At 42.1% G+C, this 252,252-nt stretch overlaps 1 protein-coding gene across 2 annotated transcripts; it reads left to right on the top strand.

The window, feature by feature from the left end:
• Window positions 1-15,106: 15,106 nt before the first annotated feature.
• On the top strand, window positions 15,107-234,667 carry UNC13B (unc-13 homolog B). 2 transcript variants are annotated; one of them, XM_074812732.1, is made up of 42 exons: window positions 15,107-15,233; window positions 43,728-43,757; window positions 45,844-45,943; window positions 50,357-50,474; window positions 51,481-51,604; window positions 59,907-59,977; window positions 63,679-63,736; window positions 81,204-81,426; window positions 96,102-96,428; window positions 98,600-98,690; window positions 141,719-141,765; window positions 147,287-147,365; window positions 149,101-149,175; window positions 149,675-149,894; window positions 161,046-161,273; window positions 161,584-161,725; window positions 171,373-171,542; window positions 172,458-172,573; window positions 174,425-174,588; window positions 176,796-176,946; window positions 177,917-177,985; window positions 180,799-180,888; window positions 182,321-182,455; window positions 183,277-183,410; window positions 184,353-184,438; window positions 186,545-186,580; window positions 188,919-188,960; window positions 191,615-191,741; window positions 197,194-197,290; window positions 198,097-198,240; window positions 198,378-198,455; window positions 199,444-199,521; window positions 200,087-200,122; window positions 206,676-206,764; window positions 209,889-210,041; window positions 211,967-212,090; window positions 219,750-219,806; window positions 224,286-224,366; window positions 224,765-224,912; window positions 230,147-230,239; window positions 231,339-231,498; window positions 232,700-234,667. In XM_074812732.1, exons 1-42 carry the CDS (start codon window positions 15,212-15,214, stop codon window positions 232,983-232,985), a joined length of 4,899 nt encoding a protein of 1,632 aa, XP_074668833.1. In that variant the 5' UTR covers window positions 15,107-15,211; the 3' UTR covers window positions 232,986-234,667. The 2 variants fall into 2 exon arrangements, with proteins under 2 accessions (XP_074668833.1, XP_074668834.1); XM_074812733.1 differs by lacking the exons at window positions 186,545-186,580; window positions 188,919-188,960; window positions 200,087-200,122.
• The last annotated feature ends 17,585 nt before the right edge of the window (window positions 234,668-252,252 follow it).

Here is a 252,252-nt window from a genome sequence, read left to right as displayed (position 1 = left end):
TCCCCAGAGGAGGTTTGCAAGGGCAGCTAGGTTGCACCTGTATCACCCATCCTCTGGAGGGAAGAGGGCCCCTGGGCACTGAGCTCTTTCTGCTGAGATGTGTGGCAGTGAGGCACCCCCTAAGGCATGGGGCAGCCCTGCCTGTGGGCACCCATAAATTACACCTTGGTTGTCCTGGTTCTGCTGCACCTTCCCTCTGCGAGGGGATCTGGGAAAAAGGGGCATGCTGGTGGAGTCCAGTCCAGCAGCTCCTGCGCTAGAGAGGTCTCAGGGTGAGGTACATGGTTGCTATCATCACCTTCCTTCAGGGCCTTTCTGAGCAAGAAGGAGCAACATAGGAATGAGGGAAATGAGCCAGCATAGCAATGATGGGGTCTTCTCTTCCCTTACGGAGAGCAGGGACACCCTGGGGTCTGCAATAACCAGTTCAAGGTGGGGTTGTTAGGATGCATTAGAAGTGTTTACAGGCTTCTCACCCTGATGTGGCCATGCACCTCCAGCAAAGGGATGGAGAGCGCTGTTTTTACAAAGTTGTGATGCAGTGGGGACTCTGGTTCTTTGGCAACAGGTCTCAATTCTTGAGGTTCACTGTATTCCTGTGTCCTGTTGTTTCCTCTGGGTGTTGCAGGTTGGAGTCTGGTTTGTGCCTGGGATTCTCTGCAGATATGTTCAATGAGACAGCCATGACGAGGTGTGGCAGGCTCCCATTTCTTCCCTCCATCCATCCATCCATGCTCTGAAGTGCATTGCTCTAACAAGAAGAGCTGCAAAGCTCCTGCCATGGGATAAATTCAGTGAATCTTCCTGATGGTGCCTGGCTGAGGCTTGGGGTTTACCTGTGTCTCCTGAGCAGCCAAAGCTGCTGTGTGTGCCTGTGTTGCTGGACCAGCTCCGTCTTGATCTGCTTCCTTTCCCGTCTTCTGTTTGCTTATCTGTAACAGGGACACATGAGAACGCTGCTGATGCAATAGACCTTGTTAGAGGTCTGCACCAGCCAGCATTTCATTTGGTGTTCTAGCTGAATCTCATGTCAGAACTGTTTATCCCCTTGTTGTCATCATAACCCGAACCTTGACCACCTAAGTCTGGGAGTCGGGCACCTCCAACCTTTCCTGTGATTGCAGGACCCCACTTTCCAGGCACTGCACCTTTGACTTAAAACCATTTTTTTTTTGGCTGGGACTGCTACAAGCTTCTGCAGAAAGATAAGCACATCTGCATCTGTAGAAGAAACCAGGTCAGAAGGAGCCCATGGAGCAGGTGGGCACGTCTGAAGTGGGGACAGTGATAGCTTCCAGCATTATCAGGCAGGGCTGGGCAGCACGAGCAAGCTGCTGCACTGCCACCATGTCTGCCAACATCCAGAAAGACCCTGTCTGAGCATCCACCTGCATACAACTGCTCTCCATGCTCAGATGTGCAAACACACCCAGGACCACAGCATGAGCATCTCTGCACTCGGGGGGGCAGCAGGTAGCAGAGAGGACAAACTGAATCACAGCTGCTCACAGCCTGCCACCTCTGCTTGCACTGCACTGGGACCCTCCCTAATGTGTCAGCATGCTGCTTGCAGGCTGGGTGGGCGCTGCCAGCTCTGGCTGCACCACTGGTTTGCTGGCCAGAGAAATGCCCACTCTGGCTGTTATTTCTGTCTTAGCTTCTCCCTTTCAAAGCGATGTTTGGGAACAAACTGCTCTTGCTGGACCCCTTCAGCTCCCGGTGTCCGGCTCTGCATCCCATGCCTGCCCTTCATTTCAGTGAATGCACTCAATCCCTCACCAGGCTCTTGGGAGGATTGAGAATTAAATGATGCAAAAATCCCTGCCAGCTGCCCGCGTGGGGCTCCCTGGATGAGTCTCGCCAGCTCAGCGCAGACGGGTGTGCAAGCAAACGAGGTCACAGCCATGGGGGATGCAGAAGCCTCGGCCCCCAGCTCCGAGCACCGCAGCTGCCCTTATCCCAGGGAAGCATCTGCCAGGCTGCAGATCCCTGGAACCATGCTGGAGAGGCATGGGGGTGGCTGGGGGCTGAGCAAAGCCCTCTCGCCTGTGGGCTTTGCACTACACTGGTGGAGGATGCTGCAGCAACGCTGGCAGTGAAAGCAATGGATGGGAAGTGTTTTCGGGCTCTCTGCAGCAATTTCCAGCCCAGAGGACCTGCCTCTGTGTCTTTCACACTTAGATCTGAAAAAAAAAAAAAAAAAGCCCCACTTGCAAAAAAGCCCCACTCGCAAAGCTGGTTTTATTTTAGTTCAGAGAGGAAAAAAATACAACCCAAATGTGACCTAGTGCTGATAAATGTCACCTGCTGATGCACCTTATGCCATTAAGTGAGTCTGATGGCCACCATATTCATGCTGTGGAGGTGAAAGGGCACAAGCAGGAGAGCTTTCATCAGCGAAGCGCTCCCATGTGAAAGCCCAAGGGCCAGGGTCAGGCAGAGATCGCAGCTATTTCATTCCAGGTTCAGGTGGCCACACTGTGGTGGGACACACTTGGCTACTTTTGGGGTACCTGTCCCCAGGCTGTGCTGTATGAACATGGTCCACAGGGACAAGCTATTTCCAGAAGCTGGCTTCTGGCTCTGGCAGGGTTGGCTCTGGAATTTCATCTCCACTGGCTGCAGCTGAAATAAATACACAGGGGAGCACAGGGCTGCATGTATGTCTCATAAAAGTGCTGCTCTGCAGGCACACACATACTTTGCTGCCAAATGGGTGAGGGAAGGAAAGAGGATAATATTCATGAATTAAAGTTGCAGCCCTTTCCTCCTCCATTACTAATCCCCATTTGGATTTAATCAGGTGAAGAGTGTATTTCAGTCCTTGAGGTCTGAGTTACTGCAGCAACAATCCACTCCAGAGGGGCTGTACTTCAGTGGCTGTGGTGCAAGCTCACAATAAACAGAAAAACCTGTCTCTGAGAGGTTGTGAACTGAAACACAGCAGCAGGTAGAGACAATACCAAGGGGCACCAGGGAAAACCAAAGTCAGACAACACCGCACAGATCTGAGCACACAAGTTGAGCTAACCATTCAGTTCACCTTTTGGGACCGTTGCAAGATGAGTGTGGAGAGATAAGGACAAGCAGACAGTGGTGAACTGGGAGAGCTGGATGACAAGTGCAGGAGGTTTGTGTGATTTCTCTTTAGGACTGTGGACTGGGAAAAGATCCTTTGCCAGGCAGTTCAGAATAGCTCTGAAGGGAGCTTTGATAGGACTCCTTCCTGCGAGGGAGTGGGGAAAGATCAGAGGTATACGGCTGAAAGGCTCTGCAAGACCTTGGTGTGGAGAGGGACCTGGTTTGAAGATGACATATTGGTTATGGCCTGAAAAACTGGCAGGATAATTATTTTGTACCCCATGAAGGAAGGACTTGATGAATGTGAAGAGCTTTATTCTGGCCAAGTTGAACTTGAGGGCATGGGATGCATCTGTGAGGAGAAAACAGTGGCAGATTGATGTTCATTTTGGACAGAGAAAGCTGGGTCTGGATCTGTGAGCCCCCAGCATGGAGCTGTATGAACTGGTGCCCACATTCAGAGCTAAAACATTAGATTAATCTCATCTGACGTTTTCCTTCCTCTGAGCTAAGGTCCCCAGGTTCCCTTTACAGTCAGTGGAGCAAAATAGGTACTTTCAAGGCATCTAACCTACTTTGGATATGTGTTTGAGGGTGAAGGGAACTGTTCCTAAGAAGTGTTTCCATGAATTATAAAGAGGGACACAGTGGGAAGAACTGAGACAGACACCCACACTGCAGACAGCTGCATTTGCCCATCTAAGTCCTGACCCAGAGGGAATCTCATACAGAGGGATGCCTGCTCCAAAGGACATTCCAAGGGAATGACCAGTGAGGATACAGGACAGCGAATCTGAAGGAAAGTGGGATGCCTGGGAGAAAAACATGGTCAATGACCCAGTGGTGACAAATCAGGGAGAACAAAGCACCTGCTCACCCTCTCACCTGCATCAGGACAGCAGCAGGACTAAGAAGGGGCTAGAAAATGTCCTCATGAGCTTTGCAGGGGAGCAGAACAGTTGTACAGGCTTGCACAAACTCACTGTCAGGAGAAAGTGACCCCTCCTGCTTGAGCTTCATGGTCAAAGCACTTGGCACATCCCACCTCCATGAAACAGCTAAAGCTGCCTGGGTGGCTGTATGAACACACGAAAATGTGGAAATGATGAGTCTGAGAACATTCAGTACCAATGGCCTTGGAGGAAGGTGCAAGGATGAATTTTGAGAAACCCCTGCATGCAAAGGGAAAGTTTCTTTGTCTCAGTCTGCTTCTGCAAGAGAGCTGCCAGCTCCCAGCTGTGCTGTCTGCTTGGCTTTTGGCCGGAGACTGGGGTGCACCGCAACCTCCCTTTCCCGGTTGTTGGAAATGGCTCGTGGTTTGGCAGATGGTCCAGCACACACCTAAATCAGTAGAAAAGCTCTGCTTTTCCTTCCTGAAAGCTGAGACAGAGTACAGATGCCAGGTCCTCCATCCCCACATGCAGATGTAATAAGTACTAAAACTTAGTACCTAAGGGACATTCATGTTGCCTTCAAAGCATCTTGCAGTTAGAGATTTGGGTCTGTAGAAACTCATTCTGTCAGCACTAAATTGGTGAGGCCACAGAGAGAAACTTTTCCTAAGTAACACCAAAACTGTGCAGTTTTCTGGTAAATCCTCAGGTTACAAGCAACCCAGAAGAAACAGATTAGGTTCAACCTACAAGGCTCCTCTGTACTTCCACCCTCTGCACTAAAACCTCTAGATCCTGCAGGGAAACATGCACGTTACTGATGATGGATGCTATCTTAGCAGATCTTTGCACACAAAAGCAGGACTTGGTCTGCTTGATAGTCTCATAGGAGACCTCTAGAGAAACTTGACTGTCTTATGGGAAGGTGGATTCAGATAGGGATGCTTTTCTCCTACATCTGTGTTGTCTCTGTAGGGGGTCCTGGTGCCAGAATATCTGGCTTTTTGCAGTCAAGGTTGCCATGGATGCTGCAGGCTGTAATCAGCCTGAGGAACTGGGCTTTTCCCTGTGGATGCGTTAGCCAAGGCTTGGCTTTAAGGAGCTTCTGAATTGCAGAAGACAGCACTGGTGTCACCAGATGGGAACAGGAGGTGACAGTTGGCTGGATGAGAGCTGCAGACTAGAGGGGAATTGCTAGGTAGGGGAAGAAGCAGATGATGGATAAAAGATCCTGTGATAGAAGCAAAAATCTCTTTACCCAGTATCTTTATGAGCCATCAGCATTTTTGTATGTACACAAATATCCCACGAAAGATGAATGGCTAGCAATTATGGATCAAAAACAAGGGCAAAATTATGATATCTGCCTAAAATTTCCTGCATTTTGAATGATGACTTTTTCTAGATTTATGCAGTTGCCAGTATTCAACATTTTTCCAAGCAGAATTTTCTATGTTAATGTGTGTAGCTCTGAACATGAAAGCAAACAGCATCTGGAAGCCAACTACTTGTAAGGAGTGCCATTAAGAATTTCAATCTGCAAACCACAAAATGATCCCTAGCACATGTAAATGACTCTGCCAATCTGTTTCTTTCCTACCCACTAAGCATAACAATGACACTGGGTTCATTTTCCCAGTTGGGGGTCTTACTGCTCACACCTCAGCTCTATGAGCAGCATCATCAGCATCTCCCCAAATGACAGGAGGCAATATCCAAGTCACCAGGCAATACCCATCCTACAAGGAGGCCATGTACAGTGGAGCCATTCCCTAAGCTCTGCCAGCATTTAGTCTCCCACTAGCAAGGGGAACAGCCTTGCTAATGACTAGAAATCCTGAAAGCATCAAATAATTTAGAGCCAGACTCCCTAGGGAAGAGGAATGGCATATGCAAGCAGTTACCTAATCATGGTCTAATTACCCAACTGGAATTTGGCCAGGATGCTGGGACTGAGAGCAGTAACCTAAGGAAAGTCTTTCAGGGTCTCTGGTGAGTGCATGCACTTGGGATCTTGGCTTTATCCACTTAGCGGAAAGTGTAAAGGGGCAGAAAGCATGCCTGGTATTGCCCCAGAACGCTCTGGGTTAAGCAAATGACATTGCAGGTAGGTTGCTTCTTCATGGCTTCTTATTTCCAGAAATTAGACAGCCACCTCTGCCTCCTGGTAGGGCAGATTCTGGTCCGGATTGTAGGCCCCAACTTAAGCTTCTGCTGGGCATTCCTGTCGTGATCCTATCGGCTCGTATTGATGGATGTCGTTACAAGCTGTGTGGTTTCAGTGCTCAGATGTGAAAAACTACACAAATGGGAACACGGAATAGCATCTAAGCAGAACAGGAAAGTTCATTTCCCATCGGTGATAGAAGGCTAGACCTGAGCTGCTCTCCAGACCCTCCTACACCACCCTGCTTTCCACTACCACACCTGACCTGATCTCAGTGGCATTACGCTGTTGCTGCCTTTTTCTCCAGGATTGTGTTGTTTTTGTGTCCTTTTTCTCAGTGAGAAATACTAGCTACTTGCTTAATACAAGACATGGCAAACTTGTGCCAGCATCAGTCACGAGTTAAAGGCATTGCCTGCAGCCATGCTCTGGATGTAGGCTCTGAGAGATGCTTCAGCTAAGCCCATCTCAGGCAGATGAGAAAGAAGAGAAGTAAGTGAGGAAAACAACAGCTTCGGGGTAATGCAGGCACTGCTCAGGGTGGAGATGGGGGCTGGAGGTGTTGGTGGCCGTTGCTCCTTGCCTTTGGGTGGGTTTGGACAAGTCTCCCAGGTGAGGTGAGGGATGGCTGTCATATCATGGTAAAGGTTATCATGCATTATGGCAAGGCTCAGAGCTGCTTGTCCCAGTGCCCCACAGAAGAAATCCCCATGGGGCTGGCAGCTATAATCTAGTAACCATGGACTTTTCACTCAGCTTTTGCAGCTTGCTGCCAAGGCAAACCTCGACCATGGCAGGATCCTTGCAGACCCCTTATCAGAGCCCCAGTGTTTAAACAACTTTATCTGTGCCAGGCTATTTCTCTCCAACCTTTGCTGATTTTCCTAAGCAATTTTATGTAACCAGCTGGGTTAGATTTACATTAGTATAGACCAAAGGCTTATCGTCTTTTTTGTTGTTTTATGATATAAAAGAAAGTTGGAAGAGCAGTATTTTCCTCCCCCCACCCCCTATTTTTTTTCATGGGGAAGATTTCAAGAGGATCCTCTATTTTTGTTATTCTTTCAAAACTCAGCGTCTCAGACCTACCACTGGGGATAGAAGGTGAAGTTCAGCAACACACACATATCGGTAATAAAGAGTTATGGTCCATAAAAACAACAGCTTTCAGGCTGTAATGCTACATCTTTTGTGACTTAACTTCACCTGCAGCTTGCTCTGTTCTTAAAGAAACCGTGCACCACAGCTGCCAGCCAGGCTGTATTGCAGACACAAGTAAGTAAAATATACAGAGTCCTTAATTTTTATTTTTGTTGTTTAAAAAAGGGGAATTTGAGGGAGGAATGAGAAAAATTACAGTCTGGACAGTGAGATGGTTCCTAATCATTAATTATTGCTTGTGTTAAACTGCAACAATTAGCAGGAGAGTGTTAGACATTGCATGGACATTTAATGACATGGATAAGCTTCTCTTATCTTTCCATTTTAAATTCTTTGGAAAAGGACTTTTCCAAAACCTTTGGAAAAATGGACAAAAAGGGGAGTCAAAATATAAACTAGAGAGACTCCTGGGTGAACCAGGGAGGACAGAGTTGCAAAATGGTTGCTTTCTGCACACCTCTCTGAGGAGGCTGGTGGCAGAAAGTGTTCACAACAGGGCTTTTATTCTGCTATCGCAGCTCTGAATGCTTGATGTGTGTGCCCGGGGGAGGGCGAGCCTGCCTGCCTGCCTCTTTCCCCCTGTTCTTCACGTAGCAGGAAGGCACGGTACACACGCACGCCGCTTGGACTCCGGCACCTATGGAACAACTTAGCTGGAAGGTTAAACAGCCTGTTTGCATAGGAAATGTCAGTCACATTCTAGAGGCTTGGTGGCTCTGCTGAACTGTGGGAGGTTGGCCTTTCCCTGCAATGTACTTTATTCCTCTAGAAAGTAATTTTGCAAGAGCACTATAAAAATCGTCTGACAAAAAACATGCTGCTCATAAATAGAGTTAAATACCATCCCATATTCTTAATGGGTCTTACCAAGGCATTTTTTGTTTTCATGTAGAAGCCCCCCTTCTCTCCCTGCTGCTCTCAGATAACAGATGCACTATGCTAGGAAATCACACCAGAGGGGAGGAACCCTGGCCAGCTGCTCCACAGCAAAGCAAGAGGGATCCAGTATTCCCAAGGGGTAACATGGTTTCCCTTACGCCTGTGATGGTCTTTGCTAGAAGGTGACTGACTCTGACTTTTTACTGTGGTCTTGGGATGGTGAAGCAAGTCAAGCAGACAGAAGAGTCCTTTACGGATTCACAGTGCTTCTTCCTCAGAGCCCATCACTTCAGCTATATTCACCAACAACTTTAACTTTGACAAATAGCTCCTCTTTTATCTCTGACAAATGTTCCTCTTCAATGAATAAAAACTACAAAAGCAAGAGAAAAGCTACCCCCCTAGGCTTCTCTATTGAAGAATAACCTTCTGCACTCCTCAGATGTCTCTTAATGTGAATACAACAAAAACTGAAGACACAGTTGTAAGGCAGGAAACAAGCCTGGATGGGGTGAGGGGTTTTACACCTTGTCAAGTTAAAAGTGACTTTTTTTGAAAGGCAGAATACCTGGTTTCTTTAAAATAAAATAGTTATTCTCTCCCTTTGTACTAGAGAAGCCATGGCTCAATTTAAATATGAATCTGAGCAAAGTGGTATATGGAATAGCAGAATGGGTGTCACCTGACCATCTCACGGGACTGCATAGATCCATGTAGTTAATCTGAGGCATCAATGTCAGGAAATAGTGGCCTGATCCTGATGTGACCTGCTGTGCACAATACGTGCCATCCATACTTGAGAAGTGTTAACTCAAACAGAAAGAGCTACAAAACATAAATCATACAGTCAGAGCTGGTGATCTCTGGACTACTTGGTAAAGATCCCTTTTTTAACCCTGGCAAAGCAAAATTAGAGAGGGGATGAGGTTACTGTCATATGGCTAAGTATTAGGAAGACAGAAACATTTTAGCTGACGGGTGAAGCTAGCAGAAGGATGAAGAATAATGAATATGTTGGAGATAGTGGCTGCTGGGGGGTTCCTGGAAAGTACCAGAGCAAATCCCCAAGCTGTTTGTGAAAGAGACAGGGCTGGGGAAAAGGGGCAGTGTGACTGTAGGGACAGGGCTTCTGACCCCAGAGGTCTCCTCAGTCCCGTGTCCCCATGTCCGTAGCTCCTGACTGTCAGACAGCAGGTATATGTTGAGTAGGGGATAGTTAAGGATAAAACATAGCCAAGAATAAATATTGCCCAAAGGATAGTATGTCTCCTGATCAGAAAGATCACTTCAGCATAAGGCAGAGGCTTTCAGAGCACCTGAACATCCTTCACCTCACGGATATGTTACAGCACCTGCTTTTGGGGGAGTAGCAACAGTGGGAGTGTCCATGCTGGCCAAGTGAGGGATCACTAGCAGACAGCATCAGTCTTAGCATGCATGATCATGATCCCAGGGGAATACCCCTGTGGGGGTCTATACTTCACACAGACCCTGTGTTACTGGCTTTGCTGCTCACTGCTTGGACAGAGAGAGACCCCACGCTGCATGTGTGTAGCCCTGGAAGTAGCCTGCAGTGCGATTCCACTGTGTTGCTCAAGGACAAAGCACTCCAATATGAACAAGAAATTCTGCATTTGGGATGCTTGGGATAACTGCATGAGAAATGGGTCCAGTTCTATGGACTCCAGCATGAGCAGTTGAAAGACTTTTCTGCAGAGCAGCTGTAATTGAAAGGTCAGTTCCCATGGAAGCTGCCCTCTTATGCAGAGGGTTTTTTCCCTGAGATGAAAGGGTGCTTCTCGCCTCTCCAGCCTTTTGAACATGGATTTGTAATCTAAAAGCTGGCAGATCTCTTTGTGCTATCTGTCTTAAATGGTTATGTGGTGACAGTGTCCAAGCATCTCATCATTGCTAATGTACTTATCTTTAATACCTCCTTCCTTAAAGAATTATCACAACCTCCATTTTGTGGGTGGAAAATTAAGGCACAAAGACTAAACCCTACCAAAATGCCCATGCTATGCAGGGAGGAAAGCTAAATGGCTGCAGAGAGTTCCTGAGCATGCTGAAAGGAAAGACTCAGTAAAGGGATTTCAGTGGCATGGTGGCAGGTTGAACAGGACAGTTGGAGAGTCTTTGATTCAAGAGGCAATTAAAATTAAGCCACTGGTTAATGCCTTAAATTGCCAGACCACTGTCATTTCCAGATGTCATAAATCTTTAGCAAAAGCCAAGATTGGGACACTGGAAAGAAGATGCAGCCCAAAGTCTGGCAGGTTGTTTGGTGGGGACTGCTGCCCCTTGGTGCCCTGTTTGCCTCACTGCCCTGCAGGTGCAGAACTCCTATCCGTTCTCAGACCTTTAAAATTTCAAGGGTATCATCCTGTTTGAGCATTTTTGAGTGTTAAAACCAACATTCTGGTTTACGTATAACTGAGAGGATTGCAGGCTGCTTCCCTGCAAGTTTCAGTGCATGTATATGGTGTTCTTCAGCTACTGCACTGATTATTGGCTGCAATCTGCTTCAGAGAAGGCTGCATTTCAGGATGCTATTGAAATGGTTCCTGCACACAGGTAAGACACACACAGTGTTGTGAAAAAGGTCCTGTGATCCCCTAGCTGTTCTGCAAATGTTACATTTTATTAGTAAACAAATAGAGCAGAAATACCAGTGAAAGCCATTTCAGTAGCATGTTACCTTTACAGTCAAATCTGAGGGCTGCTCCCCAATACCAGAATATCAATCAACTACTTAATCTATATTCAGCCCTCAGTTCCTGCCAAATGTCATAGGATAAATTAAAAGCTTTTTTTCCTTATCTTTAGAGCTTAGCCCCAAAAACCAGGTCTGAGATGATTTCTTTCTGTCAGTTGCATAACAGAAAAATGGTTTAACAGATCTAAACTCTTTGATTTAAAATAAAGCCCATGTGGGTTTGCTACATGCCAAGTTTCAGCTTGAGCCATTCTCCAGCGGCAGAAATACAAAACTCAAAAAAGGCAGAGGAGCAAGAAGAGAGAAGAAAACACAGTTTACTTAGGCTATAAATATAGCTACAGTACTGCTCTCTGAACAGGGAAACTATAGCAAGCAGGCAGGTATAAAACAGCTGGCACGCTGCAGTGAGTGGAGGATCACCCATTTATTACTTTCCTATTCAACAGCAGGTGAGCTGAGACCAGTATCTGGGGTCTGAGTAGCCAGAGAAAATTAACTCTTGCTCTGCAGGGAGTGAAAACTGGGTATCACTTTGGAGTTGGCAGTAACGCCTCCTTTCTGGGTTTGCAGAGTACCTCATTCTTTGTTCAGAAAGGCGTATAGTTTCAGTGTGTACGAAGGTTACTGTAGTGTGCTCCCTGCACTGTATTCTTCCCCTTTACTTCCATAGAATTCTCCATTAAAAAAAATACACTGCTGATGGAGTGTGCTGCCTGTGCTACCAGAGCACGCTGTCAGCTGGAGAATTTAGACCCAGTCTGCTACAACAGGATTTGGGGCTTTCCTTGTAGTTTGTGAACCTGGTATTCCCTTTGGTGGATTTATAGAAACAGACCTGAAAAGATCATTCATGTTTAAGAGGCTGAGGATGGCACAGGAAGTGGTGGGGCTTTTTTTCTCTTTCTATTGAAGTGTTTTTATCACTAAATTATTTTTGTGTTTATGACAACAATGTCCAGAGGGAGATGCATTTGCAGAGTGTCACTTCAGCTGGGAAAACATAAGGAAGTTGATTTCAAGGAGCAAGCATAATTTAGAAGAGGTAATTCTACCTCGCAGAAGTTTCGCAGTAGTGATGTGGTCCTTCTTCCAGCCTATCTGAGGTGGAAAGAAGTGGAGGGATGAACAGATGCACAAGTGACCACTATATTTGGGAATCGGGAGTTATATAAATGATATCTTCTGATTAGACAAAGGCTGGTAAAACACTTGCATCTAATTAGACCTCAGAACTGCAGGGAGTTCGTAATATCTATGATAATCCCAGCCTTCACAGTTACTGTTGGTAGTAAGATATCTCATCCTAGCTACAAGACACTTACTTGATTGCCATGCCTGCTAATAACACATTGTTATGATTTTAAAATGTGTATGACATCATCTGCCCTCAGTGAGATAATTTCTGTATTATGGTAGCATTTACAAGCTGTGGGCAACATAGGAACTTGCTGTACCAGGTGCTGCATGACACAGTAGGTGACAATCATGGCCTCAAAGGCTTTAATTTTGAAATTAGAATAGGCAGAGCATCATGGCCCAGAAAAGGGAGGAGAGCAGTCATGACAGGATTGTGTGGTTATAGCAGAGATCAGCTCATGCACAGTTTAAGAGTTTTCATTTGCAAGGGGTCTGCAAAGGGAGATGGGAAAGGAAAGGCATCAGAACAGCCCAGGGACCCCTGAGCAGATCTTTTGCTGATGAAAAGCTCTGAGGCTCTGAGGAATGCAGAAGAGCGGTGGAGATCTGCAAAGGCTGGGGATCTGGTGTCCTACCCTAAGACACACAGGAGAGAAATAATAAAGGACTTTTTAAAGCAAAACACTAACATCCCCTCAAGTTAACTGAAAAGCCAGTGTGCCCAGCTCACAGGTGGGGAAGGCTTTGATGACGTACAGCCAAAATGCAGAGGTTGCTGTGCTGGAGCCCTTACAGTCTACCACTGCTATACTTGAGCAACACATAAAGAAGTAAACCAGAGCTTTTGAAGAGTTTAGCAGCATTTCAGCAGCACTGAAGACAGTTCTGGCAGAAGAAGAGGAGATTCCTTCCCTGCCTGCCTCAGTGCTGGCACTTGCAGCTCCCCGCACTGACAGTTCCCATTCACACTGCTAAGTGGAAGTGTTCCCAGTCCCTTGAGACTGCCTCTGGTAACACCTTTAGCATACAGTCTGCTTGTTTGTTTGCAGGAACATCATGGTTTCTCCTTTCAAGTGGTTCCTCTTGGTTATCTCAGAGAAGCTTTAAGTATACTGTTGACACATTTCCTTGACTGATACACTTTTGCACGGCAAACATAAAGGCAGTAAAACACACTGTGCTGGTCGGGGCAGAAATCAAATCTCTCCTGTCTAGGTCTGAATTTTGGGAAGGCTGGTTGTGTCTTTGAAACACCCAGCTAGGAGTCTTGTCCTCTACCGCCTGTGTAGACTTTTGAGTTATTCTAAACATTTAATGCAACAGCAATCACATTATATGATGCTTTGCTGTTGAGTTTCAATATCAGAAAGTATTTGTTTCACCTTGGATTCTCTGTTTGGAATTAGCAGCACATTCTGCAGTGTGATAGTTATTTATAGGTTGGGATGAACCAGCACTAAAAGCATTAGAGGCCGTCAGAGAAAACTACTAGAAGAGGCTCAAGGGGGACCAAAGAGTGGTTCTTCCTGCAACAGGCAGCTGACCTGTGAATCGCCTTATCAGAAGATGGGGTTGCAAGGACTTTGCAGGGGTCTGAGAAAGACTAGACAAACAGAGAGATGGATTGGGGGTTACTAACCACGTAAACACATCAGGGTCTGGAAACCCTCAGAGCTGGTTGCGTTTTGGAGCTGGAAGGGTACTGAGGGAGAATTTAAGACACAGTAATCCCACCCGCTCGTTCTGCTCCTGCTCTTCCCAAAGTGTTTGCTTATGGCTTTTGCTACATGGGGGAAGCTTCAACAAGGCCAAGTGCCAGGTCCTGCACTTGGGCCACAACAACCCCCTGCATGGCTACAGGCTTGGGGAGGTGTGGCTGGAGCTGTCTGGAAGAGAAGGATTTGGGGGTTCTAATTGACAAGCAGCTGAACATGAGCCAGCAGTGTGCCCAGGTGGCCAAGAAAGCCAACGGCATCCTGGCTAGTATTAGAAATAGTGTGACCAGCAGAAGTAGGGAGGTGATAGTCCCCTTGTGCTCTGCACTGGTGAGGCCACACCTGGAGTATTGTGTCCAGTTTTGGGCACCTCAATATGAGGAGAGATCTCGAGGTGCTGGAGCGAGTGCAGAGGAGGGCAATGAAGCTGGTGAAGGGCCTGGAGAAAAAAATCCTGTGAGGAGAGATTGAAGGAGTTGGGACTGTTTAGTTTGAGGAGGAGAAGGCTGAGGGGAGACCTCATCACTCTCTACAGCTCCCTGAAAGGACATTGTAGAGAGGTTGGTGCTGGTCTCTTCTCACAGGTAATTGGTGATAGAACAAGAGGTAATGGCTTTAAACTGCAACAGGGGAGGTTCAGACTGGACACTAGGAAAAAATTTTTCACAGAAAGAGTGGTCAGACAGTGGAATAGGCTGCCCAGGGAGGTGGTGGAGTCACCATCCCTGGATGTGTTTAAGGGTCGTTTGGATGAGATGTTGGGGGATGTGGTGTAGGGGAGAACTTTGTAGAGTAGGGCTGATGGTTGGACTCGATGATCCCAAGGGTCTTTTCCAAACTGAATGATTCTGTGATTCTGTGAATATGAGTGTCAGTTGCTGTGCGTCAGTCAAGGTTCTTATGGTGATAAACCCAAGGCCATCCCAGCATGGGTGGTGTTTAAACGGTGGGAATAGCTCCTGCAAAGACACAGGCAGGACGTTACTTACCCAGTAAGTTCTCTTCCCTCGCAGGAGTGAAACGAAAGTGAGAAAAGCAGGAAAAAAAGAGCCAAAGTACCCCAAAAACCCCACCCAACCACGTGCAGCCCTCCCTTTCCTCAGGCGGGCTCAGGAAGCGGGAAGGCACCGGCGGCGGGAGGCTCCTTCCCGCCGCGTTAATGGCGGGGGGCACTCCGCACCCGCCGCTGCCCGAGGCCCGAGCGGTTGCCCTGGCGACGGGGGGGGGGCAGTGGCGCCCCCTATCGGCCGCCGCGGGGTAGCGGTGGCGGCGCGACGGGAGGGGTGCCCCGCCCCGCCCCGCCTCGGCCGGTGTCGCCCCGCCCCCTCCACCGGGACGGCTCCGCCCCCGCTCACGGCGCCGCCGCCTCGGCAGCCCGCCCGAGCCGTGGCAGCGGGGCGGCATGAGGAGCGCCGGGGGCGGCTGGCGGGGCCGCAGCTGAGGCGCGGCGGCCGCCGCCATGTCTCTGTTGTGTGTGCGAGGTGAGTGGCGGCGGCGGCGGCCGGGCGGGGTCCAGCGGGAGCGGCGGGGGGCGACGGCCCGGCTGGAAAGGGCAGAGGGTGGCCGGTGCCGGCAGCGCCCCCAGCCGGACCGGGCGCTGGGGGGGCCGCGGATGTCCCGCCCCGGGGGTCTGCTGCCTCTCGCGTGGGGCGAAGCCGCCGCACCCCCAGAGGGAAGGCCGAGCCCGCCCGCCCCGCGCACCTGCCGCCGAAGTTAGCTGTCACCCGGGCGCCCCGCTCCTGAGCGGGAGCACGGCTGGGAGGCTTCACGCGTGCGTGGGGCTTGGGCTTGCCGTGCTTTAAAGGAACGACCCGTGTCTCTCGGAAGCGGGGACGGGCATCCCGGTGGCCTCGCTCCCTCCCGGCGGAGCCCGGTGCTCCGTCGAGGGCGGGCAAGCCGTGCCGGCCTCGGGCGGGAGCGCCCACCTGCACCCCGAGTCCCGGGCGTGAGGCGTCCGTCCCGGGGCGAGGGCGGGCTTCGGAGCGGGGAGAGGCGAGGGAGCGGGTGCGATGTCGAGGGGCAGCAGTCCCGGCCGGTGCCAAAACCCCGGGAGCGAGGAGGAGCCCGTGTTTGACTTTCGTAGTTCGTTTGGAGTTGAAACGCTGCCGCTCAGGGAAACTGTCCTCGCAGGCAGCAGGTTGCCGTCGCTGGCTTTAACGTTGCGGTTGTTACTCTCCGCAGACCCGCCTGTGGCATGCATTATTATTTCAGATACGTTACTAATTATCTTCTCGTCCTGCTATCAAGCCTCGTTCCCTTGCTGAACAGGTTACTGAAAGGCGGCACTTTCTCATGCAGGCTGGGTTACAGTGCTGGCAGCTTGCTCTCTATCTCCAGTTTAAATTTCTTGCCCTCTTGTGCCAAAAAAACCCCCAAATCCCCGGAGAAAACCATCTGCCAGGACTCACACTACTGGGACGTGCCTCCCATCAGCGTTTTGCACCCGAACACTGTGGTCACAGGGGGTCCCGGGATGCCAGCCGTGCCCTGCAGCATGAAAGTGTAGTTTTAATGTTCTCAACTCCTTTGCCAGGTTTGATAGAAAAAATGGCACTGGTGTGCTGCTGACAGTTTAGCTCTTCTTCCACTCACATTGGTTGAATTGGTAACAGCTCTTCATCCAGCTGTCCATCACTTTTTTTGAATCAAAATCCTTGTTTTGATGATGGTGTTAATAAAAAGATGCCAACAGAGTATCTTGAGTGTGCGTTATTTTGGGGATAGTGCTGTTCTTGTAGGAGAGTGTTTTTAAAATAAGTTTCAGCCCTTTTATTAAACATCTGTTGTGTTTAAAAAGTTAGGAGAGGTGTACAAGTGTGAAGTTTATCTTAAAAATGTTTTTGATGTAGTTCTTTGTGAACTGTGCAGCACACATAGCATCTCTGGTAGACTTGTCTAGTCCGTTTTGAAGGCTCTGCCAAAACGTCTTCATTGAAGCTGATTCTTATAAGCTCAGGGGTGTTTACACATCACAGGTGTTTCTTCATTCTTTTGGGTGCTTCATCCTCAAAATGTTCTCAGGCTGTCCTTTAAAGAAATGTGGTTTTGATGCCACCTGGAGCTGACTGTGTTAAAGATGTATTTATACCCTATCTACAAAGAGTAGTGAAAGAATACGAATGGGATGATTGAGTTACTGACCATGTCTTGCCTTTTCAGGGTGTTAATTCTTGGTCTGTAGAGTCTTTGGAACAAAAGCATTTCAGCAGCCTGGACTCATGCGCTCTTGTGTTTGACTGCTGCTTTGGTTATGTGTAAAGAGCTAAAGAAGAAACTTGAGGTGGCTGGTGACTGTATGTGATGGAGAATTATTCTCAAAGTTGTATCTTTCCATCTGCTGTGCTAAGACAGTAGAAAATACCAGCAGTAATTTAGATAGATGATACTGAGCAACTTTATTATAAGAATGCAGAATGTAGTCAATTTACTTAACTTGAAGAAACGTGTTTTCTGAAATAGCTATGACTGAAAGAGTGAGCTGGTGAGATCTCACAAGTATGAACCATTAAACATAAAATGGAAGAAGTATGCTGAGGTAGAGCAGTCTGAAAAACAAAACAGATAGCCATGAGCTGATACAAAAGAGTAAGTTTTGGGGCAAGGAGAAGAAAACTCTATTAACTGTCACTTCTTGTTTTTTAAAAAAGGTGACAATTTTCTTGCATTTCCCTTTTCCACTGAAATGAACTAATCTTGCTGAGAAAACAGTGCAGCTGTTAATAAGAAAGTTGGAAAAGCTACTTTTTTTCCATTAAAAATGGTGCACATGTAAGACTGCATAGTAATGTGGGATTGGATGCTGTAGATCTGTGATTAAAAAAGAAAGACAATTAAAAAAAACGTGAAATAAATATAGGTGCGATTGGGACACTGTTAATAGCCCCTGAATTACAGTTTAACAGATAAAGGGAAATGTGGAAAAACCCCTAAGTGGCTGTGTAACAAGATGCCTGACAGCCAGGAAGGTAGTGTTGTAATTCATTGATTTATTTTTTTTCCCCCTTCAATTACGCACATTAATAGTATTTTAATGAATGGCTAATCTAAAACAGTGCACACCAAACATGTCTGAGTGTTGCCTTTGTTCCTGAAAGAGCAGCTAACATGTATGATCTCATGTTTAGTGGTACATTTCTTTTACGTTTTCTTCTTAGAGAACCAATCAGGTTGGGGTTTTTTTTGCCTTTTTTTTTGTTGTTGTTTGGTTGGTTGGTTTTGGGTTTTTTCAGAATTATTGAGCTGTTTCTGCCATAGGAGTACCTGACAGAAAATCTAAGCTCAGAGGAATTGTGAGTCTGGGCTCACCTGCAAGTGTTCGGAGGATGTGTGGAGTGAGCCAGTGGTAACAGGCTGTTGTAGGAGCAAATTAAGGGATTCCTTTGAAGCAAGAAAATAGGCAGAGGGTGTCAGTGAAGTGAAGGAGAAAACAGTTCCTGAATATTACATGATTGAGGCATTCAGAGGATACTTCTTCGTATTTTGATTCTACTGCTTAAGTGCAAAAGAGATTGCATACACTCCTGTTTGGAGCAGCTGTGTCTGGATTATGTCTGATAATCTTCTCTTGGCATAGTTTGCTTTATTAGTTTGCATTTAGTGTTGTATTTGTGAAAATAGCACATATTAAATAAAACTAATCCCAGTGAAGCAGTCTAGTTTTTCACATCTATCTTGCATCATTAACTTTCTTGGCCTTCTCTTGGAAGTCTGGATTTTACCTCAGATCTCAACTTAATTATACTTCTTGTTCTGATCTTTGCTGTCTTCTGATTTACCGATAGAAATAACTGCCATCTCAGCACAGCTTCCAAGCGTCATAGCAAAGGAGGACCCTGCTGAGGTTGGATCACCCGGTTACGGGTACTCTGTCATCAGTTCCTTTGCTCTGTTTGCATCGTTGTCCTGAAACACATTTCAGACCCTTTCACTTGCCCACTTTTATTATGTCTTACTTCGTCACCAGCTCTTGCTGTCTCAAGACAGTGATGGTTCTCTTCTAGTTTTCCTTCTCTCTGCTTTATAACAGCTTATGCTGTGTTTTCAGTGCCATTGTATTCCTAACCTCTTGACCTACCTTACCCATCTGATAATTACAGTAAAAACTGTGTCTCTTTGTCTCATACCTGTCTGTCCTGTTCACTGTATCAATGTCTGAAATGCTTTGCTGTTGCAAGGATATTGGCAATGGGGATCTTCCCTCAGCCCTGTGCGTGGTACCTGGCTTAGTTCCATGAGGCCATAGTGCTGTTGTCTAATGTGCTTTTGTCTTGGGGCCTGATCCGCAGTATCTGTGTGGGATTTGGTGCCTGAGATACGTAGGAGATTGAGTGAGGTGATCTCTTCTGGTCTTGCACTCTAAAATTTTGACAGGTGTGTGAAATGACTGTCTGGAGTTTAGGGATGTTAATTTTTTTGCCTACTGTTCATCTTGCTGCTGTTCTGAAGAGTCAGAAAAGCTTGCTTATCTGGTGACGTTTTTGTCGGTATAGCTGGAGTGTTGGAATACTACTCAGTGAATTTAACTGTGCATCCCTGTATTGCCAGCAAAATTTGAGTTCTAGTCCCTGTCCACTGAATTGAACTCTGTTGACATCCATGTGAAAGAAGCAAACAGGGAAAACGGGATGTTAACGATAACAAAGGTGTTTTCATTTCTGTCTTGTGGAGTACTCAGAAATATTGATAACTAGAAGCCTGGTAATCAAATGTGAGGGCTTTTTTTTTTTTTGTGTTTAAAGGTTTTTTTTCTCCCACTGATGCAATAGCCTCAACTTACCTCTGTGCTCTCTGTAGTGCTGAATGCAGTGCCTCCAGCTCTTTCTGTCTCAAGGGTGAAGATCTCTAGCTGGAGCTCCCTACGTTGCACACTTGTAAATGGTACTCTTAGTAATAGGGTAATTGGATTGCTGTGTTGTGACAGTATTCTGAAATGGTTGCAGAATTGAAAAAAAACCTGCCTGTCTGTGTAGATCAAAATGGAAAAGAACAGAATTGGACATTAAAAGTAGCAGCAGAAGTACAGGTTGTAAAGGTAGAGTATTAATAAAAATATAATGCTTCATGAAGAATTTGCTATGTAAGTATCATGAACTCCTTTTCTCTAGCTGTAATTAGTCAGGAAGCTACCAGTGTATGCAGTGTTGGAACAAAATTAAGTACATTAGAAATGTGGATAACACTAAGATAAAATAGTCTTTGCTACTAAAGGAGCTTCTTTGCATTGAGATTTAAGTTTGGGGTTTGTAAAGCTGTAATTGGTAGCTTAATTGGAAAGAAAACTTTTCAAGCTTCTGTTGTTAAATAATAGGAATGTTTAAAACCTAGAGACCACATTTGACTTGTGATGCACGGGCGGTCATTTATTTTCCTGTTTCAAACCCTCTCTCCTTCAGCTTTGGACACTTACTGCAGAAGTTTCAACAAACAGTATAGAGTCTTTGTTTTAAGTATTTAGGAACGAAGAGCTCCTTGAAAACCCTGTGTAATTTTCAGTGGGATGAAGGAAGTGTGTAGAGGTGCTTCCTGAATTTGAATAGTGTCTGTTTTCTTCTTGCTCACTTGGTGTCCTCTCAGCTGACTCCTTCAGTTTGGGATCTGCCAGGTCAAACTTATAAAGGTTGTTATTAACATCCAGTTTTAATATACAACAAAGTGCTGTTTTTAATCCAAACGCTGAAAGATCCTAATTTTCAACTGTAACAGAACTAGCTCTGAGAGCTAGTTGCAATTTACACAATGGCATATAAAGTCCAAGCAAATGAAACTGCTTTTTTAAATCCAGGACCTTATTTCAAATATTTGACTTGGAGGCATGTGAAATGCATATGTCTGATGGCAAATGATCCTTTTATAAATTTCCTTTTGAATTTCCTCCTGCATTTTTTTTTTATGCCTTGTGATCAAATTTTACTTGATGTTTTGGAAAATACTTTAATCACTCAGTGAAAGCTGTTCTCAGTGCTGTTCCAAGAGAGCTTAAACCAGAGTGATGTGCCTAATAACTCTTGCTCTCTGGCTTTTTCATTCAGATAATTCATTGTGTCATCTTGCAAACAGGTTGGGAGCTGCTGTGAGGGTGTGCAGGGTCTTCCCCTACTCTGCCTCTTTGGTAGGTTAAAGCTGGCATTTTCTTTGTGGGGAGTGTGTGAAAGCAACTTGTTATTCTCGTCTCTTGTTAGATGGAAAGACATCTGGGGCCTGTAGTTTGAAAGGTTTCTCTTGAGCATTTGAATTTGCTCGTCTTCGCAATCTTTATTTTCTGACCATACTTCTGAAGTTTCTATAGAATTGAAAATTGCATTTAATATTCCTGTGTTGATCTCATCATCATTAAATGGAGAACGGAAATCTGCTTTATTCTTATTGCCAGCTTGTGTTTATCTGTGCATCCATTAGCCATCTTTGCCAAGGAATTTGGTGAAATAATGTTTTGCTTGTCTACTGTGACCTGTAAAATTTGGCAGATGCTTTCTGTGATACGGATTCCTATTCTACAAGATATATCCTGGGTGTTTGGATCAGATCCCTCTTCATTTAGCAGGATTTTCTTTTCTCTTAGGCCTTCCCTATACCTGACTAGGCTGCTGTGCATAATGCTGTTTTCATTATTTGCCTGTTGTCTGGCTTCTGTGTCCTGCATGGTTTTGTATAAACTGCAAATGCCCAATCTAGGAATGAAAATGTTAAAACATGGCAGGCATTTGCTATGGGTAACCCCACTAATGACTGTTCTCTCCAGTTGCTAACTGTTACTCTGTTACACTGTCTTTCCACCATATTACGTCATTTTAAACTTCAATGAGACTATCCTGCAGTAGTAAGTCGTATGTCTCAAAAAGGTCTCTGTGTTAAATCTCTGTAGTTTAAATCAGTCTTTCCAAACTGGTGTTGAATAGTAGACGTAATCTTTTTGAAACTGTAACTCCTTAGACATTTCAGACATGTCTGGTGTGCTCAGTGATCTGTAGGTACCTGTCCTCCTACAAGTGTGCACTGAGTGTCGCCTCAAGCGTCATACTCTGCTCTCCTTGGAGCCTGTTATCTAATCTCTCAGGACGCATTTAAAGCAAATGTCACCGGACTACAGACTTTCTCACTGACATCTGAGTGGTGGTTATCTAGACCTTCTGATTTTTATTATTTGCATCTTGGATGGTTAACATCATCTTCACTGGGTCTCACAGGTACTTGCCTCACCCCCATCACGGGGAAAATGTTTATTGGGTGCCTGTTACTTCTTCACCATTAGCAGGTAAGTCAATTAATGGGCTGGGCTTTCCCCTGCATCTAACTTCCTACACCTAGAGCTACCCAACCTGTATTGATACTGTTTATTCCTTGTATATTTACCATGGCTTATAGCTCTCTGGGATGGAGTGGACTTCAGCCGTCCTTCTTGCTTGAGGAGTAGTGACTTTTTGGCCCCATAGAAAACTCTTAATAAATGATTCCTGCATCTGATATCACAATTTTTGTTCAATTTTATTATTCTCAGTCAATTTTCTAATAATTATCCTCAGCTTTATGAAATTAACGCACTCTGAAATGTCCCTTGTGTATTGCTACAAATCAGTTGTATTTGATTTGATCATAACTACTTCAGGTAGCTCTTAAATAATTGTTTTGTAAGAGTAAATCATAGGGGGGATCCAAAATAGTTATTTTCCTGTTTAACAGTTTTTGAGTTGGAGCACTATTTGCAAGTTTTAAAAGACCTGAAGTAGTACTGTAGGCATATGAACTCTTCAGCATTTCTCTGTTTAACTCCCTTTATATGACTAATACTGTCTTCTGTGATGAGTTCATAGATTTCAGTTAAATACATTATGAAATACACTATGACCATCTGTATTTCTAGTTCAGCTGGGAAGAAAGCTTCAAGTTTAATCCAGATTTAAAAAAAAAAAAAAAGTTAAACCAAGAAACCTCTGGTTGATAGTTTAATGGAAAGATGCAAGTGAGGTTTACTTGGCGTATCGCAAAAAGCTGAGATGCCCACATCCTTCACCAGGCTTTCAGAATAGATTCCTTAATGTCCTTTTAGGTTATTTTCCCCATTATTAACTTTGAATACTTGAATAATTACACTTCTAACTAACAAATAACACCCTGAGTACCTGCAGGTATTAGTGACTTTTTCCTTCTTGTCCAGCATGGAATGCAAGAGACCAGCTGTGGCTATGGGATCAAGTTAGGGGATGAGAAGTCCTCAGCTGAGGAATTCTTTTGCCTGATGTTGGTTGAACTTCATAAGCACTGAGTTATGACATGCATTCATGTCCTGCTGTCATGGAAAGTGGCAACGAATAGGAGCGTAGTACTGGCAGGTACGCTGTCTCTCTGACAGCTAGCTGAGGACATCTTAAAAATGAGAGGAAACACTGCCAGCTAATGGTTGTGACTCAGTTTATGTTCCCTCTAGCTCACTGCTCTGGAGTGTCGATATGTTCATCCTTTTGTCAGATGAGTTGGGGTGGGATTTGGAAAGAACTGTAAGGAAGTTGGGTACCTGCATTCAACATGGAAGCATATGTTCAGAGACCATCAGTTTATGGAAATACTATGCTGAGAGAAAATTAAATTGAGGTGTTTTCAGGTATATATAAACCTCACCTGCTTTGTTTGCACATTTTACTTTTGCTGGCCAGGCTTGAATTTGTAAAGGTCTTAACATTGCTGGGCAGGATGCATGGGTTAGAAACTGTTTTAAAGGGATTAAAAAACTGATTTTGTTCCCTTTTTGCTTGCCTGTATATGGGGAGTTTGGGCATCTAGGAACATAAAGAAGGTATGGTCTTTCAACAACTTCATGCTGAACTCAGACTCCTGATGCTCTTCCTTGCATTGAACATCCCGTATGAATGGAAAGTGAATTGGGCTGGAATGGCATATCTGAGGAGGTGACTTGTTTGAGATGATCTCGAGTTTTAAAAGAAGTTTGGCTTCCAGACTTGGCTGTGTCCCTTTAAGGAATACTGGTTTTAACCGTATTACTTAAAGCTCCTGTGACTTAACTCTCTTAATTCTTTACAGCTAAATGCTTGGCTAAACAGACTCCAGCACTTCCACCATGGAGACATAATTATTAAGTATAAAATAACTGCAGAATTATGCTTTTGAATATTGGCATACTCAATGCTTATTTTCTCAGCTCAGGCCAATGTAGTAACACTCAGTTTAAGAAACATCATTAAAAAAAAAAAAAATTGCATGCTAAAAGACTTCTGGCATCACCCCTCTGTCCAGATGAAGTCTGCAACATATAACCATCCTGCTGTCATCTTTGGCCTCTCCTGAGGAATGGTGTTTGGGTCTGGAGCTAAATGTAGTGGCCCATTAAACCCTTGATTCTTTTAAGCTTTTACGGCAGCACAGTACTGCAGGCCCTGTAGCAGGGGTGCAGGCATGCTTGAATAAGGCAAAATGAGCTGATGCAGGTACTGCATCACCTGAAACCTTTTCTGAAGGATGATATAGGGCAGTTGTCCAAGGCCTGGGAGATCGTTGGGTATTTTGGGACAAACAAGGATTGTAACAAATCTGTCGTGTGTTGTCCTGCTGTCTTGCATTTTTGTGTCTTTCTGCCACCAGTCATTCTTTCTGCTCAGCTGTACCAGGGCTGCATTTGAGCTGGCGAGAGGCCTGGGTAGTGGTGCTGTGCACAGAGAGCAAACCCCCAGGGTCGGGCACTGATTTGGAGCCTCATGTGTTGGTGAAGGTGCACCGTGCTTCTGAACCTTCACGGGACTTTTCTGTTGCCACCTCTCTTGGCTTGCCATGTTTTTTGGAGTTGTCATAGATTTATCTTATTTTTTGTGCCACTGGATACCTGAATGAGGCCAGACAGCTTTATAAACTTCAAGCATGGGGAGCTGTGTGATTTATTCTGCTCTGTACTGATTGTTAGCATCCTGAGTATCACAAGATATTTACTGTAAGACATTTTTTTTCAGCAAATCCTTGACCAGATTATTCAAAGACTGCTGTGTAAACTGAGTTCTTTCAGAGTTTTGTGTTCTGTTTTTTTTTTTTTTTTAATTTTTCTATGTCTTAAGGATATTTCAAACCAGTTTCATATAGTCAGGTAGTGATGGAAAGACTAAGCATGAAGAAACTCTGGGTGAAATTTCACTTAACCTACGTTGTAAACTGAACATTTCTGCTTAGCAAGTATAGCGGTTTTCAAGGAATAAATATATATATGTGAATACGTAGATATTTAGATTTCTAGAGAGAAACCCTTTAGAGAGATTTTGCTTTCCTGAGGGCTTGTGTAAACCTCAGAACATGTTTCCAGGAAATGTCAAGGGACTTCAGATTTTCAGTACCTGTGGTGATTCACATTTAGTTGTCACAGTCTTCTGTTGCAACAACCACAGTCCTTTGCAAATGAAGTCTCTGTGGAGTGTTATGTCTAAAATTATACTCTGAAGATGTAAAAACTGTTATTCTGGAAATCCTTAATAACTGTTTTTTCCTATAGGGCCAGGAGTACCAGACACTAATTGAAATGATGTCACGGTAGTTTTGGGTGAGGAAGGAATTTGACTGCCGCGTGATCTGCTACACGTTTTTAGAAAATTGTTATTCTTGTTTTGTTCACCCTCCCAATTTCATGAGTTATTCTTCATTCTGAGACTTCTTCAAAGGCAAGCAGGTGGTGTTCTTCAGAAGATCGTTTGGCCTCTGTGAAAAGCACATTTCATGTGGCTCCTCTTTGAGAGTCTGAGGTGCCATAAATTACTAGAAAGCTGGGATTGTCTTGATTCTTGGATTTGGGAGTTCTAACTCTACCAAAATCATAATGCCATTTCATAGATTAATAAAGTCTTGGTTTTTAACAAAATTAATTCTTGTTAAAATGTTCTTCTGGTTCAAACATCCCCCGACCTTGAACTCTCAGTCTGAATCTAAACTTGTAGTATGTGATTTGAATTTGGCATGCAACATGGATATGGATTGGTGGGAAGGGAAAAATAGATGTGAAACGGTAATTTTATTTCAGCCTTTCCTACCTGGTATAACTTGCTGCGTGTGCAAAATTTTATTAGATTTTGACATATCAAATTAAGTAAGTGGAGTCTGTGTATGCTCCATTTTAGTAGGAGATTTTTTGAGGAGATTAGCTGATTAGAAACTCTACAGTTACAAGGCCAGAATGAATTGTTGTAATCATCTAATATGACCCTCTGTAGGACATAGTATTTTTTAGTGTAACAATATAGAGTCTTCTAGAAAAAGATCAGATTCTGAATTAAAATTGATGAAGGAATTTCTGTAGTTCTCGGCAGCTTTATGTTGTTTATCATCTGTGTGACAAATTTATGCTTTTTAGAGTGAACTGTTTTTTTTAACTTGAACATCACAACAACAGAGGTTGGTGTGCCTTTCCTTAGATTGGAGAAGCTATTATGAAGTATGTACTCCTCACTCTTTCGGTACTGAAGGATTGGGAAGAATGGAGTTTGGTAATGTCTGTTACTTGAGTAGAGGTACGTGGCTGTTGTATTGACTAATCTGACTACAATGAGAAGTGTTTACATATTTTTCCATGGTTAAAAAGAGATCATGACATGCCACGACCTATTGGATTGCAGTGTTAAATCACTATTTTGTTACACTTTGACTAGGTGGGAGGAGTGTGGTTTAACAGAGCTCTACCAACAAACCTTTTACTTTTATTGTAAACTTGAGTTTGAAGTTGCTGTTCTGTATGTGTCTGACACTTTAGTCAATATAGAAATGTGTTCAGGCTTTACTGGAGCAGAGCAGCAGAGGACAGAAGTCTGAATACGTATGAGTTAACCCTGTGCACGTTTGCTGAGGGCCTGCGTTGTGTTTTTTTTCTTACAGAACATCAGGAAAGAGCAGGTGTTGGAGATGAAAGAGGGATTACATGATCCTGAAATGACAACTGATACAGTTATATAAAGTGAAAAACATTTTAATTAGTAGTTTTGAGTTTGTTTCCAAGGGGCTGCAAACACATTAGTGTTGTAAAGCAAAGTGGGGAGCTTGTGACTGAAGCGGTGGGAAGGAGGCTATTGGTGTAGGACTTGGAACTAGCCCTCATAAGATTAGCAGGAGCCACGAGGAGTGTGAGTTATGAGGGAAACAGAGATGTTGGAGGGGATGTGCTGCTCTGGAAAGAGAGGAATAAAGGTGACTGGGAAAATTCCACTGTGTGTTAGTGATGCAAAATTGTAAAGCGGCATTAGTGTGGATAAAGAGAAACCAGCTGGGCTGAAATTGCTTTGGGAAGAGCTGATAAGAGATTTTGTTGTGATAGCGCAAGAGAACTACTGCACGTAGTCCAGGATTTAAATGTGGGTAGAAATCTCGTAATATGGTTAGAGAGAAGTATTTCTGGGTATTGTCACTGTCAGAGACTAACTCCCCACACCAGAGAGTGAATGGCTGGGTACAGAGAGCTGTGTTATCTGGCCGTTTCATCATCAGATAGCAGCTGAAGCCATAAAATTGATGGAGTTAACTGTAGGTGTGGCTTTAAGAAGCACAGAAGATGCTTCAGGGAAGCTGAATGTAGAAGTGAACTTGGTTTGGATGATCACAACTTAAACTAGGTTAAGTTAAACAGATAAACATGTAGATCAGTAACTGTTAAACCTCTAGAGAAACTGAAGAAGCTTTTTGGTGAAGCGTGGAGCTTGGATACAGAGGAGGGCATGAAATTCAGTGAAGCTCCGGGGGTAAATATTAGCATCTCAAATAACAGAAAAGGCTCCACCTAGGAAATGACCCCAGAGCTGATGATTCACCTGATCATTATTGCGTCAGGACTTTGTGAGCAAACACAGAACCTCTGAGAGGTGTGGGCAACAAAGCAGTTTGTAAAAGGAAGGTGTATCTTGAGGATCAGGAAGTCCAGGGCTAAGGCAGGGTCTTCCACCTCAGCAGACAAGGTGCTGTCTTGCAAAAGGTATTAAAATAGATAACAGAAGGTGCTTTGGTCACGTGAAAAGGAGAAACAGCCAGTCTCACAAAGGAAGGAGTCGAGCTGCTGTGCCTAGGGACAGGGAGTTGAACAAAGATGATCCGGGTATGACCTGAATTGTAGGAATTGTTTCTTATGAGAATGACACTGAAAATAATGCGCAGATATACGGGGTGGGAGCAAAACTGTTAAAACCTTGAATTTCTGTCTGCTAATCTGTAGCCCAGAGTGCTAAAACATGCAGTGCTTGAAATCGGAGCTATGTTAGCAGAAGTTTAACTACTGCTGTAGGTAAGCAGTGACATCACCTAACTGGAGAATGAGAAAGGTGGTTTCTGTGGCTTGACAGGAAGATAAGGAGATGGGTGATAAACATGTGTAAGTATGAGTCTTGACTTCAAAAGCAGGCAAGACTGTGATAATATGCAATGTTTAAAATAAATTTTAAAGAGAGAATGATAAAAACTTTATAGACGGGTGGCAGCAGTTTGGAAGGTCATCACGTATAAAATGTGGTGTGGGTTTGCGAGAGGAATACTGTGCTGGGCTAACCTGTTGTTTCTAGATGAAAGCACGCATCTGTTTGGACTTTTATAATATCTCACAAATTAACATAGCAGACATTTCTTTTTTAAGAAAATTGGAATTGGCAGAAAACATGTAAAATATATAAGGAACTGGCTGTAGCAGAAGCTAGTAATGTTGCAAAGACTGGTGGGAGAAGCAGATAGATGTCTTGTGCTTGTGGTGTGGCAAGAAAAGTAGGAATGTGTGTGTCAAAGTTGTTTTTAAGACAAGTCCTAATGACATAATAAATTTGGAAGTAGATAAATATAATGTAATGACCCTGAGGACAGCAGTAATGAAAATGAGTTGATACTATGTAGAAGAGCTATGCACTTAAAGGCAAGTGACAACAATTTCTGAAAAATGCAAAGCTTGGTGAAAGGAAAAGCATTGGGGTGCCCTTGTGACTTAGCCCCATGGTGCTGATAAACAGAAACTGGTGGGATCTATGACTCCTGTCCATTAAAAACATCAGGAAATTAAACACAGGGTGAGGAAAAACATTAAGGTGGAGGATAGTGTTGATATAAGATGTAGAAGGTATGAGTGTGCCATTAATTAAAGTGTACACTGGATGTCAGGAATGATTTTTGAATGGCTTAAGTGGTACAGGTGATGGGAGAACCAACATTAGAGTTAGTGACCCCAAAGGGCTCTTGTCTTATGAACCTCACAGCACTAACTTCATTATGGTGTGAATTACTGCTCTGACAACTACTTGCTATAGACAAACTACATTAAGATAATACTTTGTTGTAGCATCTTGCTTATTTATAAATTTTAATAATGGAAAAACAAACTACATGTGAGGGAACTTGCTCATACTTAATTGTTACCTAAGAATGTTTATTTTAGTTAATGATTTTGATTTTATTGTCATTTAGACTGATGGAATGTCACTTGGATTTTTATGGAGGCCTAAATGCAAGCAAACAGCATGGGTTTCAGGAGAACAGTCTTGGGCATAATCCTTGTCATTGGTAAGACCTGGTTGTGGTTCAGTTCTTTGTGTACATGCTGTGTCAAAACAAAAGTATTGGCAGGAGAATGCTAATTGTGTTTGGGAGATGCAGCTCCTTCAGATACTGTAAAAATGCCATGGGGAGCAGCCATTTGGCTGCTTCTCTCAGATGGAGTTAAAATCATGTGCTTGCCTGGGTATCAGTCTCTAGGCTGAATTTATAAAACACATTCTGTCTATACAAAATTCACTTGAAAAAACCCAAACACCCTCAAACCATTCTTTTCAGCTTCCTTCTGGGGAATATTGTAAGTGACCAATGTCCCAAGACCTTAAACAAAAACAAAAAAAAAGGGCAAAAATGTTAGTGCCAATCTGACTGCCCTGTTTCTGCAATTTGTGTGTGTCTTCCATGGACCAGAATTGTCTGAGCGGTTTGTGAATTCTAAGAGTAAAGTCAGGCTGCCAAAGAATTAGTCTGCAGTGTTGTGCTACATCTCCCATTCCTGCCTGGGAGTCTCATTAATTTACACCATAACTCATATCCTAAACAGTTCCTTTACCCTTTCTTAATGCTCACAGTCAGCTTATTTTTATCTTCTAGATATTAATCTTTTCTCTGGTTTGTGAACTCAAGCAAGTAAATATTTAAGTAACACAATATTAATATTTTCATTAAAAGTATTTTTCAAATTCCTTCTTCATTATTTGGTGCAGGAAAACACAGGTGCTGTTTTTCCTGGGAGTCTATAATTTGCTGTAGTATGGTGGGATGTTTTTGCTTTAAAAGGAAAAAAAAAAAGTTACTGAATCCACCACAACTTTCCTGTTGCTTTATTTTTGAGTTTTGGTGAATATGCTAGACTTCTGAAGCTGAACAATGATATTTGTTACTATCAGTTTTTAGCTCAGTGCTTTTCAGGGCAAGCTTGTGCTCAGTCCTGCTTGACAAGTAGCTGTGTTCCAGTTGGTTGATTGCTTGCAATCCTGTAAGTTAAATCGAAACTACCAGAAAATATACCAAGGCTGTGATTAGGTGGCGATCACTTCTGGTGTGGTTAGTCAGCAACTCTTGTTCCAGGGTGCATCTCGTTTAAACTAAATCTGAACAGGGAGTGTGGAAATCTGAGTCATTCGGGAGACTGTACAGATGACTTCAGTGTTTTTGTTGACTGAGGAGAGAAGCACACGCCAGCCAAAGGAAAAGCACACAAGTTGTTTTATTCTATCTGTAATTACTGCTTTTTCTTTGTTTGGTATGAGAGTACTTGTGTCTTATAGCAGCTATTACCTTGCCATGACCAGGCTGTGTGATTTGAACTAATAACTCTGGCAAGAATGTAGCCATTTAAGTGGCTTTTACCTGTGGGTACAGAGTCTGAGCAGCAGCTGCATATGCTCTGTGTCTTGGAAGAAATTATTCTGTAGCGAGGTGTATACTATTCTCAAAACAAACCGATTTATCCATTCATTTGGTTTCTGAACTGGAATTTTTGTTTAAATTTTGGGGTTTTTTTTAATTTTTAAATGGTGCTGTTGTTTTAAAATTTTATTTTATTTTTGCTCTTTGCCTTGTCTTTTTTTTTTTTTTTTTCACTGAAGCTTTTCTTATAAACTAGTTGAACTATTGGTTTGTCAGCAAAGTCAGTTTACTGACTCAGACTGGCTCCTAGCAGACTTAATATGTTATCAGTCTGTCTTTCTTCCTGCCTTCTGGTGCAAGGATATGGCTTTCATTATGCACATTTCCTTAATCTTTGGCAGCTGGGGGCATATATGAGTTGAAGTCTGTTTTGTGTGAAATTAAATAGCATGGGTTTTGTTCCCTTATTCAATTAAGGCATTTTCACTAACTTAAAATAATATATTTCTGAACCTTGCAGAACTTGAGAGAAGGATAATTTATGCCACTGAAAATTTGAAGCCTCCTTTATTCTCTGCCCAATAGTCTTTATCTCCTGTATCTAAAAATTCTGGAAGACTTGATGGATTTTTTTTTTTTTTTTTTTTCCTAATCAGGCACAGATTCAGGAGTAGGGATGCTGTCTCTTCTGATCATAAAACAGTTAAAAGTTCAGGAGAAATCTCTTACATGCAGGGAACTCCTTAAAGCAAAGTGACTGGAAGCACAATCTAACAGAATACGCCTTCTGAGAGAGTCATGAACGCAGTAACTCACTCCAGTATGTTGCACCCAAGCTGCTTTTTATTAATGAAATAAAATAAAGGCTGCAATGGAATATTGAAGAGAAGAGGCAGCTTGGATTACTGCTTAGTTCACCTCTTGGCTGGGGAACCAGGTCGTCTGACAGAGTTGTCTGTGTTGCCAGCGTCAAGAGGATTAACCTCTCATAATCTCTATGATTTGAATAAGATCCTGTCCTCACTGCTCAGTTCAAAACAGCTGCTGAGCAGAAACTTCAGTGAATCTGTATCTATGTTGGTCAGCCCAAAAAGTAAGAAATATATGTTAGAGGATTTCTCCTAGCTGTGCTTTTTAGCAACTGGTTTTAGTGTTTGGGTAGTAGGTATGTATAGGTGGAGCTGTTTTGTGGAATCAGGGAAGTTGGCTACATCCTCAAGTTTCCTTTTTGCTTAAAACTTGTTCTGTTACGCAAATAGTATCAAATCCATTTCTCCATCACCACACTCTGCTTCCCCACCCCCCTTGGAAAGCAAACCTTGCGCAAAGGCATCATCTCTTGGTTTGTAAGCACAACATAACAAAACTTCAGTGTGTGTTTGTTTTCCCAGTTCTCAAGAAAAATGCAACTAATCCAGACCAATCAGTCAGGGGTGATGATTGCCTGTCTGTACTAGGTCAGGCCAAAGTTAGGAGGCATTACTCAGTCAGCTAACATATGTGTATCTACCCTCGAGGAATAGTGGTGATAATAAGGGACTTAGCTCTTCTTATAGGACCACAAAATTTGAAGAAGGATTTTCTTTTGTGTATTGTGGTTGTGAGGAGGCTATTTAGTTTAGTTTAAAAAAAACCCAACAGACTGTATTTGCCGTGTCAAACAGGTAGCAATGTATCTGTGAGACAACTTGTAACTCCCCAAAACAGGGCCTGAGAGAAACAAGCCTGTGAGAAACAAAGACTGAGAAAAACAGCCTGAGAAGAGAGAAGGAATGTGGGAGGAAGTGGAGGCCCTTCGAGCCGAGGAATGTCTCAAACACTCACAAGTAACAAAACTAAAGTCACAGGGTAATTCATGTGGAGTTTGGAGCTGATAAGGCGGCCTGGACAGCACAGGATGAGCTGGAGGAGGGAGCCCTGAGGAGACAGGATGGTTCTGCTCTGGTGCATCTGGTGCAAGGGTTGTCTGTCCAGTGAATGACCTTTGCTTCATTATCCATGAAATACATATTAAAGTTGACAGCCCTGCATATGCTAATGAAGTTAACGAGATCATGCTAATTACATCATCCCATGAAGCACCTTACCCCTCCCCATACAGGTGATACAGGTGGGTCGACCTGGGGGACAGACCCAATAAAAGTGTGTATAAATTGGGGGGGTGAGGAATGAAATATAGAAAGGAAAAAGAAGACATGAAGATGGATGCCTCCGTGATGAACTCAGACATGACCAACGCAGGAACCTGGACCAGTTTTCTCTATTCTCTCTCTCGGTCCTTTTTCACCTTTTCCCTTATTACTATTAAGTAACACAAGGCATACTGTATTGCTTGCCGTAACTCATTATATACTTAGTCAATTATCCTGTATCCAATGAGTACATTGTGGGAAATTAATAAATGTCTGTACATGGACTTTGAGACTTGTCTCACCGTTGTCCACTCTGTTGGGGTTTATGAATCTAAGTCACTTGTCTCCCTCATCTGAGTGGGATGTGGCATTAAAATTGCCTCTTGAGTGATAGTCCCTTTCTTCTCAGTGGAGAGTGATACGGGTTTGCTTGTGTTGTCTGCCTACTTTAAAACATCTGATACTGCTGTCAAGTGACAGCAAAGATGTATAGCAAAGAGGCTAAATTGTGAAGCAGGGTCTCTGAAGCGTGTGTTCCCCTTGCTATTGAAGAAATATCGAGATGAATTTCACCTGAAATTGCCTGTTGGCACCTTTAAGCCTTGGTTATATTGGGGATGGATTAGATTGGGTGGCAGAACCGACGGTATGAACCACTGGTTCCCAAAATGTCACCTCTGGGTCCTAAGCCTAGAAGTGGGGGGCATACTCATATATAGAATAGGTGCTGCTGTTTCATCATCTCTCCTAGGCATCATCTAGGTGTTTGAATGGACAAGATATGAAGCTAAAAGGGCTTGTTCTGCAGCCCTTCCTGTTGTGATATGACTTCTCTTAGCACAGACTCCTGCTGAAGGTGGCAAAGAGCCACTTGGTCTGCAGGGCAGAAGACAGCTGGTTTGGGACCCAAGTGCAAGGTGTCATTCATCTCAGAGTGGCTCTTGGGGAATTCCAGCGTGTAGTTTGAACAGTGGGACTGTTGGACTTACTCAAACAACTGATGTTTTGGGAACCATAAATTACAAATCTGATTGGTGCTTTCATGGTGCTGGTGGGCAGAGAGGCAGTAACCACATGGCAAACATCTGTGATATGGCAGAAAGGTCTCTGTGAAGTATCGTTTGTGAATACTCTTGTGTGACTTGGTTGCAGTTCTCAGTGGAGAAATAGGGCGGGAGAACTGACGCTTCAGAAACTTTCCTTGGTGAAGAAAACCATCTGAAGATAGCTTGAGTGCTCCACTAACTGTGTCTTAGAGCCTGGACCTTTGGTTTTCAGTAGGAAACAGATGCTGAGGTGACAGCTAGGAGTGAAGTTAAATTTCAGGTAGATGCTAACATGTCTGTGGGAAGGTTATGAAGAAGCAAAACACAATTCTAAATAAGCATCTGAGTATGCTGGCTCTTGCCTCGCTAGAATTAACTTGTCAGTTTGCATTGACGTCGTGATTATTGTCAGATAAGTTGAAAAGGTGAGTAATGAGGTAAAGGGCTCTCTGGAGAGCAGCATGCAAACTTGGCCTATCTTTGAGGCACCTTGTATTCCAGCACAGGCTGTGGGGCTCTTGAGAGTTGGAGCTAATACTTTCTGTGCAGTCTTTAAGGATGATAACAAGATGCATTGCTAGAAGGAATATTTGAGTCTCGGCACTGGGAGGCTTTCATTTCAGCAAGCCCCAAAGTGGGCAGAAGATGGCTTATGATTCTCAACTTTTTTTAGTTACCTGAAAGGTGACTTGAGCTCAATGAGTTGATCTGCTTTGTGTCGGCTGGGGAAGTCTCCTGAGACTGGCTGCCTGCCAACTGAACTGTGGGACCATGCAGGCAGGAGAAATGGGGGTAGATAGACCCATAGCCTGGAGGAGCGTCTGCAGTGATGGGAATTCCTGGAAGAGTGTCCCGGTGTTGGGAATTCCAGCATGACATGTTCCACTCCTCAAACTGCTGCCTCCTTTTCTCTCCTGTGCAGTGTTTAGCCACACAAGCTGCCTGGAAGTATAAGTTTCTGCACTTCTTCTGTTTCCAAGTATATTTCATGTAAAAACTAGAAAATATTTTATGGTCTGTTGGCACTCTGGATTCACTGGTAGTGCTAATCTGTTCCAGGAGGTTGTAAAGTTCAAGTCTTGCATGTTCCTACTTTCGATACTGCTTCCCAGCATCTGTTTCCAGCTTTTTTGGCTGTATCGTTCATGAATATGCTTGCTTTTTTTTTTTTTTTTTTTCCCCAGACAACAATATTGTCAAGCTTATTTCAGCTGCTGCTTATCTGAAATAAATTGAATGCTTCCTACTGCCTTTCAGGAAGCTTTTTCTGGGATCAGCTGTAAGTAAACCTCTTGCAGTTTCCTTACTGCAAAGCAGAAGTTTCACTAAATGCGAATGCTTAACGTAGTAATGATTTGAGCTGTGGTTTACAAAATAACTTGTCAATGTTATAAGCACTTTATTGGTAAGATCTCCTGAGGCTTTTTGGATAAAATGATCTGCATGTTCTAAAGTGCTGGAATCCCTTTGCAGTACCTAGAGGTCATGGTATATTGATTGTATCTTGCCAGTGTAGATCCTATTCTGTGCTGGCTTTTTAATAAAATCACGGTATCCACTTACAAGCTCAGAGGTGAGGGGAGTTCTGGGTTTTGTGACCTGCTGTTTTCTGAGTCTCCTCCCTCCCTTTCTCTTTGTGAAACTATCCTGTCCTAGTTACTCTATTTCCAATTTTGTTTTCAAACCAACAAATAACAGCATGACCTTGCTGCCTGATACTGTTTTTCAGAGAAGTGTGGGTGTAAGGATCTTGGAAAAGCAATCCGATGTCTGCTCTAACTTCAAGGAAGGAACCAGTTGCAGAGCTCTTTAGTTTTCCTCTTGCATTTTGTGCCCTGTCACTGCTGCTTTCTGCAAGTTGCATACATAGTATCAGTTCCATTTTTCCTGACCTATATTCTCCTGGTAAGATGTTTTGTTTTCAGTTTGTGTTTCTTTGAGATACAGGTTCAATGTTTCTGTCCAAAACTGTGCTCACAACTGCAATTCCCATGGCATATCTTCTGGAGCATTATTTAGAAATTTTTAAATTGCTGTAGCATTTTCTTCACCTATGAATTTCTGTTGCTGAAATAGTTCAGGGAATATTTCACATAGGTGTGTTCTTGAGCTAAGAAACAAACAAGAATGCATATGAAACTCTTCAGTCCAGGAGGCTAAAAAACTGTGTGATGTTAAGTCGGTGTCTCACATCAAATCTGGTAACAGATTAACCTGTAAACAAGACCCAGGTGTCTCTCTAACTATCTGAATCTATTTTGTCATTGGAAGTGTTTACAAGCCTACTTATATTAACTGCCTACCACATTAAACCATCATAGAAAGTAAATTGAATTGTCACCCCTTCTGTTGCATGGAGTACCTTTTAGAGAAGTAGAGTCTTTTAAGAGAAGGCTTCTTTTGCTGATGAGGACTGAGTTGTATTTAAAAAAGCAATTAAACAATCCTTGCCAAAGAGTCTGCAAAGTTGGGCCTCTGCTCAGGTATACTGTGAGAATGTGGTTTTGATTGGAGTGTTTGCAAAAGCCAGAAAGGGTTTCCTACCAAGTTTTTTTAAGTTGTTCTGTTTAAGTTATCTAGTAACTTTGGTAAGGATGGAAGAAGCAGAACACTATGAAGGCCTGTTGCAAGCTGTGCTGTGTACACTTACCGAGTTTTATGCAAAAGCTGAGATGAAAAGTGGCAGTATCTGCAGGAGGTCTGAAATGCTTAGTTCACTAAGGTGGTCAGACTGGATGATTGAACAAAATAGTCAGATATATCTTGCATTTGATAACTGGTTCGGCAGAGTGTATTAACTGTGGATTTGCTCAGTTTTGTGTAGGTTGGCCAGCGTGTTGTCCTGCTGGCTCTCCCAGGTTCATGTGAATGAAACAGTAGGGAATACTCCAGATATCCTGCCACTGTTGTGGGCTGTGGCGGTAATGGAGATTTAGACAAGACATAGAGCTTTAGACAAGGCTGTTGAGGTGCTGTTGAGTACTGGTGGGTCCCTGGGGCCTCCTGTGCAATTATCCTTCCTCTGAGCTAGTTCAGGAAAACCTTTTCCTTCTGAACATGATATAGCTCTGAATATATGAGAATGCAGTGGAGCCTTTCTTTTTAGACCTTTCTCAGGCTTTTTCTGTGTAGATTTCAGTACTTTGCTCACCGAAGTTCAGCCCATACAGGTGGTGGGACACTGAGCCTGGGGCTCTGAAAATTCTGGCAAGAAACAAATGTTGGGGTGAAGCTTAGTAAGTAGAACCAGGCAGCAGCTGCAGTGTTCCATCAGGACTGGAAACGTCTGTCAGATGCAAGGTATGGGGTGTCTGGGCTGTGGAGGGAAACTAGGCGGGTGCTGTCTACCTGCGGTTGTGACACTTGTGTGTGTGCAAGCCCTGGATCTTAACTGACCAGAGAATTTACAGATGAACAGGGGAGCATCTAGTGTGGTTTAGCAATGTGGAAGGTTACTGGGATGTGTACTTTATGTTGTGTTTTCCTGGATTTCCTATATGAAGTGGTGCTGAAGTTAAATGGGGTTAGTATTGAGTGTGTCTGCTCTTGGCACAGGAATTTGGAAAATCATTCCAAGCAGTCGCACTTGTCCCAGCTGCTGTCAGTCACTCTCTGGTGGGCAAAAAGGGTGGAATGACTGGTAGAAACCTGTTCACTGGAAATTGTGTTGTAAATCAAATAAACTTAGTAGCTTTGTGTGTCTCTGGACAGGATAATGAATTTGCAGATCATCTGAGCAGGAAGATGCTAATTCATGTGAATTAGGAGGGATTATAATTCATTCTCAAGACATCTGGCAGAATGGAAATCCCTTGGGTAGATCAATTTGCTACCACAGGCAACAGAATAGAACCTCTTTCTGCTCCCAACCCTCCTTCTTGAGAAGAATCCAAGAATGATAGCAGTTACTTTTTAAATGTGGTTGGTTGCTGAAGGGAGCATACCTTCCCCTTGTTGTCATTCGCAAGGCCTTGAGAAAGGTGAGTCAAGTTGTCCTGTGGGTGTTTAGAGTGGTCGAATTGAAGAGAGCTCTTTGCTACATGAACAGGAACTGCAATGTATAAGTGGGTTGTTTTTTTCATTTTGATGAACTATTAAAAATTAATGAACTCTTATTGTGTCCATTCCATTTATTCTGGACTACTTATTAAAGCAGATTGATCTCTTAGTTGAGTTGAGATAAGTTTAGTGGTACTGATGGCTTGCTGTTGAGGCTATCTGGATTCCTCAGTTGTCTCAGTCAAACAGGTGATGGATTTTTGAAGGACTATTTTGGGTACTAAGTCAGAAAATTTCTGCCCTTAGATGCAACCTTAGTTCCTTGGGTACTGATGGAAATCTGTGCTATGTTCCGGCTCTCTGCCAGTTACCAAGCAAAGTGATGTTTTGCAGTGGCTCGTCTTCCTTCTGGCAACAGAGCAGTTCTCTGGTCAGTGCAGCCCTCCATTCACATCAAGCAACAACAACATTATCCTCCGTTTACTGTGAATGCGGTCTCAGCTTTTATATCTGTTGGTACACAAAAGTACCCACTTTCTGTCATGTTATTCTCGAAGGGAATACACTGGGGCATAAAGTGCTCTCTTCCCTGCTTGAGTGGAACAGTGTTTATATGTAAACCAGCAGTTTGTTTTCCCTGGCAGAAAAACAAAGTATGAAGTAATAAATGTGACTTGTATCTCAATGGCCCCTGAGGCTGAAGGAATCTCTCAGCTGCAATAACCACGCCAGCTCAGCAGGGCTCTGCTGTGAGGAGATGGAGCCCACACGGACCCTGCCTTGGGCTCTCTGCAGTTACAGCAGAGGCTGTTGAGGTGCTGCTGAGTGCTGGCAAGTCCCTGGGGCCTCCTCCTCTGAGCTAGTTCAGGAAAACCTCTTCCTTCTGAACATAATTTAGCTCTGAATATATGAGGATGCTGTGGAGCCTTTCTTTTTCATCCCATCTCAGGCTGGGAATACTAAGGTGGCTGTGACATGTCAAATCTTTGTAACAGGCTTGGAAAACCATTAATCTGCTGCTTTATCCAGCTCTTTCTTTCTTAGAGTTATGAAGGGATGAGAAGAGTTTCATGGCACAGTTCAGCTTAGGCACGTGCAATTGCATTTAATAGCATACCTCTGATGCTGCTGGGCTTTTATAAGGATCATGTGAAACAAAACAGTGACTGAGTTAAAATCAGGGATGAGGTCACTGGGTTCCTCATCCTCAGGTGGGAGGTGAGGATGTACAGGAGCTGTGCATATAAAATGTTTTGATTTCCAGGGGAGGAAAAGGTCCCTTTGTGTCAGGGTGAGATCGCCAGGGAGAGAACAGTCCTTGTTAGATAAGCCAGTCTTGCACCACTTGCCAGCCTCTCATGGATTTTTATAAATCGCTTTCAAGGAGTGAGTGGGAGGTGTTGAGTTTCTGACTCTGCAACGAGGACATGTGCTATACCTGTTGGTGCAGGGTTCAGACAACAAGATTATTACCAAAGGCTCAGTTATAGCAAGTGTAACAGACCCGAAGGGCTAGAGCACTGCTTAGCCAGCGCTTCCCTCCCAGAAGGATTCCCTCCCTTCTTCGTCCATGCTGCATGGCGCACAGGCTGTGAATTTGGTGTGTTGACTTAGTCTTGGGTAGTACGCATGTTTTGCTGTGGTCTCGTTTCTGTTGCTTAAGCTACTTTTGCACCTAGCGCTGCATATCACTGTGCACTGAAGTCTGACCACCTGGAAAAGATGAGAAAAGCACAGAGTGAAATGGAAATACATATCAATTCTGCTGTTCAGCTGGAGACAGTTACTATAGCAGTTAGAGTGCTCTGGAAAACACTTTAACACTGCATTTGTGTTTCACAGGGAAGAGGAAGTTATTTGTCAAATTGCTGATCATGAAAATACATTTTTGAATGCTCAACTTTCAGTGTTGCATTTCTTTTTAAAAGCGTTAATTAAACTGCATCCATTCTTCTAATTTCTCCCACAGCCCCTGCATGGCACTTTGTTGGCCTCTGTGTAAGGCTGTAGATTTTATTGTATTGTGGTGAGTGACCAGCTCATAAGTCATGTGCTGGATTTAGTTAAGGTGTAATCTTTTGGCCATCTGCTCAGGCACTCCCTGTGTCTGCATCCTTCTGATCTGCAAGCAAATATTACAGGTGATTTTGAATCCGTAGATGTTCACAACACCTAGGTTCCCTTTAACTGAATACGAGCGTTTTCATGCTTAGGACATTTGAGCAATGTGTTGTCTGAACCTTGCAGTAATTTGGCATGCTCTGTGTTAATTCTCTGGCTGGTGTATGGGGCACCTAGTCCAGAAAAAAATTTATCCTTCAGACTGAATGAAAACTGAGTGGATAGCAAGAATTTCTATGTAGAACTGAGTTTAAGAATACTCTGATATACATTCTGCTGTTGTTTTCCCACCCTCCCACAATGATTCTGGACCTTTTTTGCAATCTCTGTCTTGTATTTTCCTTTCCTAGTCTTTAGAAGTCTGTCTGACTCTCCAGACTTTTGTAACTGACAGCTGTAGAGCATCTGGAATCCTGTTCTGGCTTTTTTTTTTTTTTTTTTTTAACTTGCAGGCAAGAGTTCAACATCATTTTTTTCTTGTTTCTTTATTTAGAGTAACACCAAAATGGTGAGAGATTCTTAGAGAAAAAAAAATCTCTGGATGAATTGAATGTTTGCATCAATTTTCTTTGCTTTTGTATTTGTCTAATTTGCATCTGGTTGTTTTAGTTCAACCCATCTGCTTCCTAATAGCTCCTTGAACTGTGGTGCAGTAGCTGTGTCTCTGATACGCATACGTCCTATTTAGTGATTAAATGAATCTTTGCCTGCACAGTGAGAGCAGGTGCATCTCTGCATCTGTACCATGCAGTGCTCTCACATGGCAGCGCAAAGCACTGGGTCTTGCTTTCCTTTCTAATTTTCTATTGTTTTCATTCCCTCCCCGGTGTCCTTCCCATACAGTGTTGCAGTGGCATAGGAGGATTGCGGTTCACCATAGTCCAATGCTTGCCTCTGAATGGCTGGACTTTCTGTGCTGACCAGTTTCCTGAGAGAAGCCATTTGAAACGGAATGGAATTTAACATTTCCAGATAGTTGAAAAACGTGACTTCCTCAGAGCCCAGAAGTGCCTGTGGGATAAACAGGAGTGAGTCAGAAAATCTCTGACCTAGACCTTTGGTTTACTTTGTCTTCAGGTTTTTACTTTGTGGCAATGCAGAAGCAACTGTATCTGTAAAACTTTATGTTGCTGAGTGCTCTAGAGAATGGGTTCCTTTTGTGATACAGATTTTATAAAACAAAATGTACTGTTTCACATGGCTTGATATCAGCCTGCTGTCATCCTGCCCCTGGAGTAGCAACGAATTTTCAGCCTTTGTTGCAACACTGTGAGTAATTAACTGTTAATGTGTCAGACTTCTTCACGACTTTGTTACTCCTTTGTGTCCTTTCTTGAGCACTTGGCACAGAGGAGCTCTAACCAGACAGAATGAGCAGGTGTGGGTATAAAAGTTTCCCTAGTGAAGCTAACTTTATTGTGCCTTTCCAAAGTGGTGGTCCTTCAGCAGTGGCTAGGCGCACACTGTTCTGCGCATTGGATCTGACCCTGACAAATAGGCTGGGCCTTGTCAGGGTCTAACAGCTCCTTTCAGCTCCTTCCTCCTCACCCTGTTGTATGGGTAACCCAGTGGTCTCATGGCCAGTCCTAATCCTGAGATGCTGCGGGAGCTGCACCTTTGCAATGATTTTTTACATGCCCCTAGGAAGTGCTTTCTAGTGGGCTAACAAAATAAAAACATGTTCAAGTCACTTTTCATTGGAACTTTTTGGACATAGTGTGTAAACTTGCAGATAGAGCAAGAGTTACTGGTGAGATGAGATTCCCAGGTTTGTGATCCAGCTCTTGTTTATAAGCCCTGCTGTAGCTACAGGTGTAATTTATTACATGCAGTTTGTCTAGAGGTAAGGGGTTCGTTCCTGGTAGTTACTAAAGGTACAAGACTCCATTTTTGTCATGTGTGTCTGTAGCAGGCTTATGACCTTTGTTTAGCCTTGCTGTTGTATGTCCCTGCTGCTGCGAGCCCTGAGACAGCTGTAGCTGAAGCCCCACACAGGCATCCTTTTCAGCATGCCAAGGCAGTGCAGGGTTTGCTGCCTTTCATCAAATGAACCTCTTAATATGTAGAGGTTGAGACCACAGTGTACAGACAGCATCTGTCTCTTAGTTTGCATATCTCTTGCTGCAGAGACAGTGTCTTGTCTCTGTTTAGGAGCCAGTGGCTCACTCTGGTTTTTGGACAAATAATACCAAATTTCCACACTGGGGTTGCCTCCACTTCCCTGCTAACAGCAGTGGAGCTTGTTACCAACAGGGAGAGAGACCAGCTGAAGCTTACTGTGTATCCCCTGCCCTCTTCCTCCTTTTTCCTTCCCTCAAGCAGTTGCACTTATTACTTTGTCTCCTCGGTCTTGCAAAGGAGGGGAGAGGGGAGGATCAGAGATAAAACTGCTGCCTGCCCACTCCAGGGCAGTATTTCATGAAATGCCTGCTTTTGTGTGGTATCCAAAGGCACCCAGAAAGTGGGTAGGTTGACCTGCCTGTTTCTCAGTGGTTAAACAGACTGACTGATTTGGAGATTAAAGAGGAATCTGCGTCTTCAGTCAGCAGGAACACTGGCCCCCACCATTGTATGTTTTGCTTGCACCATTAGGTTTGTCATCAGCAATGCTTCAGGCCCTGAACCTGGGAGAAAATGAACCTGTTTATTATTTCAGACCTAAAGGCTCGTGGGCCTTGGCAGTTTAAGTAAAAGCTATAGATGTTTTAACTTCTGTTTGAGATGCCTCTGGCTCATACTGTATTTCTTTCATGCAAACATCTACCTGAACTGTAAATGCTTGCAAAGGAGAATTTCTCAAACAGCAAGGGAGTTCTCCAGCATCATACTCCATTCCAGCTCTGAACATGTAACTGTGTAAGGGCCATCATTTTATTTTAGTTTAGTTTTTAATGTTTCTTTCTAGCACATTTATCTTGGAAGTTAGACTCTGTGAGCCATTGGTGAGTGGTGGGTGCTCTGTTTTCTGGAGGAAACTTCACTACACCAGTTTTTAAATCTTTCTGCTCTCTGGTGTGTCTTGCTTCCTAACTTGTTAAATATGTTTTCTTCTTAGTGTTGGTTTTCCACTGGGAAAACTAGCTGGAGCTTAGAGATGTCTTCTAGTACTTACACTTTGCAATACCAGTGAGGAATATGAGCTTGCAAAAGAGAAATGTAAACAAAATCTCCCCTAGGTGTAGACATGGATCTTCTTCATCTGGTGAGATAACAGCCAGTGCTGTTTTATGTTTTAGCCATTGTTTTTGATAAATACTGTCCTGGAATTAAATTAACAGAGCTTGGAGAAATGACATTTGAGTTTAGACTGCAGCTTGTTTGGCATAGGGCATTAATTTGATTTACAGATATCATACTATAGAGCTATTCAGGCTTGATTATTTTCAAGTTGTGGTTAAAAGTCTTCTCTGCACTGTTAGGAGAGATTCTTTATTTATAAAGAAATGTTTATTTCTTCTGGAGTGTAACTTTGCAAGTGTGGTAGTATGAAATGACATCATGCCTTAGCATGCAGCAGTGACTTCTGGTTGCAAAGGACTGGTTTTGAAATTGCTTTGCATTAGCCATACCACATTGCTTTCCAAACATTAATCCTGTGATTATTTTTTAAATGCATTGATTTAGAGGGGTGACATGGGGTACGGAAGAGGTTTTGTCTCCAGATCTGTTAAATTGTTAAAATGAGTGCAGATTTCCAGCTCCCAGGTCTCTACTGGGGATGTTGTCTAATAAGTGTGATGCCCTGTACACTCTGGCTCAAACCAAACTGTAGCAGGACAAAATCACTAACAGCCTCTTATTTTTTTTTTTCTTTTCCTTTTTCTCTTTACAGTAAAAAAAGCTAAACTCCAAGGACCACCAGGTAAGCCATGCTCTACTGCTTGTTTGCAGCAATGGTGACACCTGCGTTCTCACTCCGTCTCATGCTGCTCCTTCCAGTTTTAATTTATCTCTTCAGCTCCTCCATGTTCTCCTTAGGCGTGACAAAAGCTACCCTGAGAATCCAAGTAGCCTGAGTTAGAAGAAAGCTTGAGGTTGTGACCCGGTGTCACAGTGCTAGGAAACCTCTATGTGCTCACCTGACCTTAACAGGGGATAGATGAGGAAAGATGTTCCTTTACGGTCACCAGTTCCCACCCCACCCTGCCCTTTCCTCTCATCCTTCCTCTGTCCCTGTTAAAAACAGGATCTGAAAATATCCACCAAGCAGAACTGGTGTGAGCCTGTCTGGATTCAGTGTCTCCTTGATCCTGATTGGGATTGCTGGATGGTACCACAGAAGCGATTATTCTCTTATGTGGCAGTCCATAATGGCTGTGTTTGGGATTGAAATCCCATCCATCAGGTTTTGTGTCTGCATAATGAAATAAAAACAAACAGCTGGTGACACCCAGAATTTACAGTCTAGGCAACTATTTCACTGTGGTTCAGTAGCTAGCAAGGAATCCCTTAGCAAGCTACACTATAAATATGTTTATTGAATGAAATGTGATGTACAGTTTACAAAAGAATAGGCAGATTGCTTCTGGAATAACACCTATTCAGGTGTTTAGAGCTGAAGCAGTTGCACAGCTGTATTCATGATTTATTTGTTCAGCTTTATTCTCTTGATGTAGCCGTCCTCAGGTTATAGTGGAAAGCTTCCCAGGTCTCCTTGTCCATGCTCCATGTCAGGTCAAGATCTGTGTGTGCACCAACCTTGAATTTCCAGACAAGGAAAGCTGAATACCCAGACCGAAAGGGAGATAGTGTGTACCTTACCCTTTCTCTAATCAAGAAGCCTGCTCACAGCTGCAAAATATTTGTCCTGTAGTCTAGGTTTACCTCAACTGAAGTGTGTGGTTTCATGGACAAGCCCAGTGTCCCAGGAGGATGCAAGTGATGTAGCTACATGTGAGCGAATCTGCCTTTCAGTGATTCCCACTTCTTCCTGAGCTACCAGATCATGTAGTTTCCCTTTCCTCCCTTTCTGTTAGGATATTTAAATCTAGATGCTGGGACATGCTATAGCAGCCCACAGCAGTGGTGCATGAGAACTTTGACAGTATTAAAATGAACTGTGATCTAACTTATGCTGGGAATAGATGCAGCAGAACATTGAAGTATTAGAATATGTATACTGCTTTCTAGCTACTTAGCATACGTCTTGTTCCAGGCTTGATGAAACTGATAGATAGGTCTGAGGTGGTAACTCTCCTTAAAAGGGAGTTTGTTTGTTCTCAGATGCTGATATTCAAACTTTGCATGTGTCTGTGCTTGGCTGCTTTTGGTTATATTAGCACAGAGATAGCAGCAGCTAGGGAGAAAGTTGTTCCAGGCTTTTTCTTCAGGTTTTGCCTTTTATTTTAAATATCTAAAGCCTGTCTCAAAATGTGAGTGTAAGGTGCTTCTTCTAGGTCAGCTGGTTTAAGCAATACAGATCAGTTTTAGCACATTTAGCATAAATCACTGTATTTTCCTTCTGCCCCTGACTTGTCTGTAAAGTTCTTTGTGGATTCATGGGTGGAAAACCAGATTGGAACTCAGAGAGTAGTTGGGTCCGAAGGGAAGAGATGATATGATCAGCCCAGCAGCTTCTTGTTTGTATGTTTTGCAGGTTTGTTTTTTGCTCTGTCTTCTTTGTCTGCATTTCAGTAACAGCATCTTACACACAAAGTGTCTGTGTTCTTCAGGATTTTACACTCATTCTTTGCCCCTGACTTACTGCAAGTGATTAGTTGCCTGTTTTTGTTTGTTTGTGCATGAATTTCTAAAAAACTGTGATTGAAAGTTTGATGGCAGGTGAAAAACATCTTGAACATTTGGCTCCTTAACTCAGTGACGTCTTCCCATATTGGCTTTTTGTTTTGGCCTGGGATGCAATATATGGACTGAAAACCTTGAAATGTTGTGCTTACGTGATGAAAGGGTAAACTGAAGGAGATGACTTTTTGCCTCTCATTCCCCAGATAAATTCAATACGTATGTGACCCTGAAAGTGCAAAATGTGAAGAGCACAACGGTAGCTGTGCGAGGTGACCAACCCTGCTGGGAACAGGACTTCATGTTGTAAGTATGGTGTTGTGCAGCAATGAGGTGCTTGTGGTTGAGTCCTTCCACAGCACTGCTATTTGTATGGAACTGCTATTGTGCTGTAGAAATTACAGTACTTAAGTAGGAAAAATGCACAAGCCTGGTGAAAACCGAAGTCATTTGCTTTTCTGTTGTACACACTGACCTGTGTTGAAGATGTGTGTCTCTGCCGGTGCCACGGACAGGCTGAAGGAGCCTGTGTCCTTTAATAGTACCAGGTTACCTGGATTCCTGTTTTTAGACCTGTGTGTCAGCGTGCAGTGAGGGCTGGCAGCTCCTGCAGGGACAGGGAGCCAGAAGCAGAGTGTGACAGGATGGCTGGTAGGGCAGGGTCCTCACCAGCCAGGGCCCAGTCCCTCAGTACGTGAACAGCTCAGGCAGGGCAGACCTAAGGATCAGTCCAGTGTCTGCTGAGAGGTCAGGTCATCAGACAAGGTTGTAGTAATGAGGCAGGTCAAAGGTCAAGCTGAGAGTGCAAGTTAGCAAGTCCAGTTCAGGGTTGTGTCTGGTAACGATAATCAGGTCAGACATAGTCCAGCAATTGCCAGTCAGGTCCACAGAGAAAAAGGAAGTCTGAGGCTGAGCTGGGAAGTCAGTCTGTGGGTTGGGTCTGGATTGACGTGGTCCATGGCCAGACGTGGGCACAGCTGCAGCTAAGCTGGAGACAAGACAACTACAACATAGCTTAGGCAAAGACTGAAGGCCCATAGCTAAACTTAAATGGAGCTACTGGGCCATAGGAAGAGGGTGTGGGTGGAGGCCTCTGGTGAGGTTGGTCAGGGCAATTAAGGGCTGTTGTTAGTGCACTCAGGGCCTTGAGGTGGTGGTCCTGGTTACCTCGGTGTGGGAGCTGCTCTTGTGTGTTAATGTTTTCTGCCATTGGCCTGGTACCCATTAATATGTTTTCCAGCTTCCCTGCTGCACCTTGAGGGGCTGCCAATCCCTGCCATGAGCAGCAGAAACAGTTCCAGCTCTCCCGGCATTTCTGGTGCTGTTGGCACTTCTGGTTTGCTCTGTCCTCATAGTCCTGACACTAACCAGGGATTTCCCAGTGTCTTTTAGAACGGCGTGGGTTTTTTGATGGTGGATGAATAACTCATTGATATATTGCATCTGCTTCCATTTTACAGCTTTCTAAGACAAAGTGAACTAAATTTACTAAATCCTGGACTCCACATGCTTTTCTCTGAACTTGGCATGAACACTGCTGTTGCAGGGGAACTGATATTTTCATCTTCTAGAGTTAAAGCTAGTGCTGCTGGTTTTGGGTGGGTCTGAGGTACTTACATAGTATGCATAGCAAGAGACCCACATGGGATTCTGTGAGTATGGTTCCCAATCCCGCAAGCAGTTGGTTCTGTGCTGAAGGTGGGAAGCTTTTGCCTCTGGTTGAGGAGTTCACCTGGGTTAGTACAGTGTTGCCATAATAGGTGTGCTCTCATCTCCCTTGTTTGGTGGCACTCTGCGTTTGGAGCAGCCCATGAGGTGTGTGCTTCTGCACAGAGAGCCTGGAGCCTCTCCTTTGGCATCTGGTGAAACACGTGTGCTCCTGAACACCACCATCTTCTCGGCTCTGTAGTTTCCTGGTCAGACAGAGGCTGTGACTATCAGTGACGTAAACTGTGCAGGACCAGGGTAAGGTTGGGGCAGGGAATTGCTAAATCACATGCACATGCCCAAACTGCTAACTCATTTTTCCTGTGATTTGTGCTAGACAGGAACTACCTTTAAACATGGCTAGCTACAGAGAAGGCTGCTCATCTGTGATTTAAGAATAGCACTTGTTTGTGTTGGATGATGACTGTCACGGTTGCTGCTCTCCTTCCCCTCAAACAGATCCTGGAACTGCTCTCCGATATCAGCTGTGAGCTTAGTTAGCATGCTGTAAGGTCGCTGTGCTGCTCCATAATTAGTTGCTAGGGGATATAAAAGTAGAATATTAGCTGAACTACCTCACCATTATTGTCCCTGCTTTAGCCAGGCAACAGCACATTTGTTCCGATGTTTCTTTATAACAAAAATATTACGCATGGCGGGAAGTGTTTTGCATGATCCTGTGTACATTAAGTTGTCCCAGGAGAAATACTACTGATATTCCAATACTACTATTCATTGGTTTGCTCTTTTTCTTTCTGGAATTGGAACAGGCTTTTGAACACAGTGGTTTTTCCCTGGGGGAAAAATGCTTTTACTGTCTGTGTTTGTGTTTACCTTTTTTATGAGGCATAGTAGAAGAACAGAAACTAAGAAAATGCTTTCTATCTGTGTTTGTTGTTTTTACTTCCAAACTCCTTGTGGGATGTAACAGCTTAGAATTTGGGGCTCTGGAGTTGTTTGAGATTTGCTTATTTAGCAGACCAGTAAAGCACTTTAATGTATCTTTGGGGACATTTTCTAATTTTGAAGCAGCTTTAAAAGGACTACATATTTGCAGCAATGACCTCTTTAATGAAAATGTGAACTGATGTTTCGAACATGATGATTAAATCGGTGTTGAAGTTGTTAGAAATGTCTTTCATTTAAATTCTATTAAATGCGTGTGGAAAGGGAGGGACACCAAATTCCAGTCTCAGCTCTTTTGTTCTTTGAAGCTATTCTTCATCTAACCAGAAGGTGGAGAAAGGGAGACACAAAGGCAATCAAAGCCACTGTGCTGAAAATCTTTTTATTTTTTTATTCTTATCTGGTGACCTGTCCTGTGGAGTTCTGTACAGAAGCCCGTCAGGAGTCTTATGATCAATGTCTTTCTCTGTCAATGTATGTTGAAGCAAAGAATGTGGTTTTACAGTGTGCCTGAAAATACAGTATTTCTTCCTTCCCTTCCCTTTCTGGCCTCAGGCTAGTCCAGTCAGCAGAAAATCATTTGTTTCTGTTGTTATTGTAAGTTCGTACAATCAGATAAATATCATCTTCCAACAGGCAAGCAGTGGGAGAGCAGAGCAGTGATGGTGCAGGTGGCTAGTTGTTAGTTGGGCCATATTGAGTAGCCATATCCAAACAGAGGGAGCTGGAGACTCAATTTCAAGATGCTGACAGTAAACTCGTGATAAGCCTGTGTAATAGCTTGAGTTTGAACTGTGTAGACTGAGTCACCGAAGTACGGGACACTCCTGACCTCAATTCCTGTGTCTTAAACAAGAACAGAAGCACTTGTGTTTAAAATAGGTGTTGATGTGCTTTGCTGTAGCTTAGGGTTTGTCTTGAACCTTGCAGATACAGTATTGTCTTCTAAAGTTGTAAGAAGTCTCTGGGGCAAAGCTCAAATAGATGCAGGGATTTACAGCAGTTCTTTGCTTTGGCCATGATGGCAGTCTATAGAAATTAGCGATTAATGTGCTTTTAAATACCCTTGGTAAACTTAATATGGATACATTTGGACAGAAGTACAGCAGGCAGCAGCACTGTGTGTCCAAGTTGCCTACTTTTTGGGATTACCTGTTGCACTAAAGGAAGTCCAGAGCACAAAGGAATAGGAACAATAGCCTTTCTTCATGATAAGTATGAGACAGTTGCGTATCAGCAACTGTCCAAAGACAGCTCAGGATTCTTCTCTGTTGTTTTTACCAGCATTCAGGCTGTGTGGGTGTTAATGCTGTTCTTAAGTAAGTCATGTTATAAACCAGCATGGAAGAGAGAGGCATAAATGCTGTGAAGCATTGGGAAGAAGCAAATTTGAGATACAGCCTTCCTTACTGAGAGGTAAGCTGTTCAAGAAAACCTTCAGACAAGTATTTCCAAGAACTTGGCACTCAGTGTTCAAGTGACTGTGTTGCTGCTTGTTGCCAGAGATTCTCATGGCTCAAAGCCTTGCAGTGTCACGCAGAGGAAGAAGCTAGTGCTGGAGCAGAAATGGTGCAACGCAGCCCTGAGCAATAGGTAGTGCTGCTGATGCATCTGTGCAGGGTTTGGGACTGTTACTTTTGGCATGTAGCAGCTCCACTCACACATAACTATTGTTCTGTTTGGACCTGCCACAGTACACTTGTGTTGCTGTGCTGCCAAGGGAAAGAAGACACCCACTTTCTTAGAAACGGGGTGCCTGATGACAAAGAACAGCTCACCTCTAGGTTTTGGCCCAAGATACACAATTCCTCCTCCTGTGTACATAGCAAGTTCCCAACTGGCAGTCCATGCATGATATAGATCAGGGGTTTAGTTTGCAGTCTTTGTGTAGTTAGTGTTAAACTGTGAGAAATCAGTCATTAGAAACTAGTGTTCCCTGTGACTCTGAGCTGCCTCAGCCACACGCTTCCAGAAGCTCTCTGTAGCTGGACACGGCTGTGTGGAAGGAGTTCACTGGTATAATCATGGTGGTAATACAGAACCTAAAGCAGAATTAGATTGTGTTCTGCTTTTTTCTCACCTGTGCTGCCTTTTCTTTTCTTGCAGTGAGATCAGTCGACTGGACCTTGGCCTAATTGTTGAATTATGGAACAAAGGACTAATCTGGGACACCCTGGTTGGGACCGTATGGATTGCTCTGAAGGCCATTCACCAATCTGATGAGGTTAAGCTGACACAGAAGCTTTTTTCTGACAGCTCCAATGTTGTTAGTTAACGTGTTACAAATCTGGCCTGGTGCAACCCAGGACTGTGCTCCTCAGCCAAACTTCCACTTGTGAAGTTAGGAAGGCTGGGTCAGGGGAGAGGGCTGGTGGCATCACATTGTTGTTTTTGTTTTCGAAGGAGGCTGCCAATAATGGGACCAAAACTGAGCTTAAGTAGAAGTCTTTCACATTTCAGTCATGTGAACTCAATAAACAGGGCTTAATCTGTTAAGGAACACATATAATTGACAAGTATCTGAAGTCTTAAGGACTGATTGCTTAGTCTGATGCTCAAATTTCTATGAGTTCCTGATAAAGACAGAGGGTACCCTGAAAATAGACAAGCCAGCCTTTGAGGTAGGCCCAGAGCATGTCTATATCATCATCTTAAAGCTTTCGATTGAAGTGTTAGAGGGTGTCTAGTGGTGTTAATATGAATTGAAAGAAGTAGGAAATTGAATGTGCCAATGTCTGTAACTGCCCTAACTACTGAATTTGGTGGTTCTTCCAGCTAACCAAGACATGTTTGGGTTTTTACCTCAAATTTCAGGACATTTATTTGAAAGATTACTGAATTTCAGCAGGGAGAGAGAGCTTATTTTTTCCATAAAAGGAAAAGAGTGGAGATGCCCAGCAGTGTGGTCGTAAGGTCTAGTTGGTGCTCAGTTCCTCCGGCTGCCCAGGCACTCCTTGGTGCCTGCGTTCGAGGACTCACCTTTGCAGTTCCACTGAGAAGGCAGCAGTTCTGCTAGAAGGTGTTGGCTGCTTGACTTGGTAAAGGTCTTTGAGAGTTGGAGGAAAAGCTGCCAGCATGTGCTGAATGGATGTCATTTGATGTTAAAATTGCGTACCAGGCCTTGATAATACCGTAACGCTCTTTCTGGAGTCTTTTTTGTTAGCAAATGTGCGAGACTTGCTGCATAAGGACCTGCTGGACTTGAAACTTTTGTGGCTTGTGTTTCACAGGAAGGTCCTGGGGAGTGGTCTACGCTGGAGGCAGAAGTTGTAATGAAACATGATGAAATCTGTGGAACTAAAAACCCAACTCCTCATAAAATTCTGCTGGACACAAGATTTGAATTACCTTTTGGTGAGTGCATTTCAATAACTTAGCCAGAGTGCTGAAAGTGTTTGGGAGCAACTTGAGTTTTCAGTGCAGATCAAATTGCTGGTGTTCATTTCTTGTTTGGCTTCTTTCTGACAAGATCAGAATAAATAGGGAAGATTTGAAGGTCTCAATGCTGGAATGTTTAGACTAGCAGCATTTTAAGAAACTATTAATACTATTTCAGGATTGTGCAAACATTTTGTTCCTGAGCAGGGAACATTCAGTTCTTTTTTCTAGACAAATTTGGCTCAACAGGAGATCAAGTATGTTGTTAGAGATGTTCTGTGGTAGGTGCACTTAAACCCTGTTAGAAGTGTGCAGTTCTGTTAGTGAAACATTAATGCTCAGTGCTCCTGAACATTATCATTAGCAGAGTGTATAAATAACTTGGTGTTATAAGAACTGCTTTTCTGGCAATTACTTGTGGTTGAAAAGTACGGAATGGGGAAAAGTAGATAATTGGAGCAAACCCATCTCAAGTAAAATTGTGTGTGGTTTTTTTTTTTTTTTTAAATTTTATTTTACTTAAACCCCAAACAAAAAGCAACCCGAACCAAATAAAGAAACCCCAAAAGTAAGGCAGAATGCATCCAAGGCTTACACAGGTTCTCTTTCCAGCTCTTAGCTGACTCTTGGGACCAAGAACAGAGATGGTGTTTTTGGGACTTGTGGTAATTTTTTTCTACACTGGAGTGTCTGTCATTGTCAAGTTGTCTGTCATTGCAAGGCTCATCTCTCCCCCTCTGCCTGTTCTTGTTTTCTCCTGCCAAGCCCCTGGCAGTGCAAGCAATTTGTATCATGCTCTAAGCACTGGTGGAGCATTTGTGCACTCACTGGCATTTGGCCAGCAACTGTCAGGATTGGCCATCTGTTGTGGAAAAAAGTTAGGTCATCTATTAGTCTCATACCCCACTTCCGGGCACAAGGGAGGATGCAGGCTTTGGCCCTGCAGCACTACAATCAATACAAATTTTATCTTGTGCTCTGAGTGTGCTATTTTGAGTGCACAGTCCACTGGATGGTGCAATTCCGGGTGAGTGCAGTGTTTTATAGATGTAATAGGTACGGCTCTTTAACTACAGTCCAGTGTGTAAAGGGGAAGAGGTATCTGGCATCTCAGCTGTCTTGACAACTAAACTGTCTAAATGTTGGTATGGAGCCATCCCTCTTCCTCATGAAAATGTCCTGGTGATTCACTGCTGCTGTCACCCTGTCAGTGGGAAGTTTATTACTAAAATTGCTTGTTACGTAAGGAGAACAACTCACTTGATTTTCTTGTGAGGTGAAACAATGGTTCTTTGGGGCAAGTGTTTGGTCTTCTGGGAGGGAGAGCACATGTAGCTGAAGGTAAGGCTTGTAGCCGCTACCTTCTCTTCTAAATTCATTCTGACATAGTTGCTTGTAAACCATCTCTGCTTTAAGAGAAAATGAAGTTGTGATCTCCCCCAATGTATTCAGAGACTATCCAAAAGAGAATTTGCTTTCTTCGGTGATTCATGTTTTGGACTGCATTATGTCATTATGTGATTTTTTTTTTTTTAATTTTTTTTTTTTTTTAAGTATAGAAAAACACACCGCCTGTAAACCATTATGTGCTAGAGCATCTGGATTTAAAAAATAAAAAATATTTCAGGTAATAGTGTGTTTTCTCCTTGCTGCTATACTTAAAACACAGGACCGTTTGTTTGTTTGTTTTGGGTTTTTTTAACTACTGCTTTAAAATGTATGATGTTCTATAGAACATAGAATTCTGAGAAGTAGAATTTCATGCAGAGAACTGAAAACATTGCGTAAATAACAAGCTTTTCGTGACTTTTCTGTTTTTAACACAATTGATCATTTAAAGTATATCTGTTACTTATTCCTTTGTTTACTATGCCACATACTGAAATAACAGGAACTCCACAGTGCTATATTGAAGGGTTTCTATTTTAGAGTGTGAAAAGTTGTCTGCTTGTCCAGTGTTTCATAATGTCCAGGAAAAAATGGGTGCATCACTTAGCTCTTTCAAGGCTTCTGCTGCTCTTTACTTGAAGAGTGCAGCAGTTTTTCTTGGATCTTCTCCATTTTCAGTCTATCCTGCCATAGCAAGGTCAGAAGCAGATTGAAAAGCTGTAGGCACCAAGAGTGTGGGATATTCCTCTAGAAGATAGCATCTACTCATATTACCTTCTCCAGTGGTGCTTCCCTTTACACCATGACTTGAACATCTCCTGCCATCACCTCTAGGATAGAGAAGGACCCTGCAAGATGGATTAGGCTCTGCTGCCCTGCTCTTGCAGCACAGTGAGACTTGGATAGATGCATGGGTAGCTCAGCTCGCAGCACTGCCTCTGCATCATTCCCAATGAATTTGCAGGTCAGTTTCCCTTTAAGTGGAGGACAGCAGTATGGACTCTTAGTGTCCCACATGTTAAGACTGTGTTGTCATATAAGCTGGAAACTGCTGTGTTAAACCTACACAGAGAACTAAATGGATCACTGATCTGCTGTGGAAGTTCCTAAGTCAGCAGCTCCATTGCTGTAGAGGTAACATTTTAATAACAGCATGTTTGGAGTGACACTTAGGAACATTGTGTATCATGTTTTGTTTCCCAGGTGAAGATTTCCTGGCTATTGTAGATGCACGAGAACCGGAGCAGTATGTGTGCACATGTACAGCTTGTGCTGCTTTCCAAGCCTGGTAAAATACAGCTGTCTGGGATAGCAGCTTTAAAAAAAAGAGTGTGTTCTGTTTGGTTTTGCTTCTGTGCTTTTTCTATCACTTCTGGCTGCTCTATTTCATTTAGGTTAGATGGAGCACACGGATGCAGTACCCCAGGTTATTCAGTCTGTGTATTTATAATGTTTCACTGTATTTAGGTGGAGCTTGAGAAGTTTTCAAGGGATTGTAAAAGAGAATAAATGAATTTGAAAACCAGAAAAGCTGAAGTCCATGGTGCAAAACATGATTGTGTATGCAAGAGGTTTAGAAACTGGTTTGTTGTTTGCACTATATTTATCCCGGATTAGTTTGCTGCTTCTGCTTCCACCTGATGTGTTCATGGTGGTTCTTCCCTGGTATGTTCTTCTGGTACTCTGGAGACTGGCAACAGCTACAGCTGAAGTAAATGCAGAACATGCTGATGCTGCTAGTGGCAGTTACCTGATGAAGGCAATTTAGAGATTTTTTTTTTTTTTTTTTTTCATATGAAGTTGGTTTTAAGTGTTTACCAGGCTTGGAGTTGAGAAGCAAGCATTTCCTAACAGAGGCTGGTGAGAGTTGTAGTCTCTGCTCCTGGTGATATAAAATAACCTTTCATGAGGTCATCCAGGAGTTAAACTTTGTTTAATGGCCAGATTTCTAATGGGACAAAGAACATCTATGGTGGCCTTGATATATCCTCCATCTGTCCCATTTTGTGTTCCAGATGCAGCTCTTGCATTGTGTTTAGTAGTGTTGTTAGTGTGACATTAGCTTGTGGTATGTAGGAGAGAGAGCAGATCTGTGGGCCCTTCTGTGGTGAGCAGCTGTGTGTGATGGACTGCCGTGCTGGGGACCAGACTGTCCTCTAATGTTCTCTGCCAGCCCTATGTTCTTAAATGTTCAATCTCGCAGAAACGGAATGACTGAAAATCTTCTTCTATGAAAGTGCAGAAAAGCATGAGCATTTAAAATGTGAAGGTTAGTGAGAGTTGATATTAACCCCTAGGGTGCAAAGCATTTTTATGCTTGGTAGTCTTTTAAAAATGGCAATAAACTGCCTTCTTGATGGGAGGAAGTGGTTGTTACCGAAGACAGGCTGGAGCAGATTTCTGTGCTGATCATATCTGTTTCTTCTGAGGAACAAGACAGACATATCAAGGAAGGGAGACAGCTTTTCTTCTTGGTTGGTTTACAACATTTGGTGGTAGGGAGAAGACAGTCTTGCTATTATTGTCTTGATGTAGTCAATGTGTGCTGGCACAGACCTTCCAAGATGCTGCTTTTCAAGTGTAAAGTTGTACTGTTTAAAAGCAATTTTACTCTGTCCCCCTTTTTTAGAAGTGCAGTGGCTATGTGCAAGTCCCTCACAGGATAGAGTACTCAAAAATGCTTTTGGCTCACAAACTATAGTGGTTTGGGTCTATGCCAGACTGTTTCTAGTAGATAATTAGAGTGAAAATGCTTTTAGTGTTCTCATCACTCCCAGGCTGGGAGCATGCTGATCTACATCCAACCATCAGGTGGAGTGAATGTGCTTTGTTGTTTTATTGTCTTGGGAACTGTACAGAAAGAGAAATGCTCAGCTCTGCAAAGTTTTTTCAGTGAGAACTTGTGAAGATTCGTGTACCTCTGGAAAGGGAAGAAATTGGGGCTGGGAAAAGAGGAAGCCAGGTGAAGGCTTGTAGGAAAGTGGGGAGAGAGGGGATATCACTTTTTACTTCCAACACTACTTCTCACTCATGCTGACCTGGGGTATGCCCCAGCCCAGGACTTGCTACTTGGGGAAAACTCAGGTGGCACAAGGTGATTTACAAGGAGAAGAGAAGAGCAAGGACCATGAAGCCTGAGGTGAAGAAAAGCTTTAGGGTTGAAACTCCTGGTTATTGTCAAACTAGAGATCTCTAAGTGGAAATACTGTCATGTTTAGGTACCTGAGGGGGTCTAGCTGAGTGACGTAGTCTGTACAGGTGCAGCAAATCTCTAATTCCTTCCTCAGTCTGGTAAGTGTCTGTAGTTCTTGTCCCCATTTCTGTGGTGGTGCAGTGTATCCAGGTGTCAGGGCCCTGGGTGCACTGATAAGTCTTAATTGCTCTGAGCAGCCTTACCTGGCAGTCCCCTTACTCATAGGCCCAGGAGTCCCACTTCAGCTCAGCTCTGAACCTTCGCTCTTCAGTGATGCTGTGGAAGTTACTGATCCCCCACCTCAGCCATAGCCATGTCTGTGCCTGCTTATGGACCTTGTAGATCCAGGCCCAGATGTGAACTGACTTCCTGGCTTGACCTCAGACCTGCCTTGTCACTGTGGACCTGCCTGCCAATCTGGGCTCCTGGTTGAAGCTGGCCATGATCTCTGGGCTTGCCCTGTTCACCTTGCTCTGGTGCTGCAGGGTGAGGCACTGGCTGGCAAGTCGTCTGCCCTGCCAGGCATGAGATCTCCCTTGCTTCCCTTCCCTTAGGGAGCAACCGGATCCCACTGCTCCCTGACATCAGGAGCCCAGGGAAGATGGCATTAGGAGCAAGGACAGCAAAGCTTGCAACCTTTCTATGTTGGTATCGAATAAAAAAGCCCCAAAAGCTAGTGAACATATCTGCCCATCTCCTCTCTGTTCTTGTTCAGCAGCTTTGTTTCACTGTCACAGGGCCTTCCTCTTGTTTACCAGGCATGTGAGCAGAGTCCTGAGCTGGCATCAGATGGCCTCTGTTTGGAGTAGTTCAGCTTTTTTATCTTGTAAGCAAAAGTTAATATAGCAGAGGTGAGACACAAATGGATGGTGAAACTGAAAACCAGTTATAAACTGCTTCCTCAAAAACTTGAGAATTCTGTCTCATTGGACATGTATTCTTCTGAGCAGGTAACTTGACTGAAGTTCATAGCCCATTGCTGCATGTTTAAGGTTTGCTGTGCATTAAGTCTACTGCCATTAGTGTTGACGACAAGAGTTTCTCTAAGATCAAGAAGATGTCCTTAAAGCAGCCAATATCTAGACAATAGCAGATTTTTATCTCTGACTTGTGTAAGAAGCTGTTTCAATAGAATGGCAGCAGTGCTGCACTTAAAATCTGATATATCCATTTATGAAATGGGCACCTTGGATACAAGATAGGAACAAATCCAAGAGACACATGGTTCTCCTTGATGCCTGGGCATGCTGCTAAACCTTGGTCTATGGGAAAGCATTGAAGCCTACCTGAGACAACTGCAGTTTCTGCAGTGTGGATGGTAATTTATTGCTTCATCCTTCCTAGATCTCTTTGGTCTTGATTTTAGTCTCCAGAGTTGAGTTGTTTTGACTCTGACCTTTACTCCTCAGTTCATGAGGTTTTCTTCATCTTTTAGAGAAGTGACGGCTTTCAAAGACAAAATTCCATAGGCTTTGCTTTAATGTTTGGATTGCTTCAGGTCATTGTTGGCGTTTGTCATCCTAAATCTCATCAGGTCATATGCTGAGAGCCCTTCAGTTAATTGATGTCTTCTTTCTAGATAAATTCTGTTCAGATTTCCTTTGTGTGCCATCCCTAATTTGTGCACAGCTCATCTAATAAATCTGTGCAGCTGTGATCCACAGCCCTGATGATCAAAAGCACGTATGTTTTTTTTTTCTACAAATCCTCTAATTGTCAAGACTCTCTCATGTTTCTCTTGCCTTGTTTTCTAATAGCATGTCTCAACAAAGCAGTGTACATCAGGAGCAACTAGCCATGTGTGTTATGATTAAAATAAATTACTTCTGTCTCCCTTCAAGCAAGGAGAAAAAGGTTGTCTTTTTGCTACTTAATGCTCATTTTCTGGAGCCAGTTACTAAGTTTCCAGTTCTGTAAAACTTTCTTAAGGGGGCCTGTTTTATCCCCCCTTTTCTGGATGTGACTGGTTGCATAAAATACAGTGGTGTTTCTGTTACAAAGGTGTAGATGTTAATTCGTAGTCCAAGAAAATACCTACTTCTGAAACTTCAAATTCCACTAAATCTGTCACGTTCCTTGTTCTTGTTGAAAGCGGCTTGTGTTCGAGTACACTGGCTGCTATTATCTCCAGATGTTTTGGGGTCACTGGCTTCATAAGGTGATGGTTTGTGTGGCTGAGAGGACACATGTAGCACAGATACCCCTTTAAGTATAAGAAGCAAGCAATACTTGGTCCTTTCTAAAAGCATTGTAGGTCCCAATGGAATGCTCACCTGCCAATAAATATTGTTCCTGTTTCTCTCAGGAGTAAGAGTGGATGTAACTTTCAGAAATACCTTTACATCAGGAGACCATCCAAGCCTAATTCTCCCCTTCTTGCCAACGCATATCTTAGCATATCATTGCAGCGGTGATCACGGGGTACAGTTCATTGCAGGAAAACAAGCTTGTTAGATGTAAACTTCTTGGGTCCTATTGAGGCACCTGAGAGTGTAAAGAGTTAAAAGAGATGGGAAAGCTAGCAGAACTGGTATTATCCTCATTTGTTAGCTTGCAGGGTTGGTGGTGTCTAGCTGGAGCAGTCCCTCCACTTCCTTCCTGTGTGAGCTCTGAAGTTTGCGTTGATCCAGTTTTGGCCCATGAATAACCAAATTTCAGAAGTCATTGCAGTCAGGGGGATGTTGAGTGGTTAAAAAAAAAGCAAAACCCCAAACTTTTTTTCCGTCTTTCCAATGATTTTATACCTCCCCATCCCTAATTAATTTACCTAATTCTCCTGGATTGAGAGCCTGACTGATGCTTTTTCTTTCAGTGGGTTATTCCCCTGTGCACCTCTTGCTCTATTCCTTAAGTACAGTTTGTACCTAACTTGCCTTGTCTTAAGCTTTCCACAGCAGTTCATCCACACCTTCGAGAGTGCACTTTAGGAGAAGAAATTTTGAGTGGCAGAAGTCTGTGTTCCTTTCAAACCATTAGGACACTGTATTGCTTCAAAGTGTGAAATAGAAAATAGTTACCAAAATAAAGGTGATAATGCTTGCTACTTGCTGTCAGTCATCAACTTGATAAATCTTCTAGAAGGTAGAAGGATTGTTGTGATTCATTTCACAACGAAGTTGCAATGTGGTGTAAAAATAGGAATGTGCTTTCATGTGAATATGACTGCCTATAACACTGCTCATTACCTCAAAAGTTTTGGCTTATTGCCTGCAAAGGAAAACAAGAGACTATTTCTTTTTGGTATTTAATTTGTGTTATACCAGGTATGTAAGAGAGATGTGGGATTCGAAAGAAGCCCACGTTCTACAGAGGTTATAAATGCCTCCTGAAGAGGCTCTTGATCTTGCTATGTGTAACATGCATATAGCGAATGTATTAATATAATTGTGAAATGGCTGTTCATAAAACTAATACTTGAATTAAATCTGAACCAGTCTGGCTTACTCTTTCCTACCTGCAGTGTGCATTTGGTTAATCAGCTTTAAATAAGAAAGCAATGTAAGCCCTTGAACTGTGTTACTATTTACAATATTTATTTTCCATCTGAGTGCTAACATAAGACACTGCTATTACTTAAATACTACGTGTGGTTTTTTTGTGGTGTGATCTTGAAATACCCTCTCTGTTTTAATGCTATTGGTGATAAATGCAAATTTGCCTCGTTAATGAGATGATGTGACTTTTTTTTTGGTGTAGATATCCCTGAAGAAGAGGCAAGATACTGGACCAGAAAATTAGAACAAATAAATTCACTGGGAGATGATGAGGTAAGTATCTAAATTGAAAGATGAATGTAGCCCTGAAAGTCTTATAACTTGCTTTTATTCTTTGTATTGGATCCCTGTGATTAAGGTAACTACTAAATGTTCATCGTTACAAGTCTTCCACGAACTGTTTACAGAACTGTGTCTTAATTGTGCTGTTAGTATTTCCACACGCTGGAAGTGTTTGAATAGTAAGAACTGTTTTGTTGATGCGCATACACTCAAAGGAGAGGTAATACCATGCTTTACCTCAGAGAGTGAAACCACTTTTGACAAGCTGTGGTAGGTTCTCTTCATTTGTGAAATCAAGTCAAAAAGGACATTTTTGCAGCTGGCTGTTTGTGGGAAGAAGACAAAGCAAGATACTGAATCTTTCTTGGAACTGAGGACTGCTAGAGCTGTTAGCTGTGTCTTAATCCAGTTGTTAATGGCTCACTTTATTTGAATTTTGTATTATAATACCTGCTAGCTATGGCTTTGGTTTCCTGTTTTTTCTGGTGTATACTTGGCTAAACAGCTATAAACTAAAAGTAACATTTTTTTTTGAGAGAGAGACTGTTACAGGATTAAAACTTTTCTTTATAGTTCATACTGTTTGCAATATAAGATTTGACATATTAATGCCTGTACCAGAAGTTTGGCATTTAAAAAAAAAAAAACCCAAAACACATTGATATCTCTAGGAAGTTTTCTACTCTGCTCATTCTGAACTTGTAAATAGAACAATGACAGGGTCAGTTACTGATTTAAGATTGTTGCAGTCAGAAGAAGGAACCAGGAGATAAGGGAGTGAGTTACTCCAACTTTGCATAAACGATCCAGGCCTTGCTAATGACTATACCTTTGAAGAGAAGCTAAAAGATCAGTAAGAGGAGAACGCCCTGCCCCAGAAGGCACCAAAGGTTGGATGATTGCCCAAGAAGCATGAAGTCAGCAAAAATTGGTGGTAACTACGGGAAAGGTGAAGGTGGCAGGGGGAGGTCATGACCATCTACTCAAGTCAAGACCATAAAGACTTGCACCCCTATGCCTGTAAGGAGCATGTGTGCTAATTTACATAGCAAGTGAGGTTAATTTAAATATAACTGACCAATGAGGGACAAAGTGTTAAGAAACTAACCAATGGGCACTACAGTAAATGTGCATTTGTGTAGTTTGAAGTGTATAAATACCTTGAAGTTCTTCTGTGTGGCGTGCTAGCTTTGTGGAATTATCATCTAGCACCCATCTTTGCACAAATATGGAATAAACTGCTATCTCAGTTCTGTGTGTAAGCTTGGCTTTTGCACACCAAGTAATGGATCCGGTTTGAGGGACAACATGTTGATGCCAACATCATTGAGCTGGAACATGGCGGTTGCTTAAACTCTTGATAAGTCTCTTTCAGTAGCAAGATAACTTGCAAAATGTTCTGCCAGTGACTTCAGGAGGTTTTTGTTCTGGGATCCTTCATCTGTTCTTTTCTGCTTCTTATGTGAGTCATTCAGCTTACTGTGCAGATGAAGAAAAATAAGGTGGGTTTTCTTTTTGACTGAGGACAGACCAATGTTTGGGTGGATAAAAACATAACTACTTGAGAGCAACCTCTCCTGCCTTCCTACAAGCTTGAGAACCTCTTGGAGTTGATGGAAAGCTCAGTCTGTGATTTGGCCTGTCAGTGATGCTGCTGTGGTGCCTCCCTGCTCCTGTGGACTGTAGCAGAAGTCTGTGCCAGGTACTGCAGTGAGGCATAGGTGCCCTCTAGTGCTTGCTGAAAGATATCCTGAGCTTTGTGAGACTCCCCTTCCCCTGGAGTGCCACTCATCTGCATGCCGAGTGCATGCTTTCATCAAATACTAGTAACAAAATCATGCCTCTGTATTTGTGACCTAATGATCTCAAAGTTGTTATGATGTTCCCTGTCACCAGTGAGAAAATGAAAAAATGTAAGAACACCTGTGCAGGGCCTGACCTCAGGTTCATCGTGTCCCATGTCTGACAGTGACCAAGAGTGGGGATGATATCTTCCTTGCATACTCCCCTGATTTGCTTCAACTTGTAGCTCGGGAACTTCCAGAGCCAGTATTTTTGTGTTTAACAACAGTCGATGGATTTTTCTTCTGTGGATGTCTGTTGCCTTCTGAATGCACCCAGGTCAGTTATGTTGTGGCAAAGGAATTCAGCACCTTAATTGTGCATTGCCTGAAGAAATACCATATTTGCTCTGAGCAAACAAACCCTATGTTGTGAAACCATCTGGAGGCAGGTTTATTTGGAGAAATTGAATGACTGGTTCTCGTTCATCCACTCAATACGACTCAGCTTTACAGACCTCACCTTCATAGTTGTATTTAGCCAGGACAACTTTGTGCCTTTATCTTCTTTTCTGCATCAAGTTCAGCTATCTCCGTTTGACACAATGGATGAACAAACTAAAGTTGCACAGTGGTATTCAAGAAGCAGGTTCATTTGTAGTTTATATGGTGTCATAAGACACTAGTTTCTGTTCCTACAAACACTTCATATTCAGTTTTCTTTCTGGGACTGCTGATAGCTGTTGGGCTGATGCCTTAAAAAGAACAAACTATCACCATTTTTGGATCTCTGAGTGTAATTCAGAACCCATTGCTGTTCTGTGCTGCTGAAACTGCTCATCAACAGACTTTCTTTCACCACTTTGTCAACCAGTCAGTGCTGTGAGATCCAGCAGTTCTTGTTTGCACAATCCTGATTAACTCAGTGAGTTGGCAGTTTGCTGATGATAAGACTAACCACCTTTCAGGATCACTTGTGCATTTTAAATAGCACAGATTGGAAGATAGCCACAGGGGAAGTCTGCAGGTTGTCACCTTCCATGTAATGAACTGGTCATTAATCCTTACCAAATCCAAGGAGAGGCAGGCTGGTGGCCATGTTTTGCACAGATTGCAGCACCAGGTTGCTAAGGTTGCCATTTTCTTTGCCATTTGCTTTTTTTCCTAGCAAAGACTGTTCTCATTATTTCACTCAATTGTCCTAATTTTCTCATATCTCTGTGTAATACAAGACAGAGAATAACAAAATAAAACCACTGGCATTCCCCTAGGGAATGCTTTGATGCTGTAACAAACAGCTTTGTAAAAAGTCAGAGCTGGCTAATTGAAATATCTCTATGTTCTCTGCTTTGGTATTAAATTAGATGAAAAATTCTTCACTTTGAATGCACAGTGGATCACGGGAGAGTTTGTGAGTGTTGACTGGGCAAACATTGCGTTACTGCCCTGCCGGGCACGCTAATTATCTAACCGCTTCAATCTCTACTGCAGTGTTGCTGTGAGCCCACATAAGTTTTGAACTGTTGAAGCTGTGCTTGAGTGTCTAAATGTAAACGGGCTTATACTCAGTTCTGAGCTCCCTGTCACAATGACGTTCTGGTGTGGGGAGTGGGATCTTTTAGATGTCTAATTTGAGGTCTCACAATTGAGAATAGGGCCTGTGCTTGTAGTAAAGCAGACTTCACCTTAACCAGATGTGCACTTTTTAACACCTAGTTTTGGCATGAAAAGAGGAGACTTCTGGGACTGTGTTTGAATATGGATATTAAGGAGAATATTTAATGCTTTGATACTACCAGGAATGTTTTATCTTGTGTGGCATGTTGTACTCTGAAAGCTGTTTCATAAAGTTACCATTTGCTTTCTTATTGGTCTGTGTTGCTTTTTTTTTTTCCTTTTTTCCTCCTTTAGTATCCCTTTCAGGAGGAAGTCCAGAAGAAACCATTGCCCAGTGCTGCCTCCCAGTGTTGTAAGTTAGACTTTATTTCTTCTCAGTATTTTTTCTTCTTTCAGTGTACTTTATTTCCTTCTCTGGTTAGTTATCAAATGATGGTACATCTGAGCAATATTTTCTTGTTAGAAGTACTTAAATCTCTGTGAAGCCGATAACTTTTACCAGTTATGAAAAACTTCACCCCTCAAAAGGTTGGTCTAAAAGTTTCTGATGCTAGAGAGTGAAATCAGGCATTGAATCTTTAACCTGTTTGTGTCCTCATGTGCGATAGGAACACAAAATGTGTTCAAAGTCACTTAGATTGTAAGATCCTTATAATATTGATGCAATATGTTCTCTTTAAACATCATGTGTTGCATATTTTTTTATGACTTTAAAGAGGAGAATAGATGGAGACAAGTACTGCTGGTAGCCTTTTAAAATGCACCAGAGGTTTGTGTACTTGATGCCTAATTTCTTTGATACTATTTTTCAGTGCTGTATTGATGGATGAAAAATATTTTTACTAATTTCTGCTTATCTCGTCTTGCATTTTTGTATGCTTCTGAAAACATGGATGGAAAAATAACCTAGGACATACTGTATCTGATGGTCTGCAAAATTAGATTTCTGAAACACTGCTTTTAATGTACAATAGATGAAAGATCAATGATGTCACTTATGAATGTCTTATCTGCTTTTGGCAACAACATTAATAAAATTGAAGTCTCATAATTTAAACAAATCTTCTATCCTCTATTTCAAATCCTATAAGATGTGCATATTACACTTGGCAGGCTGCTTATCCATTAGGCTGACTATAGGATCTGTACAAAACTGTTAACATTAGGAAATGTTAATTAGTGTTTACCTTTTTTGAGTAGAATTAAATTATCTGTATACTGTTACTATGTTTTCTTAAAACTGTCTTCAACAAAACATGGACATTAACCAATTTCCTAGGAAATCTGAATGTGTTGTGTAGCTGGAACATGTACAAATCTATATGAAAGTATTCCAGCAGTGGTACACTAGGTAACACTGAGTGGGTCCTCCCTTTTGAAAAAAAAGAGTGTATGTAAAGAATAAAACCTCTTCTGTTTGTTTGTTTTTAAATAGTCAAAGGGGTACAATTGATTTGTAAAGCCTTCAAGTGAGAAATGTTGTTGGACAAACTAATATTCGACTAAATCATACTAGCATAGTATGCACAACCCTTAATGTCAGAAGATCAAAGAAAAACAGTTTGATACAAAGTGTCCAAGAAATGAATGTTCTGGCTTGGTGCCCTGGACTTCACCTTTGTTCAGTAGAGGCTGGTTTGATGGGACTCTTCTAAGTATTGGGACATATGGGTAAATTAGGAGGAATGCTTCTGTGTAGGGAAAGTAGCTGCACCTGTTCCCACAGCATGGTGCTTTTACATTCTCAAGCGCTTGTAGCCCATTTCTTCCCTGGAGGACCAACTCAGCTCTTACAAGTAGACATAGTAAAGAGTAGAACTGTAGCTGCCGTTTTTTGTGTTGCCTGTTAACAGCCTGCATCTTGCTGGAAAGTGACCTTTATGGTAATTAATTGAAAGCCCCTGGTTTGAACAATTAATATCACATAAGAATTAATTTACTCATTCATGGGATTAAAACACTCGTTAGAATTGATGTTAAATATTTCATAGCAGTACGTGGTTAATGTATTTAAGAATTTTCTAGTAATTCAATAAAGTTTGTGGCACTGCATGTACTTTTGCTTGTCTGCTGCCTTCAAGTGTCCAACATCTATGAATATCTATAATTATTTACATGGACAAATATGAAACAGACATTTAATGTAGAAGTACTTTTGAAAAATGAGCTCTGCCTGCATCAGTCTGTGCATAAGAATTGTAAGCTTGCCTGAATGCAGCACAGTCCTTTGTAACTCAAGAATTCAACCCAGAAGATGCATTGATTCTGTCTCTATTGAAAGCTGACCTGACCTTTGCATATGACGCAGGAGCTCAATCCCCTTTTACATAGGAGCAGGATGGGTGTCCTTACCTAGCCTAAACCACATTGAGTACAGAGTGTTCTTACTTACCTTGTGGGTAAATAATTGATATATTTTTAGATATAATAAAAATATCCTCAAGAACATTTGTAAGACTCATCCAATTTTCCATTACAATGTGCTAGATGAGATGTGATCACTGCTGGGAGCAGGACACAATCAGCTGGATAACAAACTAAGTATCTAGAAGGAGCAAAAAACCTCCTCAGTTTGAGTAGTTTTTGCCCCATGAGAATATCTTCCCAAATCCTCAAAAAGAGGTAGTTATCTTAACCATTGAGCAAAAGTGCAGCAAAAGACTTCATATAGCCTGCATTTCAAGAAATAACGGTATAACTGCACATGCCACTGGTGTCCTGCTTAGCCCTCTTGCAACTCTCAGAACACTCTTCTGGCTTCTTTGTTCTAGCTGGAGAAAATCCTGCTCCAGCAGGTAGGGTCAGGTTCATTAAATAGGGAAACACATGTCCTTATATGTTAAAATTCGATTACACTTCTGCCCTGTTCTGCTTCTGTATTTTCCGCATGTCTGTTCCCTTTCCCAGACCACATATTCTCATGCTCGTTTCCCCATCTCCTGCATGGATTCAACTTGTTCTGTTATCTCCCCTGAGCAGAGGGGGGGAGAAGGATGGAGCAGGATGCGAGAGAAGAGAGCTGGGCCGTGTTTGAAAGCCGACATCTGATCTGTGAGGGTGGGTTTTCATCTCTGGTCATGCGTGGGCTGCTACCTTGGCATGGTGACATGGGAAATCTCAGCCCAGACTAGGTGCTCTAAATTTTTCAGAGATTATGGAGCTTTCAGGCCCACTTTCACAGTCTCAAATGCTGCTTTGTTCTTGGAAGTGTCTGACCCATGATTTCTGAGGTAATGTGCAATTCGGGCTTCCTACCTATTCTTAAATGAAGCAGGTGGGTCTGTTCTTGTACATGCAGTCTCTTCTAAGCCCTGCTGATTTTGGCACTTCCTGCCTCTTCCTTCATCATACTTAGCCATTTCATTTTTACCTCCTAACTTCTGTGCTTCTCTATATATTTCTCCTGCCCCAGAAAGATCACATGCTTCCAGTTGATTTAACTTTCAGTGATCCCAGCAATAAGCAAAGCACTATAGTGCCCATGGATCCGGTTTTGTTTGCATTTCTATTAAATGTAATTGTAATTCTTAATTTTCTGATACTTCGTTGTTGGATAACTGCAGCATCCTCATATTGGCTTTTACCCTCAAGCTGAAATGGAATGTAAATTAAAAAAGAAAGCAAGCTTCTACTGTCTGGAAATTCACTCTAAATGAAACATTGAAAAAATGTTATTTGATTACTTTGGCATTCATTGAGTCAATAAGCTCTAAGCTATTTATTGTGGTAGGTATAGGTTTATTTTCCTTGTATGCTCAAAATCATTTCTGGCAACATAAAAGTTCATTATAATCTGTAAGTGAGTCACTCTGTCAGTATTTTAAATGCAACTCTGACTTGGAGCAGACACCATGCAAACTGGGATGAGAAAGGTATTCTGCATCTTTGCAGAAAAGATTTGGCAGTCTTAGTTAACATCAGCTACTGTAAATACTGTCCTATACCTTTTGCCGGAGAGTTTACAAATCTGGAAGAGAGCAGGTTTGTTCAGTATGATTCTCAGAAAAGATAACCTAAGTGCCACTGAATCAACCAGTTTTGTTTGTCCTCTTATCTTTGACTGATAATCTTTCTGAGAATGCTTTATCCTCCTTTCTCTGCATATATTTTTTTCCTTCCACTTCCTTGAGTCTGTGGTGTTGCTCTTTTCACAGTAAGGCCCTGATAGACAACAGCACACCATAGTTCTGTCTTGCATGTCTTTTGCTCTGTAAAATCCCTGTCTACCAGGATTGTGTTTTTGTTGTTGGTTTGGTTTTTTTTTCTTTCTATTTCAGATTTTGTTGGGTTTCTCTTCTTTCAAAACAAGGTAAATTTGTTGCTTGGCTAGGCATAGTGAATTTGTGCAACAAGGAAAGAAATTACTTTCCTGATACACTGTTATACCAGCAAAAAGAACCAAAGCTAGCCTCTGCTTGGTCTGCCAGCAGATCAGAGAGAGAGGAGCAAGACAACATCTCCTCCAGGAGAATAAGAAGGAACCCTAAATGCTACCTGGAATGTGTGTGTGTGCACATGCATGCAGGAAAAAAGTCCTACAGCTTTGTTGTACCTGTTTAAGCGGCCTTTTAACTACCTAAAAGATAGCAGAAAATTTTATACACATTATAGAAACAGGTGTCATTTGATGCCAGACTGGTTTGTTGTGTTCACCCTTCTTTCCCACTAATATTTGAAGAAATCTGTTTCTGCAAAATGTGTAAGGCAAAATTCTGTTAATGTCTACACATTCACTATTATTTCAAAAGTACCAGAGTCTGACTTTGAGAGGTTTCATTCCTGCTGCCCATTAGTTCTCTTTTTAGGAGCTCAAATACCACTGATGCATCAGAAAGACTTATACGTTCCTCTGCATAGACTGACTCTAATGCTGAGATTACATGCTTTCCATGGCACTGATGAGGGGCTTTGTCTGCTAAAAAGCCAGATGACTGCCTTCCCTGCCCCTGACTCTCCAGCAAGCCCTGGTAACATCTGCACTGATTTTCTGTTTAGAGTGCTGCACTGTGAATACTAGCGTCTTTATGCTGCCATTAATGTGCCGTTGGGTTGGGGCTATTAAACCCTGCTGCTAGGATTTCCACAGCACAGGTGGTACAGTTCCAGCAGAAGTGGTGGCACCAGCTGCACAGATCTGGTCAGGCTGTGGGTCCAAGGTGGCTGGGTAAAGCTCGTGCTTAAAGAACTTGGTTAGCAGGATATGGATTGCAGCCTATTTTCATGGAATGAAGTCATAGCCGTCCAAGGCTACATGTGCATTCATTTGAGCATGCCATCTCGTGTTGCTATTGAATCCTGTGGTTTATTCTAGTCAAGGAAAATGCTGGCTGCCATCCGCCAGTGTTCAACTGGGTGAACTGACCTTGTGGCTGCAAATGGGCTGAAATGACATCCTATTAAGAGATTTTTTCTCTTTTCCTCTTTCCTAACAATATATAAAAAAATGATCTGCTATACCAGGCTCCCAACACTAGGCAGCATCAAAATTCTTTTAAGCAGGCCACAACTTGACCATCTTAATTGTTCATAGAGATGTATGATCTGTAGTAGTGCAGTGGCAGGTAGCATTGTCAGCTGCGGTTGCAGGGAGGTGATGCTGCCCTCCTCATTGAGAACCTGTGCTATACCTCTAGGTTCTTGCTGTTTTTTTTCTGGGTAACAGCCTGCTTCTGCATTTAGAAACAACAGAGGTCAGCAGCTACCTACAGCATCTTTAGACCAGGCCAGTTTGGGAAGAGTAGGGAAGAGGGTCAGTGATTGTTTCCCTTCTCAAGGGTAGGTGGCACTAAAGATGCTGCTGCAGTCATTGAAAAGCTGTGCTCTAGTAAGAGTAAAACTCAAAAAATGTTCAGTGGAAGTGTAATTCAAAACAGGACACATGAATGACCTTTTTTTTTTTTTTTTTTTTTTAATTAAGCTAGGCAGAGGAAAAACTACTCTTGTCAGTACAAGTGAAACCATTGTATGAGCTGTTTTGTTGTAGTTTGCTGACGAGCTGGGAAACTGAGTTCCTTGGCCTCTCTGCTTCTGGGTGACTGGCAGCTCCTGTTCCTCTTTGTTTCAGATAAATCCCGTCTGGAAGACTTGTTTTTTTGTGGCTTTGCAGTACTCACTGCCTGGGCTGGCTGAAGGCATGATAGGTCTGCTCGAAGGAACACAGATTCAAGGTCTTGCTCCAAAATGTCTTCCTGCATTTTTAGAATAAAGCTGCTACTTCAAGACTGCATATGTCTAAGGGAAAGGACTCAGCAAATGGAAGTTAAAAATAAAAATACTGGCTATATTAGAAGATTATGCAATAACAGAGCTTGACTTACGGCTGAACTCCAGAGGAGAACAGATCTGTGGCTTTCCTGCTGATCCTCTAAATGTACTTTGTTAGTTGTTGTTTTCCTAGAGTAGGTGCTGTATTCTGAAATGTGTTGACAAGGAAATAAAGCTTTGACTTTTAAATAGGCCCCAAACCTAAAGCTCTTCCTGAAGTGCTGAACACTGCTAATACTGACATGTTTCTTTATAAGCAGTGATCAAAAGAAGTAAATGCTCGGTTAATCACTTTAGGTTTCATAATTTGTTTTTAGTGCTCTTTATGAATACTGCTTTTTTTTTTCTGCTGGGGATTTTTTTAAGGCCTCTGAAACTTAATTAGTCATCCTTTAATGTCATAGCAATAATAGAAAATTAATTTGAATTTGTTTCCACAGTGGAACATAACCTTTTAAAAAATTAGATTAAAGATTTTAAACTGATAGACAAATTCATGTTCAACTTTATACACAAGCCATAAATGTCTGTCCTTGAGCAGTGAGGCTTGTACTGAAAGTCCAAGATTGAAAATCAGAAGAAAAAAAGGCACCAAATCTTTAATCTCAGATGCTGTACAAGATTGTATTTCTCTATGCTATTATGCATATTGGCCATGTAGGAACTGTAGTTCAAAACTGTATCTCATGAGGAATATATAAAACTGCTTGATTCTTGTATTTACATCTCTTAGCCGAATAGTCTGACTCATTAGCCCAAAAATTTCTAAGATAGAGACAGCTGTGTTAGGTGTGAATACAGTGATAGAAATGTTACAGTTTTTCCATTGTACATAAATTAAGTGTCACTCTAACTGATTCATTTCACTATAGTTAATGAGTTGCACAAGCTTGTAATAACTTAGTGGAAACTCAGTGATTTGATGGTGATCCAATCCCTGCTTAAATTCTCTGTCTGGTTTTGTTTAGCCATAGTAAAGGTGGCAGAAGGGTCATCTCATTTAGTGAAATAAAATACTCCAAGATTTCAGCATAAGCTGAATGCCAAACTAGAGTAAAATGTGGTGAAAAAGAGGGAGTAGTGAGCAAGGAGAGTACTCTAGCATCGTACTTTAGTGCCTGTCTTTGTCTCTGTCAACTCCTTCCAGCTCGTTTTCCTCCTCCTCCCTTGCTTCCCTCCCTGGAAGAATGTACATTTTTATGGAATCTGAGATCTATGTGCACTGTGAGGGTCTCAGCCAGGCGAAAAGGGGATTTATTAAACCTAGAAGAAAGAACTGACCAAGACCTTCCCAGCTCTGTTTGTGTTCTATAAACCGTACTTTACCAGCACCAAATATAGTGTAATTTCCTGAGCTCAGTTTGCTTTTATAAACTGTTTTAGATGCTCTCTGTCTTTGCTCAGCGTGGGATGTAACAGGATTAAATAATTTATCAGCATGACTGTAAGCAGTGGACAGTAGTAAATGATAATGTTCTGATGGGGATAGTACAGCCCAGCCACTCTCAGAGACTTGTAAACAGAAATGAAACAAAATGGCATGCAGGCAATCAAATTAGACTGCATTAAAAACTTGGAATATTCTGCTTTTCTACAGTGTCCCTGCTGATCCAGGCTTGACAGTGTGAAGTGGGGAGGAGGAGTTCCTCTTTGAATAGTTGCATAATTGAGACACAGAGCGAGCATATGTTATGTTCAGCTAACTATGGGAACTTAAATGTGTTAACGACAAGAATGTTGTAGCTTCCAAGGCACCAGGCTCCTGGCATCACTTAGTCCTTAATTGGAGGTTTGTATGAAACCTCATTTTTTGAGTACTGAAACTTATGAATACAAAATAATGTGATAATCGAGACACACACTGTTGGTATTTAAGAGCACACAGGGTAACTAGTCTGACTTGTCTGTATCATCTATTCCAGTGTTACTGTATGTTTTTGTTGTATGTTTTTAGAATTACAACTTTCCATTTTCTATCTCTGTGGACTTCTTGGTGTTTTTAATTCAAGTTTATACAGGTTTAAATTTGTTCCTGAAGGTGATCTGGCAGGGATTTTTTCTTAACAAATTGAGGTTATGCATATTATTTTCATGAAGTGGAAAAACAACTTTAAAAGGCTAAAAAGAAATTCTGTTTTCATTAACCTTCAAAATATCAAGACTGTCAGCCTAGGTCTTCTGTGATTATGCTGAAGGACCGAGATATATACTGTTAGCTCCTGAATCTTAAATGAAGCAGCATATGTGTTGAATCTTTAATAAATTCATCTTTTATCTGAAATGTTAGATGCTGAAGTGAAGTGGGTGTTAGTAAAAACAAACAAAAGCAGAGTTTTGAGATTCTGGCTGAAAATTCCTTACTCTCTGTTATTGCATCTCTTTCTGTTTGCTCCTGCAGCATTGCCTTCCCAGTTAGTCTCTAGTTGTAGTGTGCTCTGGTTAGCCAAGAGCTAACTTCTCAATGTGAGAAAACTTGCAGGGTAAGGAGCTGGTGTCTAAAGGCAGCTGCTCTTCTCTCCACCCTGCCCTGCTTGGCATTGACTGCTATTTGTCTTAGGCATGGAGATAATAGTCTCTAATCTGCTTTTGAAAGTTTGTGGGGTTTTCATGCTCTTCATACTGAACTTGGTAGCAGTAAGGTAGACAGGTAAGTAGCTGGATCAGGGATATCACTGTCAGTTTGAGGACTGTTGTCTGTGGGAGGTGGTAATATTTGTCCTATAAGGACAGACCTTGTGTGTGCAAGGGTTGTTTTTAGCACTTGGTGTTTTTCTCCTTGTTGCAGTTTGAAACTGTGAGTAGTGTTGGGCCATCATACTGCACACTGGTTTTGGAAATTTGTAGTATCTTCTGATACTTCTTCCCCAGTTGCTTCTGGATGTTATATGTGCATTAGTTTGTGAATAATGACATGGATTTAACTAGTAGGTAGTCTGGGTGCAATAATATTGTGCTGGTGCCGAGTTTTCCTGGATCTTGCATAGTAATCCAGGCTGCAGATGCCTGAATGTTGGCTTCTTTTTGCCTCATATTGATTACCTGAGATAGGAACCTTTTGATGGAAGGAACTGCTGAGGTTGCTGTCCTGTGTGTTAGTGGCTTCAGATTTTCAGGAATGAGATACACATAAACTATTGTTTAACTTTTAAATTAATAGGAAATTGTCTTCTCTTTAACACGAACTATTTATTACAGCAAATGAAAGCTCTGTGCAGAGTTCTGTCAACTTCTTGTTCTTTTTCCTCAGCCTTCTCCCCATGCCCTTCTCTGATGCTCCGGCTCTCCCTGCCTCTTGTTTCTCTACCCTTTCTTCTGGTTATTTCCCCTTCTCATCTCTCTGCCACATGTTTTACTTCTGTTTACTTTGCCAGTTTGGTTGCGTGTTCCTCTTTCTCCTCTCCTTTTCCCCTGAAAAACACTCAAGCCTCTGTCAAAGCTGATCATTAGGTAATCTGTGGATTTTTGTTGTCATAAAAAACAATCCTGAAATGATAGTCCTGTGGTCAGGGTCATGTAAATACTGGCTCGTGGATCCTAGCAGACTTCTGATATATCTGGGTCCATACTTGTCAGCATGGCTGGCTCAGATGCATTGTCCAAGTTGTGGCTTGTCACACTTCTGCTGTGGACCAGAGAAGCAGCATTTGTCATGTCTCACACTGTAATCTGTTGGTGCTCAACTCTATGGACTTCAGTTTTTCTCACTTAAGTTCTCTAAACAATGAAAGTTTTTAATTGTTACTCCTGTAGAGAGCAGAGGAATAACTCTTTTATACTCCATGGAAACTGCATGTATTCAGCATTGTACCAGTTTAATATGTGGTTCTTTCTAAATCAACATGGTAAAAAATATCACTGAATTTGTTCCATGCACATACTCGTCAGAGCTGCTTTGTTTAATGGCCAAAGTGGACATATATATGTTACTTTTTTTTTTCTATAACTACTCCTGTAGGAGTCAGAAGGGAATGACCTACCTTTGAAGCTCTACTCGATAATGGAACCACCACTTAAACTTCAGCTATGGCTGTGCCTGTGCAAAGCATTACATGTGTGTGTGAGAGCCTAGAGTCCAGGGACCCTGAAGAGGTGTATCTGAGGAACAGCATTGCTTTGTCAGCCTTTTATGTCTGAGAAGAAAGGAGCAACCTGGTTGTAGCTCTGATGCATCATTATTTCCCAGAATGGGGAGAGAAGGTTAAACCCTGATTTACATTTTTTTCCTTGGGTAGTCCACATCTGTGCATATTTTTCTTTTTCCTGCCCATCTTTTCTTCCCCCTATTGAACTGAAATGGCAACAGAGACCCTCTGTAATACTTGTGCGTAGGAACTAAACCCTTGGGAAGCCAAGTTACTCACCAGGACCAGTTATTGCTCATTTAAGTACTAGTCTGGTGGTGATTTTTTAGGACAAAGATTGTTTTTGCAGAATTTTTTTTTCAATTTTAGCTAAAAGCAAGAACTAGCCTATTCTAACTGTGAGTCTTGTTAATGAGGGCAGGGGGAGTGATTTGTTGAATCCTCTGAACTATCTCCCTCCTGAAAATATGTGCCTGGCTGGTAGCTAGAGATGAGGCTGGTAGCCAGAATAGAAAGCTCTCACTTGTTCTCTGCCTGCATGTGAAGAATTTGTTTACTGCCTGCTGCACTTAAGCATCAACTCTCCTGTAAACTTCACTTTTTAAAGCATTTTTTACATGCCATCTTCTAGAAATGCTGGTTCTGAAGCTTTTCTTGGAGTTGCAAGTTGTGTGCATGCTTCCAAGGTGCTTTAAGGGTTGTATGCAGTTTGTTGCCGCCATCATACTGAGTATGACCTTGGGGTGACAACATGGATATTGATAAGTAATAACTTGCCTGTCTTACCAACTTGCAGTTTAACTTTGACATGAACTGGATTCTGATTTCTGGGACATTCTGTCTAGGATGTGTTAACAGTGTTTAACTGCTCTTGCTAAGTAGTGTGTTGACAAGTGTTTTGTCTACTTGTGCTAATAAATGCGTGATTGCTTAATAATTCCTAGAGTTTACAGTGATCTTAATCTTCAGAATGTCTTATAAACAAACTGGACAATGAAGAGTAAGCCCCAAAATAAATCCAACGTTGTCTTTATAAAGAAAATATTATCTTACATTTGTAAGCTTACAATCTATAAGGCGTTTTAAATACATGAAAAGTATTCTCATGGTTTGTTTTTCTAAGCTTTCTTTTTCAATTCCTGTTCTTTGCTGCCATTTGTGTTACATGCAGGCAACTGGAGTTATTTCGGATGGGGAGAGCAGCTGAGTATGTAACAGTTTGATTTCTTGCAAGTTTTCTGATCCTATAGTGATACAGCATGCTCCAGTATGAGGAAAGTGGAAATATTCATGCATATAGAAAATCTGTTTCATTGTATTTTCTTTTACTTACACTGAATCTTCATATTTGCATGGACGGATGGCCATTCATTTTTTTCACTGTTTAGCTTTGTTTTGACCATGTTTTAAATGAGTTGCTTGTGCCTTCTACTGGAATTCGAGGATGCGATGGCAGAATTGGACTATTATTCTTTTTCTGTGTAGGTGATTTCTGTTTTTTCACTTGTTAAATGTCTTTTGTATTGGTCTTCATACCCACGTAAGCCCAAATCAATGTAACTGAAAGCCACAAGGGAATCTATAGTGATTGTTTTTCTAAGATACAAAGATACACTGGAAGTGGTCACAGACATTCCAAATGCTACAAATAGGAGCAAATCTGAAGGCAGAAATGGCTGGTGCACACCAATGTGACAGAAGGGTTGTAGGTATTGTAGCATATTCAAGCTTGCTGAGACAGTATCATGGCAAAAGTGGTAGAGCTTTGCTTTAAGTAGTGCTTACCAGCCTTGGAAAGATAAAAGTCAGATACCGCAGCTGTCTCTGATCTGTAGAGCTAATACCTGCACCTGAAGACTGGTGTGATAACTTTTGCAAAGGCTGCAAGGTTTTTGTTTATTTTTCCAGAAAATATGCATAAAGCATCTTCACTTTATGGAAGTCCTACAGGTTTCGGCAGGCAAGGCTTCTGCTCAAGATACAGTGCATGGCTTCTACTGCCCATGGGACCTGCAAAGATTAATCCATCAGTCTTAACATGAAGGTGTCTGTTCCCTGTGTCAAAACCAGCAGCGAGGGTGTTGCTGAGGGGAGCATGCAAAGAAGGATCACTGTGACTGCTGCCAGCAGGGAGGAGATTCTGCCTGATGCTTTTCCATTTTTGAGATAATGGAATTTGGAGAGGACACTTACTGCAGCCAAGTAACTTAAGTCCAGTGTCCAGCTAATGTTACAGTTCATTTCACACATGGACCTGTTCTGCATTTTAGAAGTCTTTCACCAGTGACTTTCCTGTTTCTCTTCCCATGACATGTTTTGTCCTTGTTCTCCTGTCTTTGATCAAACCATAAGTTCTTTGGTCATTAACAGTGTCGATAACTTCCTCACGCTATCAGTGTTGAATGTCTCATTTGTTTGGGGTTATTCTGAGCTGTAATAGGATAACTGAGAATTAACTAAACTTTCTATACCACTAAAATAAAGAGTAGAGTCCTAAATAGCTTTCTTTTATTCCCTGATTTTGTGCTTTTGGGAAGGAAGTGGGGTGCTTAGGGGTTGGTCTGGGAGAGATTTACGAGGGTTGTGCAGAGGATATTTCTTCTGTTTATCTGGAGTGTTGGTGTGTGGTGTTTTAAAAGGTACTTGTATTCATGGAGCTCCCTCCCTCTACTTCATCCTTCCTGTGCTGTCCTCTTTGAAATCATGTTAGCATCCTTATAGGCAGGCTTGGGCCAGTGTTGATGATGTTTCCAAATGAACTCCATTAGCTTGACAAGGTAATGAAAAATATAGTTCTGATTGTAAATTTACAACAGCAGCTGAGAAAGAAGCAGCAGAACCAGCATGTTGGTAGCCAGAAGAGTTTTTCTTGGTGAGAGCTTCTTGCAAGAGGAATGCTGTAGCCCAGAGCCTTGCTAGTTGGGCAGAGGGCATTTTAGAAAAGAGACATATTGTTCCCTGGACTTGATTTCATTTTTAGGAAAGGGAGAGACTGAAAGAAGTAGGGTAGATGTTCAAGGCAGTCTTTGCACTTCAGACTGTCAGTCCAGTTCTTGACTGTTGAGTGTTTCAGCAGCAGCAAGTATTTTCAAGTGGGAAAAACAAGGTTATGAAAGCTCTTAAACTGAAGACTGAACATTGCTAACTTGCTATCTTAAAATTATGCAAATTGCTAATGTATTTTTAAGTGGTGAGGGCAATAGGATGAACTAATGACCTGCAAAGCTGCACTTTATTTAAACCTATGAGTTTTTAGCATGGAGAGCTATAGAAGAGCCTCAGAAAAATATCCTTGTGTCCTTTTTGAGATTTTTTTTTTTCCTCCTTGTTACGTCAGTAGTCCTCTTTAAACTAGTTTGCATTTTGATTATAAGATGATTTCAGAATTTTGATGATTTCAGAAAGAGTACTTGATTGTCAGAGGTGTCAATGGTTCAGTAGACAATGAAGTATTGGGGTCTGAGACTTAAGGAAAGAAGTTGTTGGCAGCTATTGTGAAAAGCCATTTATATGGATAAAGGGTGGGAAAGGTGAGTTGTAAAGGCCCTGATGTGGAGCTGGCAGAGATCTCTTCTGGACTTGGACTAGAAGTCATTCCTTCGGTTAGTACACTTTCTTCTCTTCTACCATTAAAAATAGACAAAAGCTGTGAAAAGCTCGGTGGCTTACTTTGGAGAAGTAGTGGGGTTTTGGGATGCAGAACCTTACATGAACCTCCTTCCTGAATGTGCTGCATTTACTGCTTTTGCCCAAGTTTTCACTCAAGTTTGTGGAGGATAACTAAATTTAGGGACTGGACCCCAGCTCCCAGTGGTTGTTGACACATCACTGCTAGAAAAGCAGGAGGCAATTTCAACCTTTTGAGAAGAAATCCTGATGTGCATGGGGACCTTAAAACAACAAAAACACTTCTGAAAGTGCATTCATCCAGCCACCTGTAATAATTTTCCCTGTTAGCTTTCCTTCCTGTCCCGAAGGTTAATGTAAAGGAAGTTGCCAGAGGTTAAATGTGACTAGTAGAGCTGGGGTGACAGGACTGTGCAAAGTGGTTTTGAGGTCAGCATATTAAAAGTTGTATGTGTTCTGCCCTGTAACAGTGGTGTAATAACTTCTGGAGGCAGGAGTGGGAAGGAATAACAAGGTTTCTAGAAGGCAGTTTGTTTCAGAGAAGCTATCTCCTTTCTTGATTTTCCCCACTCTTTGTAAAAATCCTACTGTGTGATTGTGATTGTCCAGTGGGTTTTCTTCTTATGCTGCCTATATGCATGAATATTCAATTATTAAACATGAATAGCATGCTTCTGCCTGGCCCCTTCGGCCTTACCCCCCACTCTACATAGTGGGTCCAGCGACAAAGAAACAGTTTTCAACCCTTGAGAGCTCTTTGGTATATGTGAAATTTCTCAAATTGGGATAAAACAATTACTTTTTGTATTTATTGTTATGTATCTTGTTATTAATTAACTGATCTTCAGAGACTGAGGCTAAGCTGTAACTTTCCTTATGGAAGACTTGTTGTATCACCTGTTTGAAGAAGACAGTGGTTGCATTCATCACACCATGTGTGTTGTGAAGGCTGTTTTGCTAAAACATGGGCTGTAATGCCTGACCTCACCTTTTGAAGGGATGCTGCATCCCCAAAGCTGCTTCTGCAAGTTCTTGTCAGTCTCTTGCTTAAATAAAATTTGTCAAGTCTGTTAATGAATGGGATCATCACCATGTGCAGGCATTTCACAGTATACTTTCTTGCAAAGGTAATATGTGCTATAAGCCACATACAGGCCAGGTTTTGGTGCTTTTAATCAGTCTGAGCAATGTCCTCATTTGTGAACACTTCTGTTAAATAAAGTGAGATCACTTACAGGGTAGATGCAATTCAGCATGTGTAAGAGTTTCTGGAGTTGGCCCTTATTTATGAGTCAATTGAGTATTTCTGCTTGGCATTAACCTCTAATGAGAAACAATGTGTTCCTACCTCATGGATGTTTGTGGTAGCTGGAGCCTGGCATCCTTTAAACTTGTCATCGAGGAGGCATTTTGTGTCATGACCTCTAAGAGAGTCCCTCATGTTGAACACTAGTAAGAACTGGGAGAAATTCTGGTGCCACCTTTTGTAAACATATATGCTGTAAATGTTTGACAAACATTTAAGCTAATCAGCTATTTTTAGATGTTGCTTAGACATACTGCTGTTCATATGGGAAATCTTCATTTGACAGTGCAGAGATGAGATGTGATGACTGGTTAACAAATCCAGCTTGTGCTTCTGCAACAGTCTGATCAGGGAATTTGGAAATCTCTGAGCCCGCCAGCTGGGTAGAATTGGTGACCTGGAGAAGCTGTGTCCTGATTCTGGATAACCATAATTGTGTTAAGTTTCTTCACACGCTGATATTAAGTTTAGCCCTGTATTAGTGAGTTACTGGATTCACTATTTTTTTGACCCAGATTATTGTACTACTGATTTGTATTTGTTGTTATACTGTTGTGGTGAATTAAATTGTTTATCCCTAAAGCTGTTGGTCTGTCTTTTGCCAGATCCCAAACCTGTAACTCAGTTGGGCTGCCTTAAGCCCCTACAAGTGTTCATGATTATGCAGCCACAGCTGGAAGAACTTTGCATCATACCAGTGTTACTTAGGCTTTATCTTAAATGAGAGTTACGTTTGATGGGAAGAAGAAATTACTTGAGCAGTGAAGTGAGGCATTAGAAAGCTCTTTGAAACAGTGTTTCTGTCCCAATAAAAGTAATTCTTGTGCATTAGTTGGTAATGGTTCTAGTGTTCAGCAATGACATTGCTCTGCTGAGAAAGAGCTCATTATCTTTCTGAGGATGGCATGTACCTTGTGATCTACAAATAGATCAGCCCTTGTTCCACAGACTGGAAGTTTGGCCCTCCTCAGAGGGGTTTGGCACTTTGGCATATAAAATAATTTTTGTGTAGCACATCTTGAGTGTTTCTCCTAAGCACTGAACTGCAATAAAGTTGATGGAAACGGTGCTTTTAATAAAGCTGAACAAAGCAGTATATGATTGCTATTAATTTCTATTCAATTGACTAGAGACTGACAAGAACTCTGCAGCATTTAAACTACTAAGAAGTAGGAGGCTTAACTCCACTTTCATTGTGGACAATCAAATTGAATTGATTGTACTTAAGAGAGTAGAGCCAGGCTTTTTGAAGTGGTTTGTATTTTGCAGACATGTTTTCTGCTGGGGTTGTTTTCCACTCTTCCATCCACTTTAGAGCACTGATATAATCTTACTCAGTTGGGAAGAAACTGAAAAGATCACTAAGAACAAACCCTACCTTGGATTAAAAAAATGGAAATTGAATTGGAGGTGTGGGAAGTGCCCGTGGAACTCAAAGGTGTTCCTTGATGCTGCATTCCATCTGCTTGGAATTTCAGCAGTTAAATTCAGGTTTTTTTAATGATCTGACATGAAAACAGCACTTTCACGTAATTGGTCAGCCTCATGGTGAATGGCTGTGTAGGACACATACCGTTGAATAACTTACCAGAGGGGGCTTTAATTTGATTGTCCTTTTTAGACAGGCTTTTGGTGTCAGAGAGTGTGAATAATGGCTGATCCTTATTTTCCTTTGTTTCAAGCATGTTAATGGTGCCTTATGGTGTGTGTATTTCAGTTTAAGCTTGCAAAGATAACCTTGCATCCTGCACAGCCAAACACAGCCATCCATCATTACTGTATTTTTGATACCTTTCCTCACTATAACTCTGTGTTCTCTTTTTCTGAAGGGTTAGCAAGCAGAAGTGTTTCTGCAGGGAGAGGGACTCACTGGAAAGGAGTTTCTACCCTTTTGAAGCTTATCATTACTGTTGACTACTAAAATTAAGCTAATGTGCAATTTTTCCCCTATAAGAAGTAGTATAATTGATTGTAAGCAGAGCTGCTCTCCTAGTTCTTCTGATTTTTCCTACTGAGTGCTTTTCATTAGTTTCTCTTAACTTAATACTTTTACCAAAATAAAAGGCATTTAAAAAAAAAAAATCTAGAATCCTACTTAAGGATACTGAGAAGAGAAGAGATAGTATTACAGCTTAGAGGCTGAAAAGTTTCCAGGACAGAGCTTTCCATAAAGGAATGTTTTGGGTTTTTTTTCCAACAGCTAAATGTTCACTTTGGCAACAGCAAAGAACCTGAAATTTTGGGTGTTGGGATGGGGTTTTTTGTTTGTTTCAAATAAAAACATTTTAATTTGCTTATTAGGAATGACTAAAGCAAAATAAACTCCTATGATAGGAAGTGGGAAACTAGGGTATGGAGGTGATCACTGGAATTCTTTGGTACATAATTGAGAGAACTGGAGGTTATAACTATCTACCAGATGAAGATCATCCATAGCAGAAATAGCATTTTATTGTCATTCTTTTAAAAACTAAATAGGCTTCACTGTCCCATCAGGGCAACTTGAGAGAGCTGTGCCCTTAACTGCTTTTATTTCTTAGCCTTTGAAGATGCTGACAGTGCTGTGGATGATCGAGATAGTGACTATCGCAGTGAGACAAGTAACAGCATTCCTCCTCCATACCACACGACTGCGCAGCCCAATGCCTCCGTGCACCAGTTCACCGTACCATCGCGCCTGCAGCAGCAAGGTGTCTTGCGGGAATCCTGTGCTGACTCCCTACAGAATTGCGATCTGGATTATCGGGAGCATGTGGCCATCAGGTGGGTGCTGTCTTCTGGGTAGCTCTTCTTTTCTCATTGACTTTTCATAGCAGACCCTGAAGGTGCCATACTAGCAGAGGAGGGCAGCTCAAGGACTCTGAAAGGCTTCTGATAGGAAGATGTTACATGTTTTGTTAATGCTGAGACTCTACTGTGAACCAGGAAAAACCCGTAAAGCTATGTGTTACACCAGATCCAGCAGCTTAGTGAATTACGTTTTAAAGATATGCTCAAGATCAAGGTAATTTATTCTTGGTTGTACCTTATCTTTTGAAGGCCAGAGCACTGAGTAATTACTTGTTTGGTACCATTGCATGGGTGTGCTTCCCAAGCCAGTGAAACATGGTCTAGCAGAGTTATCCTATTAGGAGTTTCTTTCTTGGAGCAGATTTATTTTCTGTTCTGGATTAGCTCCTGTTCTTCTGTTAGCTCTGCCAAAACAGCATATTCAAGAAGACAGGCTATAGCAGATTAGGTTTGGGTTTTTTTCTGTTACCATGTAGCACTGTTGAAGAGTGTGTTTTCCCTTTTGGTTTCCTTTGAGTTGTATGAAAGATAGTTTATTTGCTCTAAATTACCTTTTTGACCATAAATCAGTAGTTTCACAAGTGCTTTTATCTTCTTTAAGTATTAAGCATTACAACATTAACTTACCAGGATAATGCCTGTGAACTAGAGCTGATTGTGCTGGGAACTGTAGAAACTTTATAAAACCGCTGTTCCAAATAAAGGATGAGTTAAGCGTAAGGGGAAAGCAGAAGAACCTGGACAGTGCTGGTCAGCTTGGTAAGAGTGGGTGTGTGGAAGAGGCCATGCTGCTGCTTCTGCCGTTGGTGTGGGAGGAAGAAGCAGATGCTTAAATACTGTCACAGTTAGAGGTGCACGGTTTTATATGTGGTATAACTGATTTGTTCTACTTTATCCCTCTTGGTAAGAGTGTTCTTGTTTCCTGAAGTCTGAACCTGAATTCAGTTGTCCTCATGGGTGTATGACTGAGGCTAAATTTTACTCTTTTTACCTTATAGTCTTTAATGGTAAAAACTGAAGTTTAATGGCAACACTTAGTGTTGTTACTGTTACTGAGATTTCAAGCATCAGAGGCAAATGTTCCAACAAAAATGCATTTACTGCAGTGTGACATGTCATTCTTAGTGCTCTTTTCCTAGTCCATTAAGTATCTTATATAAGCACGTTATTCCCTTTACCATGCTATTCTGTACTACTGGTTTGCAGTGTTAAAATTGTTGAAGATCTTACTGAGAGCCTGGGAAGATGAGGTGAACCTTTTCCTTTATGGAAGAGCCAAGCTGAACAGTGGTATTGGGCCCCCAGACTGGGGAAGACAGTGGTGGCTGGGTGTTTTCACAGTTATGTGACTTCTTGGGGTGGTGTTGAGAATACAAGTAATCTTTCATGACTTGCCTTGCTTGGAGCCAGGAAGTGTGTGAACTTTTAACTGTATCTAATGGATGTGTTTGTAAGACCATCCAAAGAAGCACTTTTGGTTTGAATTGTTAAAGAATATGGAGATGGAACATATATTGTTTTCTGATTTCCTGAAGGTATTGATATGAAAGCATCTGGACTGATAACATTTATTTAAAAATTACGAGCTTTGTAGTGTGCTTTGGTCTAAAATTACTTTCCCTTCAGGAAGGCAAGTCCTAGATGATGATTGATTCCCTCTGAGCATTCCTGTTCCCATGTGCATTTTACGCATGGCATTTTGCTACATATTTAATCTTAAAACTTAGAAAATGCAAATAAGCTTTTCAAAGAAGCTATGTTGGATTCTCTTTCTTATCAGAACGGTATGTCTCACAAGAACTGGCTGAAGAGAAGCACATGGGTAGATCTTAAATATTTTGAAAATGCAGTTGTAGCTGAGTATTGCTGTTTGACTTTTGCTCCTAGCAGCTCTAAGTGCTGTGGACCAGGCAGCCATCTGATGAAATCAGTGTTCCTAGCAGACTACAGTTGGTGATTGCTGTCTTGAATTGGGCGAAAAGTTGTCTATGCCAAAATGCTTCAACTGAAACTGGCTGTATTAACACCTCAGCTTTTTTCTTACAGCATTTGAATTTGACTGGAAAAGTCATGGTCCTCTTTATCAGGTGTTACACATAATTATGTTCCTTTGATAGAAGTACATGTGTTTTTATTCCCCACTCTCCTAAGGATAACAAGCACTATTCTTATTTATCCTTGGAGTCTGTTTTGTTGCCAACAGCCGGGTTGGTTTCAGAATAGCAGACATCTTCCCCTCAGATTTATTTTTAAGCACTAACTTCTCTTTGCAATGTTAACTTTGTGTAACCATGTGTCCTCCATGTCTCCCTGCTCTTGCTCTATTTACTTCCAAGGCGATATGATAGCATAGATTCCACTGTGAGTGGCCGAACTGACCTAGAGTCCACATCTGAGTCTAGCCAAATGACAAGCCGCCAGTGCTCGCTAGAGAGCAGGCGCTCTCTAGAACTGTCTGATAGGTGGGTTAACCTCTTTGCAGCCTGTGTGCTTGTCTCCTTATTGTTGCTGCTGTGAAGTGGTCTTGTGATACATTTCAGCTGATACTCGCTGTTTGCCTTGGCTCTGTCTCAGATCTGTGGTAGTTTAATGCTGGGCTGATGTTGTAATCTTTTTTGCCTCTCAGGTGTTGGACTTGTTGTCATTGCTTTATTTCTAGTAAAAGGAATGCTTTGTAGAATAGCAGGGGAAACACTTATGGAGGGGAGGAATTCAGAAAGAAAAGTAATTCCCTTTATGCCTAAATTAGTCAATTGTTGGTTCAGCATTTACACCTAATGGCTCTTCAGGCATTCATGTAGCTTCCATTGCTTTCAGCTGAGATTTGGAAGGGCTTGATCCAGTAACTGTGGTGGCCCTGGGAGTCTTAAATTTCATTAACTTTAAGAAAATTATTTCAATTACCAGCTTAAAATTGCAAGTAAGAAGTGTAGCACGTGTTCTAAACTGTGTACAGGAGGGCTCATTTAAAGTAATTAGTATCTTTCCAATTAATGTAAGTTAGCTAATACTGGTGGAAATGAAGCACTAAGCCAGCAGCAGTGAAAATGCAGTGACCTATTTCTTTCTCAGGCCTATCCCATCAGTACCCTATACTGGGGTGCCCCAGACAGCTCTCAAGGTGAAGACTCTTGTATTAGCAGTATCCATACAATGCTCATGTGTTCTTTGCCCTTTCCCTTCTCTTGCCCTGCTTTCATGGGGTCAGGGCATGTGTGCCCTCATGATCCTTAGTTCTCAACAATGAATGATGTGAGACAAAGCTGCTGCGCATCTTTCCAATGAGCATTTTGATTTTTTTTTACATCCATTTTCTACCTGTTTATTTTTATGTAGGCTGGCAAGAACTCTTCTTGTGAGATTTAGATAAAGAGGAAGCTTTCTTGCTACTGGCATTCAGGCTGAACAGTTGAGATAGTCCTTCTGATCAAGGGCTAAGAATTAATCCCAAAATCCCAAGTGTCATTTACTTGGGTTTCTAGGAAGCTTCAGGTTGTTTGATCGAAAACACTATCTGCTTTAATCCACTCTCTGACAATGGACAAGCATAGATTTTTGGATCTGTTTAGATGCATTATAAATGGGAAGTACAGATCCTGAAAAGCATCTGTGGCTTACGATGGGCTAATATCCATTGTGAATATTTTATTTTGCCCTCTGATGCAGTAACAGCTCTGCGGATCTTCATTTTGTGTTGGTAGGAGCCCCCTGAGGGCACTAGCTGCAGAGAGAGAGCCTTTGCAGAAAAGAGGAGTGATGGAGTAGCTGGAGCTCGTTCTGTTGCTTATGTGCACAGTTTGCATTTTGTCCCCTGTACCCACTTCCCTGGACTCCAGTGACTCCAGAGTCTTTGCATGCACTCTCTCTGTAGCCACACTTGGGAGAAAAAAAGTGCCTGTGTGCTTTATGAGTACTGCTAAAACAAAGTCTGCAGCCTAGAGTGACCGAAATGCATGCATGGCATAGTGGAATGGTGTGCGTGGGCACTGTATCTCAAAGTAGTCCCGTTACTGTAATAAGTGACTTTTTTCAGCATGCCTAAAAAAGTAACAGCAGAGTACTGGTGCAGCCAAGGCTGTGTGCCCTCACTTGATCACAAAAAGCTGTTCTCCTTCAAACAAGCATTTCTAAATTTTGTGAAACAGTAACTGGTGGAATATCATAACCCATGCTGCTTTTTTTGACTACTTGATTGAAATGTAATGGTGGTAAATTGGCAGGTTTTCAGTTTTGTTATCTCTGAATGTTTCTCATTTTAATTTTCCTTTATTTAATGCATGTTTTTTCATTACTATTTTTTTATGTCCTTTCTAGAGCTTTTTTAAAAAACTGTTATTTTTCCTTTCCTATTTTTTTTTTGCTGCCTCTCTTCCTTTCCCTCCCACCCTCTTTATTTCTCATCTTAGACAAGGATCTCTAGATAGAAATGAAAGAGTCAGGATCATTCTATTTAACTGTGAAGATGGAGATGAAGAACGGGAGAGTAACTATGAAGAGCTAGGAAAACTACTAATAGAGGAGTTCCTAGAAAAGAGTCATAAAAATAGAAGTTGGCAGGAAACAAATGTAAAAAAGACACAAACTCGCTCAAAACCAGACAATTTCGATCACTGTGAAAGATCAAGGTGCTGCCAAAATGTGTGTGTGGAGTCAGGGTCTGTAGATGTCCCTAGGTATCCTCAGGAATATGACACAATAGATAGGAGAAGGAAAAAGAAGCTGCGATACAATTTTGAAGAGAGTGAACAAGTAAGCCTGCCAAGTAATGAAGGTCTGCAGTTTCCTGGAGAGAAAACAGTTCATTTCAATGGTGTGGCAACTAGTTCTGAACCTAATAATGATTTCCCAGTATGTGATAGAACTGGAAAATATACCAGCAGCTCTGAAAGTAAGGAACAGTTGCCTGATTATCCCATCCTGCGTCCGTACAAAAATGGCTTAATGGTTAAAAGTGGCAAGTTGCCCAACAAGCAGGGAGTCAACCATGAAGGCTCACTCCACCTCAGTAACAGTGAAGACATGAAACTCACAGGGATTCCAGATAACACTTTTGTGCCTGTGGATATCCTTGAGGAATTTGACAGCAGTGCTTCTGATGAGTTCCAGTACTCGCCTGTTTCGGATGATGAAATGGAGGAACTGGCTGCGCTTTCACAAACATGGTGTGATTCTGACATCAGCCGTTTGAGAAACTTCACTGTTATTTACCCCGCAAATCTGGGCTCCCAGTTAAAGGCTAGCTGTGATAAAAACCACAAGACTAAAGGGAGCAAGCATGGTCATCCTGTGCAAGACTTAACACTGTCTCCTGTTGAAGAACCCAGTGAGGAGTACATCGACACCATGGATGAACTTCAGTGTCTGGTAGAATCAGTTTCAGAATACTTGGCTGAAAAGGAGGAAGAAATCAGCAAATTTGGTACGTTGCCAGAGACCAGAAAAAATGTTGAGAGCATGTCACCGAAGCAGGATGATGTTGATAATTCAGTAGAAGGCCCGAAGTCTGAACAGACCAAACATCCTGCTGCAGAGGAGAGTACCAAGGGCAAATGTGAATCCCTCCCAGACTTGTCAGGTGTGAAGAATACAGTGAATTCTCTGTTCAGCTCTTTCACCGAAAAGGTGGGGTCAAGCACAAAGCAGCTCACAGCCTCTGTTGAAAAGCTTGTTTCTTCCACTCCAGAGAAGACAGAAACCAGAAACTCATCAGAAAGTGGAATCTCAAATGTATTTTCTAGTTCATCTTCTGGAATGACAGCAGATGGTAAAGCTGACACAAAGTCCTCCATTCAGTCTTTGCTACCATCCCAGGTGAGTGGTGATAAAAGAGCTCAGAATGTAAACTCCAACAAGCCAGAAACCACTGAGATTGACAGTCAGGCTTCTGCACTGCATCATCTCCAGCAATCACAAGAAACTACCGCCAGCAGCCAGCAGAGCCAACATTCGGTTATGAATTCTGTTCTAGGCATGTTGAATCCTTTAAAGATCTTCTCTGAGAAGGAAGTGCCAAAACAAGAAGTCATAAAAGAGAAGCACACTGAAGAGGACAGCCACGTGAAAGTTGATGAGGCAAACAGAAGCGAGAGACCATCTGGACAGACAGCAGCCAGGACCAGCAGTGTTATTCCAGAGATACGGCTGAGTGAGACTAGAAGTGAGACAGAGGTGAACACAAATAGCACTTCTGTGTCTTCAGTCTTTGGCAGGCTCACAAACTCAGTCAGTTCCTTCAGTCTGAAAGCCAGTTTTGATGGTCTCTTGGCTCCCAAGCAGCAGGATGTGCCACAGAAGCAGTCAGATTTGCATCATGTTACAAATCAGCCAGATACCACTGTGCAAGAGGGTACACCCACTGCCAGGGAGCAGCCTCCTTCAAATCGCTTAGAGGATCAGCATGCTACAGGTCATGGACTGGGAAACAAGCAAAACAGAGGTAATGTGGATTCACAGCCTCAAGATCAGGGTACAGCATCTGAAAGCTTTTTCAGTCCGCTCAAGAAGTCTTTCAGTCAATTGTTGCTTCCTTCGGCTGAACAAGGGCAGAAAGAAAGTACATCCGGGCTTTTTAAAAGCCATAAGTCTGAGGAGGATATAAGACAAAATAGTTCATCAAATGAAGAACACTCGTTTCCTTTCACTGGGAAACTTCCTTTTTTGAGTGGGTTGGTTTTTTCAGAAAAGCAGGAACATATGAATGAGAAGGGAGGCTTTATTCCTTCTTTATTTAAATTTTCTTCTGCAGAAAATCTAGCGCCTTCACAGGACCAAAGAAGTAATCTGAGTTCTAGTGACATTTCTTTGCTTGAAGACAAAAACAGTAATTCAAAAAATGCCTTTTCATTAAAATCTAGCTCTGTTCCAAATTTATCAGACCATAAAGAGGAACTTGAACAAACAAAAAACATGAATAAAGAAAACCTATCTAGTGCCCAAGTAAGTAGAAAAAAACACCAGGAGAGTGCCTCTGCTATGTTTAAGGCTACAGGAGAGCAGCAGAGAACTAAGACTACTCAGAAAGAACCTAGAAATGTAAAAGGAGGATTGACAAGAGAAGGACTAAATGTGCCAGACTTAAATGACAGCTCAGTTGAATCGATCTCTTCAGCCAGAGGGCCAGAAGCTGCAAGTGCAGATGATATGCGGAAGAAGCACGCACCAGGTTTTCTTTCTGGGTTTCTTCGCATTTCTTCCAATGAAAACACAGCCGCTAATCAAGACTTGACTCTTAAAAGCAAGACTGATGGCCAGGAAAGCACTTCTCCTGGATTATTTTCTGGTTTATTTAAATTAGCTTCAAGTGAAAACTTATCTGAATGTAAGCAAGAGAAGATGAAAACAAACTCTCTAGGCTTCGTGAAGCTTTTTGATAGAGGTGAGGATTCTAGCTCGGAGACAAAACCCAGCAACTCAGGAATGGCTTCTGACACTCAAGGCAGCACTGTAGAAAAGCAAGAAGCTTCCAGCTTTTTAAAAAATCTCCTTCCCAGACCAAAGGATAAACTAGATAATGTGAAAACGATGGAATCTCCCAAAACTACTGACCACCTGTCCAGTGCAAGAGTAAATAAAACAGCTGAGCCCCATGTTCCCCACTGTGGGCATCCTGTGTTCCCTGATGCTCTAAATCCTCAAGACAACATACAGGACTTATCTGGAAAGTCTGTAAATAGTAGGCATATCCCTTATCAGGATGCAGAATCTGGAGTTTTTCCAACTCTCTTAAACAAAGGATCAACTGAATTTCTCAATTTGACTAATAAAAGCTATAACTTTACAGAGCAGTACTCAGTTTATCAGGAAACAAGAAGCCATTCTAGCTTTGAATGGGAATACGAAGTTGGGGAACTTGCTGACACTCATGAGATAGCAGTACCAGTTTACTACGTGTTAAACCAGAACTGTGCTCTGCTCCCTCAGTTCTTGGACTGGCCTGAAAATGATATGATAGTGAATCTCTGTAAAAAGGATGGAAATGCAAATGTGATGGATTGGCAGACTAATGCCAATTTTGATGGACAGAGTTTAGATTTAAGTGTAATGTCATATGAGTCATTTGACCAGTTAATGTTTCAAGATGTTTGTACAGAAGAAAATGACGTATGGACTGCTAATTCTCTCAATGAAAGTTACAGCAACTTTCCACCATTTGAAAGAGATGGCAGTTACTCATTGGAAGAATTGCCCATGGATTTAAGCTACTCCTCTGGCTGTGATGGGACTATGTGGACTCTAATTGACCAAGAGACTTTAAGTATGGATGAGAGCTTTATGTACTCATCCTATAGCCAGGAGTATCAGAAGTGGCTAATGATGCTTGAACAGGGTGTATGGTGGCCATCAGAAGATGGTGATTGTGGATACTACATGTACAGTGATAGCCAGTATGTGTATTCGCTTCTCACTGATCCCACTGGACAGTATGTCTATGTGTGTGCTCCCGAAACGTATTCCTACCTGGACTGCTGGGATTATCATTTTCAGGTGGATTCCATTCCAAGAGCTGTGCTAGAAGACAGCACAATTGCTGTTTGTGGTTTTAAAGTCCCTCTTGGCAGTGAAGATGAGCTATTTTGGTTTGCTGAAGAAGAGTCTTTAGATGATTATGCAACAAATAAACCTCTGGATTTGTCAGTAGCTTTGCAGAGGAGCAATGAGCTAATGAACATGAATTTGGAGACTTTTTCACAAATGTTTGAAGAGTCTATTTACTATCAGAGAGAACAGCCATTAGACTTCTCAGGTTATAAACTTCAAAAACTCAAAGTAGATTTTAGACCTGAGAAGGAAGCCCTGAATTATTCAGAGGAGTCTCCGCTAACCCTTGATCTCAGAATACATTCCAGAGTGGCTTTTGATAAATTGCTGAGTAAGGAAGGCCACACCAAGGAAGTGGATAAGTCTGTCCCTGTGACAACTACTGGGAGTGGGTCATCAGGATTCTTTGGTTTCCATCTGTTTCAGTCTGCTCCTAAAGCTGAAGAAACTGTGTCATCTACTGAAATAGTACTAGAAGCAAAAAAGACTGAGGAAGATAAGAAAACACCACTGAACAAAGTTAGCTCTTTATTTTCTGCTTTGGGTGGACTAATTGGAAAGCCTTCAGGTCCTGACCCTGAGACATCAGAAGATTCTGCCTTGAAGAGAAAAGACACACAGTTAAAATCATCTGAAAATAAAGCTGATGTTTTATCCCTTTCACCAAATAATAAATTAGATGAGGCACAAGCAGGGCAAAAGTTTCCTGCTACATCAGAACAGAGGAGAAATACTTCATCAGAACTTAATTGGGAGGCTGCTAGAAATGAAAAACCAGAATTAAATTGGAATGAAAACATCCATGTTAAAAAACCAGGATTAACAAAATCTCCTCAACTGAGCCAAACTGCTCCAGATGGCAGGCCCATGCAAGAAGAGAGAACTGTTAAAGCAACACCAACTTCCAGGCATCTTGAAGGGCATGCAAGTATTAATGAACCTAGTCAGTCACAGCCAAATCAGAGCCACCCAGCTACTGAGCCTGAGGAGACATTATTTAAAAGTGCTCTGAAATTGTTTAGTCTTGGAGAAGATTCTCCTGCAAGGTCAACTGCCAACAAAACCCAAGCTTCTGGATTTTTTGATTTCTTTAAAACGCAAGTAAGTAAAGCACCACAGCCATCACCAGATTTGGAAAAAAGTCAAAGTGGTAAACCAGAAAAGGTGATACAGCCAGAACAGAAGGAAACTTCCAGCATCTCATCATTATTTGGATCTCTTGGAGATCTCTTCAAAGTGGAGGCTGTGTCTTCTCAACCAACCTCAAGTACTACGACTCTGCCAAAAACCAATAGCAGAACTGTGGCTGAGTCAAGACAACAAACTGAAAAGTTTGAGGGTCTTCAAAGTGGCAGTACACCATATCTATCCTCCACCCCCAAGGAAGGGGTGAGAACAGAAGGCATGGACAGGCAGGCCTCTCCTAGCCCTGGGGTGCAAATGGAACAACGAAGCAGAAAAGCTGAGGAGGAGTCTCCTGAGAATAAAAAAGTGCCTCTTGGAATCACTTCACAGATGCCAATGGGTGTAGGTCCCAAAATAAGCCAACTGAGTCAGTCAGCTCTGCAGCAAAGCAGCATATCTGCAGTTACACCAAAGCAACAAGGTGGAAATCACTCAGAAGGCACCGTTAATCAGGCAAAACCAAAGACAGATCAGACACCTAAAGAGTCAGGTTTCAGTTTCCCGTTCAGCTTTTCTGATATCACTGCTTCGAAATCACAGCCAGCACAGTCAGCCAGTAGGAGCATATTCTCCTTCTTCACTGGATCAGACGAGCCAAAGCCTTCAGCACCTACTACTGCTCCTGCTAGTGGGAAGCAGCAAGAAACAGAGGGGCTGTTTCATCTGCCCTCCTTCTTCTCCAGCAGTCCAACTGCTGAGAAGAGCATTCCTCAAAGAAGTACTAGCTTTAGCTTCTTCAATTTGACATCCTTTTTGGATGAAAAGCCACAAACTGCTCCAGAACAGGAGAATAATACAAAATCAACTAAACTAGTGAACTCTAAGCCAGATGTGAAGCAAAATATTTCCACTGGCCCTGGTGTCAAAATTAACAGTTCTGCCAGGCAACAAGATGCAGACAATAAAGAAGTTGATGATATTATTGCAGCAGTGACTGGCATACAAATGTCTAATAATCTCACGATCCCAGAAAGTAAAACAGAAATACTGATAGTGGAAAATATAGGAAGTGTTGCTCAGGTAGCTGAAGAGCGAGACCTAGAGAAGCTTCCACAGACCAATGACACTGCAGTAACCAATTCGGCTGCTTCTGGCCCTTGCCTTCAGACTATTTCTATAGGGGCAGAAGACTACGCTTTGGGTAGCACAGGGAAAATGGACAGTTTTGCACTATCTATTGATAAAGAGCAGCCTTATTCTTCAAAAGAACAAGCTTCTGAAAAGAAAGATTATAGCATGGCCTTAAGTGTTAAAATGGATGCCCAGAGTCTAAATGACATAAATATTATAAGTGACATAAAAAATGAAGTGGTCTCTGAAGAAGTATGTGTACAGCATGAGTTGCCAGAACATAAATTACCCGAACAAACTCTTGGTGACAGGTTAGAACAAGCACAAGAGCTACACTCTTCTCCTAAAATGCCAGAGGCATCTGATTTGCAAAACAAACCTAAGGAACCTGAGGGTGATAAATCTGTACTGGATTCTTCAGTTGAAATGTTTTCAAGTTTCATGACAAAAATGAAACCACCTAAAACATTTTCTAGTTTCTTTTCCCAGCCTCAAGCTACTCCACCTCCTACTGCACAGAAGAAAAGCTCCTCTTTCTTTGGTTTCTCATCCCTCCCAAGTGGCCCAGCACCAACTTTCACAAATGATCTCTTTGGCATCTTTAGAGGTCCAAAAGAATCTCCAAAAGAGATGCCTCAAAAATCTACCCCTAAACCTCAAAGCAATAGTGTGAAAGATGTCACTGGGTCTGTTCCAGCAAAAGCCTCTAGTGAGACAGAAAATACAGCTGCAGCCAAAGAGTCTAAAAGAGATGTTATGAGCTCTCTGAAGGAGGATGTATTATTACCTGTTTCAACAGAAGAGAACTCCACAAAAGAGTCTCCTGTGAAAGTAGAAGCCGAGGAAGAGAGGAACTTGGCAACCTGTAAAGAGGAAAATTTGAGGATCACTCCAGAAACAGCAGTGTCTAGTGAAAATCAAGCCCTCGAGATTCTGCAGTTGGATAATTATGCACAACCCTCTGACATGGTGGATACTAAGCCATGCCAGTCTGATTTCAGTAATGCAGTTGATACAGTGCAGACTGAGACTGCTGACCAGACTGATGTAAATACATGCCAACTAGATGTGGGGTCTTCACATGTAACAGAGGAACAAGCTGCTCCTACAGAGAAGGCAGCCTCTGACATCCTTCAGACTGGCTCTTCTGATGGGCTTGAACTGGAAATGGAAGCCCCAACTAATGGGGCAGAAACAGACCTTTCCCAGTTGGCTGAGAGTGATACAGTTGATTCAGAGCCTGCTATTACAGAGGATCAGGGCAATGCTGATATCAATCAGCAGGACATGATCAGTAGTAATGGGACAGAACCCACAGCTCCAGCTGATGAGCCTACTGTTCATCTGCTCCAGCTGAATGAAGAGAAGACAAGTGAGGTAGAACAGCAAACTGCTGAACAGGCAAAACATTTAGCATTTGATGAGGTGCCTGCAGAAGGGGTTGCTTCCAAATGTGACTTGAAGAAACAGGGTAAACCTGATAACGTTCCTTCAGATGCAAACAGTAGTAAAATGGTCTTTGAAATACCAAACATGCCCAGTTTGCCAAAATTCAGCTTTATGTCATCTGCTGATAGTGGAAAGCCATTTGGGTCATTCTTCTCTCAGCAGCAACCTTTGGTTAATAAAGCAGGGGCAGATCAGGGCCTCATGTCCAGCTTTAAGAAACTTTCTTCGACTCTGTTTGAAGGTGGTAGTGAAGAAAAGGTGAGTAAGCCAGAGAGTGCCCAAGGAGCAGTACTTGGGAAAAAGCTAGACTTCTCCTTTCCCTGGCAAAAAGACAACAGGGAGACCTCTGCCAAAACGGAACCACATGTACCACCACAGGCTTTGTCAAAACCAGATGACAAGGTGTTAGGAACAGTTAGTTCAGATGAAAACTCAAAATCTGCAGTCCCAGATCAACTGACTGATGCAAATATAGAAGTAAACTTGTCTTCAAAGCAGCCTGACACTGTAGACAATGAACTTTCTGAAGAACCATCTGGTGCAAGCGCTGTGGATGATATATCCAAGAAAGAGCTAGGAGAGAAGTTTGGTAAAGAGTCAGAAGATCAGCAGAACGTGATTTCAGGTGAACTGCAGAAAGAAGATCAGGCAGAAGAGCATGAACCAGACAAGCCTGAACTGAAAGAAACTGAGCTTGATTCTGCTCCTAATGGAGCGATGCTTCATCCTAGCACACAGGCTGCAGATCTGAATAGCGTGGAACAACTGAAAGAGAAAAGGCTAGTTACAAATGAGGCATAATAAATGGTTTCAAGTTTCTGACCATTTATAATGCAATACTGCAGCAGCAGATACTGGCTTTGGTGTCTGGTGTTTGTAGCTCAGACCCATCCCCCTATTTGTTGTCAAGTGTTTGTAGTATTATTACTGATAGCTGTCACAGAGGATGTGACAAACTGCAGTCACTAGTTATGTACGAGCCCTGAGACCATTTTCTCACCTTTTCCCACTGCTTTTTCTGTAAGTGTAATTGGATTTTCCATGTTCTTATACTGTGTCCCCCTGAATGAGATGCTTTTAGTGCTAATTTCATTAGCCTTGCAGAAGTTGTATTATTTGTGTGTTAATTCTGATGCATACAATTCACTTTGCTTTCTTGTTTTGTGATAATTATGTTGTATTTGCTAAGAAAAAAGTAACAGTAGGTAGAATGTATTGGAAGGAATGAGCATTTTGTTTTCAAAATGTGAGGTACAGGTTTTTAATTTTAGAGAGTAATTTAACTTACTGCTGGTGTCTTATAGAACTAGTTAGGTTCATTTCATGTTATTGAAGATTTTAAAACATTTTCAGATATATCAGTGAAGGCATTCTAATGCTTGCTGTTCCGAAAATCTGTGCAAAGGTTATTTTCTGCAGTTAGGAAAACCACCAAAGGAAGTTATCAGTATTTAATGAGTCTGTATTCAGTCTTGTGCATATGTTAAGTTACAGTTGCCCTCAAAAATCAAAACAGAGACTTGCTAAATGTATATCTCTGTGTGATGTAAGTGAAACTTGTGCTCCTGATCACGTAATTTCAACACTGCACTCCCAAGGCTTCCTATCTGGCTTCAAACTCTCCTACGTGTGCAAGTGAGAGAAACATTAGTGCTGCTTAATTCTTGGCCGTAGTTTTCCTGACTGCATGAGAAACTTCCATCCACTGTATTTTCTGTGAGGATTCTAGGAATTCAGTCCTGGGAGTGGTGTCCTGAATCACAGAGAACAAGCCCCTTTGGGGTTGGTCTTCTATATAAATTAAATTCTTGAAAAAGCTCTATTGGAGTGAGATGTGTAGCTCCCCTTTGAACAATTGCTCTACTTTTGCAAAAGGTTTTAAATTGATGGTCTTGACAGCCTTAATCTTGACTGCAGTGTATTTTATCATAAATATATAATATATATAAAAATAAAGTTAACTTTAAGCTAACTGTACTTTTGAACAATGGTCAGCTTAAATGGTCATGGTGAAGACCTTAGCAGCAGTGAAACTGCAGAAGACAGAAACGCTTCCACTCTGAATTGCTATGTTTCCATTCTTATTCCTGTCTGGTTATTAGAATATCTTCACTGGCAGTTTCTAGCTAATATAAAGTGAAGAAATAGGCAGTTGGTGCAAGAAAGACTATTGGCACAAATGGTCTATACACTGGTAGGCTGTGTATGAAGTATTTCTACTGCCTACCAAAGTTTTGAGGTTTGGAAATCTAGATCTAGTTCAGGGAGCGTAATAGTTAATTATGACTTTATAACATGTCTTTTCAGTAATATTTAATGTCACACTCAGTTTGTTAGATGTGCAGATTGCTTTGTGTTTCTTCAGGCCACTGTTTTTTCTGATGAACTTTCTTACTCTCTCATAGTCCTGCTGGCAGTAGTAGATATGACTCCTCTTGTAATGTCAGCCAGGGAAGCTCTCACCTAAGTGAGCTGGACCATTCCCATGAAAGTGCCCATGGCTCCGAGCAAGAAGATGATCACCAGGAAAGAGAGTCAAATAATTCCTACCACAGTTTGGGCAGCTACCAGAAGAATGGTCAGGCATGGCTCAGGGAACAAGAGGAGCCTCATGGCAAAGGAGAGGAGGAGAAGGTCTGCGAGACAGAGGAGAAACGTGCAGACCATTCTGCAGCTAAGTTACCTCTGGAACTTGAGAAGCCCAAGGATGTTGGTGCAGGAACCCAAGTGAGGTAGGTGAAACTATTACTGAGTTCTTTTCCACTAATTTAAAGAGGATTCCTCTGTTTGCTATTTCCTGGAGCAAATTATGTATGTTGTTCTTGCAACCTTCTCTAATAACTAACTTGATGTTGCTGATCTGTGAAACATCTTTATGTGCAGGACCAGTTATTTATGAGACATTGGCTAAGCTTAAACTATGGTTGGTATGTATGTAAAGAGGAATGCCTGCTAATTCCTTGAAGCTCATTTGCTGTATCTTCAGTTTCTGGTTTGATGAATGTAGTCTGACCCAAAGATAGCTGCTTCCATTGCTCCTGTGTGATCAAGCTTACATGTGAGCAACAAAGAACTAGAGGTAGTCATGGTTAGAGCTGCACTAGTTCCTTCCTTCTGTAGTAGGCTACCACAATTAGAGTTAGTGTTTATGTAGTTGTAGGTTGTAGAATTACAGTATGAATAGACGTGTTGCTCTGACTCACTGTGGCAGCTCTTCTTGTCCTTGCACTTGGGCTTTCCAAGCTGTCAACAGTATTGAAAACAGTCTTCAAAAGTATTTCAGCTCAGTTTGGGGGAGTAATAGGTTCTACAGGAATTTCAAATTTCACTTCTTAACTTTGGGAGTGACTTTTTTCCCTTGAGGTAATCAAGTCATTGCAGCCCCTAGCATGGATATGGTTATACTTTCATAAGTATGAGGAATTGTTTTCATTTGGTTCAGTTAAATCCATGGAAAGATGTCTGCCTGCCTGTACACTTTGGATGGTACAGCTGGTGTCACTGTGCTTATATGAAAGAATTAACCGCAGCAGTTCATGTGTAGGCAACCCTTACACTAAAGATGAAAAAAGGAAAACAAGACTAGAAAAAGTGTTAAACTGTTTTTAAACTCTGACTCACTTTCCTCTTCTCCTTACAGAGCCGCAGGAATCTTGTCCCAGAATGGCTGGCCTATATTTGTTCACAGGGAAGGTTATTCACATAGTCTGTTTCAGGCTAATTTAGGCATCTAACTTGGATACTCCCGCATCACTGGCTCCCTTTCTCTCCACTCTCTGGCAATGCTTTCCTGTCTCCATGGAGTATGCATGGAACTGAGCTCTGAACATTGATCCTTAGAGTTGCACCTGAGCTAGATGTGTAGCATGGATGCATGTTGCTCTCAGCTATGTTGTTGTTTTTTTTTTTTTTACTGTCAGCAGTGCAGGGTGCTTTGCAGACAGTGAAAGATGTTTGTTTTGGTGATTTACACCTCAGCAACATACAAAAGAAGGAATGCAACCAAGGCCCAATGTATCATGAGGTTAGGGAATGTAAAATATGCTGGGGACACTGAGATGAAGCATTGCTGCCAGATGCACATGCCCTCTTGAAAAGCTGTAGGAAAGGGTAGAGTGAGAAAGGTGCAAAAACACAGCTGAGCCCTGTTGCCAGTGTTTCCACTACAGAGGGACTGTAAATTTGTAGCAGTAGGGGTGACTAGGCAGGGCAGTGGTTAGAAGGGACCTGCAACAGGCAAGGGGATGGAAGATCTTCCATCTGCCTCTTTGAGTGTGCAGTTATCATAGAATCACAGAATGGTTTGGGTTGGAAGGGACCTTAAAGATCATCTAGTTCCAACCCCCCTGCTGCAGGCAGGGACACCTTCCACTAGCCCAGGTTGCTCAAAGCCCTGTCCAACCTGGCCTTGAACCACTGCCAGGGAGGGGGCAGCCACAGCTTCTCTGGGCAACCTGTGCCAGTGTCTCACCACCCTCACAGTGAAGAATTTCTTCCTTAGATCTAATCTAAATCTACCCTCTTTCAGTTTAAAGCCATTACCCCTTGTCCTATCACTACATGCCCTTGTAAAGTGTTATGATACCAATATGTTGAACTGGCTTGATTAGGTATCTTGGACTGCTTTCCTGATGTTCTGACCAACAACATCTTACTCCCGGGGCTGGATTGTATCCTAGCTTATATCTTTCAGCTCATGAGTTTCCAAGACTGTTCATGTTTATAAGGAAACCTCTGCTTTACCCTCTCACTTTCTAGAGCATGTGCAGAGCTATGTTGACTGGAGCCTGTTGGTTACTTCAGCTTCCAGAGCTGAAGCTGTGATTACACTGTGTAACGTTGAATCTTTAATGCTACAGATAAGTGTTTTTCATATAGTGATTTTCTGTTTCTTGCCTTTAAGCTACCATGGGGACAACGAGCCACCACCGTTTGCTCCAGCAAGAGCCCATTGGATTAAAGCCATTAGCAAAGTTCGACTGCAGCTTCAGGAGGTAGGATGGAGTACTGCTTTGCTCCTTCTCTGTGCTACCTGGCTTTTAGATCTGTGGTGGAAGGTTGCACTTTTTCTTCCTTGTAAGACACCTCTTATAGTTTTGATGTTTTTCAGACAAAAATTTAATCAAATGTATTGTATAGGACTGTAACATGTTATGATGGTCTTAAAGCTATCTAATTCTATCAAACGTTCTGAACATCATTGTGTGGAACTAGAGATGAATATCAGAAAAGACACAGAAGCAGAGAAATTAGCTCTGAATTTGTAAATAGTTATAATAATGTCTGGGACTAAAAGGTTTGTGTTAAACTGTTTGAAATGAAGACTTTTTCTCAAGGCAACTTGGGAATAGCTTTTTAGCTTAGTAGGAGTTATCTGTATTATTTGTCATGTGAAAATGTTCCTCGGGAAACTTTACATCAAATATTTTTATATATACTAATTGAAAGTGGGTGTATAATAAGTCTTGGTATTTCCATCTCATGAAAGTAAGATTTAAAAATAAATAATCTTGACTTGGAAAGTCAAAAGGAAAAGGTTGTGACATTTTCTTCAACAGTATAAACACTCTTGTTTTAGGAAACAGCGATTAAGACCCAAAAAGTTGTTGTGTGTTTTTTTTTTAAAAAGTCTTATGCTTTCATCCATCTGTGTGCCTACAGAAAGATAACATATGGTGTTCATATTCTATAGATGATAAACTATTGCTTACTACCCAAAGTGCAGAGTTAATATATTTTGTTTAGAAATACTACTTTCTTCTAGACCACTCTCGTTTTTATAAGAAATTATTTTACATTATCTGTCTATCTATCTACCAGTAGCAGGACCTTTCTTTCTCTTCTGGATTTGTTGTAAATTTTTAGGAAAACAATTTTTTTTTTTTTTTTTTTTTTTCGCATCTGGGGAGGCATCTGAAGTGCCATTGCAGGAATAGTTTTCCCCTTGGCTTATCTGGATTGTAAATTCTTTCCCATCTAACAATTACTGTGTTATTTCACTTCTGAGCAGAAGGAAATTGGGTCAAAACTGTCAGTATGACATGGAAAGTGTAATTTAAGAACACTGTTAGTATCTAAGAAGAAAAGGAACTTCTGTTGTGGTTTTGTAGAGCATGCAAGAAAACCGGTTTAGTTCTGTGCCTTATGGAAAACAAGTGCAGAAACATAATGGAAGGGAGAAGAGATTCAGTGATGCCTCTCCCTGGAGATATATCTCTTTTTTTTTGTTTTTTTCTGGGGTTTTTTTGGTTTTTCTGAGACAGTACAAAGCCCATGAGGTGGTTCAGCGTCAATCTTTGTGTTTCTGCTGAATTGGAAGGAAGACATGCTTTGAGATGACTGTTACAGAAACACTAGTTATGATAGCAAAATGTCATCATTTGCTTTTCCTTGACCACTCCTAACAACTATTGATACAAAATTCCCTTAAAACAAAAAACGTAGAAAATGGAGCTTTCCATCAGCCTGCTCCAGGGCTTAGCTGTCTTTACTCTCCAGAGGCTTTTCCTGACCTCTGCTCTAGATCTCTCTTGTGCCATATAAATCCATTTCTTGCGACTAGGACAAGTAGTAAAGGAACAGAACAGTTCGCTTCCTCTGTTATAGTGGAGGGCAGCTGCAAAGAGAGGATGAAGCCCCACACGCTCTTCTCGTGTTCAATAAATGACACTTTTTCTTTTAGCCTTTTCTTGTCAGGTGTTTGGGTTTTTTTTTTTTTTTAGGCACTCTTTAATCAGCTCCTCTTTCCCTGCCCTTCCCCCTTCTCCTTTCTTTGTTTTTCCTGAAGTGCAGTGTCCAAAGCTGAATGTAGAAAGCTGGCTGAGAGCCTGCTCGAGTGCACTACAGAGCAATGTGTGTTCTCCAGGCTGTGATCCTGATATCCCAAGATATCAGGTATCCTGCTGTGATGGTGCCTTTTTATTGCAGACTAACACTGATGCATAGTTAGTCTCTTACCCTTCCCAGAGCTGAGGTTCCTTCTGAAGAAAGGCTTTGTCAGTTGTTTCTTAGCCTAGATTTGTGTTGGAATACAGCTGAATATGGCTTTGCACTTGTTCTTACTGAATTGTTTTTTTTCACTCCTTAAGCTGTCTGTCTTTTCCTGCTCTGTTTTGCCTACAAATCCTTAACTTGTATGTGAAAAAGTTGTGTAGTACCCGAGCTGCCAGGCTGTGTGCTACCAGAGCTGCCTGAGGGACCTTGCTTGATACATTCTTTGAGTTTGGCTACCCTGAATATAATTTTTTCCAGTGTGTTTGCATCTATTTTAGCAATTTCATCCAGACCTCAGGATATAAAACTTCTACTGTTCTTCTCCTACCCCTAAGACTAATTTACCTTGTTACAGAAGGAAGTGAAATGCATTTGACACAGTTCTACTCTTGATGAAACCATGCTCGCTGTTATTTCTCTCCTTTTTATGTTCTGGAAGATTTGAAAATAATTTGATTTTTTGTTCCAGTCTTCAATTCCCAGGATGGGGAGGAGAAAGTCAAGTTAGTGCTTTCATAATTATCCAAGCCCTCCTCTTCCTAATTTTTAAGCATAAATGCTTGCTTTGCCCTTTTCATATCTCCAAGTGCATTGCCTGTTTTTCAAGTTCTTAGTGCTTTGTGATTGTCGGTCTTGCAACCTAATACCCAGGGATGAAGATTTATCAGGGCCAGCTGACTTAGAAATAACTACCTTATCTCTTTGCTTTCAAATTTGTTTTCCTTTATGGCAGCTTGTTTTTTATAACTTGCTAAGCTTTTTTTTTTTCCTTTTTTTTACAAACCAGTATTAATTCTGTCAGCTGCCTGACTGCCGTTGTCCCTGTCAGTGAAGATCTAAAGCAATTAAGGCATCAAATGTTCCAGCCTTCTTCGTGTCACCTGATGAGAGCTTTGTCTTCCTATGAGTAGCAGCCATGGTTCTTTTGTCATATTGTGTGTTCACTGCTAGATGTTTAATTTTGTGCGTTAGCCTTTTGATTTCTTTCCGTGCAATCATGCTTGGCCTTAAAACCTTCCTCAAGAAGAGGGTTCAAGCCCTCTGGAGAGGGGGACAGGTCTCATTATATGTCCTTTCCTTCCTGTTCACTGGGATAGCTTGTTATTTTTGTGTGTTAATGCTGTTTCATTAGCTTCCTGAACTCCCTGGTCCTTTAAGCCTGTTTCTTGTGAGCTCTTGCTACTGATTTTCTAAGTTTTTATTAGTTTTTGTTCTTGGATTACATAGTGTTTTTCTAGCTTGTCTGATTCCTTTCCTTCTAAGGTATCAGGAAGACTGTCACAGTTTTCAGATGCATTTGCATTCTCATTTCTGTCTGTACTTTTGCTCAAATCCAGAAGAGCATCTCATTAGTTGCTTTCTGCACCTTGTGTGTCATCAGCTCATTCCTGGTCTTGTTTGAGAGTCAGTGATAGGAATACAGACTATCCAGATAAGTATCAGGATTTCAAAGGTCCCTGTGATGATAGTCTAACCAGGTGATTCTTTTGGTGGTTAGAAAAGGTCATGTCTTGTTTCTCTGATCGCCCTGTTAACATCTTCCTATTTTCTGTCATAACCAAGAAGCTTTCGAGAGGACTATCCTTCTCTTTAGTTCCAGTGCTTAGAGCAGCTGTTTATGTCCTTAATGTTCAAAGCAATGCCTCCAGCTCTTTTCCATGTACTCCTTCCTCAGTGTGTTAATTTCATTAACACATGTGGAGCTCCAGCTCACAGATCTGAACTGCTGGATTCCTCTCACATAGACTACTGAAATGGTTCTTATGACTCTTAATTGTTAATGATCTGGATGAAATTTGAAAAAAAGAAAAGGAAAAAAAAAGACACCCAAGAAGTTTCATGTGTGATGTGATTGTAAATCCCCAGAGCGATTCAGCCTCCTACCTGGGGAGAGATTAATATTCATGTGAATAATATATATGCATCCTACAGCACCATGAGTCAGAAATGTAGTATTTTAATTAAGACTTGACAGTTATAAAATGGCACAAAAATTTGTAACTGTGCATGTTAAAAAAGCTTTGTGGTAGCGTGCATGTTTTTTTCTTCACTTCTGCTGTTTTGCTTGTTCTCTTTCTGTATTTGTGAAGAGGAAACTTAATTATGCCAGAATCAAACTAGGGTTTTTAGCCCTGAGAGGAATGACTCAATAATTCTCACCTTCACACTCAGAACTTTGTCTACAAAGAGGGATTAATTGATAGCTCGTCTGCTGCAGTCCCTCTGTGGGAGCTTCTTTTCCAGAAGAACAACAAACACATAGCTATTGCATCTTCAACTTGCAGCCCTCTTTAACTGAAATAGCCTTCAGCTAGGGACATGGGTGTGTGAGTTTTAAAATTACACGAATTTGAATCTGAGTTTTGTATAACATGGAAGAATTGGCAGACTGGAGAAGAGCAAAAATTCAGTCAAATCATCAAATTGCCTCTCTTACCAATTCTTTCAAGCATATTTAAGTATTACAGGAGGGTTTGGGGTCTGGGATTTTATCCACTCATGTTGAATTTGTTTATGGGGGAAAAAGTCTTATGCATAATTTTCCTCTTTTTATTTCAGGAGATTAAATACATCAATTTGCTTGTTTTCATTTCAAAACAAAGTCATTGGAGCAGTGTTTCCTCTTTGTTTCTTCTTCTTCTAGATGCCATTTTATACCAATTATTTTTATTTTAATCTTTGTATTTCCCCATTAAATGTCAATAGTCTGTTCTTTTTCACTGCCATGTAACTAGATCACATACTGAGATGGCAGATGTAGTTCATGACATTGTTTTTCTGGAGTATGATAAACACTTGCAGGGAGGGGACTAAATGACAGGTATCCTCTAGTCTTACAGGTACCCAGTTGTATCCTCAGTCTTATTTTGCCATGCCCCATAGCTTCACAGGCAGCACTTCTGATCAAGCACCTGCAAATATTTAAGAACCACCAGGATCTCACTTTTAAAAGCCTGGCCCAGGGAGGGTGTTGTATTGGTGTTTTTGGAGTGTGAAGCCCTATTTTTATTTTGAGAAAGAAAGCTGCTGGTGCAAACCACCACTATTTCTTTCTTATGTAGCTGTGTGGTGCCCTGAAGAGTCCTTTCTGGACTTCCACTGTTAGTGAAGAGGTCAGCAAGGCACTAACTGGTGCCAGCTTTGATTCCTAATTTGATTGCAAGTTATCTGCCTGCCTCCACTCCCCACATGTGAATCCAGACCCTCTGATCAGTAAAACCACATACTGTACACCAGTCCAGATAGTGGAGGACATGTCTGCTCTGAGCCAGTCACCAAAGATTAGAAACTGTCCCTTTACACCTCTAATGAACCGTGCAGTCCATGCAATAGTTTACTTTCAGCATTTTATTTCCCTCAAGCTTTGTTGCCTAGGTGTCTTTTTATCAGTCCCGTGAAGATGAGTAAGCTCTGCATTTTCAAAGCCTCCTACACAGTGGCAAAGAAGCAAACTGAAGCACCGTGACTCTAACAGAGAGTTACTAGAAACTTCTCTTCATACAGAAAAACTACATCTCCAGTTAAATGTCTTCCTTCTTTTCTACCTGTTGTATTTATGAAGGTTATCTTTAACCTCCACCAAAATACCAGCATTGCTGATCAAATGTCCTAGGAATCAGGGTTGGTGGGGATCTCTAGAACACCCCTGTGCTCATGAAATTAGTGTTCCTACACCAGAGAGGAGTTCAGGTCTGTGTAGGTAAGGTGCAATCTGAGGGTCACTGCCAGCTGTAGCACAGATTGTCTGCTGTCAGGTGGCTGTACCCACAATGGCAGTCAAGTGCTTTCTGCATACCTTATCTATAAAATCTATATGTGGCTTTCAGATCCCTTAGGGATTACACAACAATATTTATTTAAAAAGCATTTACATACAAAAGTAGTGGAGATATTCTACTATCTCCCCATGCCATAATCTTACTTCACTGTGTTGCATCGGAGTTTGCAGACTGGCAAGTCTTGTGGGACTCCCCAAAGCCCTTCACGGCTTTTCCAGAGCAGCTTTTAGTGCAGAGTGATTCCCCCGTGCTTGAACAACAACCTGTGTCTGTTGTCTCTTCTGGGTGCCTCTCTGTGAGGGAAGGTTCAGCTGACATGCTGTAATGTACTCAGAGGAGGAAAAGCTTCTTTAATCTCCAAGTGGCTTAAATAGGAACCTGCATATTTGCATTTGTTTGAAATAAAATGCATGTGTATTCATCGTTACTGAGATTCTATCATTTTACTATCATTTTTTAACCTGCTTTACAATGAATGTTAACAGAAATGTTACAGCAGAGAGATAATTATTTGTATGTACACACAAGAAAGCAGTGTTTTGCCTTCATTAGCTGCTGTCGTGATTTTTGAGTAGCTTTTTGATAACCTTATCTCCAGTGGGAAATATCAGCAGGCTTGCTCTTTTTAGAGTAGTTACGCTAAAATTAAGAGAAATGCTCTCCTGTGGAGCAACATGCTGGCCAGAAATGCTTTTCATAATGACCACAGCAACTAGAAGCCTGTTCAATTGCTAACAGGTTTTTTTGCAAAGCTGCTCTCAACATATCAATGTACTGACACTCAAGTTCTATTCCTCTCTGCTAAAAACCAATTTTGGTGTTGATGGTCTGTGTTCCCGGGCACACAGGGCATCTGTCCCTTTCGGTGGCAACAGAGTTCCTCCATACTTTCTTGTTGCTGGTTAGAAAAAACCCAAACTAACTTGGGAAGTTTTCTTAGTTGTTACAGGAGTTTGCAGAGGGAATAGCTAACTTTCCTGTAATACTATTTTCATTTTTTTCTCTACAAGCCTCCTATGGGGCTTGCAAGACCAGGGGTGGACTCCAGGAGAAGGCAAAGAATCCTGACATGTTGTTTCTTTTACTGATCTATAGTAGTATTCAGGACTATAGCTTTATTTCTCTGGTTTTGTATTGTAAACTCTACATACCTATAAGTCAAAATTATTATGAAGCCTTTGGATGGGAGTCCAAGTGTAAGTTACTTTTCTTCCAGGATTTATTCCACTGATTTTCTTAAAAAGAAAGGGAAGGTGTTTGAGCAACATCTGGGATGTTTACAAACACAGGATGTGCCACAATCGGGTGTATCTCTTACTTTGTGCCACCACTGCACATTTTAAGTTCAAGTAGTCCAATCTGGCTGGACTGTATACTTCTCTTCTGCCTTATAAGGTCATAATGACAGTACTGGGATGAATGTGAATAGTCTGCCATTATCTCTTTTTTTTAACTCGAAACACTTCATGTGTGAGTGCTTGACTTCTGGAATGAAGCTGGATGGAAAGTATCTGCTGCTTTTGCAAAGTGAGGGGGTTTTGGGGGGTGGATGGGGGTTTAGACTTTCTGGTTTTGACTTTTTGAGATTGACTGGTATATGAGAGATTGGAGGCCCCTCTGTGGAAGAGCCAGCACTTTAAGATAGAACATGTCTAGATTAAGGGGGGAATAGGACTCTAGTTCCTGAACTAAACTGGGCAATACTGAGATTTTAACCTAGGTTTCCCATGGTTTAGATAAGTGCATTGACTGCTAAGCTGTAACATTCTTCTAGGGAATGACTCTTGCTCCATCCCCTGTTTGGACATCTTAGACCAGAGAAATATTCCCATTCAAATTCATCATGATCCTGTAAAGCAGATTTTGATTCTGACAAGTTGGTGTTTTTTGAAGGAAAAGGTGTCTTGGTCACCTTCTTCCTCTCTATGGAAGTTGTACCTCTGCTGATCAGAGAGCAAGATGTGGGTGGCAGCAGTGGGCTGGCAATGTGGATAGATGACTGATGTCTTGTACAGCTTCGAGTTTCCCAATGAGACACGTACCCAGAATTGCTGCCATTTTGTCTCTGGGCATCACTTCTCTTAGGCAATCTGGTCACAGTGGTTTCTGTGTTTGTTATCTCCAGAAGTGACTTGGGTGTTGCAGGCTGGAGGAACTATCCATGTGCCTACGTAGAGAACCGCTGAACCAGGATGAACTACAGTAAGCTATTTTCCCCTGTCTGGTGCTACACAGAAATACATTCACATTTGTACCAAGACTTTTCCAAATACTTTGTTGAGCAACTGCTTGTCTTTTCCCACAACTGCTGCAGCAGTTGTCTGAAGCTTTCAGGAAAGATGGAACACAGATACATTTGGAGAGTGGACCAAGTCCTCTAAATATTATCTACCAAAGGCTGTAAAAGAATACTAAAAATGTTGGATCTGAGGCAACCATTACTACCTTATGCAAAACTCCCCTCTTTGCGCCTTGTTTTGGGGATGTAACGGCAGAAAGAATGAGAGCAGTGTACTCTGTTGATAGAGCCTTGTATCTGATGTGCAGTGGGGCACAGAAACCTGTGATGTCCTGACCACGTCGACATGGCACTCGTGCATGGTGCTCATCAGTAGAAATTGAGAAAGCTTCATCCAGCATTGGAGTAAGTCAATTCCTCCTGCTCAGAATAGGGGTGCAATGGGAGGAGTGGGAGGGGGGACTCCTACCTGCCACATACGCAGGCCTTAAAAATAGCATTGGCTGTTGGGAGAGCCAGACTTCACACTCTTATTTTTAAGGCTCTGTGTGGGAGGAGGGGATATTTCCCAGTGTTGTGTATTACTGAAGCAATCTGTACAAGAAATGCTGCACCGGAGAGATAGCAGTGGGCTTTGGCTTACAAAGCACAAGACTTGGGGAAAAGATGAGCTAACCAGCACTGACTGAGAGTATCATAAATAAAGCATTAACTATTCATGCAGTGTTAGCAAACGCTTTGAATAACATCATAACTTCATAGAAAAAGGCACTAGGTCAGAAAAAGGGGTTTGGTACATGACAATTTTGTCTTTTAGTGTTGTTCTTCTTTCACTTGTTTTCCAAGCTGCATGGTTACACAACTTGTTTAGATGTAGGGCATGGCTGCCCTTCGTGCTCTTGAACTAATTTTTGGAGTTGTGTAAGGGTTGTTGTAGCTGGAATCTTCTAGTACTGTGCATCTGGGTTTAAGTAAGATGATTGCTTTTTTGCCTCCCATCTTAAAAGTGGCATTCGGAAGTCAAATGCTGTTAATAATGCTTAATGTAATGCCTGAAGACAGTGGGAGTCCAGTTCTGTCTGGTGCTACATAGTATGTAGAGTAGCATTTTTATTTTCTACACATTTTAATGTCAATGTTTTATTGAATTCAAGCCACTTGAAGGTTTTGTGGTACAGCAAATGAATGCTGCCCATTAGGATCTAGTTCTTGACAGGTGGTACAAGAACTTTTTTTGCATCCAGACTCCTTTATTGGCATCCAAACAGGAGTTTTAAGCCATGTCATGGCCACCAATATGTTGTCTACTGTCAGCTCATATTTAGAGTCTGAACAATTTTGTGACTTTGTGGAGGACTGATCAGGTGAGCCTGGTCTGGGTCAAGCTGTGGGTTCATTTCCACTGCTGTGATGGTTAATCACTGGCACTTTCAAAAGAGCTTTTTGGTGGTTCCCCATTGGTTTCATTTGAAACCTGTATGTGGTTAAAGGTGGGACTAGTTCTTTGTCTCCTTGGCTTTTGAATCTGTAAGGAAATGCCTGCAGCCTTTCCTGGCAGTCTGTGAGTGAAATTTGTAACATGCATCCTCTGCTGAAAGGTGCTTGAGAACATCAAGGTATTGGATATCAGTCCTGTAGGGAGAATTTCCTGAGCGCATTGACAGCTTTACCCTTTGTGTGCCTTAAAAATAAAGATAATTTAGGCATAAAGCTGGGGTGGAATCTCAAATGTAACTTGAGATTTTCATCTGTTGCTCAAGCATGCAGGTACCAGATGCTGGAAGGGCTGTGATAAGTCTGTGTGCTGATTTTCTGGAGAGCCGTAGACAGCGAGACTTTTTGTACAGGGTGGCTTGTGCCTTTGGGCTTGCAGGTTGATGAGATACCAGGTGAGCAGTGGTGCTGCTCTCTGGCCTGTGGTAGTATCCTGTTAAAAACACGAGGATCCTGTTTAAACCACTGTTTAAGCATTGGATTGGGAAGAGAGAAGGAAGGGCTGGTCTGGGTAACTACAGGCTCATTTAGTCTGCCCTCATAGTGTGTGAGGCTGTAGAAATAATTGGGAAGGTAAAGTGTAACTGCCTGGGAAATTAGTAAAAGCACTAATTGTATGCTGCTTTATACTCTGTTACACTGTAACAGACCAGGTGGGCAGTAGGTCTCATCTGCCTGTATTTTCAATGTATTTCAAATATGCCATGTAGGAAACCAGCAAATGGTTTGGAGAAGATGAGGGCTCTTGCAAAATCAGAGAATAGGTTACAGAAGTGGGAGAAGGGACACTGGGACAGTCCTGGGAGGGGAGGTGCTGATGATGTATGAGATGAGACCAAACAAGTATGGCTCAGCTTAGCAGACTGGAAGCTGAGAGCGGATGTTGCTGCCATTTACTAATAGAGCATGGGAGTAAATATTGGCAAGTTTACAGCTATTTAAGCTAAAGGTTAATGTTAGCGCAAGAACAGAGGGGTATAAGCTTGTTATGAACAAACCCAGGCTAGAAATCAGAAAGCGATTTTTCTAATTGTTAGTGAACAGCTTCCAAATGGGTTTCTTTGCCCTTTCTGTTTCTAATTAATCTAAAAATGAGTCTGTTTATGAAAGCCATTATATGACAGTCGCCTGTGGGAGCAAAGAATAAGACTTCATCATCCAGGAAGCCTCTAAGTAGGCTGTGAGAAATGTCCGTGGAACCACAGCCTCCATAACTATTTTTCGTAGTGTGGCCTCCCTGTGTTCACACTGCCCACCTGCCTGCCTTTGCTGCCAAGCTGTACCACGTCGCGGGACCCTGTGGGTTTCGGAGCACAACCAGAGGTGTGTAGGAGAGGTATTTGCTACTGAGATGCTGTCACTGAAGTAAAATTGTGAAAATCGTATTGCAGCCCCTCTTGGATGGTGGTTTTTCTGTGCAGTTGTGCAGTAGATATTAAGGATGCTAGACTGTGAGTGGTTTCTTGAAGAACAGTAGTTATTAGTGGCTCATGCCTGCTAATGAACCTGTCATAGATATAATTTTGTTTTCTGACAAATGTTCAAGCGGTAACAGTTTCAGAAAATATGGTAGTTTGTAAACAGGTTTGTTCTTAAATGAGATTTTTTTTTAAATTCCCCATGGGATTTCTGTTGCTTATTTAAACAGTAAATTGCAATTGAACCTATAGTCATTAAAAATTTTTAAAAGCTAACACTGGAAAATTATTTTCTAGGAGAGCTTGAAAAGCAACAGAGAATACCAAGATAAAATTGGTTATGTGTACTAAAAGGGAGGTAATAGATCTATCCAGCTAGAAGGGAGTTTAGATTTAGCCCTGATTTACTTATTTAGCCTCATTTTTGTCAATACTTTGTTACATGCAAGAATATGAAATACAAATAGAGATTGCTTTATGTAAAAGATCAGTTTATTTTAACCATGTTTCCATCTGGTTTTTATTTTTGTTAATGAGTCAGTATTCACCTTGTATTTTAAGATAACACACACATTTTTGAGAAACTGTTATTGAGAAACTGAGAGTGCTAAATTTTATTGCAATTTATTTAAATTTTTCTATTTTTATTCAGTGTATCATGTTAGTGCAGCAGATTGAAATGCATGCAAGTGTTTTTGTGATATCTCATGTAACGGGTACTTGAAGGATCCAGTTTTGTCTACACAAATACCTGTAGATTGGCTGGTGTATTCACTCTGAATTTTGTTATGCCTAATTTAAGGAACTTAATTTAAAGCAAGTACAACTCTCCTTCATATTTTGTGACATGGATGCATGTTACTCATCCTAATTAAGTCACTCTATTTTTATCTTGCAGTAGTAATAGCTAGTTAATATACAACTGTGTACAGCTGCTAGAATCACCCCTTTTTCATCCTGTCTTTACATCCCCTTCTCTCCAGTGTCAGTGAAGAAGTGGCTTCTATGACCTGAGAGCACAGAGCAGAGGGAGCAGCTACTGGAGTGACCCCCTGCCATCCCTGCTCAGTGTTTGGGTGTGTTTTCATCAAACTGCATTTGTCCCTCCTGTCATAGACTTGCCAAAGGGGCTAATTGGCCCCTCAATCACTTGACTTAGGTCAGCTATGTAATCAAAGCCTGGTTTGTAGTGCAATTTTCATCCCCTTGCAGAGGCTTTCTAAATCCAGTCATTTTCATTTTTTGCATTAAATTTCCTCCCCTGTCCCTCTCAATTCGGAGCAGACTGACTGGGTTTCTAGACCCAGTTAATTCAGGCCCATTTTGTAGAGCCTGTCAAGTGCCTTTACTGGAGGTGTGAAAGCTGTGTCTGGGCTTATTAATATGGGTGTGATTGCTGGAGTCGGCTTTGTCAGAGCTACAGGGTTGCAGTGCCCCTTTTTTCTTGTTCAGTGCCTACACTAACAGTGTCTTCAGAGACTGACAGACGTGTATATGGAGTTCATAACAAGTATTTATGAGGTATTTTGGTTCATTAATCAACTGCTGCCTTCTGCAGGGAATATAAATACACAAAATTATTCCTACTTATTTAATCCAGCAGTCATAAAGATGAAGGTAGGGTAGTAAAAAAGACTCTTTCCCTGCTTTTTGAAACTTGGTGCATCTGTGGCAAATGAGGAAGAAAGTGCTGGCAGACTGATCTGTCAGGAGTGGTAGCTGGGCATTGCTTCATAAGCTTGTTAATTGTTACTTCTCTGCCACGCTGTTGCATGATGCTGGACAAGCTGTGGTGGCTTTTGAAAAGGGTTTTTTCTGTTGCATCTCACTCTGATCCATTAATTGATTTCTGGTTATTTAATTTAAGATTCCGGAAGTAAGCCATCAGAGCAGTAAGTAAAGTAGCTGGAAGACAGACTTCATAGTGTTTGATATGCTCCAAATCTAAGTACTCTGAAAAGTCAGGCTTCTGTTATCCTGAAATGGCTGTCCAGACAGAGGAGGTCTTGACATGACTCTGTCCTCATTCTTCACTTGTAATGGGGACTTTTCTTTACTTAACAGGTATGCTATGAAAACACCAATTAATGCTTGAATTACTAGAGTAATATGGTGATGAGTGCTAAGAACTCTCCTTAACTCACTGCATGTAACGGTGATGTAACTGCATGTGACGGTAGGGCCTGGCTGTGGTACAATAAATAATGCATGTGGTTGTGCTTCAAACACCATAAAGGAAAAGGTATATTAAATAGTTTCTTGTTTAATGAGCAGTAGGATACCCTCTCCGATCTCTGAGAAAGGGGTTTACCACCAACTGGAGAAGGAATCATCTTTAAGTTCATACTGGGTGCTATCCTATTGAATCAAGGCACTGAATCCATGTAGCCAAATCCTTACGTGTTGGACCTACCTTTTGCAGAATGCACGAACACTCATGAACAGGGACCATTTCCCTGTTCTCACTGTTGAGTTGAGGTAGGAAAACATGCGCTATTTAGTGTTTGAACACTTGTGTTTGGGCATTTGTGTTGTGGACAGCTGGGCTGTCATGCAGACCATCCGTAGGGAGTAATGTACCTTCTGCTAGCGTATAGTTTCCTATCTGAGACATGTCCTGGAGTGATACAGGTAAGGAGCAAAAAAACCTGAGACCTGGGCAGTATGTGAAGAGATTAACTAGACCATCCATCTTCCTCAAAAGCATGTCTGAAAAATGCATGTACTCCCTCTTGTTAAAACCTTCTGGGATAGAGATTTTGTAGCTTCCCTAGACAATCCATGCTCACTTGTGATTAAAAACTTTTTCAGATGTCTAACCTAGCTTTCCACTGATGCAAGTTAAGCATGTTATTTCTTTATCTGTTTACAGTAGAAATGCTGAATAGTTTACTTCACTTGTGCTTGCCTCAACTGGTTCATGTTTGAAGGCTGCTATGTCTACCCAAGGTCTACATTTTGTAGCATCTGCAACTTTTCCTTCCCAGGTTTCTTGATCAAAAAAGCAATTACATCTCTAACTGAGAGTATAATTTCAGGTTTTTCCACTCCCAGCACATGCCTGTGCTCAGATGCCTTTGCAATTTACTGATGCTGATTATTTAATTAGATGTGCAATTAAGACATTGATTTTAATTTTCCAGTTTCATGAAATATCAGGCCCTTATGTTTTGGATGCCATTAGGAGGGAGAGAGATGTAATTTAAAGGAGGAAGCAGCAGAGGGAGAGTTTTCTCTGCTATAAATGCTTCCTCACTGTTGACCTAAGGTATTCAAGCTGACTGTAGTTTAAAACCCTGTGTAATAATTGTTTCTGGAATAGGGGGACCCAGCTGGTAAAATTTTCGAGTCAGCTGAGTTGTAGGGGTCAACATAGATTTGCTAAGAGTCCATCTTCTCCTTGTGCTTCTTGATTAAAAATGGAGAATGGCAATTCAGCTAGAGAAGGGCTTCCGTGCTTTCGGATGGGCAGCCAAAACCCCAAGAGCTCTGGGGGCATTCAGTTGTTTTCAGGAGCGCATTTAGAAGGTTTTGTGTCTGTCATTGCTGGGGCACAGGAAGACAACATGCTATCCCAGAGCCTGTCACCTGAGACAGCTTTGCTTTTAAAGTCTCACTCTAATTTTGAAGCCTGGTGTGGGCTGTGACGAGTGGGGTTGGCACTGTCTCAGCAGCAGCTTCTGAAAGTAGCATGGTGTCTGGGAGGTAAGGCTTGTTTGTGCCCTAAAGTGGATGGAACTTACTGGATGAGGAATAAAATAGCCTTTCCTGTGAAGCGCTGGGTTGCAGAGCTGGTAGTATTTGATTTTGTATCCCAAAAGTCAAGAGCGTGAACATCCACATGGAGATAGGAAAGAGGCAAGCAGGTTTAGCCTGTGCATTTAAAGGGATGCCTCACATTTCTTAGGAAAGGCTTTGTCATTGTGAGTGACGCTGTTGGCTATAAACAAAGGAAATGGAGGATGATTTTAATGTGAACTTTTCTAACTTTATGGCCAACACTCCCTTAAGGATTTTGCACCTTAAAAATTTTCATGTCAGACTAGATCTGTTCTAGCCCCAGAAGGAGTTTTTGACTGGTGTGGCAGCAGCAGCCTCAGAGGGAAGGAGGTGGGAGGACTCCTTGCAGGCAGCTCTAAGGTCTCTGGTCAATACCTGCCTGATAAAGGTTGGCCTAAACTGTGAAGTTTAAAGATCCATAGCTCTGCAAAAATATTAGTGTTATATTAACTCATTTTTCATTAACCTTATAAAAATCCCACTCCTTGAACCTTACTACATTCTTGGCCTTGGAAATATCCTTTATTCCCAGGCTCTGCGAAAGTCCTTCCTTATATTACTTCAGAAATGTTCATGCCTCAGGGTTCAGCAGACATCCTTACAGTCAAATAATGTTAACATGTGGAGTATAAACATCTTTCCCATAAAGCTGATTTGGTCTCACCTATTCACAGCAAATGGACTTACATTGCCTGAAGGTAAACAGTCCCAATACCTTTGATCTTTAGCAGTTTTTTCAACATGGCAGTGCTATTCTTGTTGTCTTTCTATAAAGCAAATAATTCAACTTTTTCTTTTATGGGAGGAAAAAACCCTTTTTAAGGAGGGAGAACTTTTGGGGCTGTGTGGAAGATTGTCTCCTTCCTTTTCATCAAGTGTTTCCAGGCTAATGTCTGGCCATTATCAGTTTCCAAGGTGCTGCAGAAGGTATCTGTGCCTTTGTTCCCTTCCAAGCTTGTAGGTTGCTCTTGCACCTCGCCTTACCCTTTCCTAAGGGGAAAACAAAAAAGTCAGTGCTCTGAGTGACACCTTCCTAAAGAAACTTGTTCTTTCATCTGAAAGTAACATCCTAAGCATCTGTTTCGTAAATGTGTTCTGGAGCTATTGTAATGACAGAAATAGCATTGACAGGGTAGTTTTAAATGCCTTGGAATATACAGTCTCCTCTCTTCTTCTGTCTTGGCAGCACTGCTTAGGTGGTTATGATGCACAGCTCCTCAAAGCCTGATATTCATTGAGGACAGCTGTCAAACAGCAGGAGGTCACTGCTTTTCCATTAACACTTTGTTTTTAGACTGTTGATTGATTTGATCTTCTTGTGGCTTTGAGGAAGATTATAAATAGCATATTTTCACGGCTGAATCAATTGATAAACTTTACACTGTGTATTTGAACTTCTAAGGTCTAATGTAGCACTGAACTCAAACTACCTTACTGCAAATTCTGTCTTTAGGGACATGCAGCAGGCAGTTTCATTTGGGACAGCTGGTTCTTATTTTTGTTCCATTGAAACAAATAAAAAATTTGTTTTAGAGAGCTCTTGGGTCAGAGATGTCTGAGGCCATTTGTGAGATGAATTAAGGCTACGTGTGAGTTGGACAGAATTTATACCTGCTGTTCAGACAAGCTCTCTCCATTGACTTTTCCCTCTTCTCTCTTGAATTTTTCCTCTCCTGTCTCTTTGTTTCATCTCTCTATGTAACATTTTTATTCTCTAATTTACTTAGCCACAGTTTTGTACTTCCCCAAGAGCCAGGACACTAGAAGTGTTCTTACTTGTCTTCCTGCAGGGAGAAGGGATGTGACTGTGGGAGAGGGAGGAGCAGGACCTGTGCTCGAAGCGTGCGTTCGTTAATCCACTCGTGCTTGTGAAGGAATTGCTTACTTTTATAACTTTATCAGTGATTCACTACTTTACAGGAAGTTGGAATGAAATAGATAATGAGGTTTAAAAAAAAAGAAAGGATAATGTGTACCTCACAGACATCAAAGCATTTGGCCTATATAGCTGAGCCTGGCTTTATCAGTTTTAGTAATTCCCTGTTGGCTCAACCTAAAATTAAAATCTGTTGGTGAATTAAAAAATTGTAGTAAGAAGTATTTAAATTTTTAAGTGGAAGTGTATTTCTCTAGTAGAAGGCAAATAACTCAGTGTTCTGAGCCTTAAGGTAGAGCACACTCTTTCTCGTAGGCTTTTTTTGGATGCAAGTCATGCCTATTTTTCCCAATTCTGAATGATCTTAATTACTTCAGTAAACAAAACATCCCTGAAAAACAGAGCCTGTCTCAATCTCCTGTGCATTAGGTAAGGGTTTTTAAATGTTTGAAAGGTGCTATCTTCCTTGCTTCTGAAAGGACCCGTGTTTGTCTTTTCATAACCACATTTTCCTCTCCAGCTCCTTGTGAGCTATGGTGAGGGCTGTGACATTTTCCAGCACTTCATTGCTCATGACCTCCATTAGTAATGTCTCCTCTCTCTTTGTCTAATGAGACTTGCTTGCTTCTTCAGTATTTTTTTTTCAGTTCCTATTCTTATGACAACCATGGGAGTATTGGTATTTTATGTGGCAATGCTTGGAAATCTGCACAGGGTCTTTGGGTCTCAAGAGCTGCAGCTGGAGGATTGTGTTTGGCCCCAGTGCATTTTTGACTTGGATGTGTTGATGGCTGGTGTTGATGGCTGCAGGGATGGAAGCAAAAGGGATGGAAGTGGCTGCACCAAGGAAGGGAGAGATGTGAAGAACACAGGCAGCTGTGGCAAGATGACATTGGCTCCGCTTGTAGTAGGATCTTTGAAAGAAGTAAGACATCTAAAAGGCTGGGAGGCTGTCTAATGGATGCTTCAGGTGCTTGGAGAGTTAATGTTTTGTCTGAGGGATGCTTAATATTTTTTTTAAACGATGGCTGTGAAAGAGAACCCTGGCAAGATCTTTTTGTCTTATTTGTATGCAGAACTTTGAAAATACTAAGTGCTGCTCAAATCCTGGCTTGCAGTTTTATTTTCTCAGTTGGGCAGTCTTCATCTCTGTGTGGATGAATTTGATATGGAGCTTCAGCTCTGAGCTCAAGCACTGTAATTGGTATGTTAGTAGCAATGATTTCTATTGCAGTGAAACTCTGTGCCCTCGGTTGGGTAGGAGCCCTGTTCTCCTGGTGGGGTGTAAACTTATAATGAGAAACTTGGGGTCAGACTCTTAAAATCATTTAAAGCTAAAGCACTTAGGAAAATCTGACCTATGGTCCCTGCCCCTGCAGCAAGGGAAAGAGCAAAAAGAGGTAGGGTTTTCAGGGGGATGGAGAATATGAGTGACCACAGAGGAACACCAGCCTTACAGGGGGTCTCAAAGGAGGTCGGTGGTCTGATTTCTGTGCGTGGCTGCAAGGGGCAATGCTGTGACTGCACATGGAAAGAGCAGGGGGTACTGTTTACCAGTGGTGCTGCTGAGACAAAGTATTGTGAATCATGGCATTAGGCTACCTGTATGCAAAACTTGTGCTTACATCCATCAAACAAATGAGCTGATGGGGACACCAGCCTGGCTTTTGTCAGCTGACGCTTCAGTGAGGTGCTGAGATGGAGCTGTGGGACCAGAGGGTAGGAAGTGCCAGGAGAATATCCATGCAGTGAGGGCAGGGCTGGGAGCACAGTGATGCTTGTGGAGGAAGTGGTGAATCAAACTTGGTACTGGTGTAGGTAAGAGATTGGAGGGGAATTATCATTCACAGCAAGGCTGGCTCACAAGGAGGTAGGAGGTATTTGAGCAGATGGGAGGATAGTGGCATTTCCACAGCTAAGTCATATAGGCCTCTTCAAAATCCCACCCCACACTGTGAAAAGACTTTGTTTTGAAAGATGCAGTGAGTTGTCCTTGAGCAAAACCAGGAAATGTGTCTTACAGTGCCTTTGGCACTAAAGGCAGAGAAGCAGCATTTGGGAAGGAGGTGGGTGCTTGTGTTGGGTACATGAAGAAGTGGGACAGGATGAAGGGAGCATTTGTGAAAAGGAGAATGTGAATGTGCATCAACTGGCCAGGAAGATTTTTCTTGACAGCAGTGTGTTGGATGCCCCTGAAGCAGCTTGTGGGGCAAATAAATGGTGCCTTTAATTCAGGCACTTCTTGCAGGATGAGTGCCTGCTGCTGCTCACTCCCAGGAGAAAAGTGTTGGTACAATGTGAGTGGATCCGATTCTGTGCACAACACTTCTGCAGTCATTCTTTTATGTAACAATGTGACTTTTATTTTTGGGAAACGTGAGATCAACGAGTGTTCAATCCCCCACACTCATAGCAGAACTGGTACTAGTCTTCCTTGGAAACTGGATACAATTCATTTCAGTGAGGGCATTGATGAATCTTGCGGGTTAGTCTGGGGGTAAACAGCAGATATAAACATAAACATCAATAACAGAATTGGGCGAAGAATCTTCTTGGAGCTGGTTAATTATGTTGAGTCCTGGGCTTTTTTCCCCAGCCCCCCTGCTCCGCAGTCCTGCAGGATGCCAGGAGTCAGGCAGAGTGCTTTTCCAGCACAGATTGGTTCGCTGCACTGTACTGCCTGCTCTCGTAATGCTGAAGGAGTGCATTTTGTCTTTAGTCAGATTGGCTCCATCAGTTCGTATTTCCTTCTGAATGGATAATAAAGTGGAGAATCATTTTGAGGCGAGGAGTGTTGGTGCGCGAGTGAAGCGGGGAGGCTGCGTGTGTGAGGAGCTAGGCAGTAAGCAGCTGACGAGGAGGAGTAAAGTAGCAATAGCTGCACAGCTTTCTCTCTGCCTCTGAAGTACAATATTTTCTGTTGAGTCACAACTGAAGAGAAGGATGAAGTTTTAACTGTACTTGGTACTGCCTGAGAAAGGGAAAAGATGCACTGTGGCAGTGAACTAAAGAATTTCTGTTGAAGGATACTCCTGGAAGCCGACAGGATTTCTGCAGTTTTGGCTTTTACATTCATTGGCTTTTGCTGCTTTTTGCTTTTTGGATTTTTAGTAGCTGTTTGCATTTTTTTCCCCCTTCAAAACATGCCTTCAACTTTACGTGGCTTCTTATCCTAGCGCTGCCATGGAACAGGATACTCTCAGTGCCTTTAACATTGCTTTCCCTGATACCTGAAATGGGACACCAACAATATGTTGATAATCTCCATAGTGAAAGTTCATTATCTGGTGAACCTTTAACAAGATTAGGAATCGTTCAGGACTTTTCTTTTCTATGAGAAAAAGCTATTGTATTCTGTAGTTTTCTATTAGTTCTATATGTTTCCTTTACATTTTAACCTTTAATTTTATTTTGAAGCAGCAAGGTAAGTGAATGATTGGAAAAAATCAAGTGGCTGGGTATAAACTGCAAGTAGGCAGCAACCAAGGAGAATTGTTCTTTATTTTTAGAGTGGGCTCTGTGTGTGTGTGTGTGTGTGTGTGTGTGTGTGTGTGTTTACTTTAGCAATACAATAGCTCCACTGGAAGCTGACTGGATTTAAACACGTGCTTTGTAAAAACAATTTACTCTTAGCATGTTCATTTGTATGCTCTATTTCTTAGTTTTTGTGTTCACCCGTTAGGCACCAATTGTGGATGTCTTATTGCTGGTATAATTGAGGTTGTATCTGTTTACTTCTCATACTTTTCTGTTAGGAGGGTTTGTATCTCAGCTGGAATGTGACATCAAAATCACTGTGTGAAGAAGAATTAAGGGGAAAGGGATTTGGAGATAATTTAAATTTGATCACTTGAAAAGCAAATAGCTTGAGAGTAATTAAATTACTGGTTTGATTCTTCCTTAAATGTCACTTAAAACAGGCTTGCTTTTAACCCAGTGTATTTGTCATTGGCCTGATTTCCTGTGCTGAGGAGCTGGTGAGTTGATGAGATGAAATGACTGGCATGCAGAAGCGATGAGGATGCTGTACAAGCTCGTGAATCAGAACAGATGGTGTGACTGTTTCAGATATCTTTTCAGTTTTCATTCCTTTTATACAGGCAGCTTTCTTTTGCTAATGGAATGAGCCTTTGGGGGATAAACATCAAGACTTAATAGAGAATGCTAAGGTCTTCTGTCCTCAAGATAAAAAGGAGAAAGCTTATAGAAGTAAAGCTGCAGTTTTAGCCTAGGAGAATTTTAGTTGCCAAGTGCTGCAGTTTAACAGCATGAGCTGGAAAACCCTAATTATTCCATCAGCTGCCTACGTTACTTTCACCCAGCCTGGCTGAATGCTGCCGAGCGTCTGTTCTAGAGGAGTGCAGGACAGGTCAGAAACAGTGAGAAAGATCACGTAGCACCAGTTTGTACTGCAGCTGTGCTAGCACCACCCTGACAACAGAAGTTGGATCTCCTAATTTGTCTCCCTGGGTTGGTGAGTGCTGCCTGTCCCTCCCCTACCTGAGTGTCCCTGTGAGCTGAGGCACCCTTTCCTGGAAAACCAGCTCCAGACCTCCTTAGTGAGTAATCAGTTTTGAGAACATACTTAGGGATGAGTGTTTCCTGGTGGTTCTTGTCAGAAATGCAGCACTTGGACAGTTCACACTATTGCTTCAGCACTGGGTTGTAAATTGGATCACAAGTAGAGGAAAGGTACAGCATGTTCTGTTTCTGTTAGTCTAGGCAGAGCTCCTAGCATCCTTCAGCGTTTTCATAATGGTGCACACAAACCTTATTTAAACTAGAAGTACTGGGTTTATACTGGTAGTGCTGTCTGTGTGCTCTCTGGTTAAGAGGTAGCTGAATAATCGGAAACCTTTCCCCAAAGCCTAGCAGACATTTCTACAGTTCTGATCCCAAGGCCAGTCAACTAGTCAGCATACGCCAGTACTTGTGTTTCAGTTCTTGGTGCTGTTTCCTTTAAACAAAAAGTTGGTTCTTGCTCCTAGCTCATCTGTTCAATGTAATACTTGGTCCTTAGGATCCTGATTTGGGAAAAAAATCTGTTTTAAGGAACAACTAGTGCTCCAGGTTGTCATGGGTAAACCATTTATTGATTGATTCAGCTATGTACAAAATCCCCGTGCTCTGGAAACAAGGGGGCTGCTGAAATTAATTGCTTCTCAGTTTGCTCTTAAACTGCTGATAGCTGCTGCTCAGGTTTTGTATTTGCTGCTAAGGAGTGAAGTAACTTTACATAAGAATGACAGAAGCAGCTGTGATTTCTTTTTTTTTAGTACTCAGTTATTCTTTTTTGCCTTTTTTCTCAGCATAGGATCGTCTCAGAACTAGGTAGGTGCCTTAGACTGAGTTTGCTGCCATCTAGGCAAGAGCCTTGCTCTTCTGTAGTCGGCAGCTTCTAGCCTGTGCCTCCCTCTGCACTCAGGGACAACCCCTATTTCTGTCTCTGGATGATGCCTTTTCTTGGCTGCCAGGTAATGACAGACCTCATTTGTTAACGCAACTGGTGCATCGCTGTGCCAGCCACTGCTGCTTTTAGCTCTCAGAATAAGCTGTGATAAAAGGATGTGACTGCAGAGGGAATGAGCACGTCTTGAAGAATGGCAAGGCTGCCTGGTGCCAAGGCACTCTCTGGGGGCTCCCAAGACAGCTGGACTTAAAAGGCCTGAATGTCTCAATCCCTCTCCATCTGTGCTCACAGAAGTGATGTCAGGTGAATGGCCAACATTAGTCCCCTTTTACAGAAAGCTGAAACACACTTAGCAACTTTTGTGGTGTCCCCTACGTTTGTAGCGGGTATTAAGGAGTTAAGGCAGGGTGTGCCGACTCCTTGCTCTACTATATAGTGATAACTCTCTAATTACATTAATTTAACTTTATGCTGTTTCACAACACAATTTTTTACACCGGCGAATGCACTTGCAACACTTCAGTGGGTGTTTTAGCCTCATACTTAGTGACTTTTACTGTTCCTTCACTTTGGAGCTACAGATAACTTGCTGGTACAGCAAAATATTATTCAGAGGTGTTTTTTGCCTCAGTTGAATGGCCTTGTGTAAAAGGTAAGAAATAAATGTGATGTGGGAGGTGCAAACCATGTAATTCATTCAGCCAATATGCAGTGTTCCCCAGATCTGGTTTCCACCATGAGGGTGACTGACTGGCCAAACCTGACCTTTTGTCACATCTATCAAACTGCTCTGGAAAGATTTCAAGTGTGTTTTTTCTAAAATGTGACAGATGGGAAGGCCGACTGTCAGCACTGAAGTGTTCTGATACAGTTTTTGCTCATCTTTATTGAAACAAACCTGTAGGTACAGCTGAAACCTGGAACACATCATTGGAAGTTCTTAGACATTTCAGAAAGTTCTACAAGCGGGGTTGTGATGTGGTTTCGCAGTTTGTGAGATAATTCCTGAACAAGAACCTAGGTTGAGGCTTGGCTGCAAAGGGACTGTAAAAAGGTTACCGAGGGACTGTGTGATAGTTTCATTGCTCACATTGTTCTCTTTCTAAAATCATTTTCATCCTTTTGTAACTACTGTCTTTTCAATGGTATGGATGTATTTCCTCTTTAATCCACTATGAAGTGCCATGTGTCTCTTCTGCACTTCACTTTTAGCCAAAATGTCCTGAGGTGAACTCAGTTTTCAAGAGTCTGTTTTGTTCTCCAGTCCTGCTGCTCTTCGCCCAGAATCACTCAGATCAGTACCTTCTTGTTCTGATCATTCATGCCAGGACTCAAAAGTTAGTGTTTTTGTTAATTATCGAGAGAAGGTTTGAAAAGAGACACATTCTCAGAAGCAAGCAATAATGCCATGTTTAGGTATGATCCAACCCAAAATTACATCTAATTATGTTAATTAGAAAATTACATGCTCACCTCCCGAAGTCATACATCAGCAAAGCTGGCAGTAACCCTTCATGTCTCTGTCAAGCCTTGTTGTTAGGATTCTTTCAGCAATTAATGTGTTTAAAAATGCTATAATATTCCCAGGAAGAGTGGATGTTTCAGCATGCAGAGTGCTGGGGCGATGTTGCTATGGCAGCCTTAGCCATGATTTCTTTCTCTTGTTAATGCCAAAACCTTTTTTCCGAGAACGTCCTGCATTTTAGTTATTTGTATTCTTCATGTTTAAATAGTTCTTTATAAAGTAGCAAGACCATTTATCAGTCATTTTATTGCTTTTCCTAATGTAATTGCTTGTACATGTAATTCAATACCACTTTGTGTGGAAGATACTGTAAATATAATTTGATCTAAAAGACTTCATTCAGTGCCATGGTGGCATGAGTCGATAGCTAGAGAGGCTGCTGTGAGATGCTTTTTTGATCATAGTTAATTGGTTTTATACTGCTTTGGTGACTCTGAACATCACATCTACCCTGGGGTACCAGCACCTTCTAACATGATGGTGTGGGATAAAGGTGTCTCGGTATTTCCCTTACTGTGATAAAACCCAGATGGCCAGTGAAAAGATAAACCTACCTCATTTTAGCAGAGGTTTAATGGATGAAAGGGTTGTGCTCTCACCCCCTAGTCTTCCACTGCTCTCTGGGGCATTGCTGAAGGCACTGCAATACTGCCTTAGTTTTGAACCACTTCTGTCCTGTGGCTCACAGAAGTGAAGGTGCTGCCCAGAGGGGGTTTGCAGCCAGCTCTCCTCTTTCTGGTGAGAGCCTGACCTTCCCCAGGGTGCTGTAAGTGCAAAGTATGACTGATCCCCAGCTGATGAGCAGAGATCTCATAATTGCTTTTTATTCCTTCATGGAATTTCTCATGTTCTTTTTTCTCACTCATTGTCATCACAAATCCGTATGTCTGGAGGAAAAGTAACTTATTCATGTGTTACAAGGATATTTCAGAAGTGTCCCTGGTGACAAGGTAATAAGCTGTGCAGCGTTTGTGGTAGTTCACCTGTTTCCCCTGCTTAAAATCTTAGTATGTCAGTTTTGTGCTCATGGGAATAGCAAAACAACCCAAACATCCCCAAGTAAAGCCAGTGATGTCTTCCTCCTGCTTAGCTTGAGCCTGGCTTCCTTTTGGGAAGTTGGGAACGTAGAAGTGGTAGTACCCATGCATGATGCTCTTCAGTCTACACACCCAGAGACAGCTGTGCTGAACTGAGCGTGGAGTTCTCCTGGAGAGAAATGCCTGCTAAAAAGGCAGTCAGAACAAAGCTTTTGTGGTTGGTGAGAGCTTACAGTATCTGGCAGGATACCAGGATGCAAATACTCTTTCTTTCAAGACCTGATTTCTTATTATGTGTTAATGTGACTCCTGGTGTGATTCTGGAAGAGAAAAAGACTTCAGCAAGGATTTGCAACCAGATTAGATTTTTTTTTCTTCCCGTCTTGAACCTGCATTAACTTTCATTGTCACTTTGTCTGTCAGTGCTACAAAGAAGCATGACCCTAACACAGTGATGAGAGGAATAAGGGATCTTTATAGGGGACAAGTGGTTGCAGAGCACCTAGATTGGAACAGTGGAAGGGAACAGGAGCGCACACACAACCCTGGGTGGAGAGGAGGAGCGAAGGCCCCTGGCAGGAGGTGCAGAGGCCCTGTGGTCCAGCCCACAGGATAAAGTGGGTGAATACCCACAGCTCCAGGTCTAAGCCTGGGTCCGGAGTGGCAGAAGGTGGGGAATGGAGAGAGGAGGCCTGTGGGAGAGGTGCAAACAGGGCAATTCTCTTAACCTGCTTCTTGGCATGTGTGTAAGTGGGCAGTGATTGGCTCTTTGGTGGAAACGGAGATTTCCATTCACTTCCACCCACTGTAAGAGAGATAGAGAGGGTTCCCTCTGAGCCAGAGCTGCTGTCCTCATGTTCTGCTCTGGCCTTGTTCCCAGCCTGGGAGGAAGCAGTTTCTGTCCCTTTTTGGGCAAGCTGGAACGGTATTGCTGGTATTTGAAATCAAAGATGTTTTTTTCAAAATCTCTAATGAAATAAGTATTTCTGTATATCTACATATACACATTCCACAAACACTATATATAAAAATAAAAATGACAGCATTGTAGTGTTTGCACTGAGCTGCCTGCTTTGGAACGGCTGCTGTCCTGCAGGTAAGTGTTCAGCAGAAAAAAGCCTTCTCTGTAACAAACTGCTACTGTCGAGTGTTGCAGCAGACAAAGGAAATGCGAGCAAACTCTGGCTTGAATTGATTTATTTTTTTAAACTAAAATAATCATTAAGCCCCTCTGGTGCCTTGAAAGTTACATGCAGAAGGAAGCATGATGGACATTGAGCTTTCTGAGGGAACCCTTGCACAAGCCATGTGTAGGCTTTTCTCCTAGCGCTTGTGTTCAATATGCTGGAAAATTTTTGAAATGAGCATCTCTGTGCGCTACCCTCAAGTAATACGTGTAGGGAGCCATAACTGTAGAGCTGCTCTTCTTGGCTGCCACTGAATTCAGGTACTTGCTCTCTGAGGGATCACTTCTTAATACTGATACAAAAGTGTTTTTCTGGTGTTAAACACCAGTTAGCCATTCAAGTGAAAGGTAAGTTGTGGAAGAAGAGAGTCTGAGCAAATATTTTTTAGGTCAACCCTGTTCCATGAAGGAGTAGATAGATAAGAAAGACACTAAAAAGAAAATCTGATTTTTATGGATCAATGGCCTGAAAAGTCTATAAAATTAAAACTTGTTTCCTTTAAGAAGCTGACAATCAATCTAACAAGGAATTTGTTTAGCCTACACAAGGGCAGATACTGCCTTTGGTATGGAGGTTCAACAGAGATGCTGGATGATGGGCCTTAAATCTGAAGCCCAGATGCAGCCTCTGTTTATAGCATAATAATTAGCTCTGATTATTGAGATTGGTATTTGCAAATGCTGCTTCCTCCAGATCAAAACCACTCTCTCCTTCCCCGTCTCCAAAGTGAAACAACAAAAATTAAACCAAGATATTCACCAGGGTGAAAATGCTTGCTAACAGAAAAATGCTGGCGGTAGTGTAAATGGCTGTCAGATGGACCTGGAGGATGTGTTAGCGAGGGTTTCTGCACTGCAGCAGCTTGGGATCAGTGCAAGTGTAGAAACTTTGAGTTACAACTTTGTAAAAACGAGCATACTTGTATGATGTCTGAAGGAGGCACCAGGTGAAAGCTGCCGTGAGCTCTGGAGCTGGCCCTTGGGCAGTGAAGTTTTCCAAGCCTTAGATCAAGTCCTCAATCCAGTGCAGACAGACCTATTGTAGTGTTCAGTCCTTTGCTTAGCATAAGAGCGTGAAATATTTGGGCTCAGCACCTGGTCTGGCAATCTCCGGTGGGTGCTGCTGGGAAAACATGTGACCTTCCTTGCAGAGGACTTCAGGTTTACAAAGATCACGTTAGGAGAGCCAAGGTTACCAGACCTCAAAGAAGGTGAGAATGGAGCAGCAAAAACCATCCTGATGTGAACTGTAACACATTAGGCGTAGAACAGCTAACAGGTAGAAACCCTGTTCCTATTCCTTTCAATATGACAGAAAACCTTCCTGTGCAAAGCTGGATGCACTTGGCAAAATTTAAATTAGGCTGAAAGTTGCATGTGGTGATTATGTTTGTGCATTGTGGAACTTAAAAAAAAAAGTTTTATAGAACTAGGCAATCATAAAAGTGAAACACAGTTACTATAGGTCTTAAACAAGAATGTGAGAAGTATATGTGCTTTAGCAGCAAGTCCAAACTGAATCGTCAAAGACATTGGCATTGTCCAGTCACTTTGGCTCCATGAGGACCTCTTTATGGGTCTCTGTCTGCCATACTCTCTGGAGGAAAAAGGAGATTGTGTGTTGCTTAGTAGGTACAGCAGTGAAGACACATGAAAGTTTTGAAGTAGTTAATATAGGTTTTTTTTATTATGCTCTTTACAGAGGGGATTTAAATTGGGAAAAAGATCCACTGCAAAATCTTGAGGGTTGGAGTAGAAATGACGTGCAGAATCTTCATGCTGTCAGCTCAGCCTGTTCGTACATATGCTGAGTGTGGCATATTTAACTGCAGGTTAGCTTCGGAGCTTGAAAGCTTTGAGGTTTTGGGGTTTTTTTAGTGTTTGGTAGCAAAATATTAAAATAGCAGAAAGGTTTTACACTTAAAATCTGTCGTCCAGTCTTCCTGACACTTTACATCACTTCATGCAATTCTTGTGGGATAGCTGGTACTGTGCCAAGTTGAACTTGATTTCTGCTTTGCTTTGAAGCAAGAAAGGATGAAGATTGTGTACTCGAAAGGAAAGGAAATGTGCAAGGTTAGAATCTCTAATAACTGTTAGAATTATGTTTTCAGGGGGGTAATTAAATCACACAGTGCACCACTGCCAGGAGCTCAGTTTACAGTAATTTGCAAAATGGCCACAGAATTGATTTTTTATTCTTTTTTTTTTTTTTTTTTTTACTTTCTTGGATAGAAGAGGGAGCAAGGAACACTTATTTTGACAAAGAAGGACCTGATCTGGGGAGGTGGCCAAAACCAAGACAATGTTTGTATACTTTAAATAGGACATCCTCTTTCTGTCTGCTTTTACATGGATGCTGTTTTTTTAATTCTGATACTTAAGTTACTTTGGCTATTTCTATCTGAACCAAACTGTAATGTTTTTTCCCCTCTTTTGGTAGCTGCTTCGTGACAGAATAAAAACTGGATGAGAGTTGTGCGTTGGGAAGTGATTGATGTGTGCTTGTGCAGCTTGTAGCACTATGAGAAACACAGGTGCAGCTGCTGATGATGTTTGCTAGAAGTAGATTGAAAAAGCAAGAAAATGAAATTGCACTTCTGCACAGAAAACCTGTTGTAAAACTGTGGGGCAGGAAGAAATTCCGGAAGCAAAAACTCCATTTGTTTCTACGGGACAAAATGAAGAGGCTTCTTCAAGGCCAGGTAGATGAGAATCCAAACCACGCTCATCACTGCCAGCTCTCCCCGGTGGAGATCGAAACAGACATGTTTGTTTGTGGAATAAAGAGGAGCTCTGCCAGCACTGAATTTTCCACTGCTGGAGGGGACTTTCATCAGGACGGAGCATGTGATTCCAAGGGAGTGAGCGAAGTGTGTGTTGGTGAGGTGGAACTAAACTGGGATGGCTATGTAAAAATACCGTGCTCGGTTCAACAGAACAAGAAGGACTTGCAGGGAAGTTCTTCTGATGGTACGATGCAGACCTCTTCTGAAAGAAAGGGCAGAGCATCTGAGGGGCAGGACCTTTCCTCCCTAAGCGTTACTATGAACTGGAGGGAGGTAGCTGAAAGGCAAGGGTGCTTTCCCCAGGAAAAGACCACTGCATACAAGAGTCGTAGACGGCAATCAAGAGATCGCTCGGCTGATGTGGTCGATTACATTGTTAAAGAGCTCCAGGGAATAAGTCGCATCCAGACAGAGATTGCAGAACTCCGGCAGCACCTCACCTTGATAAAAGGCTCTGTGGATGAAGTCTCGAGCTGCGTGGATACAGTCTTGAGTGAGATAGAAGGCTTGCAAGGTGGTTCCACTGGCAAAAGCCAGGGTACACATGCTCGAGAGCCAAGTAGGGAGGTACACAAAGAAGAACCAGTATTATATTTTTATGGTATCCCAGAAAAAGATGGTGAAAACACAGTAGAGCTTATCTGCAGCTTCTTGTCTGAGTATCACTGTTTTAATGGTATCCAGTGCAGTAAGTATATAAAAGATGCTTATAGATCAGATATTGGTACAGGCAAGCCACTAATGCCAAGACCAGCAGTTGTGAAACTTGTCAGCTGTGAACAGAGAGACTTTATTTTACAGAAGTCTATCCTTCTGCAAAGCTCAGGGATCCGGATTGTTACCAGTGAAGAGCAAAAGAGGCAGAATGGCCAGAGGGGCCGCAAAACAGATTCAGTTTCTTCACACTCTGGCTTCAAGAAAAATCATCGCAACTCAGTGAATCCTGATGCAGCTCAGAGAACTGATGCAGTTGGGCACCTTCGAACGGACTCGTGCCAAGTTAAATATAAAAGCACGAGCAGAAAATCACAGTGTGTAGGGGAGAGACTTGATTCTGTGCAGAAGTCAACCTTGTCTAAGAAAAGCAACTCAATACCTGAAACTGGGAAGGAAGCACAAACAATAAGCTGCAGTGGCCAGCCTTCAGGTGACAGTGACATTCCCCAGGCCCTTTCTGAACCTCTACAAAATCCACAAGTGATCAATTTGGCCAAAGTGGGTGATGGAAATTACTGCTGCTCATCTGATTCTCTGGGTCAAGCAAGCCAGATGTGTGCTTCAAGCAATGATAGTGAGCACAGGCTTGACACTGAAAACGTCACTGAGAATTGTTCTTCCCTTCTAGATAAAGATGAGGGGATAACCACAGAAGAAATTGAAACAGACTGTGATACCCCATGCAAATTTACCAATGTGGAGAAAGTTGATACTCAAAGAGAAGATGTTTCTAGTGGGGTGACAACCATTAGCTATGATCATACAACAGATGAAATGGCTGATAGTAGTGACAGCTTGAAAGATATGATCCAAATGGACCTGAATGATCAAGATCCAACTGATCAGGTCTTTAGGGATGTCCTGGAAAATTCCCAGTATTTCCTTGACCATTCCCGGGATAACATTGATCTTGTAGATATGAAGTTTTACACTAATAAGCTTGGGAAAGCTATTAATCACTTCAGGTCTGCTCTGCAGGTGGTGTTTCACAAACTGGAGACAAGCGATTCTGAAATCCTTTTGGAAAATGATAGTGGCTTACAGATGGATGATGACAATACCCTCATGCTGACCAGTTCAGGTATGTGTGGCAGCTCTGACAACTTTGCAGAAACCCCTCCCAGTCAGTCCTCTGAGAGCCAGGCAAACACAACTGTCAACAGCGAAGCATCTGCTCAGATGCAGTTTGTTCCTTCCAGTCTTTCCTCTGTTCCACATGAGCCTCCTGTTTCCAGTCTGATGCCATCATCTGACTGTGAAATGCCCGCTGGGCAGCGCTCAGCTCCTGAGGAGCTTGGAAGAGATGTGAACTCTCTACCTGAGCCAGCAAAGGAGTGCAGACCCATGAGCCTTGACAAGGTGTGCGCGGAGACCATCTACCTGAACAAATGCATCAACAATTTCAAAAATGTGCTGAGAGAAAAGAGACAAATGCGTAGGAGACTCTTAAAAGAATTAGCGCAGGAAGGAAACTGGATTTCTGCTGACGAGACAAATTCAGGTAAACTGAAAAAATGGTTTTAAGGAGATGTCAAAATCTGGTATTTGTGCAGCCAGTAGCCAACACCTCATTCTGTGGGAGAATAGTTTATTAGAAGTTGTGAGCAAATAGTTATAAAGACAACTACACATACTCTGTATAACAGTACTGACCAAAAAACCCTAAAATTTATTGTGTAACACACTGAAATGCAAGTTAGCAAGCTTTACCTCTTTTCTTTTTTTTTCTTTTTTTGAGAGATTTGCAGTGCATCTTCAAAATAGCAGGTGTTAGGGGTTTTTGTCATAATTCGTGACTTGGTTTCTTGTTAAATAGTTAAGATGTGATAACAAAGTGTGCATTTGAGCTATAAGTAGCCAGATTTGCAGTTTTGGGAGTTGAGTGGATCCAGACTTCAAGTGGCTCCATCACGAAGTGGGAGTTCTCCGTGTTTAATCACTGCTAGTTGTTATCCTAGTAGAGACCTTTAAAAATAAAAATAAAAAAGTTGAGACCTGTGTTTTGGTATTGTTTCTATAACTTGTCCATGAGATGAGAAATTTTCCATTTCTGTGGAGCTACATCCGTTATTGCCAGCACAGATAATGAAGTGTTTGACCACAGCAGATGTGAGCTGATGAAGTGGTAGAGCAGTGCTGGTTAACCCTTTCCTGAGGATGTGGGAGATAGAAAAGACTGAAGTGTTTTGATGGGATGTGTTTTAATAGGCCTTGATTTGGTAAAATGAAACCTAACCTTGAAGTGTAGGTCCATTTGCCCCCTCCCTCTCCAGGCAGGGAGAAAACTTTCTCAGTGTCATCTCTGTCCAAATTACTGTACAGTTAAGGGAAGAGGCTTTGTTTCATGAGTGGAAGATACTGGAACTAGAGGTTGAAATCTTCACATCCTTATTGTGAACCTTCTTGTATCAAATATTTTGTTCACTTTTCTCCTTGCAATCACGAAAGCTAGTCAGAATAATGAGTGCTCTTTTTACCATTGGAAGAGTTGTTTTGCTCCAAGTGTCTTTTCCAGTGACTGTGCTTTTGCTGTGAAGAAAAAATCTGTCAGTTGGTATTTGTCTTCTGTACCAGTGACCTTCTCAGTTATGCAGACCACAAAGCTTGTAATCAGCTATTTGCTTTCTTATTTTATATTAGGTCCTTAGTGTAGAGTTGATCCAAAACAATAGGTTTTTAATGAGGGAAACACTAGGGTTTGTTAGCAAGCTTGGCACAGATACATATGCTTTTTTGTGTTTTGAGGGAATGTTTAGATTACTAAAATATAGATAGTACAGATGAAACTGATTTTTTTTTTTTAAATTCAGAAAGCTGTTTTTATTTTCTCTTAATTCACGACTTTTTTTTATTGTTGTTGTTAGTGTTTGTGTATGCTCAAGTCCTGGACATGTGTCCTAATTTTAGGACCTGAGGGAACAGACAGTGGTTTGCATTAATATTTGCCAAAGCGCAACAAAAGTATTGAAACAACCTATTTCTGAATGTGAGAGGAGGCCGCTCACTCAGCAAAATTTGAGCAGTACAGGCATGTTCACAAGGCAAGAAGCAGACAGAATAGTTAAGGAGGAGGATGATCACAGCTGGACTTTGGTATTTTAGATCTGTCTCCAGAGTGGATTGGCAGTCCTGAGCCTCCTTCGTTCAGTTCTCCTGAACATCATCTAGTGATGTGACAAAGAGTTGCTGCTTGTGTGACACTCATATAAAGGCATACCTATATGGTAGATATGACAACTGAAGTTGTAAGTATGGGATGAAATCATAGTGTAGGAAATGTGCTTTGAGAGACATGAGGAGTCTAAAGGAGTCGAGTGTAGTGGAAAACACTGGTTGAGGGATGAGAAAAGGGAGGGAACTTGGAGAAAAACCCTGGAGGAGATGTGAGGAAGCAAAGCAAGCCAGACCATCAGAACAAGTCAGGGAAAGTGGGAAGGGAAGAGCACGCCTGCCTGACATGGAGGTTGAGGGACATAATCAAAGCAGCAGTGCTCATGCAGGATGGAGGAAGCGAGCAAGGAAGCAGGGGTGAAAAACCGCTTGGCAGTAGCCAGAGTGAGAGATGGGGATGACAGTATTGCCAAGGGCTGTAGAGCAGGGCAAAATTAATCATATAGTAGTTCAGTTTGACATAGGGTTGTTTTGGCATGCATTTTCTGAGAAAGTGAAGCAACAGTTCTATGTGTTTCTTTGCTGTACTTGGAATAAGTTTGAGCCAGGCCCTAATTTTCTTCCTTTGGAAAAAGCATCACACTCAGAATGCACTGAAAGGTTGTTGGTTTGCTTTTTTTCCCAGCTGCAGATGAGTCTTTATGTCTTACTTTAAAAATATAATTTGTTCTTAATAGGCTATTAAGTTCCTGGGTCAGGTCCACTGAAAACCCAGTGCTGCCTGCTGGCTTTTTGATGCTGAGCCTGAACCACTGTATTACTCATGCCCACTTGAAAGTTCAGTTCAAGGTATTTTATTAAATGTGTTTGGCAGCAGTCTGCAGCAAAGGAATGGATGATAACTTTGAAGGTGTTGGTAAATCTGTGTGTTTTGGTGAATCAGAGATGATGCACTGGCATAAAGGTTTAAATTATTTATAGTTGCACGCAGATGCAAATTACCAGAATAATTTAGAACTTGGCAGATGCGTGTAAATAATTGTTGTGTTTAGTTCAAAGTCAAGAGAGAAAAAATAAAATATCCTCTGAAAATCTGAGCAAGCTTTTTAAAGTTTGAATTGGAAAAAAAGCAAAAAAAAAAAAAAGCATAAATGAAGACGAAGATAGTTTGATTTCATGCATGTTTAAAAATAGCCCTGGAATGGTAGAGATTTTTGTTAGATGTAAGTTGACTGCTGTAAAGTGGAATGGTGAAAGAATTCTGTGATGGGGATTTAACCAAGTTAGACACTGTTGATGATGCTGTGACCACACCTGTTGTAATGAAACATAATCAGAAGATTTTTCAATCTTTGTCTGCAGTTGCTCAGAGCTTTGACAAACTTTATATTTGGCCTGAAACTGTCCCTAATGGCTTTAAACTAAAGGGGCTCAGAAATCAAATATACGTATGGAATTTGAGTCAAAATAATAATAATTTTTTTCAAAAATGAGTCTAATGCAAGATTTATTGCTTTGTGTTTGTAGAAAAGTAAGTTTGACCTATATTAGAGAAGCTCTAGTGCCCTCAGGCCTTAAAATTTGGCAGTGCTAGTCTGTGTCAAGGATTTTTCAGTGGAAAATCAGCCCCAAATGAGCGAAGTGAATAAGCTTTTGAAAAATGTGTAGTTTGCATATGCTCACTGGTAGCTTGCTGCATTGAGCTCTTGCACTGCCAGAGACTCCATCTGTCCTCAGTGTTTTCCAGCCAGGGCCTAAAGCAGGGCTTTCCCTGCTCAGTGTGACTGAGAGCTGTGGCAGACCTGAGAGGGGACACCGAGTATGGGTCTTCCGCATCTTCTGCAGTCAGAGACTTCTCAGGAGACATCAGGAAGGAATCTGGTTCAAATACAAAGCAGTTAAAACCCCAGGAATAAGGGAAGTCTGGATCTGTCAGGGGCACGCTGAAACAACCCCAGGGACCAAGTCAGGAGAGATTGGCCTTGGGTTTGAAGGGTTTGGAGTGACTGTGCAAAAAGAAGGACAAAACCAGAGGACTTGGAGTGGAATTGGGTCTGCCTAGATGAGAAGATTTTGCTTAAAAGATGGGGACAGGCAGGAGGATAGTATAGACAGTCAGTGTAGAGGGGAACAGTCAGAAGTGTCTGTGTCCAAAAATGCTTGTTCCTGTTTGAGTCTAGGATGGACCCCAAATTTCCTCAGCTTCTCCAGGTTGGCAGGTCTGTGCAGAGCTGACTGCAAAACATGGCACTGCTGCAGCCCCGGCTGTTACGCTGAAGACAGCAGCATCCTGACGCTTGCATTTTTCTCCTCCATTAGCTGAGGACCTGCAGGGTGGTCCGGTGGCTTTCCTCCCTGATGAGGATCCATGCAGACATGTCTTAAGGTGGAAAGTAGAGGTTTTATTTTAGCTACAATCCAGCACTTCATTTGCGAAAGTAATTTGACTTCTCCTTAGTGATTGAGTTAAAATAGCTTCTCTATTTTCCTGTCTTAGTGATTGCATGTGTGTAATTACACCCATATAGACAGTAACTTTAAAAACTATTTTAGCTTTTAAACTAATTTGAGTGGCCCTTGTTGCCATGAAGATATTCCTTCCCTTCCACCTTTCATATGCAAATGAGTAATATGATTCTTCTATGCAGATACAGAATTATCTGATTGGAAGACTTAAAAAATACCATGTCTGTACCGGAAGTTTTGAGTATGACTCTCATATAACTTTACTAGCCTTAAAATTGCCTATCCATAAACATGAGATTTAGTGTAGGAGGCTTCTGGATTTTTTTTTTTTTCTCGGATGAGAATTGCCTAGATTTATAAAACCAGAAAATATCTCTCTGCATTATGGTATTTGCAAAAGCAAAATGTGTTCCGTGGGAGCTACCAGTTTCCTTGTAATGGGCAAAATGTACAGGGGGCGAGGAGGGAAGGAGGGGGGATGCTTCAGATCCAGGCAGTGGATGCAGTCTGGGGGAAAAGGAGAAAAAAATCTGTTCCTCTCTGTAATAAATACAGGTTCTCTTTCCAGTATGGTAAATAGCAGCTTCAATTCTGTACTAAGATTACATAAAATTCTTGAGTTAATAAAACAGGAACTGTAACTCTGAAAATCAGGTCTCAAAAGTGTATGTTCTAATACATGTGCAGTTATGGATGAAATTTGATTAGTTTAACTCGAGATTAATTGGTAGAGATTAATTAACCGGTGTACGTCCCAGGAAGCACGTGGGAAAGCTCTCTGCTGCACAAATGTTTTGTCAACTTACGGCAAATGTTTACCCCACTTTCTGAAATCATTTTACAGAGCTCATGGTAGAAAGCTGGTCTATTAACTTTTGTTCCTCTCCTTCTTCTCTCTTTTTCTTCACAGAAGGAGGTAGAGGAGAGCTCCAGGTTGTACATGTAGTCCCTTGTAACCAGCATCTCTTTATGAAACTCCTGTGTGTGCATGCCTTGTCTTCATGTAGCCAATTTGCTCCCACTGAGGCACCGAGATTCAGTTTAGCATGTTATGGTTGTCAGAGGAATTGTTAACACTGTGTGTGAGTTAAGAGTCTGTTCAGTGTGTATTACCTTGTTCAAAGAGCAAAACATGAATACTTGGAGTGATCTCCCCCCTTCAGTGCTCTGTGGGGTGTGTATAATGTGCACAGGCACCACATTAGCAGAGTACAAATTGTTTATCTTGTCTTTTCCAGTCTTCCTCTTTATGAATCTTGTTTAAACAAAGTACTTCCTCATTTTTCCTCAGTTGTATTATTTCATTCCATCTTTCTCTGGTTCGTACACTTACAGTAATTACAGTCAAAAGTACTACTATGGGTTATAATACTGAAATTAAGCAAGACTATGAATGCTGGGAGGTGTCTGCTGCAGATCCCGTGCCTTTATATCTAGCTATAGGCTGCTCTTTGCTTTGAGCAGGGCTGTGTGCCCCATGGGAAGGGCAGGACTTTTCCCTTAATACCTACAGCTATTGCCTCTCCACTCATGAACCAGTTGCCTCTCAGCTTATCACCCTGTGGGCAACAGGTAACTCCTTCCCCATAAGAGGATCCACAGAATGTTTTTGACAACCGCTGTGTAACATCTTAGTTTGTGTTTACAACTGTACCTCATATAGAGAAATTTCTGGCTCTTGGATTCTCAACTGTTTTATTTTCTTGAACCTATGCTGTGTGGATTCAGTGCCTGACATGCTTCTGCCTCTCCCCTAGTTGTATGAGTCAGGTTAGATCAGCTTCCTGGAGTAGGCTGAACGTTGCATGGCTTTTGGGCCTCCATGCAGATCTCATCATTTGAGTTTGATAAATTTGCGTTTTTAAGCTTTCTTGGCTCATGTGTCAGCAGTTTGCTTTTTCAGGAATGCAGAGATAACTGGTGTGAAAGAGTGGGGTCAAATTCTGTCCTCTTCTGGCTTCAGTGCAAAAACACTGCAGCCTCCTTTAAACTGCTTATCCGGCAGCTGGAAAACTGGTACTGAAAGATACATCAGGTGGAAGGAGCTTCCTTCGGGGCCCTTCAGTTATTATTTAAATGGATGCTGTTGCAGAATACAGTGAATTTAAAATAATCCCTTGCCTTGTTGCAGTTTTGGAATCCATGTAAAATGTAGCATACTTGAGTCAATGAAGATATTGAACCCCAAGACCAAGTCGTTCAATTGGGTTGGTTTAGTCCAGTCTGATTCTGCTAATACCCCTGAAGAAATGATCTAATTAGGCATGACCAGAAGTTTAATTTAGGCAGTGAAACAGTTGCTCCTTGTTTTAGCTTGATTCAGATTAATCTATAGCTAAATTGAGGTTTTTGAGGTTTAATAATGAAGCATGGTATTTGAAAACAAGTTAGGATGATTTTCAAAACAAAAAGTCATTATTGATTTTTTTCTTATTTGTTTAAATAAAGCCGCTTTCCATGCTTTACATCAGTTTTTTGTCTAAGAAGATAATGTGCTAGACACAATACTTAAATGAGGTGGAAAGTTACATTGTTAGGAAAGCCTTTTATGTGGAGAGATGGATTTATATGGCGAGGGCTAACAGATCTGGGGATGTTCTTCCTTTTCCTTATGCTGCTTCAGACTTGGTGATTTTTATATATTTTTTAATGTGTCTTGGTCCATTTTATGGACTTTCTCTTCTACAGAAGCACATAATTGTTTGTACTGTCCATTAAAACATCTTCTTGTGTATGAGATAAATTGTGAAATTTACAAACTGCAGTTCAGTTAAATGACTTCTTAAATTACTTATAAGCCTAGTTGCTGCTTTTCCTGAGTAAGCAAAACTTCTATTAGTTTGCTTTTTAGGCTTCACTAAACATTGCCATCTATATGACTGAATACTGTGCCATAAATGATCATGTCTGTTGACTTGTTTAATCCAGGGTATTAAATTTATGCTACTCTGTCACTGGTATTATTAAGCTAACTGGTTCTTGGTTGATAAGAAACTTTAATTACTTGGAGAAGACCTTTCAGCAACTGATTGCAGCATGTGTTACTGTGAGTGAATATACCGCATTACTAGGGGTGACAAGCACTTTCCCAGCTGAAGGTATTTGTTGGACAGTAGGTGTAGAACTGTCATCCATCAGCATCAGAAATAAAAAAAAATGAATAGAGTTGTGATGAGCTGTTTTGCTTACATGTTTGCTTGTCCATCTTTTTTGCTGCTTTATGTGCGTACTGGATACTTTAAAAAAAATGAATAATTTCAGATTCAGACTGGTCTGGCTGCTTTGAAGAAGAGATCAAGTGACAGAGCTGTGCAGAGAAATGAAGCATAATCCAGCAAAACACTTTGTGACATAAAACATGTGGATGTCTAGGTGTTAATCAGGTCTACTTTCCCTTTGCCCTCCCATTTTTGGGGGGAAGGACTAAAACTTTCACAGTTGTACAGTTTTCTCATCTGCCTGTCATTTCCTCAGCTTGCCCAGGCTCTAAGCAAACCAGACTGTTGTCATGGGCTGAACTCGAGCAGATCCATGGCTGGTGACAAGACCCAGAGCAGCTGAGCCCTCCTATGTCCTGGTGGGAGTGGTGCCTTCAGAGGGTGGGAAACTCCCCAGCTGCAGAAAATCCATATAAACAGCATTACTATTTGCCTTCTTTACATGAAGAGGAATATATGAAGTGTTCCTACCCACAACAGTGGTGTAAACTATGGATTACTTTGTTTAACTGTCACTCCCTTCTTCGGCCACAACAACCCCCAGCAGCGCTACAGGCTTGGGGAGGAGTGGCTGGAGAGCTGCCAGTCAGAGAGGGACCTGGGGGTGTTGATTGACAGCTGGCTGAACATGAGCCAGCAGTGTGCCCAGGTGGCCAAGAAGGCCAATGGCATCCTGGCTTGTGTCAGAAATAGCGCGGCCAGCAGGGACAGGGAAGTGATCTTACCCCTGTACTCGGCACTGGTGAGGCCACACCTCGATTCCTGTGTTCAGTTTTGGGCCCCTCACTACAAAAAGGACATTGAATTACTCGAGCGTGTCCAGAGAAGGGCAACGAAGCTGGTGCAGGGTCTGGAGCACAGGTCATACGAGGAGTGGCTGAGGGAACTGGGGTTGTTTAGTCTGGAGAAGAGGAGGCTGAGGGAAGACCTCATTGCCCTCTACAACTACCTGAAAGGAGGTTGCAGAGAGCTGGGGATGAGTCTCTTTAACCAAGTAATAAGTGATAGGACAAGAGGTAATGGCCTCAAATTGCATCAGGGACGGTTTAGACTAGATATTAGGAAGCATTTCTTTACAGAACGGGTTGTTAGGCGTTGGAATGGGCTGCCCAGGGCGGTGGTGGAGTCCCCATCCCTGGGGGTGTTTAAGAGTCGGGTCGACTTAGCGCTGAGGGATATGGTGGAGTTGGGAACTGTCAGTGTTAGGTTAATGGTTGGACTAGATGATCTTCAAGGTCCTTTCCAACCTAGATGATTCTGTTCTGTTCTGTTCCCTGAGGTGTCTGGACCCTGTTAACCCTCATGCCAACACTTGTAGGTAATGCAGCCTCTGGTTCTTCGACTACGTATGTCAGTGCAACAAAGGACTGCAGAGGACTTCTTGGTGACTGCAAGCCTTCTGCTGCTGTGTGATATTGTGCCATTGCCTCATATATAAACTGCCCAATTTCCTCCTTTAAAACTAGTTAGGTTTGGTGTTTGCTTCTCCTTTTGAAAGGCTACTGCAGAACTGTCATGGTTAGACACCTTTGAATTTTCATCTGTTTATATTTCGCCACAGTTCTTCTTCCATGCAGTATGTTCTCCTGTCTACTGAATAAGCACAGAAAAAGGTTCTTCTTGCTAGAGTAAGCAAGCTGTCCTGTTCTCCCCCTATAGTATTGTGTTCACATCTTCATGCTGCTTTTGCCATTTTCCTTTGTGAATTCTTTTTACTTTGGTATAGAATAAAAAAATTGTATATGCCTTTCTGAAGGAGTCTTGCCAGCACAGTACAGAGGTATTTATGCTTTTATTTCTATGGAGACATTTCACTGGACATATTTGTGGATGATGTTCTCTCCTTACATGGCTGTATCGTAGTGACTCATGGCCAGTGTGATGACTAGTCCGTTGTCACGTGTTTTTCTCTGCCAAGGAATGTCTTGTATGCAGTCAAATTCACAGCAGGCTTTGAGGCTCTGACCTTGCCATTTGTACCACATTTAGTCCTCCATTGTTGCAGTCTTCACTGCCATCAGTTCTCGACTTTGGGCATCTGAGTTCTGTGTCAATAATTCTCCTAATTCTCCTGTGTTTGTCATTGGCAGATTTGATCAGCAGATCCTACTTACTCCCACTAGCTTCCTTATTGCGTTGTCCATGGTTGGCTCAGTTACAGTTACTTATTTACCCACCTTAAAACCCCCCACTCCCTCTCAGCTTATCCAGCCTTATTAACATCACATAGCATTGCATCAAAAGTTTTTTTGTTAAAATGAAAATTCAGTTGATAATTCATTTTACGGTCTAAAGAAAAATGGTTGCTTTGTCAAACAAAGAAAGTACATTTTCAAAACTGGTGTGCCCTGTATTATATTTTTTTCCTGTTTTCTGATTGTGTCTATGTTAATTCTTTCCTTCATGTTTGCTTTGCTCTGAAGCCTTTCAAGCTACTGAAGCCAATAATGAGGCTACACTAGTCTAGATCACATTGCCCTCATTCCCCACACACCTTAACTGTGGGTACTGCACTGGCTCTTCTATGATCTCAAGGCATCAGCCCATTGATGATGGATGTCAGGTGCTGGTTCTCTCAGCATTTTCTCAGGGAGAATGTTGCCTGAAGCAAATTATCGCTTTGCTTTCAGTAGGTGATAGCTTCTGTTTCCACACAGCCATCACTGCCTTGCCCCTGCATCAATATTGTCACTTAGTGAAAGCTTTCTTTTCTTTTGTGCTGTTGTACCCAGATGATTTTTAATCTTGACCCTAGAGAAGCTCTCTTTCTCTTCTTTTTTTATTTTTTATTTATATGTCTAAAAGTCTTGGCAAAAGTCATTAAAATAAATGAGCAGAAGTACAGTTTATCTGGACTCTTGGCAGTTTTTACTTGTCATGTCTCAATCTGGTTGATGATGGAGGTTTGTTTCCTGATCATGGTTTCTGCCCATCCCTGCATCCACACTCCTGGCCATTCTCTGTTGACTCATGGTTGCCTGTAGGAAATGGTTATTGCTCAGTTAGGTAACAGCTTTCCCCGAATTTTTTTTCTGCTGAACAGAGTTCTTGATGGTTTTGTGGTGTCCAGACTGCAGTATTGCCCATGCTATTTCTAGTCTGTTGATGTCTCAAATATTGGCTGCTTACATTTAGAGTTTCTCAGATAAACTGATTGAAAACCCTGTTGGAATAATTTCTTTTGCCAGTAAATGTTGCCATGTTTGTGTTTGTTATTCTCTGTCGTTCAGTACAGCTGAATCGACTGGTGTCAAGCTCAGTTCAGTACAAAGCATTGTTCCATTTTAGGATTGCTTTCTAGCCACAGCTCTTTCAAGTGTTCAAAGGCAAAGGTAGAGAGAGGTGTCCTCCCTTGTGTGCTCTGAAGGATCTGATTGCACTTGCTTCATGAAATCATCTCTTTTGACCAGCAGTTGATTCAGATCCCTCCAGAGGAAATGTAGGTTTCAGGCTGAGGTGTTTCGGAAGCCCAGCTTGGAGCAGAGATGCGTAGAGCACGATCCCTGCAGGAGCCTGGTGTGCTGCCTTGGCTGTGGGGTAGATGTGCACCTGCGCCGGACCATGGGTCTGGACTCTTGCCTGCTCTGCAGGCCTGTGTGGTCACGTAGAAAAACTGGAGTGTCCATTCAGTTATGGATAATGTCATGTTGTTCATGCCCATTTAAAAATAAAATAATAAAATTTATGTAGTCTTCAGATCTGCCTAGCCCTGGAGTTGTAGGACTAACAAATAAAAAGTTTGGACTTTTGCTGCCATACAAGTTGAGACCTCAAATAGAAACTTGTTTTCCTTTGTTATTTCTGCTCTTCTTGGGAGACCTTGTCTGTCATCTGTGAACAACCTGAGGTTGCACAGCTCACCCAAAGCACAGGACAAAAAAAGAATCTTTCTTTCACCCTGTGTTCTTTTATCTTGCATAAAACTGGAACTTATTTACTGACAGATACTTTACTTTGTTGTTATTCTCAGGTTATGAGTCCCATGGTTGGGAAATACTTTGTTTTCCACCGTGTGCAAGTTGCAGCCTCTTTATACCCTTGCTAGACATGATTATCTGAGATTGCAGTGTTAGCTATTAACAGTGTGTCTTGCTTAGTCCTGTTTGAAACCAGCTTTTCTTTCAGGGACTGCAGGAGAATATGTGAACTGTAAACTGGAACAAAGAGGTTTCCAGTTATAGGTAAACCATTTTCCCCTTATCCAAAAACTTTTTTTTCCTCCAGGTACGTTGCAAGTGTTTAAGCACTTCTCAGCTTTAATCAGTCCACTGATGATTTTCAAAGAAATGAAACATCACTCCATAAATACACTTCTAATATGAACATAAGAACATGGTTTGAATTAAAGAATATGAATTCTTATATTTGCAGTCTGGTGTTTTCCATCATACTGTGAGATCCCAGTTCACCTACAATCATCGTGCAATTGATGGCCCTTGTTTGACACCTGTTGGAAGTTAAATACTTGCATATGAATGGGTGGAGCTGCAATGGGACCTCCCCGCTTAGGAGGCTAAAGAGTCTTTGCAGTTGAGCATGAAAAAAGCTCACAAGTGTTTGTACAAAGTTCTTCATGTTGATCAGTCATTTGTGCATTTCATACAGGTGCTTTTAGTTTATAACATCTTCATTATGACCATGCTCAGTAAGTGGTGACCTGTAGTAACAGGAGCTCTCCAATAACTCATGTTTTTGTTGGGTTGAAAAAAAAATAAAAATTGGTCTTTGAGATTGCCTCTTCAAAGAGCAGGTACACTGAACAGGCTCTTCAGGTTCCAGTGCTAGGTGTTCAATGAAATCACATAGCCTGGCTGTGTCTGTTTGACTTGTCCTGACATGTTGGTCATCGGAGGTGCTTGGATGAGTTTCTGTATGCATTTGCCTGCATGCAGTGTGGTCTGTTATCATTCCTCAGAATATAATCTGAATACTTTTCTGGTGTTTTCAGAAACTAATTTCATATTGTTCCTTTCCCCCATTTAAGGGTCAAGATGAGGCTGATCCATCAAAACCACCCTGGCTCAAAGGAGGGTAAGTGGTATTCTGAGACCTTGTTTTCATGTGTTTGCAATGACAGTGTACTTTGAGGTCTGCCATTCAACCTAAGTAAAAACAGCACTTCTGATATTTTTAATGTCTGTTGTCAGGAATAATCAAGTGTCCATGCCTCACTTAGAGCGAGGCTGCTTCTGTATTTCAGTCTCCCCTTAAACAGCTGGAGATGGGCTGTGCAACTCTTCAGGAGATCTGTGGTTAAGAACAAGGTTGTAGTTGCAATGTATAATCTGTAACATGATGGCGGCAAGTGCTTATGGCAGCAGTGTTAAAAAATCCTTGCTGAGCACCACAGCAAGGTGGATGAGATCCTTTTTCCTGAATCAGTCCCTGATGGCACCAGGGAAGGGAGAGAGTAGCTCAGAAAGATTGCTGTGTCTTTTTCTCTTAGAAGAAAAAAATAGCTTTGGGAAAGTCTTCTGTCTTTGCAGTGATTCCTATGGACATTGTAGTAGTCAAAACTGCAGTAACTCTGAAAATCATTGCAGTTTGTTATTTTTTTTAAGCAGTGATCATCATGCCTCTTCTGCGCAGGGGAGAGCGAGAGGTCATGCGTTCTCTCCACAACATGCTACTTGCAGCAAATGAAGCAGACAAATTCTGGTTGTGTGTAATTTCAGCATGATACTCTGCATAATAGGTGCCAGCGTGGTAGCTTCCCTCAAATCCTCTCTGGAAAAAAAAAGACAATTACACATTTTAAAAGCTGCTAGGTTATGTGCCTTGTACATGATTAGGGTGATACCGTTTGGTTTGGTACTCATTAGGAGCTGCCACAGCAGCAGATTTGCACTAAAATCTCAGCAAGAGGTTGGCTTGTTACATGTATAAGTTAATTCTCATACTACTGAAGGAAGCTTCCCTAGTAAAACAGAAAGTTAAATTGAAGGCTTTATTATATGGCTTTCTGCTTTTGGAGTCCATTGTTCCATGATGTCGGTATTCCCACAAAGCGTCCTCCACACCTGTGCAGATGCCTGGAGCTGCCTAGCAACCCTGTGCTTTCCTAAGGAGCCCGGGACTTCACTGAGCAGGCTGCTGGAGAATTGACAGTTAGCAGGAGCAGAAGACAGCGATTTATTCTAACTATAAACAGCACCTTTTCCTGCTTTAACAAGAAGACAATGCACTGAGTTTATTGGTTCATGCACACGAAGTGATTTCCCAGCCTGCAAGATGAATACACATACAGTCCTGAAATCCTTACACATGTGTTTTGTCAATTGAAGGCAATGTTTGCTCTAGTCTGTAATTTTTTTCCCTTTCTATGCAACATATAACAAAACAGTCTGGCTAATGTAAATTTGACAAAGTTTGACTTATTCACTGTATCCCCACATGCAAGGGTTTTCCAGAAAAGGTGGTTATGGGAGGTGAACCTTTAATTCCACTGTTAAACACATTATGGCTTATTAGCCACAAAGTGTATTAAAGCATTTATGTTCAGAGTTCTTCTCTCATATGAGGTTAGAGTAGTGGTGTCCTTTGAAGGAAGTAATCATCCTCTGTCATTGCAAACCATCTTTGCTTGCTTAAATTTTCAAGATTTAATGGAAGCATCTGTGTGATAAAACTTGTATTAAAAGATGAATACATGCTCCAAGCTATTTTCACTTTCAGCATAATGCAACAGTAGCTCCCTGTCTGTAATCTCTGGTTTTGGAGAGATAGCTTCAAAAAAAAGTACAATTGGTATTATGGATCAGTCTCTGGGTGTAATATCTTATATCTGTATATTTTATTTATTAGTGTAAATCATCTTCTCACACAGAAATGCTATTCACTCCTCAATACAGTGCTCCATAATAATGCTATAAATATTGCATGGATTGCAGAGGAGAGTTACCCTGTTACATATAAAGCTACAGTGGCATATTTGAGGCACTGTCAGTACTTCTGTCTGTGCAAACATTGTAATTTTGTTAAGTGAAGTAGAAATTGTACTTGAATAAAGAGGCTGAGGTAGCTGAAAGCAGAAGCTGAATAATTTTTAAAATTAAGAATTGTTGCTGAAAATTCTTTTTTTTTCTTAATATTAACAAACTAAAAGCAGGTCATCTGAGTGTATAACTGTCTAGGTACTAGCATACCTCTCTTCAGTGGCAAATACAAACATCTTTCAAATATGCTGCTTCTCTTGTCATTCTGGCTTACAACTGGTTCTGTCATAAACCTCTGTCTATCATAAATATTTTGCCACAAACCAGGTTGCAACTAGACATGTTTCTCAAGTACAACAACTTGTTTAGGCTCATCTGGAATTTATAAAACATTCAATTTTAATGTTTTTCTTTCCTGGGAAATGTCAAAGCATCACAGTTTCCTTTCAACTGGATTAGGAGAAAAATAATCATTGGAAATTGTGCAGAAAAGATGCATAAATTCCCAGCTGTACCATTGACTTTTAGCAGGAGCGTTGACTCTGGATTTTTACTTGTGACCATTTTGTTGCATCTTTTCAGCCTACGGACTCTCCCTTTCTATTTTGCATATGCTTTCGTAATTCAAGTGATTTGACGCAAATCTTTGACTCAATACTTACCAATAAGCTGTGTTGTGGTTCAAATAATGCTGGAATTCTTGTCATCATCTGGGTAGTCTTCTATGACACCTATTTTACCCCAAAACAGTATATTACTAGTATGGGAAAGGGTTTGTAACATTAGAGCAGCAGATAAAATTCCATGTTTGATCACATTTTCTTATTTCTGACAATATAAACACTTTATGCAGGTATTTCTTGGTGTGTGTCAGATTTTTCTATAATAAGCCAGAAGGGATTATTGCAGTGTAGCTTGGGCAAATTTTTTTTATGGAATTCTCTATTGGAAGTGAGGGTAGCCTCTAGTAAAAACAACGTGTAACCTCACTATAAGGATTTATAGCATTGGAAAACTGTTCTCATTCTCGGCCAAAGATTCCAATAGTTTTAATTAACTGCTGTAAATCTCCACCTTTCTCATGTCCGAGTTCCATTCCCAGCTGTGAGGTCTAGCTGTCACAGCTGACTGCGGGTGGTTTGCATTCGCTGTGTAGGAGCACAGAGAGCCGTGCACGGTGATGCGGTGCAAATGTGACTCACGCTGCATGCAGAGCCGACGCAGTTCGCGCAGCTACACGTGACTGCTCACCTTCCCACCAGCCTTGTTCAGCCAGCAGCAGCTGTCAACTCAGCCGTGGCTCGGACATGTCACCCTCCTACGCACTGTCAAAAGAGTCAATTTTACCATTACAGTGCTATAGCGTGTTTCGGTGTGTAAGAGACTGTTTCCCTCTTACTCACAGCTTTGTGCTAGGCTGTGCCGTGACATCTTTGTCCATCCTAGAGCATGGTTTGCTATAACATAGGTTTGGTCACCCTGCATGTTGTTTTGACTTTTGGCTGTATTCAAAGGGGGTTGGAGTATGTCCTGCTTGCTGAAGGGTGCAGATTGCCTCTTGTCACTTACCAGCCTCCCAAATTTCATGGCATGTACAATTTTGTAGTGGCAATTTGGTTTCCTAGATTCTTTTAAAGAGTAGCTCCATGTGTGTCTTTTATTGCGGTAAGAACAGTTTGACCCATACTCCCTTTCCTGTACTTACAGTGTCCTAAAGCATTTCAGCTGGGTGTGGTGTAACAAATCAGCAAAATACTCAGGTTAAAAGTGCCAGCCAGTTTATGATGTAACTGCAAAAACGTGTAAGCCAGCATGGTATGGGGTGAAAAAAAAAATGGCTAAGGACAAAGTGGTAGAGGTTTCCTTTACAGTCTCTATAGCCAAGAAAAAGACCTCAGAAAACATATTCTTAGTGTTAACAAGGCATAAGAGCAACATGGAGATGGGGAAGTTGAGTGAGACACAGAGGAGCTGGCTGCTTATTGCAGGGAGGGAGTCACATTGCAGGCCTGCTCTTGAGTTCTTACGAGGAGCGGCTGAGGGAACTGGGTTTGTTTAGTCTGGAGAAGAGGAGGCTGAGGGGGGACCTCATCGCCTTCTACAACTACCTGAAAGGAGGTTGCAGAGACCTGGGGATGAGCCTCTAACCAAGTAACAAGTGATAGGACAAGAGGGAATGGCCTCAAGTTGTGCCAGGGAAGGTTTAGACTGGATATTAGGAAGCATTTCTTTACAGAACGGGTAGTTAGGTGTTGGAATGGGCTGCCCAGGGAGGTGGTAGAGTCCCCATCCCTGGGGGTGTTTAAGAGTCGGGTCGACTTAGCGCTGAGGGATATGGTGGAGTTGGGATCTGTCAGTGCTAGGTTAATGGTTGATCTTCAAGGTCTTTTCCAACCTTGATGATTCTGTGATTCTGTGAGTTTGAGATGAATGATTGGTGCAGCGTAGAGAAATGTGTGCTCAATTTCCAACCTTAGCAAAAGCATTATCTCAAGGCCTTACAGGTGGATGTAGTTGATTTAATGGGGGCCTTTAAGCTGAATTAACAGACCTTCTTCAAGCATAGGCTTACCTCCATGTGGTGTTACCAGTGAACAGCAGGATCCAGATACAATTATTTGAGCAATGGCCCTTTTGCTCCATCGCCACTTATACCAGCAAATGGCAGCTCTTGTGTGTAGATGTCTGCATGGGTTGAAACGTGGAGCACCGTGAATGGTCCCTTTTATAGAAATAAAAATAATCTCCTTTCTCCTCAGATGTGAGGTTTTTCCTGATAATTATATGGACCTCGAGGGTCAGGATTAAGTATGTTCTAGCCTCAAATCAGATGATGGGTAGCAGCATCCTGCCTCTGGGCTGATCCGCTTTGACATGCTCCCTCCCAAACATGGACACCAGGCAGGAACATCCGGATTGTTGCGTGTGAAGAAGATAAACATTTAATCATTTTTAGCGTTAACTTTACACTTTCTTAAGTATAATCTTCTGGCTGATTTTGCTTCCTCCAGTAAAGCATCTCCCTCTCCACTCCCCCAACTCTAAATTAATCAAATAAAAAGAAAGGGGATGGAAAAATACTAGAGACAGGATGTTTTCAAGTTTCCAAAGTCTTTCCTGCGATGATGCTCTATGCGAATAGTAAACTAAAAAAACGAGCTCTCCCTAATGAACAAAAGGTACTTTTGAAGGCAGAGGCGTGGGGCTTAGTTACCACAGATCAAGTTATGTGTGAGTTACTGCCGTGGAGCACTGGTTCTGCTGGTGGGTATCACTGCCAAATCTGTGCCCCACAGAAGCAGTGGGGATAAGGCTGCCTTCACCCACCATGCTGGCAGCAGTGACTCTGAAGCACTGGGTGCTGTGCAAGCATGTGACCAGCCTACTCTGAGCTAGCTCAGACCTCAGAACTGAGAATAGGAAAATGAACTTTTTCCAGTGTGTTAGCAACTTTGGTTTATTATTAAGTTTCATATGCAGTGAACTGATTCTTCCTGTTCTCATTGACTATGATATTAGCAAGGAGATTGATGTTTTAAGAAAGTTTTTTTGATCTCTTTAATGTCTCTCACTGCTGGTGAGATTTTTAATTTTTTTTTTTCCTCCTGAATTTCCAGGCCTGCAGGTGGTCTCTATGGCATTGATAGCATGCCTGATCTGCGCAAAAAAAAGCCAATTCCACTTGTCAGTGATCTGGTAAGAGATTTGTTTTTCTTCTGCCACACAGCCATTAGTGCAAGTGGCTTTACTTTTTGACATATGGTAACGTTCATTGTCACTTCAAGAAGGTGGAGGTTTCCCGTTTTGTTAAATTAATTCTTATAGTAAAGGGTTAGGAGTTGTCCTTGGAAAAATCTCAGTGAGAATGAGTTACGGTTTTGTAGACAGTTTCATTCATTTGGCAGAATTAAGATGTTTTTCATGTTCTTTTTCCTTTTTACTCTGCACAGAATATTTGATTATTTTTAGGTCTGCATTATTTTTAAATGTTTTCCTAAAAATCACATACTTTAGGGAAAGTTACAATGTCCATGTGAGGTTTGGCAACTTACCAGAAGATTGGAATTTCAGAGGATAGATAAATGAGCATATGTGCTTGGATTTTTAAAGCAATTTGCAATATTGTCAGTAGGCTTCTGCACTGAGGAAGCACAAGAACCAAGCGAGTAATGAAGACAAGTTTCATATGCTTGTGTGATACGGTGAAATAAGGCTTCTGTGGGACAAATGGTTTTTTGTTGGCTGTGTTCAGTACATGTAGCGATTTCATACTTGGGAGAGATGCTGTAACAGCTGAAAGACCATAGTTTCCATATCCTGTAATTCATGTGAAAAGATGCATGTAATTCTCTCTGTCAGTTTATGCATTGGAAGCTTAATATGTGTCTTACTAACTGCTTCTATCTCAAATCTTTGCAATAGTGGCATTAACTTGTGTTACTTCCTTTGTACGCTTTCATTCTCTCTCCACAGGCCATGGTAAGTGGAGCTGAAGACTATCCACCAAGTCTTCACCAGAAACAAAAATTATTTTACCTTATTTTCCCTCCACTTTTTCGCTTTTTATTTTGAACCTGCAGTATTGCAGTGCATGCATATCCAGCACTCCATCCTTCTCCATCACTGATGGAATGAACTTTTTCAGTCTGTCTTCAAACAGCATAAAGCAGAGCATAAGTGGAAATTTCTCATAGGGTTTCATGATTTCAAAGCAGGTGTTACTAGCTTTTAATTTCCTTCTCTGCCTTCATCTAGCTGGAGTGGCTTACTGAAGAGATCCTTTCTATGCCAGTGTGAGGTGCTGCAAAGGCACTGTCCTGTGCTGTCCAAGGCTGCAGAACTTAATGTTGGCGTGATGCAAAAGAGGCAGTTTTGAGGGGAAAATGCTGTTCATTGTGTTCAGTGATGGCCAATGAATGTGATATACCAGCACATTCAAACCTGTGCTCCCAACCCACTCTGTTCTTCTTTTTATCCTGTTTATTTGTAACCCTTTCACTGTCATGTTTGGGGGTGCTGTGTGTGTTGTAAAACCGATGAAATAATCTCCTTTTGGATATGAATGAAGTTAGATGTAGATGAGTGGAGTCCCATGTAGTGACCTTAGTCAACAGCAGAGTTACCATTGCTACCAGAACATAGAAGTGGAGATGTGAACCCAGGTTTCATCAACAGCTCTTACCAGATGAACAAATAAAATTTTACAGGAGTGAAACTGGATGTGGGCAGATGGAAAAAAGTTGGAGACCTTTCAGAATATGCATTTGACTCCTCTGAGATGTGAGCTATCATTTAAGAAACCAACTTGAATGTAATAGACTGCTGGTTTGATGTCTGGCGTGACAGATTCCCCTTGGTCACATCTCTGGGCATGTAGTGCCAGTGCATTTCTGAATATTGGTGGTGAATAACAAACTTTCTTCCTTCTTAGTCACTGGTTCAATCCCGGAAAGCCGGAATTACCTCAGCAATGGCCACTAGAACATCTCTCAAAGATGAAGAGCTGGTAAGTGGGAGGGTTGCTTGGCTTCTGTTATAACTTTTAGTAAGCAAATTAAGGGAATCTGGCTCTCTGGGATGCAGAGCCAGCTTCACAGATGTCTAAAAATATAGATGCAAAGCCTCTTGTATCATTTGTTTAAAGAAACCAAACATGTAAAAAATAACATATAATGTGTCAATATGATCCTGAAAAATGTAATCTTACCATTTCTTTCTGTGCTATCTACCATGGGGAACAGTGTGTGAAACTTGCTTTATGCAAGATATTCCTCATCCGCAATTCTTTTCTTCCATCTCCTCCACTTTTTTAAATGTCTGGAGAAACATTTTTGGAAGGGTGTCCTCTGCTGCTGCTTGTAAAAGTTTGATAAATTTGGCTACCTCAAATGTGTAAATTTATTGCACTGCTCATGCCTTTTCCCTTAAAACTCATGTGTTAACCAGCAAAAATAGGTTCAGTCACCTTCTTTGGATGTTGGTTTATGTGTGCTCTTGCCTTTCAGAAATCTCATGTCTATAAGAAGACCTTGCAAGCCTTAATTTACCCCATCTCTTGTACAACCCCGCACAACTTTGAAGTGTGGACAGCCACAACTCCTACCTACTGCTACGAATGTGAGGGGCTGCTGTGGGGTATTGCACGGCAGGGAATGCGCTGCGGTGAATGTGGAGTCAAGTGCCATGAGAAGTGCCAAGACTTACTCAATGCTGACTGCTTACAGAGTGAGTAGTGGCCAGTGGAGTGCAGCTGCTCTAAAAGTGTTACCAGAGCTTTCCTAAATGCATAGGTGATAGCTCAATGACCAGTGAAACTGCGTTTATTAAAATGACTGTGTATTTTCTGAAAAGGTGCCATTGGGCTAAAGCTACCCCCATTGCCCTGTGGATGCAGACAGCTCCACTGGTGCAGAACTTCTTTGTAACACTGTGTTTGATGTGCTTTAAAAGAAAGTTTAATTCTTGACTCTTTCATGTCTATTTGTTTTTTTGTTTTAACCCATCCGGCATAGAAGAGAGGCAGTGGACTGTGTGGATAGGGTACTAGGCTGGATATTCTGACTTCTGTTCTGTCCCTCCTGCCCTGGTACCCCAGTCAGGTTGCTCGTTTCAACCATCAGCCTGTTAGTTTAAGCTCTTCAGAGCAGAACGGGATTCCTGCTTAGGGGATAGAGTCCCCAGACTTAGATCAGATCCTCTGTATCAAGTGCAGGTTGGCAAGACACTGTCTTTTTAACAGTTGGGTCTCGTGGCTGAATCACTCTAGAGACCTGGGGCTGAGTCAGCAGAGATGATGGGTTGGATAGGAAGGTGTTGAGAGCATGGACAGTATTTCATCTTCCTGCTAGCATTTCTGTTTATTTTGTTGGTTTTTTTCTACTGTGTTCAAAAACTAAGCCCTCTCTTCAAAGAAGAGCTCTTCAAAGAGCTGTGACCGCAGAATAAATGAGACCTTACAAAAACAATGGAGAAGTTTAAAAGGAATTTGATTAAAGAAAAAGAAAAAGAGAGACAAAAAGTATTGGTTTTAGGCATCTGGCCTGGTCCACTTATTTTTATTTGCTTGTAAAACAGTTTCATAATTTGGTCTCAAATTTATGTTCCTGCTTGAGAGCAAAATATCTTAGTCTAAATGGAAGAGAAATTTCTGCCATATGTGTTAAATCTTGAGTAGGAAGGTGGGGCTGTTTCTGTTCACTCTTGATTTTCTTGGCGTTGCAGCTTGATGGACTAAGTCTAAGGAATCAGAAAAGTTTGTGAAATATAAGCAGACTTATTTGCAAATCCATGTCAGTGATTATAGGAATGTAAATAGTCAAATCTTGTATCTGCCTCAGCCTCTAGTTGTTTGGGAACGCCAGGCTGGATGATCCAGCAAGTGATACCAGTGAAACATAGGTCATTTGTTTTTTCTTATAGCTTATCTTAACACCCCAAATGGACATTGTTTATGCTTGTATTTTTGATGTGTGCAGAGTTTTAATCCAGTCATAGGACTGGGGCTATTTGCAGTGGCTCATCTGTCAGACACAGCTGCTACTGGTGAAACATCTCTGTTCCTCTGTAGCTTAGCATTTCCAGATTTGTCTTTGGGGGCTGCAAGGTGATCTTTACTGTTTATAGCATTCAAGCAACTGTGTCATTGACACCTTGGCTTTGTTGCAACCTTTTTGTGACCAAGCAAGGAGCTGCTGTGTTGCATTTGATTCAGGAGAATGTAGTTATAACTCAGTTTTCTGACACAACCTGTAGTAGAAGATCACTTAGACTAAGGATAACTTTATTTGTTTCTGGAGTTTACCAGAACCCTCTGAGAAGTGGTGATTTTCAGTATTTGAGATGAAAAGCTGCTGTGCATCCAGGCTTGATTCAGATACGTGTCCACAATGTTGCAATGGAGTTGTGATATCTCAGTATGAGGAAAATGCTATAGAGAGCAGAGGAAAATTAGGTTCATACCAGCAGCAGCGAGGAAACAGGCACAAAGCTGTTGTACAAAGCAGAGTTCATGAACTTGAAAACAATAGAATAAAACTAAATTTAAGAAATAGCTAATGACTAAGAGGACATATATTCCTGCAGATGATAGCTGTGGCTGTCCATGTTCAAGAAGGGAGACTTCACATTGGGATGGGTACTGGAGAGAGTTCAATGCTAATGGGGAAAATATGAGACTGTCATGAGAGAGGATGGTGTGTGTTTGTTAATCTTTCAAAAAAGAGGCTTCGCAGTGTCAGACAGGAGAAGGACAGGAAGAATGCTGTTTGAAAAAAGTAAAAATAGCCACACTAAGTCTGCCCTAGTAGAATGTTTTTAAAGGGATGTTGTGGATCAAAGGTGTAAGATGTGTGTGTAGAGCTCCTATGACTCTGGCTTACACTTACAGTTATCCATGTTTTAAAGCCTTTCTGAGCAGTAGATGGTGTGTTTAATAGCTGGCAGTGTTGGCTCTGTGAATTGGTTTAATCCTTGTTTGAACCTGTTTATACCTGAACTATGTTGGGGAAGAGGGAGATAAGCAACAGGGAGGAAGATGGTCTGTTTAAGCTTACTGTTTGCAAAAGAAAAAATGGAATAAACTTGCTGTAAGAAAACTAAAGGTGGAAGTAGAAGACAACTTCAGTGATGAGAACAGGGAGTCTCTGGAACAGCCTCTGAAGAATAACCATGGGGGCAGGTTTTCTAATCTCTGGTTGGAATTAAATAATCTTATGCAATGGACTGTGGGATGTGATGATGGCAATAGTCTGTGCTTTTCTATGGAATAGAAGTAAAAACTGGAAATGACTTTATTTTTCATATATGACAAAGCATTAGATAAGCACTTGTTACTTTATTCATGGGACTGCAGATGTTTGCTTTGCACATTTCCTTTCAAAATGTAAACACAAGATACTTCAGCATGCAGAGTTAAAGAAACAGAGAAGAAACAACTGAGAGTACACTGGGTTCAAAACTTGCAAAAACATGTAGAAAGGTAAAACCCAACCAAATGAAAACTTTACCGAGTTATTTGAAAGCTGCCAAGCATCAGAACAGGGAAGATACAGAGACTGTGAGCTGGGGTTCTGTGGGGTACCCAGTGCGAGTGTGGTGGGTATCTTTATCTGAGTTAGAGATGTGAAGGAAACTGAAGGTGGCAATTGTGTAATTAAACGACAGAGAAGGCAGAGGAAAGGTAGTGCTGGGAGATTAAGAAGATGGTGCAGCAAATGTGTGGATGTGCTTGCTGCTGGGTTGGAAAAACAAATGTTATTGATACCAGAAATCTGTTAAAAGGCTTTTCAGGCAACTGTGGTTTTTGCTTTGGCATGTTCATGCTAAAATCCTTCTAACTGGAACCCACCAGATCAGAAGAAAATGGGGAAATAAAATTTATTTTTATATCTGTTTGAAAAACATAGGGCTGTGCTTGAAGAATGGGCAATGGGGTTTATGGGGGACGAGCAACAGTTTTAGACATCCAATAAATTCAAGACTGAACTTTCTTGTATACTGAACTCAGGAGGGATATTTTCCTCACAGAAGCTTTATTGTTGCTGTCAGTAAAAAGCCCAACATTCTCAGGACACATCTTCACTTAGGTCTATTTAAGGCTTCCAGAAAATGTTACATTGGAGTAAAATGTATTTTCAGGCTGGTAACAAGTACAATTCTATTGATTATACTTTGGTGCCTCAGGATATATCTTCACTTCAGTCTGTGTAAGTCTTCCAGAAAATGTTGCTTTGGAGTAAAATGAATCTTCAGGCTGGTCACAAATACAGTTCCATTGTCTATGCCTTGAAATTTTGGGTAGACACCTGGGGTCTTATTCCTTAGAATCAGAATGTGCTCTTTATCCATCTTCTATCCTTCAGTGTCTTTCTGGGGGAAATAAAAGGATCTCTTTACCCAAGTCTGTTAGAATGAAGTTTGGTTATTTCTTCTGAGGGTGTTTTTCTTACCCTCTATATTTTTAAGAAAGTGAGTATCTGATACAGTAAACAAATGTCTGGGACTGTAGTGATGAAATACTCAAAATCAGCTATGCTTTGTTGCAATTTGAGTCAAAATCCATTTGCAGACCGTTTCAGCAGGGCTGCTCCATGAATTGGCAATGTCTGAAGTGCAGTAAACTGGAATCAATTGTGGTATGTGTACTGCAGCCATCTGGTTTATGGTTCTGTTGGCTCCAGGTTGTTTCTCTGAGGATGTTTCTCTATTGTAGGTACTCAGAAGATATTATTCTGATAGTGGGGTGCTTACCTTTTTATCATAAGGTCATAAATACTTGCTCAAGGGAAGATGCTCTCTTTTTAGCCTTCTGCTGTTCTTGGAAATACTTGAAATCTCTGCTGCACAGGTACACTTCCTTTCTTATTTGGCTGAAAATGGAGGGATGTTCTTTAAAATCCCTGTTGCATGCAAAACTTGGAAAAAGAGAGCTTTTATCTCTTGCCCTGAGCAATGGTGTAGTACTAACTAAAATACAATGGGTCGGGCAGTGTTAATGTCAAAGGAGGAGTAAAGATGAGGATGGATGTATAGGATAACAAGGAACAGATGCAGAGAAGTAAGCAGAATTATGAAGAGAGTGGAAGGGAAGGACATGCTAGCAGGATCTAGTAAAAGCGGCCTGTACAGTTCAGGGCTAGCATTTGAAAAGCCACAGTAATCTGCTTCTGCAAGCATGTCTTGGGGTTTTTTGTAGTGATGCTAATCTAGTCCTCGGTAGATTACAGTTAAACCTGAGAAAAGAAATTGCCATGGGGTATCACAATCTGGTCCTCTGGAGATCTTGAAAATGAGGAAATGTGATCTCAAGCTTCAAACTACTGTTGAACATGAAATCTGTGTTGTGAGTGTGATTAGCTGTATGTCTCTATTAGTGCTTCTTTATGAAGCAACAAACCTTGGAGAACTTCACGCAAGCTGTCAGGGCTGCATTACTGAATTACTCCTTTTGGTACTCTTTTGGCTCCTGGGGTCTTGGTTCACCTCTGGAGTTGTTCAATGTTTTTTGACTCAGGACTGGAAAACAGGTGTGTCTGCTACTTTTTGGATGAGAAACTTGTGTGTGTTGCACTGTGAATTCAGAGACTTCAGTCCAGAGACCGTCTCAGTGAGTGCACCCTTAGTGAGACTGATGAAGTCACTTGTGATAATCGTCTTGGCTCCTGGGTTGAATGATGATTAGACACCATGGTGATGAACACTTGTTTGCTCCCAGAATCCTATGTAGGAAAATATTTGCACAGAAGGAGGAAGGATACCTTTATTTGAAACTTGAATATCTATTTTAAGTTTCAGGAATATATAATTTCTAAGCATTATCCGCCTACTGAACAGCTGTCTTCTCTCCTGCCAGTGTTGCTTTCTTGACTTTTTCCTGTTAAAGCATAAGATAACAGCACTGGCAGTTTACTAATAGGTGTATCAATACAATTCCCAATATAGACATATTTGCTTTCTGTTTCCAGTCATAAATTGACACATAATTCAGTCCTAGAGAGGAAGAGGGAAGGAAAGCCCAGTCACATTTGTATGATTACGGTACACAGTACTTGTATATTCCTGTGCCTTTCTGTTGCCATTTACAGAACTACTCGAAAAGCTGATCCACTGGCCAAAACCCTCTTTTTGCAGCCAAATAAATGCAGTTCAAGTCCAACAGCAGAAAAAGCACCCTCTGCCATCCAGTATAGTGACATGCTTGGTGTTTATATCGCATACATCACAGGTCATTAGTGCCCCAGTGGTGATTTTGGAAACTGGTGGTTTTGTACCAACAAGCAGGTGGTAAAATTGAGAAAGAGTGTGTTGCTGAGGCAGAGGGTTTATCTGTTCTTTATTAGTCTGTATTGTTAAATAAGGTGTCTGTCTGATTATGACTTTTGCATTGCAGTTCAGGTGCATCCTCTGCAGGGAGAGAGAGACCTTTCCCAGGGAAGGAATAATGGAGCCTTCTTACCTGGGCAAATTATCTGTCAGAGTGGGGGAGAGTATGGATGGAGGTGGGGGATTTCCTCTGAGAGTCAGGAAGCAGAGCCAGGCCTCAGAAGTGACTAAAGAGGGGGCTCTCTAGGGGTCTGTATGACATGGCTCACACAACCTGCAGCCCAGGATGCCCTGGACTGCTGCTAGCGTTGCAGAGGGATAAATGCACTATGCAAGGTCTCTGGAGGTGCTGGGGATGCTAGACGTGTTTTTAACTAGAATTCCTTCATTTGTCTTAAGTTTGCATTCTGAAACATTGTTTGATGCTCCTAGGGTACTTGCATTAAGGCAATGATGCAGACCATGCCACCCCAGAACTGATAAATAACTCTTGTCCTATCTCACTGTGATGAACAGTGAAACATTTATATTTGCAAGCTGCCTGGCTAGTAATTTATTTAGAAAATGCTTCTGAAATAGAGCACAACATAAACCTTAATGTTTGAATTTGGGTCTTAATTTTCTTGAAGTCAGAAAGGTCAGGGCAGGATTGGTTTCTCTTGATCACAATCGATTTCAGAATTTCAGCTAGGAAAGGCAAATTGTTCGGTTTGGCCTTTCCCAATTTCCTGATTGTTTTCTGTAGCTCTGCATATACTGCATAGAGTCCACCTCCATCTTCAGAAGACCTAGTTTTGTTAAAGCTGAATAGCACCTCTTGCTGAAGTTCAAAGTGTAGCCCCTGGTATCATTTTGGTTTCATATTCCTTTAACAAGTGTTGGGTGATTGCCTGATACAAGACATCACTTTGGGTGGTGCTAGTTCTTCATCACCGATGAGGAGAGACAGCAGGGACTGCTTAATTAATTCCAGTATTTTCATTTCATTTCATCTTAAGCCAACAATAGGAAACTCGGGGGCAGATACATTTAATTGTACTAAATGAAATACTGAACATCAAGCCTCTAGCAACTAAAATTAAAAAAAAAAAAATCAGGTAATGTGAAGTTATGGCTTGTTTTATACCCAGGTCTTTAATAGTATGCCTTGGTATGCAGTGTCCTTAATGAACTTCTGAAACTTCAGTGGTCACACTCTGTTCCAAACTGTGTTTTTATTCTTTTTGGTTTGGATGGTGGAAGTTATAATTGAGTTTTGTTTCTTTATTGAAGTGAATTTAGTAACGGTGAAAGGTGTTAGATTGAAGGCCCTAGAAATGGATGTCTTCAGGCAGTGTTAGTCACTGGGCAGCCCACTGAGCATGCTAACAAGGTTGTCTGTTATGTTGTACTGCTGGGGGTCCTTTATGTATATGAGTTCATAGAATTTTATTCATATTTGGTCACTACCTGCTGAGACCGTTTCATATGCAAAACTGTAATACCCTACATTAAAGGTGCTCCATATATAATATTTGACCATTTCTTCCAGAAGAAAAGAGTTTTATGTATCTGTGTGATTGATTGGCTTCCTTTGCACGCACTTGCACCTGCTTTAATACATGTTTTTAAGGTAATTTAATATTTAGTGAACACCTGGATGAAGATCATTTTTCTAGGACAAAGCTCACTTTAACTATCCCAGAGAAGAAAAACAAGCAAAAGCTTATTCAACTAAACAGAAATATTATGACTGAATGTGTTCACAGGGCTTTTGTACAGGTTTAATTTATCTGACTTGAGATCATAACTTGAAATTGCTGCAGACTGCATGTAGAGAGACTGTGTACAGTCTTGGATTCCTGCTTTTCATTTCATACCCGGGTTTGTCTGCCCTGTTATCTCCTGTCAGTGCTTTCATTAACACATGCCTCACATCTGACACAATAGTCAGTGGCTGAATTTTGACAGCAAACATGACTGTCAAAATTGAGTAGGGAACAGTTGGTTGTGGGAGCATTCTTATCTCATAATTATATTAACTTTTCAATTTTGTAAGAGGTATGCAAGTGACCAGAGGCCTCTGTTTTTTCCGATACATTTGAATACCTATATAGTACAGACCCTATGCCTGGCTCTTGTGTCTCCACCTGCTGGATACTGTACTAGTGCCCCATGCTTATGATGACCTAAGTTTTTAACTATTGAATTTGCTACCTTACAGGTATTTGTTATAGTTACTATGCCTATCCGATTCTAAGAATGGATTATTTGAGTGGACTCCTTACAAATTGATAAAATAAAGGGGGATCTAGCGAGGCACTTCAGATGCCTCCAGCTCAATGCCTGATCCAAACAGGGTGGTTCCAGGCAGAATGGGACACAGATTGTGCAGTGGCTCTGTGCTGAATGGGGACTTGTGGCACACATCAGTAGGAAATGCTGACTGTGTCAGCCCATCTGAACTTCTGCTCTTCTGTGGTGCTGAGGTGCAGCATTGAAACAAGCTCATAGATACCATTTGTAATGGAGGTCCTATGTCCTCTTCTTAGCACTCGCCCAAGCAGGGATTTATTTCACAGAATCATAGAATGGTTTGGGTTGGAAGGGACCTTAAAGATCATCTAGTCCCAACCCCCCTGCTGCAGGCAGGGACACCTTCCACTAGCCCAGGTTGCTCAAAGCCCCATCCAACCTGGCCTTGAACCCTTCCAGGGAGGGGGCAGCCACAGCTTCTCTGGGCAACCTGTGCCAGTGTCTCACCACCCTCACAGTAAAGGATTTCCTCCTTATATCTAATCTAAATCTACCCTCTTTCAGTTTAAAGCCGTTACCCCTTATCCTATCACTACAATCCCTGATAAAGAGTCCCTCCCCATCTTTCCTGTACCCCCTTTAATACTGGAAGGCTGCTAGAAGGTCTCCCTGGAGCATCCTCTTCTCCGGGTTGAACAACCCCAACTCTCTCTGCCTGTCTTCATAAGGGAGGTGCTCCAGCCCCCTGATCATCTTCGTGGCCTCTTCTGGACCCACTTGCACAGGTCTGTGTCCTTACTGGGAACCCCAGATCTGGACACAGCACTGCAGGTGGGGTCTCACAAGAGTGGAGTAGAGGGGGAGAATCACCTCCCTCGACCTGCTGGCCACACTTCTCTTGATGCAGCCCAGGATGCAGTTGGCTTTCTGGGCTGTGAGCATGCATTGCTGTCTCATAGTCAGTTTTCCATCCACCAATACCCCCAGGTCCTTCTCCTGCTCTCAGTTCACTCATCACCCAGCCTGTATTTGTGCTTGCGATTGCCCCAACCCTTGTACAGGTCCTTGCACTTGGCATTGACTTCATGAGGTTTGCACAGGCCCACCTTTCTACCCTGTCCATGTCCCTCTGGATGGCACATCCCTTCCCTCCAGCATGTCGACCGCACCACACAGCTTGGTGTCGTCAGTGGACTTGTTGAGGGTGCACTTTATCCCACTGTCCGTGTCTCCGACAAAGATGTTAAATACTGCTGATCCCAACACCGACCCCTGAGGAACGCCACTTGTCACCCCCTCCACTTGGTCAAGCCATTGACCGCAACTCTTTGAGTGCAACTATCCAGCCAATGTCTTATCCACTGAGTGGTCCATCTGTCAAATCCAGGCCTTGGCAAGGACGTTGTGCAGGACAGTGTCAAATGCTTTGCACAAGTCCAGGTAGATGACATCAGTTGCTCTTCCCTTATCAACAAATGCTGTAACCCTGTCGTAGAAGGCCACCAGATTTGTCAGGCACAATTTGCCCTTAGTGAAGCCATGTTGGCTGTCACCAATCACCTCCTTATTTTCCGTGTGCCCTAGCATATTTTTCAGGAGGATCTGATCCATAACCTTGCTAGGCACAGAGGTAAGACTGACTGATCTGTAGTTCCCTGGGTCTTCCTTTTCTCCCTTTTTAAAAATAGGATTATGTTTCCCCTTTTCCAGTCAGTGGGAACTTCACCAGACTGCCACGACTTCTCAAATATGAAGGATACTGGCTCAGCCACTTCATTCGCCAGTTCCCTCATGATGCATGGATGCATCTCATCAGGTCCCATGGACTTGTGCACCTTCAGGTCCCTTAGATGGTCTTGAATCTGAACTTCTCCTACAGTGGGCGGTTCTTCATTCTTCCAGTCCCCACCTTTGCCTTCTGTGTCTTGGGCAGTGTGGCTGGAGCCCTTCCTGGTGAAGACTGAGACAAAAAAGGTAGTTGAGCACCTCAGCCTTCTCCATATCCCAGGTAACCAGGTCTCCCATTTCCTTCCAGAGAGGGCCCACATTTTCCCTAGTCTTCCTTTTATCACCAATGTACCTATAGAAGCTTTTCTTGTTGCCCTTGATATCCCTGGCCAGATCTAATTCTATCAGGGCTTTGGCCTTCCTAACCTGATCCCTGGATACCCAGACACTTTCTCTGTATTCCTCCCAGTTACCTGCCCTTGCTTCCATGTTCTCTAGGCTTCCTTTGTGTGTCTGAGCTTGTCCAGGAGCTCCTTGGTCATCCATGCAGGCCTCCTGGCATTCTTACTTGGCTTCCTCTTTGTCAGGATGCATCTCTTCTGAGTTTGGAGGAGGTGATCCTTGAATATTAACCAGCTTTCTTGGGCCCCTCTTCCCTCCAGGGCTTTATCCCATGTTGCTCTGCCAAGCAGATCCCTGAAGAGGCCAAAGTCTGCTCTCCTGTAGTCCAGGGCAGTGAGCTTGCTGTGCACCCTCCTTGCTGCCCTGAGGATCTTGCACTCCACCATTTCATGGTCACTGCAGCCAAGGCTGCCCTTGAGCTTCACACTCCCCACCAGCCCCTACTTGTTGGTGAGAACAAGGTCCAGCATAGCACCTCTCCTCATTGACTCCTCTATCACGTGGAGAAAGAAGTTATCACCTACATACTCCAGGAACCTCCTGGATTGCTGGTGCACTGCACTGTTGCCCCTCCAACAGATACTGGGGTGGTTGAAGTCCCCCATGAGGACCAGGGCCTGTGAACATGAGGCTGCTCCTATCTGTCTATAAGAGGCCCTCATCTGCTCGGTCTTCCTGGTCAGGTGCCCTGTAGCAGACCCCCACTATAACATCTGTCCCTGCCTTCTCTTTAATCCTGACCCATCAGCTCTCGGTTGGCTCCTCACCCATCTCCAGGCAGAGCTCCCTGCAGTCGAGCTGGTCGCTGACATAGAGGTTGATGACATTTATTCAAATCAAGGTGATGAGAGGGAGGGGGCATGCTGATGTCTGCTATTAAAGAAAGATCCTCATTTCTGGGTCTTGCTCAGCTGCGAGAGTATTAAACTTAGGCCTGTTGTCAGGAGAGCAAGTTGGTCCCAGGTTATAGAGGAATCTGAGCACTCCTCTGCCATTATCTCCTCCCAGCTCTGAGTTGTCCAGATTCTCTTGTGTGTATATTGAAATGGGGGGATCTGACTGTAAAAGTCAATAGCAAGAGCCATCATGTGGAGGGTAACTCATGGCTTTGATCCTGCTGTCCAGATTCAGTGAAACATGACTTTGTGTTTGTCTATTTCTGATGAGCATTGTGTACTTTCTGGTGCACAGGAGCAGCGGAGAAGAGCTCAAAGCATGGGGCTGAAGACCGAACCCAGAATTTCATCATGGCAATGAAGGATCGCATGAAAATCCGGGAGCGGAACAAGCCAGAGATCTTTGACTTGATCAGAGATGTGTTCTGTGAAAGCAAATTGACACATGCTCAGCAGATGAAGACAGTGAAGCAGAGCGTGCTTGATGGCACCTCAAAATGGTCAGCAAAGATCACGATCACAGGTGAGTGAGGGAGACATGGGTTCTCTTGACCTCACCTAGGAGCCTAAGGTAGGAGAGTCTTGGTGTGGAGCTGGAGAGAATGGGAGGGAAAGGCTTCTATGACCTGTACCTCTTTCTGTTCAGTGTACAGGTAGCAGGTGGAGATACTCCTACTCCAGGCACTGTAGTGTATCATGAGCTAAGGCTCATCAGAGAAGCTCTTATGAGTGATATTCCTGTTTCTCTGGCCATTCTGAGCTGCTGCTTCATGTGATGTGTGGACATACCGTTTTATTGCATGGTGGTGGTAACTCTTCTCTTTTCCTTCCAGTGGTGTGTGCTCAGGGTCTGCAGGCCAAAGACAAGACTGGGTCCAGTGATCCGTATGTAACTGTTCAAGTGGGTAAAACAAAGAAGAGGACAAAAACGATTTTTGGGAATCTGAACCCTGTGTGGGAAGAGAAGTTTTACTTGTAAGTGCTCTTAGAAGGACTCTCAGCCCCATTTTGCCTGTTTGTACAATCTGTGCTTCGACAGCTGTGTCTTCTCTGTCAGTATTCATTTCCACATCACCTGTAATGTGTGATGGTTTTGTTTCCACACAGCGTTGTGTGTGTGTGTGTCTGGAGGGTTGATGTCTTTAATAATTTATGTAGTGCACACCTGTTCATCTCATCTATCTGTCTTGTGTGTATGTAAATTGTCTGCTCTGTGAACACTTCTATATTGATGTTTCTAGAGAAGGCTAAAGAGAAAGGAAAAACTTTAACTCAGTGACTTTTGTTCCTGGCTAACAGACGTATTTTCAAAATTCTTTGTGACATAAAAGAGTAAAGTTTGTATAAAAGCAAACTTCCTATGACCTATTGCTGTGACCTGCTACTGGTATTTGACCAACAGAAGTTAAAGGCAGTTAGTTGTCTGTCACTTGTCTGTGACACTACCAGTCTCCCCTTTTAGTTTTGAAAAATCAATGTAACAATAACTTGAGGGATTATCTGCTTTCAAGATGAGCGATGTATCCATGTCTGAATTGAAAGCAAAGGCTGCAGGCACAATTCTTTAGATATCAACCACTCTCAGAAGGCTGAAGAATGCATTATTCCATTCTGCTTTTATTGAATAAATAAACAGTACCCTCAATTTATCATTGAACATGTTATAAAACAAAATGGAGACAATGAAATACAACAAGCGTTTTTTGAAGATTCTGGATGATCTCATTCAACCTCGAACATCTTTATTTCCTTTAATATGCAAGCTCTTCCCTTGTACCTTTTCTCTCTTTCCTTTTTTTTTTCTCCCCCGTTTTTTCCTAAACTGCTTGGGGGGAGCTCTCTCTGCAAACTGAAATTTGTGTTTTAAAATCAGGCTTATATGAGCCTCGCTTTGTCTTTACAAAGTACAGTACAAACAAAATTATTTTAAAAGTAGTTTTGGGCTACTCATTAACGTCAGAAAAATCTTGGTGCTATTTTGAGCGTGTAAACCCTTGGCTTTATTCTTAGTTTAATCCAAGGTAACATTACTGCTTGGTAAGTAGTAAGTATGCTTAGGTGCCATTTGGATAACTCTAGTCACAATAGCAGTAAGTCTGTGTGGGAGCCTTAAGGACCTTGATTTACCATGCCAAGTAGTTACCATGGTATTTGCAGTGTGTTCCCTTCTAATTTTAGGAGCTTCAACAAATACTGTGTTTAAAGATAGATAGCGCAACGTGATAAATGTCACAGTTTTAACAGTGCCACTGTTTAGATTTTATCGCCATGTCTGTGATTCAGCAGATAATATGCTGTTGGGCATTAGAGTTGGTGCTACTTTCTATCTTGCCTATATCTAGGTGGTTGTTTTAATTGCCTTGGAATAGCAGGAGGAGATGAAGGAAATGAGCAGAGTGTCTAGATCAATGGCAGGAGAGCATTCAGTAGTGGAATCAATGTGGTGTTTCATTAGTAGATGTCAAAGCTCACCTTATGTTGGATGAGGAGAGTCACTTAGAAGTGTATGCAGCACTGGTCTTTTACACACCCATCTTTGCTTTTTGCGTTTATGGATCATTTTTCAGCTTGCAACTCTTAAAATTTCTGAAATTTTCTACCCCATAATCAAATGGAAATTTAAATCAACATATGCAGGCCAAAAATACCAGTTACATACCAAGCTTTTTTGGAAGAGATTGTCAGCACAATCAAGAGATTGTCAGATTTAAAGGCTTGGAGGATGTGTGTGTGTGTTTCTTAGAATTAAGTTAATTTGTTATAGTGAGAGAAAGGTGTGTTGGTAGTTTTTGAAAGCCTACTTTGCAGCAGACATATGAAAAGTTTGGTGTTCAAAACATTTAAACAGGTGGAAGATATGTGAGTAGAGGGAGGTCAGATCAGTAACTAATGTGTATGTTGGCAGTTGCCATTCCTTTTCTGTTTGTCTTGGTGGACAGACTTGTTTGTAGCTGGTGTTTATTAGGTGCCCAGTATCTTCTATATGATCACAATTGCAGTGTCTTTTCAAAGGTTGGATATAGAGCCAGAAATCTGTGTGCATCAGTCATTATAATTATAGCATCGTTATTGTAATCCATGGCATGAACTGAGGCAGACTATGTACAGCTCAGTGATATAATTCTTTCTAGAGACTCAGTAAAGTTTATTAAAAGCAGCTTGAACAAGTTTTAAAATTTTTAAGGCTGCAGTAGCCTATTTCAAATAGTTTTTCTGTGCTTATTTATAGTGATGGATGGTAAAGTATATTAACTTAGATACCTCTCCTTAAATATGACTTTGTTCCTTTTCTGTTTTCAGAAAAAATGTGGTAGGCTTGACCCAGTTTGGAAGTCCAGATTTAGAACCATATTTTAGAAAAGGCAAGGTTGAAAACACTTTGGGTTCCCATTATAAGTGCTATTTAGGTCATGACTAGCCTATGTCGCTGTAGGCATCTGCTTAGATTAATGTCCAGTTCTGGGAGCATATTTATGTTGTCCGAGCAAGTGATTTGCAGTTCCTGCTTCTTTTTGAAAATTATCTCTTTGTATAGTTACATCTTTAACTTTAGGAAATGTGAGAGATTTTTGTATCTTTCATTGGAGTTCAAAGACCTATGAAAATAAGGGGTTGATCTTTCTGCTCAGTTCAAAGTTTTGCAGTCTTGATGCAGAGAGACTGTATATGTGGTGCTCAGCAGGATGAAGCTTGATGAGGGACTCTTGCCATTGCTGTGATACAGAAATGTTGTTCTGTTAACATTCGCTAAGGAAGCCCTGCTTCCCTTGTCTTTACATCACATTCCCCTTCTGCAGTAATCCCTGATACCTTTCCTATAGTTATGATGAGCAGGCTTATAGGTAGCCTCCCTCATTTGCCATGTACGTTTCTCCTCTGTGCCCTCAGCTCTCTTCCCTTGCCCTTAACTCTGGCTGGACAGAAAGCAGCACATGTCCTGCCTGCAGTTGGTTCTGAGTTGTCTGGATCGATTGGTATATGAGAGCCAGGTGGCTGCAGACTTTCCAGGGACGGCAGCTGGTATGGGTTTCTCTTATTCATCTAGCTGCAATTTTTTCACAAAACTTGTTGGCACGTAGAAGCTTTCATAACAAGTCTGCATAACTCTCCTTAGGAAACAGCCCAATAATATTAGAGGGAAGATATTTTTGCACCATTCAGTGCAATTAGAACAAGATATTACTTCCCCATTTAGACATGTTTTAGACTGTCAGTGGAAAATACAGGATTCCTAGAATCTTTTTTTGTAAAGGCTGAAGCTGAACATCCATTTGAATGGGTTACAATAGCAGACCGTTTAGGAGAATAAACTTGACCGCAGGACAGTTTCCATTTTAAAGGGAGAGCTCTGGGCTTGTTTGGAGGCTACTGGTCTGTACCCTTTATTCAAGAAGTGTCCCAGTCTTTAATGACTGTGAGCACTAAAAGTTACTGGATTCAAACAGGACATTGCTCTTTTTCTTGGCCTGGGCACAAAATGACTTGTTCATTTTACAGTAATATCCCCTTGAAGTTATATGGTCTGAGTACAGCTGTGTCTGAAGCTTTGAATGGTGGGTGTGAAATCGTTGCCTGGAACAGATTACATTGTCACTGAATGGTGTGTAAGAGGCATGTTTATTCTCTCTCACTGCAGAAGGGTAACTGAGTTAAAATAAATGCAGTGCCTCCTGCTAGCAGATAATATTTTACTAGGACATGCAGAGCCCCACATGATATACATTCCTGTTAATCCTTTGGGAATGGTACAATTGCATAGCTAACCACTGGGTTGTCACCCAGAAGTTTCTATTTGATTCTGCAATTTTTCATTTAGCTGCTGAGCCTGTTATCAAGCTCAGCATCTTTCAGTTATCACTGTGGTTATATGTGACTGTTCCAGAGCTGTGTTTTAGACTTCCTCTTCTGAGACCACTGTGTTTATAAATGTCACTGTAACTATCCACCCTCAGTCTCCCTTCACTGTGTGTTAGGGGCCATTTGGTTTGTCTTGCTTTCTTTATGCTCCAGGTACTGCAGATACTGAAGCTGGCACTCTGATAAAATCATGCTTGTTTCCCTGCTCAGTTACCAATGTGAAACTTAAATTTGAATGCAGAGTTGATGCCTTGTGGCAAATGCCTGTTGGGAAGCTGAGTTAATGTAGCTAAGAATGTAATGCTCAGAATCACTTTATCTGCTCTTTGTCATTAGGAGAGCCGCACCATGAATTTGTCAGTCAGTGTTGTAGCATTGGGTAACAGCAAAATTATTGTACTTGTTCCCCTAAGAAAAGAGCTTCATGCTGGTAAGAACAGAAAACTCATTTCTTTGTTCTTAGACAGCAACAGCTGCATCTCAGGGCATATTATTGTGCTGTTGTGCTTAACTTCTACACTAGTAAGGATTTGAGCTTTGTTCTCTTATCACTCTGATTTTGCCTTCAGTGTTTTTTCCACTGTCCTTTTTTTCTCCCTAATAGAGGAGACAGCATTGTTTAAAAATGAACCTATACTGAGAAGTGTTCTGCCTTCCATTCCCATTGAGGTTGGCCACAACAGAGCTGCCAGTTGAACTCTGCTGTGTCAAAACACTTCACTTGAGCCACATCCAAATCTTCCTGCTTTTTCAGCCAGACTGTTTTCCATAGACAACTCTTCTTCTGCTCCCTCTGTGTACGTTGTTATAACTCCTTACTGGGCTTTCCCATACTGGTTGTTACAACTATTCCTTCCTTTCTCATTTTCCAGAAAATCGCTTTGCTTTTTTTTGGAACTCTGCTCCTCAGAAGCAAACCTTTCCCCCTGAAATGATCACAGGTCCTTAAGTCTTGCTGATCTGTTCTCTCCTGTTCATTTTCCCACATCCTGCACTCTCATCCATTATTTCTACAAGCAACTCTGCACTTTCTTTCTTTCTTTCTCTACCATTTCATGAAACGTTTGCTGCACTGGGCTGTGAAATTTTACAGGCCCTTCTTGAGAGTTGCTTCTGCATGGTGCAGAAAGGAAACTATTCACAGAACATGGCCATATAGATATTCACTAGACTGTTTGAACCATGAATATTTTTTTAACATCAAAACACAACAGAACTGCTTGATTCTGGGCTTCACTGGCCTACTTTTCAATCTGCAAAATATTGTTGCTTTCTCTACTCCCTCACTTCCATTGTTTGTTCATGCTACATCTACTTGTTGCTTTTTGGTTTTATTAGCCTGTCAGCTCTACAAGGCAGGTGCTGTTTTGTGCTCTGGGAGCTGCCAAGCACAGTGGAGTCCTGTCTGAATCTGGGGTCTCTGGGCTATCCTGTCCTTCAGGCAGAAAATACAAGAAAACAGCATAATTTAGGGAAACATCTTTATGTAAAACGGGCGATGTGGAGCAATGGGGTCATGTTGGCATCCCACCTTTCTAGTCTGCACAGTGCATTTTATAGAGATGCACAGTCTGGGTCTCACTGCAGCATTAGTGGAGTGACACTGAGGGCTTGGTGAGTCCTGCAGGGTTAATGTGTTGATAACACCTTTCTTAAGATGAAAAATTGATTGGGAAGAAATGTCCATGCGGATACATGTGATACAAATGGATCTTTACCCTTATGGTTAGTCTGTCTTTGTCTTCATGAGTGTAGGTTCACCACCATGAGCTAATGGTGTCAGAAGGTTATAGGTTTTCAATTAGCACTCTCCATATTTTAAACTTATGATCCTTACTGTGGGTAAAGATCATTTTGTGAACTGCTGGACACATAGTTTTACAGGTATCCCTTTGTATCTCTTATGGTTGAACTTTTGCAAACTGTTAGTGTTACGACAACTTAACAAAGCTTATGAGTTTGGCTTTAGCATTCTAGCATTCTGGAATGCTAAAGTAACAGTCCTGAAAATGTTGTTAGCACAAGCAGCAAATGATTAGCAAATTTAGCACAAATGCCATTGAGTTTTTTCTTTCAAAGTATGAATCATTGGCTCAAAAATGGTGTTCTGATGATTTTTATACAATTCTCCTTTTTCTTTCCACTTGTTGGAGGAGATGAGGCACATGCAATACTCAGTCCCAGACCCCTGACATCATCTGAGCCAGTTTGGGCCAACCTTTACAGATAAGCAGAGGTCTTGGAACTAAGGATCACTTCTACAGGGTTTTTCTGCGGAAGTTGAAGCTACATTAGAAGGCTACAAATTACTAACTTCATTGTGGGAGGCACTACAGTGTAAATTCAGCAGTTGCTTGTTCTGTTTAGCCACCAATATACCAATTAGCGTGTGTGTGGGCCTGCCACTGTGTGTACAGACCAGAATTAACTACAGCTTCGTGTGCTCACGTGCTTCCCCTCAGCCCAGTTGCTAGCTGGGCATGGGAGGAGGCCTGAGTATTCACAGTGCAGGGAATGGGTGTGGGGAACTGGTGGTTTGGGGTTGGGTAAGGCCAAAGGGGAACGTGGCAGAAGAAATGGACGTAGAGAGTGGGATAGAGAGCAAGTCAGCAGAACCACACTCAGCTGCTTCCACTGCTCCTGCAACCACTGGTTTCAGGCAGAAAAACTTCATGGCAAAAAAATCACAATTCACTTGATTTGAGCCCCTCACTACAAGAAAGACATTGAGGTGCTGGAGCGTGTCCAGAGAAGAGAAAGAAAGCTGATGAAGGGTCTAGAGCACAAGTCTTACGAGGAGTGGCTGAGGGAACTGGGGTTTAGTCTAGAGAAGAGGAGGCTGAGGGGAAACCTCATCGCCCTCTACAGCTACCTGAAAGGAGGTTGTAGTGAAGTGGGTGTTGGTCTCTTCTCCCAAGTAACAAGCGATAGAACAAGAGAAAATGGCTTCAAGTTGCACCAGGGGAGATTTAGATTGGATATTAGGAAAAATTTATTCTCTGCAAGGGTTGTCAAGCATTGGAACAGGTTGCCCAGGGAAGGAGTTGAGTCGCCATCCCTGGAGGTATTTAAAAGACAGGTAGATGTGGCACTTAGGGACATGGTTTAGTGGCAGACTTGGCAGTGCTAGGTTAACAGTTGGACTCAATGATCTTAAAGGTTTTTTCCAATCTAAATGATTCTGTGATTGTATTATTTTAATTTTTCTTAAAGATTTGGTGTGCTGTTTCTTGAAAATGTTACTTTATTTGGTAGCTTGAAGTATAAAAGTAAGTTCTTTATAAAAATGGTACCACTGCAAATGTCAGAACAATATGAATATAGAAGAAAGACAATTTGAGCCATGTACAAAGGGAACCTGGTTTCCAGTCTCTCGCACTGGAAATGGGCATGAAACCATTCCGTAGTTTCGTCCTTGCAATGGGGTCACAGAGTTTCTTCTCTTTGACCCCTGTTGGGAAAGCTGAGGGAGCTTGGCTGTGGTAGACTGGATGGATGAATGTGTGTACACAGTGAGATCAAGCTTCACAAAAATGTAGCAAGAAGTGGGGCAGGCATGTTTAGAAATGTGCGAGCTCCTGTATTATTGAAAGGGAAGGTTTCTAGCAGCAGAGCATGTTACCCAGAGTCTTACAGAGTCTTGAAGCTGTCACAAATTGGAAGTTATTTCTCATTAGTTAGAAAGCCTGTTATCAATCAACAAGCCCAAGTCCCGCAGTATTCGTGGTTATGTTTTGGGGTGCTTTCTGGAAGGTGAACCGGTGTTGACACAAAATGTCTTGCTTTACTGAAAGCAAGAACTGTGGTTTGTACAGACTTAAATGGTGATGTTTTATGGGTAAGTCACCAGCCCAAGGCTTTCAGCTGCTGTGAGTGATAAGGCTCACTCTCTGTCATGGGAGCAGCATAAGGAATATGAATCGAGCAGTCTCTTAAAGAGAAAGGTGTGGTAAAACAGAAGCTTCAGCAGCTCAGTAAATGCTACTGGAAAGTTTCCTGTAGCACTTATCAGTGAATTGTGCTTCTGTAGCCAAGTGAAGGATGATAGCCAGCTACTCTAGGAGCATGGGATGGTGCATGTAGGACCACCTAAGGTAGATTTCGGTCTGAACAGTGAATGTTTTCCTAAAGGAAAGAGCAAGTCCTGAATCACAGTGGTGGCAGTTGGAGCCCAAATGATTTCTTGGTAGGGAGCATGCAAATAGCAGTCACTGCCACATCTTACTGACCGGGCTTAGCAGATCTCTTCTGACCCATTTCTTCATTTTCCCTGTTGCTTAGCAACAGATGCAGCATGTTAAAAGGCTGGAATACAGGCCTTCAGCAGAAGTTGCCTGTTTTCATAGGTTTGATTTCCTTGAGGGCAGACATTTGTAGTGGTTATGGTGAGTAATCACCCTTGTCATGGTCTCATATGAACATTCAAATTGCTTTATTGTATCGCATGCCCTGTAAATGAACAGCGCTCTTATAATAAGGTTCTTCTACCCACTTCTGACATCCAGGAGCCTGTTTGTATCTACAAAAGGTATCTGAACACCTAAAAAGAGCAGCAGGCTGCAAATTCTGCCTGGGCATTAAGCTGGAGGGTGCCTATTCAGCAAACAATAAACTACTTTTTTAAATGGAAATGTCTTTACTGATCTGCCCAGAGCACAAAGTATCAGTCTAAGCTGGGGATATTAAGCAGAATCAATTCTAGTAATTAAATACCAACTTTGTAACTACTGTATCCTACCCTTTCCTCCCGGGCACAGGCAATGTTTATATCATCTGATTGTAATCACAGAATCACAGAATCGTTCAGGTTGGAAAAGACCCTTGGGATCATTGAGTCCAACCATCAGCCCTACTCTACAAAGTTCTCCCCTACACCACATCCCCCAACATCTCATCCAAACGACCCTTAAACACATCCAGGGATGGTGACTCCACCCCCTCCCTGGGCAACCTATTCCACTGTCTGACCACTCTTTCTGTGAAAATTTTTTTCCTAATGTCCAGTCTGAACCTCCCCTGTTGCAGTTTAAAGCCATTCCCTCTTGTTCTATCACCAGTTACCCGTGAGAAGAGACCAGCACCAACCTCTCTACAATGTCCTTTCAGGTAGTTGTGGAGAGTGATGAGGTCTCCCCTCAGCCTTCTCCTCCTCAAACTAAACAGTCCCAGCTCCTTCAATCTCTCCTCACAGGATTTTTTTCTCCAGGCCCTTCACCAGCTTCGTTGCCCTCCTCTGCACTCGCTCCAGCACCTCGAGATCTCTCCTCATATTGAGGTGCCCAAAACTGGACACAATACTCCAGGTGTGGCCTCACCAATGCAGAGTACAGGGGGACTATCACCTGCCTATTTCTGCTGGTCACACTATTTCTAATATTGTATTTCTAATACTAGCCAGGATGCTGTTGGCTTTCTTGGCCACCTGGGCACACTGCTGGCTCATGTTCAGCTGCTTGTCAATTAGAACCCCCAGATCCTTTTCTTCCAGACAGCTCTCCAGCCACACCTCCCCAAGCCTGTAGCGATGCACCACTACTTTGTGAGGATCTTTAAGTAAGAGAGTGTGTCACAGGAGCATTTAGAGTGCACCAAAAAGTCATATTTCCTATCAGATACTCCACTTTTAAATAAATAGTCATTTGTTTATATTTTGTTTATGCATCCCTCTACTAATGGACAAGTGGGTCAAGAGGAAGGTGAAGCATGTAGCATATAAACGTGGGTGCATTTTGTGCTCTTCAACATTATGTTTGTCTTGTTTGCAGTGAGTGCCATAATTCTTCTGACCGGATTAAGGTGCGAGTATGGGATGAAGATGACGACATCAAGTCTCGTGTCAAGCAGAGACTGAAACGCGAGTCGGATGATTTCCTGGGGCAGACAATCATTGAAGTCCGTACTCTGAGTGGAGAAATGGATGTGTGGTACAACCTTGGTAAGCAGGACTTTGGGATTCAAAACATGTCACATGTTAGTTGGGGAATGTTTGAGAGTGCTTGGGTACATCTGCAGAGTTTGCATGAAAGGGGAAAAAAAAAAAAGGCTCACATGATTTCAAGGGACATATGATGGTGCTGGGGAGCAGCTTCAAGACTTTGATCCCAGTTAAAATGAAGAGGAGTGTAACATGTCAGAAAGGTGATGGGTTTTTCTTGCCAGGCATTGAAAAGTACAGTGGGTGAAATACTTGGAGCAGGATTGGATTTCACCTGTGCTGGAGACACATTTCCTGTCCTGTGCCCTTTTTTTGTGTCAACACAAGCATTTTACCAGTCTATAAGACCTGCAATTGCACTGCACTGGGCTGGGAGGTTGTTGAGACCTTTCCTAGTGACCAGAATAGAATGTTGTAGAAGACACCGGCAAGTAACAAATGGTGCTGAATTGACAGGCTCAGTAATAGATTCAGGAGGTTCAAAACCTTCTTGATAGGGGCAACCAGCAGTTCCCAGAAGCTCAGGACTATGGTGAAGTCAGGAGCAAATTCCACATCAGTCAGCCCTGTTCTCAGAAGAGGGATCTGTCCTTGGTGGTTGTAGTTCAGCTGACTGAATCCAAGGCCCTATGGTACATTTGCAGTCAGAAAGGCTGTCTTACATCTAACAATGTAGATAGTTCTAGCTAAATGTGTCAGATTGAGGGTGTATCGTGGCAGTTGTTTTTGGTTTTGTTGATGTCTATTTAGTATTCAATATTTTGGAAGAAAAAGGAAAGTTTTCTCCATGGTGACTCTGATCGCAAGCTCAGCCTGAGTTTCCAGCAGTTTCTTTTCCAGTGTTGTGTCACCCCAAGATGGCTCTGTTCTGAACACGAACAATATATGTAATTGCTGATGGTTTTTTCCTTCTAGAGAAGCGAACAGATAAGTCTGCAGTGTCTGGGGCTATTCGCCTGCAAATAAGCGTGGAAATCAAAGGCGAGGAGAAGGTGGCTCCATATCATATTCAGTACACTTGCCTTCATGAGGTAAGAAGCAGCTTCAGCTCCGTCATCACCATGTTCCTTCTGTCTATTGAAGAAGCAATTTTCTGACCTTATTTCCTGGAAATGTTCCTCCTTGCCTTAGGGGAGCTTTCTTTTCCCTGCTATGCAGTCCTGGAAACATGCTGAATCATCAGACCCGCATTTGTCAGGGAGGCAGAGAAGGCTTTAGGCTGTCTCCCCCACACTGGGGGCTGGCTGGCTCAGTCTGTCCCACTGCCACAGCTGTGCTGCTGTCAGGCAGAGATCAGGCATTGGTCCAAATCAGAGCCCCCCACGAGTTTAACGTGGCGAAACTTCTGAATTTCCTTGTGATGTTTTCAGCATGTACTGTACCTACGTCTGTCTTTAGAGAAGACATACTAAAATGCTTTATGAGTAAATGCTGATCCGGGGAGGGCTTTTACTCTGGTTTTTGACTGATGCAGATATTAGTGGTATAAATTCTTCTGTGCTACTGCACTGGTGTGTAGCTATGAAAAATTCTTGTGGAACAGAAGATAAGCTGCAGTTACTGGGTACTGACCTGTCTCGGGGTGGACTGACCTGGGCAGGCAGTGCTACAGAAGTTGGGAGAAATCCAAAGACTACTTGTGAGAAGAACTGAAGGGAAAGCCCTGTCTCAGAGAGTTGCATGATGTCTAGTCTATCTATCAAGGAGAAGGCTGGTGGCAGGTTCAGTCCCTAAGTGCCTGAATAAGGAGGAGTAGTCAGAGCCCCTTTCACCTGACATACAAGAATATCATGAGGTCCAGTGAGGTTTAAGCAAATTTAGATTAAAAAGGACAGATGTATCACAGAGAGGAATGTTCAGCAAGGGGGACAACATTTATCCAGATGCTGTGCTAGATGAGCCCTGTGGTGTCTTCTGGCCTTACCAGGGAACAGACAGATACAAAGCTTAGAAAAACATCGGTAGTCGTCTTTTAATAGGCTGTGTTTTGTCCTTCAATATGTATTTATTGGTTTTTTTAATTCAGTGATGGCTTCTGTTTGGCAGGCTGTTTCATTTTTTTCCCTCTGAACATGCATGATCACTTGCCCTTCTTTTTTGTGAATATGTCTCTTTTTAAATATCACCTTCTTTGATTTGTGCATCATAGAATGAAGATGATTTACAGCTAGAATAATTTAATCAGGAAAAACAGTGGTTTAAAGCAGAGTCCTCTAGCTCCTAATGAGATCATTAGACTTTTGCATCCCTTACTACAGGGAGCCAGCTGTCTGAAAGGCTGATGAATCTGTAAGTGACGCAAATTTGAGGATTACTGAGAAACCCACTGAACTGAATGTGCAATTTCTGCACAGCAATGATAGCTGAAAGCCTTTGCAGCGTTAGATAAAGTGAAAGGTTATGCTGAATAATAATGCAAGTGTATAGTTGTTAGCGGTGATCTTAAGCATGTCTTTTTCAGAAAAAAAATAATCTGTTTGGACTGTTCTGCTGTATAATAATTACAAAGCTGATACAGAGCTGTTACGTCACCTAGTTTAAATAGCTTGTCCATGGTAAGGTATTTCATTCTGAGGACAAAAATGTGTAGGTTTCACGAAACTAATTAGTCTGTGGTTTCACTGCATTGAAGCACTCCTCTGCATCATTCACTATGTCTGATGGGTAAAGTTGTAGGTATGCATGCAAAAAATTCAGCTAGGAGCACTCAGGAAGAAAAGAAGGTAAAAGCAGAAAAATACATAGTGGCCAGGGGAAAGAAAGAGGGAGGAGAGCAAAGAAATTTGTGTTACTGCCTTCTCAGCAGGTCCAAGCTCTTCATGAAACTCACTTGGAGGCTTCAGCAGCCTCACATATAATTTCATTCCTGTTTTGTATTTCAGAACCTCTTTCACCATCTCACAGATGTGCAAGGGAATGGAGTGGTGAAGATCCCTGATGCCAAAGGAGATGATGCCTGGAAGGTGTATTTTGATGAGACAGCTCAAGAGATTGTGGATGAATTTGCAATGCGTTACGGCATTGAATCAATATACCAGGCCATGACGTAAGATGCATTTTGTGTAGTCTTTAGTGCAGATAATCTGTGTAACTAATTGATGTGACTGTTAATATTTAGAAGATGAAATGTGTTGATAATGGAAGGCCTGGCAATGGCAGTTGCTCCTTATGGGGCTTACTGTGAGCAGGAAGAGACTGCCTGTCTCTGAATCACTGGTTTTCTCACTGGTCTGACAAAGTGCTGGAATTAAGCATCTATCTGAGCAGTTTGTGTGAGCATCTTTGAAACTAATTGTAAGGAATTACACCAACTTTGGTAGTGTAAATGATCATATTTTATCATTAATAGCTGAGCCATTCCTGTTTTATGACTCTAAAGTCTCTATATGAGCACTCTTTTGTTAAAAAGATATTGCCCAAGGATCCCACTGAAGATTTCTGGTGATGTGAGAAGGGATGAGATTTTGCAAAAATGTTTGTTCTATGTGTCTGTTGTGGCAATTGATACAGTCCTTTGAAGTCACTAATTTCCCAGGTGCTGCTGAAGTAATGATGGGCTGATTTGTCCTCTTTGGAGCTAGGCTAATGCAGTTCTTGATCTTCAAAGAGCGTTTTCCTTGTTGCTATACCTTTACTTGGATTTGGGATTAGTCATTCTTCCTCTTAAAGACTAGTAGTGCTATGTTTACCTCATTTCTTATTTCAAACATAACATTAAAAATAACAGACAAGAGCGAACTTTTTCACATTAGAAGCTGAAAGTTTTGGGGTCTGGGTCCTTGGATGAGTTATAATCTGTACTTATGTCACCTTGCAAGCACCTTTTCTGCCTATTGATTTAAGCCAAAGTGGAAAAGAATTGGAAGGTACCTCCAGAGGTCTACTCCCTGCTTATAGCAGGATTATCCTGGAAGTTGGACCAGACTGCTCAGGACCTCTTTCAGTTTGTTGAGAATTTCCAAGGATGGAGATCCACCACCTCTCTGGGCTCCTCTCCTCAGGCTGTATTACTCTGGGGAAGAAATTCCTGGTTAAAATCCAAATTGGAAAATCCTACCTTGGATTTCCTATGCTGTAAACTGCCATATATTGCTGCTTATCTTTTAGTCTTCCTTCCAAAAGGATTGTGACCTGACTTAATCTTCTCACTAGCTCTCCCCTCTCTGCAGAGTAGTCAAGACATTGATTAGATCCCCACCCCTCATGCCTTCTCTTCTTCAAGCTAAACAATCCCATTTTATGTGTCTCTTTATTTACCAAGTACCTAAATGACCAACTGATGCATAGGTATCATGTAGCAAGCAAGTTAACTTTCAGGCATCAGTATCATGTTTGTCTGAAGTACTGACTTGTGAATTCCTGTAAAATTCTCTCACCAGAGCTTTTTTGGTTATAATAATTTGTAGGTTAACTAGCACAGAAGCTAATGTCTGTGATGAGTCCCTCAGCAAGAAAGCCGCATTTTGAAAATAGTTCCCAAATTTAGTTTGGGAGCTCAGTGAGGATTCCTGCTTAAAAAGGGCTGCTTAAAAATGACCCAACTCTCCTGTCTGTTGGAATGAACTTTACTTGCCATGTTCCATAATATCAGCCCTCTTAAGCACTGATTTTTTTTCCCCCCTTACATCTAACAGATTTTTCTTTGATTGTTTAATCATTTCACAAGCCTGGATGCTTCTGGCATAAATTTGAGATTTCCTGCAGGAGGGCTCCTTACACTTTAATGAGAGCAGTTAAACGGAAAAATGCAAACGAGCGTGCACGCTTCCTGCAGGCTGGAAGGGTTAGCCCTAAGGAATCACATATCAGTGCAGCACAGAAATACTAGTCTGCGATCTCTGTGCTTGAATGCTTTCCAATTGCTGCCGCCTCATGTCACCTCAGAACCTGTGGCTGCCTCAAGTGGCAGCAAATTATATAGATTTCCTTGCGTCAGGCTTGGTTCTAGGAACTGGCATCAGGACCCAGGGTACCACCTAAGTCAAAAGCTGTTGGCAACAAATAGTTTAGAAGCTATTTTATGATCTGGAAGGGGCTGTATCGAAGGGATTTTGTTTGTTTTGAGCATATCTGTTGTATAGATGGCGTCTTTCTGAAAAAGCTCTGAGATACTGGAGTTTTACAGAAAGGGAGAAAAATATAACTTGCATCTCTACATGGTGCCAGCCAGAGTAATGGGGCTATTAAAGGGATAGAGTCAAGTTGTGCTACACAAAATAGATCAGAATGACTTACAGAACTGTTCTTTTGCAGGCATTTTGCATGTCTCTCCTCTAAATACATGTGCCCAGGCGTGCCAGCTGTGATGAGCACCTTACTTGCCAATATCAATGCTTATTATGCGCACACCACTGCCTCTACAAATGTGTCTGCTTCGGACCGCTTTGCAGCCTCCAATTTTGGGGTATGTTTGCATGTTTGGTGATGTTACAATTGGACTTCTGTAACTTGCTTACAGTGCTTCTGCCTTTCAATAAACAACTTGTTCTCTTTAAGGAACAGTAAATCTGTGAGGAGTTGGAAGCTGTGGATCTCTTTTAGACTAGGCGAAGCACACAGTTTTATTGTTATCATCACACATTCTAGATGTTAATCAGTGTAATGCATTGTGGTGTTTATTCTTTGTGTTCAAATTACACTGGAGCACAGATGGTATGGAATGAGCAAATAATATTGAACTCTGCGTGGTGATGGTGTTGATAAAATATAGCGTGCGATCTGGTCATTTCAGAACTTTGTTTTTAAAAGCAACAACTGCTCTAAGGAAAAAAAAGGTCTATCCCCTTAATGGTTAAGATGTTTTTTGTATAACATGGTGGAGTTGAGTGTGCTGGAAAAGCAGTTGGAAGGGCTCATGCTTCCCATCAGACTGAGAATTTATACATGGAATGAGGAGGTGTTCATGATGCCAAATCAGAACCCAGTGGAGAGACCTGACCTTGAGAAGATGATCACGAGAAGCCTGTACTACTTGTCACTGAACTACTAGATAAGATCTTGTCATTGTCATTGCTCTGAATTAGACCCTTTTCTGCCTGTTTCTTTATTCATCTGTGAATAAATATTTTCTCTTAAATATGTTTGGTGCAAACTGCAGACTAGAAATCAGAGGGGGTTTTGTTCTGCCTCTACTTCAGAGTGATAATGGAGTATTTTTCTGGCAATTCTAATGTACACAGACTTGAGAAATAATTACAGTATAAGTAAATCCAAGAATCGAAAGAAAATACCGTTTGCATAGTACCATGCATCTATATTCCTTCCTCCCACTCTCCTGAGATCTGATGCTAATTCCCTGATATTCTGCTGCTTACTCTGAACATCGATTGGACAGTGATGTTATTTAATGTTTATTGGTGTTTTCTGCTTGACAGAAAGAACGATTTGTGAAGCTTCTGGACCAGCTTCATAATTCACTTCGGATTGATCTCTCAATGTACAGGGTGAGTGGGAATAAACAGAACCCTTTCAGGCATTCTGGTGGGCAGAGGGGAAACACCATTTGGATTTCTGTTATGTTTCTAACCTTTTGAGTAGTTTGTGTCTTCTGGAATTGCCATGACAAGCTTGATGCTCGAATACACAGTTTTGTTTTCCTTATGGATAAAACTTAAACCATGTATTTTTCTTCCATATAACCTCCTCAAGACTTCTGAAATAATTTAAGGATTGTGAACTATGCTGATGTCTGATACTCTCCCAGAAATGCAGTTGGATAGGATTCATTAATTAAATTATTCTTATCAGCTACTTCAGGTATCATCTATAAAGGGAAAACAGACTTGTTCTCCCCTGGTAACACAGAAATCTTTTAGAGGAGCTCCAGCCATGTTGTTACTTATTTTAGGTTTGGCAAACTCGAATTACTGTCCCTGACTGGATTTACAAGATGTGCTCTCAGGTTGAGATCCCCCTCACTTCAGCATATTGGGAAGAGATGAATTTCAAATGTTGACATCAGTCCATCAGGCTTCTTAAACCCTCTAGTTTTTTTCTTTGCTACTCCAGAGTCAACATAGTCTTATCATGTGACTTGGACTTTTTTTTTTTTAATTCCTTGCTATATTATTTTAATTAGTGACTAATTATTTGAAAAAAATAAAAATGATGGCAAAATGTGAGCTTTGGATTTACTTATTTATTTAAAAGTAGATCCTCATCTGGCTAGTGCATTTATCTGAAACACAGTAAAACATACAGAGGAGGGAAACATAAGCCAATTAGGAGAAGTGCATTAGGAAGACAAACAAAAAAGACAAGGGGCAAGGTGCAAAAGAAGATAAAAGGAATGTTGTGTAAAGAGCTATTCTAAAACTACATTACCAGTAAGAGAAGGTCTACATAGAGCATTCATCCACTGAGTAGCAGAAGGAAAATTATCAACACATGGCAATAGGAATCTGTAGTGGTGATGCCTTTTTTGTTTGCTTGGTCTTCAATAAAAGCTGCTTTCCGGTGGCTAATGCTGTTAAACCTTGGAAAAACAAGTAAGATCTTAAGTAAAGGACCAGGAAAGATTTGTGTAGTTTAAATAGTGTAGATGTTATCTAATTGGCAGTATATTTAGAGAAATGACTGAAGCAGTTTGGGAGCTCTTAGTAATTATTTTAAGACCCCTGAAGGGCAGGTTAAGTTCTGGAAGAGAAGGGTGTTATTTTCCAGCTTTCAAGACAGGAGGTGGCAATTTACAACTTAAATTACCCAGATTAAGCCTCCCCCTTCTCCTAATTTAATGAAGCTATTTGTAAGCACTTGCAACAATAAATAACCAGCAGTGTGGATCTGTGAAAAAGAAAGTGTCAAACCAGTGCAGGGTGGCAGGTAAGGAGGAGAGAGGTGGAGCCCTCTCAAGAGTATCTCCAAGTCACCCTCTGAATAATTATTTTGGAAAGTGTTTTGTTAGCAAGTGCAGATATTCTATATGCATGTCAGTTTTCTTTTTGTTGGTTGGTCACTAGCTGACATAAGCACAGAGGAGGTCGAATTACAGTATAGATAATGCTATCTTTTCCTGATTATTATTCCTAATCAACAACATGCATTCAGTCCCCAACATTTATCCAATGGTTTGTGTTTAAATCTTGACCCACAGAAATCTTTGATTTTGGTAAATACTCTGAGTACCAGAGAGTCCTTGTGTGGACAACTTAACTTTAAAAGGAGAGTTGTCTAGGAATGAGCATCTACAAATGACTGTAAAGAGCATTAAATTGCTTGCAGTGGTTAGCTGAACTGCAGCAGTTCTCAATTGCTGTCAATTCTGCAAGTCTTCAGTAATAAATGAAAGCTTGTTCCCCTCCTTTTTACCTTTGTCTCTTAAGAATTTTGAGTGTACAAATATGAAGAGACTATTCAAGTGAAGCTTGCCTTTGCTATTTTACTTGCAGCAAAACAAATCACATCAGCTTGAATGTACGAACATGCTGAGGAGCATGAACGCTTTTAAAGGACAGAGGAAGGAAAGAGTGGGAATGTAGGAAAGAGTACAGTGCCTGAGGTCAGAAAGGGAACAGTCTCTTGCAAGAAGCAAAGCTTGCTGCATTCAGCATATACATTTACATGCATATGTACACATACATTCACACAGACACATATGTATCATATATGGAAGGCACAATGAAACTTCTAATTTCAGTGGAACACAAGGAGTGGAAGAGGAAGCTATGGCTACAGACAGCAGGGTGGTGGGCACAGTATGTAAAATAAATGCATGAGAATAAAGGAGATACTGAGGGTACATGCTTGGCAGATTGGATCTTACAGGGGACTGAGTGGTTACAATGACTTCTTACTTGGAACAGTGCTCATTTTCCCTTCTCAGTCCAGTTAATTTCTCTGGAGAGGCTGTTAATATATCACAGCTCTTGGTGTCTCAGAGGAGAAGCCAAAAACCAAGCAGTGAGTGCAGAAAGGAAAGGGCCTGCAGAGGCAACCTCAAGCAAGAGGCCAGGGCTGCTGGTGGTGAGGCTGTTGCTCCCTGCCTGCTCCTTCTACAGCCAAGGAGAGATCTCCTGCCACTGGGGGTTGTCAGTCTCCTGGCATCCACAAACTTTACATTCATATGAGAAGCTATTTAATTAAGCAAACAGATAAGCTTCTGCAGCAAAAAGGCCTTATTTATTGAGTATTGTTTTGACTGGTACAAGCTTCTTGAACAGGAAATGTTTCCAAGACACTTTCCTTATTTAGCACATGCTTGAAGCCTTGCATGGATCTGACTGTGCTTTCCAACAGGATTTCCCTTTTTTGTCAACAGAATAACTTCCCAGCCAGCAGCCGTGAACGGCTGCAGGACCTGAAGTCTACAGTGGATTTGCTGACCAGCATCACTTTTTTCAGGATGAAGGTAGTGTTATGGGTGGGGATGGGAATGGGTCCTCTGCAGTTTTCACCATAGGAGTTGGTTTCCCATTTTCAAACCATTGTTTCATGTCATCGTGCTTTAGACACTGAAGGAAAGTGGAGATCATCTGCTGACCATGTAATATACATCCACATTTTATCTTTACTTCACTGTATTTTGCATCATGAAGATGAAAGTTGTTGTTTTCCCTGGAGCTTTTCAGTCATAAATATGGCACAAAATAATTTTAAAAGGAGGAAAAAAGAAAATTGTCTGGTTTTAGGAAGATAATTTGCTTTTGTTAATAGCATTAGGAAGCTTTTCCTATAAAACTGTCTACAACATTTATCAGATACTACCATCTCTTCAGCATCTTTTATCTAGTAAATATTTTTAAATTTATTTCTTGGAGGGTAAGATCTCAGTAGAGATCCAAGAGAGTTGTTATGAATGCTAATGTGCTGGTTCTGTAGTTAAATTTATTGTTCAAGCAATGTGTAATGAGATTATTTTTAATTCCTGATTTTTGTTTCTAAACTTTAAAAAAAATATTGTTGTAGGTTAGCACATGTCATTTAGTAATTTCTATCTTACCAAAACCAAAGCAAGTCTTTAATTTGAGCTATTTCAGGAAGTGCTTAAAATTTTGCTCTTAAGCGCTAGGGTAAACGATGGTTTAGAACTTTATTTTGAAAATGTTCATCCAGACAATATGTCTGTATTTGAGGTTTGTTTTATAGAAATACTCTGAAAAGTTTAGAGGTGGTGACAATATCAAAATTGTCTCAGGCTATAGTTTTATTCACAGAGCAGTGCCTGCATATATGTTTAGTTTAAAGTAACCCTGCAGTGTTTTTCTAAAGCAACATAACAATGAAATAATGAAAAGAGCTGTTGTTGCAAGAGGAGAAGGCATATCCATTGGCATGTTCCTAAGGATTCTGGTGTGCTTTAAAATTCAATAAAGCTTGTGATGAAAGATGTCCTTAAAAAAAGTTTTTTTGCATTTGGTCTTCAGCAAGACTCTCCAGATGAGATGTAATGTGCTCCACTAGCCTGTTGCATGTTCTTCCAGTGTTGGAAAAGGTTGCTCACTGGCTTCATAACAAAAGCTTGCAAGTTTAGCAGAAATTGTGTGTGCTTGGCTCAGATTATACACATATCAAGCCACATGATTTACTTATTCTGAAGAATCTTCCTTGGCACTTCAAAATCTCTTTTATGCTCCAAAAGATCCTGCAGGGACATAAGTGTTATCACTGCTGGTTTATGCCTGGGGAGAGTGACCCATTTGTGGTTTCAGGTCACTGATAGCACAAGTCACTGAAAGCAGATCCACCAAGTCCTGGGTATTTCCCAAGCCAGTGACTTGTTCTTTCCCTGTTTGATTTATGGACAGTGCTTTGACTGACTCTCTTTGTTGTCTCTTTGCCAGGTCCAAGAGCTGCAGAGTCCACCCCGAGCTAGCCAGGTAGTAAAGGACTGTGTAAAAGCTTGCCTCAACTCCACCTATGAGTACATTTTCAACAATTGTCATGAGCTGTACAGTCGCGAGTACCAAACAGATCCTGTGAGTAGCTGATAAGCGGGAAGAAATCCCAATTTCTGATTTTCTTAAGATAATAACAAGAATATTAATTGATATAAAAAGCCAACACAAACAAAATTATGTGACTTGTTATCTTCTGAATGCACAAAACTTGTAATCAATTAATGAGCACTAATTAGTAAGTGGAAGATGATAATTGTTTTACACTAATTAGGATTTGTTTTGCCAGCCTCAGCTATTTTATTTCATGAGCAGTTATTTGTGAAGGGAAGGTTTGATGCAGTGTTGAGTGAGCAAAAGCCAAGTAGAGCAAATGTACGCTTATCAAGAAAACTGTCTTAGGCATAGATAAACCTCAAGCAGTGAAATTTTATCTTGTTTTCTAGCACCCAGTGTCCTGCACTGGGCTTAGAAGGTACCTCTAGACACAAACTAGATTCAAATCCATGAGAGCTCTACTGGCCAGTCTGCAATAGTGCACATGCAATATGTCAACGTGGATGTACTCATCAACCCAGGTGTCTAAAAAGCAAGTATTTGGAACAAGCTTAGAGCCACTGATGTCTCGGCAGGTCTCCAGGAACCTGACATGTTCTTGCCGTGGTAAATGGCAGAACAGGGATTATTTGGGTTTGAGTCCACCAGAAAGCAACATGGTTTAGCCTGTTACTGTGTTTTGCACTAGATCATGCAAGTTGCCAGCAGACATTAATAACTTTAAACTCTTCAGAAGAAAGGGTCCACGGGTAATTTGTGTTTGGAGTTTGTGTGGTGATCTACATTTGCTAGCTTCTTCTTTCCCCTTTAAATTTACACTGGTTTTCCAATGGCTTCCTCCCCAGAACAAAAATCAGGACCTTCCTCCTGAGGAACAGGGCCCCAGCATCAGGAACCTGGATTTCTGGCCCAAACTCATCACTTTGATAGTTTCCATCATAGAAGAGGACAAGAATTCTTATACCCCAGTCCTGAATCAGTAAGAATCTTCCATGTCCTGTATGGCTAATGCTAGTCTCTGTGTGCTCTGTTTTATTTGTTAAACTGCTTTCTATCTCTTCTGTCACTTGTGTATTTATAGAAGTACTTATCTTGTCTGTCTGTCTTTCTGTCTTATCTGTCTCTGTCTATATAAATAACTCTTTTTGATTGGGATGGAAGAGTTTCAAAAGGTTCAGTTACGATGGCGTTCGAGCACAAACACCCTGATTATTACAATCCTGAACTCAGGGAGGCACCTGAAAATGGGGTGAGAGTTCTTTTGGTTTTTTCTGATGTTGAGCAGTTCTGGGATGCACATTAATGCACACAGTGGTGCCATGGTGACAACACCTTATGCTGTGATTTAGGAACATGGTGTTCAGTGCAACACTGGGAGATTGCATTGGGTGGGGTTGGCACAGCATTGGAAAGGAAGCTGAAACCAATCTGTTTAACTAGTGAATACTCCTCCAACAGTCCCACAGGGCAGGACAGAGGGAGATATCTGACAAGGTATTATACACAAAGAGCTGGGTTATGCCCTAACATGGCGGGGACACCAGATTAGTGTTCACCTGTCAGCTAGTAAAACTAGAAAAAATGAAAAAACAAAGAAAAAATATCGACAAGAAAGGGGAAAAAGGTGCAAGGACATTGAAATCACATTCCCAGAATTATTGTATGCATCTCTTCTAGGAGAGACATCCAGGGCCTGGATTTTTGAGTTAAAACCAGTCTCAACAGCAGTGTTGTTTTCAGGTTATTTAATCTATGCCACAGAGTCCAGTCCATGATCTCCAATTTCCACCTGGTCATTTATCTAGGATGAAGGAAGCATCTGTAATGTTGAGCTTTTCAGCTTGTAGTTTAGCTCAGAGCTGAATAAAGAAGAGCCCTTTGCTCTGATACATGCCAAAGCCTTTCCCAAATGTCCCCTCAGGTTTCCTCAGGAGCTTGCTGTTGGGAAGATCAGCGCAGAGGTGATGTGGAGTCTTTTTGCCCAGGATATGAAATATGCCATGGAAGGTAAGAGAATTTCTCACTGCTGCCAGCTGACTTGTTGCTGATCTCTTGTTCTCCATCTATTTGGTGTAACTGAGGCTTAAGCCCATTAGTAGCACCACCATTTGGAGCAGGGATTTCTAGTGGTTCCACTAGACAGCTGTGGACAGCTGCTTTATGGGTGAGAGGCTGAGATCTGCATGAGCTCTAGATCTGTGTGTCAGTCTGTGTTGCAAGCTGTTTATTGTCATCCCAGCTGTTTTCCCAATATTTTGCAGGTCAGGCTTTATGATCATCTGTAAGGTGATATAGCGATAGAACAGAAGTGCCAGTGCTGCCTATGGTGTGCTAGCTGTGTTCATATTCCAAAACCAAGTCAAGTTACTGCTTTTGGTCATTCACAAAATTATGCTCAATCCATTTGTCCCCAGTTTGATCTAAGCTCATTTATAGGAGTGACAGCCTAATAGACTCTTACTTCAGACTTCTAGAAAAAAAAAACCCTACATGCTGCCTGTAAGAGAGTTTCCTGCATTTTGTTCAGGAACAGTCTGTGGGGTTGCTCTGTAAGCAAAGAAAGTTGACTCCATCTATTTCTTAGTCTCTGTCAACTCATCAGGGGTAGAGTCTGTGCTGTGGGGGGACACTGTTTGCCAGCTCTAGGCTTGAATTCAGCAGGCTGCAGGTCTGGGTAAAATGTTCTCACTTCTTTGTTAAGAACTTTTTATGTACACTTGTACCCCACAGTGCCTTTGTCTTGTGAGGTCGTGTTGATGTAAGAACAGACACTGGGAGGAAGGGCTAAGACCTCCTAACTATGTTGAAAAGTCTCTTTTATAGTGACTGTCACTACTTGCTCATGCATTAGAGATAAGGCAACTGTGATAACTTCATGTTCACTTTCCCTAGAAACTGTTTGCTCCTGCAAACATTTTGGCTTCCCTTTCCATTTTGTCCTTATTTACCCTCAGGAATTTATAACGCAGTTTGCTCTTCTACGTGTTGAAAGTGCTATATCTTCCTCCTTTATCAGTAGTCATGAGATCAGCAGCTCTCCACATCTAGTTCCTGACTTTCCTAAGATTCCCTTTCCCTGTTGCATCCAAAATGCAGCTGCAAAAAGGTTACTGATTGTGTGTGTGAATTTGACTGTCCAAGGGGACATGACTCTGACCAATTTTTTTTCTCGTTTAAATGGCTTTATTTGATTGCCAGTGCCCAAGTTAACTCTACCTCCCAGGTTTTCTCTGTGCACATTTCATACCATGTCCCCTATGACTCTGTCCCCCTTCATGAATCTGGGCTTATTTTAGCTTTTCCTGATATCCTTCTTGACTTGTGAGCTTCTTAAGACAAGGATTGACATAACGTTTCCATCCTGAGTTCGTCACTGCATAGCAAATACTTGCTGAAAGAGCATCCCTCTTCAAAGTATTTCTTGGTGAGAAAAGTTGACACAAAGGCAGTTGATGGACAGGGAAGGGTTTGCATTTTGAATGAAAGCTGAAAAGCTGCATGGTACATGTATTTGTACTCTAGCTGTGCAAGTCCTGCAGGAGGATTGAACAATGATAGAGTCTGGGTTGGTGTGTGTCTCTTCCAAATAGATATTCAAGAAATCCTCAGGGTACAGAATTCTATTTGAGGCAAACATGATTCCTCACTGCTTTGCTCTCCAGAAACTTATGAAGATAACCTTTAGAAAAAGCTCTACAATAATTCAATTACAGGCCTTACTACATGTATTTTAAATACAGTTGATTGGATTAGCTCACTGCATTTTTTTTTTTTTTTTAATGAGGGAAGGAAAGGATTGAAGGAAACAGATTAAGTGATGTGAAGGATGGTGATTAGATTTGCTGTCCTCAGCTCCTGGCTCTGTCATTTCTCAGTTTGAGTTGCTAATTTCTCTACCAGTTTAACTACACCGAGAGTTCCATATTCCTGTGTTTGCCAGTTTGTGGAGTAATCCCTGGGTACATTTCTGGTGTGCTCCAAGATATGTGTGCATCAGGAGCTCTTTGCAACAAAAGCTAATCTGTTTTATGGAGATACGTGTACATGAACCCAGAGTATAACACTTGCTTCAAACTTTCTTCATGGTGTTTTCCCTTATGTTCTGTTCCTAAGTTCTGGATAACATGAGCTCGTTCACCTCACCAAGTGGTAAGTTCATGCTCCTTGTTAGAGTTTATAGTTGTGAGTAGGCAAAGATTTTAATCTATTACCTGTAGTTGCTAATATTAGCTTTAGTGTCCTGTAGTTTTATGCTAGTGATGAGCAGATCTGCAAAGAAGACTTGGAAGACCGTACTGCTGCTGCAGAAATGGAGGGTATGTGCTATAAGGAGACTCCTGTTCTGACATTCCAGTAGTTTTTTGATGGTACCCGATACACTGAGCAGTTCTGGGCAATAGTCCCATTGCTGCGTCCAGGCATTAAGATGTAGATAATGTCTGATGAAGAATAACTGCTGAGGTCAGAGGTCCAGTTCATGTGTGGCTCTATTCCTTCCCTCCTAGCTGGGATGATCTCTGGCCCTTTCACTCTGCGGTGGCAGTAAATTTTCTTCTAGCTTAAAGGCCATGCAGTGGCTTTGGTGTAGAAAGAGTGCAGGCCTGGCTGTGGGAAACTGCCCCCCTCCCTCCTTCCAGCCTGATCTTCCACATTGCTCTCTAGTATGCAGTGTGGAAGAGAGTTGGGAGGCTCAGGGTGGGGACATGACTTCTCTGAGCTGGAGAGCAGTGCCTGTCTGCATGAGTTGTTTTCCTTTTTCCTCATGAGTGGCGGCTAACCACGCTTATCACGGCTGGAGCTTACTCTCCATGTGCGTTGTGCAGCCTGTGCAGGGCAATGTATAAAATTCCTACTTTATACCTAGAACACAGTGCTTAGGGCCTTCAGAACCAGTAATCTTGCTAGCCTGTGGATGCTGCACACTCCTCTGAGCACATTCTGAAGACTTAGATTGCTAATGTGTAAAATGTTCAAATAAAAATGAAACACCGATATTCTCTTTAAAATATGTTCAGCGACTGGTAGTAATAGTCATGGCAGCAGTGCGTTTGACTGCAGGAAAGCAGGTGCACTGCAGACCTATCTTATGCCTTCATCTCCCCTAGGGAGACTCAACTGAGACACAACAGAAGCTCTAGGATCTACCCGGCTTGTTTTGTTTTCTCTCTCCCCAAAGCAGTGATGGCTCAGGGCACCATGAACAGCAGACCTGGCCCTTCCTTCCTTGCTGGAGAAGGCAGCACAGGATGAGGCACTGACAAGTGTCCCTTGTTCCCCATCAACCCAAGAGTAGAACAGATGGGGTAGACATGTCATGTGTCCCAGACTTGGCTGGCAAGATCACTCTACCCTGGAGTCACTGTAGCGCAAAGGATGATTTTTCCAAGTCTTACAGTTAGCACTGCCTCTGGGATGTTGACCAGTGCTCAGCAGCTGGATGGCCTCCCTGTGAGCCCACTGGTAACTGGAGTTTTCTCACTGTCCTCTGTGAAACCTCTGTGACCCAGAAAGCACAAACACCCCGAGCAAAGAGGGCTTCTGCTCTTCCTTTACTAGGAAGACATTAAAAGACAGTAATAGAAAATCCACGTCATCCTTGACAGCAATGTTTCATCTTATTTTGGACACATCAGCTTTAGGAGAGCTGCAAATTGGAAGCATCTCTGATAGGAAGAGAGACTGAATAGACTTGGCAGGCAGGATTGAAATAAATCATTCTGCCACATTCTCACTTCTAATAAGGGGAGGGGGATCAGATGCACACACAGATGCCAGCTGTCTGAAGTGTTAATGCTTCAACAGCCTCAGTACCTGTTAGAGTTTCTTTGCAGAAATTTGGCATTATTTGCTAGAAATTAACCCATGGAAAGTAGGCTGACTATCAAGAAAAATATCCACAGATTAAGGATGTGGTGGAAGTCCTGTTCTCTGCCTGAAAAACAGAACTGGACATGACACTAAAAAGTGTGCTGCTAGGAAGCCGTTCCCTAATAATACCTTAATAATATGGCCTCAGTGACCCTTAAAGCTCTTCTTCAGAGGAGACTGTTTGCAGATGAAATCTGCTGAGGAAATGTGAGAGACTTACAGAACTCTGCAGTCTTCTCAGGATAAAACACAGCAGTTGCTGCAAAATGTCTGTGCACTCTTCTGCTGTTGCTGCTGCTAAGCTCTTTAAAAGGTAGCAGGTTATAAAGCAGACAGAAATGTGCTAAGACTGATGGCTTCCATGCTCTTTACTTTTTCTAAAATGGGTTTTCAAAGTATACCTCTGGCTGATATGTTTCCATATCACCTTCAAGTGCTCTTAAACATTTCCCTTTACAAAGAAAGCAGCTGATCAAAACTGTGCAGGGTCCACCGAAGGGGGGAAGGCAGATGGTACAAGCTGTTGGGGATGAGGGGGTTTTGGGGCTTTGTTGGGTTTCTTTGTCCTCCAGCATGTTTGAGCTGTTATAGTTCACTTTTGTCTTTTCTCTGTCACAAGCCCCACCTTTCTTTCGCATACGTAAAGTTCTCTTTTACGGTGGTAAGCCCTCTCCTTCTTTCTTTTACTTTCCCGTAGTTTTATCCCCTTGGTATCAAGCCTCTCCTTTACTGCTTAGATGGCTAGGTAGTCCCATAGCAGTCCTTGGGCTTATGCTTCTGTGGCTGTTTTGCATCTTCCTCTTCTCCAACTTAGTAGTGTTTTAAATGTCAAAAAAAAAAACCAAACCAAACCAAAACAGGAAAAAGCTTGAATGACTTGCTTTAGTGCACTGCTTAATTTTGAGGCAATAAATCTGATTCGAGCCCTTTTTATCTCCAAGTTAGACCTTCCCTGTGCAGGAACAGCTCTTTCCCTGTGTGGGAACAGCACCTGGGTGGCAGCACATATCAAAGTTAATGAAGTTATAATTGTCCATTGATTTCCTCACTCTCACAGGGAGCTAAGTGGGCATGGTTATGGCTGTGTTTGTTTCCAGTTTTAGATTTGCAGAGAGATTTGCATTTTCTTCTGCGGTTGTTCTTGAGGGAGGTCAGCAGTTTAGACCCTGAGTATACTCATACTATCTTAATGCTCAAGAAAGCTACTAGATTTATTAATGTAAAACATGAATGGACTTTTCTTGGCTCCAATACAAGCAAATTCACTGTGGAGAGTAATGGATCATAGTACATGTGAAATAGTAGCACATGTAAAGTAATTTGTCCATTGAACTATCACCCCTGGGGACAACGTCTCTCAGATATTGGGCATTCTAATTTCTTTAAAACAGAGGTCGGGTTTCTTTTTTGTGATTGTATCTATGTGGATCTGCTACATGTGAATTAGAAGGAAATGTGTATTACACTGTTACAGAGGTTTGCAAACAACTCACTGGAGTGTTCCACTGCTTGGGAGTTGACAAGGCTTATGGAATAATTATGCATGAAATGTTCTTTGGTTTTTGTGTTTTCAGTTGCATAATTCATAATTTATTTGGCCTTTTTTCTTGTGTATGTTGTTGAAACTTCAAGAGAGATGGGAAAGTTCTTAATGTTGTGAAATAGTTACAAGAATTCACATTTACATGGAAATAGATGATACTATAAGATAAGCTTGTCTGTCAGGTAACTGATTAGAAAGCTGGGGCCGTTTTATGTCATTAAGACGTATCTTCTGATGATGAGTATCTGTAGCATGTATTGCTTGTGTGTGCATATATCTACCCAGTTGCTGGACACTTGTACCGAAGTCCTAGATTAAAGACATCCAAAATTAAGAGAAGGACTTTCTGTCCACATGTCAGCAGTGATGCCCTTGGAAAATTACATCAGTAATGAGGTAACCACATAAAAGGTAGGAAGACAAATCAAAAGTCAAATTTGGGGGAAGAAAACCTGAGTGTAAGCCAAAATCATGTATGTTTTAGTCTCATCTCTCACACTGTAGTCATGGACTAGCAGCTTGCTGTGGTGCTAGACTGAACAAAGAAGCCTGGCACAAAGTGTATTTGTGCTGCTGAAGCTTGGCAGAAGAAAGAGATGGATATGGACAGGCAGCACGAGGGAGTGGCAGTACAGAATTGGTCAGCTGATAATTCAGGATCCTGGTGCAGGCAAAAGCCAGCTGCTGAATCCTCTTGGCGTCATGAAAAAGGAATTAATTTTATTCTTTTCAAGGAGGATTTTGAAGAAAAGTAGCGCAGTAGAAGGAACTGCCTGTGCAAGCACATGAGGGGTGGCTTGGGAGAAAGCATTGAGATGGTTTTGGGAGAACTTAACAAGTAGTTTAAATACAGGGGTTGTGGGCTGATCAGAGGGGGAAGTCAACTGCTGAGACATAGTCATGTGGACGTAGGCTGTGAAGGGCCTTGAGAACAAAGACACGGAGCATACATTTCTCGTGAGGAAGGGGAGCAGTGGTCTAGGGAGATGATCTCTGCAGAAACGTAGGTCTGAGTATGGCAAGTGCTTTAGCAGCAGAGGTGTGTGGGAAGGGTCGTGTTGTGAAGGTATGTGCATTATACAGGGAGGAACTGCATTGTCACTACATAGCCCGGGTACGAAAACATAACCAAACCTAACAGGAGGAAGACACTCAGCAGCATGTAGATCCCCATGGGTTGCTTCAGTGGATTGTGCTCAGGAAGGCAATACAAATAAGAAAACAGTTGCCTTCCAGAAGAGAAGTGTCATGAATTCCTCCAAACTGGGAACCAGAGAAGACTCCAGCTCTTGCGCAGTGGTTTGAACTTGCTTGTGACTCACACCATCAAACTCTAAAAGACTTAATGCTTTCTACTGTTGTCTCTTAGGGGATGTAGTGTAACATATTGGTACTGCCTTTGTTTATATCCAAGAATGAACAGATTCGCTTTCCTTGATTTGTTTCCTGCAAAGATAAAATCTGTACTGTCATATGTTAAATGGAAAGACCATAAGAGATTGCTCTATTTTTATCACTTTGACAACCAAAAAATCTTTAACAAATGGAAGTATTAATTGGAGCTACAGAAATAAACTCCAGAGCCCCCACAGTCAACCACCAAGAACCCTTGCCTGCTGCCAGAATCCTCTGTCATGAAGATTTTGTGGCTTCATAGGTGCTTCATCCTCAAAACCATTGCATACTGCAGACGTGCTTTATAAGACCCTCTTGTGCTTGGTGCAGTGATAGTGGTAAATTCATACCTAACTGCTTTTTTTTCTTCTTTACAGAGCATGAGAAACACAGACTGTGTAAAAGTGCAGACTATATGAATTTACACTTCAAAGTGAAGTGGCTGTACAATGAATATGTTCGTGATCTGCCAACCTTCAAGGGAAAAGTGCCTGAATATCCAGCGTGAGTGTGTTATGTGTCCTGTAGTATATCCCCCCTATCTGTCTCCTTACCTTACCTTGGGAGCAATCATTTGGTTCCCCTGTGGCTGCCTTCATAATACGCCATTTCTTCACTCCCGATTTTCTGTGTTTATGTGCATGTTTGTCCCCTCTGGTGTTCTGTGCCACTGTCCCTGACACAATTCAATCCCTTATTGTACTTTACTTGTATCTCCCAAGATCTCAAAAGCTTTAGCAATGGCATGGACAGTCTTCAAGCCGCTTTGTGCCTGCCGTGTGGGCTTTGGTCAGTGCTTGAACAGCAGACTTCAGGATGTATGGTTACATTCTTGTGTTAATAGATTCAGCTGTGTCTATATGTACTGTATGTATGTCTGTCTGTGTGTGTATGAATGTCGTATGTATACAAACACGAGTTTTGTAAAGATAATGTTTCCTTTCTTTTAGCAAGACCAGGTGGTTTAGTTGGAAACATCAGATAAGATGTTGCTCTTAAGCTCTAAGCAATTGCTCACAAGTTTTATTTAAGTTTAAAAGAGCCACAGTAGATATCAGACCTGAAGAAGGTTTATGAGCCCAAAAAGTTGTCTGAGCAACCTGGGGAGAATACAGTAGCTAGAGTCCCACACTTGGCCTAAGGCAGGAGCGGGTGTGTTGTTTCTGACCAGTGTTTAACTGGCTTTCAGAGACTTTCAGTGATGGTTGCTCCATATCTCCTTCAAGCAGCTTTTCTCCCTGTGCTTCAGTGTTAGACCCTCCATTGGGTTTTGGGGTTTTAACACACTACCCTTTTCCCCCCTTCAAATTCTGCTTCAGTTTGAGCTTGTTATATATCCTGTCATACCAGCCTGGGCATGGAGAACAAATTGTTCCTGTTTTACAAGAGGACAATGCTTTTCTCATGTCCCTTCCCAGTCTTCTGCTGGTTCATGTCTGTTCCCAGCTTTCCTTGTAAGTGGAGTTTACTTGCCTCTCTCCAGTGGTTCTGTGTCTGCACGTATAACACCCAGCCTTAAATACTGATGTTTCATCTGGACCTTGCCTTGCATTGCCTTGCAGGCAGTGCTGCTGCTCTCACGTCCTGGGTTGATAGCAGCCTTTTTTTTTTTTTTTTTCTTCAGTGGTATTGTTGACTAGTGATGCTTCCAGTGGGCCACAGGCCAGCTCCCAGGCATCCTCAACAGAGTGTCCTACCTAGCTGTTCTTGTCATCCTGTATATGACTGTTCACTGCTGTCTAAATGCAGCACTTTGCACTTGCCCCTCTTGAAAAAAAACATCTTCCTTGGACTATGTTTCCTGTTTGGCATGTTGAATTCTCTTCCCATCCTGTGGTGCGTGCAGTCCCTCAAGCCTGGTGCTAGCTGCATACTAATAAGACTTGAGGCATTTGGTGTGATTGCTCAGCTTGGGCTATGAGCCTTGCTTAACAAATCAGGTCAGCAAGTGACATTAACTCAGTGAATAGGGTGCTGGAGTGACAGTCTCAGCAGTCCCATTCTCTTTGCTGTGCCTCTGACTCAGTGCAGTCTCAGGCAAGCCGTCAGATATTCTTAATCTCTCTTTTTCTCCTGTGTAATCTGGATAATGATGCTCAGTTTCGTTCTGCAGTCTTTCACAGACTGTTCTGCTCTGCTGGCCTTTGTGGTAGAGCTTCAGTGCTCATGTACATTTGCAGGCACTGGCTTTGTTATGTCACTCTTGTATTTTAGTACAATAGCCACATTGTCAGACACAGGTGATGTTTATTTCAACCATAACCTTCACCTGTCACAAAATATCCCCTTGGTATCAATTACAACAATGTGTTCTTGTCCTTTGATTTGTTTCATCACAAGTATTTTTAGTCTTGAAGCTTCCTTAAACAAAGGAGTCCATCAGTAAATTCTTTTGATGAAACTAAACTGCCGCTGTCCAGAGAACAGCCAAGTTGTCTGTCTACTTGACAGACAAGAGGCTATCCACAAACTCACTTTTTGTGTTGAAACTATGAGAAACCATGTTTGTGATAGCCTTGAGGTACAACTGAATAAAGTGAAGGCTCAAAAGTACTGAAGCTGAAGTTTTTATACTCTCCTTATTTTCTGCAATTCAGCAGCCGTTTCTGAAACTGAAGTAGCAACATAGCTGGGAGTGGATCTTCAAAACTTCCTCTCTTCGCTTTTTACCTGCCAGCTAAAAGCTGTGAAGTGTCAGTTTCCGAAAAACCCTAGCTTTTTAGATGTGTAAAGAAGTGTTCCATGTTTTGTTTTAATACTGATGTTAGCATGCAGCTAGTATTGTAGCTGTACTGGAGACTACCTCCTCTCTGGTAGGGGAAGGCATTCCTTCCTTTGAAATCCTGTCTTATTATTCTGGCTCACTTCATCAAACACAGTATTTATTCTTTTACTCTTTGAAACTCTGCTTGCCTTCCTGCCTCTGTGCTTGCCAAGGCCCACAGGATGTTCACTGGGTACCCACATGCATCAACACAGAAAATGAGCAAGATTAATTCACCTGTACAGTCTCAGACCACAGGAGCCAGGCTCATGGCCAGGCTGAAATTGCAGCCTTTTGTGTTACGTTACTATTGTGCAACCAGCAGAGGTAAACTTTCATTTAGTCACAAAACACCACTCCCTTTCCCGGCAGTCAGAACTAAGGCGTATTCTGTGCAATACTCATTTGGAGAGGTTGGCTATGCCGTCTTGAGTCTGGCTGTGCTGACCCCTGCAAGCACAAAATGTCTCTGAAGCAGCACCGTGAGCCTCTGCCTTGTGTCTCTGGTACGTGAGTCATTACGCTGTTTGCTTCTAGATCAATAATTGAAGCAGACGAGGAGAAGATATTTGCCATATAACAACATTTTGAAGCTATTTTTGCATGAAATCAGATTATTTTTATTAGTTTCCATGCTCGATAATTTTGAATATTGTTTTGGAAATGTTGCTTTCGTAGTCCTTGTTTTGGATATGTTGCTTTCACACTCACTGAGCAGCCCAAGACCTGATAATAAAACATTCTAAGGGGTGTTTGGCCTAAGATAACTCTAGGTATGTGTCACAGCTCAAAGCACATTTTGGTCCTGAATGTGCCCAGGGACTGGAAGTATTTATAGATGATTTATATCTCTTGTGTTTTCCTGCCAGCCTATAAAGGACAAAGTTGAGGCAAGCTTTGCAAATGTCATTACGTAATTTCCTGACCTGACCTAAGTGTTTTGCTTTGTCCTTAAATATTCATATTAAACCTCTTTCTGGGGGTAATGCTTGTTTTAATGGGTGGGGGAGCAAACAGACCACCACCAGCAGCCACTCAGCAGTACCTTTTTCCTTGCCACCTTTGTTTAGATGATTTGGTAGGACAGTAAGTACCTACGCACTTGATTTTGTACATCGACATATGGTAGCCATAAAAATAGGCAATGACTGTTCTCAATAGTGAGTGGCCCTTTCCTATGAATGTGGCGCAATAACCAAGGGTGAATGATAATCAGGAAGTTGCTCTACTTCTCAGAGTGAAAATTGTGGCTTCTGGCACAAACAAGTAATCCTCCCTATGCGTGGACCTATGACATGTGAAAGCAGTCAGCAACGTGCAACCTGGGAACTATGAAACAGACACAAGATGTGTAGTTGCTTCCTTGTAAACCACCTGAGTTCCCTTCTAAAGATTTGAGTCGTTGCTTTAAAATATGCTATTTAGTTTAAATCAAAATGTTGAAAGCTCAAGAAACTTGCAGCAGATGCCAAAATGTGCTGACTTTTAGGAGCCTGAAGTGCTATTCAAAAGGAGTTTTTCCAGAATACAGGAAGTCCGTATGTCTGTGACAGTGTTCCACTGTTGCTGTCCGTATTAAATACGGCTGCATAGACAGGTTGCTGTTGGCTTTTAACACTGTGTCAGTTACAATTTCCAATATTAGCATTGATGTGCTTTATATTTCGAAGTGTAGAGAGTATTTAAGGCTATCTAGTACGCTCTGTCTGTGAATTTGCTCTTGATCTCCCTCTCATGTCTGGCACATGCTTTCATGTTCTTTGCAAACTCAGCCCATAATTAACACAATCTCTATGAACACAGCTGCATGTTTAGAGGAGGCTGTACTCTGTGAAGCTCATATAACAATCTTTTGTATGGACTGAAATCACACATGGGCACTTTTTTCCTTTATTTGTGAATGCTGTTTAGTAATATTTGAAATTAAGATTTGCTTCAGCTGTGGTATGTTGGCACTTGCACACAACAAATCCTAGACAGACATTTAAATAAAGCTGTAAGTGGTATGTTGTTGCTTAAACACAGGCACACACACCCACACACACACCCCCTTTTGTACTGTGTGAATATGTCCCACAGAACAGAGAACAGAGGGATGACCAGCTGTAAGATCCCATCACTGAAACCGCTTTTCACCTTGCCTATTTGGCCAAGGTGGGGTTGTGTAGAAGCATTTTGTTCAGTGCAGAAGGTAGCTCCAGACACCACCTCATGTAAGGCATCTCCTTGAGATACAGCAGTGGTTGTTTTAGCAGTTTCTTGGATTCTGCTCTACCATTTAGCCTATCCTCCTAAGTGAGGAAAAGGAACAGAGACAAACTTTGCTGTCCTGCTTCTAGGACCTGCCTGTTTCGGGGACTTGACCATGCTCCAAGGCTGTTGATCCAGCACTTAACATGAACTAAGTTTGTGCTTCTTTAAAAGAAACCGATGAAGAGCTGCTTACAATGCTGGCCAGCTTCCTACAAGCCCTAGCAGATGCTATCACCAGAAGCATCTTCACAGTGAGATCAGCAACCCATAGAAATGGGTGTTCTAGAGAAGGCTTGGGGCAAGGGAGTGCAGGTTTAAAGTGAAGAAAACTTCTAGCCTTGATTCTCTTTCCTGGCACTCCAGAAGTATGTCTGTATCTGCAGATAAAGTGACTGAAGGGCCCTAGAAAACCGGTGCTGCTTTTCCTCTCTTATTACTCATTTGCAGTGCTCACTTGAAAGATGGTACACCCACATGGGCAGCAGGATAGTGTGCTGTCTCTCTTGGCATGCAGAGATAGTGGGTTTGGAGGTCTCCCTTGTCCTGTCTGGCACATGGGTGAAAGGGGAAGAAAAGACAAAGTGCTCAGAGATGATTCAAAGTTAAAGGTGGTGCTCAAGGGAAAAAAAGGAGAAGGTACCAAGGAAGAGGAAAGACAGGGGAGCGGACAAAACCAGCTCAGGACCAAGTCTTCAGAGGCTGGACTAGGCTGTGTTCTGCTGGTCCAGCCCAAGTGATGGTACAGGCCCTGCTCACTGGTAGCTTGCGTACAGGGAGGAGTATTTCTGGAAACTTTGGCTGCACACACAGATAACAATGTTCAGACATCCAACAGTGGCAAGCTTTCACAAGGCTTGCTGGAACAGCAGCGCTGTCTGAGTCTGGTTGGGGTGCTCTGTTTCTTCCTGTAACTTGCTGTCTTTCCTGTCCCTCCTGCAGGTGGTTTGAGCAGTTTGTGATGCAGTGGCTGGATGAAAATGAAGATGTTTCCTTAGAATTCCTGCATGGTGCTCTGGAGAGAGATAAAAAAGATGGGGTATGTAGGTTGCTCTGAGTGGAGGACTTGGTGCTACATCCGTCAGTGCCCAGAACCAAACAATAACACTTCGTAAATTCAGCTGTCATACAAATGGAGGATGCAGCCCTTTTTGCTTACTAAACAACTGGGAAACTCATTTATTTTAGGACTTTTCTCTACAGGTCACAGAGAGCTGTTTAATAGCAAGATGTACATCATTCATTTTATGTCTGTTCTGCTGCTGTTAATCTGTCAGCCAGGGGCTTGGTTCTCACTCATCTCTCTGTGTTTGTGAGAGGTAGTTGAAATATAAGGGACTTTGCAGGTACTTAGTCATGTAGTGAAAATGTGACCTTAATCCACTGACAGAGTAATTGTGTTCTTAATTCGCCGAGTATTCCCAATAGAGAGCAAGAGCCTTCCCATTCATTTGGTGTCTGATGGCACTGTAGTCTGTGATGCTAATGTAAGCATTCTCTTTAATATCTAAATTTTAAGAAAAATCTAAAAAAAGCTCTTCACACTCTCCTCCTTTCCTCATTAACTGATGGGCAAGCCGTGAATTTCATTAAGGGTCTCAGCATCATGGTATATTTCCTTGGTGCTTGTCATGTCATAGTTGGTGAAGGACAGTAAACTCATAACCCAACAGAACTGTCTGTTTAGCTCCTCTGGAGCAACTTTGAAGAGCTTTTGACTAATTCTGAGGAAGATGAAGGTTTTGGTTGTCCTGCCTCCAATAGGGCAGATGATGGAGACATCCATGAAATGGGTGTATTTCTGGTTTTTCCATTTGAGAATGACTCTTTGTACTTCTGTTTTAGTTCCAGCAAACATCCGAGCATGCTCTGTTCTCTTGCTCAGTGGTGGACGTCTTCACTCAGCTCAATCAGAGCTTTGAGATCATTAAGAAGCTGGAGTGCCCAGACCCTGTAATTGTTGCTCATTATAACAGGAGGTTTGCTAAGGTAATACCCTCAACATCCAGCTGTTTATCTTACCTTAGTGGGATGCAAAACAGTATGCTGGTTTTTTTGTTTTATTTCCTGGAGTTCTCCTGCAGTGATAGAGGACAAGTAAGAGTGCTGACATCTTGTCTTTGCAGACTATTGGGAAAGTGCTGATGCAGTATGCTGACATCCTGTCCAAGGGCTTCCAGTCTTACTGTTCCAAGGAGAAACTGGTGAGTTGCACTGAGCTTCTCTTCTGCCCCAAGGAATCACATAATTGTCCTGATGAAACAAGTTTCTCACATTGCGCCTAACCATATTGGTGTAAATATTTTCAGTATTGTTTTTATTATCATTTGTATGCTTTTGCAGATTGAATTCGTCCTTGGCCATAAAATAAAACTAGGTCTGGAAGATGATCTGCAGGGCTTGGAGTCTGTCAGGTCCCCTTGAAATTAACTTCCACTCTGCCTGGCTGTGTTATGTGTTGCAGCGGTGATTAAAAAGAAATAAAAAATGGGCACAGATTGCTCTGTAGATCTGGTACTCAGCAGCACTCTTGGTTTACTGTTGTCTCCATCTAACTATCTTGCTGTTTAATCTGAATTCAGTAAAATTCTATGTATTAATTAAAACAGAGTCTTAAATTTTTGTACCCTGAGTCTGTCCCATGAGGTTTTTCTATCTCCCACACCTGTACTGGGAATATAACTGCAGAGGGAAGAGTCTATTGCTCAGGCTGCCCTTGACTGTTGCTCTCAGGCTTGGCCTGGCAGAACCCAGATGTGTCTCTGAATGCAGCTTTGGCTAGCAGTTCCCCGTCTGATCTGGGATGCACACCATTCACAATAGGACACTGCAGCATTAAGAGGCTGAAGGTGATGTCGCTTGGACTCTTGCAGGGCATGGCAGGAGCTGCAGAGAGTTGGGCCTTGTCCTGACACTGATTTCTTGTCTGCTTATTCTCTGTGATAAAGCTGAGGAGGAAAATACAACAGCAGAGATCTGATCTGGGGTTTCTGGAATTGGCCATCCCATTTCAAGCTGGAGAAAAAATGACTGGTCTTTATGTTTGAGTGCTGAAATCTTGCATGCCCTACTTCCTATTTGACTCTCTGATCTGGTGGTACTTGGGGAAAAGTGTCGAGGCACAGACTGTACCACTGGTGAAAATGTGTTGGCATCCTGAGCAGTAACAGGCACCTGCTTCTGTCCCTTCAGCCCTGCATCCTGATGAATAACATCCAACAACTGAGGGTGCAGCTAGAGAAGATGTTTGAAGCCATGGGTGGTAAAGAGGTAAGAGCGCTAAGAGACTGAGTATTACTCATTCCTACTGCACTGTTACTAGGTTATTTGCATCGTACTGGTTCTTGAAGACTGCAGTCGTCAGGAGAGCCCCATGACACCTGGCACTATAATAAGTGTGAGGGGACAGTCGTGCCTGAAGGCTTTTCAACTAAATTTGTCATAAGATGCAGGAGTGAATGTTTTGAAGCACGGAATAGCATGGAGAGGAAAGAAAAGGTTACATACTGTGCTCACATGGGCTGGGTGTGGGTATGGCTGGTGGTTTCACAACTCTGAGGGCAGATAGATAGGTCTGAGAACTGTTGACATCAAATGATTTTACGTGGCATATAAATGTGGGACAGTACCTTTGGCACTAAATGTCCCATATCTAATATATTGCAGACATGCAAATAAGAGCTCTGTATTCATGCTTTGGATACTCAGGTGTATCCATGTGTTCTGAGGTGGCCATTTTTACAGAAATAAGGTTTTCCACCCCTAGATCGCCATTTCTGTTCTGATATAATCCACGTATCTTTTCTTTTCTCTTCTTTTTTCATTGCTTTTCAAGATTCGGGAAGATGAAGAAAAGGCTGCTGATGCTGATGTTAGGAGAACATTATTTTTAAAGCCTAAGTGCACTTCCTTTGGTTGTGTTGTGGTAGAGCCTGTGCTATGACCTGTATGCCAAGAAGAAAGTCAGCTTTGCTGATGGGCAGCTCAGTTTTTGCCTGTACTGCTGTTTCAAATCTTTCTTGTGCTCAGTGGCAGAATTCTATGAAGTGGCAAAAATCTCAACAAATACATTTACCCCATGAGGAAAAGAAAACAGCTGTCATTCTTTTGCACGTGATCTTAGCAATCTTAATTTCTGAACCCTACATCAAGAACTAGCATTATATGCTCCCGGCTGTAATAGCAGTGGTACCTCAATGCTCATTTTTCAGGAAAAAATAAACTTGTAATGAAATGTTTGTGAATTGGTTTATAAAGCTTTCATCCCTGTGCACTTAATTTCCCTTAAGGAATCAGTTTGCTACTGTTTTCCATAGTGCTGACCATTAAGTAGGGTGTCTCTGTATTTCGAATTGAAAAAACCACCTGATACTGTGTTAAATAGGGAGGAAAAAAAAATATTTAAAACTTCCTAGTCCTCTTCTCTGCATTCAGCCCTTTAAAACCTTCCTCTGGAGGTATGGGTAAGGTAGAACAGAGGTTATGAATCCACTATTTCCCCTGTATTGTGGAATCAAAAGAAAAAAAAGGGGAGAGAGACTCAGACTGCGAGGAATAAAACACACAGGAAGAAATGTGGCAAACATGCTAGGAAGCTGTTTTTTGAAAGTGATTTTTTTCTTTTCAAATGCTGCGTGTCCACTTCATTAGGCTGCTGCTGATCACCAGAAATAAATCATGCTGTGTTAGGTGCCTGCATTATTTACTATCCTCAGAGGTTTCCCTCTTGGTGATTGTGTAGTACTTTGCTTCTTGACTTGAAACCTGCCAGGTCTTCTGTCTTGCTAGAGTAAACAAGGTCTTGTCCTAGCTTGAGTAGTCCTTTTTCTGATGCAGATTGAACCTGACTAGTGAGTAACAATTGGTGAGACAATGGCATTGAAAATAGAACATGTAGACAAACATGCTGCTGGAAATGCATCTATGGGTTTTATCCTCTCCTTCAGGAAGGGCAGTTCTTACTTGCTGTGACAGATTTGATTTATAGTCATCTATATGTCACACAGTAGCTTGCACAAAAGTGAGCATTATTCTGACTGCTCTACCCAAAAAGAAACTGCTTCTTTGGAGGAGTGAGAAAGTAGCATGGCGGTTTGTCCTGGTTGCCTTGAACTGTTCACCTTTTTATGTTCTCAAAGGTGTTGTTGGGAGCTAGGTACTAAATATTCCATTGTTCCTGTGGCAGGTACGTTAGATGTACCATGTGTGAAGCCAGATCTTGGAGATCAGTTTCAGTTAATGTGTGCTTGTGTCTTCAACTGCCTCTGGTTCACAGATCCTTCTACAGCTGTAGCACTGCACAACTCTGGAAAGCTTTGAAGTGCTGCTGCTACCTAGTGCTCTTTGCCAGTGGGTCCAAAACACACTCCTACAGAAATCCTATCACTTATTCCTTTTTGTAGCAAGGGAAATGAAGGGACAGGGCTCACCCATAGTCACCCTGCAGTATAATGGCAAAACATGGAACAGAAGCACTTGCCCAGTACTATTTCTTGAGATGGGACTCCTTGATATAGTGTCTTCCTTTACTTTTTTTCCTCAAATGAGGAATGGTATCTTTGCCCCGACTTCTCTTATTCTTTTTCCAACTGTTAGTACTCTGAAGGCACAAAACAGGGCAAAAATTGCCCAGCATCTCTGAATTTAATGTGTTTACATCATGTGGTGGGTCAACATTACTAGTCAGAAACAGTAAATTCAGCAGCAGAGCTTTAGAGAGTTCTGTGTGGAGGGATTCTCTTGGGTCTGTTCTTGAGATCTCAAGGCATATATATATATTTATACACATGCACACACAGAAAGAAGTATCTGGAATGATTTTTAGAATTTATAATTAATACTTTAATTTATAATTAATACTTCTATTTCCCTTCTGAACTGTGTTGATCTCACGGGATCAAAACAGCTTCGCTGTAGCGTAGTAGCATTCTCAGACATTCCTGAAGCATGTTTTGAAAAGGCAGCATACATGCAGTGGCGGGTAGCATTAAAAGCGTAGTGAACAGTGGAATTGGGGGGTGAGTCCTGGGCAGAAATTGGGTACGTGAATACCTTTTGAAACCTCTGATTCCTCTGAATCATCTCCAGTAGACCCAGAGAATGGAGATGGTAATTTAGCTCTGTGCTAAAGCGGTCTATATAGATTCATTGCTAGTATGTGCCTGAACTTGGTTTCATTTATTTAACTATTACATTATCTAATAAAACCTAATGTGACCTGCATTTTCTACCCACCTCTGCAGTTTTCTTGCAGACTTCAGCCTGCTCTGTGTGCTGTCCCTGGCACCAGAATAAGCATTTCTCATTCATTTTGCTTGAGAGAGGTGGCTTTCAGCAGTCTGATATTTTCCTTAGCTTTTCATGAGTTATGAACTCATGGCACTGAAATTAAAAGGTGCTGTACTGCATTGCCCACTGCTGGAGTCTAGATGTGCTGTGGAAACCTAGTTTAAAACATTTCTGCACTTTTTTTTTTCCCCAAAGTCAAGCATGTGAGGTGAATATCAGAGACAAGCACTGCCTAGGGAACCCAAAGAATTAGCTGCTTAGTAGCAGGAGATTGTCATCATACAATTTTCATGTCTTTGCTTTCAAGCTAATCTGTACAATTAATGCTTCAGGAAACTCTCTTAATGCTCAGCCAGGGTTAGCCCACATTTTAAATCCTAAGTTAGCCACCTGAATAACAAATAGTGAGACAGTTTAGAAACAGCGAAGACTTGATAGGAATGTTCTCAAAGGATTTGCAGTATCTTACTGATTGCTCCTCTTTAGCATCCCACATGCTATAGCTAAGGTCACCCTAGTATTTGAGAAGCTGGCAGCTGTTGTCAGGTTCCTTACTCTTGTATCCTACAGGGAAGTGGGGAGATGCACGAAAATCCCGTGCAAGCGAGTCCCTAAAGGGAGGTTGGATCTGTTGAGCTCCCAGCCTCACAGTCACCTCTGCAGAGGGGAACTCCCAGGGGCTAGTGGAGGGAGGGGCAGCAAAAGTCAGCAATTTCAAGCTGGAGCCAGACAAATTTGCATAAAGTTACAATAGGGTAGAAGAGCAAAATTGTCTATCTGCTGATACGTCAGATCAGACCTGATGATGTCACAGGTTCTCTGGCTTTAAGATGTGAATTGATTAACATCTTCAACCTTCTAGAAGGCAAGAGTTATGTTTCTCCTGCTGCAGAGAAGCCTTCCAGTTCTGGTTGCTCATGCTTCTCCAGTGTGTGTAGAAACCAAAGAAGAACTAGTAATATCACTTGGAAGCCCATCACATCAAATCCTTAGATTCATGGGTTCCATTTCATCCACGAGAGAAACAGGAGAAGATCGACCTAAATTGAAGTTCATAGCACTGTGCTCTAAATGCCACCATTCAGATTAGCAGAGAACTTGAGGTTCCAGCCCTGAATGTGCTTGGATGAGACATTGAGGCCCGGATTCTCTGAAGTGCCAAGTCCCAAATCTTTGCAGGAAATTAACAGGACCCTCCTTTCTTCCCTGAAATGTAAATATAGGGTTACCTCTTCCCTCTTTGCATGCGCCTCAGTTTTCTGTATCACACATTTAGTCTCAAACACAGAACTATGTCCACACAAGCCATTATTTCCACTGAAATTGGAGCACTTGTTCATAGATCAGAAGCCACCTTGCTGGGGGTACTGTCCCATGTTTTGTACAGAGAATTTCTCATTAGCTTTCTTCCTCTGAATCATCTTAGATACACTCACAGAATGGAGATCATAAGCCTGCTGAGCTCCAGCTTCTGATAGAAATGGTCTGGATGTGACATATGGCAGTGACCCAACTGCCTAGCACTGCTTTCTGCTTTATTCTAGCAGGCAGATTTATCATCCATTCCAAGTAGCATTTCCTGCTATCAGTGATAGCCGATGTGCTTAGAATTCATTGGCTGAGAAGCAATAACAAAACGTGCACTGTTTCATTTGCGTGCTGTTATCAGTGCTTCACCATATTGGCAAAGAATAGTTTGCAGTTATACCACATGATGTAATTTATATATGCATAAAACAGTAGTACACACGTACTGGCACCTTCCTAATGGACTTAAATCACACTCAGGTAATTCCCTGAAATTTGCTTTCAAGCCGAAGCATGGCAATACCTAAGCATTAACCATCAGTAATGTATTCTGTGGACTCCTCCTTCCATAGTAGCAGTTGCTCAGAAGACAGCAGCCTTTCTAGGATGACAGAGGACTTCGTGAATACTGAACCAGAGTGCTTACCACCAGGGTTTGGCTTCCTGAGGGTGAGGCTGGGCACCTCAAAGTTAAATCTGAGCAGCTGTCTTGCCAGTTGCACACAGAGAGCTGTGAGCTGGTGTTCTGAAGGAGAGTGAGATAATGAAGCTCATCACCTGGGCAAAGCATTGCTCCAGCTGTTCCTTCTTTCAGTATAGGGCTGGCAATCAGCCTTTCTTCGTCTCCCAGATCAGTTTGCAGTCAACAAGTACAATAGCAAGGAGAAGCTTAGATGGTGAGCTCTCCAGTCACCTCACAGTAAAACAAGGCATTAATTGCATGGTTCATGAACCAGGGCAATGAGTTGTTGATGCTGACCTCAAACATCCTCTTGACATGTATCACATGCATCTGGTAGCTTATAAAGAAGTAGAAGTCAATAGCGAGGAATAGGTGTCTTGTGCCAAATTCTTATGGCGCTTTTTTTTTGAGCTGGAAAAGCATTACTTGAAATGTTTTGATGAATCATGAACTAACTGGTCCTACCTCACATCTACCAGAAATGGCCAAAATCAGAGGACTGTTCAGTGCCATTAATTGTAGATAGCAAACCAGACAGCTTGTGACTCCTTGCTCCTTTACACAGTAGGAGAAGGGAAGGATTAATGTAGGGGCAAGTCAAACCACCACCAACAGATGCTGGTTTTGTTTTGTTACCTACAAGCTTGGCCAGAATGACTGCTGACTGGCATGCCGTTATCTTCCTTCTGCCTTCATATAGCAAGGGAGTTACAAAGGTAATAGGAATACAAATTCACTTTAATAAAGGAAAAATAATCAGAACCAGCAATGCCTAAAGTTATAAGGCTTAAGTAATCATCATTTGCTTGGGGTTTTTTAAATTATTTTTAAAATTCTGATCCAGGAGTTTCATTAGCATAGGTTCAAATGCCTAATAGAGTCAGTTTTCCATGCCAGCTTACAGCAGGAAAATGAACGGATCAGATTCCAAATCCCCTAAGGCTTGGATTTCTCTGACAGGTGCTGGGGAATATGAAAAGGGCTTCAGCACTGAATATAGAAGTGGGAACTCCTGTCAAGTTCAAATCCTGTATAGCTGCATGTGTGGATATACCGTAAAAATCTAAACTGATTTTTAACCAGTGTACTGGTATCTGGCTCATTACATTTGTAAATAGATACTCTGCCTTAGAGCAGAAGCTTAGAAGCTCTGAATGCCAAATGCAAACATTTCTGGAAGGTTTTTGTTTTACAAGCAGCTTGCCTGCCTGCATACAAAGGCAAATCTGTTTTACAAGTTACTTTTTCAGAGCAAATGATCCCAAAGCATTCAACATGTATTGTTATGTATACACACGGGTAGGTTGCTCAGAAGGGGCTGTTTAGAGGCTGGAGGGATGACTACAGCTGCAATACAGGTCACTGTTGAATGTAAAAACAGGTGTCTTTGGGTTGATAATAATGGAGCAAGCACTTTTTTGCAGAATGTGCCAAGATGTCAGCAGCATCCATGTAGTGCACTTCTTTTTCTTCGTTTTGTGAAGTCTCCTCTGAACAGTTGTATAGAAAAAGCTGTCTGGCTCCATGTGAGAGTAGAGCTACTTGTGCTAAATACCCATAGCTGAGATTATGCTCTCCGAAAGTGATCTATGCACACCAGTTCCTGCCGTGATATTGTGGCCAGATTTTCAAAATAGCTGGGGAGCAGTCTTCTGGGAGCAGTGGCTGGGTCAATCTTCAGTTTGAATACTTGATAGCAGGGTGGAAGGTGAAATAGCATCTTTCAAGACCAGGCATGAAGAAGTGCACAAGTAAATAACATCCAGTCTGAAAAGCCCTTAGAGGGGTGAAACGACCCATGAGCCCAAGGTAATGCACAGTGCTTGATAGTTTCTCAGCCTGCTTACTCTGTTTACCACAGGGAGTTCATATTTACTTTCTTTCTCAACTTTAAAAATATCAGAAGGGTATCAAAGGGTACTGGAGCCTGGGGAAACCACTTGCTGCTGTTTAGGCAAATATATGTTGGTGATTTCACAGCTTCTGTAACAGCAGCAGGCAGTGGAGGAGAGCATCTTAGCTGGCAGAGTCCAGTGGTAATAGTTCACCTGCTTATCACGAGTAGCCTCAGCAGTGTAGAGCAGCACTGTGAAGGACAGCAGACTGCCCTCTGGGTTCAAGCTAAATGCTCTTCTTTCATCCACAGTTGGATGCAGAAGCAAGTGACCATCTCAAAGAGCTCCAGGTGAAGCTGAACAATGTTTTGGATGAGCTGAGTGCTGTTTTTGGTAACAGGTGAGTGTAACAAGGTCCCTGTCCTTGAAGCATTCCTTTCTTTTGTCTAATCTCATTCAGTCAGGTTAAGAAGAGAAAAGAAATTCATGTCAACTACATTATAAATTCATGGTCTTTCAAATACTGAGACCTTCTAAAGAAATGAGAAATGTTTTTAAAGTCTCTCTTTTCTATATTGCTCTGCTTAGAAACGTAACATGGAGATCTCTCAACTGTGAAATGTATTTGAATTACATAGAGAGATTTTTTTCACTAAGTAGTGCTTGTCAGTAACGGAATTGCCTGCTCCTTTATTGCTCGGAAAGCAGTTTCCAGCTTAGCGTTTATGAAGCAACACTCTTGTTTAAACGTTCTGCTCTAATGTATGAAACAGCTGACTGATTTCTGATTGTTAAATGAATATTGGAATAAGAAGGAAACAGGTTTAGAATTTGAGATTGACTCGCAGTGAATGGTGTTTTCTAATGTTTCAAGGGGAGGAGCTCTTTAAAGTATTGCCAGAGTAATTGATGGCAATTAAATTTTACTGCAAATCATGTTACCATTTACCTGAGGATAAAAATGCGCTCGACTTTATAATAATTTTGTAGTGAACCATAAAAGATGTCAACTAAGCAAAATCTAGAAATACAGGGCTCCTAACTGATCTTCAAAAGCATCCACTTCTCATGATAAACCCCATTCATTTCATGTTGTGCTATATAACAAGATTAATGCAGGTGTGAACTGTAGTATAGCTGAAACACGGGCAAGGGGAATAAAGCAAATTGTACCAACTTGGCCTCCTACAGTCTACAGATTTGCAGTACTTAGGACCAAAAAATCATGGTGAGATTTGTCAGCGACTCTTTGGATTTCAGCACACAGAGCTAAGTGGGGAGATAAGCGAGGAGTTCCCATTGCGAGTAATGGATGCTATAGCAAGAAATTGAGAGATTCAAACTGTAACTGAATTGAATTGATAAGGTTCATAATTAGATGGAGGATGAGTGAAAAATTATAATTAGGGGGTGAATTTTGTTATCTGAAACATGGTGTCGCTGCTACATGACAATTAGGGTACAATCAACATTTGCAAATATGATTTAAAGAGATTATTCCGTATCAGCATATATACCAGGCAGTGTTTCAGGGAGATGTGCCAGCAAGAGATTTAGCCAGTCAGATGGCTCAGATGCTTCGCTCATTCCTAAACAGTAATAGGCAATGAAAAACAGAGCTGCAGTTACTGTATAAGCAGGGTCTTCTAAAGGATGTAAGTGTGGGAGGTAAGACAGATATCTGCAATATTCTCTGCAAAGTCTGTAAAGAGTTGCTCCTACAACACTGTGCACACCTGATGCTGCAGATCTTAACTTTTCTTCATCTGTATAAGATAATTGTGCCTGCTGGGAAAGCAGCACACTTCCATAGAGCCTCACTAGCTTTGTGCTGGGAGAGAATTATGTCTGGACACAGAAGAATTTTCTGCTTTAAAGGTTATCATAGAGAAAAGGAGCCTTGAAACGGTTTGTACTTCATGCAAGGCTAGCTGCTAGAGGCTGTAGGAGTGAAAGAAGGAATTCCTGCGGAAATTAGGGAGCAGAAGACCCTATCTGACAGCGTAGGTGAGGTTCTTTTAACTTGCTGCTCTCCAGGGCTCCTTTTAAGCTGTACATCTACACAAGCTTCACTTTCAGGTGAACCTGTTGCCACAGTAACTGATTTATCATTTTTCATAATTGGTGATGTTTTTACCTCATACTAAGTTTATCTTTTAAGGGATTCTGGTTTTTTTCATCCCCTGGGTGGGGGTTTACAGCATCTTGAAGCAGGGTCCTGCAGCTGATGCAGTATTTGGGAGAACTGTGGGGTGAGATTAGCCTGTTACAGAACAGGGACTGTCAGCAGTACAGGAAATTCTTGGTACTATTTTATTTGATGTGATTTGTGTCTCTGGTTAAGCCGTCATTGTAGCCACAACTGACTGCCTCAAGCCACTCTCTGCTAGAAATGGGGAAAGTGGAGGCTATATGGATAGACAACTCTGGAATTGCTCTCTGGAATTGCTCCAGTGAGAGGCAGGCTAGAAGTGAGCAAGGAGGTGGCAGTGCAGGAGAGGAAAGAGGTGATGGGGTAGAGAAGGAAGGTGAAAGCCACAGGGCAGAGGCGTTGTATGCTAGCACCCAACCCACACATGTCCTAGGTGGCTCACACAGCAGAAGTTCAGGCCACCGATGCAGATATAAAGCTGACTTCCAAAACTGTGTAACTGATCTTAAATCTTTACCCCAGCTCCTAGCACTGACTCCTCTTCCTGGTTTCAAACCTCTGTGCCATTAGTGGATAGCTAAATGTCACTTGTAATGCCTGTTGTTAGTAACTGTTCTTTTAAATGTCAAAGCATTTTCCTTTATTTGCTGAATTGATATGTTGACAGCTCTGCTGATCTATTCATCATTTTTAACCATTGTGTTATTTCATTTTGAACCTCCTCTGAGCAGTAAGAGATGGAAAAGTAACTGTGCTTTAATGCCTTGCATGTCACTTCATCACAGTGACATTGCTCATTGCACAGCTGAGCCCCACATCCCATTTTGACACTTCGATATAGCACAGACTGTATGGCAGTGAACTGTTTTCAGTCAGTGCCTGCCTTCGGGCTGACTCTATTATTTTAAAGACTTAGCCTATGATGGGTCATAACCCACCATCATACTGCTGATACACTCCTGGGTGCTCAGAGATGTGCATGCGTTGTGCCATTGCTCTGTACGATATCCTAATCTCTGTGGTGTAACACCCTGTGTAGAAAGCAAAGATACAGCAGGGTGCTTTGAGCTAAGGGTAACAGTGTTTCTTGAAATCAGGAATGGATCATTTCTTTTTGCAAGTTGAATGAACAAAATCCTCTCAAATGTGATTGTCTTTCATGTTCAGATGTGGTAGGCTGTCTGTGGATGATGGGCATAAGGAACTGGATAGCATGCCTCTTGGTAATAAATACAGTAAGCAGCAAATCTCAGGAAGGAAGAGTGTGTAATTGAGTGCATGGTTTATGGACTTGCAATATTTTACCTTATGTACTGGAGCTGAAATCTCTGCCACTGATAATCTTGTTTTTGCCTCTCTCCTGTCTGTTCAGCTTTCAGACTCGCATCGATGAGTGTGTCAAGCAAATGTCTGATATCCTCTGTCAAGTGAAAGGGACAGGAAATGTTACTGCTAATGCCAGAAACACAGTTGCACAAGATGCAGATAATGTCCTGAGGCCATTGATGGATTTCCTGGACGGAAAGTAAGGCAACGTTCAAATACGTGTTACACATACAGTGCATTGGATTGGGAACAGGATGGGGGAAGAAAAAATAGCTCCATGTTCTTGGATTGCTCTTGAGCTGTCCAGCCTCTGAATTTTCAGGAAGAATGAATGGCTTTTGTTCCCATGTCTGCCTCTCTCTCAAGCCCTGGATCACCTCTTCAGCCTTCATTCAGTGCCAGAGGACACACTCAGTTCTCCTTCTCCCTCTGGCAATTATAGCAATCAGCAAAACAAACTGCTGATCAGGTAGTGGGAAAGACTGAAATTCTAAATTTACTAGCTATGGCTCTTTTCCTGTACAAATTGTACTGTAGACAATTAGCAAATGTATTGCAAACCATACTTACATACTTGATACATACAATACTCACTATCCCAGTCATTTTAAGCATGTGTGTTCTAGTCATACCTGGTGCTGCTCTGACTAGAAAATAAGCTTCTGAACTATGTGATGTACATAAGCTTGATCCATTGCTTTAATTAGCTGTTGCCATTAACACCATGCAGCATGATTCAGCTGTACAGGGACTTTTTGTGGCTAACTGCACGTAATTCTCATCAGCTAAGCCTTGAACTATAAAGAGAAATAGTTTTTAATCACTGTAGAAGTTAAACTTCTTGCTGATGCACAGCAGCTCTTTATTTTGAAAGCAATTTCCATCAATTTTCATAATAAATGCTGCAAGAGATGTGAAGCTTTACAAGTTTAATATATAGTTTCTTTTGTTGCTCTTTGCGTTGATTGCCTCATCTTTCTTTTGGGTCACCATGTAGTAAAGTGACTCTCTGCAGCAGTCATTACATCTAGGAGCCTTCTCGTCTGAGCATTTTCCATGCATGCCTTCACGAATCCTGCGAAGCCACCTTCCTCTGTATCACTGGGAACTTGCTATGCTACGGGATTTTTGTCCAGCTGTGGAGCAAGTGATTTTGATTATGATCATCCAAGCCTGGATTATTTTCTTTCCTCCTTTACAGAAGGAGAGTCTTTTTTGATGCTTCCTACATCTTATCCACATCAGTCTTGTCCCTGTTCAGATTTGTTCATTTACTGTTTAACCAGCTATGGGAAGAAGGGAAATCTGGAAGATGTTACACAATGTAGAAGAGTCAGCTATCGCCTGTGCACTGCTACTGGCTGCAGAGTTCCTGTTTTGTAGTTCTCCCTGTGTGATCAGTAAATGCCAAAGTCCAACAATCATTTTGAAGAAGAATCTAACATTTCTTGGCCTTTTTGATAGCCCATACAATAACAAAGGAGGAATAAGGGGGCGATAAAGCAGAACTTCTTTCTGTAAAAGCAGATAAACATATGGCAGGTGATTGGTGGTCAATGCAATTGCAACAAAATACAGAGAAATCCAAGAAGTGCTTTGAGGTAGTTATAGAAGTGGAAGATCTAGAGACTTGAGCAGCTATCAGAAGCTGTGCAGGAATTTCTGCATAACAGTTTGGGAAGTATTAATTTAGGTATTCAACAAAAATCATTATAATAACCCCTCAAAGTTTAAAACCTATTATTCTATATTTCTTTGTATTTTTTTCCTATATACTCTGTAAGTCCAATATATCAGGAAGTATCTTCTTAAAGAGAACCAGTTCAATGGTGCCTGTTCTTATTTGGACTATATTCAAACACCATAATTCAGTGAAACCTTCTGTAATCCCGAGGTCAATAAGTAGAAGTGATTGGGATCAGAAATGTCTATAATCTACTTTGGCCAAATGTCTTCAGTGATAGAGCTCCAAGTCCACAGTGAAGACAGGCTGTACTTTATGAAAAGGGAAGATTTCTACCCTTAAAGCAATCGTTATGACAAACTGCTTCTCCCATACACATGTCCTTTTTCCTTGCAAATTGCATTCTTTGAACTTACTCAGTTCTTGCTCTCTCCCTGCAGCCTGACACTGTTTGCGACTGTGTGTGAAAAGACGGTGTTGAAACGGGTGCTGAAAGAGCTCTGGAGGGTGGTAATGAATACCATGGAGAAGCTGATTGTTCTGCCTCCTCTTACAGACCATACGGTAAAGCATTTTCTCCTTCCTGACTCATAGCAGAAAGTGTTGCCATTGCCTGTGTAACTTGTCTCCTTGACCTAATGAGTCATATGTCCAGGTAAATTTGCCTGCATGTAGCCTGCTTGAGGATGGAAAAATGTGACTGTAACCTAGTAAGGTAAGACAGCAGCTCTTTTTATAGTAGGGTTGCAAGATACAGAGCACACTCTAGAAAAAAAAAACAACTAAAAATCCATGATCCAGAAGGAGTTGCCATCAAGTATATCAATTGAATTGACTAGGGATTTGCATGTGGGATTTGCATGTGGGATTGTTGGGCAGTTAGTGTTGTCTTCATGGCATTAGAACACCACCTGTAAACACTTTTGCCTGATTATTGTCATCTATTAGTCAGGTGTCTCTCTGTATAGATGTGGTTGATTTGTGCTTGCTTTATAATGACACCACCCCCCTTTTTACCCCCCAGAAGGCTTTAACATCAGTATGGGCTGGCATGATTTCTCTGTCTCTGATGTTGGGGAGTTGGAAGCATGTCCAGATAGTTTGCCTTCAAAGGCAGTCTTTTATGAAATTGTTCAGCTGTGTGGACGTGCTGGATGAATGTGTGTCATGAATGTAGTGATTTTTTTAACAATGGAAGATTAACTCTTCCCCAATTTTGAGAAACTACAGAAACTGATTAAATGTCAGTCACACATGCCCAGCTGCTCAGGGGGATGACGCTCAGTTGGAGGCAGTGTGAAGTTTGGGCTATAACCTCATTATTTGGAGATGATCCAGAACTTCTTTTCATCTCTGTGTTGGAGTAAACTTGCAGTCTGTGGATAATTGATGCTGGGGGTTTTTTTGTTCCAGTAGTGGATAGAACAATAGTGGTTTTCACTATTCAGCAGTTGTCTATGTATTTGGAATGGACTTCTTGGGTTGCAATGTGTAGAGAAGTGATGCTAACCTGCATCTTGCACTAGGTGTTTCTTGCTCTGAGGGAAGGCCTTTGTCTCTGGCCTTGATGACGACAACCTTTAAACAAAACTGCTGAGATGCAGTGTGCTGTCATACCTAGTAAGCATGAATTATCATGAGGCATAATTTGCTAAAGACTGCTTGCTTTGAGCTCAGATTTGGAGTAATCATTTCTGCTTGCCCTTTTAATTTATAAAGGAGAAAAAAAAAAAGTCTAAATTTAAGAGGATGAAATTTCTTTCTCTCAGTTGCTGTAAAAAGGAGTTTTTGGGGACAGGTGCTAAAATCATCACGTAAGAAAAACGTTAACATGACCCCTTCAGAATGGAAGCAGTGAGATCAAGGGCCTTGGAGAGAACCAGGGAGGAGCTGATGGAGCTTTATACTTGCTAGTTTTTAATTTTAAAGGTGGAGTAGGAGAGGGATTCAGTGCTTGTACCATGAAGAAGGCAATAGCTGTGATCACCCAGTTCTTCCAACCTGTAGGATGTTGCTATAAGCCGCTTCCAGTTTTTTTTTACTGTTGTGGTTTGAACCCAGCCAGCAGCCAAATACCACGCAGCTGCTTGCTCACCATCCCCCCAGCCCAGGGAATGGAGAAGGGAATTGGAGGGGTGAAGGAAGACTCGTAAGTTGAGATAAAAAACAATTCAGTAATTGTAATAAAATAAAACAATAACAATAATAGAAAGTACAAATGGGTAATGCACAATGCGACTGCTCACCACCTGCCAGCTGATACCCAGCCCGTTCCCTGCTAACGATCCTGAAACACCAAGATCCTGCAATCATAATCCCAGAAGCGAGAGAGAACACCCTCCTTCCCAGCCAATCCTCTTTATATACCAACATGACATGACATGATATGGAATATTTCATTGGGCAGTCTGGGTCCAGTGCTCTGGCTGTGCTTTCTCCCAGCTTCTTGTATACCTGTGCACGGGCAGGACATGGGGAGTTGGAGAATCCTTGAACAACTGTAAACATCAGTGTATTATCAGCATTCTCCTCATACCAAATCCCATACTGAATCCAAAGCACAGCACTTGTTCTAGCTGCTAAGAAGAAAAATTAACTGTATCCCAGATAAAACCAGGACACGTACAAAGAGTTTCTTGTTGCTGTCACTTTAGTTTCAAATAGAGAAGCTCTTTTTGTGTCATGAAGTGCATCCTTGGTTGTCTGAGATAATGCAAAATGCTCACAGCTGGATTTTAGCTGTCTAATCAGCTGTATCATAGTGAGGAGGCTGAACTCATCCAAACTGGAAAAGAGTTGCTGTTTCAGAAAGGCAGTTGTGAACAATGCAGTGATTAAAATGGTCTTGTTTGCAGTCCTTGAGCAGGGAACCTGTGGCAAGGCTGGATGGGCTATAAGGGCAAAGAGCTGCTTCCACTATCCCCTGGGACATAGTGATTTATTCTGTCACCACCAGCTTTTCATCATCCCTAGTAGTGATGGCTGGCAGGGCAAGGCAATGCAAACCTCGGGCTTGGCAGTGTGGGCAGAAGCAGTACTTTCTCTTTGCTGTTCTACTTCTTTGCCATGCACCTCTTACCTAATTTTGCTTTCTTTTTTTCTTCTTTTGAATTCACATCAGACACAGAAAGAGCCCCAGCCACTGTAACTCACTTTCCTCCCAGCCCTCAGCAATAGAAAGCCATAGTGCTGCCTCTCCATGTTTGAAGGACCACTGGGTGAGGATGTCCCTCCTAAAACTCCTCTGCAGCCCTTAAGAAGTAGGGGATATTCACGGTAGAAGAGTCCCTTTTATGGAATATTTTCTCTCCTTTCTGTAAAACTGCCAGAAGTGCAAAAGTGTTTTTGATGGTGGTCATGGAAAACATACTTGGGTAGAAGGTTCCTGACACACTGCAGTGTGTCTCGCTTGACACTTGCATGACCCTGCCACTGCACAGAGCTTTAATGCCTGTTACTCCCCAGACCCATCTATTCCACTTAAATTAGCTCAGCCTGTATTACACAGGAAAGAAAATCTGAGCTCCTTCCATTCTCTGCTGCTTCTGGAAGATTTTGTGTAGGGTGGGTCTCAGGTGAGAAAGCAGTCAGCTACTGCCAGACAACCTGCGGGTGCCTTAATAACTTTCAGATGAGTGTCTTCTACCTCTCTGAGCATTGACTGCCTGTGGGTTGTGAGATTAGTAGCAAGGCATCTCCAGTAACTCACCAAGTAGTTCACACCTCACTAGTTTTAAGTAAAGATCCACATTTAATTAAGCACTCTCTGTCTTAGATGAGTGGCTATGCAAACACAGATCGCTGGGAATCTTTATTTTGGGGTTCAGTGCACAATGCTTAGGGATATTAACGGATTAGTTATACATTTCATTCTCCCTTGCTGCTTAGGACGAGACTATAGCATGCCATCAGTGACTAGTCAGGTCAGTGAATAGTTGCTTAATTTACACACAGATGATGCCTCTGGAGCCTGTCCTTTATTTCGCACGGTATGCTGCAGACATTCATGTGAGGCTCCATTTGTGCTCACTGTGCTTTTGCTACTTGTCAGACTTCTCTTCACTAGATGAGAACGTGGTCCAGGATAAGAATAAAATTTTCGTTAAGCTGCAGACAGATTTTAAACATGACTTCCAAACTGTCTGTTCTTCAGGCTTGTCTGCAAGCAACACTACTCCAGAGCTATTCTGTGGTGGAGGAGAGTGTGGCTTTAAGAAGTTTTCTGAAACCTTTCTTAACTTGTGTTGGTTTAAATGAATCCTCTCCCTTGTGCTAGCTAGGAGAAAAAAAGTCCAAGGCTGCCTCTGTGCTGAGGAGAAAAAGCTTTCTTAGCCTTGAATGAAATGATGGTCTGTGAACTGCACATGTGCCCAGATCTCTGTACCAACAGGCAATTATTTTCCCTTTTTCATTCCTACTTTTAAGCCTATTTTCTCAGTGTTTCGTACACCACAACAGCTAAAAAATAGTCTTTAATTTTTAATGGGTGGTAGAAAACATTGCCTGATGATGAAGTTTTTTTAAATTAACTTAAATGCTGCTAATAAAAGATCAGATCTCACTGTTGATGAATGTAGGAATTTAAAAAGTCTGGGAAAGGAACGTACAATACCAGATGAAACTTTCTTGCACTGGTATGTCGCAGAAAAATAAGCCTGAGTAATAATATGTTTTTAAAAAAAGGACTGAAATTCAAAAGACTTGCAGTAGGCTTTTGTTTCCTAACTTTGTCAACGGAGCAGTAGGACAGTTAAGCTGTGAGAGTTTGAGCCTCTTGGAATATAAATCAGTGCAGTGCTGTTGGCTTCTAGCAGTTAGACTTGAGTCAGCTGATGATCCTTTTCTAAATGCTCTCACTGAGTGGAATAAAACAGTCAGACCATTAACAAGGAATGTAAAATCTTTGTGTTATGGACTGTAGATGTTTCCAAAAAGTTTAGGAAGAACCAGGAAAACCAGCACTAAGGTCTGTCCTCTTTCCAGCTACATTTGCCACATAGCTAGGCAGAAACAGTTCATAATAAGGACTTAATTTTTCCTCATCTTCTATCCTTGGCATTTTAATCAATTCCATTGTGGGCAGCTTTTCTCAAAACTACCTGATATTTAAGTTTAGTTGTTTTCATTCCCTAGAGGCGCACCTGGAATAAGTGATGTCTGTAGAGTTTTGTTATGTTTTCCATGAATAAATAACTTCTTTGAGGAGGTGTAGCATCTTGTTTACAAGAACGCCATTTGGCAGAGGTAGGACCTGTCCAGATTTTGATTAGATGTTACCAGCATTGATGACAAACTCAATGTAACAGTAAAATAGCTTCTCTTTGCAGACACATTGACAGAGATTGGCACTGACTGATGAGGATTTTCTTAGCGGGCAAGAACTGAGGAGTAGTTATCTGAGCAGCTTTGTTCCTTGAAGCGTATCAAGTCACTGGGTACTGTTCAGCGTTACCAACCTGCCCTCCTTAGAAGCCTGCGGCAGGGAGACTATATGCCTAGGCTAGTTAATGTTGTTGTTTAAATGTATATTAAAAACAAAAGTGTCCAATGAAAGTTGAAAATACTGGATCAAGGAATGTCAATGTTAGTGTGTTTTGAGACTCCTGACTTAACTTTTTCAAAATTCAGGTTATACAAAATTTTTTTTCTTTTCTGTTTGGTCAACAGTCATGAAAACCTTAAGTTTTATGACCCATAAGTCAAACAAACTTCATGACCAATTGTACAGAAGAGCAGGTGCTTTTGGGTACCAGAGCGCTGGCTGAAGCCATGTCCCCTGGTGGGTTATTTGGTGTGGCCCACAGTGAAATGTCTGTGTTGCTCCTGGTGTGCAGTCATGTTCAACCTCGCTCACTGGAAATACAGAGAATTTTGTACTCTTTCAGTTTAGAGAGCTGTACTCCTTAACACTACCCATTGGATACTGGCAGTAAGTGAAGCCCCAGTCTCATTTCAGAAGCTTTCCTTTATGGATGCATTATCCTTGCCTGCACTTTTCCCCCCTTAAGAGTTGTGAATTTAATCAATTATCAAGAGCGTCTGTTTAGCTACAAAGTCAATAATGTTCATTTTGTATTGAACTGTATTCAGCAAACATAAAAGGCTGAGGAACAGTGAGGGTTAGGTGATCATTACGGATAGAGCAAATAAAGAGATTGTCTGTGATTTGAGGTCACAGAGTCTTTCAGCTTGAAGAAATTTCTGAAGCTGACAAAACTAAAGAAAAAGTATGTCATCTAAAAATTCACTTGTGGACTGCTGCTGAGCAGAGGGTGCCCATTGTCCCTAAAGCAGGTCTCAGTCTTTCCAGTGTTACAGCTGTAAACTGTTTGCCTGCTTTTCTTCTGTAAAAGGGTACCTGCTACCTCTAGCGACCAGTATAAAGACACTTTTTGGCTGAGGGGAACCCATCTGTGGGGCTGATGTTAACTTTAATCCTAGAAAAAAAAAGAATTATTTTAGCAATGATCTTTGCAGTAGCACACAGTTCCCAGTGTCTCCTCTGCAAGTGACTGTATGGGATAGTTCCTGCACCACAGACTGCTGACTTAAAAGGCAACAAATACTGAAGAAGGCAGCAAAGAAAACAACTGAGTGGCATAGGCAGGGGCAAAGGGAAATATAATATTTCCGGGTTTACATCTTGCTTTGTTACAGTTTGAGGGATTTAGGAGTGAGGAGTCGTCATGGCAGTTGTGGTTAAGTGGGAGAGTGAAAGACTGTTGAGAACGGGTAGTAAAGAAGGAGGAAGGAGGGCTGTGGAAAGGAGAACTGGATTTACTGGAGACCTTTGGGGAAATGTGGTCCTCATGGAGCCAGCAGTCCTCAAATAAAATGGGCTTCATCTTATCCCAAGTATTTCCCTGAGCAAAAAGACCCTACTGGGAAGTGACACCCACCAGTGTCTGTCCCTGGAAGCTTATTTCAGGCATTCAGCTGGGACATTCCCCAGACACTTCTCAACTGATACCTGTGGTGACATTTACACATACTGCTAGCTCCTAATGACCAATTACAAGTGAGGAGAGCCAAAGATCATCTTTGAGAGGGCAGTGCTCCTCACATACCCAAGGCTTTCCTGAGAGAGATAATGGGGGGGAGGTTTAATTAGGGAAGATGGGGCACCTGTAGCTTTGTCTTGGTCCTAAAGCCCAAATCTAAGTAGCCTGAAAGGGATGAAATGGAGGGCAAAGTTTCGTGGTATGAAAGATGTGCAATTCATAGCCAGAATTACAGTAGGCTGAGGTTTTATTCTGAGCAGGGTAATAGGTAGTTGTGACTTTTTTTAAAGAAAAAGGCAAAATCAGATGAATGAAAAAGAGCGAAGTGGAAGAAAATAAATTCCAGCACACCCCATAAAGCACCTCTGGGAGAAGAGACTGGAGAATTGTCTTGGTTGCTTTTGGCTTTCTCATTAAGTTTTGGACTTCACTCCCCAGGCAAAAACAATAATACACAACAGAGAAATGCTGTGTTGGAGAAACGGAAAAATTTCTTTGTTGTAACCATTGCAGAGAAAGTATGTAAAAATCCATTATGCTAGAGTGTAAGTGACTTGAAGCAAGATTTCCCATCACTGGGATTTATCTTCCCTTTTTGTTTCTTCACTGGTCATACAGCATCAGTAAGCCACAGTGGAGGAAGAAGAGCCATTGGCCAAGCTTTTGACATGTAAAGGCGATGCTGTAGTATTCACTGGACTTTGTTTGCCGCTCTCTCACCCAGAAACTGCTCAGATCCAGTTTTGTTTCTAATCTGATGTGTGCTTACCCCCACCCCACTGATTGAGCTCTACTTCTATAGAGAGGTTGTCATCAATTGTGTGATCTTTTTCTTTGGCCAGTCTTATGCTGTCTTCATGTGTATTTAGACTTGAAATCTAAAGGAGCGCTTGGAGATGAAGCGAATGCACTGCCTTCACTCCCAGCCCGTGCAATCCACTTGAAGGCGCATCCTGTTTAAATGGGTGGCAGCTGTAAGCAAGGGTGAACCAGTTAGCAGAATATTGTGCTCCGAAATAGCTCTTGATGTAGTATCCACGGAAATGCCAGGTTTTATTCTAGGTAATAAACTGGCAAGGAGTCAACTTTTTGTGACTGGCCTTGGAGTGGTTATGTAAAGTTCTAGCTGTGAACTGACTTGCTCAAAGGAAAAACATGCTAAGCTTGTTTATAATCTTTTTTTTCCCCCCTTCCTTTCTTTTCTAACTTCTTGCAATCATAGGGCACACAGTTGATTTTCAGTGCTGCTAAGGAACTGGGACACTTGTCAAAGTTGAAGGTATTGTTCTGCATGGCTTGTGTTAATGTCCATTGTGTAAGCATGGGAAGTGTAGTAGCACATAGCATGTCTTGTGCTTCCAGTGGTTTTTTTTGTTCAATGCAATTGTAGAGAAATGCTTTTAAATGCATTAAATGTGCTTTTAAATGCATTCTGCTAGCAGTAGTATTCTGTTTAACTGTTAAATTTTATTGTGGGTTTAATCATCAAAGTAGTTTCTTCTGTAAATACAGTGATCAGTTTGGTATATCAATTTAAAATGAAAAAAAGTACAGTTCTCAATATCTGGCCAGTTCCTCTGTATCCCCATGTATAAAAGGGAGGCTCCTACGTAAGGCATAATGGAGATATAATAATGATGAGAGTATCAGTCAGAAAGATGATTGTGCTAGCTATTGATTAATTAGATGAACTGTTGCAAAAATAACTGTTGCTTATGGAAGAGAGCCTGTGTCTGTAAATTCCTTCTGCGTGGGCTCTCTTTACAGGCAAGCTGGCATTTAGCATGAAGGCTATGTTGATGTGTTTTGACAGTGCATGACATGAGCATTACTAAGTGCACACCACCTCATCATAAGCCAATCAAGCATTAATTCACTGGTCACGACAGGAATGGTATGAAAATAGTGATGCCTTACAACATTCAGATTGCACTACGTTGTGGTTTGACTTGTGCTACAAAACAGGTGTTGTGCAAGCGGTCTAAATCTGAAGCGTCACAGGGCACAAACTGTGCTGCAAGGAAGACGGAGCTGGATGTGAACTCTGTCTCAGAGCGTGATCAGGGAAATTTTCCCGCAGCAAAGGGCATTCTCCTAAGTGATTAGTGCAATTTCAAAATGCATTTGTCTTTTCCCATGATCTTTTTTTTTGTCTTGTGCACTTGTTACAGCTGTCCTTATACGACTGTTTCCCTTGCCCAGCAGACACATTTTACATACACATGTTTATGAGTCAGGACAGTACACAATTCATTTAAGGTAGTGCTTATTAACAATCCTAATAAGTGATCTGGACGTGCAGGTAGGTCATGAGATGCACACGCTTTTCTCTGGCTGCATTTTGAGGCTGTTACATAGCAGTTAACAATGACATAACATAAACTTTCAAGTGTGGTTCCCCAAGGGAATATCTGTCACATGTGCTGGGGGACAGTTCCGTGCACTCCCACAGCCAGGCTGTCGTCCCCGGTGAAGTGGTGACTCCCGAGGATTGCACTGCCTCCGCTGCTTCCTGCTGCTTCCTGCGTTTACAATGCTCTGTGTTGCTTCCATGGGAGAAATGGGGAGAGAGGAGCTTTGTAGCCAACCTGGGAGAATGGGAGCTGGACCACAGCCTCCAAATGTGACTCCCTGTTCCTGTGAGTATCCTCTTCCCCTTTAAAAAACATCAGCAAGAATGCAGCATTTTGAGAAAGAGAAGCCATCCCTGCCTTCTACACACACTCCTGGTGTCAAAGGGGGAGAGCTCTGAATTTGCTCCATTTCTCCTCCCAGGTCACAAGGAGAAGTTTGTGCACAGACGACTGTGAGTTCCTGTGGTTTGATTGCATTCTCAGGCATAGCCAGTGACATTCACTGTTGTCTTTGACTTCTTCCGTATTTTCTCATTACTGGAATTTGTTAGTATATACAAGGTGCCGTTTGCCAAGAACGAGTTGGAAGCTTTGCTGTTTTCCATTCACACTGGTCAGAGGAAGGGCATTCCTCAGCAGCAGCCTGTCTTCAGTTACTGTAAAGCTTAACTTCGGTAACTCTGGACTGCATTTTTAGAAATGCACATAATCATGCAAATCAGGCAAGCCCCAGCATGTGTTCAAGCCTTTATTTGCGGATCACATACAGGACTACAGCAGTACAGGTACACAGGATTTTATACGTGGCAAGAGAGCAAGTGTAAAAGCACTCTACCACCTGAATTCTGGAGACCTTTAGTTCAGACAGATGTTGAATCCAAAAATTTCCAGAAGAGTAAAGGTGTTACAAGAGTGTAAATTGTTTGTGTCTGTGTAAGCATTGTGGATTTTTTTTTTTTGTCCTTTTGTTTTTGCAAGCACATACAAGCTAATAGGGAAGGCCTGAGTAAATGGCTCTTCAGAGCCCCTCTCTTCTGTGTATTTTGCAGTTCCACTAAAAGCCTGGGAAAACTGCGGGATGGATTTTAAGCTTTATTTGTCTTAAATAGAACAGGGGGAACAAAGCCCTAGTTAATCAGATAACTCAGCTGAAAACTGAGACTGACAGGCTCTTGTCGTGATGACAAATCGATTTCACAGTGTATTTTAAAATGCTCAGAAAACCAACCATAAACCTGGCACCTTGGTGCCACATATCTGCTTTCCTTTTATTATCAAACTCTGCTCGGTTTGCTTAATAGCCAGCAGTGGAAGCAGGGAGCAGCAGCCTTCTCTCCCTTGTGCTGCCCTCAGGATAATCAGCTGAGCTCTGACCACAGAGTTCTGAGAGTACCTGTGGAGAATACAAGGATGAGTCAGAGACCAGGAATTTTTTAAATTTTTTTAAATTCTTCTGCTTGGAGTTGCATAATTATTTGATGTAAATATTTGTGGCTTGCTCTGGCTGGCAATCTGGAAAGTGCAGTCCTTTACAGGAACAGTGTGGGATTTGCAGAGGGCAGGTATGCAGGGAAATGACAGTCATGGGCTCCTCTGTGTGTAGGTGCAAGCATTACCAGTCCAGTTACTGAGTTATATTTACATAATGCGTTGGACAAAGTGGCATAGGGAAACTCCTAGAAAGCAGTGATGTGTTGCTGTGCATTGACATCATGGGCACTGTGGGGTGACTGCTCAGAGCAGGGCTGAATGAGCTCTTTAGGTGTTTAATAGAAAAACACTGACCACCTGGTTTCTGTCACTGTGTGAGGAATCTGGCAGGCAGACCTAGAAAGTCATTTCAACAGACACGAAAGTCACTCTGCCTTGGGGACACAGCTACCCTGACTAAATTGGCCTCTCCCATGAATGTGGGCTCTGGCTGATTGTGCACTTAATCTGACTGTCAGACAGAGAAAAGAATGTTTTGCCCTCTGTGTACTGAAGTGTGAAGCCACATCATCTTCAATTGAATTACTCCCAGTTCATGAAGAAGAGGGAGGAGAGCTATTGCTCCCCTAAGGACAGCTTGTCGCAACAGAAGATATGTTGCAGCTTACAGAGCACTGTGCCACCGCACAAAGGTCCCCAGACCAAGAGCATCCTGTGTGGGGGAAAGAGGCAAGTTGAGGCACATCTCTAGTACTCAAGAAAGCACAGTGCAAAGTTGTCTGAGATACTGCTGACCTGAGAGGCATCTTCCGTACAGTTTAATGCAGCAACTGTGCAAAGTGCTAGCTAGATGTCTGTGAGAAGCGTGGCAAATGCCTAGCACTGTGCCTAGACTGTGTGAGCCCCGTCTCCATCAGGCAGGAGATGGATCGTGGTGGATAATGAATCAGAAGAATAGCAGCCATGTGAAGAATCACCAGGCTGCAAGATAGCCAGCAGATTTATCAGCATGAAATGCACACATGATGCCACACACTAGGCATGCTTTACTCAAAGGCAATTTAGTAGACATGTTTCCTGGAAAGTGTCTTGTATCAGAGGCTATGACATCTTTAAAGTAGGGATAAGTAGCCTTTGCCTGATTTGCCCTCACCTTTTTCATGAATGCTTCAGCACCCAGGCTGCAGTCAGCTGGCCTGACCCTCCAGCAGCTCAGTTAGAATTTGGATTTGTGCAAAGCTTTGACTTCCTAAAATGTGCCATTTTTCCCTGAGACCTAGCCTAAGCATCAGAGAGAAAGAGCTTAGTGAAATACCAAAGGATGGCACATCCTTGTAGTCAGGTAGGAGTCTAACAGGGATACGCTCCCACCACAGGGAAGGAAATCTCTTCCCAAGCGATTCCCAGCTCCTTGTTATTAGAGATGGTGGGTCTTAATAAGAACAACTTCTTTTAGCAAAGGTATTTTCTAGAACATGTTGCTTGTTTGTTTGTTTTTCTTCCTCTACACCAACAATATGATGAATTAGTGACTTTTGTAGATAGAAGAATGACAAAAATTCACAAACAACATATAACAACTTTGCCCAATATCTGGTTCTCAGAATTCCTTGATTTAGGTGGTATTTTGAGAGTTTTGTTGTGGCTGCTCTAGAATGACAGGAGTAGCAAGCAGACTGCTGTTTGGGTTTTCTGAGAAACAAACTGATTTTAAATTGTCACTTATTTCTGTCCAGTTCCTTTCCTTATTTCTCTCTTCTGTGCCTGCAAGAGACAGAGAAAGTGCGTTTATGTTCAAGTTAAACTGTAATAAACAATTCTGGGAGACTCCATTAAGCGTTCCTTAAACAGCTGAATTAATACTGTGACCATGTAGCCACATCACGAATCCAAAGAAAGTGATGATACTGGGAACTCCTTTTCCTTTAGTTTCTTGACAGCATATTCATGTCAAATACAATGGTTGTTTGCAGGATCATATGGTGAGAGAAGAAACTAGGAGTCTCACTCCAAAGCAGTGTGCTGTTTTAGATCTGGCACTGGATACAATCAAAGTAAGTGATTCTATTTCTGTCTCTGTCAATCCCTTGCTGCATTCCCAAATAGTATTTGGGAGGGTAGTGCCTGTCCCAGTTCAGGAGATGGCAGGAGTCTGTCACTACTGTTACAGCAATAAAGGCACTAAGTGAGTGATACCGCCACGTTTATGTAAACCTAAACAGGCTCAGGTGACTGGCATGTGCTGGGAGCCAGCATGTTTATACTTAAGTGCTTTGGAAGAGGAAAGCCATGAGCAGTTGGTATCACTTAGTCTAAGAGCTAGATTTCCAGTACAGAAGCTGTTTTGTGAATTTTTCCAGCTCTTTGCCATCCGCACGCGCAATAGCATGTAAATGTTGGTTGCTGGTTGCAGTTCTTCCTCAGTATTTTTCCTGTTTCTTTTTACTCGTAGCAATATTTCCATGCTGGTGGGAATGGTTTGAAGAAAACCTTCTTGGAGAAGAGTCCAGACCTGCAATCACTTCGATATGCTCTCTCTCTCTACACTCAGACCACAGACACTCTCATCAAAACCTTTGTCCAGACTCAGACAGCTCAGGGTAAGGCTCTTTTGTGTTACTGGCAAAGTTGAATGGAGCTATCTGCTCTCTTCTTAATTGCACTGTCTTGTACTGCCAGTTTGTGCTTTTGGCAGTAACGTTTCTGGAAACGTGACAGTTCAGAGCTTTTGAAACTGGGAAGTAGGGAAAGAGGGTTATTTCCCACTCAACAACTACGTTTTGAGAGAGCAGAAACATGTGAAACATAAGGCCTGGGGTGTTTGTGATCTTTTTTTCTGCAATCCTCACTTACCAGTCACGTTTCATGAATTAATGTGGGTGGGTGACTTAATTGAAATTTCAAGTTACTGTACTGAGACTTACACAGTGGTGTGAGAGACTATTTCAGCAAGATACCGCTACATAAACTAGTCAGTGCCTGTGTCACAGGCCAGCTGCCAGCAGCCTGTGTAGTCCTGACTAAGGCTGATTGACAGCAACGTGATGAGTCAAGGAGCTACATGCTTCCTGTAAAGGGAAAAGTCTCTTAGGAGAGCAACAAAAGCACTGTTTTGTCTGCAGCCAGTATAGGATATGTGCTTGCTAGATGATTACAAATCACCACAACACATTAGTGAGCTGCTGGGATGGATCACTGGAGTTCTTTGGTAGGTCTCTGGGAAGGCACGATAGTGGTTTCATTGATTTGGAAGGGGTAAACACTTAATTGTCTCTATCTTTCATTGCTTTTCATGTAAGCATCTCCAGATTGTTGTACAGAATAATTTGGTCTCTAGTTGGGGACCTTCACTGGCTGACTATAAATCTCACTAATCTCAGGAAGGAACAGATGCTATTATAGGTTAGTTCAAAACTGAAACAGATGTTTTAAGTTTTCCGGCTGTTTAAATACAATCCTTGGCACTGGGCTTCTACATGTCAGCAGCAAAAGTCATGTAAGTCCATGGGGGTGTCTTTCTGCCATCTTTTCGCTTGGGGGCCTTTTTCCTTTAATCCTGACATGCTTATGAGAGCTGGAAGCCCCCACAGACTGTACTAACTCTGTCAGCATACTGTCACACCAACAGCTGAAATCAAGGGGAAAAGCAGTCCCTAGGCAACACACTTTTCCCTTGTGTGCAAATGAGACTGCTTGATACTGGCATTCCCCAACCTGTGGAGAAAGTACTGAGAATTCCTGACCAAAACAGGTCTTGTTTTTAAAGTGAAAAGTTGAGTGTAGTTTTGGGGGACTGAATCATCCCTGCCTTTAGCAGCATGACATATTCTTGCTTAGGTTGAAACAGACTGCATTAAAACAGTGAAGTTGTCAGTGCTTGCATTTGAGGGAATGGTCCTGTAGCTGTGTCCCAGAAGAGCAACGATGACATCCAGTGGCCAGACAGGTCAAAGACTGCTGCATCCACGAGGGACTCCAGGAACTTGGCTCTTGCCATTAGAGTTACACAAAACACATTTTTGCAGGGAATTTGTGTGCACAGTGTGTTTTCAATCTTTGCTGTTCTGTGACAAATGTTTCCCATTATATATCCAGACCATGAATTGAAGCTAGTTTTTTATGTGGATCCTCTTATGTTGTCATGATGAGCCAAGGTATAAGGATGTTTGCAGCCCTGCTGTTCTACAGTCAGAAGTGTTTAAAATTAGAGGAAGATGCTCCGTTGAAGTTGCAAAGTGGCAAATTCAAAGCTGATATGAGGAAGCAGCTTCATGCAGTGCACGATTTGACTGGAAAACTCCACTGAGGGCAAATGTTTACCAGATACACAGAGATAATTGAACACAATCTAAGAGCAGCAGGAATATAGAGGGTTGCCACAGAAGTGAGTGGTATTTTTTTTTTTTTTTAAGAAGCTTAGAAAGAATGAAGCTTTAGCTTTAGGACATAAGGTGCTTTCGTTACAAGGTCATCAATTATATCTCATAGCTGACTGATGACATTTCTTTGTGGCTTGTCTGAGTCACTTTAGGAGAGAGGTACTGGGAATGGTAGGCCACTGAGCTGGTCCAAATCATCATCTTCTACATTAGTAGGCTTGAGAGTGTTGGACCTTGTTTGGGGAACAAAAGTCTTGAGGTGTGCCACCTAATATTTGTAGGATCAATGATGGAGTATTTCTGAGAAAGGCATGACTGGCTCCTGGGATTGGGGATAGAAAAGGATATTGCTTGCATACACTTCTCAGTAACCCCAGCTGGCAGATTGGTTTGGAGATCTGCACATGTGTTGGAGGGACAGAAGGGGCAGGACTAGTATTTACAGCTGACATCTGCTTAGCAGAGCTCTCTGGCTGATGTTTCCCTTTGCATAAGTCAAGCTTCCCACAAGCCTATGGGTGGAAATGGCTACATGCAGAACTATTTAAAATCTGATTCTTTGCCTCTCTTTACCTCACTGCTCAATGGTTGCATCTTCCAGTTTGTGAGGTACCTATTGCCCTCGTTTTCTTACAGAGCACATTTCTGTAGCACTGTGCTGTTAAATGTTTGCTCTGCAAAGTTGGATCAGGGCTTGCAGTTTAGTTATGCCAGCACAAATTCTGTTTTTGTTTTAACCCAGACAATCACTTACTCACAGACAGCCTTGCTCTCCAAAGCCCATGTTGGTGCAGAAGATCTACAAGGATATTTTGTCTATCAAGAACTAGAATATTTGTCTTTGTATTTGTTTAAGTGACACCACTAATTGGATTGTAATTCATACTCTTCTCTCTTTATCCTGCTTACTCTTGCCTTTTGAATTCATGTCTCAGTGCATGATGGGAAAGGTATTAGGTTTACCGCTAATGAGGACGTTCTTCCTGATAAGGGTATGTTCAAGACTAATGTTGTTACCATAACAACATTAGTCCACTGCCTTGCATTTGAAGCCATCTTGCCCGTGCTCAGAAATCTTTTCCAGAGACCTGTTCCCCATAGCTCCCTGTAGAAGTGAACTTTCACCGAATGCTTGCATCCTATAGACAGAGCCACAGGTTGCGCGGTTTAGAATTCTGTACCTTGCCTGAGAGCCTGTCCCCAGGCTTGAGATTTATTCATGGGTTATGAAAGCTGTCTCGAAAATGGACTGGTTTTTGATAGATGCTATGGACTTGTTTCCTTACCCTAAACCATGGGCTGTGTATTGCTGTTTCAAGTCCTAGACTTGCATGCATGTGGTCTGCTGAGATGGGCTACTGTAACACATGGTAATGTCTGTTATGCACTCAAGGTTATGGCTGAGCTTGAACCATCTGGCTTGAAGGGGTATAGCTAAAAGTCTGGGTGCTCAGGAGAGCCCTAAAGTTGTGTTCCATCTCTCAATTTATTTCTTGCTCTCCAGAGTCTCTTTGTAACCCATTGCATGAGCTCAGTTCTGCAGTTTCACCTTCCAGTATTGCAACACCAATGAGACTTTATGTCGATTTAAATCTGCTCATCACTAAATGTGCAAGCATGTGTGTGCACGCAGTTACACATGCTCAGAATATTTTTCACTGGACATGTACAAAGTGGTTTTTTTGTCTCCGAACATTTCAGTTAAAAGAACAAGATTTTTGTATGAAAAGACAAGAATGAAGGTAACAAAAAAAAAAAAAAGTCTTAATTATGTCTCCCTCAAAGGTAATGGGATGATTCTGCTGTCAGTGTCTCCTTTGTAACCTATTAATTACACTAAAGATCACTAAAATGGAGACCTGGGTGTTTGGCAGCTGATGTTTCTGCAGATGTTGCCTGATAAAGTTGTTATATACTCTTGGCAATCTTGTCTGTTCCCATGGAAAATGCCAACAGTATGAGTGACAGACCCAGAACATCAGATGGGTCAGGTCAGTAATTAAGCCTACCAATTTTAAAGGTCTGTGCTTGTATACAGAAAGAAGGAACACTGCCCTTCTAAGCGGAGAGAAAACAGTACATTCGAGATCATGTACAAATGTTACAGCCTAGAGGCTGTTTATTGTACTCGGGTCAAGAATAAGAACCTACCCTAAGATAATAACTTGAAGTTCTGTTTTGTTTGCTCAGATACTTGTATATTAATGTGACTTTCACTGCCTACAGTTCTGTGCCATATAATTCTCTTCAGAGAATTGCACAGATTAGCTCTCAACCTCTTAGTTTTTAAATGAGTGGTTTTGCTGCCTGCAGCCTGTTCTTCTGAGAGTTGACTTGCTAAATCTATCTAATCAAAATGTTTGTTTAATGATATCCTTCAAGCTCCTTATCTTGAATTTCAATTCTTTCATTTAGTAATGTGTCTTAGCCTCAAAACTGACAAAATAACACTGCTGTTTATAGGTACTCAATTACCCCATAGGTACCCCAATTACAACAGCATTGCTAATTGTCAACCTGAGGTCAGACAGTTATTAAAGGGAAAGTAAAATCAATCTCACTATCCTATCAAAGACTTCATTTTCATTTTGCAAAGCAGTCTTCTTCTGTAATGTACATGACATCTTGACTTTCTTGCGCAGAAAAATGCCATTTCTACATATTGCATGATAATTATGATTAAAAGTTAAGAAGTTGAAAACATCATAATACATGAATTGTAAGGTTCATGAGATCTTCTCCCTCTGTTACAACATACTTTCCTTTCCTCTGTCAAGCTCCATCTTGTTTTCTCTCTGGCTGACTGATGAAATGTGCAAGTTGTGAGTGCTTCTCTCTCACCATTTTTTGTACACAACAGTGAAGGGATTCTCATTATCCTCTGAAGGGAAGCAGATAGGCAGTCAGGATGACAACTTTTATCTGATGTACAACATGGAAAAAGGTTCTTGGAGGGTGAGACTGCACTATGGCTCTGTCCAAATCACTAGCGTCTTTGTCTGTTTTTTTCCTAAACTTCCTTTCTGGTGTGGTTTTTTGTTTGGTTGGGGTTTTTTGTCCTCCCTTCTTCCCTGAGTGGACAGGAATGCTGATGCCCGCCACTGGAATGCCTGCATGTACACACAATAGCTTGGCAGGAACCTCTGGAAAACCCTTGCTCTTTGTGAGGGTCCATTGCCTAGCTTTAGGTCTTTTAGATTTTTTTAGAATTCTTACTAGTATTCTCAACAGGATGCAATCTTCGTAGTGGAGTGCAAAAAATGTTAGTGTTTATGTGTATTGGGCATGCAAGCCTTATGTTACCTTGCCTTAACGTTATCGGTGTTGACTGAAAAGCTGGCTGTGGAAGGTCTACTGTGGAAATACTATATTGTCTTGCTGAGGCCATAAACCAAAGACAGGTGCCAATAAACTAATTCATGTGTGCATGGGGGGTCTCAATTTTCTTCCAACAGGCTCTGGTGTGGATGATCCTGTGGGTGAAGTGTCCATACAGATTGACCTGTATACCCACCCAGGAACTGGTGAACACAAGGTCACAGTGAAAGGTATGGTGAAACGTCTTAATGCTCAGGCTCTGTGACTGTATCAAGGCAAATCTCCCGTTGGCAGTCATTATATTTCTGTGTTAGCTCATGGGATGTGAATCCAGAATTGTTTTCTCTGTTTCCTATCAGGAACATGTAGAGAAACAGCAAATGAACTTGTCCAGTCGGTGACATGGCAATGTACAGTCCTGTTGTTTATTGGCAACAATATATGAAGTAAACAAAAATCAGATGATGGCTTTCACCAGGCACCACAGTTTAGCCTGTGCTGCAGAGAACAGGGCAGCATGACAGGGTGATGTTGCAAAATTGCTCAATGTAAACAGAGAGATTGCAGAGCCAATAAGAGTTGAGAGGCTCCTCTCCCCTGTCCTGAAGGCCATGTTGATCCCTGAAGAGCTGATCTGAAAATAACCAAAGCAGTGATTCATCCCATCCATCTCTTCCTCCTTCGTCTCCTTTGCTTGAAAACAGCATATTTAACTACTTTAATTTCCTCTAAAGATTTATATAACCAGCTCTTCAGGCCTCTCTTCTGGCTAAATCTACACTGCAATGCAAAAACTGATTTTCAGAGCTATTTCCTGTGCTTCAGTTTGTTCCCCGCAGTGACCTGAGAGGGAATGAGAATTAAAGAGCTAATAATTCTGGGTTCTGGAACCACCCACAGCTTGTAGGCTATGTTTGTCTTACCTGCAGTCTCATTTTCCTTTTCAACAAAGACCTTAATATCAACACCCAGAATGGCCCTTTTTTTTCTCATCCTACACGTAAGGTAGACGTAAGCACTGAACTGGCAGGGCAGCCTGCCCGGAGCTGCAGGAATGCCTGTTTTTTTGGACTAATTTCTTGACTATGCATGCAATGAAAGCTGAGTGCTGTCCCAAGCATTAAATTCCCTTCACAGAACTTAAACTAGAGCAAAAAAGCATATCTTTATATTACAAAACATCCTTCCCATGTGTGTCGGGACACTGGTGTATTTTGGGTTGGGCTTTGTCCTCTGAAACAAGAAACTAAAAGCAGAGCAGAATGGTGTCCAGAGCAATCAGAACAAATGAGTATTTACTGTAAATCAGGTTGTGACTGTCTTTTCCAGTTGTGGCAGCCAATGAACTGAAGTGGCAAACGTCTGGCATGTTCCGTCCATTTGTTGAAATCACCATGATTGGGCCCCATCAGAGTGACAAGAAGAGGAAGTTCACAACTAAGTCAAAGAGCAACAACTGGGCTCCCAAATACAATGAAACCTTTCACTTGTAAGTGTGAAAAATAGCCTGTGGATCTGACAAGTGCAGATGCAGAGGACAGATAGGGTTTTCCAGGGTCCACGAACAGCCTGCTCAGGGCCCAAAAGAGTATGTGAACTGGTAGCTTGGCCCAGTCTTTGGTGTCTTGCAGGAGAAGCTACATTGTGGGAGTGTTTGTTGTGGGTGGGATCCTGAGGTCTTGTTCTATACCAGCAGTGTCCTTTGACTACATTCTGATACACGTTCTGTGTCCTGTGAATATATTTCACTGTGCTCCATCATTCTAATAAACTTTGTATCTTTTATTGGTAGAGTTGAGGCTAGAAGTTTGTTACATATTTTTAGTTCTTTTAATCTTAATGTTTGTTTTTATCCAAACTTGACCTGTGGGACATGCTTTCTGAACTTGTTTCCAAGGATACAGCCCTTGGAACTGGTTAAGTTGCACTGCTAAAATTGCAGTCTTTCTCAACACCGAGTATTGATCTTTTCTTATTTGGCTTTTATTATTACAAAGGCATCTACCTTCTTGAAAGGCTCAACAAAGGGAGCTACAGACTAGTGCTCACCCAGTTGCACAGTAAGAATGAGAGAAGACATGACCAGCAAACCAGATGTAAACATCTTAGGGGAGAGGCACTGTCCATATAATTTTTCTTTGATGTGAGGAAAAGCAGGCTTCCTCTAAATGAAGAAATTTTGTCCCACTTTTTTTTTATTCTTTTAATTTTAGAAACATCAGAAAGGCTGGGGATGTATTTTTATTAGCTTTTGCTTTAATGGAAGGTTCTGAATCTTTAACAAAGACTTCATCTAATTAAAATATTAATTATTGAAATGAAGCAACCCTTAACAGAAGCAGAAATGTTTAAAGTCATCTGAGTTGAAAACCTATTAGCATGGCTTTAATGTTCCCAGCTCCTCTCATTTTGCAGGTTAACAAACACACACACACACACACAGATGCAAAGGCAACTTGATAAGGGTTGTTAGTTTTTTCTTTTCAGTAGCCAGCTTGTCTTTATCAGCTGCAAATCAGCGAAGTGCCCATATGCCATAGGTTTAACTTCTCCCTCTCTGACCAGGCTTTTCTGTAGAAATGATTTTTCTGTGGCTCACCAAAGCACTCTAGTCAGCTGCTGACACCTTTATTTTGCAGAGATTTTATACGTTCTGAGGAACTGTAAGTAAACTTGTGTGTGTTTTTCAGCATACTGGGGAATGAAGATGGCCCTGATGCCTACGAGCTCCAAGTCTGTGTGAAGGATTACTGCTTTGCTCGGGAGGACCGGGTACTGGGGATAGCAGTGATGCAGCTCAGGGACATAGCAGACAAAGGAAGCTGTGCTTGCTGGTGCCCCCTCGGGCGCAGGATTCACATGGATGAGACTGGACTTACAGTCCTGAGGATTCTCTCTCAGAGAGCCAATGATGAAGTTGCCAGAGAATTTGTAAAGTTGAAATCTGAGTCCCGCTCCACGGAGGAAGGCACCTGAGCTCAGCTGTGTAATGTTCCCTTTTCTCTTCTGCCTTGTGCCAATATGTGGAAGTGTTCAACAATTCTCTTTTATTAATTACAAAAGCTTTTTTCCTGTTGTCTTTGTCAGCTCCAGTAGCGCACGTGTGCTGTACAGGAAACAAATCCATCAATCTGATGTGAATTATTTATTTTTTAGTAGCTGGGTAAGACACCATAGAGAATGAGACAATCTCTTCTTATTTAAGATGCAAATTCTGCTTTGTGTATATAAATTATGCTGGGTTTTGTTGATATGCAGCACTGTGATTTTATCCTCTCAAGTTGGCAGATGTTAAAAAGGTTCTACATAATCACACTATGATACAAACACACAACTGTGTAGAAATTGGGAGAAGAAGAATGATTTGGGGGTTTGGCAAAGCACAGTTATTTCTCATTGAATTCATGTACTGTGGAGTACCAGGGGATGTTCTGACACAGATTATACCAATGTCCCGATGTGATATGCAGACTCCTCAATGTCTGCTTAAAAAAGAAGTTGCAAATTGCTCTGAAGAGGCACACCAAATGAATGTACGACCATGGATGTGCTGCTCTGAGCATGGGTGAGACCAGTGGGACAAGTGCAGAGAGGCCTAAGATTTCATAGCCAAAAGCTGCAAAGGCAACACACCGGGAGCAGACTGCAACTGCCCTGCCGTTATAATTAGGTGGTGTGCCTCGGAGAATATAAATCCCCACGTGCTGCTGGGAATCCTGCATCACCATGGGGGTGCTGTAAGCTGCTGAACTCCGCAAGTCACACTTTGGCTACCGTGACTGACACGGTAAAGAAGGGAACAATGTTAGAGCCATGACAAATAGCATGGCTGCTATATATATTCTTTTGTTAGTTTCTTGACATAGGGTTGGATAATTTAATACTTGCAGGCTTTCTGTAGCATTTTGTTACCCTGGAGTAGCTGAGACCATTCCTCACTATGAACCCAGAAATGATGGCTTGCTTGGGAGAGAGCACCACATCTCCCCTCTGCAAGCATTCAGTCTGGAGTGCTGGTCAGGGGGCAGCAGGTCCATTTGGTTCTGCTCTTGAAGTCACTGTTGGCCGTGCTGCAGTTGATCCACGCTGATTGTCATTAATCTGTGATTTAACGATACCATTGAAAATATTTTTGCACTGTCTTAAAGAAGCATCCTGGTTTTGTTTTCTTGTGAAACAAAACACTGTCCTGAGCAAAGTGATTGCAGGGAGGTCAGAATTTCTGACTGAAAATTCTTAAGCTGGAAGGTCTGGAGTAGTGACTGCACCTGAGCTATGTTTGTTGGAGGGTATTTATTGTTTTGGGGATTTTTTCGCTCTTTCCTGATGCCCTTGTGCTCTGGAAAGTGCAGCTGGAACAAGCCAGTCCTTGCCCATAAAGTACTGTAATACTGTCAATAAATTCAAGGACTGCATATTGAATTACTCTTTCTTTTTTCTATTTTCTCTGTCACTTGTACAGCTGTGTGATACAACTCCTGTATTTCATGGGCCTGCTCTTAGAGTTCTGAGACGGCACATCTGCTTTGTTCTTGTCCATGGTGTATTATAATAATGCTCTTCAAAACTCCACGCTATTTGTCATGATTTTGAATCATTGTACGTGCCATTGTTATGAGAACTGTTAGTACAGTCTTTAATAAACCCTTTTAGCAGCATTTGGAGTCGTCTGTTGAAGTGTAACTAATTGGGTTTGCTAAATCACGTAAGGCAGAATAGCTACTGCATCTTTGCAAATCACTCTTGTTTAGTACATAGATATTTCTTTGGTGCTGTAGATGCCCAGCAAGGGGTATGAGTCAGACAATTCCCCCCTCCTCCATGGTGCCTCCATCTTTGACATCTTTGCCTGAACTTCTTGGCTTCTGATAACACACTGAGACATCACAGAAGAGCATAGAGAGTAACTTCATTTTTTTTTTCTCCTATCTGGCCTTTAAGTCAAGTTTCCTTTGTACTCAGACAGCCTCCTGAAGGTGCTGAATGGAAAGACTCAGGAAGGCAGTAAGATACTTTACAGATAATGTGAAGAAAAACAATTATATACCAAACTTGATTCATAGTTTTCAGTCTGATATGAGCATTAATACTCTGTAGATGGTATTGACAAGAGATGAGAGAATAAATCTTTTTGATGTCAAGTAAACTACTCCCCCCTCCTCATTTTTGGGGGATGCTGCCAATTTCCAGCAGACAAACTCAAATAACTCAGACACTCATATTTCATGATAATGCGGGTCTCTGAAATTTTGTGATCTGAGTTGCCGTGTTTTCCTTAGGTAACATATGCTCAGTGATGCGAGTAACTGGGCTAACTCACAGTCCAGCTTGTAGCTGTAGTTCTGTTTCTGGCTTCCTCGTGGGGAAGCCACTGAGTTTGATGGCATATCCCATGTGATGTGTTGTTTAAAGCACGACTTTAAAGCCCCACCTCAGTACCAAGTTAGATGGTACACAGGTTTTCCACTCAACAGTATGCTCGCTTGTCATTGCTTCAGCAAGGGCTGCAGTGGAGAGAAACCAATGAATCAAAGTTCAAAGAAAAAGCACTGTCTAACCTTGGGAAGAGGCGTGTGCAGGACAAAAGGTCTGGCTGTTATTAACAGAGCCAGGCAAGGCTCCTGAATATATTGTTCATCCACCAGTCAAGTGCTTCTCCTGAAAACCAAGTTCGTGAACTTTTTAATCACAGAATCAATTTCCATAAATGTTGCTTTGTAACTTGTTTGTCTAAAACCATCTGCCCATCTTGCGTCGTTTCTTGGGTTTACACTCATTGTAACACTTTCAAATTTTCTTTCCTGCCTAAAAAATCTTGCAGACTCAAGCTACAAACACTCGGACTTTTTCTTGCACCTGTGGCAACAATATTGTGCTGTGCATACGGCTTTCTTCACTCTGTCTGAACACTCCTCAAAATGACAGCTGGATATAGGATATACACTGTGTATGTCAAACATATATACCTATATAATAACAAATATGTTAAATGAATAAATAGAATACATATTTTATAAATATATATATATGCTGGTGTACCTGGCGTGAAAATGGCTATCCTGAGTTGGAAAAGGTTGTTCCAAAAGCATCATGGCAAAGATGACAAGCAGCAGGGAGTGGTGAGTTGCCTGCTGTCCCACCAGGAGGAGTGGAGCAACACTCACTTAAGGTGGGACAGGAGAGAGGTGAGAGATGAGCTGGATGCTGGAGGCAGGCAGGTGAATTCTGCTGATGGTCTGACTGTTCTTGCCCAGGGGCTTTCTGTGCGGTCTGTGGAATGTTGTGGTTTGAGCTCAGAGGGCAACTGAGCACCACGCAGCTGTTCACTCATCCCTTCCCCCTCAGCGCTGGTAAGGAGAAAAGGAATCAAAAGGCTCAGGAATTGACATAAGGACAGGCAGGGGTGTCTCACCCATTACGGTCATGAGCAAAAGACAGACTCTGTAGGGGAAGAAAAAAAGAGCATCACTAATTCAAACACTAACAACAGCAACACTTAACAGACAGAGTGGAACAGTGAGAAGCATTACCACATCTTAAAAACACCTCCCCTCACCCTTCCCTTCTTCCCAGGCTCAGCTTTGCTCCTGATCTCTCTACCTCCTTCCCACAGTGCCACAGGAGGGTAGGGGATGGGGGGTGCAGTCAGTTCACCATTTCTTCCTCCTCTGGAGGACGGGGGGACAAGACACTCCTCACACTCCTCCCCTGCTCCACGTGTCTCCCCTCTCATGGCAGACAGTCCTCCAGGAGTTTTCTCTGTCACAGTCCTCCCCACAGGATGCTGCCTTTCCTGTGCTGCTCTGGTGTGAGTCACCCCCCCGTATTGCCGTCCTCCCAGTGCTGAACTGCAGCAGCGGGGGCTGCTTCTCCCCGCAGAGTCCTGGCCTCCTCTAAGCGCAGCCACCTGCTCTGGTGTGGGTTCCTCCACAGGCCACAGGTCGGCCTCTGCTCTACCCTGGACAGGGTGGCCCTGTCATCTCACCGTGGGATACAGGAGGGGTCTCTGCCCCAGCACACCTCCCCCCCTTTCTTCCAATGACCTCGATGTTCACAAAGGTGTCCTTCTCCTAACGCTTCCTCACAAGTCCCAATCCCCTCTCAGGTTTCGCTGATTAAATACATTATTGCAGACGTGCAACCAGTATCGCTAATTGGCTCGGCCTTGGCCAGAGTTGGGTCCAGCTTGGAGCTGGGGGAGCTTTGAGAAGCTTCTCACAGGGGCCATCGCTGTAGCCCACTCCCCCGCTACCAAAAACCCCACCCCACAAACCCAGCACAAGGAAGAGCAAAGTGGTTTAGACCAAGAGTCCATCTCATGCAAATCTTGCCTCCAAGAATGGTTACAAGCAGCTGTCCGGAGAAGAGTAAGAACAAGTTAAACCAATGATGCTTCCTTCTGATGCACTTTATGGTGCTGGTAATTTTTAACACAGGGGATGTTCCTGACTCCATTTCTCTTTAGTAACCTTCTAAGCCTCCTTGAGCCCCTGAAAAGGAGTTCCGTGGATTTATAAATTGTTGCATGAAGACCTATCTTTTTTTGTTTTGAACCTGGTTCCAACTAATTTCATTTTCTGCCCTCCATTCTTTTGTTCGGAAAGATGCTAAAGTGCTGGTCCTATCCACCCCTTCCTGGACAATGGAGATGCTGTAGACCTCTATCATATCCCACTCTATCCATTGCTCTTTGAGGCTGCGGTGTCCCAATTTATTAATTTACCCAAAACCTTTGATAATCTTTGCTCTTCTTTGAACCTTTTCCATTTATATGGATCATTTCTGAGCTGTGAGGATCAGGAATATAAGGATCAGAACAGCATCCAGCATTCAAAATGTGGACAAGCTTCCAGGAGGAAGCCTTTTCAAGGTAACAGTTTGCTCCTAATCTTAAGAGCAATAGTGAAGAGTTCAAAAAATACTTCCCAGCTGCCAGCAGAAGATACGGGCAGGCTGCTGGGAGGAGCAGGGAGCAGAGCACTGCCAGACCCCCCAGGTGACAGGGAAACCTTTTGTAGGAAACCAAAAAGGGAAGTTAAAGAGGTTGCTGCAACTTGGGAAGTCAGCGTTACTCAGCGCAAACCTGAGAAAGAAGCCCCCCTGCTGAGATTTGGTGGATGGTAGAGAGCTGTTAACAATCCTTTTATTTCTAGCCTTTATTTGAAAATAAGAGAGAATTTTCTAAGAACAGAGAGAAAGACAGCCTAGCTTTTGGACTTAACAGACCTTTTGATCTTTGGGAAATTCCCTTCTAAAGCTGTGGCCATCTCTGGGCTGTGACACCATGAGAAAAATAAGTTGGGGGAGTGAGTTAGCAGGACTCGAAGCGATGGCATGTGCTTATGAGCACGTGATGGGGATAAAAGGGCCTTACGGGAGAGGACATTGTGTTTCCGAGTATGTGATGAGAGAGAGAGCAGAGACACAAGGGCAGATGTGGGGAGGGAGTTTATCAGTCTTCCTGGAAGAGATTAGCAAATTGATGGATGGAGACAAGAAGACAAGCTGGAGAATGGGAGGGTTTGGGAAGTGATTAGGACAGACTGAGAAAGCAGCTGCCACTTCAGGCATGGGATTCAGTTTCCCTGCTTCTGGGCAGCAAGCAGGGAGGGAGGAGGCAGCACAGTGGCAACAGAGGAGGTCAGGCTGCTCGTGGGATTTCCTCCAGACATGTCATCTTCCTCCTTTTCTGCTCTTATGCTCTCATTTCCTCCCTTCTAGAGAAAACTCTGGACATAGGCCTGTGAACATGTGCAGTACAGCTAATGAGGCTGGTGGTATTACCTAGGGCTTGGGGGAACACACTGTGGGTCTGAGCTCTCCCTGAGGTTTGCAGGATAATTCCCCAAACTACTCTTTAAACCAGGAGTGTGGACACCTGAGGATTTTTTTCAGGACCTCAGTTCTCTGATACTTAAAACTGTCTTCTCAGTTGCTGCCTGTGATTTATGGCCAATCTAGAAATACTTGTTCTTGCACCACAGTGTTGTTTAACATGGTGAGGTCTCTTTAGTAGCTCCTGATGCTTGGGTAACATTGCCAGCTCCTCTAAGCTTTGTTCTGCTAAACTGGGCAAGAGCTAGGTTTCATCTTGTAAGCAGAGCTCTCCATTTCCAGTCATATGTGCCTAATTCCTTTGCATCTGCCCTAAAGTACAGCCTTTCTAGCATCACATTTCTCTAGCTTTAAGAATAATTTCTCATTATCAGTCCCTGCCTTTCTGGGCTTTTCATATTTCTCAGCCCATTTCCATTATGTCACCTCATAGTCCTTTCACTAACCCCAGACTCCTCTGATTTCACCAAGAGTTCCCATCTGATGTTGTGTTCAACTTTTTTCTGAGTCCAACTAGATTTGAGTTGCCAGATTTGTCCCTAGAATTAGGTTTGCCCAGCTGTGCCCTGTGGTAAGATTCAGCTAGTTTGTGAATGACACTGAATGCCTCTCACTGTCATGCGTTTAGCCCTGCGAACGACCACGGCTCCCAAGTCATCTCAGAAGCAATGGAGCCAGCTTACAGAAATACACGCCTTTGACAGGTTAGAGCTAGGAAATCATTTATCAGAGCCAGGGTCAAGTTGGTCCTGCACATTCTAACTTTGACAAACCCACATTGCCTTTTGTCTCAATTTCCATCCTTTCTTTTGTTATTCTTTCCTTCAAGACTTCTTCTAAAGCCTTGCGTGCTGTTCCAGTCAGCCTAAGAAGGTGGAAGTCACTTGGATATGTTACATATTTTGCATGTTATTCTCCAGTCACATAACCTTCACACATCATTGCTGCCAAGCCTTCAGTTCCACATTTTGGTGTTATCAGAAGGGTAGTGTGGAAGTGATCCTTCCCTGGGGATCAGAGGAGTTTGAGCCCTCTGAACTTTTAGTGACTCTAGTGCAGCATTTTCTGTTTCCTCGTTTTTCTGTTTCAGACCGTTTCTTTCTCTATGGGCAGTCCCTCTGAGGTCAAGTTCTTCTTTTGTGGGATTTTTTCTGTCTGCCTGTCCTTGACCACCTTCCTCCTGAAAGAGAGCATATGACAGAAAGGACCCCAGCATCCCTCTGAAGCCTGTCCCTCAGTCACTCATGACCACGAAACAGGCTTTAGACACAGCAGAGTCCTCAGGAACATACCTTCTGCCCCCCTTAGACCAGAATGCCAAGGAAATCCTCAGGTGTCACAACAGCAACCACAAAATCTCAAGAAACATGATGAGCTACAAGGAGAGAGCAAGCCAGAACCACAGCACTGCAACCACCTGAGCAAATTCCTTACTCCCAAATGTGTCCCAAGTCAAATATAGTCAGAAGAGCAGGAACGTGAAGGTGCCCCTCTAATCCCAGACCCTGGTGACGTCTGTCAGTTTGACCTGGAGACCTCCATACCCACAATCCTGCTTAACACAGCAAAAGCAAGATTGTGAGATGCTTGCATTGATTTCTTAGCACATTTTGTGCGTGGCAAAATACACTGAAAATTAAAGCAGTTGTGCATTAGGAAAGAGCAATGATAATTTCTGGCAGTCTGCAGGTGACAAGCAGAAGTCTGGAAGTATAACGTTAGTTATTTCAGTACAATATAAAGCTATGTGATAAATAATGTAAACATATTGAAAGTTCAAGGAGTATCAGATAAGATTCAGAGTGCTTGGAGACTAAAGTTTTTATTTGGAGATACTCATCTCGCCCTCAAGCACTCAGGATGACAGCAGGCCTGCAGCACTCACCACAAACCATGTCAGAGGCTTCTTCCAGCCCAGTAATGATTTCACTTTGAGACCAAAACACTAGCTTCAAGATCTGCCATGACAAAGTACATAGCGCTCTATGCTCTTTATGTGCCTCAGAGAACCCTTATATTTTCTCTGTTCCCTTGGCAAGATTAACTCAGATGAACTTTGACCAGTTCTTATTTATCTTTACTTGATTTTCAATACCCATGGGGATTTTTGTTGTTGTTTCAGTAATTAGAAACCCTTTACTTAACCTTGCATTTAAACTGCAGATAACTATTCACTGGACAATAGTGCTTTTACGAGTTGGTCTTTTTAGTATTTTACTGCTTATTGGAACCAAACTCAGAATAACACCTACTTTTATCATCTTTGTGACTATGTGGTGACAAAACCTGTCAGTTGTCACATCTGGTAGTGCCATTATTAATAGCAGTTATTCACCAACTGCTGAGATGCTAATTTCCTGAAATGACAACTGTCAGCCAAAAGGTTTTCCATCTATTGGCTATAATTCGATAATGTGAGAATATCAACCCTGTGAACAAACCTGTGGGGAGGTACATTTGAGTTATGTGAATTTTGAAAAAGAAGCAGTACTCACAGTGCCTGCTGTGCATCTTTCTCTCCCCTCACCTGGTCCCTGAGATCATCTTGCCCAAGACTCCCTCTTATTACCCACTGGTGTTTGGCAAACTGAGGAAGATAAACCCTGTCTGTCAGCATCTTCAGAAGCAGCAAATACAATTTGTTGTGGTTTACCTCCTTCTGAATCACAGCTAGAGGTACAGAGATGGCAGTCTGCAGGTCAGTCACTTTGGCAGCTGCAAGAGGTGATGAAGTCAAAAAGCCTCCTTTAATTTAAGTTGCTGCTAAACATGGTTGGTTTATCCTTCTCTTGAGCACAGCAGTTTGTCAGGCTGTAGATCCTTATTTGGAATTATTTTCATGTGGCTGGAGTGAAGCCTAGGTCAAGTCATCTGTTTCATTAAAGGAGGAAGTTTCTGAGGATGACCATCGCGGATGCAATAAACCCACACAATAGCGACCAAGGTTTTCTCTCAAAGCTTGGCAGCAGCAACAGCTTATTCCCTTGTGGGGGGTGGAGTTTGAAGACACAAATACCCTCCGTGTTTCAGGAAAGTTTCTCATTCAACTTTGAAACATTTTTCAACAAAACCACCCACCCTCTCACAGACACCCTCATCTTCCACATGCTGCATACGTGAAGTCTTTGTGCATTTTCTTCCTTGCCCCTCTTCACCCCATTGGAAGTAGCAAACCAGACATCAGTAAAAGTTGGAGACCACAGTCAGTGCTGGATGTGAAGCTATTGTATTACAGCTGATTTCTCCAAACCACTCTTATTTAATCTGATAATGCTGCATGAGCAATCCCTCCATGTTTTTCTGCAGGGGGAGCTTATAGTCCAGTCTCTTCATTGGAACCACAAAAAAACGACTGAAGAACATCTGGTTCTTTCAGCTGGAGTCCAAATTAACTAAACTCCTTCCATTATTCCCCAAATGGAAGAGATGCAAAAGCTTCAGTCACCCAACAAGTGCTGCATGCTATCAATTCCATTCTCTGAAAGTGACAAGTTATGAAGGAAATGAAAGCAAAACCTCTGCCAGAGGAAGTTTTGCTTCACAGATTTGTAGGGCAGTGCCATTTCTTTTCTTTGGGACCACTCTTGAAAAAAGGAGAAACATCAGGGTGACAACTCCAGGGTGACAAGCCAAGCCTCTTCCACTGGGCGACTCACAAGCTCACACATTAAATCCGGTTTCTACGTTTCTGTGCCAGCAGAAGCAAGGATTTCTATGGTTGTGAGCCAGTGGGTACAAGACATGGCTCCCAACAGTCACCTGATAATTGGCGTCATGGTATTCGGTGATCACCACCTCCCCCTCAGTCTGTTTTGGGCCCTTTCACAATAAAAAGACACCTCTGTAAGCAATATACAACCCTTAAACTTCACAGATGTAGTGATGCCAGCAAATGCTTTTCTCCACTAAAAATAACAGCCAACAAAATGGAGGCTGATACATTTTGCATGGGAAGTCTTTTTCTTCTCTGTCCTTGACAAGGCATTTACTGGCTTGACTGGGGTTGTCTAGCTGCAGGTTTACCAGAAAAACATTAGTTGCTGAAATGAACCCACATGGACCCAATCAGCTTGGAATTAGGTCCAGAACAAAGAAATGCCAGATAACAAATCATTATCAGGTCGTATGTTTCAGTACTTCAGAAGTCTCCTAGAAGGATCAGACAGCATTGCCCCCTCTCCATCCCACTGAACAGCTGGTTAGAAATAAGCTAAAACTAAATATATCTATTTATAGGCTCCCACCTCTCCCATGAAGCACCAGAGAATGATCTAGTCCCTCCTCCATGGGTTATGGGTAGCACAAAGCTTCCCTTTTCTTACATGTCTGGTTGGTACATATTGTTCAAATGTTCAATATCATACTGGTTAATGGATTTGGGATGAAGCAGAAGTATTCTTTCAGGTCATGTTGACTTGTGTTGCAGACAGTTTCCATCCAGCTCTTCACAGTTTCAGATAACTTTCCAAGCTCCTTTGGCATCTCTGTCCCAAGTAATTGTTTTTCTATGAAAGGGCCTTGCTTGATGGAGGCCTCTCAATTAATCCTGTTACCTGCTTGTTGTAAATAGCAGGTCAGCTCTCTGAGGACTGAGATATTTTTGTCTATTAGTGGTTTCAGTTCTTAAGACCTTCTGTTCTCCACCTAGTCAGTTCCTCAGAGCATCTGATCTGACTATATAGCTCTGTAGAATAGGAATCTTAGGCAGAAATATTTTTTTTCCTATTAAAAACAAGTCCTCTGTATCTTCAGGAATTTCTTTCCATATGACTAACATTGCAAATAATGAAGAAAATGCAACACCTAGTTCTAGCACAATCAAAAAAAGAACATAGTTAGTTTATCTCTGTAGCAGAAACAATGCTGGAGGACTTGTGTTGCTTTTGGTTAGATTTGCTAGCCAGACTACGCAGGTCTCTGTGGCCATTATGGCTCTAAAGCCCCCCACGTTTGTCATTTGCATTGGAGCAGGCATTTTGCAACTATGTAATGGACCATTTTGCAGTACTATAAACACTGCAAAACACTTATATAGGGTATTCAGTGAAGATAAATTAATTTCTTGTCAACGGTGTGAAAGCAAACCTCCTTTTCTCTACAGCACAGCAGCACAAGCAGATTTCCCAGATACCTGCCACACCAGTGTCCCTGAGTCCTGGTCTGCACGTGAGGCTTCAGCCAGAAGTAACATGTCCTTCACCACTCGTTTAAGGTCCTACTTTCATTAGGATCCTACCTTGGGTAGGGAGGGTGATGTGTAGAAATAGAGGGATGAGATTCTGCAAGTGCTGTGGTTTTGCTGGCCCAGTGCCACTACAACCAACCATGGGCTTCTTCCTGACAGGTTTATCATACTGTTTTCCTTTGGAGATAGGTCTGACAGGGTTATTGCTCCAATACAGCACAATGAGTCCATTAATAGAGAACTTGGAACAAAGGCTCATGAGACATGACAAAAATAATGAGAAATCACGACTCTTTGGGAAAAATATTTTAAATGGGATGGTAGAGCCTTATTACATATATAAGGTCATTGTTAAAACAGCATTAAGTTTGAAGAATGACTCAGACTTTGGTTAATTTTCATACTGTCGGGCAAGCTGACTTTTCTGCCTCTTCATGAAGACATGCAATGGTGGCATGGGCTGTGCAATCACAGCATATATCCCTGCGTTGACTGCTTGGCATTAAATCAATGACCCAAACTGAAGGCATAACTGAAAGGGCACAGCACAGCAGAGTCCCAGCTGTCCCCTGCGTGTGCACGGTGGCATGTGTGGAAGACTCCATCTTCCTCCCGTTGTCCAGATCAATGACTTGGCTCACGTGTGCCACACAGACATCTGGATTGTCCCCAAGGAGAAACATTATTTACTCAAGTTTCCTCCCAGTAGAAAGCAGGGCATGACATCAGCGGTGCAAGATTACATATAAGGGAAGACCCAGCAGTGTAGGAACTGGTACGCAGCCATGGTTTATGCTTGGAGATTTGGAAAGGCTCCCGGGTGACCAGTCTAGGCATAATCTTTGTGAACTGGTCACTGCAATTAAATTAGGGAGGAAGAATCCAAAGCCTCAAAATACTGTCCATGCTTTGGCAAAGTCTAAGCAGCCTGTCCATGGGGTTGCAGGAAAGTGCTGGCTTAGTCATGGACTTGCCTACTGGTTCAGGTAGCTGAACTGCATATATGTGTGTGCATGTGTCTGAAGCAAAGGCAAATATATCTGATGGGTTGTATTTCACACTCCAACTTCTGCAAGGAAAACAAAAGCCTCTTACAAGTGTGTTTCTCTTTGGATATGGTTTATTAAAGCTCAGTGTAGACCCTGTCCCAAGAAACATCACATCTTCAAGGGGTGACAGTGTCCAGAGGCAGTGGAGAGGGAAACTGGAGCAGTAAATAGAAAATAACTTTCCTCTCTCCTTTGAAGTATCACAGGTGTGGTGCTGAAGCCAGCTCTCTTGGAAAGCACAGTGGCTCACTGGGTTGTAAATTCACATACGCTGGGGCTCCTTCAGAAATCATTTCCAACTTCTGTGAGCATAGGGTTGTGAGAGATCAAAGTCTTAGGTAAGTAGGGCACCTATTATACCGAGCCTTTATCTTTTCTTGAGAGGAGATGGGAGAGAGAAGGAAGTTTGATGATTCTGCAAAGCTAAACCAAAAGTTTACTTCAGTAGCTGGGGGCTATCACAGGCATTTTCACAGCAGTTTTGAATTTGCATCTCTCAACATCTGATGTCTCCAGTGTGAAAGGAACATACTCTGGCACTCCAGAAACATGTAGAAAAAATGGGAAATGAGGCTAACAAGAGAACATCCTTGTTTAACTTATTCTCCTGTGAATTTAAACTGTATTTGGGGGTGTAATTGTTGAAATTATTTCTCTTGTTCTTATTTGTCAGATGCCTCTTTTCAAAAGCCTAAATATTATTGCTGGGGAAAACAGAAGTTTTTAGGTATGTCTGTGATGTTGTTTTAACTCATACTGTCCCCAGAGTAGAGGGGAAACTATTCATGTGCTTAGAAGAACATGGGAATGTGTGAAAAGTCCTAGAAAAATATAATTCCTGTCTAATGTTTCCTCCCCAAACCGATTCCCACCTTGGCAGCCTCAGGCACCTCTTGGGACACCAAATAATGAAGAGCCAAAATCTGTGTAAGGTTTGCAGTAATGCAAATCTGGGTAACATCCCACTGCTCCTGGGGCAAAAAGGTGAATTTCAGCAGGCAAGGAAATCCGTGTGTGACCTGGGTACCCATGATGCTGTTTCCTTGCTAAAGGCACAAGACAATTAATTAATGGTTTCTTTGTAAATTAACTCTCAGTGAAAGTTGTGCTGTGAGAAGGGGATGTGCATTGAGGGGTCCTTCAGGGGAGCAGCTTCTGAGGATGGAAACTGAATCATCCAAAGCTGCTGAGATGAGCACCGGATGGGAATTTGAGCAGTGGGATGTATTCTCACCTGCTGGGCACTGCAGGTCAGTTTTTCTAAGGGCCCTTGGCACTGACTGCCTAATGCTGCAGGTTGGAAATGTTCACCTCGCCTGGAAAATTCAAAAACTCAGGCCAATCCTTGACTAGAACATAGTATTTTAGCTTTATTTCTGACTTATGCTGGGCCAGAAAATGGCCCTTAATATCTTGTTCCCCAGGGGAAAACGGGGTCTCATGTCCTCTGCCCTACCTGTCATGCTGAGGGAGTATTTTAATGTTAATCCTTTATTATAAACATGTCAACCATTATGTTTCTGGAAGTCCTTCACCAGAATTTCTCCTCTTCTAGAATGGGTATTGGCATGTCTGAGTCTGCTTTTGTGGGGGATTTGAGCTCCTTTATGCAGCATGTTGCTCTTAATGAACCCTATTGTAATTGTATATGCAATATGTTCAATAAAAATATTTTGTAATGTTTTAGAGCTCACTGACTAATTCAGGATGGATGATGCTCTATAGAGGTGTGTCTCACTTGTTTTAAATGCCTTCAGTTGTAGGAGTTCATGTTAAGCAACTACAAGTTTATTACACGTTTTGTAATCTTTTACATGTTTGCCCACATGTAGGTGCGTGGGGTCAAATTTTACTTTATGATCCTGTTGGAAGTTCAAAGTCCTGTAACGTTAATGATGTTAACTATGGATCATGTTAATGATGTTAATTTCAATCACAGAAAAAGTGAGCTGAACCTGAGCAGAAAGCTTGCATGAGCCTTGACATACCTCTAACAGTATGAGCTCTGAATGCGCCGTTCACGCCTATCTGAGGATGAGTTTCACCTTCATTGGGACCAGATTTTATTCTGTTACTGTTCTTTAGCTGATAATTTATAAAGATGTCTCTCCTGACTTCTAATGTTATTTTCTTGTAGTGTTCTCTATATTTAACTGCTAATAAGATAGTTCAGAGAGCTGAAAGGTTTCTCTCTGGGTATTCAGCCACCAATTAAAAGTCTCCATTTCTCCAGAAGCCTCAGAAATTGTCTCTTTAAAGGTTATGTCACTGGTATTCTAACAAACTGCTGGGAAACTGAGACTTTTCACAGCAGCCAAAGGGAAGTAGGCGCATGAATCTTCCTGAAATTCACTGGAAGGTGACAACTACATTATTGCAAAAGTTAAAATGGAAACTTTGGTCACGAGTTCTCATGACAGCAGTGGGCTGTAATGATTACATGACCATGTGTGCTTTTAGACTCAGATTGTGACACCCTTTCTTTACTTACACCTCTATTTTTTATTTTCCGTCATGATACAAGCATAAGGGAGTCTGTTTGTGCAACAAATGTCTGACATGCCTTAGAACAAATCAAACCAGAACTAACAACGCCAGGGAGGGCTGTCTGAATCCTAATGAGGAACAACAACCCCATTTCTACAAAGCTGTCCCTCCCTGGGGTCTTGTGCTATTCCTTCATATGTTTTGAAGTGAAAGGCTGTTTATAGCCTCATTACAGGGTGTTTAGCATTAAATGTCAGGAAGCATCTGCTGGCACATTTCTCAGTAGGAGACTTCTAAATTCTGCAAGTGAGTTTGGGTAGCTGTTGTGAATATACATGGGAGTTCCCTCCAGAGATTTGAATCATTTCTTTGAAGGCAAGTTAACGCTGCCTTGTTGCAAATACACTTCATAAAATAAGGTTCTCAGTAAATGGTCAAGCATTCAATAGTAGGCATTCTCCTCTTCCCTCAGTTCAGTAACATCCACTCTCTGGCCCATATTGTAGGCACCACTGGGAGACTTCTTTTGCTGGTATTACTGCCATGTGAGACACTGTTTTCAGCCATAACGCTGGCTTAAGAAGTTAACCTCTGCTGGACCCTAGCATCACAGTTCATTGTACTGTGGGTTGTGACAGCACAAGTCTTTGTGAGGCCCTGTTTTGAACTCAGCTGCTGAAAAGGTGTATTAAAAAAAAAAAAAAAAGAAAGAAAGAAAAAGATAAAAAAAGCCTGTGAGTCTGGTTTGTGTGGCAATGACTCCAACTGGACATAACCAGACCCCCAGCAGCTTGTTGTCACTGTATTGTGCAGACTTTTATGCCAGTGAGTCAGATAAGGGAACCAATCCAATAAAAATGCAAACAAATATGCTTTTGTTTTGCCAAAGCAGCTCCCACTCTGAGGATGGGGGCAAAAAGGAGCTTCTGGGTGGTTTTTTTGTGTGGAAACAAATGTCCCATGAAACTGCACTCATGGTTTGTGGCATAACGACTCTGTTCACAGGAAGATTTGTACCAAACCAGTCTCAGCTGGGGTGTCCTTAACTCAAAGTGCCCACATCTCTTCACACCTAACCAGTACATGTTCTCAGACGTTCAGTTATGTATGGCTGATAACCTGTATGGCCTTTGTAGCCTGCATGGCAGGTCCTAGAGAATAAAGTAGGGCTGGTCCTTGTCCAAAATGTTGAGTGAAGTCATGTGGCTGATGGACAAATCTGTGTTTTAGGACCAGTCTTCAGTTAGACTGTTTTTGTCCTTCTGTTTGGATATGTAGGAGAGCCAAACCCCAGTATCTTCTTCTTCAGTGCCATGCTAAACTTTCTTATCCCAGGACAGTTGGGGTGCTTGTTGGTGACGGGGTGAGTGTCCACAAGAAATCATGAGATATCTGTCTGTTGCCATGCCTCTTTCCCAGCACATTACAGCTATAGGAGGAAGCTACAACATAGCAGGATATTTCTAAAGCAGAAACTGAGGATGAAGAAACATGCTCTGAGGCTCTGTACAAACAGACTCTGAATTCACAAGACAAGAAAAATAGGTTATTGGTCCCACCTGTAGTCTAGAAGATGGGAGAGAGGGGAAACGCTCTCCAGTATGTTGTATTTTGTAAAGGGGACAACGACTTTTGAAAGAACTCCTCTGGAAGAAATCTTCTGGGAAAGAGCTGAGGGTTGTTAAGGGAAGAGCAGATCATGTAAGCAGTTCTTGCAAAATGACTTTCCATTAGGCAGCAGCATGTCTTTCTTTTCCCCGTAAAAATTGCATCATTCTTAAACAGTAGCTTTTTAACTCCAGACAAAGGGAGTTCTCATGCTACAAAAGCTTTAATGTCAAGCTGTACTTTTAGTTCCAGATTGTTAACCATTGTTAATTTGAAGTTATTTTTACTTTAGTGACCAACACAGCAAAGACAGGAAACAATTGTAATTTTGCGTATCCTCCAAGACCAATTCCGAATGCTGTGTAAAAGTCTTCCTACCAGCTCACTGACTCATAGCTGTAGTGCTTGGAGGCAAAATGCTGGCAGGAGAGGCTGTCATATTACTATTGATATTAAACCTGAAATCTGCACTCTGATGTGGCACCTTTTTCCTTAAGAAGATAGTCTTCTGTTTCAATAATGGTATCATGAACTAACACAGGAACTGGAAAGTGGGCAGGAAAAAGCTTATTCATTTTTACCCCCCGAAACGTAAGAATTCCCATTTTTAAAAAAACTTTGGGATAGTCTGTGCCTCTGTTACATGAGAGACACTTAGCAATTCTCATGTACCGAGATGTCACTGGTGTGTTTCTAAACATCTTGTAGTCCCTGATGCCTCCTATTAGGTCTCTTCAGACAGTGAAGAATTATTATTTCCTTTTATGAAAAATAAAATAGAAGTACAGCAGCATTAACTGACTCACCCGGAATTTGTCACAGGTGTGAGAGGGGATTTGAATGTCATTTCAGTGTTGCTCAGTCTGCTATCCTTCCTTCTTTAGATGTCCACATGACCTTAGTCATAACCATGGCCCATTATCCACTGGGAGACCTTTAAATAAAATGGTAAGCTTTCACTGCTGTGTTTGCAATCCTATCTGCTGCACCAAAAAAACAAAGAATAGACTTAATTTGAAAAAGGCTGCAGAGAACAGGAGTACTGATGAGTCTCTTTTCATTAGCCAAGAGCAAACAGCACAAAAAAACCCCCCAAACATACAAGATGGTTAAGGAGATGTTAATTACCTTTTAAAAAGCCTTCCACTTCAATAATTTAGCATATTGCAAGGAATGCAAAAAAAATAATCTAGTTATGTATTTAAATCTGACACTAATTCTGAATTTTTCAGGCAGAAGAGGTCATCAGACCTAAAAGTAAGTGGCAAAATTGCCTACAGGAGCAAATCAAAGCTTGTGAATTAGCACTGGAAGTCTGCACTACCAAATTGTAGGAAAATGTGTAATGCCAGTGTGGCTTGATAAATGACATTGTTTAGGTAATTTTTTTGTTCTTAAATTTTTATATTATAACCTATCATGGTTTTACTTAGGTGATTTTTTTAAGATTAGCTGTGTCTCTATCTGAGAATTATCTCTGTAAACTTTTTTTTTAGACTGAAGAGGGCTTTGAAACAAATAACTTTGGGTCAAAATCTGAACCTACATGTTTCAGTCGCATCCAGAAGCCTGAATATGGATCCTGTTGTAGTTGGCACCATAAACCCCCCAAATAATCAATTATCCCACAGAAATTACATACATTTTATATGTCCTCATAGGAGGTAGTGAAATGTCTGACCTTTGAGAAAGAATATATTTTGTTATTTAAATTCTCCATCTGAGTGCTGCCCAAGAAAATGAATCTGTTGAGTGCCAAAAGTTGAGCACTATGTCTCGTTTGCATCTCTCGCTGCTGCTTTAGCTGCAGCAGTGTGCATCAGCTGGTTTTTAAGGGTGCATTTCTTCTTAGATGAAATACAGAGTCCTGACTCTGGTATATAAACCTTTGTAATACCTGATGTCATACCCGAGTCCAACGATCAATTGCTTTTTATTTACTCAGTGCTACACAGTTCCACCCACACCTTCAGGAACTTTGCCTTTTCTCTTGCAGTGCTTATCGAGTACACGAAGCACACCAAGACATCCTGTAACTTCTGGATCACATTCAGTGTGCCCCTGCACAGATTTACCTCCAGATCCTGGAAAGCGTGGTGTTCCCTAGCGAGCTTCACAGCCAAGCTGGGAAGAAGCCTGGCATGATCTGAAGAGAAACCATCTAGGGATTTTAAAAGAAGCTGCAGCTGTATGTATGGTGCTGAAAACAATCCCTTCTGCTGGTCGTGACAAACAGCTTCAGGTAGAAAAGAAGACACAGAACAGCCAGGTAGGACAATTTCCTTGTTTATTCTTCTAGAAGAAAAGTGCAAAATCTTGCATAGGAGCCCAGATTTCAGTTATTTTTTCCTGTGCATTTTTTTCCTTTTGCATACTGGATTATTCTGCATTTGTAAATGCTAGTTCTTGATAATGGGTCTTGTGTCTAAGTTTTCTTTATGTAGTGCCAGCTTTAGTGTGTCAGTGACACCCAAAGCTAGAGTGAGTTGGGACCACTGCCATGAAGCGTTAGCAAAGCTCTCCAAAGTCAGTGGGAAAGCACAAGTCCATTTTACTGACTTTGGATCTAGGCCCCTCTTCTCTCTCTCTTTAAAATTTCTGAAGGGAGAGGCAGGCTTCTCCTTCTCTGTGTGCTTAAATCTAAAGGTGCTCTGAGCTCTCCCTATCCTTGTGATCAGCAATTGCATTTTAATTTAACAGTAAAGGCATGAAACACAGGAATGTCTTACCTCCATCATAAAGGGTTTTGCATCATAACTTACTGTCTCTGGAGGAAATGTGCTCTAGCTCAAACTGGTAGATGAGCCAATTAATGAGTGTTGTTTTCTGACCTGTTATGTACTAAGTGATAAACAGTCTCACTGCCTTTAAAACTGGAGGGTGTGAGACTGGACTGGAGCATTTGCACTACTTGCTTAAGACCCTTATATAGAAATCACACCTGGATATGCTTTTCTTAGTGTAGTTATTTTTGTTTCATTAAACTAGTTATGTGACACATTGCAAAGAGGTGATGACAACTCATGGATGGGCAAAGACTTTATGAAGGTGGAGAACTGACTAGATGAAACACATCCAA

This window comes from Strix aluco, chromosome Z, assembly GCF_031877795.1.
Source record: "Strix aluco isolate bStrAlu1 chromosome Z, bStrAlu1.hap1, whole genome shotgun sequence".
In the NCBI taxonomy this organism is placed as follows: Eukaryota; Metazoa; Chordata; class Aves; order Strigiformes; family Strigidae; genus Strix; species Strix aluco.
Note: the sequence above shows the minus strand (reverse complement) of the source record. Positions and strands in the feature narration are given on the sequence as shown.

Excerpts from the sequence above, each read along its gene's own strand:
- UNC13B (XM_074812732.1), top strand. The coding sequence starts at position 15,212 with ATGTCTCTGTTGTGTGTGCGAG. Across the intron at positions 147,366-149,100 it reads TTCCACTTGTCAGTGATCTG|TCACTGGTTCAATCCCGGAA; the intron begins GTAAGAGATTTG and ends CTTCCTTCTTAG. Across the intron at positions 183,411-184,352 it reads TATACCCCAGTCCTGAATCA|GTTTCCTCAGGAGCTTGCTG; the intron begins GTAAGAATCTTC and ends ATGTCCCCTCAG.